Source organism: Conger conger, chromosome 6 (assembly GCF_963514075.1).
Source record: "Conger conger chromosome 6, fConCon1.1, whole genome shotgun sequence".
Classification (NCBI taxonomy): Eukaryota; Metazoa; Chordata; class Actinopteri; order Anguilliformes; family Congridae; genus Conger; species Conger conger.
In genome coordinates, this window is record NC_083765.1 from 61,307,386 (window position 1) to 61,595,743 (window position 288,358).

At 41.5% G+C, this 288,358-nt stretch overlaps 2 protein-coding genes across 2 annotated transcripts; one reads left to right on the forward strand and one right to left on the reverse strand.

The window, feature by feature from the left end:
- The first annotated feature begins 45,501 nt into the window (after positions 1 to 45,501).
- On the forward strand, positions 45,502 to 46,245 carry LOC133131623 (uncharacterized). Its single transcript, XM_061246994.1, has one exon. The coding sequence runs from the start codon at positions 45,502 to 45,504 to the stop codon at positions 46,243 to 46,245; it is 744 nt and encodes a 247-aa protein (XP_061102978.1).
- Positions 46,246 to 80,425: 34,180 nt separating this feature from the next.
- LOC133131086 (protein unc-13 homolog C-like) lies at positions 80,426 to 206,825 on the reverse strand. Its single transcript, XM_061246214.1, has 32 exons — positions 203,729 to 206,825; positions 198,034 to 198,056; positions 197,311 to 197,372; positions 193,127 to 193,205; positions 191,221 to 191,226; positions 189,896 to 189,967; positions 185,312 to 185,531; positions 182,545 to 182,772; positions 181,199 to 181,340; positions 174,023 to 174,192; positions 172,485 to 172,600; positions 171,644 to 171,807; positions 164,405 to 164,558; positions 164,070 to 164,138; positions 161,150 to 161,239; positions 157,646 to 157,774; positions 146,999 to 147,132; positions 144,466 to 144,551; positions 120,849 to 120,975; positions 117,853 to 117,949; positions 116,715 to 116,858; positions 113,139 to 113,216; positions 112,091 to 112,168; positions 105,400 to 105,488; positions 103,968 to 104,111; positions 102,048 to 102,175; positions 100,255 to 100,307; positions 94,792 to 94,872; positions 91,199 to 91,351; positions 83,650 to 83,737; positions 82,607 to 82,766; positions 80,426 to 81,916 (listed from the first exon to the last, which is right to left on the reverse strand). The coding sequence occupies exons 1-32, from the start codon at positions 206,820 to 206,822 to the stop codon at positions 81,631 to 81,633; spliced, it is 6,744 nt and encodes a 2,247-aa protein (XP_061102198.1). The 5' UTR covers positions 206,823 to 206,825; the 3' UTR covers positions 80,426 to 81,630.
- Between the last annotated feature and the right edge of the window lie 81,533 nt (positions 206,826 to 288,358).

The window sequence follows — 288,358 nt, forward strand, 5'->3', positions numbered from 1 at the left end:
ATACATTTGAATCTAAAATTAGTTGGAGACAAAAGCATTGATTAATTATTTGATCTGACCAGACCAATGATTAGGTGAATTGGAAAGCTCTAATATAAAACCAAGTATAAATATACATTCAGTGAGCACTTTATTAGGTATTTATAAGACTTATGTTTTAGACTTCTACTGCTATAGCCAATCCACTTAGAGTTATGATGCGTTGTGGCTTCAGAGATGCTCTTCTGCACACCATAGTTGTAATGTGGTTATTATTGTGGCATTAGTATTAGTGGCATAGGTTAATTGCATTACTGTCACCTGTGGGCTTTGACCAGTCTGGCCAATCTCCTTTGATGTCTCTCATTAACAAAGCATTTCTGCCTGCAGAACTTCTGCTCACTGTTTCTGATGGTTGATGTGAACATTAACTGAAGCTCCTGACCCGTATCTATATGATTGTATGCATTGCACTGCTGCCACACCATTGGCTGATTAGTTAATTGCATGAATAAGCAGGTGTAAAAAGTGAAATGTTTCCTAAAGTGCTTGGTGAGTGTATGTATATGTGTATGTCACTAGATAAGAAAAAATCCAAAATGAGGTATTTTTAAAGAGACAATTGGCGTCCATTGTCACTCTCTGTAACCCTAATTTCAAGTTGCATTTAAATGATTTGTTTTTCAATACAATGAATCGTTATTTATGTATCTTTTTTCAGCCAATGGCCCGATTGAGATGTCCTTTTCAAGGGGTATTTTCTACACAAATGAAGATATTAGTTATTGAAAAAGATAATGTTTATGTATGCATGAGCAGCTGGCAGAAAGCAGAGATCAGTGACTTTGGATTATGATATTTTCCTCATCTTTCATGTTTCCGACCTCTTCAAGATACTCACTTGGATCCCACATCTCTCAGGCCTTTCAGATCTTGGGAATTGAAATGGAGAATGGTAAACCTTGATATGGTCGGATGAGGCACAGATCACAGCTGTGCTTTTCTGAGTGTAGGAGAGCACATGCTCTCCACAGAGAGTAGAGTCGGGAGTCAGGCCAACCCAAAACCACAGCCGGGTCATGAGCAATTGAAGGATGCCTTGGCTGCCAAAAGCGATGCGGAACATTTTTCACTCGCCCGATCGAGACGAGATGCAAAGGGCCGAGCCTCTGATCTGAGCCGTGAGCACACAACTCGTTAGCTTGGTGATTAACGAGGGGGCGAGGCTTTGGGGTTTCTCTGTGGCTGGGAGAATCCATCACCTAGAACAATCGGGTTGGGTCTCTTACCATAGTGATGCCAACTTCTTCGCAACATTGTGAAGGTGAAACATGGTGGGGTCTTGAGTGCCTGATACTGGCCTCCAGGGGTTGTATTAACCAGGAGATGTTTGCTTTATCTATAAAAGGAATTCATATGGAATGGGCTCATTTGGATATTTAGACCAGGCCTGTTTTATCCACCAAGGTTGTGCATGCCTCTGTGTGCCAAACATCAAAGAAGGCAGTCCTTGGCATATAGATGCAAATGATTGGTTTCTACCAGCTCAAGGCAACGCAGAAATAGAACAATAAAAAAACTGAGAACCACTGTCTGTCTCCAACTCTCCCCGTAGGAAGGGGCTGAAGAGCAAGCTGTTATTTCATGTAACAGACTGTCAAAAACGTCAAATTGGGATGCAACAATTAACACTGGGCTTTGATTCGGTGAATTCCCTACTGATGACTGAGGCTGGCTTTTGTGGCTCTAATGGAGCAGGACACGAACACTGGGATCCCACAGTGCGTTACAGGGCTGCTTCATCCAATCCACTGCTTTATCTCCTATTTGTGATTCATAACGGCAATGACACATTATTACATTCATCTTCCGCAGTGTGGAAGTTCAGAGCCGTTGTTATCCATCAGCAGGAGGAAAAAAGGACAAGCATATATCTCTCTGGACAGGGTTTTTTTTGCCGTTTATCTTACAGAACCCTGTTCTGGGGTTCAGCCAGAGCAAGTTGATCCACGCCCAGCGATGCTGCTTCTATTGCCCGTGACATTCCGTCAGAGCTCACCCTCTCCCTCACTGCTCTCCCTCACTCACCTGCTCACTCAAGCACTCTCTCACCAGATGGGGCTTGTTCTCTGAATCTAGTTTCCCCAAACAGACATCTTTTAAAAAGCATATTCTACACGACCAAAACAGTTTTAAATGTTTTTGTAGAACATCAGTTAGCATTCGCAAATGAATCTCAGCGGAGAAGTTCATTTGCATATTTACACACTGAAACTCTCTTAAAAGGTGGATTTATAAGTTGTCACATGATCCAGTGAAGCAATATCTCGTATTTCTCACATCTTCACATTTCACAATTTCAAAAACCCCTGTGCATTCCCATTGCCAATCACTACATCATGTAAAGTTTGGGAGGCTGAGGACATGCTTCAAATGTGAAGTCTGCTTTATGCTCAGTATCAGCCAATTATGCTCTCTCTACACTGTCAGAAATAAAGGTATGAAAAGTGTCTCAAAAGGTACTGATGCTTGTCACCATATAGCTACATAAAATTATACTGCTAGCCAGAAATATGGAATTAAATTGTACCTTTTTGGCTTGGAAAACATACCCATTTGTACCCAAAAAGAACATTAGGCACACAATCCCTGTTTCTTTTGCCACAAGTGGTCTGTTTCTTGTGGTCCCTTGTAATGGCACCATTGGAGTAGAGAAGGGTTAGGTGGCAGTCTCAAAATGAACATAAAAAAAGAACTGACAAGGCCCGGGGATGAGGTGGGTGTTCTGCAGATCGAACACAACAAGTACTTTTCCTCAGGAAACTGCTGATTTGCAAGAACCATAATGCTATTTGTATGAGTTATCTACTCCGTTTCAGAATAAGTCATTGTCATTAATATCTGCTGTCTAAAAGTGCTACTCTAGCCTTTGGGAGACCTATCTCTGGTATACTGTAGCTGCATCTATTGCAACTGTAGTGCCTCTACTTTTGAGCCTTTTGTAGATTTTTTGTACATTATTGAACCTGTTGGCAATTTATTTTTCATCAAAATGATTATGTTATTATTATTTTTGCTGTGATTATTCCAAAATGCAACAATGAAACTCATGTATTGCCTGCCTAAACATCAAAGAGTGGTCAAGTATCTTATATCTTGTTCTAGATTTCATAAGTTCTCTTCGTCCTTTAATTAGCCCAATCATTTACATGACCTTAAATTTTGGCTATGTTTCTTGAATGACAGCTACAGTTCTTGTATGTGATCAATGTCTAATCTATGGGTGACCTTGACGTATACAGCAAATGAGAAAAATAATTTCACTACATCTATTCTTGAGTAGAATGGCATTCCTGATCCAGGCTTGGAATGGGATACATTTCTTTTTTTTAATCACCACAAAGGTTCAGTCTGACTCTGCTCAATCCAGAATACGTTTCGTGTATTTCTGCTGTTCCTGTGAATAAACGTAATCTTCATCAACATTTCACCCAGGGAAAACACACCAATACGAACATACTCCGTACCCTTTAATAAGTGTCAGGGTGAAGGTTTGATTCCTACATGACTTTGCGACTGAGCTTGCGAGGTGAGAGCTCTTGAGAGCCCTCTCCTCCCCGGGCTGCACTTAGCAGTGAACGCTGAGAGAATGAAACTGGAATAAGCGGCGCTCCGCTGTGGGATAACAGCTGGTTCCTGGCACCGCGGATATTGGAGATTTCCAGGGAGAGATGAAAGGGTTTGTGAAACTCCCATTAGGTTCAGACCGAACGCCTGTCAGAGAGATTTGGTGCCAGTAGTGACTGCTCCGGCAGTGCCCTTTCTTCCTCACTTTGAAGTGAAACAGAAAAGGCTAGAAGTCGGTTTGGATGTTCACAGTGTAGGGGAAAATTCACAGAACAAAAGATCTCCCTCCTTAAAGCATGATAAACAATCACAAGTCAAAATCAGACTCCACCTTAGTGAGCAGGCTGGTTCCTCCAAAACTCTCGACGATGTGTGCTAAAAGTGTATCAATATATACATATTAAAGTATGATATGTACCCTGTATAGTTTCAAACTGAAAAAAAACCTATGGCCCCGAATACAGCAACAATGTTTTTTTCTTTCTCTACATTATCCCTTCCTCCATCTGGGAGATTACTGCCTTTCCCAAGGCTAGTCATAAGTTTTATTAACAATTTTATGATGGTGAACAGAGGGCAGCCCCGTCCACCCGCCTCATCCAGGTGTATCCTTCTCCTCACTCTAACATCGAAATGTAAAAGAGAATGCTAAACGAAAAACAGTCACACCCCTAAAATGTATTGTTGTACTGTTGTTAGAAGAATAACAATATAAAATTTGTTTACTTATAATGAGACCTGGGATGGGATATCATGTCTCAAGGTTATATAGTCTTCATACATTCTTCGAGCATTCTGTTTTAATTACTGAATCAATCAATATGAAAGCCTAAAGGCGCCCCTATTCATCCTTATGTTGAACATCAATGGATGAGTTTTTGCACTGAGTACCTTCTTGCATTTCCATGGATACAGGATTTCTTTGATCATAATTAATGCTGGAAAAGGTCACACAGCACCTTATCTCATCGTGTTCTGACTAACTGACAACTGGAGCCAAGTACAGATTGCAGGGTGTGATCAGAGTCTTCAGATGTCCATGGATGAACCTGAAAAGAATGGCATTACTTTACTCTATGCTTGACTGCAAGGTTTAAAACATTGACATTTTAAGATTAATGCTTAGCCTAAGGCCAAGATTGTAAGACATTAGTTGTTTTATTTATTACATTGTTTGCTCAAGACGCTGTTGCCACATTTACAGCATACCAACAATTGTTCAATGTTAGCAACAAAGCAATTACTCAAGCTCACAAGTATTTGTTTTATAGGCTATAGAAAAGACGTTTTAAAACAGATATGTATTTCCTGTGGACAATTCAACAAGAAATAAAACAATTCCATAACAGCACCTCTGCCACTTCTTTTGCTGACCACTGGGGGGCAGTGCATTCTTTGTCAATGAAAAATGTCATAAATGTAAATCTAAAATTGGTATGCATATCACAACAGCAGAATAGCCACTCCCACAGAAGTAAATATGAAATGTATCATGTATAATGCATTGAAACCACATTTCCATCTCAACCTGCAGTTGTTCAGAATTCAATACTGCTTGATCCTCAAACCAAAATGAGAATTAAATAACCGTTAGGGGATAACCTAAAATGACAAGATGCTTCAGAATCATCATTAATGCTATCCTTTTTTTTATTGAGAATATTAAATAGTAAATATATGGTGAATAATAAAATAGGGTAAAATGTCGGTAAATATGATATTGTGATGATGATTAAGTAAACAAAGTCAAGCTGTTAGATTAAACTCAAACTAAAATATAGACACACAACTATATAGTTTTCCAATGAAATCATATTAAGTGAGTGATTCACTGATTGTTAAAAGAGTAATGGTGTAACAGGAAGGGTACACTGAATCCACGCTCACGGTGCATTATGATCCTAGGCTGATTTTCTCCTAGTGTGAGTTCTCTTCCTGATTAAATAAACTTGTAAATAATATTTGTATCAGCAAACATGCTCCCTCCCCCCATCCCTTCCCTACTTACTCCTGACTAATGGAAGTGTACTGAGGCTGTTGGGCCGGAGAAGAGCAAACTCGCTGGGAAATGTAGTTTCATACAGCACGGCTCAACGATGTCTGAAATGGTTCTTGGGTTTAATTTCATATGGGAACCATTTTTAGTTCTTTATAGAACCCTCTGTCCGAGGTGTAAAGTGTGAAAACTCCCAGACAAAGAAACATTTCGCCCGCAAAACAACCCACCATGCTTCCACCATGTGCTACACCACCTTATTTCACTAATTAGCTTATCTGAAACAAGCAAGTAAAATAATTTGTGAAATCAGATGCTGTCAGGCACGGTAGGATCAAATGCCTGCAGACACTTCAACACGCAGCACGTGGAGTTGAGTCGCACTGCTGTAACTAGATAAGGTTCTTCTATGGAATCAAATTCCTATTGAAACCATTTTTTTGTGTTGACTAAAGGTCTGGACTTAACACCGTACCACTAGCGAACTCCGTAATAATGTCATCCTACCTCCCAGGGACAATTCCGCTATATCTTATACATACTGTCTATGTACCGTGGACATATTCCTACTATGTGATAATGTTTTTAAAGCATGAATGAATCCAGCCAAGTAGAATTCATTGTGGACTCTGTGAAGGGGATCGGAGAGGATGAATCCAATACGGCACAGAATGCCGTGCTTATGAGGACAGTGTTCGTAGAAACGAGGTAACGCTGCTAAAAAAGCTTCGGCGATTAAACGATAACAGTCTCGTCTATCCACAAGCTCGCAGTCAAACTCCTGAATGATAAGATTGCCGAGATTCCATCTATTATTACTTTGTTATACGAGCCTCATATATAAACATGTGCGCGTAATTAATCTCTTTGAAACGATACAGAACAGAAACGTAGATGCTTGCTCCTGTGTATACGCTATACGCAGCGCACTGAGCACTAATGTCTCTGATCAGCAGATACCCACTCTCTCCTCTTCACTGATAATGGTAGGAATCCCTATCGGCACCAAAGTGAAAAACTCAAATATTTCACCGGCTGTTAATCGGAACTCGCATTGGCGGCGAGAGAGACGGCGTCTGTGGGGAAATGAAGTGCCGCGAGTCTGATGCAGCGCATTTATTATGGTGAGGCAGCCGCTCAGTCAAGGGGAAACAGCCGCACCGAAGCGGCCTCGTTGCGCTCTTTGATTGAGCGGAGATGTTTTTGTTTTTGTAGAGGTAGGGGTGTATAGGATTGTGGGGAGCAGGCAGGCGAGAGGGGTAGTCGTCTATACGGCAGGAGGAGGAGGGATGAAGTAGGTCTCTCCTAGAACCGCTCTGCTCAAGTGAACCTCTCAGGGACTTGTCTGTGATTCTATCTGCTGAAAGAGATCTCAGACAGGGGAAAGGTAATAGCATGCTTAGTACCAGATAAAAGAGCCTTGGCCTTAAGGGCGTGAAACCGATGCAGTTTATTAGAGAAAAAACCCTCCTGGTTTTAGCCCTGGAGCCACCAATGGCTGCTCTGTAGGCCCAATGACAAGTTGTGAAAGCACAATCACAATTTTAAAGTACTACAAAACATAATAACAACAATAACAACAACAACAATCCTCCTCCTCATCATCGTCATCATATACAACTGACAAACTCTCATTCTCTCCCACTCAAGAAGCGAATGAGTTCCTGTTAATTTCAGTTATTTAGGTATGTATTTTTTATGTGAATGTATTTATGAATCCTGTTCCACAAACAGGAGCATATCACTCAGCTTCTGCCCCTCCACTGGCCAGCTCACAACAGGCATGCACTAGACAATCACACAGCCAGTACACTGTGACAGACACTGGCATGATCTACAAAGACAAACTGTCACATCTATTATTATTATTATTATTATTATTATTATTATTATTATTATTATTATTATTAGTAGTAGTAGTAGTAGTAGCAGCAGTAGCAATCCTTATCTTTGCTATATTCTTAGCACTTAGAAACTGTACTTCCCTCTAGGGTTTTAGTGCACTTATCCCATTATGGTTATGCACTTTGTTGTTTGTCACTCTGGATAAGAGTGCCAAATGCCTACAATGTAAATAATGTAGTAGTAGTAGTAGTAGTAGTAGTAGTAGCTGTTGTTTCTATAATCAAGTTGTTAACCAGTTACCATTTTCTAGTAATATTTAATCATATGACTGAAGATTTTGAATTCATTTCAAGATACTGTTCCTTTTTTGCATATTTGACTCCTTTAAGTAAATTTCCTTGCCTTTGTCCTCTATATATTAGTAGTTCTGGTGAAATCGGGTACATACAGTAACATGACTGCTCACATAACTGAGAGTGAATATTCCCTCAGGGCAGAATGGTTCATATTTAAAGGGCTGGATAATTAAGGTGTCTGAGTGTGCACTTGTAAAATATCCATATGAAATCCATTACACATTGCCTTGTTAGCCCTTCATTATATTTTATGCATTGCTTGATAACCTTCATTTGCCTAATTTTGCATTGAAAGGCTGTGGTCAGGTCCAGTGAGACCCATAACGTTATTGCACACTTCCTAATGATGATATTAAAGAGTACAGGAGAATAAGAAAATCTCCTTAGAGTCTTGATTCCCCATTGACAGAATGGACACACGATGGACTGCAGTGGGGCAGAAAATCTGTACTATACACCAACATGTGCATTTGCATGGAATTAAATGTCAATTAAATGGTTGTCTTGCTAAGTAACCTGCATACGAAAGCAAATGTGTGGTAACTTTTATCTCTTCATAAAAAAGCTTTATCATACAGTGGGGATGGCTACCACTTGATTTAGCACTTATTTCAGAATATGAGACCTTACATATGCAGTTCTGTGCAAATGTTTTAGACAGCTGTGTAAAGTAAGAATGCTTCCAAAAATAGAAATCTTAATAGTTTATTTTTTATCAATCAACAAAATGCAAAGTGAGTGAACAGAAGAAAAATCTAAATCAAATCAATATTTGGTGTGACCACCCTTTGCCTTCAAACCAGCATCAATTCTTCTAGGTACACTTGTGCAAAGTCAAGGATTTTGCAGGCATATAGTCAGGTGTGTGATTAACCAATTATACCAGGAGCTAATGGTCATCAATTTAATATGTAGGTTGGAACACAATCATTAACTGAAACAGAAACAGCTGTGTAGGAGGGTTAAAACTGGGTGAGGAACAGCAAACTCTGCTTCCAAGGTGAGGTTGCTGAAGACAGTTTAATGTCAGAAGTCATACACCATGGCAAGACTGAGCACAACAACAAGACACAAGGTAGTTATACTGCATCAGCAAGCTCTCCCCCAGGCAGAAATTTCAAGGCAGCCAGGGTTTCCAGATGTGCTGTCCATGTTCTGTTGAAGAAGCACAAAGAAACGGGCAACTTTGAGGACTGTAGATGCAGTGGTCAGCTATGGAAACTTAGACAGATCATGCTTACTTCCCTTCGCAATTGGAAGATGTCCAGCAGTGCCATCAGCTCAGAATTGGCAGAAACCAGTGGGACCCAGGTACACCCATCTACTGTACAGTGAAGTCCGGTCAGAACTTCATGGAAGAATTGCGGCCAAAAAGCCATACCTCTGATGTGGAAACAAGGCCAAGCGACTCAATTATGCACAAAAACATAGGAACTGAGGTACAGAAAAATGGCGGCAGGTTATCTGGACTGATGAGTCAAAATATTTTAATATTTGGCTGTAGCAGAAGGCAGTTTGTTCGCTGAAGGGCTGGAGAGCAGTACAAGAATGAGTTTCTGCAGGCAACAGTGAAGCATGGTGGAGGTTCCTTGCAAGTTTGGGGCTGCATTTCTGCAAATGTGGTTGGAGACTTGGTTGGCAGATACTTATCCATCATGCATTACCATCAGGGAGGCATCTGATTGACCCCAAATTTATTCAGGACAATGACCCCAAACATACAGGCAATGTCATTAAGAACTATCTTCAGCCTAAAGAAGAACAAGGAGTCCTGGAAGTGATGGTATGGCCCCCACAGAGCCCTGATCAACATCATCGAGTCTGTCTGGGATTATATGAAGAGGCAGAAGCATTTGAGGCTGCCTAAATCCACAGAAGAACTGTGGCTAGTTCTCCAAGCACAACCTACCTGCCGAGTTCCTTCAAAAACTGTGCAAGTATACCTTGGAGAATTGATGCTGTTTTGAAGGCAAAGGGTGGTCACACCAAATATTGATTTGATTTAGATTTTTCTTCTGTTCGTTCACTTCTTCTGTTCATGCATTTTGTTAATTGATAAAAAACTATTAACATTTCTATTTTTGAAAGCATTCTTATTTTACAGCATTTTTTCCACACCTGCCTAAAACCTTTGCACAGTACTGTACATAAAAAGGCAAGTAATGTCAATAATTGAATATTTTATATATTACAATCTCTAAATGTTTTCATGTTTGTGTTCATGTACAATTACATTTAGAGAAGCACCGTCAGGCTTTTTGAGTGAATACCAGGACTACAGGCTAATTTTCCAACTGTAATATGATCAAAATTGCACACATTTAATTGTGTACCACTGGAGCTCATAGTAAGTACCCACTCATGGACATTTTCCTCCTCATCTCCATCCTAATTTCCTTACCTATTACATAAGTGCAGTGACTAAACATTGAATAGCATCATTGACCTGTCTTGCCAAAGTAGTCTAAACTTAACCGTACTCAGCCATTAGCATTATCTATTAGTTGTAGCCAAATGCAAAATAAAAACTACCTTGGCACTTGAACCACCGATTACAAGACACGCTGTGAGTTTAGAGTGACACGGAATTGGACAATGCCACTTGAAAGGTTGCCTCTAAGGCGAGATCTGATGAATGAAGCAGAATCAGTTTGACAATGCACGAAACAACTTCTTATCAACCGGCCTACGGAAATGGTTGGTTGCTTTTTTTTGTGCCATTTCACACTTTAATGTGACACATTAGTTTTGAGACACTACATTTTCAGGTGCTATGAAAAATACTAGGCCATGTTGCAATGAATTGAACACATTGCATTGCTTTTATTTGGAATAGCACTGGCTTAGTTTGAAATATTGCTGAAACTGTGGTTGCTTTTTAGTTAGTTAACATATAGGTATCAGTCATCATAATATATGATCTCTTGTTAAACATGTGTCTACATATTTTTTTTATATGAACAGCTCATCATATAATGTTGTATTTTTTCTCTATATTCTGACAGGAGAGCTGCAGAGGTTTACTGGTGTTTTCGTACATTCACTACATTTAAGTGATACTCCATCAGGCAGTAAATAAGTAAACAAAAGCATTAAGTTAAAACATGAAGTTATTCTCAGTCTGTTCTTGGGCATTTATTTATTATAAATGGTGTAGTTTTCTCACCAGATGATGGCTAGTTCTTCCAGATACGTATATGGAAACCAAGTCTTTTCATAAATACAAAAATGTAATGCTATGTCCTATTCCTATTTTTCACTACTGAAGCACTTCAGTGGGCAAGGCTACGGTTGGATGATTAAATTACAATTGATCTTTAGCAGTTTCCGAGCAAGGTGCTCATTACCCCACTGACTCTGGTACAGACGGTTGCAATATGTCAGGCAGTTTTCAAGTATTCAAACATATGCTTGGTAATATCTTGCAGAGAGAGAAATATTACTCCATGATGGAAAAATTTCAAGATCCACAAAATCCACAAGATCCTGTACCTAGATATGGTGATGTGTTGCTATAGCAATCATGTGATGAGCTAGGTTTAATGCTGTTACAGTTTATGTCACTTCCTCCATGTGATAGAGATAAGGTGTGATTACAAATGAAGTATTTCAAGTATTCAAACATACTTGAAATACTTAATTTGAGAGAGTGAAATATTACTCCATGATGGAAAAATGTACAATAAAGATCCAGGAACTCCAGTACCTGGATATGATTTGCTGCTTTAGCACTCATGTAATGGGATAACTTAAACACTATTGTGGTTTATTGTCATTCACTCTATAGTTGAATACAAAGATAATGTGTGATTATAAACAGTCTCGGCCGTGATTGGCTGCCTATGTGTGAAAATGGAGGTGAGGGGCACTACAGCTTGTTTGTTAATGTTCTACTAAAGTTTGTTCATGTGTTTGCTAATGTACTACTAAAGTTTGTTCATGTGTTTGCTAATGTACTACTAAAGTTTGTTCATGTGTTTGTTAATGTACTACTAAAGTTTGTTCATGTGTTTGCTAATGTACTACTAAAGTTTGTTCATGTGTTTGTTAATGTACAACTAAAGTTTGTTCATGTGTTTGTTAATGTACTACTAAAGTTTGTTCATGTGTTTGTTAATGGTTGACTAATTATTTCCATCATTAAATCATGTTGATTAAATGAATTATGAACATGATTTAATGATGGAAATAATGAGTTAACCATTAACAAATACATGAACAAACTTTTTAATTCCACTATGAATTAGCATTAACTAATGTACATCTTAACATGGATTAATGATACAAATACACTAACAGAGCTGTACAGAACTTCTCAGTAGTACTTGGTTAAGATAAAGGTTAACGACTACATTAGTTCATGGGACCTTATTGTAAAGTGTTACCGGTGAAGATACGTCCTCTAAATGGTACAACATTGAACAATTTGTGCACATGCTGATATCATTATACATGGCAATAATGCCTACGCAGGTACAGAGGTCCTGCACACTAGAGGAGTAAAAACACATCTGAGGTAATGTAACCTGGGGTCATCGGGTGTTTCAGGTGTTTCTACGTCAGACACCCTCGCCCAGGCGACCCCGGGGGTGATCAGGCCCCAGGCTCAGTAGCTGGTGCGGTCCACGGATCGCCCCGCTTGATCCACAGCCATCTTGATGGCTCTCCACAATACACTAGAGTGTGGGGGGACAGAAACAGCCATGGAAGTACTAAGTGTTGCAATAAATGCAAAATAGATGCAAGTCTGAATCTAAACTCTTTGGGCTTAAGAGAATACTAATCTTAAGGTTTAAGCTTAGCCATTGTTGCACAGAAACCTCAGATTCCACTGCAGTGAGGGCTATCCATTTAACAGTCTAATGCAGCCTTGATTTAAAAAAGCAGGATGTTCTTGAGAAGTTCTTGAGGAGAAATTGGTTTTAGACCACTGAATTACTCTTTGTCTGGATAACTGGAATTGGATTCCATTATATTGCCTGTGCTAGAGAACCTTGTTTTCACCAGAATTAATTATTTTCTCTGTCTTTCTTTGTGTCTGTCTTTCTGTCATTCCTTCTGTCACTCTTTCTGAAAAGATGCTATTTCTTAGTGAAAGTCAGTAAAACTATGCAGTAATATAATGACCTCCTGTCCCGTGTTGTAGTCAAGCTCATTAAAAGTAAATGTTGCGAGTTTAACAAAAAATAATGAGCAGCACTAACAAAGTCATCATACATTTTAAGCGATAATACAGCAAAGTATGTATTCTTTACTGCTAGGTTTTTTCAGGTGTGGTAAAAGCCTTTTTTTTCCTCCCAGTTTATCATGAAGCCCTGTTGGTTTCGTGTCTTTCCTTTATCTGAGAATGGAGTCTGAATCATTGACAATAATGGCACACTTGTTTAGGTCATCACACAAGCATATCTAATACAGGAGTACCCGAAACGAGCCAATGGGTGTGCTGGTTTTTCATTCAATCCTAGCATTTTTGCTATCCTAATATTGGTAATTAATACTAGCCTACTACTCTACTACTGCAATACAGTTTGTTTAGTTTAATATTAAGGAAAAAATATTGTATTGAGCAGAGGATTGACGTGCTGCTAGGTTTCTCACAGTGCAGTGGTGTGTGGCCTATCTCACCTCTCTGTTGATGAAAATAACACCTAGATACCCAGGACTGTTCCACTGGAGACCTCATTATTTTCATAAAGAAAGATTTCCTTACTTCCCAAAAATCCCCAACTGTTTAAGTTACACCTTATTGACACACACAGTGTGCCCTTTTTGATTTGATTTTGATTTGATTCATAAAATACTTTGATTTATTTTGTTGTACTGAACATATAAGGTAGCATATAGTAACTGCAGTGACCCGTGGGTACCCTGGACATTGAGGGACACCAGATGCTTCTGTTCTCCTCTGACAGCCATGCAATCTATCAGAACTGCTGACCCACAAACAGCCCTCACACATGAACCCCAGATGTCAAAAGGCCTGTCTGCATAGCGACGGCGAGGACACAGGTGCACACAACGATTGAGAGACCAGTCACATCATGAAAGACCCAGAGGCATCAGCATTCTCTTCTTGGTGTTAGTACTAAAACAGCCACGAAACACTGGCAAGCAGTGCCGTAAGTCCCTAACCCTGCCCCCTCCAGCTCCTGTGGTCAGCTCTCTGTGTTAACATTTAGCAACGTCATCCGATAATTATGCAAAAACATACATCATGTTACGTGGGAAATAATTTTACAGACAACTAGGACAAATAGCATTTAGACCCTGCATACTGCGAGGGTACTGCAGTATGCATACTTCTAGCAAAATTGCAATTGTTTTACTTGAATGAGTATATAACAGGAATTGAAGGAGTGTGTATCAAAGATGCTGAGAGAGAATCAGCTGAACTCTTCAAGCATGCCTCAATGGACACTGCTACACCAGAGATACAGTATTATATTACAGATATTCCTCTAGAATATTCCCTGTCTTATGGCTGTCTGCTCATGTCACCATTACGATGACAGACACACTATACAGAGAAAAGCAAGCAGAAACACTGTACACAACTCTGCTTCAGCGTTTAGGAGCAGTTAAAGGGCCCCTCAGCAAAAGCACGTCTTCATCCAAAGACACATTAATCTCCCATCTAAATGTTTTACAAATGTTTCACAAATTCAAAATTTGCATTAAAAAAGTGGTTGGATGGAAACCCCACTATTGCCAGCTGTAGCCAAGATAAGGTCTGGGCAGCTGTGGGCCCTTGAGCGAGGCCCTTAAGCCCACATTGCTCCAGGGGGGGATTGCTTAGTCAAATCAACTGTAGGTCACTTTGGATGAAAGCATTAACCAAATAACTCCAATGTAATGTAATGCAATGTCTCAACCCAGACAGGAGCTCCTACAATACTGCTCGTACGGGGCACTGTGTGGCTGCCAGGCCTCCGGTATGGTAGCGGATGGCTGGGTGCCATAGCAGCACGCGGGACACAGTGTCGGGTCCAGGGTGGAGATGGCAACGTGCCCCGGGGCAGATGGACAGTCAGTCAGTGTTGAGGCACAAATCAGCATTCGTATAGCGTTGTGCTGTCCTACCTGTCCGCACGGCCCCTAACCCTCTCGGAAAATCCCGCCCTTTGTGGTCGTGCACTAAATATGGGGTGATGTTTGTGCTCTTTATCGCGTGCTCTCTGGATCTGAATGAGAGCGGCTTTTAAGCGTTCTGGGCAGGGACATCCCTCTTCGTTTCAGCAGCTGTCAGGGCCTGTCGGGTTTGGTGAAGGCGTCTGTATCACTCCTCTGTGGCTTGGCTGCTCCACCGCATCCCTGCCCGGCTTCAGCCTCCAGCCGTCAGTTAGGCCCTCCAACTCCCTGTCCCACATCCACCTGAAATGAGTGAGTAAATGAAGAATTTGGTACTCGATCAGGAGATCAGTATGGGTGGAGCAGGGTTTTTGGGGATAGGATAGGGGCTGGGGAAGTCATTTTCAATTTTAGAACTCTCCCAATAGCCTGCTGATTCTTCCGATGTTGTTAGATGCATTTACATATATCAGATGTATCATTATATCAGAGCACAGCACAGGAACGATGATGATGAGGGTACCAAGCGGGGCTTTTTAATTAAATGGTTCCAAGTGTACCAAGCTCCTTGGAGTCAGAGCAGAATGAATATACATGACTTGGGGGGCTGGCTACAGATTTTGCACTGTATGCAAATGAGGTTTCATTTGAACAGTCCCAAAATTGAATTACTGCATGATTTTTGTGCATGGCTTTCCTCAGTTGTTGAATTTCAGGATGACAGTAACCCCATTTTTGTGGTCTTGAGGATCAGTGCTGACTGTTTAATTAGAATTTAGACCATTAATCAGTAAAACAGACTTTCACACTAACAGGCTCTGTTATGGTAAACCCAGTGAGTTCACTCATTTATTATACATTGATCTTGGATTCTGGGAGCCTCACCAATATTTTATAATATGTGGTAGTGGCATCAGGCAATAGAGCAATTAGCCTGCTGTGTTTGCTCAAGCTGAAATAAAAAACAAAACAAAAAAGCAGCTAAAACGATTATTGTGCATGCTCATTTATATGAGCTTTAGTTTATGGGAATAAATATGGCAATAAAAATAGTATGTTATTAATCAGGTAAAATATAAGTAAAATACACGTATTGAATGTTCGTATTTGGAGATCATTACTATATTCACCTTAAATATTTCAAAATTCATAAAGATGACTTGTATGACCAAAAGTAATTTTCTTATAGAATATACTTGCCTGGAAACAGCTGGCTTTGGACTGCCTGGGCAGGAACATAGCGGTCATGCAATGCTCCTGGAAGTACTCCCTCTGGTTTTCCAGGACAGGAAGGTTTTAGTACCTTGTTCATAGTTGTGTGGAGACTGCCGCAAGCTAATCATAGAAATAAATAATATAGTCACAAGGGTGACCATCCCGTATGAACCGAGGGAACTGATACTGGTTATCACTGATTTTTCTGCTGTATGAGTCTGTATCTTTGCAATGAAGCAGCAATATCTAGCTTGTAATCTTATTAATAGCCAACAGTAAGTATTTACATATTTTGAAGCAAGGAGCATCTTATAGTGGGGGGAGTAGTGGAACTGACTGCCCAGGGTCCCAAGGTCGTGGTGGAGGGTGGTCGAGGAGAGAGGGAGGAGGCATTGTGAGATTGGATGTGGCTGAAATGGCCTGAGACTGCCTTCACACAGGGCCCAGAATTTTGTGCTACTCCGTTTTTTGGGAGTAGGTCTAGTCATAGATTTTAGGAGGATATGGACTCATAAAGGACGACATTAAGTAGAAATAATTCCCAACTACTTTATCACAATGGTACAATGGTCATGCCGTGTTTACTGTAGCTAGCTGTTCCAAAAGCAATAAACTCTTCATTCAGGATGATGTAGAGGATAATACTTTTTCTATGCACCTACCCACAAATTTGAGCTGGCAGTATGACCCATTGCTTTCCATCCGGTCATAAATAACATGTGGTTTCACCATCTGGGCAGTGGAGTACCCTGTGTTAAATCTTTTTAAAGGGATAGTTTTTGTCATTATAAAGTTTTAGTACATGATTGGTCCAACTAGTTCTTATTGTGCAATGGAATTTTAGATACTTACAGAAGTGTGGGGGGTTAATGGCCTAAAACAGGAAAGACAATTAAAATAACCCCAAAATACCTCATACAGCAACATTTGACTAAAGTTCCCAGATGTTCTACATTGAACAGATTAATTTGACTTCTGTCCATGTTCCAGATATGGGCAGGGTCCAGGTTTTGCACAATGCAGTTATCCAACTAACTCAGTGATCCTGCTTTGTGACACAGGCCCCTGGTCATAACCACCTTAACAGGATTAACATGGAATTGTCTTTTTCTGGTTGACACTGAAGTTTCCCAAGGGAATTAAGTTTTTTAAACTTGTCAGTACTACCTGCCTGCCGTTTGTCCAAACAATAATCAAGTCAAGTCAGAAGACGTCCTTTGAACCACCCTCCTCTGGGACTTCCGTGGTTTATTCTGCGGATGTCTCATCTTGTGAATAATACATCAGGTGGACGTGCTTTCTTCCTTCAATTTGTTGAGTCATTAACCAATAGAGATGGGCACAGCAGGGTTATTCACAGCCAGCCACCCCATTATGCATGTCAATGTCTTTCCTGCACCGATGACATAATCTAAAATGGCTGCCATTGTGCATCAACCTTTGGCTGAAACTTTATTGTGAAAGCTGGTGTCAGTCTTAGATCTGCTTGCCTCAATGATCTGCTCGGGGTCCTTCTGCGTAATGATTTATTATGACATTGCATTTTGATTGCTGTAAAGTTTTGAATAACGTATTCAGAACTAAGCTGTTCTTTCCATTGCTCAATTAAAAGTAAAATATATACTGCCGGAAAATATAATGTTGTCCCCTTGGTCGTGTCATAAGTTCTCAGCAATGTTTCAACAACTATTTTGCCATAATGGAGGCTGCTGTAGCTTGTTTGAAGCACAGGGTTTGTTTACAACATGTAAACAAGAGGTGGGGTTTGGAGTTTCAGTTACAAACAGTTTATGGTCTCCACACACATGAATCTAATGAGTAAGTTAGCTGAAGCCATTCTGATTTTGCAGTGCTATGTAAGACTCATCTAAATATTGAATCATCCAAGGCATAGGGGTTAACACCGCCATATTTTCTCCTGAGGAATGTAATTTATAATTATGGTTGCTTATTGAATATCCCAGACACTTTGATTGATGTGAACTGGATGAATATTTATAGAGAAAATGACAAATAACTGCACATTTTTGATGAAAATGAAAGGAATTAGATTTTACACACACACAAAACCACAGCTGATCTGGAAGTATTATTTTATTTATTCGTCATGAAAGTTGCACTATTCGGAACATGGTGAGCTAACTTGGTGTTGGGAACATGGCGAGTTTACGCTACACGTTTTTTCTGTCCCCTTCCTTCACTCTTCTGCCTCCCTCCTGCTGCTAACTTTAGCTAGGCCTTAGCCAGAGATTTGGTTGGGAAAAAGAACAAAATAAACCAGAAAAATGCTACATTTGAAACTAAATTAAACGTAAAAAAAAAAAATTTAAGCGATAGGAATTCAATCTAGTTGTAATTAATTCACTTCAAGACTTTAAATCTGCTGCTGTGACTCGCTCCTTATATGTTTCATTAACTGCCGTTCGTCACGCTACAGTGCAATGGTAGGGAACGAGATCTGAAGATGACACTTCTAAATCATCAATTGGACCAGCAGAATGTCAATATTCATTCTGATTGTTGATTGGTAAGGGAGGTATACCTCCGTTGGCACGTCATTTTGCCAATAAGGAGTTCGTAGGGCGAAAAAAAAAAAGAATACATTCACTTGTATGAGAAGGCCCACTCATTTTGAGGTATCTCAGCATTTTACCTCCCCTGGCCCTCAGAACCACTTCAAACTGACAGTCCATTCTGGCATCACTGTTTACACATTTAGCAAAATTACAATAGTGCATTTTTTCCAAAGAGAGAAAAATGTTTTTTCAAATGACAATACGATTTAGATTAGTAATACTAGTACTAGTATGTACATTTATAAATATTTGCACTGTGCACTTGCTTTCAGAGCTTCATATTTAATACAGCAATCAAAATGTGTCATGATACAGAATGTCACTACACAACAAGGATATGCTAGGACTCCGAGCAGATCATTGAGGCGAGCAGATTGTTGACCGACACTAACAATGGGGACATCTTTACAGATCAAAGCCCCAGTTATAATAGGCAACGTGTCACATTCCACTTCAAGGCCTGGAGCTGAGGACTGATAGGTCTACTTTATTATTAATCCAATATTGTTTCTAGACTGCTTGAGTTAATCTGCTCTACCCTCCCTTTCCAGTCACTGCCTTACAGTTGAATGCCGTTGCTGTCTTACAGTAGGCAAGGGCGGTAATACACGTGCACACCTGATGCAATCTTGATGCCTTTTCTGATGCCATCCCTTCATTTCTGATGCACTTCAAGGAGGATAAACAAGAGCCTCATGTAAATGTAATTGCTAGGTGCCATGGTGGCGCACAGCTAATGCAACAGACCTTGATGCAGGCATCAGTTTGTTGCAGTTTCACACCAAGGACTTGGGTTCAATCCCCAGTTTGGCTCACATGGAGTGATTTAATTGGCTCGGAGGGTGGGGGGAGGGACTCGCAGTTGTAGGATCGCTGTATACAGTATACATGCTCTTGCCTTGGAGTCATAGTCGCGGACACTTGAGACGCTCTCTATTATCCTGATCCTCCTGGGCCGCCAAACGATGGGGCTGTCGCGATGTATCCACAGCAACATGGCTGATTGGCATAGATAGGGTACAATAGGCTACCAAATGGGGGAAAAACAGAAGCGGAAATGTAATTTGCTGGATAAGGTCATTATGGTCATGTAAGAGAAAGACAAAAAAATCTAAATGGGTGTGTGATGATTTACCAATTTAATTTATTTGACAACCTACAACTGATTAAAACAATGACTCAAACAGAAAATATACGTGCATTGCATATTAAAAATGGTTTATTAGGATAACACAAAGTACAAGAGCTTATTTCCTTTGTGGTTGCTATTTGAGATGGAAATGAAATGATTGAAATGATGCCAGATCGTTCTAGCTCTATGCCAGTTAATTTGTTTTTCTAATAATGCTTTATCATAATAATAATCATCAATAAAAATGCTTGCTTAAATCTCCCCAAGTGTACAAAACAGTTTAGGCTGAAAATGTTTTAACATGCATAAATGCATTACTCTTCATTTTTTATACTTGGACAAAGTATAAAACTGCAATACTGATATGTTTTGTGTCAGTTTGTTGGGCTACAGAGTCCACCCTGGTAGAATAATGTTTTGTTTCTGTAATACTGCCCCGTGGTTTTAATGAAACATTCTGGACAGCTTGATAATGACAAGGGATATTGCAGAGAGGCACATTTTTAAACATTGCTTTACATTGCAGTCACTTTGATGCTCGTATCCAGAATGATTTGCAAAAGTTAATCTCAGGGATACAAATGTGTGATGTCGCCAGTAAGGCACAAAATGCCCATTTATAAGCAATAAGTGTTAACTGGACAAGCCAACAATTGGTACTGCAAGTTTTTTCTTATGTTTGCACAGCTATACCAGTAATATTGTCACAAAGGAACATCCAAAAAGTGGGCCATGTGGGGAAGTGGGCCATGGGCCAGGGTGCAGTCTGACCGGAGATGTGGCCCAGAATCAGGGCTGTACTCTAACTGCCATTCAGGTCATGGCCTCTGTATTTCTTTTCATGCCCATTTTCTTCTTAAATGTAAGACTAATCTAGAGGCATATGTACGGCATCTGCCCCCTAAAATTCACCCCCGAATTAAATGACTCAATTTAAGGGAGAGAAGAGCATACCCCCACCCTCGCTGCACCTCACCCCACCTGTCTTAACTTGTATTTTTTTCAGTCCTGGATACACCCACAGGGGGTAGGGTAGGCATCCAGAGGTGGCAGAATGCAGAGGTCTGGATGATGTGTTGGATGTTATGAAGATATCATGGAATGGTCCCACAGTGATCCCTTTAAAACATGCAGTATTTAAGAAAAAAATAGTTTATGGGTAGTTTACTACCTCAGATTTGAACCTGCTAAATTTGTTTATTTACGGTGGAGTGTATTCCTAACATAACGGTTATATAAATTATTTACCAATGTTTTTTACACCTTTTGGCATGCACAGGCATAAGAATAATTTGCAGCCATTGATTTGTGTAAAAATATAAGGCAGCATTGTTTTTTTCGCCTAGCATTTACTTTGATCTAAAGTGCAAAAAGTGTACATTTAGCTGTAAGGAATTATGCACATGGATTTAATTTGATTTGACATTAATTGAGAGTTTATAGTCTCTGCAATGAATCAGACAGAGCAAGCAATTCTCACTGGTAGCTCTCTTGCTATTATTGAATGACCTTTGTCCCTTCAAATTTTGGGCATTCATTTAATGAGGAGCTAATTACAAATAGATCCCCTCAGTGGTATTGTGCATGTAAAAGTGCTGAGCAGTTTTTTGTATGAAAGGGGAGCCAGTGGCCCTCTGGAAAGACAGGCCCTGCTGAGCAGATAGTTCCCATCATGCAGTTCATCAAGTAACTGTTTACTTCCCCACCGGCAGCACACTGAACAGAAATCCAGAGTTGGCTGTACTCACCACTATTTCTCCAGGAGAACTTGCTAAGAGCTGTCTGTTTGTACTTTGTGAGAATGTAAATTGAGGATGCTGAGTTGCAGGTGCAGGGAAGACTCTGGCAGCCATTTGTACTGTGTGCTGTACACCTGTATTTTGTCATTTCAACGTAACTTTGAACTACTGTTTGATTGTGTTGTAGGACACCCTGAGTGCTTGAGTGACAGTCCTGCTAACACTATTGATCATCTCACCTCTCCAGACTGCATCTGGGTTCCCCTCCCATCTCCACACCGCATTAACTAAAAAAATAAGTATCTTATATTGAGACTTAAAATCTTATCTCTTAGACTTTTTGCAAAAAAAGATGAAAATATTACCAATGAGGTGTGAGAGTTTGACTCATTTCAAAATTTTCCAGTGGAATAAGATAATTTCACTTGACAACAAACATGAACTTAAAACAAGCTAATATTTTGTACTTGTAGTCTTATTACAGGACTAAAACGCGTGTTAGGACAGTAATTTTTTGCAGTGCACCCTCTGTTATTCCTATATGATGCATTAATTGAAGTAATGCTCGTCTGTAAGTATTCAGATTTTATATTTTTGTTGAATAGCATAATGAATTTGATGTTGCATAGTGATGTGGCATATACAATCTCTGGAATGTTCTAAGCCAGATCTAGCATCGATGCTCAGATAAAACCCGAGAATGTTCTATTGTTCTCTTACATTGTAAGATACTCTGGATAGAGAGCCCTAAATGGGCTTGTAATGCCTTTGTAAACATGCTGTAAAACGTTTTATTATGAAATGTTGATGTGTCACAAACTCATCCTTGGATGTTTTTTTATTTCTGCTAACAATCCTAATTAAAATACAGCTGGAATATTTAGTGAATATGACTCGCAAAGAGGTTACATAATATTCATATTCATCAAATCTTTACTGCAGTGTTGTGTGAAGTTGCAATGATACACCCTAGGGTGGAAGAGATGACTCATTCTCTGATTCCACATTGGCTGTGTTTTCAACATATCGACAGACCATAATGGAGGAAGGACCCAGGCGGTAAAATATTTGAGCTGCTCCCCAGATCTCTGTGCTGCAGTGCTGCCTAACTGAGGTACGCCTCATCTGACTTTGAATGCGTAGAACCGAATAGAAAAGTGACCTGAAATGTACAAACCCCATGTGTGGAATGAAGTAAGGTGTTGTTTAATCAATTTTTAAATGTATTCAGTGTCGATACAAACTAATTATGTTCTTTCAGCTGTAGTTTAACCTGGGGTGTATGGGGGAAGTTAGTTATTCAGTCCTTCCATTGAACTACAGCAGAAGAGAAATTTTAGATGCAACTCCACTCATCACTTCAGCTCAAGGGCAGTCTCCACAGACCTGGTTGGAAACAGCACCATTTGCAGACGTCATTTTTTGATGTCTGTTTTAATATAGTATCATCAGAGCAACATTGATTTGAATAATGCAGTCAGTCCCCTCTTAGCCTCTGGGAACTTTTCTTTCAAAATATTTCCTACCTTTTCTATTTATTCTGGTTCGCTATTGTAATTGCTGTTTCATCACCCAGCCCAGCTGACAGAAAGGAGACAAATACAACAAGGTTCATGAATTGGTAACATGAATTAATGATGGGCAAATACATTAATTAATTTAGTTACAACATTTGTTAACAACTAACGTATTTATTACATGATATGTATACATTTGCAAACCACAGAATGAACTCATGATTAGTTAACCATAACAAATATGTGTGATGGAGGGGCTGGGCGGAGAGCCAGAAGCGACCGAGGGTGAAACCCTCCTAAACGAACACGCGGGCGTGCTCGTCACTAAATACCCCGGGGTAACAGGAAATGAGGGATACGCAGACACTAGAAGAACTTTCTCCTTTGTGTTTTCGCGGTCTGGATGTACTCCAGATTCTTGTGATCAGTCCAAACCGTGAATGGATGTTCTGCCCCCTCCAACCAGTGACGCCACTCCTCCAAGGCTAATTTCATGGCCAGCAGTTCCTTGTCCCCTACGTCATAATTTATCTCGGCCTGAGACAGTGACCGAGAGAAAAAAGCACAGGGATGCACTTTTTGGTCTTGGGGGAAACGTTGTGAAAGAATAGCCCCCACCCCCAACTCAGACGCATCAACCTCCACAATAAACGGCAGTGACGGGTTCGGAGTTAGGAGAATAGATTCCGAACAGAACCTCTTCTTAAGCTCCACAAACGCCGCTTCTGCGCGAGGGGTCCAGGCAAACCGTGCCTGAGCATTCTTTTTAGTTAGCGCAGTGATGGGCGCGACTACGGTGCAAAAATTTCTAATAAAACGCCAATAAAAGTTGGCGAACCCCCGGAATCTCTGCACTTGTTTAATAGACTCTGGGGGGGCCAATTCTTAACGGTCTTAGCCGGGTCCATCTCGGTTTTGCCTGCGGATACGATAAACCCGAGGAAGGATACAGAATTGGCGTGAAACACGCACTTCTCCGCCTTAACAAAAAGGCGAGCCTCTAGCAGACGCGTCAGTACCCGTCTAACGTGACGAATGTGCTCAGAGAGGGTTGTGGAGAAGATCAGAATATCGTCCAGATATACGAATACAAACTTCTCCAGCATCTCCCTGAGCACATCGTTGACGAACGCCTGAAATACCGCTGGGGCGTTAGTGAGGCCGAACGGCATAACCAAGTATTCATAATGGCCTGAGTGTGTATTAAAAGCCGTTTTCCACTCATCGCCTTCCCGTATGCATACCAGATTGTACGCATTGCGGAGATCTAGCTTAGTGAATACGGATGCCGTCTGCAGGCGCTCGAAGGCGGAGTTCATCAGTGGCAGAGGGTATCTATTTTTTACTGTAATGGCGTTCAGCCCTCTGTAATCTATACATGGCCTTAGGCTCCCGTCTTTTTTCTTTACAAAGAAAAAACCCGCTCCCGCTGGGGATGAAGATGGTCTGATGAACCCGTTAGCTAACGCATCATGGATATATTCCTTCATAGCCTTGCTTTCTGGCACAGACAGCGAATAGAGCAACCCCCGAGGTGGAACCGTCCCCGGGTGTAAATCAATCGCGCAATCGTACGACCGATGAAGGGGTAACGTGGTCGCTCGCTGCTTACTGAACACTTCTGCTAGCTCCTTATATTCACTAGGAACATTTACTGGCAGTGGGAACCTAATCGCCCCCACCATCCGGTCCACACTCCCGCTGACTGAGGTCCGGAAAAGGCTCTCGGTGTCCCAGTCCGTAACTTCACTGCCCTCACCCTCGTCCATAGGACGATTCCAATCACAAGCCGAGTCCCACTTCCACTGTGGGTACCTCCTGTCTCCCCTCTGCCTCTCTAGCCCTGCCCATCGGAGAAGGAGCCGACCACTTAAACCCGCCTGTTCTGCCGGCCCTCCTCTCTCTCGTTCCCGCACCCGATTATCGATTCGGATCGCCGTTGAAATCAGCGACCCCAGATCCCCTGGTGGTTCTAAAGTGGCCAGAGCGTCTCTGACAGGATCTGACAATGCGCCCGTGAACAGCGTCATGAGTGGTTCATCTGCCCACCCCGTCTCCCCTGCCAGAGCCTGAAATGTCACTGAGAACTCGGCGACACTCTGGGTTCCCTGCCTCATCCAAGTTAGGCGGGCCACCGCCTCTTTGCCCGTGACATTGTGATCGAACACCCGGGTCATCTCCTGCATGAGAAGCTGGGAATTGCCTATAACAGGAGATTGTGCCCGAATCAGCGGTTCCGCCCAAGTCAGAGCGGTCCCGGTCAATAATGCTAAAATGAATGCCACTCAGGAATCTTCGGTTGAGAAACGTGAGGGTTGAGTTTTAAAAAAAATTAGGCACTGGGAGAGAAACCCCCTACATCTACCCGCCTCTCCCCCATACCGCAGTGGCAGTTGTAATTTGGGTTCCCTCACCACCGGTGTACTGGACGGGTAAGCGGGCCCTGTAGGTGGAGAAGAGGTGAGGGATTGGGGGTTGTCAGGGGATGGCACCTGTGCCCGCGATGAGCGGAACTCGCTCGCTAACTGTGGAAAACTATCAGCGAGCCCCATCAGCACATCTTGCTGCCTACCCAGCCTGGACAGGATCTCGTCCTGCCGCTGGAACACTATGGTCTGCTGCTCAGTGGTAGCAGCCTGCTGGGCGTGCAATTCTTGCAACGCCTGCTCCTGCCTAGCTAGCATAGCCTGCTGGGCGGCTACCACCGCTTCGAGTGTGGAACCTCCCATCTCATTTCCTGAACTGGTCGCTGGTCTCTCCATAGTGGCTTTGGTGTTCTGTGATGGAGGGGCTGGGCGGAGAGCCAGAAGCGACCCAGGGTGAAACCCTCCTAAACGAACACGCGGGCGTGCTCGTTACTAAATACCCCGGGGTAACAGGAAATGAGCGATACGCAGACATGAGAAGGACTTTCTCCTTTGTTTTTAAGGAAACAGAAAAGAAGCCAAAAACGGCTAAGTGAAAATAAAACTACCCTTTAAAAAACAGGGCGAATGACCCAACCAAAAGCAGTGCCAAACAATTATGCACCGGCGGTCACAGACTGAGGAGAGAAAATAAAAATACAACCTAGCGATAAACTAGGCAAGAAAATAAAACCTCGAGTCGCAGAGAGAAAAAACAATATATTTAGATGATTTTTAAAATTTCATTAGCATTAAATGGTAAATGGCTGGCATTTATAAAGAGCTTTTATCCAAAGCGCTGTACAATTAATGCTTCTCATTCACCCATTCATACACACACTCACACTTCAACAGCGATTGGCTGCCATGCAAGGCACCATCCAGCTCGGCAGTAGCAATTGGGGGTTAGGTGTCTTGCTCAAGGACACCCAGGGTGGAATCGAACCATCAACCCTCCGACTGCCAGATGACCGCTCTTTCCACCTTAAACTGTATATTAAACTATATCTGTAAATATAGCATTTTAGGGTTTGTGGAAAAGTTTAAATTTTCTCCATACCTCAAAGGTATGCTTCTTTGCTGCCTATAGTATTTTGGTGCATTGCAGTTGAACAGTATTCTCATGCTGTAAAAAGAACATTAATAATCATGACTTATTGACAGCATTGTCCACAGCCTTCACAAAGCAGTGAAACAACAGAGCCTAAAATACATTCTTTGTGCAACAGAAGTAGCGCTGAAACACTCACATTTTTAACCCCAAATATTGCACTGAAATATATGAGCAATTATAGGCAACAGTGAGTACAGTAAATAATTGGTGATTCCTCCGCAGTAAATGTCACTAGCACACTCTTCGCATTAACAGGTGTGGCAGCACCCAGGCCCTGGGTATTAGTAGCCCCTGGGTAGAATAGTAGCTGTCGTGATGTTTTCAGGATGAATGGGTTTAACGAGTTAAAGGTTTATGACCCTCTCTGGTCCATCAGGAAGAGCATACATTCCGCAGTTGTCAGACATTTGTTTTTAGTGCTGCAGTAGGACCTCACAGAATGCAGTGGGAGTCCTGCACACCTGTATACTGTACATTTGCGCATGTAAACTGCATGATACACACAAATGGAGGACACATGTTCACCGACCATGTACATGCATGAAGTGCATTACACATACACATGCACGCATGCACACACAGATGGATATGCATGCATATGCAAGCACATAAGCAGGCACACACACAAACAATCACACTACACACTACACACTACACACTACACACACACACACATGCACACCCACACATACAGTGAGTATTGACTGAGTGGATAATGTGCCCATCCAGCTTACGCCATTTCTGTGCTTTGCATGATGAGGGTAAATTAACTGATTGAAATGAGCATTACTGTGCAGCATGATTGTTTGTACAATATTAAATCTTTGCTGTATTTCTGCTGTTCTCCCAACAGGCTCCCTCTGCTGCAGCACCTGCTCTTTCCTGGCCCACATGGGAAACGCTGCTGACAGTTCCCTTCTGCCGAAAATATTGTCGTTTTTATTTCCAGGAATCTTGGCATCTCAAAGTCAGTCTTGAGACCTCACATGAGAAATAAAGATGCTCACTGTCTGATGCACTAATTTTCTATAATTTAATGTGCTGCTTCTGTGCTATATTTCTAAGATTTACCTGCATTATACACTCACCGGGGACTTTATTAGGTATTTATTAGACTTTTTACTAATACTGCTGTATTATATCTACTTATGATGCGTTGTGTGTTCAGAGATGCTCTTCTGCATACCACTGTTGTAATGTGTGGTTATTTACATTACTGTCACCTTCCTGTCAGCTTTGACCAGTCTGGCTATTCTCCTCTGATGTCTCAGAACTGCTGTTCACTGTTTTTTTGGGGGTTTTTTTGCACCATTCTTTGAAAACTCTAGAGACTAGTGTGCGTGCAAATCTCAGGAGATCAGCAGTTTCTGAGATACTCAAACCACCCTGTCTGCCACCAACAATAATTCTACGGTCAAAGTCTCTTAGATCAGATTTTTCCTCCATTCTGATGGTTGATGTGAACATTATCTACATGATTGTATGCATTGCACTGCTGCCACACAATTGGCTGAGAATGAGAATGTGAGAATTTTGTGAGAATTTTTTTGCTGTTCATAATAAGGTGCTTGGTGAGTGTATATACAGTAGTAAATAAATTGACAGACTGATTGATTGATTCAGAAGTGGGACCACAGAGAACTGGAACACTGAAATTTTGTTGTGCCGTTTTTATGGGAGTTATGGGAAACCTGCAGATTCAATTCATATTTTTCCCTATCCTTCATTTATCAATAAATTGAAGTGTACAATGGAAACACACTTGTTAAATAACCTATTTAATTTAAATTTATTTTGTTGGTTGCTGAACTAAAAATGCCATAATTATTGTGATATTATAGGACATCTCAAAGGTTGTAGGCTTGATTCCCTGATGGTGCACTCTTGTTTTATCCTTGAGTGAGAAATGATTTCATTTTCAAGATGTACCATCTCATTTACAAGGGAGTCCTGACAAGAATACACAACATAATATACTGCACTGTTAGCAACAAATAACAGAAATAATATACAGTTACAATTAAACTAATTATAAAAGGACAAAAACAAACACACGCATGCACCATAAATAAACCAAGAAATGAAGACACCGACACCCATGTTTTAACAACAGTAAATAGTAACAGTTGACAGGAACAGTGAGGGTGATAAGAGCATTTCAAATGAACCTAATTACTGTATAGATTTCAGAGAAGTTGGTTGGTTGTTCCATTCAGCTTAAGGAGAAATTAAGTTGAATTTCTTCAGGAAATGTACAGCTGTACACATAGATTGTATGTAAAACAATAATGTAAGCTGCTATGGATATGATCATTATTAAATGCCAAATAGTATGTAAAATAAGGGGGTTTCTTGCTAAAGTTAATATTAAAAAAAGACTGGCTCAGGTGACCAGCAATTTTTTATAGCCAGAGTTGCTAGATGTGTTATAAAAATAGCAACTTCACAACGCATTGGTTCATTACCATTGCACAGTCTGGTAGGTTTGACAGTGGCGGCTGGGCCAGCCCTGACAGTGGACCTGTATAGTATGGCTTCCGAACACACGTAGGGCTTTAGAGCCTCTCGCCCGATTGGTAGGCTAGATGTTCCAGGCGAGTCTCTGCAGACCATGTGACCTAGTTTCTCCTTTCCACGGTCCGCGCACTCTCCTCACAGCGAGTCCCGCTGTGATCCAGCCTAGGAATTATTCAGCGGGAGCTTTGGGCAGGGCTCTGTTCTGTGGGCCTTGTGGACATGCTGGCGATGCTGGCATGTCGCTAACGCAGCGGTTACAGCGAGAGGGCTGTGGATGAGCAATGAGGCCAGTCCGTGCCTCCGGACACGTGGTCGGGTTTTTATGGGAATCACAATTGCAGTGGATGGAGTGGATCGTTGCCAATCCACACATGGTTCAGGTTAGGATGGATGTTTCAACAACTGCAGACTGGAGACTGGATAAAGCTTAGCTTCACCTCTAAATGCATTACCAGCAAAACTAATTCAGTCACCCCTGGTCTTCATGCAGTAACACGTGGTTCGTGCTTGTGCACTGAAGCATGATTGGGTGAAGAGGCAACCAGCAAATCTTCAGCCCTTCTGCCACCACGGATGTGCCCGAGACAAATGCTACAGCCCAAACCAGAGTTGCTACAACCTAACAATATTGATCAAGCACTTGGCCCACCAGCACAGATAAAGCCAGTTATAAAGCAATACTCCCAAATCACTCACTTAAAGCTTATCAAAACCGATGAACCAATTACTCACAGACTAAATGTCAAAGCTGGTACAAGCAGACGAGTCCCCAGTTTATTACAACAAGGCTCAATAGCTAAAGGGCTATTAAGAAAACAAGTTGAAATGTATTTTAAGTAAGCTAAACTGACTGTGGGGTGTGGAAGTCAGTATCATCAATAGAATATGTGAGAGAATGTGCAGTGTGGTAAAGCAGGGTTGTATGATGTAAACCAGAAAAAAACATAAAGAGGCCGACACCAACAAACATATCTGAGGGGAGCGAGACTGATGACAGACAGGCACATAACATCTCTGTCCCCACTGGCCACAAGTGTGTCCAGTTCAGCTAACAACCCTCTGCTCTGCCTACCAGGCACCTGTGAAGCAGCCCTGGCAGCCAGATCAAGGGGCTGTCACACTGTTGTAACAGAATGCCAATGATATTCTCAACTTTCCAAACAAGGAAGCTTATTCTTTGAGGTGTAGGTGATTCCTTGGAATGTCCAGGGGCCTGTTCCACAAAGCAGGATTACTCTGTTATAAAACCTGTACCCCACCCAAATATGGAACATGGACTGAAAAAAAAAAAAAAAAAAACTTCTGTTCTAACACAATTTGTTTTTGGGAAGAGGGCCCAGTTGTATATGGTGATATTGAATGTTATATAAATCGATGATATACAGTATAACTCTGTTACTAGTCAATCAGTGCCTTGCATAAACCACACTATCTGTATCTGATAGTCAGGGTAGCTTGGATCTCTGGCTGAATGATTCCATATTAAAGGTACAATAGGTAATTTCAGACTTCTAACAGTCAAGAGAGGAATTGCAGCAACAAACACCCTCAAACCGCAAAACTGTTTATCCCAACCCTTCTCTGTGAACACATTGATGTTTGAACTCCCCCATGCCATTGGCTGTGGCAATTAGAACAAAAACCATGAGCCAATGAGCTATACAATGTTTTGAGTGTTGGCCTGGCAACTGTAAAATCTTACCTGATGTACCTTTAAATATTTACAGATTAGCAAGGTAAAATCAGAACTTGGCTTAACACTGAATTAGTGTGTGTTCAGAGAATATCATGTTACAGATACAAGTGAGGGAGATAGGAATTGAAAGTAATGGTAAAGCGTCAACTTTGTGATTCCAAAACTAAAACATACACATAACCTGGCTAGACTCCCCTGCATATTAGTCTGATGATCATTGCCTGGGGAGGTAAATGTCAATGAATTTAATATGTGTCTTTTTGCATGTGATGCAATGCCTATGTTTAGATTTTATATCTGGCCATGGTCTTTTTGTAGGCGACTATGTGAGGATAATGAAAGTAGATGACTGAAAATGTGCAGCCTATAGCCTAGTGGCTAAGGTACATGACTGGGACCTGGAAAGTTGGTGGTTCAAGCCCTGATGTAGCCAAGATAAGATCCGCACAGCTGTTGGGCCCTAGAGCAAGGCCCTTAACCCTGTATTTCTCCTGGGGGATTTTCCCTAGCTTAGTCTAGAATAAAAGCGTCAGCTTTATAAATGAGTTGATAAATCATTTATTTTTATTATAAACAACAATAAGGGATCTAAACAACATTTTAATGTACTCTCTTCTCAATGCCTAAACCAGTCCATAATGTTTCAGTGGAGTAATTATTTTCTACATTGTGTTCAGCACTGGAAATGGTGAGTTATGTTTCTCAATAGTATTTTCAGCTCCATGTCGCCTCACCTAGGAACTGGCAAGATGTGAATATGGGCGTGAGCTACAATCGTTTCATTAGGACATTAGATTTTCTTTCTACCTCAGAAAATGAGATTAGATTGTACAAATTGATGCCACCTATAGTAACCAGCAAGGGCAATCTATTTCATCATATGAAGTAAAACCAATCTTAGTGAACTGATAAGACACCAGAAATGTAATTTTAGCTGCAAGCTACAATGCCTATAGGACAAACATTAATGCGTGTTTAAACTACAAAACATTTGCCCTCAACAACTGTGATACCACTTGGGACAATGGCCTCATGTTAAATCCAGTCCCCATCTATTAAATAAAAAGAATACTATAGGATTTGGAATATTTCCAATTTCCTCTTTAATAGCAGAAAGTAAAAACAGTTTGATGTATGTTTTCAATTGTTCACAGAACTCTGTAATATCCCAGAGGAAGGCATAGTGTAGTTTTCAAAACTTTTTTAAAGTCTTAGGCAGTGGTGTATTGCATTCATAATATACAGCACATTCCTCATACGCACATATTCACACTCACACACACGCCCTCTAATGGAAAGATCAACTTCACTCTCATAACCTAATATGATGTAGCACCATGGATTGACCCAAGGACGACCACAATCAATTTGAGTTGATGGATCAGAACTGGGGTCACAGCAGGTTGTTTTCTGGCTGTTATCTGTGCCTTGCTGTTTAATAGTCCAGTGGCCTCCATTACTGAGGCTGTTCTTATTAGAAGAACCTCTCTCCCTTAAATATACAAAGAGCTGTGTGATTGAAGACGTTTCAACACTGCACTGTTATAGTAATTTTACCCACCTTTCATATGAGCCTGAGAAATTAAGGACATTTTCTGGAACATTCCAGTTCATTAGCTGAAAGGGTCAACATTATCCCTTATGCTAATTTAATCTGAAAAATGTAAGATTTACTTTTAGTCTTTCTCCACCTGTCTCTGTGTGCAGTAGCCTTGACAGTCCTCTCTCCCACAAAATGTTGACAAATGAAAGATTTCCTGGTTGTTAAATAGTTTTATGCTGACGATTGTGTTTTATGACATGATCCTCGAACTGTGATGCATGAGAGCAGGTGTGATCCTAAGGAGACACAAAGGGTTGTGGGTATATGACTTATCTTTTACTGTAATTCTTTTTTACATCATTTTATTGATAATGGGATTCTGAGATTAAGAAACCATCTGTCTTTCTTTTGAAAGTCCATGTCATTTTTTTGTTGTCCCCATAGTGTACAAAAGTCAAATAAATCATTCAGCTGTTTCTCAGGTGCTTTTCTGTACAAGTTAACTCTGTCTGTCTGTCTGTGATAACAAAAAGAGGACCATGAAGTTATTGTGGAGAACTAACTGAAACATCATAGGTCAATCATTGGGCAGCCTGTAGCTTAGTGGCTGTGGTGCAAGACTGGGACCCAGAAGGTTGATGGTTCAAAGCCCGGTGTGGCCACAATAAGATATGCACAGCTGTTGGGCCCTTATGCAAGGCCCTTAACCCCACATTGCTGCAGGGGGGATTGTCCCCTGCTTAGTCTAAACAACTGCAAGTCACTTTGGATAAAAGCATCAGCTGAATAACTGTAATGCAAGAAGAAACTAACAGAGAAAACCATTTTCAAACAAAACCATAACAGTTTCATGTGACCTGACCAATCATGCAGTGGTGTGCAGAAATCTGGGCACATTACTCCAAATTCTAAAGCATTTATTTATTTTATTTATTTCACAGAATAATAAAAAAAGGAAAAAGGCAACTATAACCGCTTGCAAATGCTTCCTGTAGCCAGCTTAGAGTCTTTCAATTCTCACTTTTGGAATTTTCCCCATTCTTCCTGGCAGAACACTCAGAAATATTCTTCGGCCTCCTTGCATGTACGGCATGTTTAAGATCTCTCCACAGATTTTCAATAATATTCAAGTCTGGGGACTGTGGTGGCCATTCCAAAACCTTAATCAATCGTTCCTGGAGGTACTTTATGGTTGATTTTGTGGTATGCTTTTGATCATTGTCTTGCTGGAATACTCAACCTCTGTTCAACTTCAATGTCTGAACTGAACTTTGAACATTAGCCCCTTGAATTTCTCGATATTTGGTGGAATCCATTCTGGTTCGGGCATCTGATCAGGATGCCTCCCGGGCGCCTCCCTTAGGAGGTTTTCTGAGCACGTCCAACTGGGCGGAGACCCCGAGGAAGACCCAGAACCCGCTGGAGAGATTATATATCTCTACTGGCCTGGGAACGCCTTGGTATTCCCCAGGAGGAGCTGGAATGTGTTGCTGGGGAGAGGGACGCCTGGAATACCCTGCTTAGCCTACTGCCACCGCGACCTGACTCCGGATAAGTGGGTGATAATGGATGGATGGATGGATGGCATTCCTCGTACAATATTTCCTGTGCCCCCTGCTGGCACAAAACGCCAAAGCATAATGGATCCACCTCCATTTACATTATTGGCATTTGGCAGACGCTCTTATCCAGAGCGACGTACAGTTGATTAGACTAAGCAGGAGACAATCCTCCCCTAGAGCAATGCAGGATTAAGGGCCTTGCTCAAGGGCCCAACGGCTGTGCGAATCTTGTTGTGGCTACACCGGGATTAGAACCACCAACCTTGCATGTCCCAGTCATTTACCTTAACCACTACGCTACAGGCCACCCCATCACTGCCATGCTTCACAGTTGGCAAGATGTTCTTCTCTACAAAGGCTTCACCCTTTTGGTTTTGTCAATCCAAAGCACATTGTTCCCAAAGGCTTCAGGCTGCTCAAAGTCTTTGTTTGTATACTTCAGATGCTTAATTTTGTGTTGAGATTGTTCTTTCTGGCAACTCTGCCATGTAGGTCTTTGTTGTTTAAAGTATGTTGTATTGTTGTTCCATGAACAGCTAGACCTGTGTTTGCTACTCTTTTTGCAGTGTTGTGTGGGTTCTTCTGAGCATTTTTTCAACTGTTCCATTTATCTTTCATTTTCTAATAATGTTTCTGACAGTGGTAATAGGTAGTTTTAAACACTGAGAGAGTTTTTGTAGCCTTCTTCTTCTTGGTGGAAATGAACCATCTTCATTCTGAAATCCTTGGACAACTGTTTAGAGGAACCCATGGTTGTTAAAACCAGACAGATCATTCACAGTTGGATACTTTAGAAGGCACGGAGTTACTTAAGAATAAAAAGTTCAGCCATGGAATTATACTCACCTGACTCATTGAAGTCATAACGAGTAAATCACCTGGGTAAATAATGAAAAAAATCTTGCTTTAAAACGTGCAGAAAAGTCTCATGTTTAACTCCACCAACATGTACCATTTAGGTTTGCTTTGATCACATACAAGTTCATTGTAACAGACATTTAAACTAGGGGTGCCCAAATTTCTGCACCCCACTGTATCTGCAGTTTTGAGTAGAAAATGGCTGATGGTTTGGGCCATTGGAAAAGCACCTACTTAACAGGCAATGTGGACACATCACCCGGTCTGGCCATTACTAAGGATGCTGCCATCCCATCACTCAGTCTGGTCATTAATAAGCTTGTTTTGGATGCTGCCTTCACACCTTCTTTCCGCCGACCATTGATACAGCACACTTGGGCTAAGATTATATTGTCTAAATCGATCAGATTTAGGGCTAGCTCATTATAAAGGCTGGCAGTGTTGTTGTCATTTTGCCTAGCTGTAAATGCATATGATCCCAGGGGCCAGCCTCGCTCGCATCCTGTAAATGACTCCGGTCCACTACACAGCAAAAGAGCTGTATTAATCTGTTCCCACAGAGTGTGTATAGGAGACTAGCTCTGGGCTGTGGAGCTGGGGGGCGTTGGGGACTTGAAGTGGTTGATGAACATTTACCTTAACTTGACTTCATGAGTTCTTTTCCCAAATGCTTGGTTCTTACTTTCGATCGCTTTCCCCCTTAATGTTCCCTTCAAAACGTTACATGTTCATTCCCAAAAGCACAATTTAATAATGTGAGGACACATTCCATAATTTCCTTCATAAAATCACTGTTAAAATAACTTGGGCTGGAGGTGTGCCAGCTTTACAATTGTGTGTCAATGTTATGCCTTTGTAGATCTGGAATTAAATTCACTTTGGGGATTCTCCGGTCTAGATACTGTGCCATTTACAGGATGGTTGAAGCTGGTGTTATATATTACAACAAAATAAGAATAGATTCTTATTTAACAATAGTATGGATCAAACAGATCAAACATCGCCAAGAAAGGATTCAATGAAAGCAATTTGTGTAACAATGAAAGTGCTAAGATACCCACTGATACATTTTCTGTTCCATCCAGACAGCAATTGCATGTATAATGTGTGATGTAGGCACTGCACACTGGTCTAGTAAATTCTCAACAATGTGTTTAGTGCACTTGATATTTCAATATATCGCACGGCTGTAAGATGGAGATTCGTAGCATTGGTTTCTGTATGTTTTTTCTTCATCTAATAGAATGCATGCAACAAATAATAGGCTGAATGATAAGTTGATTGTATTATATGAGACTTTAGATGACACTTGGCTCCCTGTATATATAGTGCTCAGTGAGCACTTTATTAGGTATTTATTAGACTTGTTTTTACACTTATTGGTCTTCTGCTGCTGTAGCCTATCCACTTAGAGCAGGGGTGTCAAACTGAATTCCCAGGGGGCCGCAGTGTCTGCTGGTTTTTGTGGTTGCCTTTCAATCAGCTGTCAATTAAGGCTTTGAGAACAAGGTGTGTGGATTCTTTAGCCAATCGAAGACTTAAATGGACCACAGGTGCCGGGAACAACCCGAAAACCAGCAGACACTGCGACCCTCCAGGACTGGAGTTTGACACCTGCGACTTAGAGGTTTGAGGTTTGTGTGTTCAGATCTCTTCGGCATACCACTGTACTACTGTGTGGTCATTTGTGTTATTGTCACCTTCCTGTCAGCTTCTACCAGTCTGGCCCTTCTCCACTGGCCTCTCTCATTAACAAGGCCTTTTTGCTGCTGCTCACTGGATGTTTTTGTTTTTCGCACCATTCTCTGCAAACTCTAGAGACTAGTGTGCATGAAAATCCCAGGAGATCAGCAGTTTCTGAGATATTCAAACCACCCTGTCTGGCACCAACAATCATTCCACAGTCAAAGTCACTGAGATCACATTTCTTCCCCATTCTGACATTTGGTCTGAAAATCAGCTGAACATCTTGATGTCTGCATGCGTTTATGCATTTAGTTGCTGCTACATGAGAATATTAGTATTAACAAGCTGGTGTACAGGTCTACCTAATGAAGTGATCGCTGAGTGTATGTGCACACTGCATATCCAAGCAGCCAAAACTGTGAGAAAATATATTATCAACAGTTCACATACTGTAGTTCACAAACCTGATGCATAATACTATAAAATAAAATGTCACCTTACAATATGATCCTAATATCATTGCAATATCATCTGACCTGCAACAGTGGAAATGTGTTTCCTCTACTCAGTTTTATGTGTTTATAAGCATCTGGGTAATGATATATTAGCTTCTATATATTTGGCTTCTGCTGTTCTCATATGAGTGCATCTACTGTGTACTGTTCAAGGTACCTCCAGACTGTGAACTACTAATATACTGGACATTGTTTTCACAATAAAGTGTTTATGTAGTTTTCTTACTTATAGCGATTTCTGTGGCAGTTCTTGTATTGCACTATAACTTAGCCTTTGAGACCTTTATATCAGACTTTACGATTTCTCAAAGGGCATTCCCCTTTGTCAAATTTTGATTGGTTTTTTTAACAGTGGAATGTGATTTATTTTCACTTAATTACATTTTAATTTTTCAATTTTAATGTTGTGGAATAAGTAAATAGGAGGAAATAGGGATATACATATTTAAAAGGAAATAACGGTCACATTTTTCCCGCACGCCTCACAGCAAGGAGGTCCTGGGATCGAATCCCTGTCGGCCGGGGCCTCTCTGTGCAGAGTTTGCTTGTTCTCCCCGTGTCTGCGTGGGTTTCCTCCGGGGACTCCGGTTTCCTCCCACAGTCCAAAGACATGCAGGTTAGGCTGATTGGAGAGTCTAAATTGCCCGTAGGTATGAGTGTGTGAGTGAATGGTGTGTGTGCCCTGCGATGGACTGGCGTCCAGGGTGTATTCCTGCCTTTCGCCCAATGTATGCTGGGATAGGCTCCAGCCCCCCGGCGACCCTGTTCAGGATAAGCGGGTTAGGATAATGAATGAATGAATGAATTTTTTCAAAAGAGCTTGCAATTAAGGCTTACTGTTAATGCATTACATTCTGTTGGTGTCACCACACCAAGATAGTGCTCACTGACTAAGTAAGTACTGGCAAGTTTGGAATGTCATATGTTCATGTCGTTTGCACAATCCAGTGAGAAAGAAGGAAATAAGGGAACAAGGGAAGAAAATCCATGAAAATTAATGGAAGGTCATTGCAGAGCTCTAGTCCCTGGATAGCAGGGTGAAGGGGTCACAGGTCAGTGCCATGTGTGGGTGGCGGGGAGTTTGATAATGGTTCTCCAGCAGCATGTGGGTGATTGACTCTTGGGAATAGGACTAGGCCAATAGCTACAGTACCTTTTTGGAGATCATGGATTGTACAGTCGATGTCATTGCTTGTCTACAGGAGGGCACCAAACCTACTTTCAATAACAAACAGGAAAATAAGAATCACTCATTAGTTCAATAAGTTCAAAAATTCATTAATAATTTTTCCCAAAATTGTCTTACTAATATTTTCCATTAGCTAGGCCATTATGCCATTAAAGACCTTTGTTATAGTGTACTTAATTTGAAGTTGACTGATGCAATTCTGCCACATAGCTCTTGCTATTGTAAATAGGACTTTTTGTTAATGAGAAAAGAATTTACACATGCTACTCACACAATCGCAATTGCTTCATAAATTCTATGTACTTCTGACAGATTTTACAACATTTTTCTGTATTAGCGGTAGGACATCATTAATATAACATCTTGTTACACAGTGGTAAATTTAAAATATCACTGAAGCTCAAGAAAACAGAAAGCACAAGGAAAGAATGCTATATTTAAATAGGCCTATGTGTGTACAGCAAACAGTCAACTTTGATATCGGCCATTTACAAACAAATCAAACCCGGCGGGATAATGAATTTGGAAGTCAACGCCAACTTTGATTGTTTTTTATAGTACATTTGATGTGGTGTACTCAAGATTAATGTCATTTCATGGGTGAGTTGAAATATCAGTGCAAAACACACAGTAACTTTCAATTCTGCACTGCAGTGAGATTGGGGCTCTGTGTGTTCAGAACAGTTCGCTGTGCTGGCAGCACTTTTCCACCTTGTATCCCTATGGTACATTGCAAGCTGGTTAAACACATGCCTGAAATTAGAGTTTAGCAAACAGCGATATTTTGAGAGCAGCTTTAGTAATAATTTTATGGGGGAGAGGAGCACTGTTCTGGCTTAGCTGGTGCCAAAATCCATGATTATCAGCCCACCTGATTTATGTATAGATTTGTGCTATTTGTAATGCAGTTTTGTTGGCACTGATATTGAGACTTTGAAGTTTATATTGTTCATATAGGGGGAAAAAACAGCAACTGTTTTGAATAAAACCTTTTATTGCCTGTTGGTGAGGGGTGTTGCGGATACACTGATATACACTGATATACATACAGTATCACCTTGGCTTCCTTGTTCTGAATAATGAAACAAAAATAACTGAATATTATAAAGAGAATCTTAGAAAGGGACAGTGTGGTTGATCGAGTGTAGGAGGATATAGATTTGTTTTACTCTTTAATTTCTCAACACATAACTTCAATATCCTTCTTCATGTCAGGGGTTGCAGGCTTGTACAGATATATAATTGATAAATTATTCATTTACCTTAAGATTTTGGCAGGTTCAAGGTTGTAATGCTTTGGATCTGAGGCCTCAGTCCTATAAACTGACTAGCAAGGTGTCACAGGGCAACTGAGTGGGAAAAGGGAAAATTCTACTGAGGTTGTGAAGTAAAAAATATTTATTTTGAAAAATATTTGTTAATTAAATTCTTTTTGTAAGCATCTTTACAGAATTTCTTTACATGTGCCGAAGACCTTTGCACAGTACTGCTGGTGCATTAGCTGAATGAGCCACTCAGCAGCCCCTGTGAACACTGTTTTCAGGACCACAGTGTCATCTGTAGTGATGGTGTGCATCTTCACTTGTGCTGTGTTACACAGGTCCTCTGCTTTTGAGGATGGGTGCAAAACTTGGATCTGTAACCAGATCCTGAGACCTGTTCCACAATGCTGGATCTGAAATAAAATTAAGCTCCCACCTAAATCTGGAACAGGATTGATATTATAAGAGTTGCTATTGGTTTTACTTTGTGCATTTATCTGTTATCAGTTAACTTCGTAATCCTGCTTTGTGGAACAGGCTCCAGGTTCTCTCCCTGCAACCTCAAGCAACAGACAAATAAAGAAAAGGAAAAAAAAGCCCTGATGAAGATCTATTGTCGATACGCATTGGTCTTTTTGCCTTAAAGACTTTTTATACATTTTTTCACCTGGAGACAGAGTGGCTTGGTTTGTTTCCTTGGTGGTGCACTTTTTGAGTTCACCTTCTAGAGTTAATATCTTTTTAGAGCCAGCTTTTGTCAAGGAACATTGCTCCTAAGAAAGAAAGTGCATCATATTCCAAGAAAGTAAAACTCAAACATCTAATAACCAACCATCAGAAATGGACCCCCATTAAATGTGATCCTAAGGGGAGAGCTGGACAGGATTAAAGAGTCGGGGTTGTTCAAAGGCCACCGGCTATGAGACTCATCGTGGCCAATGTAGGACCCCAGGCCGATGGCACATTAGTAGAGCTGAATTATTTCCTGGTGCAATAGGCCTCCTCCTCCTCCTCCTCTGTACGTGGAGCCGATCATAAAATAACACGGTGATCCATACATCATGAAGACAGGCAGTGGTTGCCTACAAAGAAAGATGCTGGAGTAAAAGTATGATTTAATCATTTGTTTAAGTGACTGTGCCTGTGATACTGTGATGTTGCCCGATGTGGCATTAAAAATGTGTTTGTCACAAACACAAAAAAAAGATATATTACCATATATTTTGTATACTATAATAGTAACGAAAAGGTCGATTCATTAATTGAGAATGTATTCTAATGTATGTATGTATGTATGTGCAAAGTGTCTACAAAAGAAAGAAGTCAGCACAAGCAAGCACCTATGAGGCTGCTGTTAATGGCAGCTGTTGGTCTGCCAGTGTAAATTAGACCTACTATGGCCCTGTTGTGACAGGATAATTCACTTATTCAATTATTTCACATTCTCTTAACAGCTGATCCTCATTTTTACTACCTCATTACTAGACCACTGTAGTGGCAATTTGAAAAATGCTGATGTACCAACAGCCATGTCGAGGGCTGGGCTGTTAATATGGCTGCTGTATGCTTCCTAGCTTGGGTGTAATGATTGCTGACTTTTTTTTTTTAGCTTCCTATCCATAGCACCAAGCATATGAGAATTTGAAGGAATCCAATTACCTCAAAACATGGGTTGTGTTTACATGTGCTGCTCTGCTACAGTAAATGAGAATGTAATGCAATAGCGAACATGGATTTTTACACACTAGATTATCGCACCTCAACAGGCTAATCACTCACTTTAAGGATTAGCCCACCTCAACACGTTAACCACACATCTCATGGAATAACTCTCAATAACACATCACCCACACCAGCCGTTGTTATTTAGCAGCTGTAAGAGAGGTGTTAAAGGAATGTGACTTTGATTTAAGAGGTGGAGGGTAGATGTGTTATCGGGCCAAAAATGTTGCATGTCTATGCCTGATATGGTACTCGATTCAATCACTACAACAACACTCCAATCACTCTATTACATTCAATTGCAGGCATTTAACAGATGCTCTTATTCAGAGCGACATACAACAAAGTGTATAAGCAGGTACAAGTGCGCTAAAAACCCCAGAGGTAAGTAAAGAGGATAAAAGAGGAAGAAAAAAACCCCCCAAAACAAGCAAAATCAGCAATAAAGCAATAAAGGTGGGAAAGTGTGGAAAAGCATGAATGACATTTTGGCTTCACACGATCACTCCGCAACATGAATCAATTTGATGTAGTTATTGTGGAAGTCATGTTTATTGTCCCCTTAAAATAAAAAAAAATTAAAATACATTCTTATAAAAGATAACAAAATCTATAAAATTCAAACCTGTCATAAAAAAAAAACTTTGAAGATAGTCCAAGCTAGGTATTTCAAGCTAACAAATAAACAAATAAATATAGGGACAGTTATATGACACTTTGTGACTGTTTTGTTCCCTAAGCATTGAGGATATCAAGAAACTGTGAATATTATCTAGCCCTCAGTTCAACATAACACTGTCCCTGGTCACCCCATTCTGCCCATAGTTCAGAAAGGCAGGAATACAGTGTGCTCAGATATGACCAACAGTGAATTCAGAATCCAGGCCTCCTTAATCCTTTCCGCGTATGTCAGATTCGTACTTTGGGTCTGTAAAGATTTACAAAAGAAGTTAAATGAAATGTAAAATTTCCTGTAGATCACTTCTGCTGACCCTCAGCTTGCTCTCTCTTTGGGGTGGTTTTCGGTTAGTACAGTATAATGAGTTTGTTAGTGGAGTGCCTTTTACTGTATACTAGCTGAAGATAAACTCGGGACACACATTTTGTTCTGCAGTTATACATCCTCATCACACACACCAGAGAATACAGAACCAAACCTAATGCAAATTTCAAGTTTTTAAGCCACATTTTGTAACTAAGCCCAAGTTTCTTTGGTATTTTTAATGTGCAATGATCCATCCCAAATATTTAGAATCATATAAATGTTGCCAGTTTTTTCATACCATCTGGGAGAAGAGAAAAAGATACAATAGCAGGCTTTGCTTTTTTTTGTTGCACATTTTTCGACCCTGATATAGGTTTTCTTGGCAGATTTGTTTTTCATCGGTTTTCATCTGCTGGCAATTTTAGTCAGACTTTCCAATCTGTTAAGGAGCACCAGCTTGAGGATAGGCACCACAAGCAATGTTGTGTGCATGTAGTGAGGGAGAGCATGCAAGAGAGAGACAGAGAGAGAGACAGAGCAAGAGTGCAGGAGAGAGAGCAAGAGTGAGTGAGAGAGCGAGAGAGATGCCTCAATGCCCTCACAAAATATTCTCCTACTTTGTGAAAAACTTATTCATAAGCAATATCATATCCCTCCTAACTGGGAGGCTTTATTTACTCTATAGTGTTTGTTTTTATAAAGGATGAAATGAGAACAGGGAGACAACATGGAGCTAAACAATGTCTTAAATCTATCTCACTGTCTAGCTGGGTATTGCTTGGTACTAAAAGAAATGACAAATGTAAGGCAAGGAGACATAGATCCCAGCAGACAAGAGAGTCACTAATGAAAGCATAGCGGCATTTGTCAGTTCAGTATCCAAGGGAATCGGAAGTAGGTTTTGTCAAGAATTTGTATAAACTTTAGCATTCACCAGGTTTCTCAGAATGCCAGAAATGTACTGTAGTTTTAAGAAGGCAAGAGGGGACTTGTGATCTATGGGCAATTCAACATTGAAAGTTATTCATCATCATATTCACCCTCTAAATGTACTTGCTCAAGCAGCTAATTTGAAATACATATATAGGTAATACATCTCATCTTAGCGTTGGGCCGTCTGCTGTGGAACAAGAAGATTTATTTTGAAAACTGGAAGGCATTTAAGGCACATATGAATTCGCTATTTGTAATTACTGTTCAGTTGAACTTATCCATCCACACACACTGAGAGCCAGTAAGGTAACTGACAGGTATTTAATTGATTGCTGAGTCTCATGATGGTCTTTGTTTTGCTGCTGAGGTAATGAGTTAGAGACTGAGGTGGGATTTGATTCCCCGCCTCTCACGCATCCATATTTTTCCTAGGCAAACACCTTACCAGTCAGCTAAAGGCAAATCCACCCTTAGCCAACGGCAACAGCGTTATTTTTTTAATTTGAGGGTTATGTCATCAGGGAGTGTTGTTGCAGTAACCTGCTCCGAGCCTTCACTGCACTTCACTGTGCTTATACTAGCAGACTAACCAAGCTGACCCCGCTACACTGAGACTGAGGAAGATGAGGAAGACTGCTGCCCTGCCTCTTTGGATATGTCACTTAAATACAAAAAGGTGATATGGAAGCATTTTCACAGGGCACAGATCCAGTGCTTAAAGGAGCGCCGTCACGCTTTTTTCAGTTGATCTTATTTGGATTAAATGCTTAAATTATGTGTGTAGGCATTTTTAAAATCACTGTCAGTGTAGCCGTTTCCTAAATATTTTACATTTACATTTTAGTCATTTGGCAGACGCTTTTAATCCAAAGTGACTTACAAGTTCATAGGTTCTTCCACAGGTTAAAGCATCAAATCCTTAACCAGTAAAATACGCATGAAGGGCTGTTCTAACCAAAAAGACAGACATTAAAAGTGCAATTATTATTTATTTTTTAAGGGTTAGGGTTAGACAAGAGGGATATCGGAAGGAAGGAAATCAGGAGGGAGGACTAAGGTATAGTTTGAAAAGGTGTGTTTTTAGTCTGCGTTGAAATATGGGGAGATATTCTGCTGTCCTGACAGTGGTAGTGAGGGAACCGCAAGGCGACCAGAGCTGGCAGACTGGAGTGGTCTTGCTGGGGAATAGGGAGCAATTAAAGATTGGAAGGAAAGAAAGAGTAGTGTCATCGGCATAAGAATGATAAGAAAAGCCATGGGAAGAGATACCAGAACCAAGAGACATGGTGTATAGAGAGAAGAGGAGAGGACCAAAAAATGAGCCCTGCAGGACTTCAGTTTGTAGGGGGTGTAGGTCAGAGACTGAGCCCCTCCGAGTCACCTGGTAGGAATGAACAGAGAGGTAGGAAGAAAACCATGCGAGTACAGATCCTGTGACACCCATCCCAGTCAGCAATGAGAGCAGAAGCTCATGGCTGACTATCGAAGGCGGCCGACAGGTCGAGGAAGACGAGGACAGGAGAGGGATTTGGCTCTAGCAGAGTGGAGTGTTATGACTGGCTTGTTCTAGTCGTGAACAGGAAAACGAGACATGCGACAACAGGCTTACGAGATAACCAATTATTTATTCAAAGTTATTATGGGATATGAGAGATCAGTATGACTGTAGTGTAGCAATGTTGCGGGTGCAAAAATGCAACAAAAACCGTCTGTCCAACGACAGGTGTGATATTACTGCCCCCCCAAGCGGCAACACTGGAGAGCTCCTTTAACCCGGAATTATACTCGCTCCAGGTGCCGCTTGTGGAGGGACCACACCCACCAATCAACCTGTTGGAAGGCATAAGGGGAAAATGTTAAAATGGAGCGTGACACCCCCCCTTAAAAGGGGTGCCCAAGGGTAAATAAACAATATAATGCAGTGCAGTGCAAGAGGTCCTGAAACCACCACCAATGTAGCTAAAAGGTGAAACCTTGACTAGGCCCCATCACCCAGCAGACCGTGCCTTACACAGTCCAAGGTAAAACATCACCTTTACCCGGATAAATCCAGGAGACAGCCCCAAGTCAACCCAGCAGTCCATAGAGACACTCAACCAAACACGACTCCTCCCTTCCCCTATACCACAGCGGCGCCACAGTGGCAAAGAGAGAGAGAGCAGCGAATACAGACGGGACGAGAGGGGCCTAAAGGCTTTTGTCAGGCACACGGCTCAACGCATCAGCCAACACGTTTGCCGTCCCCTTGATATGTCTTATATCAAGATTATAGTCCTGCAAGAAAAGGGACCACCTCATCAAGCGCTGGTTAGGATTGGACATCGATTTTAAAAATGTCAAGGAGTTATGGTCTGTATAAATAGTCAAAGGTCCAGAGACTGAGCCCACGTACACATCGAAATGTTGAAGACCCCAAATTAATGCGAGGGCTTCCTGTTCAATCACAGAATACTTTAACTGATGCATGTTAAAGTTCTGTGAGAAGTACGCGACTGGATGCTCAACAACCGTGCGGTCAGGCTGCAACAACACAGCGCCTACTGTCAGACTGCAACAACACAGTGCCTACTCCAACCCCGCTGGCCCCACTCCAACCCCGCTGGCCCCACTCCAACCCCGCTGGCCCCACTCCAACCCCGCTGGCCCCACTCCAACCCCCCTGGCCCCCACTCCAAACCCGCTGGCCCCACTCCAACCCCGCTGGCCCCACTCCAACCCCGCTGGCCCCACTCCAACCCCGCTGGCCCCACTCCAACCCCGCTGGCCCCACTCCAACCCCGCTGGCCCCCACTCCAACCCCGCTGGCCCCACTCCAACCCCGCTGGCCCCACTCCAACCCCGCTGGCCCCCACTCCAACCCCGCTGGCCCCACTCCAACCCCGCTGGCCCCACTCCAACCCCGCTGGCCCCACTCCAACCCCGCTGGCCCCACTCCAACCCCGCTGGCCCCACTCCAACCCCGCTGGCCCCCACTCCAAACCCGCTGGCCCCACTCCAAACCTGCTGGCCCCACTCCAACCCCGCTGGCCCCCACTCCAAACCCGCTGGCCCCACTCCAACCCCGCTGGCCCCCACTCCAAACCCGCTGGCCCCACTCCAAACCCGCTGGCCCCACTCCAACCCCGCTGGCGTCCACTTGCAGGACGAACGAGCGATCAAAGCAAGGTGCGGCAAGAACTGGTGCATTGCATGGCAAAGCTTTTGCTGACTTGAATGCTTCTACACATTCATCGGACCACTGAAAACTGACTTTGCTACTAAGCAGACTGGTCAACGGCGCAACAATGGTTGAAAAGTTTTTACAAAAACTTCTATAGTAGCCGATCATACCCAGGAACCGCATAAGCTCCTTTTTTGTGGTAGGAGTGGGGTAATTTTCAATGGCTGTTACCTTAGCTTGTACTGGACGAACCACCCCCCCTGTCCGACCACCTTACCCAGATAGGTGACCGTTGCCTTAGCAAACTCGCACTTGCGAGGTTGCAGGCAAGGAAGCTTTAACAAACTGATCCAGGCAGGCACCTAGACCCAAGTCACATCACCCAACCCAAGACTGCACAACCCTCCAGACCGGTCAGTACTTTGTTCATCAGGCGCTGAAATGAGGAAGGGACATTTTTGAGACCAAATGGCATAACTGTATAGGTATATAGTCCACTGTGAGTAATAAAAGCAGATATTTCCCGCGCACAGGTTGTTAATGGCACCAGCCAGTATCCTTTAAGTAAGTCCTTTAACTAGGGGCGACATGGCTCAGGCAGTAAGAGCAGTCGTCTGGCAGTCGGAGGGTTGCCGGTTCGATCCCGCGCCCTGGCTGTGTCGAAGTGTCCCTGAGCAAGACACCTAACCCCTAAATGCTCCTGACAAGCTGGTCAGTGCCTTGCATGGCAGCCAATCACTGTTGATGTGTGAGTGTGTGAGTGTGTGTATGAGAAGCATCAATTGTACAGCGCTTTGGATAAAGGCGCTATATAAATTCCAACCATTTACCATTTAAGTCCAGTTTCGTAACAAACGTCACAGCCCCAACCTGGTCGATGCTGTCCTCCATACGAGGTAAGGGATAGCAATCCGACTTAGTTAATAAGTTTACTTATGGTAGTCCGTGCAAAACCGAAATGAGCCATCAGGCTTATTAACCAAAATACACGGTGAACTCTGCAAATGCAGGCTCTGCAATACCATTTTTTATTATATAGTCCATTTCAGACTCCAGATATTTCCGCTTTGGAGTTGGAACACGATGGAAACGTTGTTTGATGGGAGCGGCCGTCCCCACATCAATGTCATGTTTCAATACATGCGTTCGCGTTGGAGTGTCTGGAAATAAACTACGATGGGAATTGATTAAAGTGAGTATGTCACTTCTTTGGTCTACCGATAAATAATCGAACCGAGACTTCAAGCTTTATAGAAAATCTGAGTTGTTCAGCCGGCCCTGGAACACACCCTCCGCTGGCATTCTGATGTCCTCCCTCCACCCTTCTAGTATCTGGGACTAACTTAGACACGAGACCCGCAACACTTAAGGTAACAGGCAACACAGGCAAATTAACAGTTTTACCATACACTTCAGGTGAGGAAACCACACCAGTTTCAGGAGGCAGACATGGAGGTTTTGCGGCACCATTGGCTACAGTTTCTAATGCAGTGGAACTGTAATAGGGCTTCAGCAAATTAACGTGACATAGCTGAACACTCCTCCTACGGTCAGGAGTGTGAATCAAATAGTTCAAATCTGATAGACAACGGTCCACGATATAAGGACCTGCAAATTTAGCCTAGAAAGGCCAGTACCTGATCACCGGATTTAAAACTTCAACCTTTTGCACTTTTGCATTTTTGACTGGCCGTTACCCAGTGCCTTCTGGGCTGCAGCCTGAGCTTGATACAGACGTAGCCACTAAATCCACTAACGTAATCCAAAACATTCTCAGGGGGCTCTTTGGTCCGCCACTCATCAGCAATTACTGCCACCGGACCACGGACAGCATAACCAAACACAAGCTCATTTGGACTGAATCCCGTGCTTTCTTGGGCGACCTCTCTAATGGCCAACAACAGCCAAGGGAGGCCTACTTCCCAGTCATGACAGAGTTCCGTGCAATATGAAAGCAAAAGTGACTTCAGGGTTTGATGAAAACACTCTAAAACGCCTTGACTTTGTGGATGGCGTGCACTCGAGACATTATGTTGTGTTCTCAGCTGTTTAAGAGCCTTAGCGAACTGCTTAGATGTAAAATTAGACCCTTGGTCAGACTGAATTACCTTTGGAATACCAAAGGTGGACAGCTTTTGACGGAGGCAGTGGACCTACACAGTCCACATTCAGACGCTCAAAAGGACTGGCTACTGCCAGAATGGGATACAGGGGAGCAACCAGTATCATTTGGTTTGGTTTGCCCGTGAGCTGACAGATATGACATGTTTTTACATACTGGGCCACATCATGCTTCAATTTAGGCCAGAAAAAATTCAGCAAAACATGGTCGTATGTCTTTTTCACATAAGTATGACCCGCAGTACCATTATGGGCAACATGCAGTACCTCATTTTTAAATTCTGTTGGGACAACAACCTGTACAATGTCATCGCCAACAAACGTGTCTTTCCGAAAAGCCCATTTTCGACAGAGTCTTGAAGGAAGTAACAGGGCGACAACCCTGAGAGTTTACCATCAGGGACCATTTGATCAAACAAACGGTTAAGACTACCATCCTTCAACTGTTCCTCAACTACTTCCTCCCATGAGACCTTCAGCAATGAGAACATAGGAGTGACAGCCTCCCCTACAGACACAACTGGCTCAGGCACAGGTACTACCGTGGGTAGACCAGACTCAAGATCTGCGAAAAACGTGTTCCCAAGATCACAAAATGACTGACTCTTGTCCCGTTTCACATGGCCGCTTTCAGCCATGGCTTTTCCATGAGTCATGGACCGAGTGACAGTGCATGAAACAAACACCTCGGGGAACATTACCCCCATTTCATCGGGCATTCCAAAATACGAGGGGTTCTGGTGAGCCAACCAACTTTGGAGATCCAGCCAAATTATTTCCAAGTAGTAGGGCAACACCATCAACAGGTAACTCAGGGCAAGCACCAAGCATCACATTACCTTGGACCCACTCAGACTCAAGGCTGACTATATGCCAAGGCACAGTTATATGACCTGTAAGACTGCGGATTAGTGCGCTGCTCCCAGTGAAGGAATCAGCAGAGAAGAATAAAATAATAAAATAATAAAACCCCTGCGGATATTAGAGACTGTGAAGCTCCTATATCCCGCAATATTTTAATGGGTTGTTTTGCTCTCTGGCCTAACAAAGATATCAAACCACCAGAGGTATATGGTGAATAGTCAGAGTCTGCAAGCTTATCTTGCGGTTTTGTCCCAACTGAAAGTTTTGGTCCCGACAGGTTAGGCTTAGGGCAATATGTTGCTGCTGCCAAACCCACTGGCTTAACAGACTGACCAATATGCAGTGATGGATTACCGTTTTTTGGCTGGCCAAATTTTGGACATTCACCTTTCCAGTGCCCTCGGTGATGACATGTATAGCAAACCCTTGTAGGATCAAGCTTCCCATTTGTGCCAGCAACATCTTTTCCTGGGGCACCCCTACCCCCAGCAAAGGGCTTAAAGGAGCGAGCACGAGGAGAATCATTCTGAAATGAATCATTTTGTGAATGGCTATTGGCCAACCCACCGCGGCAGCGGATTCATTCACAAACAGTGCAGCATCAGACACCGTACGTGCTTGTTGTTCAGTAACATAAATGCAACAGAATCAGGAACTGAACTTTTAAACTGTTCCAGCGCTATCAGGTCACACAGTTTCTCAAACGTGTCGGCACCCGTTGCAGTATGCCAACGTGGAAATTGGAGTAATAATTCTCGGGAAAAATGAACATGCGACTGTTTTTCAGCCCACCTCCAACTGCGAAACCTTTGACGGTAAGCTTCTGAAACAAGCTCATAGGCTTTGAGGACAGCAGCTTTTACAGCAGTGTAGGAACTACAACTCCCACAATCCCACAGGACAATTCCGCGACCTCCACCCTGCATGACGTCTAGCTTGGTTCAGCTAATCCCGTAATGCCGGGAGCAATAAACTTTCCCGTATAAGAGCAAGACATGTTCTCGGGATCTTTCTCTTTTTCTTCTCTTCCTTCTCTTGTTCATTCCCTTCTTCGACGCACCCTTTTTGGCCATTCGCTTCAGCTCATCTGCTCCGAGACTCGGACAGAGGCTGAATGCTGCACAGCGCACAACCAGGCCTACGGACACACCCAGTTACCTCGCGGTAACTTTGTGGCCTATAGCGAGTGGAAACTGGTGTACGTGGAACGCTACATCAGTTTACTCCTGCAAAACTAACCAACGAACAACAGCAACAAACTTTTCCACACGGAAAAGGGACCAACGAACATCCTTCCAGCAACCGAACGGACCAGACAACAACGTGCGGCTAAGACGGGAAGGCCCCAGCTTTGCGCACCTCTCCAGGACACGCATTCACAGCACCATCGCGGCTCCTATAAGGACAACACGTCTTTTGGATCCAGCAATGCGTATGGTTTCAGTAAGACTAAACAAGCATTTGCAGGCATAGCCAGTGTTAGCTTAGTCTTAACTGTTATTTTGAATCTGTGTTTCTATATTTGCTTTGTATTATCATTTGAATGTATTCTGTTAGCCGTGTATGTACGTGAATTGATTCGTCGTCTTTCGCGCATATATAGAGTGAACTACACAAGTAGTCGCTCTTCTCACAGCTAACAATGATACTCATTAACACACCCAGAACTCTAGCTTACCCAAGCTAGCTACTCCCACTTACCTTTCCTTTGTTCAAGCGACACGCGCGCTTGCGCACACACACGCCCCCTACTAATTCCCGTTAGTTTATCTGTTCTGTGTTTGTACGTTGTTTAATAAATATATTTTATTAAACCAAGGTGTCCGTTTTGGAATCACATAGACATGAGAGCCGAGTTAAAGCAGTCTTTCGAAGAACTTCCAACCTTCAGGTTATCGGTATGTTTAATCATTAATATTGGTTATTTTAATTATTAATTAAAATACTAAATTTATGGTTTGATATTTCTGATAACAGTAATTTTATGAGACTGATTACTTTTCGCAGTTATACTGCTACATAACATAAACTGGTGCCCCAGTTTCGTAGAGAGTAAAATCCCTACATAATTTGGAGCCCCGTGCGAGGACCCTACATAATCTGGAGCCCCGTGCGAGGACCCCTACAGCAGAATAGGACAGTGTCTGTTCTGGGGAAAGAGTAGAGTATGCCTCTTGGGCCTTGTTCGTCAGTACAGACTGAAGCATTATTACCTGGTCATCCACTGGCCACCTACCAGACGTAGCCAACCGTTCAAACAGGACAAAGAAGGTATCAGGGTTCTTCTCACTAAATTTAGGGAGTAAGCGCAAGTTTCATGTGAGATCAGGCATAAACGGTCCACGTGACGCAATTTCATGTAAAGCCAATTCTCAGCTTTTGTCACAGGACGGAATGTCTGTACCATTGAACGGTACATCTCAAATGGAAAATCATTACAAATGATTCGCCGAACCATTTGTTGCAACTCCGCTTTTCTCAGCGCATGGGGATTACCATCCCAATACACCACAATCTGCCTCAGGTCTATCACATTAAAGGACAGAAAAATACTATTAGAGGGTTCCCTCAAAAACGTTTTTACCTTCTCGCTTTCAATTACGTCAAGATCACCAGCCATTGTGACAGTTTGACAAACTAAGCAAAACCACGGTTTATTTTCTTATTATTTTTATCGCGGAAACACCGTACCAAAACAAAACTTCGTAATCTCCTTTTATACGCGGTATTTGGACAAGTATGACTGATGAGCGACATGCAGTGAAGTGAACACAAAGCAACCCCAAACTAAACTGCTAGTAATCAAACGAACTCTCGACCCTAGTCTTCATGTAACGTTGCAGCGGGATAATTTAATCACATAACCCAATAGCATGTCACGCGGTTAAATTGATAAACAGTGTTCCACACTATGGAAGTGAACCCAGCACAAATGCAGTTAACTGCGAAATCACACAAAAACAACAAACAATTTACCCATTTGCTCAACGATACCCCAAAACAGGATGCGTCGCTACAACCTTACAGGGGTTTATAAACACAGCTCCAAAACAATTTGCATGTCAGCACCCCGGACACTCACCATCAAGCGTCTTCAATCCGTTATTACAGCGCATAAACAGAAGAATGAGAATTTGCATAAGGTAAGCCCATTTATTTTTCTGGACATACAACACTAGACTACAGCAAAAAAAACGATTTTTAATTCACACTAAATGCGCAGAACGTGCAATGCAAACAATCAAAACTGCATGTCTCCTGCGACAGGTAAATCGAACAAGGACTCTACTTCCCACTTATCGAATCACGGATGCGTGTAGGAAGTCAGACATCCGACATTTACGGTCGCAAAACAAAAATAAAACTAAATAAGCAAAGGGAATGTGAATTTAAACCCATACAGATCCCGGACGAAGCCCCCACTTTCTTGTTACGACTGGCTCGTTCTAGTCCTGGGGGGGGGGTGAGAAGTGAGGAAAAGGTTGAAAACAGTTTAGAAGCGAAGGAGGAGAAGGAGAAGAAGACACTAGATCTCCATGAGGATGAGACTAGGAGACCTGTGCCTCCTACTCTGCCAGTGGGTCGGGGTGTGGGGGAAAAAGAATAGGCAGAGGAAAGGGCAGCCGGGGTGGCTGTGTTCTCTTGTGAGAGCCACGTTTCTGTAAAAGCAAGAAGGTCAAGGTTGAGGTGGGAGGCATAGGCCGAAATGAAGTCTGCTTTCTGGACAGCGGACTGGCAGTTCCAGAAGCCACCGGCCACACAGAGATCAACATCAGCGGATCTGGGAGGGAAGATCAGGTTAGAGATATTCCAGCCATGTTGGCGGGACGCAAACCTCCTACCTGACTGGGACCTGGGGAGAGGAGAGATGACAGGAATGGGAAGGAAAACGCATGGAGGGAACTAGGGTCAATGGGTGGACAAGAGGAATCCTACGCAGTGAAGTGAGGGCAGGCAGCAAAAATCAAATCAATAATCAGGCTCTCAGACAGCCTTGATGGACACCTGCAGATAGACACCCTCGAATTTGTACGCCTGCGACTTCATACGACGAGAGGGCAAAGCTTTTCAAAACAAATGTGGGCTTGAATCTCCAGCCTGTGTTACCCAGAAGGTAACGGGCGCTCAAACTCCACCCTTGAACACTGAGACTGGTTCCAGGTGCGTCTGGTGGCGGACTGAGGACACCTCCAACTCCTTCATATCAGACCTCCTCCCACTTTGAATCACCATCTCTAAGCAATTGAACTAGACACTCATAGCAAAGAGCTTAGAAGGGAGAACGAGGGCAAGGTTCCAGGAAAATTAATGGGAGGGGATGCCATCAAAAGCACACTTTGATGACGTCGCTAATGACGTCGCTAATAACAAAGCTAAATGCAGCAATCAACTTCGTTATTCGATCATTTCACCGTTTAAGCTGCTTTTCGTAGCTTAAGTTACATTCATTGTCATATGAAGGACAACAGAGTTTTGCACCCAAAATGTATTAATGCTAGTACATATAGCACAATGCATATTGGGAATATAATTTGCAACAAGTAACGTTATATTCATTGCCTTCATACCCTTGTCTGTAGAATAGGAATCAATAGCAAACTGCTTAGTAACTACGATATTCAATATAAAACCAATGTTCTTCATCATACAGTGCAGCTCTTGCGATTTTATTGGTGGTAGCCAACGTATAAATTTAGACCAATGATCATACTGATAGCCTAGCAACATTTGCTAACGTAACCTTGATTCAAAGATCATCTTCGGTAGCATACAAATATCATAGAACCTAACTTGGCAAGCCTGAGCGATATGATGGACAGCATTAACTTTAGAGGAAGAGTTTTTCGATTTTGACAAAGGAATACAACCTTGCAGTTTTGGGAACTAATCAATTGTAATTAATGACAGCGCCTCCACTGTAGCCATCGCATCATGTTTGATGGCAGCATCAAAGTTAAAGAATCACTGAGGTTCTTTCCCATCTAGTGAATTGCATTTAATGAGAAGTGAGTAGTTGTCCTGCTTGTTTCAATTCTTCTTATTTAACTCCATACACATTGCAACGTTGCTTTATCCAATGAGTGAAAACGTCATAGCTGTCGACATCCAATATAAAGTGAGCTAGCAAATAAACAGAACAGTAGGCTGTCAAAGTTATTGATGATGTCGATGGCCGCAATGGAGCCGTTAGAATGTTAAAATGATGGCTGATGGCGATTGCTGATGTTGATGGCGGCAGTTGAGCCATGCCGTAACTCAGCAAAGTCAGAGCTGTCCTCATATTGCTCAGGCTACCAAGGTAGGTTCCGTGATATCTGTACGCTGTTACCGTATTTTTGTTGGAGTGTCATGTGATCGCCTGGACGGGTGGCCGTCCATAAACCAGTCTCTGCATTCAAGGGTGGAGTTTGAGCGCCCATTGCCTTCTGGGTAACACAGGCTGGAGATTCAAACCAAACACGTCCAGTTTATTTTGAAAAGTTTTGCCCCATATTTAGGAAACGGTGACGGCGTTTTTTTAAAAAGCCTTTTAAGCATTTAATACAAATAACTCAACTGAAAAAAGCGCTCCTTTAACAGTTGCCAACTTCAGATATAACTGTAGGATAGCCTAGTCAGGTAAAGTGGAAGCTGTCATAAAATACAAACAGTGAATAGATAGTTGTCACTTGTCAGTAACAGTATTATCTGTGACATTTCCCACGTGCTGTTCTCTGATGAGTACCAGCTATTGTCATTAGGGAGGAGGTAAAACTGCTCTAAAGAAAAGCCCAGAACCCTCTCAAATGTGGAACGTAGACAGAAGTAAAAAGAAGTATTCCAGGTTTTACAGAAAAGCAAAACTGCTGAGATTTGAACTTGGCCATATATGAACTGGCTTTAAATGATTGTGTGAATTTGTGAACAAATTGATTCCCCCCCATTCTAAAAGCAAATGACAATGAAACTCACAACAAATGAAAAGTTATAATATGTAGGGTCCTTCCAAAAAAATAAACAAGCTCACAGGTTTTGCCAAATCTATTGGTGTAGTGTGTATGTGTCGCTTGATGTTAAATGCCAGATGTTGATTTTCCCCATTTGGCTTAATTGTAAAATTGATACTCAGGCGTAACCGTAACATGGAGTAGGGCAAAGCACTGTGAGAAAAGATTAACAGTCAAAATAGTCCCATTCAACACTCACACCCTCCCTGGAGCTCAATGGAAAAATTAAATTAAGCTCCAATCTGGTCTCATTCCTTTGTGTCTCTGTGGTAGATGTCAAACTATTGATGTTAAGTGGATGACTAATGCCAGGCTGAAAACATGGCCAACAAACTGAAAATAGTTTCTTTGTGAAAGTCAACCTTTACAGTTCAATTTACCTGATATTCGAGTATGATATATTCGTCAAAGTGGATATCTTAGAAAATTGAGAAACCAATCTTGTCTCATGCCCTTGTGTAGATTGGTTGACATTTGACCATAATGACAACAAATACATGAGACCAACCATTCACAACAACACATTCACTTGAATTCACTTATCATTCAGTTGCAAAGTGTGCAAAGAGTTCTAATTCATTGCTGTAGCACAAAGTAAATATGTATGTTGGACAAAGTATTGGGGGAAAGCTCAATTTGACTTTAATGTATTTGGATGGCAGTCAGCCAGGGAAGGCTGATGTGGAGGTTTCTTTGGGTCTAAACCAGCTGCAGTAGATTACAGCATTTACAGTGTATAACACTTCCAAAGCACTTCACAATTAATACCTCCCATTCGCCTATTCACACATACAGTCAAAGGTCAATGGCAAAAGGCTGCCGTGCATGGCACCAGTCAGCTCACCGGGAGCTATTGGGAGTTAGGCGTCTTGCTCAGGGACACTTCGACACACCCAGGGTGGGGGATCAACGATCACTCTTACTAGACCTCCGGAGATAATGTCCCGCCCTATTACAGAATACAGGATGACAAATGTGGATACCCAGTATGAGGTGAATGCAGGTGTTTGGTCTATATGCATTGCAAATCTCCCTGTTCTCATAACTGATATGATGAAAACTGATCCAAGCACTGCTGTTAAGGGTATCAAAAATTCAAACATTTTTGTAGTTTGTATTCCATTGGATACAAATGCACACTCAGTGAGCACCTTATTAGGTAGACCAGTACACCAGCCTGTTAATGCAAAGATTGAATCAGCCAGTCACCCTTGCCCATGGCTAGGGGCGATTTCACCTTCAGCTGACCGGTAACATGTTTGCCAATGAAATGGACAAGCAAGAGAGTGGGGTTCAAATCCCACCTTGGACTCTCTAATCTAATTTGTTACACATGTGCATACAAATGTATGTCAGCGCACTTGAACAAATTTCAGTGGGTTTGGAGATGCCTGATGAAATAAGTTAAGGCTGCACATATTGTTCTGTGGCTCAGCTACATGTTTTGCTTGAGAATGAATTCTGTGGCACAGCACTGAGTACAGCAGCATCCTTGGGGATCCTCAAAGGCCGGGCCATGCAAACTCGATTCATCACCAGCCCCTATTTGAGGTCCGGGTTCAATTATATGGGCTTCCATCTGGGACTCAGTCCTAAGCCTAGGAGGAGAGTACTTTAACCAGCCACACGGGAACAACAACTAAACCTGTTCTTTAGAGCCATGGGGAAATGCACATATCGTACAAACCTATGCAAACCAACTCTTGGGGAAAATGAGCACTTACATCTATTTTAATTCCTGTCAAACTATGCACCTTAAGTAAGGACCTTGTATCAAGCGATGTTCCCGCAACCGCTCAATATAATTAACAAAAGAGCCCCCTTAGCATCATCCGCAGTGACGTTGGGGACTAAGGAAGAGTAATCAATGCAGAATGGTAGTCTTTCTCCAGAGTTAAATTATTTCTCCCCTTCCCTTGTCAGTGCCTAATAACCCAGAACGCTGTTGTTACAAAAAAGGTTGATGTTTTACAACAAATTTGCATTACCTACATAAAAAACGTTGTATACTTTAGTAAGCAAAATATAGTATTTTACACTGATGCTCATATGGTGCACAGGTGTGAAAAAGGACAAATTCACCACGGAAGTATGACCCTCGCATCTTATCTTGCAGTCACACTGAGGGAATTGCTACATACATGTTGTTACGTAGGGCGGCGCGGATGGCGAGGGGGGCAGGATGGTGCAGTGGGTAGCACCGCCGCCCCACTGTCTGTCCAGTTTCAACCACTTTTTCTCTTTCTCACGTATCAGTGTAGTGCCCTGTTCATATTTTCCATAAAACGCCTAATTTGTTGCTGACAACATCACCAACAAAAAAAATCAATATTTGGATATGAAGGCAATTGTTATGTATGAGATTAGTGCAGACCATACATTACTGTAAGAAATGCCATGATGAATTATAGCTGTGATGTGACTGTGGTTTCCCTTGGGGGTGACCTTCTTAAAATGCATCATTGCTTCATTACCAGTGTCTTTCATGACTGTGTTGTAACAGCGGCCCCTGTGGGATGATACTGGAGTTTAATGACAGGCTATGTGCTAGCACTTTATGAAGGAACAATAATTAGCAAATCTTCAGCTCCATTGTCATTAGTGCCATGTTGTTACACTGTGCAACTGCTCACTTGTTGGCATACTAATTATTAGCCTGTTAAATGTGTTATTATTAAAGCAAGTTTTTTTATTTTTTTTCATTCTTATGACCCATGTTCATACAGTACTGTATAAGTATATAGCTGATACACTTGGGGTTACTTTTTTGGTTACTTGAGATTGGTTACTTGAGAATATCATATAGCAAAACTGCATATTGCAAAAACCATGGCCTCCTCCTTTTAAAGAAGCACAATGCAAATATTTGTTTTGCATTCTTGCGACTATTAGGCTTCTTGAAACAATTCACACAATCTTTTTTAATTGCTAGAATTGCTGTATCTTTGGAGGCTCACCTGAAGAATTGAAATGAGAGCAAACTGAAAATAGTAAGTTTGCTTTGCTGCTTATTTTTCACATTTATTTTTCCTCTCGTTCATCCGTGTTGGATTATACAAGTCACTACTCAAGTTCACAGGGTGATGCAAAGGCTTGACACGAGTTTGTGGCAAGCACCCAGCAGGAATGAGCATATGGCTTTGTTGTGTACTGAGCAGTAGGAGGCCTTGTCTTTTAGCCATGAGCACAGATCCAATGTAGCAGATTTGGTGGAGAAAGAAAATTGCACGAATCCTCTTTCAGGGTCGTAATTATTTTTGCTACCACTATTAATGTGGTTATCAGCAGCAGTGTTTTTGGATGATGAGGATTATGTAAAGATTAATTTTAAATTTTATTTCTTAAATTTTTGTTGTTTAAGAAGATAATTCAATTCCAAACTCGGATGACAAAAATGAAAGCAATAGCCTCCATTAAACAGACTCATCAACAGATGCTACTTGCTATTTTTGTTGTAGCTTTCGGTTTGGTTTAATGTACATTTAGCCAATATATTAAAACAGGCAAATATACTTGTGATAATTGCTTATCTTAATGTTTGTCTTATGGTTAGGCATCATGGCATCATTACATTACATTATTGGCATTTGGCAGACGCTCTTATCCAGAGCGACGTACAACAAAGTGCATACCCATAACAAGGGCTAAGTGCGCTGAAAGACCCTAGAGGGAAGTACAATTCAATTGCTACCCGTACAACAAAGATAAGGACCAGGGCCTATTTTTATTTTATTTTATTTTTATTTTATTTTTTCAAACAACAAATAAACAACAAAGCAAAAGTAACCAAACTTAACTATCCAAATACTGCTTACCTAGCCAACTAAAAATACCGAAACACTACGTAAATCACAAAGACAACAATTAAGGATCACAGGGAGGTAGGGAGGGATGGGGAGAGGTGCTGCTTGAAGAGGTGCATCTTCAGTTTGCGCTTGAAGGTGGGGAGAGATTGTACAGTTCTGACCTCAACGGGGAGTTCGTTCCACCACCGTGGAGCCAGGACAGTAGTCGTGAGCGTGAGGTGGAGGTTCGGAGAGGGGGAGGTGCCAAGCGGCCTGTGGAGGCTGAACGAAGAGGTCTGGCAGGGGTGTAGGGTCTGATGATTTTTTGTAGGTAAGCTGGGGCATCACATACAACGTAGTCCATTCCAATTTTCTTTATGTGCAAATTTGAGTTGATTTTTTGCAGACAGTGATACAATGACAATGGTGTCGACTCTACTCATACTGTTTTTATTGTAGCTTTGGCCTCTACTTTTAACAAGGAACTTCTTTTGCGCTTTGTGTGTTGCCTTCTTATTGTCTCCCAAATGACTAACCTTTTATCCATAAATATGAAGAATATGAGAAACATTAAGTAATTCATTCTAAGCGTAAGGTACAGTGAGTTCGGAACCTGTATGGGAAAGTGCCACAAGAATCATCCACAAAGAAATCTGAGATAAAAATAAAAATGGTTGTATATTTTATTGACATTTTATACAGTTACCGTGGTGGTCTGTCCTGAAATCGCTGCAGTATATTAATTCTTTCGCGAGACAAAAGAGTCTTGAATGGCTTTATGGAAATAAAAATTGAAATATTTTGCTGAAATACTTTATTTTCTTTCATGCACCCTTGCATACTTTCAAGACAATGACTACAAAACAAAATGTATTCAAGGCCTATTCAACAATTACCAGGCTTCTGGGTAAAGCTGCTTCTCACCATTTGTTGAATACTTGACGCATGTTTCAAAAGAAACAGCAAATATCTCAATACTGTAAGATAACACTGGTTTGTACAACTGAAACAGAGAATAATTGCCCACTTATGTACTTCTCTGATTTTGATCACGTATCATCCATTTCCATGAGAATGGTTAAAACATTATTCAGCACATAATCACTGATCCAATTTGGACATGCTATGCTGACATCAGTTCATTGTGTTCTGATGATGTAAAGCCAATGGTATGGTCAGTTTCTCTCCATCTTACACAATATGACTGGCACTCTATTAAACAACATTTATATGCAGGCTGTTGTAAAATAAAAACACTTGGCAAATAAAAACAAAGCCTCCTCAGTTTAACTTGAGTAATGTGCCTGCCAGTGAGTTCATGGAGGTGATAACAGACTCTTGACTTGCGGGGGCACATATCCTTGTCAAGATACCATAAATACAATTCATATGCAGCTTCATAGCTAGCTGCAGTTTCTGTAGTTGTCTGTTACATACAAATCTTCCCTCACACATAGCATAGACTGTTGGAATAATTAAATATAAAGTCCAACTTCACTGTCACTACATTACATTACGTTACATTATTGGCATTTGGCAGACGCTCTTATCCAGAGCGACATACAGTTGATTAGACTAAGCAGGAGACAATCCTCTCCTGGAGCAATGCAGGGTTAAGGGCCTTGCTCAAGGGCCTAACGGCAGTGTGGCTACACCGGGATTAGAACCACCAACCTTGCCACCGACCGTGTCCCAGTCATGTACCTTAACCACTACGCTACAGGCCGCCCTGTACACTACACAATCAATCTATTAATTCTGAACTATCAAAGAGGACAGTTTTTCCTGTGATTTTGTTAGAGTAATCAGTTGACTAGAAACTAGAAAGATAGAATGATCATTGAGCTGAGGGAAAATTAATAATACATTTTTACTTATAGCAGCTGCCATATTCTCTGTCAATGTAGTGCAGAAATGATTATGGAAACAAGAACTATGTGCTTTGAATTCACAATGCATTCATTCTGTCCATTGTCCTTTAATCGCCCTTAAAAAATGATTCGTCTGTTAAAAACTAGTGTGCCAATTTATGTGTTTTGCTAGTTTGCACAGCTCAATGCTTTTGCTTTCAAGCCTGCGAGACAATGAGAAGAATGCTCTTCTGTTCTCAGTTCTACTTTTTTGTTTTGTTTTGGGAACAAAATTTATTAGTGTTGGGATTTTTATTCCCTTGGCATGCTTGCATTGATTTCTGCCACTGTCTCACTGTCTGTGCTCAGTATGTATTATTGCAAACAAGTTGGAAATATTTTCCCACATTAAGGAGAAAAGGGCTGTTGTCACACCAGAGCCGATTTTCCTGTTTCACATTTACTGTTGAAAATTGAAACTAGTGATGTAAATCAAAGGAGCAGGTGAGATTACAGAGTTTTCAAGCTAAGCCCTCCTCATCTATTTGTACATAACTCATATTACAAAATACAAAACAGATGCTCTACCAAGCTCATACAGATATCAGTTCACCCAAGCTTCACTCTAGGGTTTAACGCTGTTTAGACTTACTAAATAAATAACCGTATGGCTCATAGTAGTCTAGAGGGCCTCTGTCAGACAAGGCCTGGGCTCCATATTTGCATATCTGTCTCACATTTTGCTGCATGTGATGATTCACACATAGATTTGCCAGCTTACTGAATATGGCACCATACAGTAACAGATTGTTTCCATCTTTAGGAGCTCAGGAAATTCAGCTGCTGCTGAAAATGAGAGCTAAAAGATGAAGCATTGCAATGCAAACCCGAGAATGACGTGTCAATATTGCACTTATTCTTAAAGACTTGGTGAGATCAGCAGATGATCAGTATGCAAACTGAACAAAGAATAAGGAAAACTGCTTACAAAGCTGCTCATTTTTTCTTGGTTAACAAACTAAGGAAAAACCCATTTCTACATTTAATTTTAAGTGCCTCTGTTATGCTTGAGCCAGAAAACAAAAAATAACCCACATAATTCCCACTCAGAAAACTTAATTAAAAATGTAGAAGATTTTCATCATAGAAATAGAAACATAAGAAATATCTGTCAAATTATAATAAGCAGCCCAGTTTGTGAAAAAAATGAATAAAATAGTGCCACATTTTGCTCTTCAATAGTTTGTGCTTAGCATTGCACATCCACAACCATTTTTGATTCTTTATTTGCCTGCTCAGGTGACTCCAGGTACACTATGTCTTTACACTCCCAGTGTGCCGAAAAAGGTACACATCCTTCTCACTGGGGCAGTAGACCTATGTCCATGAAATTGTAGCCAGCAATATACAGTAAAGGTAATTCATTTGTACCTTTTTTTGCTTGGAAAATATGCTCATTTGTATCCAAAAATAACTTTACTGTACCGTCAGGCTACACTTGCTAAATTGTATCCTTGAAGAACAGAAAATGTACCTCCACTGTCTGTCTGATGGTGTATGTCTTTATGGACTTTTTGGACTTAAGGTAATTGGGATGTGACACTGTTGTAGGAATCACATTTCCCACAATCTCACAGGACAATTCCGCAACGTCCACCCCGCATGATGTCTAGCTCAGTTCAGCCAATCCCGTAATGGCGGGACTCTTTCCCCGTATAAGAGCAAGGTGTGCTCTCGGGAATGTTCCTTCTTCTCACTTCTTTTCGACGCACCCTTTTTGGCCATTTCTCTTCACCTCATCTGCTCCGAGACTCGGATAGAGGCTGAATTCTGCACAACGCACCACCAGGGACACACCTAGTTTACCTTGCGGTAACTCATAGTGAGTGGAAACACGGTGGGTGGGTGTACCGCTACATCACCTCACCAACGAACAACAGCAACAAACTTTTACACACGGAAAAAGGAGCAGCGGACACATTTTTCCAGAACCGAATGGACCAGACGACAACACACAGCCCACGGGAACATCCCAGCTCTGCGCACCTCTCCAGGACATCATTCACATTACCATCGCCGCTTCTACAAGGACAACAGTTCACATTACCATCGCCGCTCCTACAAGGACAGCACGTCTTTTGGATCCAGCAATGCGTATGGACTCCGTAAGACTCAACAACAAACATTCAGGTATAGTCAGTGTTTAGCTTAGTCTTGACTGATATTGTGAATGTGTGTTTTTCTAGTTGTCTGTGTTACCATTTGAATGTATTTTGTTAGCCACATACTGTATATACCTGAATTGATTCGCCGTCTTTCCCGCATGTAATTAGAGTAAAACTACGCAAGTAGTCTCTCTTTCCCCAGCTAACACTAACACTCCCACTTTTACCTTTCCTTTGTTCAAGGGACACGCATGCGCACACACACACACACACATACCCTACTAACTTACCCTACTAACTTCCCATTAGTTTATCTGTTCTGTGTTTGTACGTTTGTTTAATAAATATATTTTATTAAACCCAGTGTCTGTTTTGGCGTCACATAGACATGAGAGCCGAGTTAAAGCAATCTTTCAAAGAACTTCCAACCTTCAGATTATCGGTATGTTTGACTCATTGATATTGGTTATTTAAATTATTAATGAAAATACTACATTTGTGGTTAGATATTTCTGATAACAGTAATTTTATGAGACTGATTACTTATTGCAGTTATACTGCAACACTACATTAATTGGTGCCCCGGTTTTCGTAGAGAGTAAAATCCCTGCGTTATTTGGCGGCCCGTGTGAGGACCCTACACTGTTCTTTGCTGAATGAGCAGGTATGTCTGGAGGGCCCGGCTGGTTCCAGTCATCTGGACCAGAGGGATCTCCTTGGCCTTTCCTGCACGCTGAAATGGCCCCGCATAGCCTGAGGAGGGGCCCCGGTGGGTGTTGCCAGAACAGAGAGGCAGGGGTCAGCTGTGACTCGCCTGGCCTGCCCGATGCCCATGGGCACCGATCCTCTCCATGAAGCACTGAACGGGAGATCTTGATGGCACACATTCGGACAGATAGAGTGAAAACATAGTGTCGCCGCAATGCCCTGTGGCAACAATTAACAGAGAGACAGCTGGTGTTTCCCTGCTTCTCTTCAGCTTCTCAATGGCAGACATGTTGTGCCTCCTAAATTCATCATTCAGAACACTCTGGAGCACAGTAACACATTTTAATTAAAGACTAAAAAAAGTCTTATTCCCCATGTTATTCCCTTTCTTAAAAGATCACATTCTGATATCCAGGACTGCCTGCTTTTATTCACATTTAAGAGGGCAATATGCTGCTTGGGGAGGCATGATTTGAATGCCTTTAACCCAGAAGCTTGACATCTGTTCACTGTACAGTGAACAGTGACATCTCACTCACATTTTCTCAGAAATAAAACTATGGGCATTAGAAATTTGTGATAAGATGATAAGAAATTGTTACATCACTGATTTCTGTATCAAGCAACAGTTCTTAACAGGTCTGCCCAAGCTATGCAATGACAGAGTTATGAGGACCGCTGCCTATACAGTTGTAGGCTGCCAAATACGTATCTTCTGAGCAGATGCGCCTATTCAGGATGACTTGGATAAATTGAACAAAAGCTGAGCTATTGAGATAAAATCAGTGAAGGAAGTTCTTGTGTAAGGACACAACAGTGGAGCCCATGGGAAATTCAAATCTAGAGCCAACTGGATACAGTCACGGTTTCCCACCAACTTTTTAAACAGCATGAATGATACTGCTTTGGAGATGTTTTATTATGCATTTGGATTACAATCAAACTACAAGTCCTCCATTTTGGGCTCTTTCCAATCGCTTATTTTTTACCTCCTGTCCCTGTGTTCCTTGCCGGACCCAGAAATTGTCCACCAGGAAATTCCAATCCATTAAATGTTTATTCTACAACAAGTTCTCTAAGTTTTCTTGAGCAAGAAAACATGAGCGCATCCTTTGAGGAAGCATTTTTCTGACGTTTGTGGAGCGAGGACATTCCATTTGGCTAATTCACATTTTCTTGATTCCCCTGTTTCTCGTTTCCTTTTTTTGCCTCACCCAATGGGCAGGGCTAGGTGCCAGAAAAGGAGCAAGGAAAGGAATAAGCAGATGAACCATAAGATATTCAAAAGAGCCCAATGACTAGGGGGTAAACTATAGGATTCTTCCATGTTGTAAATAAGGATGAGGTAGGTCACATAAGCAGACATCCCACCCTTATAACCCTTACATTATTTCTGAGAGACTGACTGAGAGTGGGTGTGAGGGGAATATCACCTCACTGTTCACTGTTCACTTCACCCTTACTGCACATTGCTGATTTGCGGAAGAATTGTGCTCACTCGCGGGTATCAGGAGCAGGTGCTGCTGACTGGAGACTCCGGAACCTTCGGGGAGATGTGGGATGTCTGGATAAGACAATGCCTATGACAAGTTGGCAAGTGCAGTTCCAAATTACCATAAGCTTATGATCAATGGCTTCTTCCTCAGCAGAGGAGGGATTGCTGTGTCCAAGTGATGCCAGGAGAGTAATGAGGATATGGAGATGGAGATCGTTACATATCGCATTACTGTAGGAATCTATGTGATGAGTCATGTGCACGGTCTCGTTTTACAGACAAACCTCTCTAAAGGAGAACAGTAAACTCAGAAGATTAAAACCCTTAGGATATGAAATGATCTTTTTTCTGTGTGTGTAGAATTCACTGAAATTTTTTTGAAAAATGGTGGAAAAGCAGAACTAGTGAACATACTGCATTGTATTGCAGTAGGTTCTTCATGTTGGCAATTGATTTCTGAGCCCAAACACTTTTGGTCCAATGAGGTTATCAATGAGGTGAGAGTTGCTGACCTTGCCCTGTGCAATGTGAAGTATTTGTGACTGGCTCCATCATTCAGAGACATGTTTCAAAACTTGACTTTATCATTTTAGTTTATCATCTGATAAAGTACCTAAGGAGAGCCACAAAATGAGGGATCACTTGATGAGATTGTGATGTACCATTCAGAGGACCCAGATGCAGGCCAGGGAGTATGCAAAAACGCTGTCTTTATTTAGTCCAATTTCAAGCCAGGTAATCAAAGTTCAGACAATGCCAGAATCGAGATGCAAAAGAATAGTCAAAAACAGGGGTCAATAATCCGTAAAATAACAGGCTGAAGTACAAAAAGGGCTAGGTAAAAACGAAGTTGACGAAGGCAGAAGGAAAAAACTAAGCAAGTAATCAATGATAGCATAGGAAGGCGGAGCTACAGAACAGAATAGAAGCTGGAGATAACGTTAGTAAGTTAGTTACGTGCTTAAATCTAAAATACCCAAAATAAGTGACTGTTAGTTAATTAGTTAGGCAGACATAAAGTGTGTTAATATAATTAGCAAGAATGAATGCGAGACTAGGAAATCTCCGAAACCACCCGAATAGTGCAGCATGCAGACAGGGGAATGACTGTTCAGAAAACATCCTGACACAGACGTAACAGGGGATGAGGAAATGCAATGAACAGTAATGGGTAATAAACAGAAGACCAGATATTATAATGAAAAATAATAAATCACAAGAAATAACAATGATGACAAACAGACAGGAACATAACAGAGATTGCGTATATATTTCTGGAAATGTGAACGCTGCTCTCCTCAGAAAAGTGGCTTTAAAGATTTTGTTGTGAATTTTGCCCTTTCTCAACATAAAATACACCCACACACCAGGAACTATTGAATAAAATTGTTATACAGTACTGTGCAAAAGTTTTAGGCAGGTGTGAAAAAATACTGTAAAGTAAGAACGCTTTCAAAAATAGAAATGTTAATCGTTTATTTTTATCAATTAACAAAATGCAAAGCGAGTGAACAGAAGAAAAATCTAAATCAAATCAATATTTGGTGTGACCACCCTTTGCCTTCAAACCAGCATCAATTCTTCTAGGTACACTAGCACAAAGTTAGGGATATATATAGTCAGGAGTGTGATTAACCAATTATACCAAACAAGTGCGAATGATCATCAATTTAATATGTAGGTTGAAACACAATCATTAATTGAAACAGAAACAGCTGTGTAGGAGGGTTAAAACTGGGTAAGGAACAGCCAAACTCTGCGGTGAGGTTGCTGAAGACAGTCTAATGTCAGGAGTCATACACTACGGCAAGACTGAGCACAGCAACAAGACAAAGGTAGTTATACTGCATCAGCAAGCTCTCTCCCAGGCAGAAATTTCAAGGCGGACAGGGGTTTCCAGATGTGCTGTCCAAGCTCTGTTGAAGAAGCACAAAGAAACGGGCAACTTTGAGGACTGTAGATGCAGTGGTCGGCCAAGGAAACTTAGTTCAGCAGATGGAAGACACATCAAGCTTACTTCCCTTCGCAATTGGAAGGCATCCAGCAGTGCCATCAGCTAAGAACTGGCAGAAACCAGTGGGACCCAGGTATACCCATCTACTGTGAGGAGAAGTCTGGTCAGAAGTGGTCTTCAAGGAAGAATTGCGGCCAAAAAGCCATACCTCCAACGTGGAAACAAGGCCAAGCAACTCAACTGTACATGAAAACACAGGAACTGGGGTGCAGAAAAATGGCATTAGGTTCTCTGCACTGATGAGTCAAACATTGAAATATTTGGCTGTAGCAGAAGGCAGTTTGTTCGCTGAAGGGCTGGAGAGTAGTACAAGAATGACGGTCTGTCCTTGCAAGTTTGGGGCTGCATTTCTGCAAATGGAGTTGGGGATTTAGTCAGAATGAATGGTCTCCTCAATGCTGAGAAGTACAGGCAGATACTTATCCATCATGCAATACCATCAGGGAGGCATCTGATTGGCCCCACATTTATTCTGCAGCTGGACAATGACCCCAAACATACAGCCAATGTCATGTCAACTATCTTCAGCGTAAACGACCAAGGAGTCCTGGAAGTGATGGTATGGCCCCCACAGAGCCCTGATCTCAACATCAACAAGTCTGTCTGGGATTACATGAAGAGACAGAAGCATTTGAGGCTGCCTAAATCCACAGAAGAACTGTGACTAGTTCTCCAAGATGTTTGGAACAACCTACCTGCCAAGTTCCTTCAAAAACTGTGTGCAATTATACCTAGAAGAATTGATGCTGTTTTGAAGGCAAAGGGTGGTCACACCAAATATTGATTTGATTTAGATTTTTTCCTGTTCATTCACTTGTTCTGTTCATGTATTTTGTTAATTGATAAAAATAAACTGTTAACATTTCTATTTTTGAAAGCATTCTTATTTTACGGCATTTTTTCACACCTGCCTAAAACTTTTGCACAGTACTGTATTTGTGTACTCACAAACCCGATGTTTGCTATGAAACGCTACATGTCTACTTGGATACCTACAACAGAGACTAATGAGACAGACTGCAGCTGTATGTGGTGGTAGGCCTAGTGATTTTACAGAGCCTGTCACCATGATGCCTGTCAGATTGGTCAACTGCTGTGTGGGGTTTAGACTGTGGGCACATGGTGGTGAAAACAGGTAGGAGGAGCCAGAGGAGCTCAAATGAACTCTTCTCCACATTTATGGCTAGTCCCCTTCACCCCCACCCCCACAACAGCCCATACGGACCCAAACTCTGGCAGGTGAATGGATACACTTCCTTTTTCATTTATTGTACATCACATTGAATTAACTAGATCCAGTGTCTTTGACCGGGGGATGATTGTTGATGTTAGACAGGGTGGTTTGAGTATCTCACGCACAACAGTCTCTAGAGTTTACAGAGAATGGTATCCAGTGAGCAGCAGTTCTGCGGGCAGAAACGCATTGTTAATGAGAGAGGTCAGAGGAGTAGGGCCAGACTAGTCAAAGCTGACAGGAAGGTGATAGTAACACAAATGACCAGACATTACAACAGTGGTATGCAGAAGAGCATCTCTGAACACACTACGCGTCAAACATCAAAGTGGATAGGCTACAGACCATCCATCCATCCATCCATTATCTGAACCCGCTTATCCTGAACAGGGTCGCAGGGGGGCTGGAGCCTATCCCAGCATACATTGGGCGAAAGGCAGGAATACACCCTGGACGGGTCGCCAGTCCATCGCAGGGCACACACACCATTCACTCACACACTCATACCTATGGGCAATTTAGACTCTCCAATCAGCCTAAGGTGCATGTCTTTGGACTGTGGGAGGAAACCGGAGTACCCGGAGGAAACCCACGCAGACATGGGGAGAACATGCAAACTCCGCACAGAGAGGCCCCGGCCGACGGGGATTCGAACCCAGGACCTCCTTGCTGTGAGGCGGCAGTGCTACCCACTGCACCGTCCATGCCGCCGGCTACAGACCAAAAAAGTTAAAAAAATAAGTCTAATAAAGTACACTACAAATACCTAATAAAGTGCTCAGTGAGTGTACGTGTGCCCCAGATGGTACTAGCATGGTCCAGATTTCATACCAAAAGTGTGGGGCTGATCTATGCACTAGACCAGCAGGGCCAGTATGAGTCAGGATGAGTCAACCTGCAGGATGAGTTTCACCCCATCTCGCTAATTACAGTAATACATAAAACAAACACGTGCTCTCACATACATGTGTGTAGATATAACACACACACACACACACTTACACATTTGGGTATTATTGTGATATTATATTATTATGATGAAAATATATTTTCACAGCACGCTACCTTGGACACAGTAACAAGGTGAAACCTTGATTAAAGAACCTGCAGGTATCCATTAGGCATAATTCATGGGAGTGTGGGCCTGAAATAGTTATCGCCCTCAGGGGGCGGGTAATAACCCAACGAATGGCTCTCTGATGACAAATGAAATAGCCAAGGAGGAACAATGGAGGCTGTCATTTGAGAAGTTTTTCATACTTCTGTGAGACATTAGCATTTATTTTGATAATTAATACTTCTGGCTGGACTGAAATAGGATACAAATAAAGGAATTAAATCCATGGCAATGGTTTGGTCATCTTCTGTGTTACGGTTTTGTTAGCTGCCCCCCCCCCCCCCCCCTCCTCTGCATGGTACAAAAGGCCCCCAGGATGACTTGAGTTGCCAATGGCTATGAACTATTCCTGGTATTGCATATTCATAATTCATATGGGTCTGGTGGAACTGCACTCTGTGTCCCTGGATTTGGGACAGAAGAGTGGGGTGAGAGTGATGTCGGGTGACCTGTTCTGCTACAGGAGGGATGAGTCTCACTCAGCAGCGAGGTGGCCGATGTAAGGGAGGCTATGTCACCAGTGGTCTATCTCCCAGGGGCTTGATTTTAATCTCGATAACAACATCATCTGCATGTACTGAAGAACATGACTTACCCTGAAGTACTGAGATATTTACTTCACACTGAACGCTGTACGTCAGCTCTGCTCTGGACATTTATTACAGCTGTGTTTATAATATATGTGTATGAGAGACCTTCATACACATTCATATATGATAATCTGACTGTGAAAGCCTCATCCTGAAGAAACTGAAGAAGAATTACCAGGGCTTACATTACAGTAGCATTGTGCTCTTTTGACACAAATATGATGGAGACAAGCTGAATTATGTTGGCAGGCCAAGACAGAGTTAATTCCTCCCCAGGTTCATGAAAAATGAGTGACACACCAATCAATTACTGATACTATGCCTGCATAATATAGTGCAAAAAATCCCCTTCAGAAAGTTCAAATATCTTCAGTCTTTGAAGAAGGTTTCCTTTCGATCCCCTAAGATAATTTCCTGAGTTTTTCATAGGTTTGATCAGTGATTAAGCGGTCATTATCAATGGGTATCAGTTACACCTTCAAGAACTGGCCACATCTGTCAACTCACTGTCTAAAACAGTGCTTCCCCAGTGGCCCCAGGGTTAGCAAAGCACTGCATTATTTAGCATTATTTAGAATGCTAAACAGGCGGCACGGATGGTGCAGTGGGTAGCACTGCCGCCTCACAGCAAGGTGGTCCTGGGTTCGAATCCCCGTTGGCTGGAGCCTCTCTGGGCGGAGTTTGCATGTTCTCCTCGTATCTGCGTGGGTTTCCTCCGGGTACTCTGGTTTCCTCCCACAGTCCAAAGACATGCAGGTTAGGCTGATTGGAGAGTCTAAATTGCCCGTAGGTATGAGTATGAGTGAATGGTGTGTGTGCCCTGTGATGGACTGCCGACCTGTCCAGGGTGTATTCCTGCCTTTCGCCCAATGTATGCTGGGATGGGCTCCAGCCCCCCTGCGACACTGTTCAGGATAAGCAGGTTAAGATAATGAATGGATGGATGGATAGAATGCTAAACCAGCATTATTTTCTGTTTACTGCAGCAAATCATCCCTCTACTATTCAACTTTCAGGATAATACCACATTTTGAATGATTACGCCATATGTATGGTGAAATTAGTATCATTATTTACCATTTCTATCTTCGGTGTCGATTTTCTCAAAACCTGATTTTGAACAATATTAGAGGACTCATTTTTCTGAGTGCATAGTGATCCTATCATCATTAAACTTTGCACACCTTTACTCCATATCCAGGAGAGTGTTGAGGCAATTATATACTTATTGTAAGCTTTAGGGGCAGGTACAGCATCACAAATCTCATTATTAGAACTTGAAATTTCATTATTTTTCTTCATGACAAATTACTGTTGGGTACTGGTGATAAAAAAAATAAACATGCGTTATTTAGAATCTGAAAAAATTATCTCAATATCTTACTTGGTTGAAATTATAGACTGCTACATAAATTAGAATTTGTAATTTCCACCATCTTGAATAAAGTATGCAAATGAGGAATTTACATATTAACATCTTTTCAAGTCCATACCTCATGATAATTGAAGTATGTAACTTTTAAATGATCTGGAAGACCAAAGATGCTTTTTCATTCAGTGGAACATAACCATAGCAAGTAAATTTTTCTAAAGGTGGTTAGGTACTTATTAGGACTAAATTAAGAATAAATTAAGGACAAAGGATTATTTACCCTCTTAAACTACAGGGTAGAAATAGCTATACATGCATTGAAGGATACAAGTCCCATATTCACATTTCACAATTCACAATTACATAAAGCGAGTAACTGGACAAATGGATGACTCAGGTGAATCAATAGGTCACCTGATAATGAAAACTAACCATTTTGTAGATAAAGTAGGAAGCATTCAAGTACCAAGAAAATGGTAATGAGCCAAACCCGCATTGTGTCAATAAGTGAGCCTATTGATTAATTTGATCAGTTAAAAAATATATATGTTAGAGTACCTAATTTTATGTTATTGTTTGAAATATTGCAATTAGTACAATATGTGGGCCTATTATTCTTCATTGCATGCATTGAAATTTCAGGCATAGTGCGGCTTAAGAGGAAGGATAACGAATCACTCAAAACATGACTAGCACCTAATTTGGAAAAATGAACAGCTTGTTAAAATTCTGGGGTTGCAATTGTTGTTGGGACAAAAAGCAGCATAACTGGTGGCTCCATTATGGGTTTGTGAATAACAAAGGAAGAAGCAACTTTTCTCTTTAGCTCCTGAAGTAGAATTTGATGACTGTAAGAGTGCTTGACAGCATTATTATCTCTGCTGATTCCAGTGAAAGACATTGTTAGGCAACAATGGAGGAAACAGGATTCGCGGCAGTGACACCAATGCAGGGGTGCACAACAAGGGCTGATCTGTTTCATGATTTTGTGAACTTCTGGTCTTAATTATTTAATTGAATCAATCATATCTGGCGTGTGTATGAGGACTGGCGACAGCTGCAGACTGCAAATGTATCCTAATGATTTTACTGTACAGCACAGGCTTGAACCAGGGTAATTTATAGAGCTGTCAGCAAATTAAAAGTAATGCAATCGGTTGGAACAAACACCAGTACGCAGACCGGCCCTCGAGGACCGGAGTTGTGCACCCCTGCACCAATGGAAAGGTATATGCACACAATATTCCAACTCTGTCTTATCAGGTGAATTGGCAATCATCCCAACAATACTGTACATGATGAGATCATGTGTTAACAGGCGCTTGAATCACATACCGCATGGACGTGCAGTGCAGCTGCACTCTAGATCCCGTGACTAGTCAGAATTACATGCCTGTTGAAGGATCTAAGAGATGGCCCGTCTGAAGGCTGAAGGAAATAATTGGTTGCCTAATCTTTCCATTTTTGACATTTTTACTTAAGTTCACACACAGTGTCACACATACATGATAGGAAGTCTACTGTTCAACTTAATACTGACTGATTATATTATATATGATTTTAAGGAATAATCCTTATCGATCTGCAGTGTGATTTTTGAAGGCACTGGAAGCAATTGAAATTAATTTCTTACAATTGAATCATGTTCTCAACAGCTACATTGTGACAGTAATGAATACCAAACAGAAAAACTGTTATGCAATTGTGATATGTCAGTTTCCATAAAGTCATAAAATTACCCAGTTGAAAATAATATTCTGTATCGCAAGATACATGCTCATTTATTTATTAATCTAACATAGCAAAGATGTGCACTGTATGTATCCATCAGTTACAACAGCAATTATGTTAATATATCCCAATTATATCCTTATTCTCCTAATATGCAGTTACTGCAATTTATATATTCAATTGATTTGGCTGAAGGAAAATAACAGTGACATTCTGTGTATCAACTGAGAGTGCAGAAATTGATACCATGCCATTTAAAAATAGAATTGATAATAGAGAATCCTACTGAACAGTCTAATCTTTAGCATTGATAAGAAAAGACAAAAGGTAACTTTTAATGAATGGCCTTGAATGTTGTATGGGTTACACCAACACACACCTACTGTATATGCTTACAGTGTGTCTTATGACTGCCGTATTTCTTTTCTCCTACAGTGCCGCACAACCTTTCAGGGAGAACGATGATATCACAGTGTACCTGAAGGAATACCCAGCCAATCTATTAAAAGCTCCCTATATTACTCTGCCCAAGTAATGCACTTGACATTTGATTTCATGGCCTGCTGTAATCATTACCAAGACTTCTCAAAGGCTTCCCAGAGTATTTTAGAGTGTAATAACTTTTTTATTTAAGTCCTAAAACTAGTTAATTAATAACTTCATTAAAATCACTTAACCATGAATGATTTGTTAAAAGGGATCCACCCAATAGTCTGTACATAATTGCTACTTTCTGTATTTATGAATATGGCTCAAGACTGTAAAAAGACCCTGCTAACCCCACTTTACTTTTTTTGTCGTTCTCCATTCATGTGTAAGATTTAGGAACTCTTAATGGGATGTTTATAACAAGCATTGTAGAAAACAAAATATGTACATGCCACTATTCATTAAAATTGTATCTTATTCATAGCTTTTGCTACACTTAATTTACTAAGTGAAATGAGGTTTACTCCCTGCCCCCCCTAACATCTCTACGAACATCCCCACTCATCTTACCAGCTATTGTGTCCATTTCCAAGTCTCAGATTGGTTAGTTTCTTTGGATGACAGGGTTTCACGTGGCTGTAGCCAAGCATAGACTGAAGTCCAACATTAATCTAACACTTTAGGTTTGGTAGGAAGTCCATTTTGAGTTAAGTGTATTAGGAACTATATAAACCGATCATTGCTGATATTTTTTTATGTATTTGTTTATTAGTTTTTTTTGGTCACTTTACAGTAAGGTACATGAATTAGCATGGACTAATGAAATTGTAAACATGAATTGATTGACATGATTAGGTTAATGTACAGTATTTGTTAACTACTAACTCATGTATTGGTTACCTGAATATTTATACATTAGCAAAACATAGGATATACTTATTAAACTTAATTAAATTAACAAATTAATTAACAGGCGGCACGGATGGTGCAGTGGGTAGCACTGCCTCCTCACAGCAAGGAGGTCCTGGGTTCGAATCCCCATCGGCCGGGGCCTCTCTGTGCGGAGTTTGCATGTTCTCCCCGTGTCTGAGTGGGTTTCCTCCGGGTACTCCGGTTTCCTCCCACAGTCCAAAGACATGCAGTTTAGGCTGATTGGAGAGTCTAAATTGCCCGTGGGTATGAGTGTATGAGTGTGTGAGTGAATGGTGTGTGTGCCCTGCGATGGACTGGCAACCTGGCCAGGGTGTATTCCTGCCTTTCGCCCAATGTATGCTGGGATAGGCTCCAGCCCCCCGTGACCCTGTTCAGGATAAGCGGGTTAAGATAATGGATGGAAATTAATTAACATTCACTGTTTTTTCACTCCAATATTAATTGGAATTAACTAATGTAGTTATTAACATGAATTAATGATGTACTAATACCTAAACAAAGCTGTACAGATTGACTTCTCAGTAGTTAGTTAACAATTATGTTAGTTAATGCCAATTCATGTAACCTTACTGTCAAGTGTTACAGCTTATTTTTTTAAATAAATTGGCACACATTTGAGCACATTTGAGGTTTGAGCAGGTCCAATTTCCAGCATAACTCAAAGTGGCCAGTTGTCCGCAACCACAGCCACATGTGCTGACCACTCTGCTGAATTGGGAGAGCGTAAACATCCAGGGTTAATCTCAACCAGTGGCAGTTGCTAGATGGTGATAAAAGTGGATCCATAACCGACTAAATCTTCCCAGATTGAGCCTCAAGCTAATGGCCACAGTTGGCACCAGCACAGTTCAGATCAGTTATTGTCGATATCTTAACCAGCTTTTATCCATCTGACATTATGGAAAAATGTTATATTCTTTATTACACGATATTAATGAATTTTCTGTCCTGTAGTTTAAATGCACAAGCAGTGAAGGGTGGAGCTGCACTTTTCTGAGCAAAGAGTAAATAGTGGCAATAAGCCATTGAGCCATGTTCCCCTAGACCTACAGATGAATCATAAAGACAAAGATTAGAAAATGTCGTTGAGTGTGTGTGTCCTTTTCTTCTGCCTGTGCGGGTGTGGAAAAGGTGATGTGGAGCAGAGCGTTCATTTCAGGCGAGGGAGATTCACCACATCCTTGGCTTCCTGGCAGCGCGTTCGATGCGGCACGGCTAGGCTGCAAACTTGGTTTCCATGGTAACCGGCGAGTATTCTCTCGAGACTGCAGTTAAACCCAAGCCTGACACCGTGGGGGGTATAGGAGGCAAGGAGTCCAGAATCGGCAATTTATCATACTGTGCCTGCGTGCCTCCTCACATAGAGAAAACTGGGGGAGATGCCCTTTTTCCTATCATATGTGAGAAATGTCATAGGGCGTGGGGTTATAGGTTTAAGTGGGTAACATGTAGGCTGTTTAGAAATATAAAAACAAATATGAATGCAATAAAAACACAGTCATTATTCCTCAATTTATAACATGATTATACCTTAATGAATTGACAAGAAATTAGTCAGCTATTGTTTTCAATCATTCAATTACTGGCCAACTTTAAACAGATGCTGCAAGATTCATATGATAATTATCTATATAAAATGACTAAACTGTAGTCAAAATGGCCAGCTTTTCTGAGAACATATTATATGAACATCCCTTAAAATAAAAGACCACAAAGACTGTAAAAATTAATTGTTCTTGTTATTGCTATCTCTGCATTTATCTATGTGAAAAATGGGGCCAAGGATAAAAATAGCAGAATCATCAGTAGTAAGGGGGTAATGATTGCAAATGTTAGCCAATAAAAAAATCACATTATAAAACAAGCAGGCGTGCTCTGGGTAACCTAATTAATGTCTGCTTTGAAGAAATATCAATGTGCCACATTGCAGTATAGGAAACATGAAATCAGAAGGCTCTAAAGTCTTCAATAAATCTCCCCTACAGATTTAATTCACTGTTTGTGCTCCATTTTGAGGATGGGGTTGCTGTTTTCATCCCCGCTTGTACTCACCCTGGGTGGGAGTCGTCCTGTTTGGGTACGGACTGGCCAAAATGCTTCTGTCTATCGTACAGAAGCATTTTAACAGATGTGAAACTTCCACCATCAAAAACCAGGCATTAGGGAAGAAGCAACCATGCACCGACAATACCAGAATCAATGATGGGTGGACCATTTTTAGAGAAACAATGGACTGCATTTATACAGCGCTTTTATCCATAGTGCTTTACAATTAATGTCTCTCATTCACAAAGGCTCGTTGGGAGCAGTTGGGGGTTAGGCGTTTTCCTCCAGTACACTTTGGCATACCCAGGGCAGAGGATTGAGCCTGCAATGCCAGAAGACCGCTCTTACCTCCAGAGCTAATGTTGCCCTCACTGCAGTAAATAATCACTGAATATGTTGTGAAGGCATCCACACAGGGCTGCTACTACAGCAGCAATAACATATTTAAGCCCATCACGCCTTATGTCTTCAGTGAAGTAATTTAATTCACTGACAGATCAATTGCATCGATGGAATCATTCAGTTCAAAAAGACAGGTAGGTAGCTTATCTATAGCCATTTACACAGGCAGTATGGGGCCCCTCGTTCCCCAATTAGTCCTTGCCCTAAATAAACCAAAGACAATAAACCAGCTGACCTTCTAAAGTCAGGATAGAAATCTATGATGTAAGTATCACACCATTTCAATGTACTGTAACTGAGCCCATAAAAGCTCCACCTCCACCAACGGCTCTTTTCTGAGGAATGGCGCTGGTGAAGTTTGCCTTGTCGCTTATATATGTACATATGTAATGTGTGGAGGAACGGAGATCCAAATTCTAGCTGAGGCACAAAGTCGATATTCAGTGAAATATTCACTACATATTCCCAGAATTTTTTTGATTATGGCCTTTCACACAGAGTCAATGTAATTTGATGTGGCAAACTCGCCCATAGCCCACACAATAATACATGGCCTGCTTTTGCTGACCTGACCAAAGGAATGCTTCCTGTTTCTCTCCCCCCTCCTCTGCAGGCAAAGTGAATGTCCTTAGGCAACTATACTTCATGCTGAAGCCCTTAGACACCAGAACACACATCTCTCTGTCATGGGGTCAGGCTCCACCATGGCCACAGAATACCATAAAGATCACGGATTCCTTTTAGATTTTATGTTTGAATGCCAATATACGATAGGCAATTGAAATAATCAATTGAAAGTTTTAATGTTTATGTAAGTAGTGGTTGTTGAGGCCTGCCTGTTTGGAATCTACATTTTAGAGGCAACTCCAGCTTCAAACAGAGGTCAGCTTGGTATGATTGGTCTTGTCACATAGATAATATTTAGCATGAAGGTAGAAATTACATTACTGGCTGGACTTAATTATTGCCTACAGCCATCACCGCTGTTGTTCTAAGCCGGAGTACATTTCCATCTTCTAGACCAGAGGCACTCAATAGCTGAGCTGAGTTGCCTCTTAAAATATTCATGTTTGGTCTCATTAGAAAAAGGCTAAAACCATGAATCCTTCAATAATAATATCATGGCCCTGCTCCCAACAACATAAGGTCACTAAATTAAAAGTAAATTTGTCCGATTGTAGACAAGCCAGTTCATGTCTGCCCCCCCTACTCCCCTTGCCCACTTGCACATAAATAAACCTGGAATCACCAAACCAGGCCAAGCATCCTCCCCTCATCAACCTCCATGGGCCAGGAGAAGAGGGTGTCCTTCTCCCTTGTTTTTGGTTGCTGTCTGGTGTTTGGCGTTGCATGGGGATCGTCTTTTTGGGTATATACTGCATTGTTATCTTGGAAAAGACAAGCTGTGGATCTTTCATTAGTCTCTAACATTCATTGTTTGTTCAGGCAGTTAAACCTTCATCTTTATTAGACGCTGAATACTTGTTGTAAGTTAAAGATATACTATGCTGGATTTTTTTGTTGTTGCCTTGCTGTGGTCCTCTGTTTTAGAATCAAATATAAGTTTATCCTTCCATCCTCAAACCAATTCACTCACCTCTGTTTTTTTCTTTCTATCTCTGTCACCAGCGAAGAAAAGCATTTCCAAGGTTGACTCTGGTTTTTGAACGAGTCTCATTTGCTTGGTGGTCTCGCTTCACTGTACTGGCGCTTCTTCACCTTGGCCATTGCAGTAGATTGCAGTAGATTGCAGTAGCTTTAACCTGCATCCACTTTCACTCTCACCACTGAACACTTTGCATTTTAACATCCTAACATACACATAAAACTCAGGATATCGGCACCATGTAGTCTGTCGCCTATACACTAGTGCCATCACAAGATGAACAACTGTATCATTATAGGCCGTACAAGCTAGAGGCACGTCCGCATCTCGCAAGATAGATAGCGATCAGTATGAAGCCACACTAGTTGTGGAAATCTGCAGTCTCCTATGCATATCTGTGAGCAAAGAGGAACGGTTAAACTATTAGTCTATGGAGTCAGATAATTGAGATAACATTAGATGAATCCTGTTCCAGGAGCACACAGCAAGACTACACGTTCCCTTCACCACTCGGATATGTCCGTTGATTGGTGTATGTGAGGGGGATGTATACACCCGTTTAAAATATTTATTTAACCATGAGGACACTACCGCGTTTCAGAGATAGACTCACGCATTTTGCATGTCCTAATCTATTTTACATGTTGGATAAGTTTTAGCAGTCAAAGACACTTGTGTTCAATATTCAGCGTGCTCAACATTAAACAAGGGTGCTGGATTTGGACACTTTTAGGCAATTTTAGATACAGTCGCAGTTCTCCGACAATATCTCTTGATAACTGCCTCTCCCTGGCTCCACAAGTATCCTCCACTGCCAGAACCTGCAGGTTCTTTCTGTATAATATACGCCGCATCCGTCATCTCCTGACGGAGAAAGCCACCCAGCTCCTAGTCCAGGCGCTCGTCATTTCCCGCCTGGATTACTGCAACTCCCTCCTAGCCGGTCTCCCAGCGTGCGCCATCAAGCCCCTCCAGCTGGTCCAGAATGCTGCAGCCCGCTTGATCACCAGTCAGCCCAGGTCGGCTCATGTCACCCCGCTTCTCATTGGCCTCCACTGGCTTCCTATTGCCGCACGCATCCGATTCAAGGCCCTAGTGTTGGCATTTCAGGCTGCTAAGGGGACTGCCCCACATTACATACAATCCCTGATCACTCCCTACTCCCCAGCTAGACCACTCCGGTCTGCCAGCTCTGGTCGCCTTACGGTTCCCTCTCTACGGGCACCTGGCGGTCGAGCTGCACGTTCACGCCTCCTTTCCGTTCTGGTTCCTCAGTGGTGGAATGACGTGCCTACCACTGTCAGGACAGCAGAGTCCCTCCCCCTATTTCGACGCAGACTCAAAACACACCTCTTCAAACTCTACCTTAGTCCTCCCTCCTGATTTACCCCGCCCCCCCCTTCTGATACCCCTATCCCTGTCTAACCCCCCCCCAAAAAAAAAAAAAAAAAAAATTGCACTTATGATGACGACTAAATGTTTAGAACAGCAGTCCAGGTGTATTTTCCTAGTTCTGGATGTGATGCTTTGACTTGTGGTAGAACCTATGCACTTGTAAATCGCTTTGGATTAAAAGCGTCTGCCAAATGACTAAAATGTAATGTAAATGTATATGTGGATAATATGTACAAGTGTAAGCCATGCTATTGTGGATGATGTGGCCTATTAAGTGAAGAGAAATGGTTGAATACAGCCTGGAGCAGCCTGCTTTTGTAACTGCGCCATGAACTTCCCTTTTGACCCTTTCTCAGTCAGAGCTGAATGAAACAATATTACGGATTAGAATTTCTCACTAAATATATTTACATGACATACAATTCGCCATCAGTGCAATACATAGGAATGTTGCATAATTACCAAATATTTGAACTCTGTCCTTTTTAAAGAAAACATAAAAATGACTGATGCTGATATAACTAATAACTAAAGCAACATTTACAACTTTTTGATTGGTGGAAAGCTTCACACAAAAAAATAATAATCTCAGAATCACCCCATCAACAATCAGATACTGTATGTAGTATTGGAAAACGTCATAGCACATGTGGATATATACTGTTCATACAGGCAATGGATTTCCTTTGCAAACTTTTTATGTAACTTTGGCAGTTTTTTGAGAACAAAGTTATTTTTACTGATAAATCAACAATACCAAACTCTCAATGATGTTATGCAAGCTTGTCTTCCACAGCGTATGTTCACAGTGATATTCAGAATGGCCGGAAGCCAACGGCTGGGAAAAAAAAAAAAAAAAAATGAGAGAAAAAAGAATCATTTCTTTCCTTTATGTCTAGACTGACAAAACAAGGACACTCTGCATTGTTACTAACAGTTATAAAATTACAAACATCTATGAAGGTTTACATAGCAGTCGTTGCCATTATTTAAAAAAAATGGTCTCTTTTAAGGGCGGCCTAAAAATACAAAGAGTGTTGGAGCGACGGTGGAAGACCCAAGCCAAGTCACTGTGAGCCCGTGGAGGGAAGCCAGGTCTAAAACGGGACATGCACAACAGAAGTGTTGTGTAACACACTGTAAAAATAGCAGTGCAGATGAAATGTGTCAACAATAATGATGCAGCACAGTCGAAGAGAATGAGTAACACCGGGCAAAATAATCAAGCAAATTTAAAGTATACCAACATAACCATTCTTTTGAACACTGTTTTGTAGTCATTTTTTTTCTCTGGTTTGGCACTTTATCTGAACAAAGTCCTGTTCAAAAAGACGTAAAGTTTTTACTGTAGTACAAAAAGGTATTTAATATCTCTTTTAACATAACTTGTAGAATATAATACTGTACTTTATAGTAAGTATACTTTAGGTAAACACTTTTACATACCGTAGTTTAAAATGAACATTCCAACATGTTTTACATACATGCACAAAAACAAACAACACGACCATTTGCAGTCGAGCCCTCAGACATACAGTACACCAATGTCTCATCTCATTTTTTTATGTTAATGTAATTTTGTTTTTCTTTTACGATACTTCTTCAGGAGACCTTATTTCTGATTTCAGCCGTACGAACTCTTTGGCCATTTCGTCTCCGGTCCTCTGAGAGAGTATTCTAACAATGGTCAATCCGGTGTCGTCCATGGAGACGCTCTTCACCAAGGGGTGGCAGGCCAACCAGCTGCCCTTGTCCAGGAGCTCCCGGAGCTGGATGATGGTCATGCCGATGATGCGGTCCTCCCGGGCGAAGCAGTAGTCCTTCACAGAAACGTGCAGCTCGTAGGCCTCTGGGCCGTGCTCGTTACTGAAAATGCTGCACCGCCACAGTGAGAAGAAACAGACAAAAACCTGTGTGTCAGTAGGAGTGCTGGATGTCCAACTGCCTGCTCAGATATAACGAGCAACACCAAACATCTATCAGAGATCACCCTGGTCATGCAGCGTTACACGTGCGATGTGCGAGAATATTCATGTGTTTCATTTATAAACCTTTATTTAACCAGGATGTTTTTTTTCCAAGACAGACCTGGCCAAGGTAGCAGCCAAACAAATTCACAACACAATACAATATGATTCACAATTAGTGCACAAAAAGACAACAAAATAGATATATATTTAGGCAGATTGGTAACTGATTTCATCACAGAGCAGTTGCACACCTCATTTGTTATGCTAGGATTACGTAGTTTAAAATCATCCAATTAAATTAACTGTGCTGTACATGGAGTAGCACATACAGTATAGAACACATATAGACTAAAGCACAGCTCTATCGTCAGTATAATGTTTTTGTAAAACACTGTTACCACCTACATCGACATACACAACCATTACTAATGTTCCACTTCGTGTCAACTGTCGCTAAGGAATGATTATGTCACTTTCAATGTCAATTTGATGTTTATGTTTAGGACAGGTGTCCTGTGTTAATGTACTGTAGGTGTCATGTAAGCATTATGCATATGGCCTTCAAATAAAGGGTTACCCTTGTTTTTTTACTTACTATTGGAATGTTTCATTGTACTTGGGCGACCAGCTGTTGTTTTTGGTCTTGGTGCTGAATTTGCGCTTTTTGTCGGTGAGCTGAGGCCCAAGGGCATTGACCTCAACGAACGGGCGGAACATGGCGCTGGTCTGCCAACTGAGGTTATTCACTCCCACGACTGAGACAAAAGAGCACACAAACACAAGAAATGAGGACCCGCAGTCCTGAATCCCAAAGGGCCGTGGTCATGCCATGGCCTCTGAAAGCCATAACAAATTTAACCAGGGTTTCATCAACATTTTGTCTAAAATGGAAGTTATTAAATTCAAGGTCTACATTTTGTCTTTGAAAAACACAGTTTGGGGAGTTCAAATCAGTGACTGCTGAAATCGGTAATTTGTGTTTGTAGAAAAAAACCCCCACAATACTTGAGCTTAAAGGTACAATAGCTAATTTCGGACTTCTAACGGTCAAGAGAAGAATTGCAGCAACAAATACGCTCAAACCACAACACTGTTTATCCCACCCCTTCTCTTTGAAGGCACTGAAGTTGGCTGTGGCAACCAATGAGCTTGAATTATAGATGTTTTGGTACAGAGTGCCGGCCTGTCAACTGCATATTTTGAAACCTGAATTTAAGGACTATAAACACAGGCAGAGGGTGAGTCAACATGTCAGTGAGCCTTTTTCAATGATAGGAAGGGATGGTCTTGTAACAATATTTTAACACAAAAATCTTACCTATTAAACCTTTAAATGTGAGTCGCAGTTAGGAGCAACTGTTTGAATTAATCCAGGATTTGATCAACATTTGTTCTAAAACATGACGTTAAATTCAAGGGTTATATTTTGTCTTCAAAACACAGTTTGGGGAGTTGAAGTTGGTGACTGCTGAATTTGCTAATTTGTGATTGTGGAAAAAACAAAGCATAATACTTAAATGTGAGTCGGAGTTAGGAGCTACTGTTTGAGTGAATCCAGGCAGGCTGAAAATCTCTGTGTACCTGTGGCTTTGATGAGTAATCCCCTTGAAGCAGCATGCTGGAGTTGGTGAGGCCTACCTTTAACGCTGACTTTGTGCTCCCCTGTGCCAGGATGGGAGATCAGGTCCACCTGCATGGACACCTCGCCCACTGATCCATTAGATGACTGAACTGAAGATCCAAGAACAAAACAGACTAATCACACAGAGCTCCCACCATTCCCACAATTTGAACTGAGACAGTGGTTCAGCATGGAGGAACATGTATGTACTGTACAGCTCTCTGAGAAAGAAAAAACATAAAAGTGTGACAGGGCTCTATTAAGACAGGAAAAGTTTGGCTTTCTGGGAAAAAAAACACATTACCCTCGTGAAATCTCAATCAATATGAGCACAGTTATTTTCTAATGGTAGCGATCAACGCTGAAAGGTCAAGCATAGTGATCGACAGAACAAACGGCAGTTGTCTCCATCCATCCACAGAGTCAAAGTACAAATCCAAAATAGATACAGGCTGTCACTTTGACACAGTACGAATCCCAAATTTGCATTTAATCTAATCAATAATTGCCAGGACAAGTACTGTGTATTGACAAAGATAATGAAGCGTCAAGAGTTTCTCATGGATGGTATTGCCTGATTACAGTGAAGGGCAGGAGGCCATTTTGGGTGAACGGCCAGCCAACCACACCATGGGGAGATTATTACAAGCTCTTTCACAACTTTGGGTACTTGACTGCCAACACTTATTTGACACCGGCAAGAAGATATATTACCATAAATATATATTAATATTATAATTATGTGATTTTGACTGCCACTTAAATCGACCATGCCTCTAAAAACAACCAACTGTTAAGCATATTTATGACATGTTTGCATGGAACATTCAGCTGTCCAAAGTTTTAGTCCAGTGTGTCAAATTAGAAAATTAAAGCACAGTATACTATTCTGATCAAAATCCAAGCAAGAGCACACATTTTCAGTGCCAGGCCGGTGAGAGGTGGATATTCTACAGCTCACCGATGGTGGTAGGGGCCAGTTCATTCTGATATTGCTGTAATGATTTTTCACTCTCCTTTCTGAGTCACTAAAGAACAGGTAACCACCACTGGCAGCCATTAATATGGCACTAAATTAAATAATACTAATCTATGATTTAATTTGGCTATAATGTAGATCTATTATCTTGAAGGGCCTTGTCACCACTTTACAGACAGACATAAAGATACGATAAAGAAAAAGATTGCCACATATTCTCACCCAACTTTACAGTGTGACAGATAATAAAGGCCTACTCACAACCTCTCACTTTAGGAAGTACCATTAGTATCACAAGGAAGCTCATATCGCTATCACTTTCTAGTTCCAATACCTTTATAGTTTTCATACATCGTGTATAGCTCTCACATCAGACGAGCTGTCACATTGTGTAAAGCTGCTTGTGGATTTCATTGCATGTGGTTTGCAGTGCCTGAAGCACATTTCTTTCGGTTGGTGTGACAGTGTTTTAGCAAGGCAGCTACCAGGCAGCCTTTTAAGTACTGTACTTAATGAGAACAAGGACTTTAATTGTGCTAAAAACAACCCAAACTGGCATTACAGTATAGCTTTTGGCCTTAATTATACTGAAAGTCAAGGACTAATCTCAACAATTTAATTTTTGGAGTTAAAAAATGTACAACAAATTTGGGAAGAGATACAGGAGACCTTTTATTCTTCATTTGCTGTGTTCAAAACATGTGGACACCCCAGCACAAAAAAATATGGGTTTCAAACTTCTTGCTGTGTACATACATAATTGCTATTTGTTACAAGCTGTACTTTTCTGTTTTAATATCAGTATTCAATACACTCTTTCTCAGTTCCAAGTTGTATATATACTACCATGAGAGGGGACTGAAGATAAAATAGCTGACTGCAGTGAATTCAATATGGGCAATCGTACCATTTTAAAGTAAACAGTCCCTTTAGTCTACGTTACCGCTACCAAGTTTAAATCAGATAAATGACAAATGCCACATAGCCTATTTTGACTATTGAGAAAATGCTGTGCCAATGCAAAAGATTTCGAATCTCTCTTGTATTTTCTTCTTGAGAGGTGATGGAGCTTTGAAGAAAATGTAATCCTTTTTCTCTGTACAGATCGATAGATTCTTTCTGTGCATCTTGCATAGGCTGCAAAATAATGATAAAGAAGAAGCGGGCTAGAGTTCCCTTTCAAGTGTTTGCCTCTATAGTGGACTGTAATTGATGGATCTGTCACAATAAATTAAAAGACCTTTGTGCTTCGCCCTGTACCATTACACATTCCTGTGGTTTGCCCTGTTCCTTGGAATTCACGTCTGTACATTATCGAACTGCTACTTATGTGGACGTTACCCTTTTGTCCCATTTGACAAGTGGAGCTGTCTTTCTTCTAGGCTGTTCCGCTGGTTCAACATGGAAAACACAAATATCAGTCCAGTCCAATGGCTGTGTATTTGACAGGAACGTGAAAAACCATAAAGGTACAGAGCTCAGAAAACACCCATTAGGGAACTTGTGCCATTTACTTCACAAGGTCAGACAAGAAACCTAAAGTGTCTCCATTTTATGGTGCTTGAGACAACACCTGAGGAGAGGAAGACTCAGATATGGGATCTGTTCCTCCTCTAGTTTTACACTAAGAATTCTTCATAGGTCATTTGAACCTCAAATAAGGGTGAAATATGTAAAGTCTAAGGTGACCATCACAGCCATAACAAAAGTGCCATCTGCCATAAAATACAGGCAGCTGGTCAAGGAGCATGAATTGGAAGTACTGGGCTCATTCCAATCCCTTATTACGCTTCATTTCCTTGCTCATTTTTCTACTCCTACTGTAGCTCCACCCATCAGGAGAAACTAGAAAAAGAGGCTAGAAAAATAATGATGACAGGTAAATTGAGAAAATGTGAATTAGGCGAATGTAATGTCCTTGCTCCTTCAAACGTCAGGAGTTTGAAGCCATGTCAGTCACAGATGCGTGAAAGATGGGGAGAGGTGGATCCACTGGTCGATTGTTTATACATTGCGCTTTCCTAAAACATACTTCTGCAAAGGATGCGCTGATGTTTTCTTGCTTAAAGGAAGGATTGGGAGTTCCTAACTTCTATTTCTAGCTCCTTGAAGGAACATTTAACAGGTTGGAATGTTCTTAAAGATGGTGGACCTCGATCGATTTTAGGGCTGGGAGCACGGAAAAGAAAACAGAGGAGAAAAATAAGCGATTGGAATGAGCCCACTATTCTGGGTCCAAACCCTGGGCGGCTCCCTGCTGTTCTGCATGTTACTCCCATGTTTTTATGTAGTTGTTGGGGGTGGGGTGGGGGGTGGGGTCTGTCGTTGCAGAAACTGTGCATGCTTTCCCTGGCAAGAGTGATAATGGGGGAGGGGGGTTTCTCGGGAATAAAACAGTGGCAGAGCGTGAAGTGAGCCTGTGTCTTCCTCTAATTGTGTACACAGTCTTCAGTGCTTCAGGGGGTTTATTGTTTTCCTACAAGCCAGCCCTTCCTGTCAGTGCTAAGGAATAAAGGCTTTAGGCAAGTCCAACCTCAGAGATTCCTTATTTAACCCAAGGTAGTGTGTGCTAATGTTGGCCATATACAATCAGTATATTTATACAAAGTCAATGTATTATATGCCATGGTGGATAAGAGCATTTGTTAAACAAATAAAACCTATTTATAATGTGAATTATGCTTTTACCACATAAATATTTCACCAAGCTATAATGGTTGCCATTTTAAATATACATGTTGAGGCACGAGGGAAAGAGGTGTTGTGTCATAAGTTTATTTAGCCCTTAACATCCTGTCACGAGCCGGGATGATTAATGAGAGAGAATAATGGTGCCCTTGATCAAACGTCACCATATCTGCAACTGAGCGAGATTTATTACCATAGAGTAACACACATTGACTGCCATGATAATTATAATTACAACATATTCAATTAAATCACTCAATGCATTGCACTAGTTATGATTCAATAATGCAGAATTGGACAATGCAATTAAAAAAAATTTCATCTTTCTTTTGGAGGGAAATGAATCTATGGATAACGTCTGTCCTCATTACTAAAGCCCCAGGGCTCTGTGGGATATGTTTGATTTGGCTGAATGTAGAATTCCCACTTTCCACTGAGTTATACTACACTCTCAGAAATAAAGTTACGTAAAGTGTCTAAAAAGGTACAAATGCTTGTCACTGGGACGGTACCCTATATAGTAGGTACATGAAATTGCACCTCAATCCAACAATATATCATTAATTTGTGTATTATTTGCTTCGAAAACACACTCATTTGTACCCAAAGAGAACATTACTGTACTTTCAGGGTACGTTTCGGAAATTTGATCCGTGAAGAACAAAAATTCACCTCCACTGACGCTATATTTATGAGAATGTATATCAGGTTTATATACATAAAGAAATCACAATTTAAGTTGGTCAATGAAAATGAGGAAAAGCAGCGGTTCAGTGGGCTGCTACGGCGACAGACTGCACCCGCTGAGAGAGCCTTCTTTCCGCACATCACATGTACAGAGCCTGCAGACAGGCTGCAGAAACAAAATAATTATCCCGCTGACCCACACTGAATAAGGGAGAGAAAAAGAAGTGTAGGCTGAGAGACCTTTCCAACTTTCAAATGTATGCATCTCCGATGAATCCTCGGGGATTAGGTCTTCTGTTAGGCTTCCAATGTAGGTCATTTATTTCTCTGAGACAGAATCGATGCAGCAGCTTGCGGTAGACATTCTGCTTTACTCGATTTCTTCGCGGGGAGGGTTTGGGGGGTGGTTTCAGTGTTAGGTTAGACCCTGTGGACCCAACGGACTCCAAATCCCATCTCACACACTACTTATCCATACTGGAGTCATTACTAAAGCTCAACTGACACGAACAGAAACACAAACAGACTCTATGCTAGGTTCATTGCCAATGCCGAATTGATAAAAAAACAGAAACAGTAACTCTGGATTCATTACCAGTGTTGAAAAGATACATGTAATTAATTTTGGACAGGATACAGCCACTAGTTCCTCTTCTGGTCTGTGGGGGAAGGGGGGTAGTGTACTCCTACGACCGTAAGCACTAAGCCCAAGGGGGTTCATACCCCTGGCAGGTTAAACCAAACCAGATAGGTCAAAGGAACAGAGGAAGCTGTCCCTGGCCCTCCAGGTCGGGGGTTGAGTGTGGAGATAACTACCTACTACTACCTACTAACTACTCTACCCTGGGAAAAAAACATAGTTACAGAAACATTGATGAATGGAAACCAAATTCTGTGGAGGTCCTTTGTCAACGACCTCTGCTCCGAAGGGCTTAGCGTAGTCTATCCTGTGTACCTGTGTATGGCCCACGTTGTGACCTTGTCACACATATCCTTTCATTTCCATTAATGACAAAATAAACACATAAACAAATGACAGGCTTTAACAATAGAAAGGCCCGCATTTCTTACCACCAAGCCTGATGCCCAAACACAAAACTGCTCTGATATCAGTTATATTTCACCCAGTTGTCATATAGTCCATTCAGTTAACTCAAAGTCTCTGGTTAACTGAAAAACTAAAAGTATGTAATCTTCACGGAGGTTTAAACCTCTTTTCTATACCGTAAATACAGCATCCACAGTTACTCATCCGACCATAAACCAACTTCATCACACAATTGCAATCAATGCATTTTGTGTGACGCTATGTGCAAAAGGTTCTATTAAAAAAGTTTTAGGTTTAGATTTGATTGAGAGATTTACGTCAAAGAGTTGGTTCAATTGGTGAATAGTGTGTTGTTGGGGGAGAGTGAGACACCTTGATACCAGTGTTCTCATTTCCTATTGGCTGATAGGGGATTTTTGTGAAGGAAATAGGACAAACTCTGAGTCAAGTTTTTTGAATTTCTATTATATTCTTCTATTCTTTTACAGTGTTGGAGTAATTTAATTTTAAAGTTCACCACCCGATGGTGTCGGCTCAGGCCTTTCTAGTATTAAAAAACATTGTTCGGTAAGTTCAGCTAAATTTACCGCAACAAAGACTAAGAAAAAGTGTTGATTCAATCCAGACCAACATCAAGTGAACCATTTTAGTGACAAAACCATTCAAAATTGAATTTAGTCTAGGACTTGGCTTAAACTGTGTCTGCAAAACCGGCCCATAGTTTCCTGGGGCTCCACCATTCATCGTACAGCAAATAACATTGTCTCACACCCGAGAAACAGCCTGGGCTGCCCCCGGCTTCCAGCAGGACTCACTATATCAAGGGCCAGAATGGGGATACTCAATTTGGAGTTCAAGAAAAAACGAAGGGCATTAGCTCAGGAGGTCCAGTCAGAGCGGTCACCTGGCAGTGGGAGGGTTGCCGGTTCGATCCCCTGCCCTGGGTGTGTCGAAGTGTCCCTGAGCAAGACACCTAATGCCCAGTTGTTCCTGACGGGGCTGATCATGGCAGCCTATTGCCGTTGGTGTGTGAGCGTGTGTGTGTGAATGGGTGAATGGGTGAATGAGAGGCATCAGTTGTAAAGTGCTTTGGATATAATCATTATATAAATGCAGTCCATTTACCATTACCATTAACCATAAGGAATTGACATGCGCTGTATTGGATCATGGAATAAATATTCCTCTTTGATACAGGCACATTCAAGACCTGCTTGGATAGTGGCGGTGGGTGAGCTGAAAACTTTAAACTAATTATTGATCTCTGTTTTCATTAAGCTTCCTTGATTAACAAACGTGGCGACAATCGCACAAATGAACAGGCAAGTAACACACAGGTTCTTCACTTTATGCAAGGGGATTCAATTATCCATTCAATTTAATGAATTTATCCGTTAAAATGTGTTTTAATCACTCAGTATAAGTATGCTTAAGGAAAGAGACGCACCATTCTTACATACCGTGTTTGCTTTCAGTAACAATTGATAACAAAATGTGTTTCAAGATTCTTTAAAATCTGCTTTGAAGATATTTGCCATGAATAGCCTATCCTGCGAGCACAGAGAATGAAGACGTCCACATGCATTACCAAATAATGTTGATAAAACGTAGGCTGCACAATTTGGCAAAGCAAATCAAGATAAATGTATTTGGCCTAAGCGACTAGCAAAACTGCTTAACGGGGAGGGCTATATCTGATGCTTTTGTGTATTTTGTGAATTTATCATTGCATTAATAATTAAAGAAGATTCTGGGGATGTTTTTCCACCCCACCAATTTTCAGCCTACCAACACCAGTGATTAAAGCACATCATTTCATCTCCCAAACACGATGTAAAGAACCTGTGTGTTACTTGCCTGTTCATTTGTGCGTGCATGCTTGTTAATCAAGGAAACCTACTGAAAACAGGTTGAGATCAATGATCAGTTTTAAGGAAAGGTTTTGACTTCCCCACTTCTCAGCTCACCAACTGCCACTGTGTTTTGGATGTATAAAGTCTCCTTCTACGAAATATGCTGCTTCAATGATAAAAAATGGAGCTAAGGGAAAAAGGTGGCAGATAAAAGGTAGACTGAATGGCCTGCTCTCTTCATTGGGTATTCTCATGTAAAACGTCACTCACAAAAATGTAAAAACACAAAGTAATTAACCGCTTATGTGAACCTTACCTTGAGAGGTCTGTGTGCAAACATACTTCTTAATCAACGCGTCTGTAGGCTGGGTGTAAAGACTGAGTGCATATTTCAGTGACTTCAGATCCGGGCTCTTCTCAAGGAACGATCTTTTCAGGCCATTTCCTCCAGCATGGAAGTATTGCTGTGAGGAAAAATATTTATTTAAATTTTCAGTGCATTCATACATTCAGGCAATATAGAAAACAGACATTTACACATGGTAAATTCGCTCAAGCTTACATACAATACTCTCTAATCCCCAACACACACATACACACACTCACACACACTCTCTCTCTCTCACACACACACACACACACACATACACACACTCACACACACCCTCTCTCTCTCACACACACACACACACGCACACACACACACACACACACACACATACACTCAAACTCATGATGTATAAATAGATGCTCAGCCTAGCAAGACTCCAGAATCGGGAATGACAGCCAGAGAATTGAAAAAAAAAAAATCCTCCGTTTTTTACATTAACTCAAGGCTGACATTCCACACATTACATCTTATAAATAGAAATCTTCCATTATTAACATATTTACTCCTGGGAATGTAATGGATTGCTGGAATCAGCAGAACGGAAGCGAGAAAAAGAATTGCAGGCTGTGTTATTAAGACAGATGAGGTTTGCCTAATGTCAAGACCTGCTCCCCTCACCATCCGCTCAAACTAGAGGGCCATATTCTGTCAGGCTTCTTGTTGAATCCTCCTCTACCACTGGTCCAAGTGGCACGCTAGCGGCTCAGGGCAGGAGCCTATTAAAATGCCGTCTAGACCTGTGTCACTTTCAAGACAGCTGCTTAAACCCCCCCCCCCCCCCCAAGGCACCGGCAATTATATCTTGCAAACGGATCCCGTAATTTAAGAAAAATAAGATAATTGCTTTCTCTTGGCTGGGATTTCATCAGAAGATTAATTTTCCCAGCAGCTGATGAATTGTGTTGTTTACCTTCCGGCTTTGTCTCAGCAGACTATTCAATGTCATATTGATCCGCCAGGTGGACACGTCAATTGATACTTTTGTAATGCGCCACAGAAACATTTAGTGTGGTTCACGCCTAAATTCTGTTCAATGAAAGGGAGAATGAGAGGGTAATATCTGTATACAAACATACTACAGCAGTATACTTCTGTAACGTGGCTATGTGTTTCCAAATGATTGGACCTCTCGAACATCTTATTGCTTTGAGCTCCACTGAAAAAGGATTGGGCTCATAATTGGCAGGGGCCATTGTTAATTGCCACATAGCAATGCACAGTTGATTTGACGAAGCAGGAGACAAACCTCCCCTGGAGCAATGCAGGGTTAAGGGCCTTGTTCAAGGGACCAACGGCAGTGCAGATCTTATTGCGGCTACACCGGGATTAGAACCACTGACCTTGCGTGTCCTAGTCATTTACCTTAACCACTACACTACAGGAGTACTTAGACTTATACTTTAGAAGAGTAACTTCTGGCAAGTGGAAAAATGGAAAGCCAAATTAATTGATAGTCAAAATAACACAAACAAATCTCCACATTTCAGGAATAAATTGATTTTTGAATTTAAAGGGATTTTAGATAGTTAGATAGTTAGATAGTTCGTAATTGCTCGAATGCATGGCTGAGCCCCATGGTCTCAGACTGATTCAGATTTTTGCCAGGGTTGACACACAATTGGCACAACTGACCCTCTCCAGGGGTCATACACAATACGCAATTGCATCGCCCAGGGACGGTAGACTTCTCTCTATTGACCACTACAAGGTCTGCTAGCCAAAGCTGCACATAAAGAGTCTTCCTCTTCCTCATTTCTGTGCAAGCATAGAGGCAGCAGTATGAAACAAAATGGCTGGTGGAGGAGAACTGTGGGTGTCTACACACATTTTGTTCAAAATGTTAAAATACTGTCTATATTCCAGGCGGTTAAACCCCCCCCCCCCCCAAAAAAAAAAAACCCCAAAAAAAACATCCATATCATTGAGGAAAAAAAGTTTAGGATTTATCCTAAAAATATTGGAATAAAAAGAACTGCTTTATCTTTACCTTTAAGAATGAAACTAAACACCTATGATGAAGTGGATTTATTGGACTCTCTAAGCTACACCTCCACACCACCAATATACTGTATATATTTCTCCCAAATAGCAGGAGAAATACACATGCACGCATGCATATACACACACACACACACACACACACAAAACTGCAGTACACCCCCCCCACCCCACTCATGTACAAAAAACACACACACAAACATACACACAAACACATACACACTGGACTCTGCATGAGGTTTTTCGATTGTATGGGTCATTGCTAAAAAAACCCAAAATAAAATAAAAATAACTGTTTTATTAAGCCAAGCATGGAGTAGGTTTAGCTTGGTGCCTGGCAAAGTGCTCCTCAAGGCATTGCTTAACTTTCCCGACTGCGTCTTCTCCGTGGAATACAGATGAAAGGCTTTTCCACATCATGACTGATCTCAGCGAGGAGGTGGTCTCCTTGGAGACGCGAGAATCAATGACATTCTACGAGGCATCGCGCCGCGCCAGCACAGAGACGGCTTCGCATGCAGTGCAGCAGACACCAGCTCCTCCCTCAGGGCGAGAGTCAAGCCCAGGAAACACATCTTTTCATCTTCGTATCCTCCGTCGCAAGCCTGATACACAGACGGAATCAGCCCTAATGCAGCACCATACGTTTGGGTGCTTTTAATAAAAAAAGGTTTCATAGGCATGAGTAAAACTGTTAATAGCTAAGGCCGCACACTGTAACAGGAGGCCCATACTATATACTGAGCGCTCTGTTTCTTCTTGATGATGTTCCAAACAGCTTGTCTCGGTAAACCTACTGTTCGCCCTCTGTCTCAGGCAGTTTTTTTGTATTTCTCAGCCTCATAATGGTCCTCATGTTGACAAATGTCAATAACAGACTCAAAAGGTAATCAAGAGCCTAGTATCCACTTTAATCGCATATTCATTGTCTCACAGACTGTGCTGTATATGTCAACATCAGTATATTTTTGGATTATTTTTGCCTCAATAGAAAGAGCCATTAATAGCCTTTTTGCAAAGATTTTCTCCCATAGAAACATGCCCCCAGACTCCCCTTGAGGTATGTTCCTCGACCGCTCCAATGTTCCACCTAAAGTTACACCCTTGGGGACTGATAATAATGGGCTAAAGTATGAAAACAATTATGAAAATAATCAATAAATATAAGGAAAATAAACATTGCAGAGTGAAAAACAGGGCAATTATCAATTTTCTTTGCCATGAAATGGAGCTGCTAAATGAACAAAAAAGAAGAAAGCAGCAGCAGAAGTTGGTTCCCACCTATGCTACAGGACAGGTATCATCAAATCATGGTCCTCAAGGTCCAAGAACTGCTGGTTTTCCACCCTCCCTTTACCTGAGAGTCAAGTGTGAAGGCCCATCAGTGGCACTAATTGTTTAGCTAATTACGTGAGAGAACATTACCTCGAGGTCCAGATTTGACGATGAGTGTGTACAGGAGATGGAGCATGGACAGTGTGGTTGAGGGGAGGGTGGGAGGGGGGGTTTTGATACCTTGATGGTGGGAAGGACCAGGTCCATGGCCGCACACTGCCGTGGGGTGAGGCTGCGGGCCTCCTCTCTGGTCACGTGCTCCTGCACAGACACAAAACAGAACGGGTTTAACGGGTTTAATCCACAGCGCTGTGCTACCCGCCACAACCAGCTGTCTGTTAAGGCTTTGTGCAAATTAGTGCCCTGCCAACAGTCTGCAACATTTAGCAAGTTCTCTCAAAGGGATACATGCTGCAAAAAACAAAAAATAACAAGTATTTTAGTCTAATATTGAGAGATAAAATATTGTATTTTTTAATAAAAAATACAAAAAACGAGGTAATTTCAAGATTTGCCAATGGAATAAGAATGTTTCACTTGTCACAAAATCTTAAATGTTATTACTAGAATAAGATTCACATTTTGTGTAGTCACATTTTGCAGTGTGGAATGTGAAGTCATGACACAGGAAATGGGTAAAGATTATGGCAGAACAGTCTAAAAACACATCCTGTGCACAAAAACTGAATGGTTCCCTCTTAGACAAGACACTGCTTTAATTGCATCAGGTGGTGAAACCGCATGCACCAAAATAGCTCTGGTGCTTGAACAGGATCTGTTAATGGTATTTCAAACTTTATTTCCATTTTTTAACGCTTTTCTCCCCAGTTCCGGCCTCTCATGTCTTATCACACTGCAGTTTACGTCAGACTCACAGAAATGAGACAGCATGTGTGGCTTAAAGACTTTCTTCCTTGATTTAGTCACGTCTTTATAACCATACCTGTCTTAAAGTCTATATTCCAGAAAATTCATACAATTGTAATACTCATGTTTCATTTTCACACTGAAGCTTTTTCACATCCAATTCTGGGAAGACAGTTTGAACTTGGGTTTTATGAAATCCGTGGGCGTGTATGTTGATTTCTGTCAATTTTCCATTCCCCTCCAATCAATATCCTTTAACGCAGCAGGACGTGTGCTCTTTTGACGTTGCCCTCTTTATTTGATGTCAGTCAATTCGGCTCCTCATCTGTCAAAACTTCCCCCTGAAAGATGTTTCACTCGCGCATACTGTACGTCATATCGCGGAAACTAGTGCTACTCCAACATCCATTTCAGCTTGTTTTTAAAAGATGGACTTGCGGGGAGGAGAGGCTAGTGTGCAATGAGACAATTTAAATCTGCCCATCCCTTTGCTAACCCTGTGGGGCTGCCGAACACAGGAGGCACTCACTAAATAACTATCATAGATCAAAACAATAATCACAAAAAACGTTAGATAATAGGAATGAACAAAAAAGGTAAATTCCAAAAGGTGTACTGTAAGATGAACATATTGATGTCTATACGCATGCAGATCAGGTAAGGACTAGAGATCCTATGAGCAATACAGTTAAACTGTTTCAATCTGCTTTTACAGGACACATTTTCAGTGTGTTAGTGGCCCCAAATAAACAGAATGCAACATGCCAGTGTCACAAAGTCACATCTGTCTTGTGCGCAATCACACAAGGGAGTGACATGGGCCAGTAATGTCCTCTGACATTCCAGCCATGTGCAGTGTTGGTGCTGATGATGGCGATTTGACTGCCTTTTTAATCAGTGAAAGAGAGGTTTAATACAAGAGAACCTGTTCATTGATTCCTCTGTCTCATTGGTCAATTACTAAAGATCAGTTCCAAAACAACAGTTTTAATGTTTTGTCGAAGCTTATTGATTAGGTGCTAACTCTAGTTGAATGTGCCGTGACAGGGTCGAGGTTTGTAAAGCCGAAGACCGCCTATTACTCTCTATTAAAGTCAAGAAGTAACCACTAGCCTTGCTAATAACTTCCGATTGTGATATGTCTGGACAAGGAACTATCTCAGGTCACTGGCTACAACTGTTAGATTCAATTATGTCATATAAAAGCAGAATAAAATGTTTATGAAATGGGGCGGGGGGGGGGAAACATCAATAATTCTACAGAATTTATGATCGTTTATAGCTGAGATAACCTTACTTTTATTTCACAACAACCATTTATATACACTTTTACAGTGAAGACAGAAAGTAAGTAATTTTCTTGGGAACAGTGAACCAGCAAAGATTGTATTCCTGGCATGTCAATGTAAGACCATATTATTTGACAATTATTCTGCAATACTGCAGAACTGCTTCACACAATTGGAGAGGGAGGGTGAAGGGTTTTCAATCCAAAATAAAAGTGTATATCAGTTCTATGAAAAATTGTTCAATTGTTCAAATGAATGAAAATGAATATAAAATGAATTCACTTTGTTGAATGGGTATTATCAGTTGGAAATACATAACTTACAGAAATGGATGCATAATTATTGTGTTTCTTGATTGTGTCCCATTACATTATTGTGTCCCCATACACCATTTTAAACATCTTGATTGCCTTGTAGATTAAGAAGAATTACATTTGGATTTAAAGGCATGCAAACACATAACCAAAATTGTTGTCATCTTACTCTCACAACATCATTTAATTTGGAAATTAGGGAATATCCCAAAAGATAATCACTATGAGCACTTTTTCAATGCTTTACAAAAGGACTAGAGCATTAACTGCACCTTTAATTCCTAATCCGTTTTACTCCTGTGATAGATTCACTGCTAAAACTGGTTTTTAAATAACATTTACCCCTTTTTAGACACACCAACATACATTCTTTTAAGACCTATCAATCCTTCGAGGTACTAAAATGTAAACAGATGGTAGCTTGGCTACAAGGACTGTTCTTTTAATCTTTGGAAAAAAGGAACATTTTTCACAAATTAAACAAAAAATAATAAGTAATAAGTAAAACAGACCGAATACTATTTTACTGCGAAAATCTTGCAAGTGTGTATATTTGAATTAGAGGTGCATCCTGACCCGAACCTGACAGGGCCGAAGGTATACTATTCGGCCTATTTTGGCTACAGTATACATTCAGTGAGCACTTTATAGGGTATTTATTAGATTTATTATTTAGACCTATTAAGTCTTCTGCTGCTGTAGCCTATCCACTTCGAGGTTTGAGGCGTTGTGTGTTCAGATATGCTCTTCTGCATACCACTGTTGTAATGAGTGGTTATTTGCGTTACTGTCACTTTCCTGTCAGCTTTGACCAGTCTGGCCCTTCTCCGTTGACCTTTCTCATCAACAACGCTTTTATGTTCACAGGACTGCCGCTCACTGGATGTTTTTTAGTTTTTCGCACAATTCTCTGCAAACTCTAGAGACTGTTGTGTGTGAAAATCCCAGGCGTTACCGAAATACAGTCTGGCACCAACAATCATGCAATGGTCAAAATCACTGAGATTACCCATTCTGATGGTTGATGTGAACATTAACTGAAGCTCTTGACCGTATCTACATGATTGTATGCATTGCACTGCTGGCACACAATTGGCTGATTCGATAATCACATGTATAAGTGCTCAATGAGTATATATCGAGCCTATTTTTAGATCTGTGACATTGGGGTAGATGGGGTATGGGCCAAAAAATATGTGCAATATTAAGTGTGAAAGCTCAAGTACGGTTGTTTTAATTTGATAGTTGAGTATGATGATACACTACAGAAATGACAAGCTTTGCTGTGTGCCATTCCTGTCAATCCTTGTTAACAGCTGGTGGAACTGTGCTTCCCCCTTTCAGTGATCACAAGCACCTTCATGAGCAGCTTCCCTGTGGGAAACACTGCATTATGTTCTATTGTGCTGTAGCCATGCTGTTGCTGGCTTGTTATTTCCTCAGTCAGGCGCTAACAGGCTTGAGCTTCAAATCTCACTAGAACTTGTCGGGCTGGTTCGGATTGGGCTATACAGACGTCTGGCTTAGGCGGACTCGTGCCTCATCTCTAGCCCGATGCAGACCTCGCAGGTGAATATCTGCTCATCCCTAACAATTTCACTTTCCCTCTGTTTAGCCCGTTTACCCTGCCTTCTTATTTATTTTCTTCATGGTTCACCTAATGTCCTAAATTTAATAGAAAACTCTGTTAATGTACTTTCATGGCTCTGGAAGTAGAATGGCGGTGGAAATCAATGCCTTGTGAATTTGGGCAAAGAAAACATCCAATCTGAAACAATCTCAGGCATTATTGTCGTGATTGAGGCCTAAACACGGTCATACAAGAATCTAAGTGCCACAGGAAACGGCGGCAGATTGCTGAGATTGTGCTGCCCCCCCGGTCGCTAATAGAAGTGTGTCTGCTTAATACCTGCTAGGCTGAGAAGTGCCGTCAGCTCCCTTTGGCACAGTGCTGCTCAGCAAGGGACTATGTCACAGGTGGCAAGAGGCCGGCCCACAATGCATTGCGGCAGCAACAACACTGCATAGTAGCAGCTGACACAAAGATGGAAGCAAAAGGAGGAAATGCACCAATTTCATTTCACACCTAAAGCAGGGCAATGCAGTTGAGCCCAGCCCTGCTTTCAATCCTCATAAAACACAAATTACAGGACAGCAATATGAAGAGTAATGTGCATCCCAAAAAGCTTCAAAGCATTTTCATTTTGGATTGATATTTGAATTTTCTACATGGTAAAAACCTTATTAATGTTGCTATATTACTGTCACACTCATTCACTTGGTTTTATTTTTTGACTGGCTGTGCAATAGAAACCAGACAGCAATGTCAATATCCAATCTGTGAAGAACGGCATATTTCTTCACTCGTGTCCGTTTCCTCAAACCGCCAGTCCTGAACCAAATCAGTCTGACAGATCTGCACTTGATTGTGTGAAGCTGTGGATTTTTTCGATGCAGGCTCCCATCAGCAGTAGACTGCTCTACACTGTGCACCTTGTACCTCTATACTGCTTTGTAGACACAAAACAACAATTTGCTTAGTTTACTTACTTTAATGTTCATTATGTAACATTCTGAATATAGCAGCCTGTTTCTAGTTTCAGATGGGCAGATCTTACCCAGGCATAACACAGCTTTGTGACACTAGGAATACATCAGAACTACAAACAGAAGTTACTAATGAGGAGAGTATATTTTCAGAGGAGTTTGTACCAGCAAACATAACTAGACAGCAATGTAAGCCCATGGAATCACAGGGGAATGGTACTGTCGGTGCAAGGATAGCTAGATTACGTTACAGTTATTTCGCTGATGTTTTATCTAAAGCAGCTTACACTTGATTAGACAAAGCAGGGTCCAATCAACCCTGGAGCAATGTGGGGTAAGGGCCTTGTTCAAGGGTCCAACCGCACCACTGACCTTATTGTGGCTACACTGGGGTTTGAACCACTAACCTTCCATGTAACTTAACAACGAGGCAATCAGCTGGCCACAAAATACAGGGAACCTACACCAGCACCTGCAGAAAATACAAACTCCACACAGAAACAGGCCTGGCGGAAGCCAGAACCTTCTTTCTCTGAGGCAACCGTGCTAAGCACTGGACCACCGTGCTTCACTGGTCATTGACAGGCCCTATGGCAAGACAGATGTCAGCGATGGATGAGTCATACCTTGAGTTTGGACAAGTGCCCCAAGTCCTTTGCAGCGCTGAAAATCATCTGAGCTCCTTGCTGTTTGAAGATAACAAAAGGCGCATTAATACGCATTTAAGACAACCCACTGTTACTGCTACTAACATCTGGCCACAAGTAGAAATACACTAGCACTACACTACCATATGGAAAACAAGGTAAATATTAAGTAAGGGCAAAAGTAAAGCCTTATTAAGCACAAATCAACATTCCATAAGTCTAGGTAAAGGTACAATAGGTAATTTCGGACTCCTAACGGTCAAGAGAGGAATTGCAGCAACAAACACCCTCAAACCACTGTTTTGGAAAGTTGACAGTGACAAACACGACAGAGCCTGCCGTCTTTTCGTAGTGTTCTAGTAAGAAAATGTGACTTTATGAAATGTTGACTTTAGTGTGCTGCTCAACACTATTTATATATTTTATAAAGTTTTCAAGTTTTCAAGCAAGCAACTTATTTGGCCATGGAACTAGCTGGCTATATAACTAAGATATGATAGTGTACCACAAACGATGCAACTTACAGTTTGAGACAAATAAAGATTTAGCTAAAAATGCATGACTCAACACGTAAAGAGATAAAAAGAATGTGTAGCTGCCCAAATTGCACTCCAGACAAGAGATCCCTGAAACTCTAATTGTTTATTATCCAAGCGAAGAATACGTATCTAGTTATAAAATGATACCAGTTTGTTATCGGTAGCAACAAGCAAATTAGCTATTAGTTAGCTTGCCAAATTAACAAATATCCACCTGAGACACAACGCATGTGCAACAATGCTTGCAACGCTCGCAATTATGCTCGTATTGCCTCAGGTGGATATTTGTAAATTTGTCGAGCTAACTACGGCTAATTTGCTTGTTGCTACCGATAGAAAACTGGTATTGTTTTAGAACTAGATATATAATCTTAGCTTGGATAATAAGCAATAGTATACAGAGTTTCAGTGATAGCTTGTCTGGAGTGCAATTTGGGCAGCTACACACGAACAATCAGAATAAGCTCCTACGCCACTGGCAATTAGAACCATTTTCCAACCAATGAGCTTGAATTATTGTACAGCTGTGCAATGTTTTGGTACAGTGATGGCCCATCAACTATATATTTTGAAACCAGAATTTAAGGACTATAAACACAGGCAGAGGATGAGTCAACAAGCTTTAACACAAAAACCTTACCTATTGTCCCTTTAATAACAAATTAATATCGAAAAACATTCATCAAGACATAAATGACCTAAACTGCAACTAGTTATGATGCCTTACATATAGTCAATTGTACATAAGTAAACAAGAGTCTTTGAACAGACCATGCGTAATGTTGTGCATGTTGGTACGCTAGAGTGAATGCATTTGTGTAATATGCATTGGCCTTTGGCAGTGAGGTATCAGAGAGGCAGGTGAGCTCTATGAATGTTTAATAGCCAGAACGGAGTGTAGCAGCTGCGTCTGTGTGTGACATGTGCGGGATAGAGATAACGTTGCCCTATTTCGCGAGATGAACAGGAACAGGTCTTGAAGGAATTCCCGTCACGGGGATCAGCGAGACGTTCTATCTCAGATGAATAATCGACTCTGGGTCCGTAAGAGCGAACCACACTGCCACCACCTCCACCCAAAACCTCCCTGTGCTAGATTCAGAGAAAAGGCTTTTATAGTAGGATGAACATTAATGAGTAGAAACCGTTTTATTGTTTTGGATGAAAGAATGTGTAGAACTTGTAAAATTCAAGAGAGCGGAGAGATGAGGCCTAACTACTACTGCAGGTGACTTACAGTCTGGTCTGTTAATGGAGGTAAGACAATCTGCCTCTCGATCGTGTTCAACACAATCTTCCACAGCTCCTTCAGAACCCTCTTTAGAACCGTTTTCTCACAGATCTTAGCAAATAGCATCAGGCTGTGGGGAAAAAACACACAGAGGTCAACATTATAACAACATTACTCTGGCATTACTTTACTTGTTTAAAACCCGCTGCACTGAGCAGAAAGCCTACAGCATATCATAGTATGAACACTGCCTAACAGTAAGGTAAGATTAAAGGTGCACCTTCAAAAATGGTAAACAATCATGAGTCCAGTATCCCCCTAATGTAGAATAAATGCCACAGCTTTACGTTTTAATCTTCCTGAATTATACGACCATCCGCTTAGGAGTCATAAAAAAAACTTACAACTAGAAAGGATTTAGTATTTGCATATGATTAAGAGGATTCTCTGTAATACCCCATTGGCCTCGATGTTACTTTGATGAAAGAACCAAGACAATTTCAACAAGCCAACATAAAAACAAATGTTCATGCATTATTTTTCACCGTATCCAAGAATTACACCATGCAATAATCCCAGAGATTGCATAGAATTCTACCCCTATACACAATTAAAAAAAACCTCAAGAGGAAAAATTCTACAGCATGTCTTTGTGTGTACAGAAACACATTGAGAAGCCTCTAAGACAGTGCTTCCCAAATCTCTCCTCAGGTACCCCCAGCCAGATCCAGGTATTGGACGTGTTCCGCATGAAGCACAAAGTGTTTCCCCTAGGATTTGTTTCCAGCAGCAGTGCATCGTTTTAAGCATACAAATAAGGTGCAACTCATGGGCACACACACACATACACACACAGCTTACTACAGCTGATTGATGTTATTGCCTATTGAAAGTTAGCTTAAAGGAAAAAAATAAATGAGTGCAATCATGTACAGTGCGCTTGAATACTATGCCAAAAGATGCATGTTCTGATAGTAGAGTCAGGGAAAAATTGTTTTGCAGGAAAATATTAAACTTAAAAAGAAAGGTTGCACACTCTTAATTCCAATGCAGTTATTTAATTACCAACGTTTCAGCAGCAAAGTTCAAAGGCCTTTTTAAGTTTTGCTTTCAAGATTCCAGGGCTTGCAACTCGCTAAACAAGGTCTGCATTTTCCATTTTCGGAGGAATTTTTATGGGAAAGATAAGCGAAGAAGAGCATGTATGGCTGGCTGCTACTCACCCTGCTGTCTACCAGCTACTGCAGGGATCATAAACTCTGGCCCTCAAATCCAAATCCAGCCCTGGTTTTCCTTTCTCCTTGGTAATTTGTGCTAATGATAGGCTAGACTGTCTCCAAGGGAGGGTGGTGGAACACCAGCAGTTCTTGGCCCTCAAGGACCATGAGTTGCTGATTACTGAGCTGCAGTATACTCCTTGTACAGCGAATGCAGACAGGCTCCAGTCCCCTGATCTACCAGACATGTTACCCTTTGTAATGCAACAAGGACAGTTCTGCCAATTATGGACAGTGCAGTAATGCTGAGAATTTGCTACAGCGTGTCACTACAGTAAACCAGTGCTTGAGTAACTTTCATACAGCTCTGGCATATATATGTAGAAGTTAAAAAATCTTAATGAACATTTTACATTACATGTAAATGGCAGACGCTTTTGTCCAAAGCAATGGATGCAGAACCATGGCCAGATAAGGTACAACTATTAAGCAGTATCAGTTATGCACAGCCATGAACAACAAGTTTAGTTCACACTGTAAGCACAAGCTACTTCAGTAAAGTTGTGACAAAGCATAAACGAGAAGTGAGCCATGATTACAAGATATGATAAAGAGCTACAACAATTCTGGTTGAGGTGAATACATAGAGGACAGTGGATGGACAGGAACAGGGCTGGTTAGTGCTGGTATAGAGAGTGGGCCTACTTCTTATCCAGCAGGTCCATGAGGGGTCGCAGCACGGTCTCTGCGTCCATGGCAGCGTTGCTCTTCTTGGCCGCTCCGTTTGCCTTCATCTGCACCAGCTCCTGGTTCATCTGCTTCACACAGTCCTCGATCACAGGCTTGAAACTAGCAGAGGAAAAAGAGAGAGAGCCATCGCAGCAAAGCGAGGTGCACTTTACCATGAAGTGAACGCCGGCTAATAACAGTTATTAACAACAGCTCATTAGCCGTCTAGGCCTATTGCCTCAATTACGCTCCATCACTCTAATTCCTAATATTTCACGTCAAGCGTTTTCGGCGGTTAACTAATAAAATTAAAGCACTATTATTAAATAATATTAACAATGGCCCCGGTCTTGCCAATTAGCAGCTTATAGTAGACAATGAGACCCGAGACAATGGGAAACTGAGAACTTCACTGTTTTGTCTGTGTGTCAGTGATAAAATACAGATAGCACAAAATCTATTGTTATACACTCCTGTGATTCACTGACATCCACCACCTCCATTTTCTCACCTGTAATGCCACCTCCATGACTCTGTGACACAGTCATTCTTCCGATTAGCCAGAGACTGTTCTACACTATACATCCAGTCAATGGCTACAGTAGAAATCCACTAAAACACAGCATATCAAGATTCCAGACACAATGCACACTCTTAAAAAGAAGGGTTCTGAAAGGGTTCTTTGGCTTGATTCCAAATAGTGACTTCTTTTTATGGAATCCTGCATCATAGGTGTAAGATGTGAGAGCTCCTAGATAAAGGCCCAATCTTGCCCATCAAATAACCCTTTAACTGCAGTACATAGGGTTCTTCTATGGAATAAGTAACAGTAACCCAAGGAATCCTAACTACCCCTTCTATTCTGCTGAAATGAAAACAGATACTTTGTCCTCTTGTCAGACCTCTGGTTACGTACACAGGACCAATACACACAACAATACATGATAAATCCATCCATCCATTATTTAACCTACTTATTCCTGGTCAGGGTCACAGGGGGGGGCTGGAGCCTTGCATGCATCCCTGCATGCATCCCCAGCATGCATTGTGCGAGAGATGGGGATGCACCCTGGACAGTTTGCCAGTCCATCGCAGGGCACACACACCATTCACTCACACACTCATACCTACGGGCAATTTAGTCTCCAATCAGCCTAACCTGCATGTCCTCAGACTATGAGAGGATATCAGGGTACCTGGAGGACACCAATGCAGACCCGGGGAGACACATGCAAACTCCACACAGAGGCCCCGTGGGCTGGAAACCCATGACCTTTTTGCTGTGAGGCAACAGTGCTGCCCACTGCACCCGCAGCATTGTGCTGCCAGCTCCACATTAAATGACATTATTAATTATTAATTGCCAGCTTGGGGTGGACGGCACGTAGCGGACTGGTTTAATAATTACCTGGAGGCCAGAACACCGCTCAGCTCATCGAGCACAGTGTTCAGCTTGTTCTGCAGCTCCTTGAGGAGGTCACTGGCCTCGGCATCCAGCTGTAGAGGGGAGGCACAGGGCGTTTAAACCACTCCGGGACAGACAGAGCCATGACCATGACAAGCACTGGCCAACTAGTCTAAAAGACTGCAGGTCACTGCACTACTGCACTTTTACTCAATACAAACTGATCATCTCAGTTAGTAGTTGATGGAATTTTCTTAGTGAGGTCACTCCTACTTAAATGCCATTGACAGCGATGCACAGCAGCTGATAATAATCATCATCATCATCTTCATTATCATAATAATTATATTATTATATATGTTGTCGAGCCAAACAATGAAATACGAAGGGTTCAGCACAAAAAAATGCTGGGAGACAATAAAGCAGGAACAAACTGCCTCAAGACATTATATATGCAAATAAAATGTTTGTTTTTTAAAAGGCTTCTTGGTTAGTAAACAGATCTCTAGTCTGTGCAAAGAAAGAAGTATATTTCAAGCTGGATAAAGGAAGTTGCAAGATACTGTGCAAGTTAAAAAGTAATTAGCACTGCAAAACCCTTTTGAGCCTGCAGAGGAAAGTGGCTCCATGCAGTCCGGAATTTGCCGGAAGAGCTCCGCTTACATCCCTTTCCACGTGACTTTCCTGCAAATTATTTACAGTGCTTCCTGGGGAATGGCATTCTTCACTGAAAACAAGAGCTAGCTGTAGAGATTTGTGTCTCAGTGTATGCAGTAAAAATGTGCCTCAATTATTTAAAAACTCATTTCAACATTATAAATATCACTACAGTTTCCCCATTCACTAGCATGGGTGGCTGTGAATACTGAATGCTCCACAAGGGGTTATTGTGGGGGTACTTAAAGGCATCAACCATTATTATTTGACAAAAACAACACTCTCCTTCACCACGCTGTCATTAGACTTTGACTGTAAACCACACCATGCACCCAATTGAACATGTGGGCATTATATTTTTTTCAAATGAACGATTAAAAACTGCCATTACTGCTTATGCCATCAGTATGCTAGGAATGCCACGCTATGTAACAGTGGAAGTACAGGAGCAGTAACCTGAGTTTATCCTGCCTGCCTACTGTTTTGACAAAATGTCACCAGCACCAGTTATATCACATGAAGACCCAGCCAGGACAGAGAGAACATTTAAAAAAAAAATAAAGACATTGAAATGCACTACGGCTTAGGCAAATTAATTAGTTAGTTAGGTTCAGGTTAAAAATGAAAATCCCACTTCGCACAATGTATTATGCATATTAAAAATGCAGGGCTAAACTCTAATAATAAAGTGCGATAAACTGCTAAAACAACAATGTCAAATAAATGACCAAAGATGCATTATTCCAAAAAAGGAACATAATTATGCAAAAACTGTGAGCATATACCTCGTATCAGGGTAATTGAAGGCATCATTTTCAAATAAGTGTTTTTATTTATTTGACTCATAAACCCTGTTTCTTCCATAGAGAATTTACAAAATGAGACTATGGTGAATCATCCATACACTAGGGACACAACTATATGAGGTCACAGTCATAAAGCTGCCAGCTTTCTAAAAAGTGTCATTTACATTCAAAATAACAGCAATATCAATACATTTTACTTCCAGCCAACGGATCTACAGTAATTCCCCTGCTGTTTCAATCTTCTGCTTGTACAGTAAAGTTCCAGAACATATAACACTCCACAAAAGTGTTTTCCACAAAACAGGAGTTTTACAGTACAGTCGTAAATTATTTTATAGGCCCATTAATATGGTATACACGTCAACATCAAGGTGTAGAGTTCAAAGGAGAAGTAAAGAAAACAGTTCAATAAAAGCATTCAAAAATAAAAATGTACTGTGCACTTGTGAAGGCAGCCCAGCGAATAAAACCGGGGAGCTTGGTCGGATTTTAACAAGTGCGGCCAAGCTTGTCTCACACCAAATGCAAAGCACAGTGGGATCTGAAATGCAACAATCAGCTGTGTGTCATTACACCGCTCATTAAGTGTCCAGTGGGCGGATATCAGCATCGATTCACGCGCCGCCTGTAGATGTGACTTCAGGACGTCCCGTTAAATAAGGCGAAGCCGGTTGTGCTTTTGGCGAAGAGAAATGTTGGCTTAATCACGATGAAACCTTCGAGGAGGGACCGTGAATAAGATGCCATTAAAGATGATAACAGATGAGTCCAATGTGTACAGCAAACAATTTCACACGCTATGCAAACTGTTTGCACAGCTTATGACTAATACGTAAACATGAGGTCTTACTCATGGATAGCATTAGGAACCATAAACACGCACACTATTTGCTTTCCAGAAAAAGATTTATCATTTTCAGACACTGCTATGCATGTGAAGCTCTGAATTAATGCTTTACTTGTTAGAGGACTCTGAAGACCACTAGCAGACCCTCGCCATTCAACATTCACAAATGTTTTACAGTGCTTCTCAACACATCACAATGATCTAGTGGTAAGGTTTTGAATTTCGAATACTCCATTTGCTGCTAAGTGCACGGCATCAATACAGTATGGACAAAAACGATTAGTTTTCACAGTTTGTCTATCTTCACTGTGGACACTTTCCATACCAGAGCATTATAAATAATGAAAGCTGGAGCATCAAAGCACATGCAGGGATCGCCTGGAGCTCGACAGGTAACAACACCACGGGGGCCCAATCCTGTGCTGTGGCAGGCCGTGTATGCAGGTTTTTCTTTCCAACCAATCACTCCCCCAGCTGATTTCACTAATACACAACTTCATCCAGAGAGGAGGGAACTCACAAGTGAACTCGCCTGGTGTTGTGATTGGTTGGAAAGAAAACCTGCATACACACGGCACAGCACAGGATTGGGCACCCCTGAACACAGACCAAAACCCGTAACAGCTCTTTTTACTTTCAGTCTTTGTTCCACATTTGGGGGTGGGAGGGTCCGGGTTCAGCAAACTCAATAGGTTTTGTGGAACAGGTCCCTGTCCTCAAACCCTGGGATGTTTCACACTATATAGACACATATGGCTACTGTGATCAGAACCATTTGCGATACCAAGTGGCAAAGCGACCTTTGGTACATGGTTCTGTGCTGTTAGCCAGAGGAGGTGTAGCCCTTTTCTCTGGCAGGGCGACGCCACTTCACCTCCAGGAAAAGCGATGGCCATTTATTAAGCCTACAAGCAGCAGTAATGTAACGGTCTGTTAGCCTCCCGCAGCGAGTGTGCTCATTAGCTTTCTCCTTTTAACAGGAGGTACCTCAGGGGAAGCAGGAGGCTAGATGAATGCTGCGAGACACACAAGCTTAGTTGGCAAATAACACTTTTTTTCAGGTGCAGGGAAGCCTGTTTTTCGGTCATGGACACGCCCCTCTGTTATGCAAGATACCGTTCAAACACAGCTGGCACGAATCTAACTGATGCCAGGCTGAGTCTCTCAAAACAAAAACACAATCCTGGTTCTGAACTGCTTAATAAGTCCTGAAAGCCCCATGCCTTTTTTTTCTGCATTAACTTGTATTTCTTGCTTTTGATCTCCATCAGTGCTTATTATGAGTAATTAACAAACAAATTAATTGGCACATAAACAATTTTGCCATAGATGACAAGATGACATAACAAACCAGCACGACTGCCATAACAAGAAAAAGACTGTTTCTACCTGTATATTTCGGAAGCGTGTCCATTTCAAAAATTGTCTTGTGTGAAAAAGAGCATGCATTTCTCAACAAGAGTGTGAAGCAGAATCAAAAAAAGATGCAACACTCAACAGGATTTTTGGAAGTAATCTAAAAAATGAAATCAACAACATCCTTGAGATGTCTTGAATTGTCTTTCATGAATGTTCCACACTGATTGGAGAACAAAATCTGAAAATGAAGAAAGTTGTTGTGAAAATGACGTGTAATTGTACTGTATGTGTCAAAATGTGATGAAAATAATCTTAACTGTAAATATTTTCAGACTTTAGAGAAGGGATTAAGGATCCCCCAGTCTAAAAGTTCTCATTAGTGGCTTCTCTGTCACAATAAAGCCATCACACCTCAAACATAACGGAAAATAGAATATAATAAAGAGAGATCTCACGACTGAAGAGCCTGTGGTCACGGTGTCGGAGTTTTATGGAGCCTGAGACAACACCCCATTACAGAAGACTCAGGCCTCTCTGGGCGGGGAAGATGGCCACAAATCATCCTCAATGCCCAAGAGACGCATCCGACCTGGAATCCAGCGGTGCTAGAGCGCCAGAGCTGAACAATAAACGTTATCTGACAAACCTCGCCGTATCCCTGCTGTTAATTTATTACAGAATTAAGGCCACATCACACAATATGGGAAACGACAATCTTTTTCATGAAAATAGCTGTTGGCAAAGAAGCGAGGCGAGAACGTTGTATGTTCTGTGATTTTTTTGAACAGCTCAAAATGTTCTGTGGTTTCACAGCTAGAGCAGGCTCTGCGGTTTTCACAAAGCTTTTCTGTTTAAAGAGCTCCAGTACAATATACAGTATTATTTCATATGTCCATAGCCAGGATTACAGCTCTCTGAAGGGAGGTGCACCAGCATGATTACACTGCATTTGAGTCACATATCTACAAATCGGCTAGAGTTAACATACAGCCTGCATTTCACCTGACTCCCACCTGTGTCCTTGCTCAAACAGGTCTCTACCTATTTAGTGGCCCCTTTAAACTAACGCTGAAATCTAAGTGTTTACTGCTTTTTGTAGCCACGGCCTAGCAAACAGGAGAAATGATCAGAAGCGTGAAGAGATTCTACTTTGCACCGATGCCAGGTTGGAATTAACAGAAGAAAAAAAAAAAAACAACTGACAGCTAAATTTGCTGTGGTTATGGAGTGAGGAGAAAACCCAGCTAAAAATACACATAGGAGTGAGAAAAGTGTGGATGTGTAAATGTGTCATGAAAGCTCTGTGAATGATTGGCTCTGTGCTGTCTGCATGCTGGATTACTTCCATTATCTGGCACCAGCGCATGCTCCCTGATGGGTGAGCCCCATCGGGGGGTGGGGGGGGGTGTGGTGTGGTGTGGTGGGGTGGGGTGGGGTGGGGCGTGCATTTTGTTTCAATCGCTTGGATGGTAGTACAGCGGTACAGCAGGTCCTGTGAACACACCTTACAGAAGGACACAGTGCCTTCCTCCTGAAGCACAGGGGAATGAGAAACAGAGCCACAAGAGACAGACCTGTTACAGACAACACACAGACACACACATACAGTACATACACACCACACACATACAAACACAACAGCTAACACACACAAAATACCAGAATCCCCCCCACATACACAGAAATGGACAACAAACTAGAGTAGCATGCATTACATTTTACTGGTTAGTTCACAGGAAAACATTGAGCTGATTTCAACGCATATTTTTTTACTTACTTTTACAATTAAAGGAACAGTTCCCTTTCTGTGTTTCTAAAATTATACTATTTCAGGAGTGCAGATCATCGGAGTCAAAGTATATTTTCCTCCTTTAGACCGCATGCAAAAAAATTCTAAAGTATATAAAAAAACCCAGAAAGTGAACTATCCCTTTAAATGCAAATGTTCTCTCTTATCTTCACAAATGCAGTTTGCAACAATTACCTAATTTAACTCACCAGACCGTTTGTGAACAACAATGAACAACTACATTTATTTAAGTCAGGGTCAAGGACAATGATGTTTGGATCCAGTCCATTATTACAATGCTTGACACATTGTTCCACGGGTTAGGATGAATGCTAAAAGGCACCTCAGTTGATTAATAAGAATACAAAACCCAAGGACTGCACTGTATTTGGCTGGATGCATTTTCAAATTTACAGATTGTTTGTCCTTTGGCTGTATTCCAAAGTGCATACTTGCATGGCTATCTTGGAGGCAGAGAATTATGGAATTATGGTTTACAGCTGATTTATAGAATTGATGTTCCAACACTCAAGTATGCTAAGGTACAGTAAATGTGCATTTACATTCCCTGGATGTGCTCATGTATACTTTGGAGGCCTGACAATTGTAGAACACACTCAAGAATACTGTATTCATACTGTAGGTAAAATACCTAAAGTACCAAAAATATCTAAACAATTGTCAAAATTAGGAAAGAGGAACAAATATTGGAACCCTGCAAGTCTTTTCTTTTCTAAACATAATGTATTTCTGTAAGGGAAATATTGATTGCTTCTTTGAAAATATATTTGTATTATGATGAATGTACTGAGTTTATATGAAAAGGCACAGCATGGTGATGAAGTGAAAGCCAGTTTGAAGTTGTTAACACTGTGCATACCTGGCAGGAGGTAATGTGCTTAAGAGTCCATACTCTATAGCAATAATATGAAGTTCAGAAGGATGTGCTAAGCAAGTATGTATTTTGCAACACTGCACCCTGACCAAACACTATTCTTCATTCTCAAAATGCAGTGACCGAATTCTACAAAATGTTTAAGAGAACCCAGTTACATAAATGTCATATACAGTACATTTTGAATAATAACGTAAACTAAAGGTCAACAGCAGCCACAGGAGCCGTTCATATGTTACATTAACAAAGTAAACACATGAAATCAAACAAGGACTGCAACAAGCTCATAGCTGAGAGCTTTAGTGCAGGTGAGGACAATGATGTGCTGAAGAGATACAGACCTGCTTTCCTCCCATGGACTGGAACATCTTTTCCAGCTGGATACGTAATTGCTGAATGTTGTTAAGCAGGATACAGGGCTGTCAGAGAAGCAGGGCAGGGAAGAGGTGATTGGATTAATGCACTTTCACAGCCTCACTACAGTATGAAATTTACACAAAACATTACCCTCTAAATAGTATATTAGATTGAGTTAAGATGCATTTATACATAGTATCGTATATTTCTAAATATATTCATTACTGCCCCGTTTCACTGATGCAGGGTATGAGTCACGACTTAAAGATATTTTATTTTATATACATCTTTTCTAATGTGTTACAGTATATATATATATATATAAAATGAATGATGTTATGACTATAAATCACTGAATTTATCTTCAGCGCATTTTTCACTGTACAAAACCCACAGACAGGAATGACCATCTCAGATAAAAAGGCCTTTCATATTCTAATCCGCTGCATATCAATCACGACTGTGCAGTACCGGCCCTGTGTCAGTTGGATGGTGAACTGATGATAATTTAGCAGCATTATACCTTTCTTTGCCTGCCTGTCAACTAGAAGCATTGACCGTGCATGACCTCACGCTGTGGACAAGATGGTCTGCTGACCCAGAGACATTTATCTAAAATCTGTTCAATCGCAATGCCCGCTCTTTTGAGGCATTACGTAAATAAATGCTGTTAAAAATATAAAAGAATAGAAAATCTGTTCCATTCTAACATAACATAACATCAATTTAAAAGCAGTTACATCAATTATATCAGATATTTCTGAAGGGACAAAAAGTTTACAAACTCTTTTAAAAAGACACACTCAGCACAAAATGCATGATGGACACCATACCACAGTACAATTGGTATAGAGATTATTATATAGATACAATTATATAGAGAGCTGCCAGTTCTGGTATACACTGCTGGTCCGTAGAGCAGTTACCACGGAAAGGAGCAACAGGGTGACCCAAAAAAGATCCGTGTTGGCGTATAGTGAAAAATTGTTCACTTATAACTACAAAGAGAAGACAAGACATACTCATGCTTACCACTATCTCCTTGTTCAAATGGGAGGAGTAATCCTTTGATATGATGGCAGCGTACTGTAGTAGCACTTTATTAATGGTCTGTGGAAGAAAAAGATGACCCGTTACTTCTTTAAACACTCACTTGGTGAAATTACAACAGCACCGGTGTATGTTTGGGATGACTGTCTTGCGGTAGGATGAAGCACCGATCAATGAGTTTCGACGCAATTAAACTTGAGCAGATACAATACTTTCAGAAGACATTCTGCTACATGTCCTGCTCAAGGGCCCAACACCAGTGTGGATGTTGGCTACACCAGGGCTTGAATCACCAACCATCCAGGTCTCAGTGCCATAGCCACTAGGCTACAGGCTGCCCAACTACCTTTCCACCTAAACAGTTCCCTCTTGCCTTCACTCTGATACAGCCTCATTTCTCCAGAATACCATTTTCCAGAACTCAGTACTTTGTTTAGTCACATCCATGCCTGCCTACGGAAGAGTTTCTGTTTCTAATCCGTGGAACAGGCGTTTGGGGGATTTTCATCATCATGGCGAGAGTCCCAGTCCCTTTGTGATTACTGAGCTCACCAATGCTCTTCCTTCTCAATGACACCCATCCACCATTTATCTTTTGCTAGCTTTCCCACTCTGCTTTTTTCTAGGTCTGGCAATGTTTTTTTTACACAAGCAACAATGTAGGCCTGGATTCAATCAACTTGTGTCCAGAGCTGTGACTTAAATATACACACAGGGCTACCTTTTTCCAATTTTGCCAAGTTTATTTTGGTGAATGTTGAAGGATGAACTTAGAATCCAGGCCATCGCCTTGGCCTTGAAAGCAAAACTCCTTGTTCCTTTATTGTTCAGCTCCTTGACTCATGTTTGGACCCAACAGTAGCAGAGCCCCCTCAATCATAAATAAATATCTGGATGAAATTAGATAACTTCATGACTGAATAGTCTAAATATTAGAGGTGCACCAATCCGAGTACCAAGTACTTCATTAAGTGGATCGGCCGATACCGAGTCCCAATCAGAGTAGGCTATTTATTATGTTAGTAGTCATTCGTGCTGACGTTCGGAAGCTGCTCTCATCTGGACAGGGATTGTTGTAGTGTTAGCATTGCCCGGCTAGCACTCAATGCTCCTGTTTCATTGGAGTGTATTAATCGTGCTCATTTGGTGACAAACCGCCTGATGTTTTACTAGGTTTGACGTGTTAAAGTTTCTTAAATTGAGTTTCAAACCCGCCCAATCTTAAGAAATGCAAACGAATTGGACTTGAATCACAAATATAGGCTTTATGCGCTTTAGTTCTTTCTCTGTCTGGAACATTTTTGTGATAACTATGCGGAAAAAATACAAAAAATACAAAAAAAAGTTTCTTAAATTGAGTTTCAAACCCGCCCAATCTTAAAAAATGCAAACGAATTGGACTTGAATCACAAATATAGGCTTTATGTGCATTAGTTATTTCTCTGTCTGGAACATTTTTGTGATAACTATTAAAAAAAAAATACAAAAAATACTTTCACACAAGCAATTTGTGAACTCACTCCAAACACCGGCAAGCATCAGCATATAAACACAGCCGCTAATTGACGGGCTTCAGGTACAATGACAATGGAGAAATAAGCAAAGGAGGGACTTCAAGCTCTGCACCAGCGCCGATGAGCATGCTAGTGAAGGGGAAGATTTAGTCAAATACAATCTAATATACCAAAAAATTGCCCAAATTGTAAGAAGCCGCCCAAAGCCATTTTGCCCAGAACAATGACATAAAATATTATGCGCATGTCATTAAAGTATCAGTCGTGGTATCTGAAACAGACAAATTCATTTTCCGGTGCCAAGCACAAGTACTCATTGGCTATATCTAGGTGCTGATACCGATGCTTCTCTCTCTACCTCTACTAAATATTGTATATTGTCGGTAACAGTTTATTTTTCAGCCCATTAATGACCTAATATTTACTGTGTACCAGGTACTTATTAGGTAACTTTTTGATTTCAGAGGTAAGTACTATGAACTAAGTACTACAGTTGTGTATTTACTCAGTATTTAAAGCCTTACTCAATTTTGAATTTAGCTGCAGCATAGGCGCTGGGATAGAAATGTGTTTTGATAGTCCAGGGTTTGAAATAAAGACAATTTAATACAGTAAATATGGTACTATTTTTTCAAACCCATTCTATATGAGTTAAAGGATGTGTTCACTGCAAGAGAGACCATGAAAACATACTTAGTGGTAAAGTGCAGGGAGCTGAGTTGAGCTGTATTTTGCGGGTCCCTCTTTAAGTGTTGACAAACACATTAAACATTACTGATCCATAGTACCAACACAGGCCCTCCTTGTGACCTACATTGTATTAACTATGCTAACACAGCCAGAGAATACAGCTCATTTTATTAGGGACAATACAAGAGGAAAAACGGCAGGAGAGCTCATACTGAACATTTCTCTGTGGCATAGGCAGCAGAAAATGATCTTCTACAGGGTGTAATCGAGGGAATTTTTACTCTCTCTAAGAATCCTCTCTCCATTATTTCCTGGTAGAATGAACCCAAAAGGGTTTAAGCGATGCAAGCTAAATATTTATCTTATATATAATATAGAAATGTTTATATATATATATATATATATATATATGGCTGTAGGCTCTTTTTTGTTAAGCTGAACTGTGAAAGTGAGCATCCTGTGTATCCTTATTAAAGCCGCATCTCCCCCACGCACTAAAAAAAACTGTTAGTTGAGCATTACGACATGATCTGGATGATGGATATGGATGGCTAAATCTGCGGTGGGTGGAGTCCAATTTTAGAAAAGAGAAAGTATAGATTAGTGTCCAAAGCGGACTGGATTGAATCAAGCATCTTTTTTGGGAAAGAAAGTAGATACAGAGGGTGGACACCAGCCTTAATTACACTTGACTAAGATGAAACGGATCGGAGAAATTTCCAATATTGTCACACTGGGAGGGGAGCCAAGTGACAGGCTCATGTCTGTTCTGTGCCAGTTATAAATAACTTATCATTACTGCAATGGTCTGCACAACCTTTCAGACGTAATTATGAATGCCACACATTCTCCCTTTCACACACACACGCACACCCACACACACTGGCACACACACACAAACTGGAAGGTTCCCTGACTACATTTCTAATCTCTCTCTGTCTTAGTTTCCATCTCTCTTTCATGACTTCTCTGTTCCTTCCTTTCCTTCCCCACCTTTCTAACCCAGTCAACCTCCATCTCCTTCTATCTCTCCAGTCTTTCTCTCTCTCTTCCTCTCCCCCTCTCCTGTGTCAGCCCCTATCTCCATAACCCTGCCCCCTCTCCCTCTCTCCCTCTCTCTCTCCCCAGTCAGCCTCCATCTCCCTAACCCTGCCCCACCTCTCACTCTCTCCCTCTCTCCCTCTCTCTCTCCCCAGTCAGCCTCCATCTCCCTAACCCTGCCCCCCCCCCCCCCCCCCCCCTCACTCTCTCCCTCGCTCTCAGTCAGCCTCCATCCCCCTAACCCTAACCGTGCCCTTTGCCCTCCTCTCTGTGGTTGGCCCCCGGGGGCTGTGCACTCTGCAGACGGGCTCACCCTGGCGAAGCGGCACATGAAGTGGGCCAGAGCCTGTGGGTTGGGACACTCCAGCTTCTTTATGATCTCGAAGCTCTGGTTGAGCTGCGTGAAGACGTCCACCACAGAGCAAGAAAACAGGGCGTGCTCGGAGGTCTGCTGGAACTGTGTAGGGGGGACAGCAGAAAGACTCTGGGTAAATCAGGGGCTCATTCCAATCCCTCAGGGGCTCAATTCCAATCTTTTTAATTGCTCCTTTTCCTACTCCTAGTTCCACCCATTAAGAGAGGCTAGAAAAAGAGACTAGATAAAGACGTAAATATGGGGAAAATCGAGAAAATGCAAATTAGGCAAATGGAATGTCATGTCAGTTACAGGCGTGGCAGAAATACTTCAGTAAAGGCTGCATCTCAAAGGAAAGACTGGGAGTTACTAGCTTGTACTTCTACAGGTAGCTCCGCGAAGGAACATTTAACAGGCCGAACGATTTCCAGGTCAGGAGGGAAATGAGATTTGAATGAAGCCCAGGGCTTCTCAAACCCCTCTCTAACGCAATCCTTTACGTTAGTCACAACAGAACATATGGCAGTCACTCTACCTGTCACTTCTGCATATTTCATTTCACAGAAATGTTGAACATTTAAGTAATTCACACATTCTGCAGCATGTCTCCAGCATTTAGCGTGCCATACACAACACAAGGAAAAAAGCAGTTTTGTAATAAATTTAAGCAGATTATGTGTGTGTATCTAAAATGCCACAGTAGGGGGCGGCGATTAACGTGATTTCCAATGAATATTAATGTTTTGATTTTGATATGGGAGTTCAACGCATGACAAACGTGTGGTTATAAATCACGCTGCGAGCCTTGTAGATCTGCAGATATTACACAGAAAATCTAATTTGATTAAATATTAGTATGAGTCCAATCTTAGAAGGAAGTGAGCGACCGTTATCCTCAGTTTATGAATGTGCTGCTGTAGCTGAGCTGTGGAGCAATAGTAATTGGCTTCTTTTTAAACCCTCACACTCCAGTGTGGAAGCGCCCTGATATACTCAATCAACAGCAGGCAAAAAAGCCTTTTCAGTGTGAGAAACTGAAGCAAAAAGAAATCTCTGTACAGTAAACGGTGACACAACATGCCAGGGCAGTACTTACACCGTCTTTCTTATCTCTCTCCAAGGCTCCATGCAGAAAATCCATGGACACATCTTCGTTTTCATCCAACCACTGAATAACAAAGGGGTCGAACCATCTGCAGAGAACAGTACTTAACATTATTCCACTTCGGAGGAGCACATAAGCATTCTGTAACCTGTGAGCTGCTCCCGCACGATGCATGCGCAATGGCGTCTCAAACTGCTTGAGGTCACTACATCGACTACTGGGGCCTGTCCCACAAAGCAGGATTACCGAGTTAGCCAAATAGTACAAAGTAAAAAACGGAACAGCTCTTTTTACTTCAGTCCATGTTCCAGTTTTATGAGGGTTCATCGCTTTACTTAATGCACTTATCCAGATACATCACTAATCCTGGGGCCATTGACATTTACATTTTAGTCATTTGGCAGACCAAATCGCTTTTAATCCAAAGCGATTTACAAGTGCATAGGATAACAGTTCCACAAAGCAAGATCAATGAGTTTGCCAGATAACTGCACAAAGTAAAAACCCAGAACATTCTTTTTACTTCAGTCCATGTTTCGGATTTGGGTAGGGCCAGGTTTTACTCAGTGCAGTTATCCGGATAACTCGGTAATCCAGCTTTGTGGAACAGGACCCAGGTTTTACTCAGTGCAGTTATCCAGCTAACTCTGTAATCCTGCTTTGTGGAACAGGACCCAGGTTGTTGCAGTTATCCGGCTAGCTCAGTAATCCTGCTTTGTGGAACAGGCCCTAGATTTTTGCAGTTATCCGGCTAACTCCTTCTTTGTGGAACCTGCGCTGCTCTACAGTACGTCTGACGGGGCGGTAAAGTTGAAGCGAGGACAACCTCTTGTAGTGCAGCTCTGCATCTTGTGCATTCAGTGAGCACTGCTCGTGCAGCATCCTAATGAGCAAGCTGACGCGCTGGAGGAACTTTGCCACGCCGGCTGGAATACATTTGTGCCATTGATTTCATTCAATTAGCACCTGGAGGCAAATGTACTGTAGCTATCTTAGAACAGTACATTTAAAAGCTGGAAAGATATAAAGCACTCCTTCAACATTAGCTGCACTCAATACTACACACTACAAGCTACATTGATTGCTGCAATAGAGTGAGCCGTTTTAAATGCAAAAAGGAGAATATATTAATTGTGTAATATAGTGCAATGGTTAGACACACTAGTGAGTGACACAATTGGTAACACTGATTGTGGAATTATAAAGAGAAACAAAAGACAGGTCCCATGGTCTAAATCTAAATTACCTCGAAATGATTGCTCAATAAATATCAGCTGTAACTTAAAGTGTGACAACATCAAGACCTTCCTAATTAAGACTGCAAGCTTGGCCCTATATCTCCTTGTTAAACTGAGGCTGGAAACAGTGCCATTTGGCATTAAAAACTAGTCCCTTCAATATCCAAGGCATTTTTTTATGTCTGTCTACAATATACAGTGCTGTATAGTGCTTTCACCCCGTAATATATTATCAATCAAGGATTTACTGCCTTTCAAAGACATTAATGCAAATGGGAGCAGAGCAAATAAATATGGAAGCAGTAAAGCTTGTGGCCTGTGTGGAGCACAGCCAGACTAGAGTTCAAGTTAGAGAGGGAGGAGCCAGAAGAGTGTAGGGGTAGAGGAGGGGAGGAGCTAGTCTAGGGAGAAGGGTAGAGAGGGAGGGGCTAGACTAGAATGTAGGGCACATGGAGAGGGGCTAGAATGCAGTATAGGGTAGAGGAGCTAGGATAGAGTGTAGGGAAGAGGGGGAGCCAGACCAGAGTGTAGGGTAGAGGGAAAGAGGCGAGACTTGAGTTTAGGAAAGAGAGGAGGAGGAGCCAGACTAGAGTGAAGGGTATAAGGGGAGGGACTAGAATAGAGTGTAGGAGAGAGGTGGAGGAGCCAGACTAGAGTGTAGGGTAGAGGGAGTAGAATTCTTATTACAAGACTAAAATAGTCACTTTTTGCAGAGAATGATGAGGGAACCAAAATGGGGGGGCAGTCAGAAGAGTAAGGAGCAGAGGGATGGGGACTAGGATGAGAGTGGAGAAGAAGGGGGGGGGGTGTGAAAGGAGGGAGTCTCAGAGGATGAAGGAGAAGTGGTGCACTCTCAGAAATAGTGACAAGGAGGTACATTTACGTTCTTCGAGGATCAAACTTCGTGAATGTACCCTGAAAGTACAGAACAATGTTCTCTTTGGGTAAAATTTTTAAGTTTTCCAAGCAAACAAGGTACAATTGCTGGCTAGGGGGACAATTTCACGAACCTATAGGTATATTTTTACCATTTTAAAGCACTTTTAGAGTGTAGGGTATCTTTATCTGAGAGTGTGGAGGGAGTTGCAGAGGATGAAAAAGGACAAAGTTGTGGTGGGAGGTTGGGTGGAATGAAGGAGGAACAGAGGGATGAGCAGGAGGACAGGAGAGAGGGAGAGGAGTGGGGGAGTGAGGAGCAGAGGCAGCAGCAGTGAGTCAGAGGGAGCAGTGCATCGTGGGTAAGGATTTGGGAAGGAGAGATAGGTGCAGGTATACACAGTTAGCCCTCCGGCTGCAGCGCTCCTGAACCAGAGGTCGAGCCGCTCCGCGCACCTGGGATCGCTACGGGGGAAATCAATCTCGTAAGGTTCACCCGTGATTGACAGCCCAGGTGTTGGGCTGCGGGCTGTCTTCCTGGCACCCAGCCCCAGCCCCCACTCGTAATACTGACTAATGGATCGACGCTGTTCCTCCAGCAACAGGGCAGCATGAGAGGGCAAGGCGCTTTTCACATTCACATTACAAAATATGACTTGTAATACAAGCAGCGATTACCCTCGATTCAATATGCGGAGGAAGCGGGCAAGCCATCAGATAGATAAGGAAATCCATGTTTTCACACAATACAAAATGCTATCTACTGCAATACATGAGCTGCTATTAACTGCAGTTGACAGGGAAGAGGTTGGACTGATACTTGAGTATGAAGTTAATGTTTGTTGTCAAAAGCGAGACTGACGCGATACCTACAGGGAGTACTCTGGCACGGAGTCCTTGAAGGCTGGCAGATCTCGGACGTACTCGTTATGAAACCATTTCACTTTGAAATGCAGATTCATGTACTCTGTGCTCTTACACAGGCGGTGCTTATCGTGTTCTGTAACGCAAAAAGACACAAAAGAGAATAGACAAAAATGTTAACACATACTGCACGTGTCTGGCCGCCATTTTAAACATCATCATCATCTTTCTCATTCAGTGACTGTACTGCCTTTGTGAATAAAATATACACTCACAAAACATTGATGGTTGGAATCTGGGTGACCCTTGCTGAAAGAGTTCACAGTGGTGAGACACAACTGCATAGGGTAGGCTTAAGTTGGCCATCAAATTCGGTAATCATAAAATGTCTGTTTAAAGACAAAATGAACTTTTTCCTGAATTTAGTCAAGTCTTCATTTATACACTCAATGAGCAATTTATTAGGTAGACCTGTACACCAGCTTGTTAATGAAAACATTTAATCAGCCAATCATGTGACAGCAGCTAAATGCATAAAAGCATGCAAACGTGGTCAAGAGGTTCAGCTGTTTTTCAGAACAAATATCGGAATGGGGAAGAAATGTGACTTTGACTGTGGAATGATTGTTGGTGCCAGACAGGGTGGTTTGAGAATCTCAGATCTCCGATGATTTTCACACACAACAGTCTCTAGAGTTTACAGAGAATGGTGTGGAAAACAAACAGCATCCAGTGAGCTACAGTTATGCCTTGTTAATTAGAGAGGTTAGAGGAGAAGGGCCAGACTTGTCAAAGCTGACAGGAAAGTGACAGTAATGCAAATAACCACACATTACAACAGTGGTATGCAGAAGAGCATCTCTGAACATACAAGGTGTCAAACCTCTAAGTGGATAGGCTACAGCAACAGAAGACCAATAAGTCAAAAAAATAAGTCTAATAAATAGCTAATAAAGTGCTCACTGAGTGTATATTCCATAAAATGAATGAAATTGCCAAAAATTGTTGCCATAGTTTTTTCCATCCACTTCCTGGAAAACGATTAGAATTTAGGTTTTACGTCATCGTGTACCAGTGGGCGTGTCGATCAACGCATTCAAAATACAGGAATTGCGGATGCCAAATACCGGAATGAAGGGGAATGTATTGTAGAGCACATCACACCTGTACACTGTACGTCATGGGGTGTGACTGACAGCATGCCCTGTTATTCATCATTAGAAAATGTAACTATTGAATTTAATGACTCAGTGAACATTAAACCCATTAAAACACACTCCAGTCAGTATCGATCTCACCATTTATTTATCTTTGTGTCCTTACAATATGTACATCTCCGGGCTGTCTGCCTAATACATGTTCCTCTTTTATCATACGGAACAAAGACGTATTGAGAGCCAAGGGCAGTTTGTGTAGGCTGGATCTTCAGAGACAGTGAAGTTTGGCTTCAGCGTTTCCCAGCTACCCTATAGGCCTAATGGTCGGCCTGACAACACACAAATAGAAAAAGGGTCTCAAACTAAGTAAGAAGCAGACAGGCCAGGATGTGGCGAGACAACAACACACCTGCGTGACCTTGCCGGAGCAAGACGTCTAATAGAATCAGACACGTTACATAATGAAAGTTCAATTGGATAAAGTCGTCTCTGTATGCTCGCGTCAGCAGGGTGCGGAGCAGCCGCGTGCATTAAACGCTTCGCAAACAGGAGACAGTGAAAGAGAAAAGAGAGATAAAGAGAGAGAAAAGCTAAAGAAAAGCAGAAGCTAAGCCAACCTCTGGCCCATGAAACAATAAGCCAGGGCCTTCACTGTAAACAACCTCGACACAGCTTAACAATAAACACTATTCCCACAGCAATATGAAGAAAGTAAAATCTATTTTTTGAAAGGGCAAAAAAGTAAACTGGCCGGAGTTTTGCTGGAGCTATAAACCCATTACGTGAGAAGGAAAAGGACAAGAAGTCTTACAGTTTTGGCTAATGACAAGATGATCATACCTGCAGTAGAAAGTTGCATCCCAACACCTCAGTTTCATTCAATTCAGCTTGGCAGATACTGTGTGAATTGGGTAAAAGTTAACTTTCTATTTCTATTCCCACCTTGGTATAATCTGATGCATTATATTGCAGGAAAATAAAAATCAGATGTAGTTGTGTCTCAGTATTATACCTGGAGTTCAGTTTAGTTAACCTTCTCAAACTGACATTGCTCATTGAAAAAAGGGGTGTTCAGCACTCAGTATCTGCACCACCTGACTTGTCTTGGCTTGACTGAGAAATCTCACAGTGCCATGGATTGCATTGGCCTCGGCTTGCCAGGTGGCTCTAAAAGACTAATTTACACTTTATCGCTCAACACTTTCAAAAAGTGTTCAGCATTCATACTTCAGCAAAGGCCTGCGAGCACAGTTCTGCAGTCTCTATGGTAACGAGACACCAAATTCCTGGCTATTTCTTTACATTTGTGAAAGGATGGGATGGGATGAGATTACAGACGATACAGACATGTGTCTTTTTTAAATGAAGGTGAATGGAAAAAAGAAAGTGGTCCCTCCATCCGATAAACCAAATGAGGGAAACCAGGGAGAACGTGTTCTCGTTGACCAGACCTGTGAAAGACAATGATTTCAAGTATTCTTTGGATGTCGGTTAACTGGTCCAATGACTTGCAGTATTTAATAATATAATATACCCCAATCTCTTGCCATGAGTTATCCACCATTTGAGTGTCTTTATAATCTTTCAAGGATGAATGATACAGCTGATGATACTTGCTTACTTTACTTATTTCTTTCTTAGTTTTTCTTCTGTTCCATGCACATTCCTCATATTTGTCCAATCACAGGGCACAACAATGTATGACAGTGTCAGTGACATACTGAGAGTTGTTACAAGAGTTGCGCAACATTGAGAGAAAATGTTGAGTCACCTTTTTTCAGTTCAAAATATGTCATTTTTGTCAAGAGACACTTGTGGAAACTGTTGTAGCCTGTAGCCTACTGCTCCATTGAAAAATCAAGCTAGGTTTTGAAACAGCTGGTAGCTGGTTGACCAGTTCAGACCAGCTACCAGCTCAATATGGTTTATTTGGTTTACCAGTTCACACCATCTCCCAGCTTGACATGGTTTGACCAGCTCAAACTATGCTTTGAAACAGCTGATAGATGGTTGACCAGCTACCAGCTCAAACATGTTACCAGCACTAGCTGACTGACCAGCTCATACCCAGCTAGACCAGCTTTATGACCAGCTTGGCCATGCTGGTTGACCATCTCATACCCAGCTCGACCAGCTTTATGAACAGCTTGGTCATACTCCTTGAACTGCTCATACCCAGCTGGACCAGCTTGACCAACTAAATTTTCAAGCTGGTCAAGCTGGCATAGTTGCATTTTAAAGCAGGGTGGCGTCTGTTCTGGACAAATAGGGCTTCCTTTCAGACCCAGGGCTGCTGATTACACCGCTCCAGCAGCAGTGCTGAGGGGTGGCTTGCAGCGTAGGGAGTGGCTTGTAGCGTAGTGGTTAAGGTACATGACTGGGAGCCACAACGTCAGTGGTTCGAATCTCGGTCGAGCCACTATAAATGATCCGCACAGCCGTTGGGCCCTTGAGCAAGGCCCTTAACCCTGCATTGCTCCCCGGGCGCTGCACTGTGGCTGCCCACTGCTCCTAGGTAACTAGGATGGGTCAAATGCAGAAGACAAATTAACCCACAGGGTTCAATAAAGGATATCTTATCTTATCTTATCTTATCTTACATGTATATTCTTACAGCTGGATCTGATAGATATTTGAAAACTGTTATCTGCAGCCATCTTTGAAAAAACATACACAAAAGTCTGGATTTATAGGCAGGCAATAATGCTTGGCAGTTATGTGTTTTTATTGTTCCCGTCCTTCGTAGAATAGCAAATACACTTGATTAGTCACAAGGGCATAAACAACATTTTTACACATTACTCTGAAGTCATGAGCATGGCTATCACACAGAATACCATAAACACATGCTTCACAGTCATATTTGCATCAATTCAAATGTGAGACTAAATATTTCAGCAGGCAATTTTTCACTATCTCACAATTTTACAGGAGCCAAAGAGAAATATGGTTCTTATCATGGGATTGTTAAAGTGTTCTCTCTATGTGAAAATTTATGCAACTATTGCACAGACACCTGAAATAGAAACATTGGCTGCTTCACTGGGAAGAAATGTCTTGTTTGATGACAGCATTGTCAAACAAAGACCCACAAGCAGTGTAACAGCAGATAGGAACACTGCAGATATGATGGGGAGGGAGTTTACTCTTAATGAAGCAAATCTACAATATAGCTCATGCTCCAAAGTTGCACTTCAGAGATTGCACGTCATCCATGTTCACACCCACAACCATACTTTCTCAGGCACCAGAGGATAAAACATGAGGCCCCAGACATGCAGTTTTGTGTGAAAATGAGAAAAGGATTAAAGGCAATCCCTCTTTATTCTACTCCAGTGAGAGAAGCGCTATTTGAATTTGAGTGGAAAGCAAATACGGCCGCCTTACAAACCACGTTTCTCTGTGGAAACACAACTCTCAGGGGCAGCTCTCTCTTGTCCTCCCTGCTGATGTGCTACACAGATGAGCTGTATCTCTACAGCGGATCCTGCCTGTAAACCGGGACGAGACACGGCGTGACATGCAGCCACTTTGATAACTCTCGCTGCTTGGGGCTGAGGGCGTCTCACTGGCATCGTGAAGCGCGGGCCGATGCTCTAAACGGCAGGCTGAAGGGACACAGGGCAGCCCTGAGCAGTTTTCTCTCTGTCCCCGCTATATCAGCCCTGGCATCCCCGCGACCCCACCAAGCCTCCCACTACCACCCCGCGGCCAGCAAAACCCTCCTAGTGCATGTAATGTCTGCCTCATGGGCTCTGTTCAAAGCACAAATGTTGGGACGTGGCTCGCAGCTTAATAAAATACTTATGGTTTTTTGGTCAAATGGTTTTGCACAGTAATGTTAGCGGCAACTGCATTGTATTAATGCTCCCCTTGTGTGTAAGTGAGTGCTAAAACCAGGAACTGGAGTGCACTTCCAGGAACATTGGCTTAACTGAAAACCCGGAACAGGCTAATGCTCCCAACATTACAGTGTGTAAACAATGCTAGGCTCCCAGAGGAAACAGGGTCTATTCTGCATCTTTGCTTTGAGACAAAGTCAGTTTGCTGCAGAAGAAATGGACCTTTCTGATCCTGGCGGACATTAAGCGTTAAGAGACAGCCCTTAGTAAATGGAGTCCCTGCCGCTCCAGAGCAGGCTGCGTTCAGCCGGCGAGATTTAGCCGGTCCCTCGACACAAACGCAGTCCCTCCGGATGAGCCGGCTGCCGCGGTCTGGCTGTGCCAGGTGTGTGTGAGGAACACTCTTCCAGCTGACTGACGGTGCAGCTCAGCTGGCTAACTGGAGAGTGGAGCGGAGCAGTGACTGGCAGTGAGAGCTTCAGGGCACACACATGCTAATCTGCACTCTCCTGAACTCAGCCTCAAATGCAGCAAGGGAGGGGATAGGTCCACTAATACAATTTCCTATTCTGAACAGAAAAATAGTTTCAATGCTGTTCTACCTCTCAGAGATGTGTGTTTTTGAGTCACAGGATGTTGAGGTGGGCATACATTATACGACTATACAGGCTCCTGATTGTTATTTTCAGATCGGGACCACATCATAAGAAACACGTTAGGTCTTAATGTTGATACTTGCTAGGTGTGAGGTACCATTCTGAGCCGATCCGACTGGCTTACAGGCTCCCCATAAAAATTGGGCACGATCGGCTTGCAACACATGTATTTAGTGCCCAATAAACAACCACCAACTCATGAAAACAAAAATGTCAGTTATAATTCTCAGTTTAGGAATTGCAAAATGTTTTGCACTGAGCTATTGTTGGTACAGGGAATCAGTTATGGTATTATGGATGGCAGTCACCTGTACAATTTCCTACTTTTTCCTTGTTCAGAGTATCTTTGTTCTATGCACAGAGACACCATAAGACCACATAGGAACAATAGCCTTTGTGAGGGTCTTGGGTTCTTCACAAAAATAATAATGAATAGACAGAAAATCTGTGGTTGGACATAAGCCGTATTCGGATGGGATTAGTTTCCTGAACGACGTCTGAGATATACAGCAATTACTACACAGGGATGTCATTCTTTTCATTGTGATTCAGATGGGATTGGAATCCCTCTAGCTCGGTGTTACAGAGGTGGGAGTGGTGAGTCTTTGGATGTGTGCATCACACACGGTCATATGATGACTCTTGTGCAAAGATGGCTGTTGATACAGTGGGATACAATCTGGGCAGTTTGCAGGATTGCTCTTCATTAATTTTCTAGTGAATATGAAATCGCAACAGGCATTATATCTGGTACTGTTTTTTATGCTACTGTTGCCAGTGAAGTTGCCGAAAGATGGCTTGAAAACTTCCATGATATCCAGCAGTGAATAATTAAAGTGGCAACTCAAATATTACTGCAAAATTATAAAGATACACCAGTGATTTTTCCATTTCAATTTCAAATATTTCTCTATGACTACTGTACCCTACAGACCCCTTTTAAAAACAATTTATGAAGACCAGAAATATCTAAGGAGCCAAGAGTCTACTGTATATTATGCTAATTTAAAAATGTTGGGCTGTCTGAAGAATGCAGTTTCCATGGGTTAAAACAGCTTGATTGGGGCCAAGAAGTGGACGAGAAGGCAATCCTTCCTTTTTAAAATAAACCTCAGCAAGAGTAACTAAGCACGGTATCCTGGGCTGTCTTGGCTTCTTAAGCAAAGAAAACATTCCTTCTTAAATCTCATCGCTTAACAGGCTGTTACTTTTACAAAATACCATTTGGGAGTTTAACAGAACCTGAGGAACACCTTTATCAAATTAGCATGTGGAGCAGATAATGAAAGGTTCAAACTGTACGAATCTCTGTCACAAACAGGTACACAAGGGTGGTACATCCGAACATTATGTCCTGACAGCTTACGCACGGGACCTGACATTTCCTGGTCCTCCTGGGGATAAATAAAGTGTTTATCTGTCTTTATACATGCAGGTGAACAGCCAAAGCCACAACAAAGAGACATTGAATAGCTTCCTATGACGGGTACTTGACAGGTTACACAGGAGGAGAGGCACTCAAATTATGCATTGTTAATGAAACAAGACGGTGAATACGGCCGCCCGAAAGACATACAGTATCTGTTTATTAGCTCCGAAATGAGAAACATTCAACGGGGCTATTTACAGCAGTCTGCTATGCACCGAGAGATAACAAACACAGGAGTATTTGATAGGGACTGATGCAGATGGAGATGGAACATGGAGGTGGAATCATCATTGAAGCTTTCAAGGTTTTAGAAATGGAGGCTTTCATTGGCGTGAGGACAGCAATGACCAATGCTTTGTCTTCAGTGGAGACAACACCAATAGAATATAGAATATAAACGGTCTCCCCTTAATCTATCCCTACAGTGATTCTGTCACTACAGCTGTCAGTCCGATTCAGTCCCCTGGCAGTACAAATCTGACTGACTCAACTTCTGTGGGATTCCTTGAGGATTCCGTGAGGATCTCGGGAATATCACCATCTAGCAAATAGCTGGAACGGGTGCTCTTCAGAGTTAATTTTGAAACAATTTTTCATCCTCATTTCACTCTTTTTCCCCCATTTTGTAATGCAACATTTTGCCTCATCAGTTTGGGAAGGCATAGACATGGAGGCTATTCTGAAGGCCAAACTTGGAGTCACTGCTTTTATTTTTTCACTTGGCTGTCCGCATTGGCAGCGGGCATCCCTGCTGAAGATAAACAGCTCAAGCTAGGTTTTGAAGCTGATAGCTGGTTGACCAGTTCAGACCCTCCATGATCAAAATGGTTCGACCAGTTCAAGCTGTGTTTTCAAACAGCTGGTAGCAGGTCAATTTAAGCTAGTCATAGCTGGATTTTACAACAGGGATTTCATAATCAGGGTCATTCCAGGATATACATTCACTCAAATAATAAGGTGCATTTATTAGCTACCAGAGAGAAGCTGAGCAGTCTAAATACGAGTAGAAGTATGGAGGAAAATATTAATAACCTTCAGTCTTTTAGCCCAAAGACAATAACAGCAATCAAGTATATCCAGAGACCTGTAGACCTGGAATGAGCTTCCAGAGAAAGACCTCTGGGAAATTTTCACACCGCAGAAAACTCAGCGTACACAAAAAACCCAGAAACATACTCAGACACAGAGCCACCAAAGCCCAAAATAATATAATTTTATTTATTAACCCCAGTTCTGCAGATTCTGGCACGTTCCATACAAAGAAAAGGGGACACCTCTGCTGACTGAAACCTTCCCTCCCTGGTTAAAGAAATTGCAAATTATGCAAAGCAGTTCCAAAGCTCTGAGTCTTGAGACTCTGGGAATTAATTCTATGATTTGAAAACACTACAAATTCTCACAGTGTGATATGCTGCAGAGTTGGGTAGGGCACGCTATCGATCGTTCCAGGCAGTGTAAGAGTCTGTAAATAGAAAGTGATCTGCCTGCTAAGCCATAAACAGAGAATAACTTTACTGCTGAATCCCACAATGCCTATTGAATCTGGCAACTTATCGGAATGGGAATTCCTCGAGTGTAATGATTTCTTGTCAAGTGACACGCAGGTAAAATGTTTTCACCCACTTCAGAGCACTATACTCTGGTATATATACAATTTGCAGTGTTAACCTTTGCATGACTTCTTAAAATTTTCATTCAAGTTCATCTTCTCAAATTTTCTCAACAGCTGAGAGTACATTATTGAAAGGAGTCCTTAAATTCTTCTTGCTTCATACAAAATAGACACCAGACTATTTTCTCTTACAGCTAGCTGAAATTTACAGCATATATACACCATACTGTATATTATTTTAATAGCTTGTGGCTTTGAATGAGTTCCATTAAAATACAGGAAAAGATCATACAGTTCAGATATACTCTGAAGACTTCTCTGGAGATTCTGGCAATTCACTTGAAAGACAAAGCAGTCAAGCTAATAAGCACAAAGATTTAGGCAACACACATTTTCCCTTAGAAGCTCTAAATCTAAATCAATCTGCCTTCCAGTTCTCTGTGTTTGCAGTCAAAAGCACCCTTCAGAATTTGACAAAACCTGTCATTTCTCAATTTAGCCTTCTAGTACTTCTAGCATACAGTCCACCCAGTATTACATTATTACATTACATTATTGGCATTTGGCAGACGCTCTTATCCAGAGCGACGTATAGTTGATTAGACTAAGCAGGAGACAATCCTCCCCTGGAGCAATGCAGGGTTAAGGGCCTTGCTCAAGGGCCCAACAGCTGTGCGGATCTTATTGTGGCTACACCGGGATTAGAACCACCGACCTTCCATGTCCCAGTCATTTACCTTAACCACTACGCTACAGGCCGCCGTATTGAAGTGGGACTTCAATGTTACAGCCCCATTATTCACAGAAGAGGCCAGTGACACAGATTGCAGTTAAATTAAGCCTCTCCCCACTAAACAAAGCATAAGAAAGGCCATTGTAAAGCTGAATTGTCGTGGATGTTATGGACAAGGAAGGTGAGCTGTACCACAAATTGGTCTTATGCCAGGTACAATTATCTTATGAGAGTTCAATGAGACAAACAAACAAAGAAGCAATGTACAATTAAGACAATTGTAAACAACAGCAGGCAGCAGCACAAATGTGTCACTATTAGCTTATTTATGAATCTTGATTCCATCTTTTTGTCCTCTCCACCTATCTAACAGAATGTATCTGTAATCCCAAACAGGCAGTCAGCTTAAAGAGTTAGCTGTTTGAACAGCAGCGTTGCCCTGTTCAAGGATCTTCATAATTAGCTTTACAGTCTTTTTGACATGTCAGGGAAAATGTCTAACAGCACAATGCCATAATTGGAGTTCTGTTGGTCTAGCAGCTTGTTGTGGAAGATAAATTCCCCTCTAGCAGAAACAGTCATTCCATAAGGAACCTCTACAAACAAATAAATAAACTGAAAATTGTTGAAGATTGTAGTTACAGTACAACACAACAATTTTCAGATGCTGATTGATTGCGAAAGTGACATTCAAACCAAACGACCAACAGCCAGTCAAAACATGCAGCAGGGCCATATGGAGAGTCAGAATGCCGGAAGGACTGCAGAAAGATGAATTTTCAGATGAATACCTTCCTCAAATGCTCACTAAAACAAACAAAGCGCAGCAAAAGCTGAAAAAGTTGACATTACAGCGCCTTCATTAAAAACCATACTGACTACAAAATGTTCCTCTGTTGCAGCATACCTTTGTAAGAGACATATTTGCATCTAACAGCTTTATTCTCAGCAAGAAGCCAAGGCATCAAATTGAAGAAGAGAAGAAGAGGAAAAAAAAGCTTAGCGGTGACATTTTGTAAAGTGGTGCCCTCTAAGACCACATCAAATTAAAGTTTTGTAGATCACAGTTTAAAAAAGTAAAAACTGGGGGAAAACCATTTGTCCTGTGGAATCTCATATCCTGCAGGAAAAAGTTCTGAATTATGCATGCGTGTCATATTTTTGCTGTTTCAGGAAAACCCTGTCTCAACCCTGTTCCCATGACTTCAACTTACATGGTCTTCAGCAGTGCAATAGAAAGACAGATGTATTTTTACCAAAACTGTACATCTCCACCAAGCCTCTGGAGATTTGGGGGCCATGTTGTTTCAGAGCTTAGTGTTATTGTTCCATCCTGGAGTGCGTTAAACACAGGGTTCAGTTATATATAGCACAATTTTGAAGGGGCGATTTTTGTACCATCTTCCATTCACAGTAAACATTGTAGGTTTGAGGATGAGGAGGCCTACACTGCTCTACCTTTCTGTGTGGTCTGGAGGGAGTGCTGAACATTTTCTCTCATGGAACGCATCCACAAACCTTAGAGACAAGCCGAAATGGAAGTTAGAGTAGCACTAGGGCCTGTAATATGATATATACGCGAGTGAAACAAATCTTTTGGGGGGATTTTTGAAGTGCGGGGAGTTCAATGAGGAGGGGGAATGCGTGTGTGAAATGCCGCTGTGTGAAAGGACATTGATTGGAGGGGATTGGAACATTTACATTTTATCAGCATACATGCCCACTGGTACACAATGATGTAAAATCTCTATTTAAATTGTTTTCCAGGAAGTGGATGGAAAAAAGCTTTGGTGTGAAAATACACAAGTATTACAAGTTTATTAACTTTATGGAATATATACTTTACGATGTGTTCGTATGTTTATGAAGAATTGACTGAATTAGGGAGAAAGTTAATTTTGATTTCAGCTTGTCTTTAACAATCTCCTTATTCCCATCTGATTCACTACATAGTAGACAACACTATGTGGTAACTGAATTAACATTATTTCAGTGATTCCGGGCATGGTTTTTTCACTCAGTGGGTTTTTTACATAGTGATGGTAAGAGTTATAGATGAAATATTTCACAAATGCTTAAACCTGATGTCTGGCACATAATACACAGAAAGTGCAGTCCAACTGTGTATCGAATAAGGACTGCCAACCAAGATTTTCTGCACATGGAAAGGATTCCAAGCACAATATACATAAACAGGTTTCATAATATTTGGTTGTTATGGCTGTCATAAGTAATTTTCTGTTGACTGTATACACGCCCACATAGTACTGGAACAAATTTGTAAATTTGAAATGAATATTAGGTGACTGAGTAGGTATGGTACATGGTGACTTTGCTAAGCAATACCTGCTCATTACACAGAGAAGACTTTGGAACAACGCAGGGTCAAAAAGCATAGGATTACCTACAACACTTCAAAAGTGTCAATTTTATTATTCTATCCACGTGAACGGAAACAAGATGTGAGCTGGTCATGCCAAATTACTGTTGGAGCCTTGCGTGAAATGTAATTCATCAATTGAACAGCAAACTAACAATACCGCACAGCGCGAAACAATGAAATTGATCTCAATCATTAAAATGAATGGATGTTGCTATTAACTGCAGTGATCCTTAGCATGACTAGTGGCATGAATCACGATGCTGACACGGGGGCAAACAGGCACATTTTTAATAGTCACCTCATTGACTTACCTCATTAGCAATATTTCGGTCTTATTTAACAAAAAAGTAAAATAAATATGATTTGAAAATTCGATATAACACTAAGATACTGATTTTGTGTTTATGGCAGTGTTCTGCTTTCTGGTGTCCTCTTGCCCTGGTGCCCCTTGCCTAGCTCCCCTCTTGTGGCTCCAACTGGCTCTAACACAACGATCGCCTTCCAGAAAGAGTCTTTTAAACTCTTTCGGTTCTGCTGACAGTCCCCCCTAGGCTTGCTTAGATCCAAGCTTCCCCTGCCCAACAGTCGTGACCTCCCTACAAGCCGCGCCATACGGGGGTGGGGGGGTTTGTGAATAAGTGGGTCACCGGTTGGTTCCTCTGATGCGCTCAGTGAGCCGCGTTTCCCCCGGAGCGTCTTGCAGCCCACGTCACATCCTGGGCAGTGCCAGGCGGCTGGCAGACAGACACAGCGCTGGCGCAGTCTAAAGAACGCTCCCAGGGAGCCACGGCAACAGAGCGGCGGTTCCTGCCAATACAACGCAATAACCGCGCTGCGACAGCGAGAACAAAACATCTTGTTGTGTTTTGCAAGATGGGGAATACTCAACTCAACACTCTCCCCTCCCCTCCTATACTCATCTCTCCGCTGGTAGAGAGAACCCTTATGGCATCAACCTGAAGCCAAAAGGCGCAGCTTTCCCTCCAGAAGAACAGAGCTGTGTGGCACTGACATACAAAATAAGGTGAAGCCCTTGCTAATAAGCACTGGTACATATAAAAATATCCACTGTCAGTTCAACTCTTAACAGAGTTAAATCAACTCTTACAGCATTTATTACTTGGTCATAGTGACTCATATAAACACTGTAAGAGTTGAGTTAACTCTGTTAGAGTTGAACTAACAGTGGATATCTAACTGGGTACTAGCTGTACAGTTGTTGCTGTTTGCTAAGTATCCTTGTATATCTCGAGCCAGACCTTATACAGGATAAGACCAGGACTGAGCCCAAGCTCAAGGGAGATGGACAGGGCCGTAAACAGGGGACTCATTTTTAATAAGATGAATGTCCGTTCCAGAACTTTCCTTTGACAGTTAAGACTGCAGCCCAAAGTGACAAAGAGGTCACAGACAGGAGACACAGACAGACGTATTCAGGTGTGCTCCATTTTTCTAAAGAGCCCCTGAGCCGTCACATAACTCATGCCTTTAATTAACACACAAGTCTCCCGATAAAACTTCTGCACTCTATTCAATAAATTACAGAGCAGGCTAAATTTAGCAGAATAGCATTTAGCACTCCAGTGTCAACTCAGAAGGGGATAAACCAAAGAATGCTTCAAAATCTAGAGCTCCTTTAGTTCTGTAGAACCAACATTGTTTTATCCCTGTGCCTACAACTAGCTATGAGTCAGTAGACCAGCTACAAATAATTATTTCCCACCGTCTAGAAGACAAGGGGCAATGCTGCTTCAGGAGAAGAAATGCAGCTTCTAAACGCCGTTCCACTCATTTGCATACCGCAATCAAATTAAAGCAAATTCTGTTTTCTTTCCCAGAATGCGGTGCTTCGCACAACAAGGTGTCATTTTTGCACTGAACACCCACGCTATGGAAAACTTCATAATTGGAAAGTGTCCAGGAAGGAATAGTCCTACTGTACAGCTTAATTCGTTATTTGAGCCCACATACTTTTTCAAAGTTTGTTTTGAGACACAAACTACTTCAAGGTGTTAGCGCAGTCATACTGGCTGTAAACAAAGACTCGTCTCATCAATTCAAGACTGTTTGCAGGGTTACCTTGTGGCTATCTGGGCTGAGGCAAGCAGAAAGCATATACACACATAAATAACAGTCAGGCTTAGAAAGTAGTGTTCAGTTTGAATGTTATCTTTCCAGAGTGTATCCACTGGTCATAACATAGCAATCATACTTTCAAACCAGAACTCCATTCTATAGTCAGCAAATCGCTTAATTTATTAACTTAATTTAATTTATATTAATGTGGTTATTTATTTAAAGATAGTTGAAGGCAGGGGTAGGAAACCCTGGTCCTCGAGTGCCAGTGCCATTTCTGGTTTTTGTTCCAGCTGAGATTTATCACAAGTTGGATGGATGATGCTGAATATTCTGAACCTCCAGCACATGGTCTCCTGCATTCATTAAACCTGATTAATTCAAATTAACTTGTTTATATAGTTACAGGGTTGGATGGAGAAAAAACCAGGACCGACTCTGGCACTCCAGAAACAGGATTGCCTACCTCAGACCTGAGGACTAAAGGTAACAGGAAGCAGACAGTCCATAATGATTTGGGTCAGTAGAGGTATTAACATTAGTGTGGCCGACACAAATAACCACAAAGGTAGTTTCAACACAGGTCTAATTTTCCACATAGATTGCCTGTAGCCAAAAGCTGGTGAAACAGAACTGGTTTATCATGTTCCTTGGCTGAGAAGTATAAGTGCAATAACCATTCTGCCATTTAGCTGTACGTCTGGTAAGTAGTAATACAGTCCATACGGTTGTAGTACAATAGGTTCTAACAAATTCAAATAGCAGGACAGCTGGCTTAGATATTCTGAAATATGACCAGTTGCTACTGCCTGAACATCCGAAGCATCTACAGTATTGTTCCCACACAAAAAGCAACCAGGCATCCTGCAAGATACATTAATATCAACAAATTCAAGCGAACATTCACTCTGCATTTCAGGGTCGATGCATGCGAAAGGGTGGAACGGGCATAGTCTCTAGAGCTCAGAGTCACAGCAGTATGAGAACATGCTCAGCACTGTGCTATGGCCCACAAAGTTTTGGTGTAACAAATGATATCTGTGGAGATATATTATACTAGGCAGAGCTTCCTTCTAATCTCCCTGTTACAGACAATGAAATTCCAAACCCGCGGAAGAGCAAAGGCGATCTGCAATCAATATTTTTGGCTCTCAAACTACTGTTGTTTGTATTGGAAATGATTATTGTGGAAGCCACAGTTCAATGCGTTTTCACCGACTGTCCAAATGGTAGCAATCCATCTGATGCAATGCCAAAGGACAGACAAAATTGGACTGACAAAACTAAGACTAAAAACTTGAAATAATAAAATCCACAATGCTTATTCTTGGTGCTGCACACACACACACACACACACACACACACAAACAAACAAACACACACAGACATAGACACGCACAGCTCAGAATAAAGTTATATTAAATAACTCATAGCCCACATTTAAACTGATGGGCACTCTATTTGTTGTCTATTTGCAAGTGCATTCTACTCTCGTCTTAATCCTATTCCATGCCAAATCCAACGTCCTTCTGACATCAGAGTCTTAACCTAAATAAAACATGACAGTTATTTGGCATTGTGTAGAATAAATATACAAACCAAGCAGAGATTACGTGTGGCAGTTAAAATGTCAGTTATCAACTTTTTTGTGCCACCATATCTCTAAAAACACTTTAACACATTATTGTTCAATGAACAAGTAAAGCAATAAATAATGTCTTGAACAACATGCCACAACCAGGGTCTTTCTCAGCAATGGTGTTGAAGTCATCTTTGCTTTTATCACAGATTGTGAAAATGAGAGAGAGAGAACATGGGCGAGAGAATAACAGTGTAAGAGAGAGGGGGTGAGAGAGTGAGCAAGAGAGAAGCTACTGATGGCACCACTGAGACACACATCTAGGCCACCTTGTTATCTTGTTCCATAACCCATGAGCATAGCTGAACACCAGTCCCATGTCTGAGGGGACCTGTGTGCAGATGGAGAGCAAAGGTCTGGGGACTCATTCCTGTCATCTCAACCTTTCCCCGACACAGCCAGTAATTTATTGTTGTTGCAGGAAAATGGGTAGAGCTAGAGTGGGTATCTTAATTAGAGCAGGCTCCCTGGGCGGGCTGGAAAAAGGCCTGTGTGGGGCGCACTCACTGTGCCTGGCTGAGTCGCTTTCTTTTGCTTGCTGCAACACAAGAGTGACTTCACAGGAATACAGGAGCATACGAATATATGATGACAGGCCTTTCTTTGCACCAAGGCTAGAAAGTATGAATTTTCTTTGCTCGCCATGCCCACATATTCCTAACCAGTGCAAGGAGCGATAAAGCAATGCAGTGCAGTTGATCCATTGTTGGATTGGAAGCCTCTATGAGTTGTTTCCCATGGTTTAATCTTAACATTCAAAAACATATATCTCAGCTGATAGCCTAGTGGCTAATTTGCTTGACTAGGACCTGGAAGGTTGGTGGTTTAAGTGTAGCCACAATAAAATCAGTGCATGTGGCAAGTGACTCGGTTTGCGGGAAGGAAGCAGGGGATTCAGAGGACCACTCCCACTGGTCAAGTAGGCACACACGGGCTACGTTATCAAATCAGTCCAGGAGTTCAAAAGGTGTGCTTCTTTCCACAGTAGGTGGCTGAGACTGGGAACCCATAGGAGAGGACAGAGAGAGCCGAGTGCCGAAAGCGCCGACATGCCGGAAAGCTACGCGAGGCAGGTTATTTTATTTCCTTCAGCAGCTCCATCAAGACGGCTCGATCTGCCGCCTGCGATGCAGAGACAGTCTGCATCGGCCACTGTTCATGTTCCTGCAGGCTGCGGAGAGCATGACTTTATTCATTAAATTACATTACATTATTGGCATTTGGCAGACACTCTTATCCAGAGCGACGTACAACAAAGTGCATACCCATAACCAGGGATAAGTTCGCTGAAAGACCCTAGAGGGAAGTACAATTTCAATTGCTACCCGTACAACAAAGATAAGAACAAGGGCCCTTTTTTTTTTTTTTTTTTTTTTTACAAACAAACAAACAAACAAACAGAGCAAAAGTGACCAAAGTTAACTATCCAAACACTGCTTACCTAGCCAACTAAAAATACCGATACACAGAGCAAGTCACAGAGACAACAATTAAGGTTCATAGGGAGGTAGGGAGGGATGGGGAGAGGTGCTGCTTGAAGAGGTGTGTCTTCAGCTTGCGCTTGAAGGTGGGGAGAGATTCTATAGTTCTGACCTCAACGGGGAGTTTGTTCCACCACCGTGGAGCCAGAACAGACAGTAGTCGTGAGCGTGAGGTGGAGGTTCTGAGAGGGGGAGGTGCCAAGCGGCCTGTGGAGGCTGAACGAAGAGGTCTGGCAGGGGTGTAGGGTCTGATGATTTTTTGCAGATAAGCTGGGGAAGACCCTTTAACTGCTTGGAAGGCTAGCACCAATGTTTTGAATTTGATGCGAGCCATGACAGGCAGCCAGTGGAGGGAAGTAAGCAGGGGGGTGACGTGTCAGTATTTGGGAAGGTTGAAGACCAGACGAGCTGCTGCATTCTGGATGAGTTGGAGGGGTCTAATGGCGGACGCTGGGAGGCCAGTCAAGAGGGAATTGCAGTAGTCCAGGCGGGACAGAACCATCGCTTGGACCAGGAGCTGGGTCGAGTAGGGGGTGAAAAAGGGGCGGATTCTCCGTATTCATACTACCTTTGTGTCCTCATAGTGGTGTGTCACGGCGAGTGACATTTTGGTGCTGAATCCCAGGAGGACAGAAGAGATGGACACAGGGAGGTATGCAAAATGTCGGTTTGCTGTGTATTTTGAGCAACTGATGCTGGAGTTAGAGAGCACACACCCCCAAATGGAAAAAGAAGTCTTCACCCGTCACACTCGCGGGATCCGGTCTAAAATAACGAACTAAAATAACAAATGTGAAGAAAAAAACCCAACTCGTGTAGCTTTTCAGCTCTCTCTCTCCACTCCTGTGGGTTCTCAGTCCTGTGGGTTCTTGTCCCCGGCTTAGTCTAACTGTAAGTCACTTCGGATAAAAGCGTCAGCTAAATATATGTAATGTAATGTAGACACAGAATCCTGAACAGCCACATGCTTATATGCAAATCTTGGAGAAATCTGAAAGAGATCAGTTTCTCAATCCCCCTTCAGACCTTGTTTTTAGCAGGCGAGTGCTCGAGTCATCCTTCAGATTAGATGCACAGGCATAAGGGAGGGATGGATGCCCAGCTGTAAAATCCAGCTAGGCCAGGTTGAAAATTGAGCTGGTCAAACTGGTCATATGCTGGTTTAGCTGGGTATGAGATGGTCAACCAGGGTAGCCAAGCTGGTCATGAAGCTGGACTACCTGGGTATGACCAAGCTGGTTAACCAGCTACTGCTGGTAGCTTGTCTGAGCTGGTAGCTGGTCAACCATCCAGCAGTTTTTTTCAGTAGGGTCCATCTTTTGCAGGGGTATGGGAGGTCCATGCCTGAGACGATGAATAGCTCTATAACCTTCTGCTGGAATTTCATATGACAGCTGCGGGAACAACCTCAGGTTGCAGCCTGCCATCTTGAGTTTGCATTTTCTTAGCCAAGTCATCCTTTGACCCACCGGGCTAATGTATCAAATGAAAAATAAAGAAAAATATCTCAAGGCCTTGCTTTTCCACAGGCAATCGTTTCACATGCAATTGCAATCCGGCTTAGCTTTAAAGGTACAATAGGTAATTTTGGACTTCTAATGGTCAAGAGAGGAATTGCAGCAAAAACATGCTCAAACCACAACACTGTTTATCCCACCCGTTCTCTGTGAATGTGCTGACGTTGAAATGCTATTGGCTGTGGAAATTAGAACCAATTTTCAACCAATTAGCTGGAATGATTGTATAGCTGTACAATGTTTTGATACAGAGCACCGGCCGTCTAATGCATATTTTGAAACCCGAATTTAAGTGTAATGTTCCTGAGTTTTGTCTGTTAGTTTGTTTGTTATTCTTGTAATTTATTATTCATATCTGGTTATCTGTTCATCCATTTATAGTTCATTGCATTCTTCTTCCCCGGTGATGTCTGTGTCTGAATGTTTTTCCAGAGTCACTCCCCTGTCTGCATGCTTCACTATTCGGGTGGTTTTATGGTTTTCCACGATTCCTTCTCATTGTTGCTTTTTGGTCAATGTGAATCCAGTCCGCATATTCATTTCCCCTCGTTATTGTAATACTAGCCCATCATGTTTCTAGTCTTTTGTTTATTTGTTAAGTCCTCCTCACTCCCTTGCCACGCCTAGTCTGCCTCATCCCCTCGTGTATTTAAATCCTGGTCTCAGTTATGTTAGTTGTCAGAACGTTGATCATTATTCAGTACCGATTCCTAGTAAGCCTGTCTAATTATGACACCCCTTTGCCTGTTTTCAAGTTTGCTTAGCCCTTTGGGTTTGTTAGCCTTTTCTGATTTTTGGTTCTGATTTACTTTCTGCCTTCCTCGACTACGTTTTTGCCTTGCCCTTCTGTACCTCGTTTTTCTGACACCACTGACTTTTCAATTTTTGACCTTGGATTCTTTAAACTACTTTTATTTTGCATCTCGATTTGGCACTATGTTTTGTGATCACTTTTGACTTGGACTGATTAAAGACAGCGATTCTTGAAATTCCTCGTCTGCGTTTGGGTCTCTGGAACCGTACACAACATAAGGACTATAAACACAGGCAGAGGGTGAGTCAACTTGTCAGTGACCCCTTTTCAATAATAAGGAAGGGATTCAATAATAAGGAATGGTCTTATAACAATGTTTTAACACAAAAATCTGTATTTGTACCTTTAAAGCAAAGGGTAATGGAAGGGAAGATTTCTTAATGTAGTTGAAGCAACAAAATTCACTACAGCAGTGGTACATTTCCCATTATCCTAAGGGTGGGGATGGAGATGCTTCATTTATCAGACCAAAGAGCTAGGTTCTTCAACAGCAACACTGGCATCAGCTACAGTATATTGATGTAAACAGAAGTATAAACCTCTTTGATGTCCATTACTCAGTAGCCAATAAGACCCCCAGCACTTGTTTGCAGCACTGCATCTGGGACGGGAATTGAGCAAGTTAGTGGTCATTATATAAAACAGGCTTTCTGCTTGATTCACTCCACTCAGTAATATAATAGTCCCTTTCTACAACTCTTCATCCAAACCCATACTCAAAATTATCCTTCTGGCAAAAAAGCTAAACAAAGTCATTATTTTATGTTGACAAATACATGAAAATATGAAATAAACTGTGATTCACAATCTTTTGGTAATTCAACTAGCAGTGTTTGAAAATACAATTGCATCTTCTTTTCATGACTGCTCTGACTTTTTGCCATCATTTCAATTGCAACAGTTTTCTCATTTTGTTCTCCTGTCTTATCGTTTGTATAACTCACCCTATATTTGCATAATTGCTCTGTGACTTGGCACTGTTTTGTAGTGAAATCATTTATTCTGTCTTCATTTATATCATTTTGCTTTGCTTGTCACTATATTGCCATTCATATAGTATGGATATGTAAAAGTAGCATGCTCTCATCTGTGAGCCAGTGACTGTTCTCCACCCTACCACTGTCCACACAGTACTACAGATGAGAACTAGAACTGATCGGACCACCGTGAACCGACAGGCATTCAGAACATTGCCAGGAAGAACAAGTCTCTGGGTAATGTGAGATAGTCATGTAAACTTTAAACTACCCATCTAAATCTGAATCTAAAAATGCTGTAAAGGGTAAGGTTTGTTCTAACATCACCACCTATTCTTAACATTATTGCAGTTGTCTTTCATGAATTTCAATCCATTTGTTGTGTTGTACATTTCTCTGGGACATATATTCTTTCTTCCTCGTAAGTTTACAATCCTCAATGAATATAAATAAGAAATAGAACTATTCTCGATTCAATAAAGCTACCAACATTTAATTTACAATCCATGGATATTATTAGATTTTTACTTTTTCTGTCTTCTTCATTGAAGAAAACAGAGCAGACCCCATTTCAGCAGGGAATTGGAAAGTGCACTGCTTTTTCCAGTTGCTTTTATTTAGCATTTAGACTCTAAAATCAGCCTAACCTGCATGTCTTTGGACTGTGGGAGGAAACCGGAGTACCTGGAGGAAACCCACGCAGACACGGGGAAAACATGCAAACTCCTCACAGAGAGGCCCTGGCCAACGGGGATTCGAACCCAGAACCTCCTTGCTGTGAGGCGGCAGTGCTACCCACTGCACCATCCGTGCCGCCTTAGCCAACACCCCGCGGCAAAACTAAATTTCGAGACCATAGATTTAGGGTCTAACTGAATTTTTGTCCAAAACGAGTTAGTGCCATAAATATGTTGTTTATATGGCAATTTAATGGGATTTTGATATTTTACATTCAGAGTACTTTTAGGGTGTCCGTAATTTTGATCTATGAAGAATTGCCCAGCATTTCAGTTAGGATGTGAAAGCTTTTAAGCCCAATATCTCAAAACTACTCAGAATGCAGTTAGAACCTTACAATTGCAAGGTCACAAATTTCACTCCCATAGTTATTTAGTTCAGTGGACTAAAAACACTATAGTGACAGTACTCCTAAGACACCCTATTGACTTCCTCTGTTTTCTTACTAATACTAATATACAGCTACATGCAAAATTATTGAGACAGTGACACAATTTCTGCATCCTAGTACTAAATAATGACCACCACCACTACTAATAATTCAGGAATGACATTCCACTCATGAAATGTATCTAATAACTGCGCTTTTATTTTGTTATTTTTCTCCCACTACAGCTTTTTCCCTCTCTCCTCCCTGTGAGAGAGATTGGCCTCTGGTTTATACATAAACAGCCTCCTCGTCTAGCTTTGACCAGTGCTGAAGAGAAGGAAGAGCAATCATGGCAGCGAAAAAGGTTCCTCTTCCCCCCCGGATTAGGTGCAGTGGATCCATGGAGCGCCTTTAACTCCGGTTTCATTATCCCTTCCACTGCGGGGATTTCAGCTCTCACTCTCCCACGTCACAGTGTCACTTCATGTGAACGAATACAGATGTGACGATTTGCCAAGAGGAAAGAAGTAAACCTTTCTTGACAGACAGCTCCATAGCACGGGCGTGGAGCTAGAGGAAGCTCCAGTTACCTGTTTACGTGTGCACACGTTTACGTGTGCAGAAACCATTGAAGAAGGACCTTTCACTGAGGGAGGTTGCGCAAGAGTTATTATTGTGGCAGCTTTAAGACACACAGTTCACCTATGCCAGGCATGTTCCAGAGTGTGAAGTATACCAATTAACACTATCTGTGTACCTGGTTTCTATGGCTATGCCTGCAGATTAGAAGACCCGGAACGAGGCAGCAGTGCTGCTCGGATTGGAATAAATTATGACCACGTAATGAAGGCCGGTAATGTCAAGGAGAAACCCCATCCATTTTAAATCACTTGGAGAAGGCTCACGGGTGACATTTTGCACTGTCCATCTCCCAGAAACAAAGACTCTTGGGTCATTCATAAAGGCCAGAGTGCAACACTTATTACAGCCCATCACAACAGTGGCTCTTAATACCTCCAACAGAGCAGCATTTCACCAAACAACCTGTGAATGTGAAACCCTAAATAACAAGGTCCTTGGCAGATTTCGATTAATAATTCATATCTCCAATCAATATTTTTGATATTGAATTCATATACAACAGAGGATTTATGCCTGGTGTCCAAACCAAGACACTATGCAATCCATCTTAATACACTGAGGAGCACAGAAGCCACTCTTGGCAAACAGCCCCAGATCCCTGGACGTGCACACACAGACCTCCACATTCCCTGTGTTATAAATGTTTTAGAAAACATTCATAACAGTCAATGTTTCAATAGTAAACCAGGGGGTGTCAGAATAAAAAGTGCCTGTGTAAGGGAGCTGAGCGAAACATTTCAGAACAGCGCCAAAACCGGGGAAGCCATTCTCTGATTGCGAACTGGGTGGGGTGGGGGTTGTAGTTGCCCAAGGTACTTTCCTTCCCTTCAGCTCAGCCAACCACAGCTTATGTGTACATACTTCTTTGCAGGCAGCTTTCTTTAATGTATTTTTTATCAGATCTATCTGTATCTATATTACTGAGCTAGTTTGCTTGTTTTCTAGTTCTACAGGCTGTTGCCATCCAGGCTTCACTGAGGGAAGGAAAGAACCAGTGTGTACATTTTCTTTCTTCCTCTTCCGACAAATAATTCTCAGAATGAAAACAGAGAGGTCCTTGATCCCATTAGGGCAGGATCTGGCACACATTACACACTACTTACAGTTCTCAGTTATTATTTTTGACCTACTGTATATAACTAGCTTTTCCTATCAAGGAAATCTGTCCAATGAATGGTCCGATAAGATTCATTGGCTTTTGCCCAAGTTTGGTAAAATAATTGCTTTCTCTAGGCCGAAGCAGGTTTTTCCTGGCCCTGCTAAAGCACCTGACCAATGACTTCAGGTTCAGTGAAATGTTATTTGTTTCATCAATGCTTACTCTTGATTAAAAAATAGAACAACCGAACGACCTCCTCCACAGGAGGTAATCAATAAGGGAGACACACTGTACCGTAACCCCAAGAGACGGTGTCTCACAACCAATCTGTGCACAGAGCAGGCCACTGAATTAGGCTGGCCGAAACACAAGGCAGCACGGTAGAATTGTGGCCTTTCTCATAGAGTCATTGCAGAGAGAACTGGTCCAGGAACAAATCTCACACAAACGCACACACTTACCCTCCATGGCATACTTCATGTCCATAGCAAACAGGTTCCACGTGATCTCAGCACTGATCTTCCCCATGTTCAGCTCCTGAGGGAACCTACAGTGACAATTTAAATAGAGTTTGTGCACTTAGTTTGTGTTGTGGATCTACACCTATACATATTACACATATGAGGATTTGGCCTCTCACACACTTCGCACAGATATTAAATTAACCTTTTCCGGTGACAGTAATCCTGTTTTCAGAATAGTAAGTGTAATATGCAAAGCTCTTGTGGGAAGGTACAGTGACAATTTAAATAGAGTTTGTGCATTTTGTGATATCAAGCGCACCACTAGATATTGAAAACAGGATTACTGTTACTGGAAAAGGTTCATTCCATTTCTGCGCGAATCACCATTTGTCGATCTAGTGTATTTTTTAAATAAACAATCACTAAATGTTTGAATTCAACAATGTCAGCTGCCCCAATCTTCCTGACACTAATGTGGAAAGATACAGTACATATTCCGCTGCCTCCGAACAATGTTGTTTTCACTTCGGGTGTTTCACAGGTTCAACATTCAGCTATGAAGCCAGCTATCACGTTTCTATAGCAACACATTTGCAGAGCGATCTATTGAAATGATTATTAATAGCTCATCCACCGTTGCTTGAGGATGCACACATCGCCTGCCTCCTCCACCTGCCTGCTTCACTAACTCCATTTGGAGTGGGAGGAGAAACAGCACACAATCTATTCTCGCCCCAATCGCAGCAATGCATGGAGAAAACCCTGTCACACAAATCACAAGGGCTGAAAAACACAATATGTACAGATGCACAGTAGGTTTTGTTGGTGTAAAAGCCAGCTATGACCAGCTTGAAATGACCAGCTACCAGCTGTTTCAAAACATAGCTTGATCTGGTCAAATGGTAAATGGCAGGCATTTATATAGCACCTTTATCCAAAGCACTGTACAACTGATGCTTCTCCATTGACCCATTCATACACACACACACACACACACCAACAGCAACTGGCTGCCATGCAAGGCCCCGACCAGCTCGTCAGGAGCATTTGGGGGTTAGGTGTCTTGCTCAGGGACCCTTCGACATAGCCCAGGCAGGGGATCAAACCGGCAACCCTCTGACTACCAGACAACTGCTCTTACTGCCTGAGCCATGTCGCCGGTCAAACCACGATGAGTCTGGAGCTGGTCTGGATTGGTCAACCAGCTACTAAGTGTTTCAAAAGCTGGCTTAAGCCATTTGTTTCAGCAGGGATTTCATGTTTTGGTAACATTGTTGGGTTTTTTTCTTTTTATGGATGTCAAATTGTGCGGTCATACTGTATTTCCTTGTGCCCTGGGAGAGATGATAGTCATTTGGCTACTACGGTCGTATCACTTTACCACTCCCTAGAGCAGACATAAAAAGGTGTACCTTAACCAAACAAACTGATTTTTATTCAGAATGTGGTTGCAGTAAGCAGAATCTGTGTAGACAAAGAAATTAAATGAGCTGCATAATAAATACTTTTTAGGGTCTTCTTAATCATAATAATAGAAAAGCTCTCATTGTTCTGATCTGAGGAGACTCAAGTCAATGCAGCAGTATTAATCTGGCTCTATATCAGACAGACGGTGGATACAGCTGTAACAAATGCACAGATAATTACATTGAATTTAAGAGCCCTAATGGCCCCCTGACTGAAATCAGGCATATTATATATATTTCAACAAAGCATGATGAATATTACACAGATGAATACTGTTCATACAGTTTGTGGATAATGGGACATACAAACAGAGAATAGGATATGAACATCATGAGCACTGCCGTATATGTTTGTGGTGGCAGAGGACAGGATGTGTCTCTTTACTGTATGTGATTTACACACATTATGTATTTGTATACCCATTGTGGCTCATCACCTGAGAGCATGCTTAGAAGAATTTCCTCTGCCGTGTACTGCACTGTAGGCGCACAAGCACTTTGGATTGATATAGCTCCACTCCAGAAACTACTACGTACTACATCTCTCTTAAATAAATCATTGCTATTGCTTCCAATGAATCTCCACTCCTAATTCTATTTAAGATCGAATAGAACAGATAAAAAAGAACATCTTGAGCAAGCCAGAGAATTTGGGGGCAGAGGGGGTAGCCTGATGTTATTGTGCAGAAAATTGAAAATAGCCTGTTGTTATTCCGGAACAATGTAGAGAGGAAACAGTGATGGAGGAGACACAGTAACTGAAAATATGAGATTGGTGTACTCCCCCAGAGCAAACTAGAGCTACACCCTGAGCTAGCTGCCTTTTAGGTAATCTAAGCAGTAGGTACACTAGTGGTAGGAAAAAGCATTGCTGGGCTGAATTGCCCGTTCTCCGTGTTATTCTATGTTGGGCACAGCCGTTTGGGCCTCTGAGCAAAGCCCTTAACCCCGCATTCCTCCATGGGCTGCTTAGTCGAGTTAACTGTAAGTGGTTTGGATAAAAGTGTCAGATAAATGATGATAATTGTGTTGTGTTGAAGAGAGAGGCTGGTTTGGTGACTCACTGGTTGATCACTGGCGTGTATGCGGTCCTGTCCTCATCGATTACCGACACCATCAGGGTGATGAGCTTGGGCCAGAACTCCAGGTTCTTTATGGAGGGCCCCTGCTCCTCACGCGGGATGTCCTGTTTCTTCGCCTGGCCGGAGGTGGCAGAGGTGTGGGAGGAGCAGGAGGAGGAGGAGGAGGAGGAGGAGGGAGGGGGAGAAGAGAGAAGGATAGAAGAGGTTTATGATACGCAGCGCAACTGAATAATTCACCGTGAAAGACCAGGTAGTCCTCAATGTTTTATTGAACAAGCACGGTCGGATGCATCGACGGGCGTGAAAACAAGGGCTGTCCTTTAGCTCGAGAATGATGTCAAGAGATGTGGGAAAAAGTGAACACAAAGCAAACAACACGGCCATCTCAGACAACGTTCTTTTTTCCACTGGCTGCATTGATAATTTCAAGGATTTATAACCGCCCACATGAAATTCAATTCAGATATGCAAATTTGTTATTAAATCTAAGCCATGGTAAGCCAAATTGGATTAGATTGGCATGGCATTCACAATTTTTGAAGTTCTTTTGAAGTAGTTTTGATTTCATATTACATAACTCTGATCAATCATTGATGAGACCACGATAACAATAAAATGGAAATGTGCAAAAGGGTAAAAATGTGCAAAATCTGGATATCAGCAGGATATGGAAACTGTAACATATTTCATACTGCACTATATTATAAGAGACTGAACAACATTTGCATCTTATTGCATTCAACATTTTGTAAACTGGTACAGAATTATACTATTTAGTAATATGAGACTCAGATAAGTACTTTAACATGCACATTGAAGGTATAATGTTGGGGCAGTCTATAGCCCACTGGCTAAGTTGCTTGACTGGGTCCAAGAAGGTTGGTCCAGGGGGGATTGGCCCGTGCTTAGTCAAATCAAATGTCTTTTTGGATAAAGGTGTCAGCTAAATAATGTTAAATAAAATAAATAAATAAATAAAATAAACATTATGAAAACATTGGTACTCACACAAAGTCATTGTCCTTAAAAGTACTGTACAGCATAATGTCTGTACCTCATTCTGAAGCACAGCAATTACTCTGCTCTCTGGGCATGGTCATGACCATCACAGGTGACTGCTCTGACCTCAGCACAGTTTGATACTCACTCACGGTCCTGTCCACTACACTGCATGTTCTTGGGCTGTAAATCTTTTCCTCCTGAAATGTGCATTTAAAGACGAGCTGAAACGGAAGTTAGAGCTGCACTAGCTTCCACGATATGATGTATAGGATACAGTGTACGGGAGTGAAACGGATCCGGGGGAGTTTTTGAAGGGTGGGGGGTCGATTTGACTGACATCAAATGAGGATGCGCGCCACTGTGTGAACAGGATATTGATTGGAGGGGAATGGAAAATGGATTTTCATACATTTGATCGACATACACTAGCACACAATGACGTAAAATCTAATTTTCCAGGAAATGGATGGAAAAAACTGTGGAAACACAATTTCAGCTCGTCATTAACATAATATTAAGCACAAAGACCCTTCATGGGATGGTCTGGAGGAGAGCCTCTCCCATACACACAAACAGAGAAGTAAATCACAAAGGCCAGGCAGTAATGATGTGTGTGTTGACAGGGAAGGGCAGGGTGGGAGAACGGCTCTGAGCCTTGGGGACATCAGAATGCCAGGCTGAGAGGAGAGCAGAGTGCCAGGCTGAGGGGACAGCAGAGTGGCAGGCTGAGGGGACAGCAGAGTGGCAGGCTGAGGGGACAGCAGAGTGGCAGGCTGAGGGGAGAGCAGAGTGGCAGGCTGAGAGGACAGCAGAGTGGCAGGCTGAAGGGAGAGCAGAGTGGCAGGCTGAGGGGGGGGGACAGCAGAGTGGCAGGCTGAGGGGGGGGGACAGCAGAGTGGCAGGCTGAGGGGGGGGGACAGCAGAGTGGCAGGCTGAGGGGACAGCAGAGTGGCAGGCTGAGGGGACAGCAGAGTGGCAGGCTGAGGGGACAGCAGAGTGGCAGGCTGAGAGGACAGCAGAGTGGCAGGCTGAGAGGACAGCAGAGTGGCAGGCTGAAGGGAGAGCAGAGTGGCAGGCTGAGAGGACAGCAGAGTGGCAGGCTGAGAGGAGAGCAGAGTGGCAGGCTGAGGGGAGAGCAGAGTGGCAGGCTGAGGGGAGAGCAGAGTGGCAGGCTGAGGGGAGAGCAGAGTGGCAGGCTGAGGGGGGGGGGACATCAGAATGCCAGGCTGAGAGGACAGCAGAGTGGCAGGCTGAGGGGACAGCAGAGTGGCAGGCTGAGGGGACAGCAGAGTGGCAGGCTGAGGGGAGAGCAGAGTGGCAGGCTGAGGGGACAGCAGAGTGGCAGGCTGAGGGGACAGCAGAGTGGCAGGCTGAGGGGGGGACAGCAGAGTGGCAGGCTGAGGGGACAGCAGAGTGGCAGGCTGAGGGGGGGACAGCAGAGTGGCAGGCTGAGGGGACAGCAGAGTGGCAGGCTGAGGGGAGAGCAGAGTGGCAGGCTGAGGGGAGAGCAGAGTGGCAGGCTGAGGGGAGAGCAGAGTGGCAGGCTGAGGGGGGGGGGACATCAGAATGCCAGGCTGAGAGGACAGCAGAGTGGCAGGCTGAGGGGACAGCAGAGTGGCAGGCTGAGGGGACAGCAGAGTGGCAGGCTGAGGGGAGAGCAGAGTGGCAGGCTGAGGGGACAGCAGAGTGGCAGGCTGAGGGGACAGCAGAGTGGCAGGCTGAGGGGGGGACAGCAGAGTGGCAGGCTGAGGGGACAGCAGAGTGGCAGGCTGAGGGGACAGCAGAGTGGCAGGCTGAGGGGGGGACAGCAGAGTGGCAGGCTGAGGGGACAGCAGAGTGGCAGGCTGAGGGGGGGACAGCAGAGTGGCAGGCTGAGGGGACAGCAGAGTGGCAGGCTGAGGGGAGAGCAGAGTGGCAGGCTGAGAGGACAGCAGAGTGGCAGGCTGAGGGGGGGGAGAGCAGAGTGGCAGGCTGAGGGAGGGGACAGCAGAGTGGCAGGCTGAGGGGGGGGACAGCAGAGTGGCAGGCTGAGGGGGGGGGGGGGGGGCAGCAGAGTGGCAGGCTGAGGGGACAGGAGAAGGCATGATGCCAGGACCTTGGAGACGACTCCTACATTGTCCCCCTCCCCCCTTCACAATCAGGTTAGACAGTTTGACTCATTTCAATATTTGCCAATGGATAAGAAAAATTCACTTGTCAAGCACACATTAACTTGAAACAAGCTAGTATTCTCTACTTGACAGACTGAAATTCTTGTTAAGATGGTAATTTTTTGCAGTGTGTCCTGAGTTTGCCTTTGTAGACAGCTGTAGGAGGGCTGGGCTGGATCCTCCAGGCAATGTGATTCTCACTGTCATCACCAGAAGCAGTGAGATCTGTCCAAGATGTCTCACACCTCCCTGTTTCTCTCTCTCTCTCTGTATGCTTGTTGTATACTGCACACTATAAAAGATTCCAGTAGGAACCCTGTGATTCCATATATGAACCCTATAGTTAAAGGGTTTTTTGTCATACAGAATAGCTCTTTGTCTGGAAGCTTTCACACTATACCCCTATGATAGAGGGTTGCATAAAGAACTAAAAAGGGGTCTTCTATGGAATCAAGCCAAAGAATTCCTAAGCGCGCACATGGTTCATAATATTGGCCCACAGTCAACCACACAGTACAGTCCATAAAAACACCTTCTACTTTCAGCATGCTCAGGTGAAATAGTACTCATTCAGCATACACATAACTCTTCTTCAGGTATTGACTGTGACGGTGAAAATACTACAGACTCTTTCATTCTGCTTCTGTTGAGCTGGTGAGATATACAGGGACATGAAAAAGAGACAAAGAGGGACAGATGGAAAAGGCCTTCGGCGCTACAGTAGCTTCTTATTCACAAATAGCAAAAAACTATGATCGTATTAGCAAATCTCAGCTGTCTACTGTTCAGGTATACAGAACTGCCCAGAGATACAGTGGTGTAGTGACAGCCATCAATCAGTAGATGAAAATTGGGGCAATGTAATTGGGCGATATGCATTCCAAAACTTATGTTTATCATTGCTAGGAGGATAGTAATGTAGCTTTGATTAATAGGATCGATTTTCAAAAGTGAAGTGTTACAATTAAAAACTATAATACTCTCTAAATGGCTTAATGAGCTTAAATAATCACAGCACCATGAATACAGATTCAAAATAAACATGAAGTGATTCTGACCCTAGTGAATAAACTGATGCTCTGAACAGAGCATTTCACAGACATTGTCTGTATGTTGACATTCACGCAGTACAAAATGTATGTGAGATGCATACAAATTCAAACAAGAAAGCAAAGGGGAAAAAAGCAAAGGATCATTTTTCTCTTTTAATGCAGGAGGATTACCCTTCACACAGCCAAAAGGGAATAAACAGTGAGCAAGCAATCCGCTTTCTTACAATCAACATACAGCACATCACTTTAAAATAACCAAGCAATTAAAATACCAGTGTTCAAAATGTTAAAATGTACCCTTACGTAATGATTACTGCACACTTGGAAATTTCAAATCGACATAATCAGATGAGGCAAAAGACCAGTCCAGCCCAGCACATGGAGGTGGCAGGGGGTATTTAACAAACATGCTTCGCAGCAGGTTTAGCTGGAGCCAGCGGTCTGAACCCACTGATTCCACCATTAGTAGGAAGAGGACGGAGCAAGGCTGTCTGCAGTCCTTCAGACGACTAAACTGCCCATGCTGCGCCCCCCGCCTCCCCCACATCCGGCTCATCCCAGAAAGCAAATCCAAATACGGCCACACACACAACACCTCAGCACTGCTAGCCTCATCTACAGCACACAGCAGCACACAGCCTGTTCGGATCTCGACCTGTCAAAACGCTGACCCGGAGCGGGGGAGACTGCGTCTGCTTAATTGGAGGTAGAAATAATGAAATAAATGTCACCGCGGGATGCGGATCTGCTATGCAAATTGCCCTGGAGTTCGTTGAAGGGCATTTTGCAACATTAGGCCCAGTCTGATATTAGAATCGTGCCCCACTGAGTTTTCTCCTTATCGCGTGCTGTATGTGGTAAACTGATGGAAATACAGTTCTTATGATGTCACAACAACAGCTGGCAAAACATGCCAACTTGGAAACAAAATGTGGCAAAACGTTCTCAAAGAGCAGTGACGCGTGTTTGTGTTTGTTTTTTTAAGTCCCGAACCTGCCCCCAGAGCCCAATTCTCCCTCCCTCCCAAACATACGTCATTTCACGTGGGAAATCGTTTTACAAACAGCTCTGAAAAATAGCAGTTACACCAAAAAATAGCAATTACACCCTAACATACACCCAGTGATCACTTTAATAGGTAGACCTGTACACTAGCTTAATGGAAATATTTAATCATGTGGCAGCAATTATCATCAATCATGTGGTTCCGGTGTTGTTGTCAGAATGGGGAAGAAATGTGATCTAAGTGACTTTGACCGGGGAATGATTGTTGGTGCCAGACAAGGTGGTTTGAGTAGCTCAGAAACTGCTAATCTCCTGGGATTTTCACGCACAACAGTCTCTAGAGTTCGCAAAAAACATCCAGTGAGCAGCAATTTTGCAGAGAGAAACATGTTGTTAATGAGAGAGGTCAGAGGAGTAGGGCCAGACTAACCACACATTACAACAGTGGTGTGCAGAAGATCATCTCTGAACACACAATGCGTCAAACCTCTAAATGGATAGGCTACAGCAGCAGAAGAATAAATACCTAATAAAGTGCTCATTAGTAATCATTTTACTTGGATCAGTATGGAACACAAATCCAAAGCTCCAGGGTGATGTGAGAAGCTCAGAAACACAAATATGCAGGTGGGCCTTTAAAGCACATATCTACAACTTGGACTGAGAATCAAATACAAGCATACACAAATACAAGAGTACAAATGGCCAGATCTTGTCTGGTGACATTTGCCTTGTACACATTTCAGCCTCCGAAAGGGGGATTTATTCGATAAATGCCTAAAACGCCTAAAAACTAGATGTTCTACACGCAATGACATCACCCTGAAAGGGCTTTAAAAATGGTGAAAACTGGAGCATTTCAAGCATTAAACTTTGCAAAACTAACATTAAAAAAAAACATAATAAAAAGTCTTGAATGCAAAGCAATAAAAAAAACTACAGAGTGACAACAACAGGAAGAGAACAAATTACAAATGTTTTCATCTCCCAGTGCTTTAGTACTGAACAATTGCTTTAAGGTATGGAGTATAAAAGTGGAATTATGAGATCTGACAGTAATTTCGGTCTGTCTGGTTGAGAGATTGTGCCTCTCTGAGTCCACAGTGCCAGCCTCTGACAGAGTAATTATCGTGTGCTGGGTCGCACACAGGCTCAGCGGAGAGACCATTGCCATAAAAAGGACTGCCTTTGGCTGTATTGCACTGTCAGCCATGAGAAACCAGAATTGCGAGCGCCGTATGGCCAGAACGTTAATCACTTATCTCTGTTTACCACAACTTCTTTCTTCCTCTTAGCTACTGTGTGAGAAATACTTGGACAGAACATGCATTATATAATGTTTGCCTTTCACTACTAACTTGCATTGAAAAGCAGTGTACGTAATCCTTAAATAACTAAGCCCTCAACAACACACAGACGAAACTGTGCTTGCAAATACGCATACTGTATATGAACACATTTTCTGTTGTCAGTGAACATTTCTCCAAAGAGTATCTTGAACCGTAAGAGAACAAGCTGACAAAATCCCAGCAGCATTTGTGACATCATCATTTGGGACTGACCAATCAGGCGGTGGAGGAAGGGTCATTCAATATTAAGCGCAGAATACATCAAATTCAGATGTATGCATTTTCCCTATATGCAGATATTGCTGGCTCCCATGTGATGCCATAACCCACAGCAGCAAGGCCAGCGATGTTTGCTCAGTGGAACATTCCGGTTTATCTGGCTGCTGTAGACTTGCCCACGTGACCCTGGCAGCCCTAGGCGATGTTCTTCATGTCTTCACAGCTGATCTACTCAGCGGAACGAGAGCAGGGCAGAGATTTGCTCCCTTAAAAAAAAGCTTCTCGCTTTCTTTTTAAAAAATCTCTCTCTCTCCAAGAGGCTAGAGCTGCTCATTTGAGCAACCCCTGCCCATCAGAATCCTGAGTGCTTTTTTTTTGTTATTACATAACCAGCCTCTGGAATCACTGCTAACATTTTAGAAAGGAGGAACAAAGCAGCGAGAGAACTAACCCTCGGTGGGAATGCGGCTTGCTCTCTTACCCAAAGACCTCCACGCGGACCGCTGCTTCATTGTACCCGAACAATAATAAAGTATTCAGCTTTTCAGTATTCAGTATTTCTCCAAGATTGTGACCAGGGCATTTTGCTCTCATTCGAAAAATTAGTCGTTTTCGTCCTGTGTGCTATCTCCACAGCTCGATATGCATGCATTCTCCGTGAATTATTCAGAGCTGAGAACAGAGATTATGAACGATACCTATTTTAAACCAATTAGACAATTCGGCTGCATTGTCACAGTGCTTCAAAGCTTTCTTGGCAGGAATAGCTCCTCTTTTTTCGACAGCTGTCACACTGTTGATTAACTGGATTGCTATTTTTCGATTGCTGTGGACGTGGATGCAATTAGCAGCAGCATCTATCTCTCTGGAGGGGTAATTGCCAATGACACCTTTGGCTGTTTGAGCAAATAAAGTTGAGGGACGAATATCATTCAACTTTTGAATCAATCGTATTATTATGCAGCTGGTTATTCCATCTAAGTAGCGAATCTACAACCAACCAACCACTCTGAATATTCAGAAATGGTATTTATGAGATATACAAGTAAACACAGTTAAATAAAATATATGGTTGAGTCATACTTCTACAATTCATAAATACTACATTTAAGAGATTGCTCATAATTCTTAGTGGAGAAAACTGAAAACTGCAGTAAGTCTAGTGGGAAAGCAAGGCTTGAGGAAATACTGCACTATTACACATTCAATAGAGCATTTCAGTTTCATCTCAAAGTAATGGGTGCTTGATCTAATATAATGTGCTCATTAGTATGATGTTTGTGCAGTTCAAATCTTGTTCTATGTATCAGAGTAAAGAATGTACTGCAATATTTCACATATTAAGAATAAAATGGTAAAATACCAAGACTACTATTACTATTTTCAATAGAAATAGGTGATTCAGGCACCCAGGCATTTGTAAGTAAGTATGCTTGTCAACTTCCCAGTATGCAGTGCCCCACTGGCAAACACACACACACACACACACACACGCAAACACACATACACACACACATGCAGACACACACACGCAAACACACAGACACACAAACACACACACACACACACACACACACAAAACACACACAGACAGACACACACGTAAACAGACACACACATACACACGCAGACACGCAAACACACATACACACACAAACAGACAGACAGACACACAAGCATATACACACACACACACACACGCGCGCACACACAGACAGACAGACAGACAGACAGACAGACAGACAGACAGAGAGACACACACACACATACACACACACACAGCCAGGCCTGGCCTTGGCCTCTTCTCATCTCCAGGGAGAGGGAATCTCTGTGATTTGGCCGAGGAGCTGAATCTGTATTGCAGAAGAATTTTCATCAGGAGCTTTCATTAGGTCCAGTCAAACCACTCTACTGTAGCTTATCTGCTGCATAGGCACAATTATAATTATCCCTCACACTGTAGATGTAACTTTCTGTACCTGGAAGAGACTGTTCCCCATGCAGCACATTCAGAGAGCCCTGAGGCTTAGCCCCATGCAGTGGAAGCCAAGGCCAAATGTTCCTACATGCAGTCTGGCTCATATCAAACTCTATACACAGTGCTGTGCAAACGTCATAGGCATGTGTAACAAAAATCCATACAGCTAAGATGCTTTCAAAAATAACCAAATTAAAAGTTCTAAAAATGGGAAGAAATCCTATAAAGAGTAGTAGATAGTAAATAGCAGTAATAAAAACTAAATCAAATCAATATTTAGCCTGACCACCCTTCACCTATAAAACTGCGTAATTTCTCATAGGTAAACTGTCATGCAGTTTTATAAGAACATCGGCCCAAGGAGAACTTGCCCCCGTTGCCACTGTCTCGCATGCGTCTGACTCCCCACCCAATCCCACACAGCCTCTATCAAGTTTGTTTTTACAAACCCATTTGATTTCTCAGATTAATGCATTAGACATTCCTCCCTACAAGCATGCACAATACAACTAATACAACTACTATTCAGGTCCAGTTTTACGATGAAGAAAGGGCATAACTCAGCTGTGTTTCCTCACTGGGGAGATTCAGAAATGTCACTGTATCTTCACTTAAAGAAGGTAGTTTTCTGTACTCCAAAGTAAAGTTTTCAAGGCCATTTTTGTTTTGACTGTTGAGTAAGGGTTTTCTTCCATCATCTTCCTGAACATGGTATTTCAGGAGGAATAAAACAGAGGTGTTCTTTGCTTTTATTTTAAGAGGATTCATTTTTCAATGTCATTGTTTCACTGTTGGGAATACACTTCACTGCAGTCGGCTTTAATCCCTACTATTGAGTGCTGGTCTGGATTTCTGTTAGACAATCCTTGCATTTTATCTCAAATATTATGGGAATACTGCATATCTGACAAGAATATGTTATGAGGAGCATACTATAGGCTTGTGTAAAATCCTGTGTGAATGACAATAGCATTTGAAAATGCAAATCACAGTTCTGGGGGATATTATTAAGTGTGAATTTTTGGTTTTTCCCCATTAAGCCAGCCTTTGGAAATTTAAAGCCATATCAATTTCACGTCAATGGATTGTGGGTCACGCACACATCTCATTAATTAACACTGCGCTTATATCACTGAAAGAAGGCTTCACGATTCTTTTGTATTCCTGTAATAAGCTAAGGAAATGTCAGAACCACTTATCATATATTTACAGATTCCCAATTCCTTAAGACAGGACAAGAGACATGCTTTAATGGGGGGAATGTTTCCGAAGAAATATTTCAAGAAGTGTAGGGTAAAGCAAATGTCATGTAAAGGTTAGATACGTTTGGCAAGTTAAAGTCTGTGGGACCCCACAATCACTGGACATTTGCATTATTTATATACATTCTACAAACTCAATCCACAAACTCTCATATCCTGAAAAGAACACAGAGCCAGAGTTTTGTTAATTACAAGAGACACATCATGTGCGGAATTTTAAGTCAACAGTATTAAGTCAACTACAGTCTACACTACTCTACAATCAATACATATTCCATGTCTGATTTTCAAAAATAATTGCATACATGAATAACATTGAAATAAAATCCAGATTTTCTCATCTGAAAATGAAAATACATTTAAATATAATTTCAATACATTTCAACAGATTTTTCTTAAATATATATTTTTCAGAATACCAAAATAAATTAATAAATGGTAAATGGTTGGCATTTATATAGCGCCTTTATCCAAAGCTCTGTACAATTGATGCTTCTAATTCACCCGTTCATACACACAGACACACACCAATGGCTGCCTAATACCCTGCTAAATACCCTGCCTAATACCCTGCTAAATGAAGGCAAATGAAGCTTGAAGCCTTTCACTAACCTGATCCAGCATCTGGTTGTACAGGTCGTGGCAGTTGTCAAAAATGTACTTGTAGGTGGAGTCCAGGCAAGCTCGGACACAGTCTTTCACCACCATGCTCGCTCTGGGTGGGCTCTGCAGCTCCTGAACCTTAAAAACAGAAATTTAGGAGAATTTTGGAGTTAAAATTTCAGAATCATTGTTGTAAACCTCTCTGACAAAATTTGTGTAAGGGGTAGATATGAGTACCCATCTCCTCCAAAAAGATCCATACAGATGTTGGGCCCTTCACCAAGGCCCTTAACCCTGCATTGCTCCAAGAGGGATTGCGCCTGTTAGTCTAATCAACTGTAAGGTGCATTGGATAAAAATGTCAGCTAAATAACAAATTATATATTGTATAAAACATATACAGAGCTGTTCCAAAGTGTAATCCATTGGCTAAGCTGCAACTCCTGCAGTGGAGTATTCCGCCAATGTACAGAGCAGTACTGATACTGTACCCAGTCCCACTGCCAAAGAAAAACACTACAGTATGCAACAAACTCAGCAGTACAACTCCCTTAATTTAGGAAGAGGAAAAACAAACAAGCAGACCGGTTTCATCCGTTGTAGAACATCAAAGCCCAACAAGGAACACATCATTAAAATAAACCCCCCAGAAACAATGTACTAGCTGTTCCGCTTTACTGTGAATGCAGCGCAGTGTTTACCCCAATCCCAGAGCATGCACATACACTGCTGCCATGAAGGCAAAGATAATATACACGTATACATGTGAAGCTCCTTAGTTTAAATGCTCTGCTACATAACTGCGATAGTTAGCCAGGCCTTGCCGTTATGGTCAAATAAATAAAGCTGCCAGTCATTAGAGAGCAAATCTGTTTCTACATGGCTCAGATTGGTGCTATAAATAACCTGGTGAAAGGGGGATAGAGTGAAAGGGGGATAGAGTGAGTGCGGTCTCTTTTATGAGATATTAAGGAGTCACACATATTTCAGCTTAATGCAGGACCACAGCGTGCCGTGACTTTCTACCCCCTACAGAATAATCTCAGTCAATAAATGACATTTAGGACATGAAACGCTTCAGGGATTCAAAGGAGGGTACAGTATAACCATAACATTTTCCTTACATCAAAAAAGATGTAATGATATTAATATTCTCAAAGCATAGGGATCCATGGGTGGTACTTGGATGTGGATAAATTAAATTTATAGGCAGAATAAATAAATAATTGCTGAACTACATATTTAATATGAAGACATTTTCCGAGCAGAATTCCAACTGAAATAAAATTAGCATCCATAAATTACAGTATGTGCCACAGAAACAATAGAAGAATCACCAATAGCACTGAGCTGCAAGCAATCATCAGCCCTCAGCACAGTCTTTACCTGTGCGTATGGTCTGAAAGGGATACAATATCACCGGTGAAAAAGGACACAAGTTAATTAAGAGATGGCTGCAACAGTGTTTGAGAGGTTCAAGTCAGGAATAGCTCTGCCTCCCACAGAAATAATTGGAAAAGTTATTGGCTTCAAAAATACACAAAGAAAGCACCTACCACATTTTTCATTTGTTATTGAACTGTAAATCACGTCTGTTCAAAAGCTTACAAAATTAATGTTAACTATGCATAATCTCAATATGGGAGCCAAGACAGAAAATAATACAATTATAAAATATAAACATGCTTTGAGTGCCATTATTCTTATGCTAAGATTGAAAGTATTTTCGATTGCTGTCAAATTCAGCAGGGAAAAGGCAAGTAAGCCATCAATAAACAGTCAGACATGGGTAATAACTAAATTAAACAGTGTTACAGGAAACATACAAACATGCTTAGCATACAAGGAGATGCTCTGCAAAAAATGGCAAGCGATTTAGTCTTGTAATAAGACTTAATATCTTTTTTTTCTCTCAAGTAAAGACTGTTTTACTGTAAGTTAATGTTTCCTCGACAAGTGAAATGTTCTCACCCCATTGGGAGATCTTGAAAACTTTCTTACCTTATTGGCAGTTTTTTTGTCTCATTTTTTTTGTCTCATTTTGAGCAAAGTTTTTAACATTTACATTTTTACGTTTTACATTTTAGTCATTTGGCAGACGCTTTTAATCCAAAGCGACTTACAAGTGCATAGGTTCTACCACAAGTCAAAGCATCACATCCAGAACTAGGAAAATACACCTGGACTGCTGTTCTAAACATATAGTCGTCATCATAAGTGCAATTTTTATTTATTAATTTTTTTTTTTTTTTTTTTTGGGGGGGGTTAGACAGGGATAGGGGTATCAGAAGGGGGGGGCGGGGTAAATCAGGAGGGAGGACTAAGGTAGAGTTTGAAGAGGTGTGTTTTGAGTCTGCGTCGAAATAGGGGGAGGGATTCTGCTGTCCTGACAGTGGTAGGCAAGTCATTCCACCACTGAGGAACCAGAACGGAAAACAGGCGTGAACGTGCAGCTCGACCGCCAGGTGCCCGTAGAGAGGGAACCATAAGGCGACCAGAGCTGGCAGACCGGAGTGGTCTAGCTGGGGAGTAGGGAGTGATCAGGGATTGTATGTAATGTGGGGCAGTCCCCTTAGCAGCCTGAAATGCCAACACTAGGGCCTTGAATCGGATGCGTGCGGCAATAGGAAGCCAGTGGAGGCCAATGAGAAGCGGGGTGACATGAGCCGACCTGGGCTGACTGGTGATCAAGCGGGCTGCAGCATTCTGGACCAGCTGGAGGGGCTTGATGGCGCACGCTGGGAGACCGGCTAGGAGGGAGTTGCAGTAATCCAGGCGGGAAATGACGAGCGCCTGGACTAGGAGCTGGGTGGCTTTCTCCGTCAGGATATGATGGATGCGGCGTATATTATACAGAAAGAACCTGCAGGTTCTGGCAGTGGAGGATACTTGTGGAGCCAGGGAGAGGCAGTTATCAAGAGTCACCCCAAGATTCTTTGCCGTACGGGAGGAGGAAACTACAAAGTCCTCCACAGTCAGTGAGAGGTCGATTGACGGAGAGGACTTAGCAGGGATGTAGAGAAGCTCAGTTTTGGCAAGGTTGAGCTTCAGGTGATGGGAAGTCATCCACGCAGAGATATCAGCCAAGCAGGCAGAGATCTGTGTGGTGATTTGGGTGTCGGGGGGGAAGGAAATGAAGAGTTGGGTGTCATCAGCGTAGGAGTGATAAGAGAAGCCGTGGGAAGAGATAACAGAACCAAGGGACATGGTGTATAGCGAGAAGAGGAGAGGCCCAAGAACCGAGCCCTGCGGGACTCCAGTTCGTAGGGGTTGAGGGTCGGAGAGTGCGCCCCTCCAAGTCACCTGGTAGGAGCGACCAGAGAGGTAGGAGGAAAACCAAGCGAGTGCAGAACCTGTGACACCCATCCCAGACAGCGATGAGAGCAGAATCTCATGGTTGACTGTATCGAAGGCGGCTGACAAGTCGAAATACTGTAAAAGGCTAAGATACTTGTTAAGACTGATTTATTATAATTGTTTGCAGGGCAAAAGGAAGGCTCAGAGCTTCCCTACCTTCATTCGGAAGAACGTGATGCTGGTTAGCAAGTCCACCGTAGATTTCAGGTCCTGGAGCCTCTCCGGGTTTCCAGCAGGGAAATTATCCTGGTAATTAGAAAGAGGGAGTGAGGACCCATTCCACATTTTCTCTTTTATTTACACTCAATGAAACCTTTCCTCCTTCCCTTCCATTTTCCCCCGTGTTCCTCTCTTCTGTAAAGCACAAATCTTAACCTTTAACAGAAAATTCCCCTTAGGTACTGCAGTTGCTCACTTTAAACAGTAAGAAAGTTGGTGTTATTAAGATATACCGTAGATATACAGATATACATATCTACTCAGGCCGTATTTTAGGGTGATCATTAAGGATTAGAAGCAGGGCACTGCTACACTGCTCTCAAGTAGAAATGACTAACTTCTTGTAAGTTAATGTTTGCTTGAGGAGTGGCATGTTCTTATAACATTGGTAAATCTTGAGATGAGATTGGCTTGACAAGTGAAATTTTCATATTCCGTTGACAATTCTGTCTGACCTCATCGGCAATATTTTATTTATTTAGCAAAAACATATAAAGGATAAAGGAATAAAGGAATGTTTTTGGTTTTTACAGTCTACCATTCTCCAGTTCTGTGAAATGAAAAGATGGATAGATATTTGTATATTTGGAAGCTTGCAGCCACTACCATACCATACACCAATTTCTGGGTCTCCTTAACATCTTTTTTGAGCCTACTACAAAGCCTGTACTAGCAATATCATCGAGTCTAACTAGCGTGACTGCTACACCCTACTGAATAAATCCTTGAGTTACCAACTCATGTAGACTAAATCAAACACTAACATCAGTGTGGCAAGCAGGAGTTTCTCAAAAAATAGAGTTTGATAAAGATGGAAATGAAACTCTGGTTTCCCTCTCCACCCTGTACATTATGATATTTGCCAAAAGCCAGGCTCCAAGCTGAGGTCGAAGTGTCCTTCAATAAAGCTTCTACTAGCCTGCAGGACAGCCATGATCATAAGAGTACCATATATTAGACTATTTTAATAAAAATCATGATTATAGATAATGCATCAAAGAACAGCTTGAGGTTTTTGTGCAATTGCAGCCCCATCTAAAGGAGCATTTGGTCCTTTCCTGACCATGCCTAAAGTGATTCTGTTGTGCAGATAGCAATGCTTTTGCGTTTGGTACTTCAAATGCATCAGTATATTTTGTTGTGTGTAAGTTACATCAGGACAAAGTGAACTTTAAATAGCATTCAAAAGTGCTCAAGAAATTTCCCATAACCCCAGAGCAATTTTCTGTTTTCACTAAGCTGTAAATAAGAATCGACATGCAATACATCAGGAAAATTTCATCTCCATGATGGAAGTAAGATCTGTTTTCCTCTAAAAGTTATTTTCAGCAATATAGAGTTATAGAAAATTAAATAAAGTTAAAACTGTATTTTCCCACCTAAATGATGTTGTTATTGTCTCTTAATAATAACAGTCCAGGGGCACAAAGGACACAAAAGTAATTTCAGGCACAACAACACTATGGGTGTAAGTAGCACTTTGACTGGAGCTGGTCAAGTGGTTCTGTAGGCTGTGGCTGACAGGTTTTTGGGGAAATAATGTCTACAATCAAACACCTTGAGTTCCTCTGCCGTGCCTGAACAGATCTTTGAATTCAACATTTGTCTGTCTGCCTCCCCTGAATGGTGTGTAAACTCAGATAATCCAAGTCTGAAAGGCAGCTGCAAAGTGATAAAACTTCACCTGAAAGTGGGCAGGACACAGACAACACATCCAAGTTTGCAATATAAAACCTCAGGATAAGACTCAAATCGTTAAAAAAAAAAACACGCAATTGAGAGACGTGAAATGTGGCAGGTCTTAAATGGCAGATGCTTCGGACCATTTTGGCTGGATAGGTCTCTTTGTTTTAAGAATAAAACAAATGCAGTTTCGTTCAGAATTTCATTATGGAGAAATCCATACTGCTGCGTTGAGTCACCACCGATTTGAATCGTGACTCCGTCCAACAGGATTTCCCAGCTCGAAAGCTGAGAAAGTGAGTAAGATATTTTCCTGGCTGTTCTACTAATAAGATTGTACAGGTCAAACTTATAAGATTCACATAAGCCCAAAATCAATTTGTGTCTGGGAATGAAATTACTGGTATTATGCCAGCTCGCTGGGGGATCCATCAATATTGAGTGAGAACACTACAAACAAATTAAGGAGTATAGGGCCCCTACTTTAAATATATACTGGAGAAATAGGGGATTAAACAGAAATGCCCATTTTAATCCTTCCATTACACTTGTATCGCACAAAAAGGGATTATGTATATCTTTGATAAGTCATGTCAAAGCAAATGCAGAAGAATATTCCACAACTATGCATTAAAGTTGAGTCATGTCAGTCTAAAAATGATATAAATGTAATTCAGCATTAGCCATGACACAAGGTACATCTACAGTCAAAAGGATGATGGAATTAAGGAACAAATCATTTCTCCTCAGGTGGCATGGGGGTGCGGCAAGAAGGTCCTGGAGTCAAATCCAAGCTGGGACCTTTCTGTGTGCACTTTGCATGTTCCAGACATGGTGGTACAGAGGATAGCACTGTCACCTCACAACATGAAGGTCCTCGGTCAAAGTCCGACCTGGGACCTTTCTGTGTTCGCAACGTGTCCGAATGGGTTTCCATTCCTCTGGGTACTTCAGCACAAAGCCATGCAGGTTAGGTTAATTGGAGAGTCTAAATTGCCCCTTGGTTTGAGTGTGTGAGTGAGTGGTGTGTGACCCTGTGATGGATTTGGCGACCTGTCCAGGTAGTATTCCTGCCTCTGACCCAATGCATTCTGGGATAGACTTGTGTTGCTTGATAGAAGTATAGCATATGCATGTGCAGAACCAAACAAAGCAAAATGTCTTGTATACATACCCGGTACTTGGAAAGGTCAATCCTCAGTGAATTATGCAGCTGATCTAAAAGCTTGACAAATTTTTCCCTCTGTAAAGAATGGGGAACATGTATTAGAGGACATAGCAAATGAGCATATTGTTGTTGTTGCACATTTTCTTCATATAAATTCTGTGAATTCATTTGGGTACAGTGCACTTTGATACATTTATATAGTTGCACCTTCAACTCCTTTATAATCCAGATAGCCAGGGAAATGTCATTTTCAACAATACGGACCCTTTAAAAAATGACTTTAGCGCATGAATGGAGAGCAATAGATACAGAAGTAGAGAGAACGAGAGGGCCAGACTCACCCCGAAATTTGAGGCAGCAAAGCGGTCAGATGCGGAGATGTTGGTGGTGGCTGTGGTGGTGTGGGCGAAGTAGGCATTAATGTTGGCTAGCAGGTTACTCATCACCGCCGGCACGCCAGGACACATGTACTTAGATGACAGGCAGGAGAAATGACTGAAAGAGAGAAAACACATCATAATAATAATAATTGCTCTGTTACATACTAATGGATTTCTTTCTTTCTTTCTTTCTTTCCTCTGGCTTTAAGTGAAATATACTGCGTCTCTTGTGTATGCTTTGGTTAGACATTGAGGCCTGCCACAAATGAATTTAACAAAGAAAAATGCATAAATGCATGCTGCTCTTGTCGAGGACAAGATGAGAGATTGACAGAAGAGGGGTTAGGCAGGTATGCATTGTTAACCCCTCGCACACGCCATCGAGGTGGTACTCTGTCCAGCAAAAGTAATTGGCCCATATTCATATAACACCTCAGAGTAGGAGCTCTGAATTAAAGCTCATACCAAAAGGACGGGGGAAATCTGATCCTATACCAGCCTGCCTATATCCAGATCCTTTATGAATACAGACCACTCAGCACTGTTCATACATATATTTAGCCACAGAAAAGAATGAACTGTAATTGAGTAGAATTCCAGTCTAGTCTCATTCCTAACTCATTAAATATTGACGTTTGGATGGGAGCCCTCGCTATATGACACAAAGTAAGACCTTTGGCATCAATTCTATCCCCATTGACATGAAGAGAAACCCTCCAGTGTATTTATTTGATGCCACGGGTAAAAATAGTGTATTGACAATGATTTCATGAAAATTAAACATTGTTTATTTGGATTTCATGAATCACAGGCTAAGAATATATACCAGTCCCCCATCTCAATCTAATATCAATGTAATAATTTCATAAAATTACGATGACTTTTCTCCCATCCCAATTACCCATGGCATCAAATAAACAAACTGAAGGGTTTCTATTGAAGTTCATGAGGATACCAAAAGCGTCCAGAATTGACGGCAAAAGCTTCAGCCCAAATGTCAAAATGTCAAAAGGCACACAAAGTTTCCACATAAAAGGACTGCACACACAGTTTCCACACACACAGGGCTGAAGCAGCTCACAGTTTAGCAAGTCAGTAAAATTAGCACTGATCCTGCAGTTTTACCAAAAATGAGGGAACAGGAACATGAATTATTTCATAACAATCAATTTAATACTACAATAATAATAATCATCATCAGCATCTTAATAACAACTTTATTTGTGCAGCACAATAGTATGAGTATACAGCACAAAGTGCTTTACAACGACTATGAAAATACACACAATGCCACACAAAAAAACACACTGCCAATATTACCGACAATGATCTCAGTGCAGTGCTCTGAGCCATAGATAGGCTTTACATGGTTGCCAATAGCGACAGCGATCAGCAGCCCTGCAGTAAACGGGCAGGAGGGAAGGTTTAAACGGGGACACCCCCTTCTAATAGCACAGGTGAGACTCCTCTGGTGGATCAGTGCCTGCAGTCTGCTCGTGCCAGCTGTGAATGCAGTGAGAAGTAGTGGTGCACAGTTCGCGAACGAGTCATTGTAATTGAAAGGCTCTTTCTACTGGCTCGGGAGTACTAGTTAGTTTTCTCAGTTGAGCCGTTCGTTTGACCGAGCACCTCTGCCCCAAGTCGTTTGTCAGTAGGGGGGTTAGTGCCCCACTGAAGAAGGGTTCCCGGGCACTGCATACTTCAGCGGAGCTTTCACACTTAGTTAAATTTCCACTCTCTTAAATGTCCCACATTTTACACCTTTCCAGTGTTTTATTTTAGGTCCTGATATAAGAACATATTTTCCAAAAAAGTCCAAAAAACAATCTCTATCCAGTTTTACATGTCTAGTCTCCAACACCTCTCATGAGCTTTACCAAGAACAGCCTGTTTTAGTGACTGTGTCTTTATGGCTCATTAACATCATCTGTTCCGATTGGCTCACTGAAATGAACTGAACAGCGTTTGGATTTCTACTGGCTACAAGGCGGGCCACGCTGAAGGCACATGTATGTCAATGAGCGTGTGGTTGTGATGTCATAAAGGTACAGAAGTCCAAACGGCTCATTCAAAGCTGAAGTTCCTTAATAGGGATTGTGTGGATTTTTTTAGGGACTGTATGTTAATACTTTCACAGTGTTTATACTGCAGCACCTACAATTCCTTAATAATCCAAATAGCAAAGGAAATACATTTTTCCACAATATGGGACCTCTAAATAAATGAAGTATATAGGTGGGTCTATGAATAGGGAATTCCCGCAGTGGGTAAAATGCAAATATGGAATTAAAACTGGAAACAAGAACCGTTTCGAAATAGCGGAATCCCCATGGTAATTTATTAAAGGTTATCGAGAGCACGCTGAGCCAGTGGCACGTGTCTGAGTGACTTAAATGCCACTGAAGGCACAGACTGTGAGTGTTTACATTCGGGTGGTGAGGCAGGCGGGGGTCAGAGCCGGCTGGCTGCTCTCCGCCGGGCCCCAGGGTGGGGCGCGTCCTCTGGGCAGCGACACGCAGCACGACCCAGTAAACGAGACTCGCTCCGGGTCCGTTTCCCAGGTGCCGAGCCGAGGAGACCGTGCTAATTACCCCAGACTTCAGCCGCAGCATCTACGGGAACTAATAGGCAATTTGTACCACGGCTACGGGACTTCGTTTTAGCTATGGAAACGGGAGCGGAGGGATTTGATTTATATATGCCGCTCCAGTCACACTCATCGTCCGCGTCGGCACGCGCTTTCAAATCCTTCACCTCTTTTCCACTCACCCGCTTACTTGTCTCATTTGGGCTGAACAACGCATGGTTGCCATGCCCGATAAATCATCAGTAATGTGACGGCTATGGCAGGACCTCTCAATAAAAGGAAACACCGTACTGTAAATCACAAAGGGATGAGAACGGTCAGATATCAAGAGATGGATAAACCAAGAAATGCAAATCGCACAATCGTCTTTGCCTTTGAGGAGGGAAAAAAACTCTCTTATGAATCCTTCACATTTTTAGCTCTATCCACTCCTACAACACAATTGTTCTGCCTGACATTAAACCCCACAGAGGCCGAACAAGCCATAGAGGCGAGGCGTGTGGCCTTAAGGAAAAGAAATAGTGTCTCCAGAGTACGATCTACTGAAGCACTCCTCGGGAGAATTTGTCATTGTGTTAAATTAGAGCATACAATTTAGTGGGCTTACATGACAGCTGAGTGGACTTATCCAAAGGTTGATCCTGGGAAGAAACATTCCTAGTTACAATTACATTTTCTTAGCAAACCAATGACTTCAGTTTTAAATCGTCTTTCACAGCTTTTCTAAATAGTGTCACTGGCTCCCCACATAAATCGGGCGTGGTCAGTGATGGAAACCATCCGTCCTGCCACCATCTCTTTATCTTGCACTAGCTGAATACGAACAAAACCTCACTCACTCTTTTATTTTATTGTGAAAGTGTTATTAGAGTGTGATTCAGATTAAATATCTTTTTGCAGTTCAGTAGACCCCAGTGGGTTATTTTTGGAATATCCACACAAAGAGCTGCATGATCATACTACTATATTATACTGTGACATAACCTGTTATTGACCCCAAGACATTGGTGTGGGCGGCCGACATTGGTGTGGGCGGCCTGTAGCGTAGTGGTTAAGGTAAATCCCTAGGACACGCAAGGTCGGTGGTTCTAATCTCAGTGTAGCCACAATATGATCCGCACAGCCGTTGGGCCCTTGAGCAAGGCCCTTAACCCTGCATTGCCCCGGGGAGTATTGTCTCCTGCTTAGTCTAATCAACTGTACGTCGCTCTGGATAAGAGCGTCTGCCAAAATGCCAATAATGTAATGTAATGGTATGTTCCAGTGAAAGTATCAATTCAATATCTGAATTCCACATCGGTGAAGGTTGTTGATGCCTCTCGATTTGAAGTTCACTTTTTCAAGCCAAACCAGATAGAGGTCTACATTGTACGACTGGCCACTTGGCAGCAATATTGTTTGGCTGAGAAAAAGCTAAAGAAAAAAATGTGTCCTAATATTACAGTACTTAGCTCTGCTTTTCACACCTCAGAGAGCTACCTCTACTCATAGTAATTTTGTTTTCGGTAAGTCAGACTTTGCCATAAACTAACCCAATCTCCCTTCATTGCTGAGCTGCTGAGTGGGCCAGTTTAATATTAAATTTGAAGTTTTTAGTTATGATTTGAAGCAGAGCAAATGTGATTTCTTCTTTTGTTTTGTAGTGGTTCTTTCGTTCTGTGTTAGCTACATTATTGATTTCTACTTTGTCTTAATTTGCTCTATCTCTCTCTCAAATTTCCAGTCATCTTTTTTTGTTAAATACAGACTACTAACAGACTAACTCTACTTCAGTATTGCTCAATAACTCCGCCTCCCTGTTCTATTCCTAAATTGCTTGCCTCGATTCAGCTAAATGTTCGCACATGCTCTCCCCTATCACTACGTTCCTTAATTCTGTCCAATTGTCTACTGACGTTTGTATTACATGCGTTTTCGTTTCCCTCTCATTATTGTGTTATTACCCTTCCATGTTTCTCACCTGATGTTTATTTGTTAGACCGCCCTAATTCCCATGCCCCGCCTAGGTTGTCTCATTCCCCTGTGTATTTATATCTGTCCTTCTCAGTTGCACTTTGCTAGATTGTCTTATCCTGCTTTCCTGAGCCCTTATATTCCTTTACCCCAGATCTAGCCTCCTTTTCCCCGAGCCCTTGCCCTTGTGGTATTCTTTCCTGTTAGTTTTTGTTTTCTGGATTCTCATTTATGACCCCTGCCTGCTTCTCTAGACTCTTGTCTTGTTTTGTGGATCTCTGTACCTGTACTCTGAACTCTGCCTGTTTTTGATTACGCTCTGTCTGCCCCTTATCCTCCTGCTAATCAAACCTGCCATTTTTCAACATCCCAGTGCCTGCTATTGGTTCCTCTGTCCCCCTCTGGCGTGACATCAATTGACCTATCAGCAAATTTGGAGACCTAAATCGGGGCTGCTATTTTTAATAACAATATTTCTCTACTATTCACATGGACAGCACTTGGGGATCTTCACTTGCTTTTTAATTTGAGATATCTTTCAGATGGATAACCTATTTAAATCAATAAATAATCCAATAGTATACTGGGCTAGATACGAAGCTGCTACACTAATTTACATAGTAGATTACACTATGTTCCTGACAAGTGCTTCCACACCACCTCTTTCCGAAAGGCCTTCCAACTGAATCCAAATTTGAAAAAATTTAATTCAAAGCCCAAAAGCAGAGTCATTATCCACTTGCCTGGCGCCCGAGACAAGAACAGAATAGGCGTCTAGCAGAGAGAAGGTGAGACCCGTGGGCAACGTTTGGATTGTTTAACAAAACAAGAGCAGCTCAAAGGCTTTCACCTAGCACGCCTGCTGCTGTGAACGTCTGTCGTGGCATCTCACGGTCATGCTAGAGGGAGAGCGGAGCAGTTCTCCGAGGTGCCCAGCTCACGCCTCTCCCCAGCTCCCAAAGCTTGCTAGCAGGCGCCATTAGCATAGGATTTTCTGGTCCAGTTTCTGCCGTGGTGAAGGCCCCAGGGAGAAGAGCGCGATGGGAGACATGTCGCGTGAAAACATGATTCATCGCAGACCGCAATCTCCTTCTTCCCCAGGAGCCAGTGCCGAGAGATGCATGAGCAGGGCCTCATTAATTACAACTGCTTTTTCACCCCCCAAAACTGCCACGGAAAACAAACAAAAGCAACCGCAGCAGCATCAACGGCATACAAGAAAGGAACAACTTTCGATCCATCACCAGCAACTGGCTAGTATCTGGAGAATAATTTATATGCAATGAGCGGAGCCTGTTTCCCCTTTAAGGCTGTTTTATACTTTGTTGTTGTCTGTGTTGTCGGTATAGGTTGCGGATTTTGCTGCCACCAGTTACCCTGGCTAAATTAGCTAATTAGCCACACTGTATGCACCATGAGCAATTCAGTCGTAAATTAGACCACAATGAAAATGTATCAGATGCAGTTTAAATCACGGTCTGTGGCTAAAAATGGCAGATTGTGCAAATGATTTGGTTAATTCAATAATTAAGAGCAGAAGTTGGTCTGAAATCCAGAAACAGATATGGCCCCCCTTGCCCATCCCTGCTCCACACGATCTGTGCTGTCTAGAGTGAACAGAACAGAGTGGACCGGAGCTACAACAACGGCTGAGAGGGCCATCCAGTCCACACCTTGGGCTTTTCCAATCGCATTTTTCACCTCTTTTTACTTGTCTTTGCTCCGTTTTTTTCTGCTCCCAGCTCAATACATCGGGAGCGCCTAGAAAAAGAAGCTATAAAAAGAAGTGAAGACGGGGAAATCGAGAAATCATGAATTTGGCAAATGGAATGTCCTTGCTCATTCCAAACGTCAGTTCATTAACACAGATCATTATTCGTCACGCTAGGAAAAGGACACACTTATTCTTCCTTGCTCAAAGGCAAGATTGGGAGTTCCTAACCCCTACTTCTAACGCCTAGAAGAAACATTTAACGGGTCGGAATGTCCTTAGAGATGGCGGATCTCGATCGATTTCCGGGTCAGGAGCAAGGAAAAGAAAAAAGAGAGAAAGAAGCAATTGGAATAGCCCCATCAGTGCTCCAAGTGCCTCTGAGGGAAGCTTGAGGAATGATTTATGCATTCGTACAGTCAGGGGTGATTATAAGTCACTGGTCAGAGGAAAAAACGCCCGCAGCAGGAAGAACATCACATAAATATCTGATGAAACACAATAAGCCACAAAAAGGGAGTTCACATCAGTCAGGCTTCCATACTGTAACTTTCTAAAAAAAGAGGCCAAGAGCTCTAGCTGGTGGCCAAATCAGCAGGTGTCACCATTCACTGTACTGTAGCTTTCACTGTTTATAACCTCATTACATTCCTGCTGAGCGAGTTGGCACTAACACACAGCTTCAAGCACAACATCCATGATGACTAATGTGTAGCATCGATGCTCGTTATTTATGTGTGTTAAGGTAATCCATAGAGCATGAGTAGGTCAGGGTGTTTTCTAGGAAAAATTCATCATCCTATTAAGCTGCCAAAACAGATGAGGTGGTCTCTGAATTTAATTGTAGTAAACCTGTCCATGCAGACGTTCTGCGACGATTGTACAAATTTCTGAAAACAGATGATGGATATTTTAATTACATAATTGCGACTGCTCGTTTGTTACTCACGTCATCGCCTGGTATATGGATTCCACGCCGTACCGCATCGCAAACTCGTCCACGATTTCTTGAGAGACGTCGTCGAAGTAGACCTTCCAAGCCTCATCCCCTTTCACTTCAGGAATCTTCACGATCCCACTGTTCTTCACTTCTGTCAGGTAGTGGAACAAGTTCTATGGAGAGACAAAGTCTTATGGGTTATTGAGGGTAGCAAAAGGGAAACTGTTCTTTCTGAGGACACTGAAGAGGTAGAAACCCACACATACATGGCCTTAGAAAGAACTGCTGCACAGTTCCCTTTGTGTTTGAAGCCAAATGAAGGACATCTGCATTACTCATAAGCTTTCCACATCTGACATGCTAATGCATAGCGCAGCTAATGCCTTGGATGCACTACATGGCTCAAAATCCTAAGACAATTCCTAAGAACAGAGAGTCTCTCACATTTAATGACGGTCTCTTATGAAAATAGATGGTATTTCCATCCCAAGCTACAGATGTGTCTACAGGCTATGGTCAAAGGGGGTCACACACTACATGCCTGAAGACTTGCAATAAAATCAAATCACTTTGATAAGAGTCCCTAGATCGGGGAGCTGTGATTGAGTCTCTGAACATGTCAAACTAAACATCCGTCACAGGCGGGAGCCAGCAGTGATCATGCAAGATTTTCTTAGGAACTGCAAAAACTTGTATAAATCTTGTATACACATAACCTGGGCCCCAAAGTAGATTTGATTATAACACCCCCAACTCTCAATCCATCTTACCCATTGAGTTTCTTCTAAATTATGAAAAACAAAACGAGACACAATAAAGGAATAAGATACTGCAAGAAGGTCTGGCGTACCTCATGTAAACAGGTATATTGACCATGGGGCGGGGCAACCTTTTCTTCTCCCTTCATCTCCACACTGATCTTCAGTCTGATGGCACCGGACACTGCAGATTTATCCGTCCTCTTTTCTATGTTGGGATTCAAATATGAAGACATGGTCATTCAGAGCCCTGGGTATCTGTTCTTTATTCACATACCATCTCTCTTCTATAACCTATAGCAATATGCTACTTTTCATACATGATATACACAAGTGGAGCTTACAAACAGTAAGAAATAAACACAAGCAGCCACATAATCATGAAGTTCCTCCTTCCTAGACAGAAACCCGCAGTTGTAGCTAACACAATATCTGATATGTAATTGAATTAACATAACTGAGGAGGTTATGTAAGGTCATAACAAATGCACAATATTACACACATCGGAAAAAATAATGAAAAATAATGTACTGAACTGTACTGAATATCTGCCACATCCTAGTGTGGACCAGTAGTAAAAGCATTTCTCCAAACTCAACAACACTTCTAACCGTGACACAGTACTGTCCGAGTTAATCACTGTTTGTTGCAGTGCCTTGTTAATCCCTGGCATCTTGTTACATTATTTTTGTGGAGAGCTGGAGCCGGGCATGAGGCATCCCTGCGCAACATGCCTTCAGCACTATTTCTTCTCAGAAAGCCTTGTCCAGCTGTCAGTTGAGCAGGAAAAGAAGCGCAGTAACAAATGCTCCCTGAGCATAGAGCATGTCTGTTATGGTTTCAACGGCGGCCATTTTGACCATGCAATTTATTTGAGCTCTCTCTGCTCGCTGACCCAAGCCATTACAATTACTTTTCTTTATTCAGCCGACAGCACTGCATCAGAACGGCTCAAGTGGGAGGAGGGGGGAAGTCAAACCCTCTTCCCAGCCAACAGCGGTAATCATTTAGAAATGTATATTTAAAACATTCATGCCGAACAACCAATGCCGATGCAACGAACAATCTACAGTATCTCAGGCAAATGGATCTCTCAGGGCATGCTGGGAGAAGGGAAGCAATAGATTTTCTTTTCAATCAATTTAACTTTGAAATAGTAGCCATTTGAAAATATCTTCAGGGATAGTCTGAATGTCAACTTCTATTTCCTTGTTCTGAGCCTTGTCTCCTTTAATTTCCTGACATGCAGCTTTCAGATATGGCACATGACTACATTGGTATGGCAATGCTTGGTGCTATTGGTGTAACTGTCATTTTTTATTAAACCCTGCTTAAGAAAACAGCTCAAGCTAGGTTTTGAAACAGCTGGTAGCTTTTTGACCAGCTCACTCCAGCTCCCCGCTCAACATGGTATGATCAGATTTTGAAACAGCTGGTAACTGGTAATTTCAAGCTGGTCATAGCTGGATTTTACACCAGGGTTGTCTCATTTCATTTCCTGCAGCTTTCAGACATGGCAGGACTACACTGTTGTGGCGATGCTTGGTGCCACTGTTCACAGGTGAATGTCAGTCCTTTTTTAGTGAAAGAGCACACGGGGAGGGGGAAAGGCATGAAGGATGAACGCACCGAGGTTGTACCACACATCCATCTCGCCGCTGAGCATCCTGACTTCGATGATGGTCTGTCCGAGGAAGTCATCCGACTCCTTTTTGAAGTGCTGCTTGACTCGGGACTTGATGTCGTCGTCCTCGTCCCAAACTCTGACTTTAATCCTGTCCGTAGCGTTGTGGCACTCACTGTAACACAGAGCAACAGAGAAACTGACAACACTAACCATACGGCGAGAGTCAGCTTAGCGACAGAGTTTAAGTCACACACTCCACTGAGCATACAAGCCTGACAATTATTCTCCCATTGCCGGGTAGCAGTTTGACACAACACATAATTTGTAAATGAAATGGGGTAATAGTTTGATGTTGAAAGCAACATGACTGTAATATGGTGTGTCATAAGTAACAAAGTAATTCCTTGAAGGGTAAAAACCACCCACTCAATTACACTTGATCTGAGAAATGAAAGGAAAATGGCGGTGCCAGGATTTCATAAAGAGGGAGAAAATGTCTGGATGTGCCAATCAGTAGATTCACTCCTTGCAGCTGAACAGGTGTATCAGGTGAGCACTCTGATTTACTAGACATAGCTGTCAAAGCCGACTAGGAATTAACTGGTGATGGATGTTCTTTCTCTAAAGTAACTACTATGAAAATGGCACAGTGACTAAACAGCTATTCAAGTCAGACATTATACTTAGTCATTGCCAATGCACATTGCACAGCAAAATGTTGTTTTAGTCTAGTGATGCAAATTGAAATCTTTTCTCTCAAAAAAAAAATTAGCTTATTTTAAGTTACATTTTGCCAAACAATTGTTCACAAATTATTCAAACTGTCACACCTCACTGGCAATATTTGTGTCTTATTTTGGAAAAAAGTCATCGAAATAAGATTCTAAGACGGAACTTGCTAAGATTGACTTGTTTATTGGTTTTTGTAGTGTAAGATCAATACCCACTCAAACATCTCAACAGACACCAGGGCATTTGGAGAGCCAGTTTTGTAACAGTCTGATAAAAGCCACAGGGAATAAGCAGGCCCAGTAATGAACATTACAGTGCCAAAGACAGAGCAGAGTCCGTCTGTTCCCTATGCAGGACTGCTTGATGATGTGCCGTATACAGTGCATAAGCGCTGACTGCAATCCTCCAAAAACAACACAGCGAAGGTGAAGGTGGAGTTATTTTTCATACAAGGAAGATACTGTATACACTGCAAAACAACCATTTTTATTCTACTAATATGACTTAAGGTCTTTTTTTTTCTCTCTCAAGTAGAAAATGGTAGTTGGTTTGCATGTGAAATTTTCTCACCCCACTGGCAAATCTTGAAATGAGTCAAAATCTCTCACCTCATAGGCAGCTTTTTTCTAATTCTGCAAAAAAATTCTAGAAATTAGATTTAAAGTCTAAATATAAAACAAATACTTTTTTGCAGTGTTATAATCCATTTAGGAATAAAACCAACCAGCTTTGTTGTTCTCCTTTCTTAGTCACCGCATAAAAGTGCACAAAAAGAAGTGTCCCTTGCATAAGACGCACTGGTGCAGAAAGAGTGCATCACTCTCTCACGGTCCTATCTGTCAAGTGAGATTGGCGTCAGATCAGCCCTGTTGGCTTTCAGTGAGGAAATCCCACGTACCCCCCCCCCCCAGCTCCACCCACGCGGGAGCAACACGGCACCCTCAGCCTGTCCAACCCAGAGGGGCATGGGGACAGCGTGCCTGGCAGGCGGAGGGTATCAGCAGGGGTGAGGTTCGGAGGAGCCTGTCAGAGAGGAAAGTGGGGCTCCCTGACTGCTCCCCAGGGTGTAGGGATCCTGCAGAACCGGCAGCAAGGCTCTCCCACCCTAACCTCACGAGCCACCCTCGATATGCTCCCCAAAAACACACATAAACACAGGGCTGTTTAAATGAGTCTTAGCAGAAAAACTGTTGTATTGTAGATGTTCTAATTATTCCTGTTAAAATGTTTGTTGTTTGCATGTGGTTTTGCAATAAAAATGCCCAGTGTTTGCCTGGTGCTGAGCTCTCACCTGCTACCAGAGACTAAATATAATAATGAATATAATACGAATACTTCTGAAATAGAGGGAGAACACTGGACATGTAATTGATTCAGCTTGTTAGTCATAGACAGAGATCAAAAATTAATGAGGGTTCAGAAGATAAAATAGATTTTACTCCCATGATGAAAATTGTACTTCCGATGCACTTTAGAAATAATAGTGAAATGTTGCTTTTGTAGTTTTATATGTGTATTTATAAATTAATAGATGGGAGAAAGCTGTAGATTTCAATACACTCTGGAGAAAAAATATAAACATTGAAAAATGCTCAAATACAACGCTTTCAATCAGATATTTCCACAAATATCCTATTCTAAATGACCAAATGGCTGGCTCTTTTCTCATATTGTCTAGGAGAGGAACTGCTGAAAGCTCTTAGATTAATTATACTGCCCACCGTTTTCCCATTACAATTCTGTTTGTTTACACCATCTTAACAAGACACTCAAGTGCAAGTACACCAGATCTGTTTCCTGGCGAGTGCTATCAGCTGTCCGTGGCCCTGAAACTGCCTCAGTCAGAGCCATTTCTCACCAGAGCTGCAAGGCTGTGAGCTACAACTCCTGTAATCAGAGAGCAGAGCGGATCCGCAGCAGCCGGGGAGCTCACACGTGGACGTTAATGAAGTCTGCAGTGCCCGCTGTTATGTGCCAGAAAGAAGAAAAAAACCCCCAGACCTCGCTTTCTCTTCTTAAATCTGCCTGCTTTTCTTGGGAAGGCACATCAGTCCCTTAACAATTAAGCCAAATGAAATCCCAATCTAAAGACAGCTCTTGACAGATCTGCAGACAAACACAGAGTTATAACTGGCACAGTAAAAAGTAAAATGCAAAACACAATCTGGGACAGCACAATGGGATCTCTTACCCATAATCAAGCATGACAAAGCAATTTTTTAACAATGTGGGGACCTGATGACAAATTGCAGGAGCTGAGCAGGAACTGGCATGCCAGATTCACTTAAAGGTGTCTTATGCAATTGGGATTATTGCTGTTTGTATAATTGAGTAATACAAGATGGCTGCGGGGGACAGGCCTGCCATTAAGAAATCATTGCAAGCTGAACACATACTTCTTTTACGCAGTCCTTCAGTGCTCTGGTTGGCCTTCAGGTCATGAATTATTACAGTATATCAGGGATTTATGCTAATCACCAGTGTGTTAACATTTGAGGGACCGATCAATCCATGCTACAAGGAATAGGTCAGCACTGAAAACACCATTTTTTTTTCCATATTGTGATACATACACTCACTGAGCATTTTATTAGGTAGACCTGTACACCAGCTTGTAAATTCAAATATTTAATCAGCCAAGCATGTGGCAGCAACTAAATGCATAAAAGCATACAGACATGGTCAAGAGGTTCAGCTGTTTTTCAGACCAAATGTCTGAAGGGGGAAGAAATTTGATCTAAGTTACTTTGACCGTGCAATGATAGTTGGTGCCAGACAGGGTGGTATCTCAGAAACTGCTGATCTCCTTGGATTTTCACCAACAACAGTGTGCAGAGAATGGAGTGTACAATGAAAAACATCTAGTGAGCAGCAGTTCTGTGAGCAAAAATGCCTTCATGTACGAGTCCAGTGGAGAAGGGCCAGACTGGTCAAAGCTGACAGGAAGGTGACAGCAATGTAAATAACCACACATTACAACAGTGGTATGCAGGAGAACATCTCTGAACACACACGCATCAAACCTCTTACAGGCTACAGCAGCAGAAGACCAATAAGTCTAAAAAAGACCGAAAGTGCTCACTGAGTAAATATTTCGGTAATGAATACTGCTTTTTCACTTTGCCCGATGGCCAGTAAAAAACCCTAGAAAACAAGGCCCCTAGTAGCACAATGCCACCTTCAGCAGTGGTGAGGACAGGGGGCGGAGAAGGCCGAAAAAATAATGATCAATATATTACCATGGAACCACTGGGAAGCAGATGGTCTTACATTTCAGCTGTCATCACTATTAAAAAAAACTCCCATGATGCTGAGGGGCGCTCTCTTCCAGAACTACAGAACAGGAATGTATCTGTAGCCATTTTATAATTGTGTCACGTGTTCTAGGCATGTGTTCCCTGAGAGGCAGACAAAATGGCTACCAAAAAAAGCTGTGATTTCAGATGTCTTCCCTTCCTGTAGTTTAAAATGACTAGCCTGATTATGGGAAGGATGTTGAGGGCTAGAACAAGTCATAGTAGAGGGTATTATACACTCTATTGTACAGTATATTCCAGGAGCTGAAAAGTCCCAATTGCAACACTAAGAATAAGGTCCTGTCTGTTCAAAATGAGCAGGGGTCGTTTCGGGTAGGAAGGCCTTTAGGTTATAGCACAAAATGTAAAGACAAAAAGGGGTTTTTAATGAAATGCCTTCCCTCATGCTTTCTGAGAAAACCATTTCCCTTATCCTGGGGCTCATCTCAGTGTTAGACTGAAAGGGGAACAAACAGAGAACAAACATTTGTTCTCAAGTTTAACCTCTCACAAATAAAAGTTTTACCTTTTTCAATATAAAATTACAGCTCAATCGCTTCACTGTGTGTGAGAAGTGAGTACAGTGTCAAAGTCTGTGTCTTTGTGGTCTGTACAAGGAAATTCTAACTATGAAATGTGTAGTTCCATTTTATTAACCTACATGTCCTTACTGTATACAGTTTACAGTACATAAAGGAGATTCACGGTAATGTGTGCCTGCTTCAAAATTACTATTGTACTTGACCCATGTGCAATTAACAAAAGAACGTAAGAGTGAATATGATTTGGGGACACTGAAATACACACTGATATCTGTGACGAAGCCTGCGCAGTATGATACAGGAGATGATTGCAGAGTGGATTACATTGATTTAAAGGACTGAATTTCAGTGATAAACATCCTTCCAGCTCTTACCGATGAAAGCAGCAGAAAGTGATTTGTGATATTTTCTTCTGATCCGCATTCCTACTGAAACATACACAGTAATTGAGAGGCAGACGGCTAATGACTGGGTGTTAATATGAGCAGGGCCCAAACAGCAATCTCAGGAAATGTCTGCCATTAGCTAGACTCATCACCGTGTACATAAAAGTGACAAGCTTTCTAATCGCTGAACCACAGTCTGTAAAAGCACAATAAAGACAGTATATTTAAAAGCCCAGCAGGACCATAAATGTAGGTGCTGTCAAATTATTTAACAATTAAAAAGTAATAATTGTCTATGTGTTTATTCTGTTTAATTCACTGTATCTACTGTTCGAATACACCGAGCAAAGAATAGAGTTTATGACAATATTTTGCATTCCTTGGAAAAAACTCTGTGAATACACTGCGTATAATGCACCTTAAAAATTGTATAAAATGGCAGACACCCTTTTTGTGTTACAAACTAGTCAAAGTACCTTATCTTTCTGCATGGCCCTTGGAGTTTATACAGTAAATCGACTTGAAACATTTTCGGTCACTCGAAAGCGCTTTCAAGTGGAATTATAGTGATTAAGACAGACTAAAAGAGCCACTTACTTAAATTATTTTTTTTTTTGCTGAGATGGAAAAGCTAGAGAGAATACTAATTATTCTTCATTACCCATGCCTCAGACTTCAGGCATGCACATTCTTGAGAGAAGCTTGTCACACAACATCAAAATTAAATTGTTTTGCGGCACACCAAAGTTTAGGGGAGAAGCTTTAGGATCTTTCACTTTCTTATGCAGAGAGGTTCTCAATTCATTAACACAAAAAAATACAAATAATAATAATACTCCAGGCACAATATGAACAAAATATATGAATATATTTCCTATAACAGTTTTGGTTAGGTAAAATGTTCAAGCATATAACAGAAGCACCACAATCATTCTCTGAAGTTGAAAGTATTAGCTTGTTTTAAGTTACTGTTTGCTTCACAAACAACATTTTCTTAACCCATTGGTATTGAAATGAGTCAAACTGTCTCACCTCATTGGCAATGTCTAAATATATAGCAAGCTACTATACTTGTTGACTTACTATTGTGTTTTTAGAGTGAAGCTACAACATGCTGTCACCCAGTGGTGTAACTAAGACCCATCGGGACCAAGTGCAAATGATACTCCGGGCTCCACTCCCCTTCAATAACATTACCCACACTTGCAGTGCGCATGTACAAGCCATTCAAACCATGGACAGTAGACAAAACACAGGGATAAGCACTAGCCAGTCCTCCTAACATATAGCAGGAATGTTACTAACAGATAGGAAACAACATCACAATATTACAGTTACACTTTCTGACTAAGAATGGATTAACGGTAAAAATGCTGCTCACTCATTTAAAAGGACATCTAGCGCAACTTGCGCTCCACAAAATCATCCACTTTGGACCACCTTGGTCCAAATTCCTGGCTCTGTCATTTTCAATTGAAAGTATTGATAATCCACTTAGTTTCTCTGGTCCCATTCTGCTCCTTAAGCAGTTCTTGATAGGTTTTTAGTTTTAAGAACAAGTGTTTCGTATGGTGAAATTGAGAATGAAGGTTTTGGACACATTGCCAAAGGCAGTTGCTAGTTAAAAAAACAGATCAACCTTTGGTAGTTTTGCTGCGTTTTACAGTTCCTCCTTTGTACTTTTTTGTGCATTGCAAGTGTGCTTGCTAGCTATCTTTTGCTGACGTACAATAAGGTAATTGTGAAATTGTGAAATTGTGAATATGATAGATCAAGCCCAGTTCAAAGCAGGCCAATCATGTGACAGATTGTCAAAAACCCCAGGCCCAGGTGTTTAGCCCCGCCCTTAGCTGCCACCCCAATCTCATCTAAATAAAAAGCTCATTGTTTTCCTTCTTTGTGAACAGTTTAGAAGGCACAATACAAATACAGATATTAACTTGGACTTAAATGAAATATTGAATCAGTTAAATTATATATTGTGGAAAATTACATTTCCCTTGCTGTGCTGAAGGTGCTTTAAAAACACTGAAAGTATCAAAACACCCTGTCACCAAATAAATCCACACAATCTGTATGAATCTGTGTATTTAAATGAGCCGTTCAGACTGGACACTGGACAGTGTACAATATGGGACCTTTAAGATCAACAGATCACAGGCCAAAGTGCATTGTTTGGTAGGTGCCCTGACCTGCATGTTCAGGCTCACGGTAATACTCACAAAAAGAATTTTTCATCCCAGACAGGGTTGAGGTTCCCAAAGATGGTCTTGGTTCTGCGCTTGGTCTTGCCCACTTGCACGGTCACATAAGGGTCGCTGGAACCGGTCTTGTCCTTGGCTTGTAAACCCTGAGCACACAAAACTGGGAGGAAAGAGGAGCGAGCCCCATCAGCCACCATGAATGCTGTTACACAGTCCGCATAATCTCGTAATTTGGGTCAGACAAGAGGGCCATACTACCATTACTCACTGAGGCAGTAGTATTTCATAGGCGCCAAGCATTAAATATAAATGAGTGACATGTTTAATTATTCAGCCTACATATATATTCTTCTGCTACCGGTTACTGCAGCTATCACTGAAAGGGTACACAGCGAACTGGTCTCAGCCGACGAGGAAGAAAAATGCAGCCATGAAACATTAGTGCAATCTGTCCGTAAGTAAACAACGGGAGGTTAGTTGGTCAGATCTGGCCCAACATATCAATGAGGAAATGCTCTTGGCTGCTTATGTAAAGAGCTTTGCATTAAGCACCTCCCCAGTATATTGTGGGAGTGCGCATTCACAATCTATGGCTAGCATTAGCCTATAATAAAGCAATATTATAATATTATCACTTTCTCTCCCATTATTTGCCAAACCACTGCAAATCAATAAAGCTCTGTATCTATCCAGCAAATAGTAACATAAATAATGAATGAACGCTTTCATGAATAGGAAATTCAATATCTTCTGGAAAAAGACATCCAGGGGGTGGGGACTGCTTTGCTTCCCCCTTGTGTATTCATATACCGCGAGGTCGAAGGCTTGGCAGCAGGTCTTGGTTATAGGAATCCACAAAGTCAGGAGAGGGGAAAGGGCACAATTACATCTGTGTGTTACAGGGACTCTGTTACTGTGGAGACAACAGAAAGGGGCAACTAGTGGAGCTGATGAAGTTATGAATCTGGTGATCTGTATTCCCGCATGTCAGGATCACATGTCAGGGGGCAGCAGGTAACCTAGTGGCTAAGGTACATGACGGGGACCCGATAATGGTTGTAGCACGTTCAGATCCACACAGCTGTTGAGCCCTTGAGCAAGGCCCTTAACTCCACATTCCAGGGGAGATTGTACTATGTTTAGTCTAATCAACTGGAAGTGACTTTGAATAAAAACGTCAGCTAAATAAATGTATTTTTTAAAATATCATTATTATTAGAATCAACAGTCGTCATCAGTAGATTGTGGTGTTTAGGAAGGGATATTGAATATACACAGACTCTTCATGGGCTATTACTCTTGCCAAACATCTCTAATGTTATTATGAATGGTAATGCTATGATGCTATTTGAATGCAAATCTACCGGTGATGGTGATTTTTGCAGACCACTTCGATGTGCCTTCCAGCACTGCCTGCTTGGCTGTTTTCAGGTGGCCGGAGAAGTCCTCTTTTGAAATCTGGAACATCTCCTGGATGACCTCGAACACCTCTGGCCGGTTCTTCTCCCGGATCTTCATCCTCTCCTTCATGGCCATGATGATGTTCTGGGTCTTGTCCTCAGCCCCGTGCTTGGAGCTTTTCTCCACGGCTCCTACACAGAAAATATCATGCCAAGGCCAATGCCAAGACAATGAATGATTACCATGCTGAAAAAGGGAAGGCATGACACTGTCCACAGCATTTCCGCATGCCGTGAATCTCGAAGAGACCCTGATACCTTTTTGTATTCTTTTTCTGGGTCCAATTGATTAATGAAGTCTATCATCTCATCCAAGACCATGAATTCAAATTGGATTACCATTAAAAAATTAATCATCATTTCACAAACACAATCAGTTGAAAATCAATTTGAGCATGGTTAATCGCATTCATGGAAAATAAATTGTTTATGCTGAATAGAACGATGATAATCATGGCCTGAAAGGCTTCCTGTTGAATACATTCTCCAACCATATTTGCACATTTACAACAAGTTGATTGCTGCAGCAATAAAACCATTGGTGATTATTTATTTATTTCTCTTTGTACGTCATTTGCTGTATTACTCAGCAGAAGAAATCCACAGGACTATTTTAAAACATCCAACTGCCACAATGCCCATGTTAGGGAACCCAAGTTCAAGCTCCTTTATCGTTCTCTCACATCAAAAACCTAAAGATCAAGAGACTGATCCCACGGGATAATAGCCCTCATAGCCGTTTTCAAAGATATACCCTTTCAGTAAAAGCGAGCGCCTTTCACACTTTTTTCTTTCATTCATTCCATAACTCAGAGGTTCTTTTTTTCCAGTGGTGAGATGTTTTTCTCAAGCGGCAGAGAGCTATAGAAGTTCTGTGCCAAGCAGTGCCCTCAGTCAACTCCAGCAAAGTAGAAGCCACTGTCAATATCAACAATGGGCTAAGAAACCACACTATACCACCACATATTGACCAAGGTCTACTTTCTAGCATTTCAGAGGCAAAAATGCTGTATCTAAATTTCATGGTGGCCTTTCCTTGATTATTCCCAACTGTGAATGTATCTAATGAGTTACAATATAGCTGAAGAACATTCTACAGTTTATCACTCGCAATTACTTTGTTTGAAAAGGAAACAACTATAACGGGATAACATGAGCTAGCAGGCATTCAGTTCTTTTATAGTGGTCTTAATGGAGTCATCTGCTTCATACAGTAGTCTTACACAAGACGGAAGAGGTTTTCACCATGAAGACCATTATCTCTTTAAGCCAAGGGAAACATAGCAAATCCTTAGTTCACCTTTCCCAGAAAATCGAATCTAAAGAATAGCAAAGAGCCACGCTCTCCATTAGAAAATACCTTTTAAGAGCACTCATTTCAGTATATTAATTCTTAAAAGTTTTGCCAAAGAATACAAATAAATAGGACTAATAACGTGTATGCAGTTATACTGTACAGCACGTGCATGTGTGTGTGTGTGTGTACATGTCCGCAGTGCTCTGCATGTGCATGCTTCTGGCCATCCTACATTCCAGAAGACTGCATTTCCGTTCTGTGCCTTGTTAACTTGCCCCTGGGCTCTACATGTATTTATTTTTAGTTTGTACAGTTTGTATTAATAGCAGCCGGCCATTAACCGCACTCAGTTGGAAACAGCGTGGTCTACAGGCCATGCTGACGCATGGCACTCAAGGGGCAGCTTGTAGCCTAGAGGCTAAGGTGCTATAGGCTAGTGGCTAAGGCGCTTGACAGAGACCTGGAAGGTTGGTGGTTTAAGCCCCAGTGTAGCCACAATAAGATCAGATGACGGTTCAAGCTCAAGCAAGATCAGTGCAGCAAGGCCATTAACCCCACATTGCTACAGGGGGGATTAGCCCCTGCTTAGTCTAATCAACTGTAAATTGCTTTGGATGAAAGAGTCAGTAAAATAACTGTGATGTAATGCTTTGGATAAAAGCATCAGCTGAATAACTGTAATGTAGTGCTTGGGATGAAAGCATCAGCTACATAACTGTAATGTAATGCTTTGGATAAAAGCGTCAGCTGAATAACTGTGATGTAATGCTTTGGATAAAAGCATCAGCTGAATAACTGTAATGTAGTGCTTGGGATGAAAGCATCAGCTACATAACTGTAATGTAATGCTTTGGATAAAAGCGTCAGCTGAATAACTGTAATGTAATGCTTTGGATATAAGTGACAGCTAATTAAGTGTAATATAATGCTTTGGATAAAAGCGTCAGCTGAATAACTGTAATGTAATGCTTTGGATATAAGTGACAGCTAATTAAGTGTAATATAATGCTTTGGATAAAAGCGTCAGCTAAATAGCTGTAATGTAACACTTTGGATAAAAGTGTCAGCTAAATAGCTGTAATGTAACACTTTGGATAAAAGCGTCAGCTAAATAGCTGTAATGTAACACTTTGGATAAAAGCGTCAGCTAAATAGCTGTAATGTAACACTTTGGATAAAAGTGTCAGCTAAATAGCTGTAATGTGACACTTTGGATAAAAGTGTCAGCTAAATAGCTGTAATGTAACACTTTGGATAAAAGTGTCAGCTAAATAGCTGTAATGTAACACTTTGGATAAAAGTGTCAGCTAAATAGCTGTAATGTGACGCTGTGGATAAAAGCGTCAGTTAAACAGCTGATGTGACGTGACTCACGTTGCAGACAGTCGGCGTTGAGGAGGTCCTGGCACTTTTCGTGGCACTTGACGCCGCACTCCGAGCAGCGCATGCCCTGGCGGGCGATGCCCCACAGCAGCCCCTCGCACTCCTGGCAGTACGCCGGGGCCGTCGCCGTCCACACCTCGAAGTTGTGCGGGGTGGTGGACGATATGGGGTAGATCATGGCCTGCAGGGTCTTCCTGTAGACGTGCTGTTTCTGAAAGGAGAGAAACATGAGGCCATGCTGTGAAATAAAAGACCATGTTGAGCTGGTCTGAACTGGTAAACCAGCTACCGGCTGTTCCAAAAGCGGTTTTATTCAGCTGGCGGAAACCTCGCAGCATTCGGGGCGGCCTATAGGCTAGTGACTAAGGTGCTTGACTGAGACCTAGAAGATCGGTGGTTCAAGACCCTCGTGTAGCCACAATAAGATCAGTGCAGGTGTTGGGCCCTTGAGTAAGGCCCTTAACCCCACATCGCTCCAATGGAGATTGCCCCCTGCTCAGTCTAATGAACTGTAAGCTGCTTTGGATAAAAGTGTCACCTAAATTAACTGTAACTTTGTGAAGGAATAAAACGATTCTGCCATAGAGGTTGAGTTAAATTTAGCATTATGTTTCCTTCTGCTCCTTCGCTCTATAAAGGTGTTAAAACCTCCGAGGCAGTTACATCCTTTCTAGTATGCATACATACATATGCATTTAACTTCATTAAAATTTGAATGCCAATGTGAGAAACCAATTTGAAACCCAACGGCATAAACCAAATGCTTATTTCGATCCTCTTTTTTCTAAGCCATTTAGAAAAAAACATGCTTCACTGCATGTCACACTAAAGGCTTACTATACACCATGCATTGTTAAGTCACTCCAAAAATAAGACCTTTATCAGATTACATGCAAGGTGGTGATTAAAGGGATGAAAATAATTCTGGCTGCAGTATGAAGCATTTTTGTTAAACCCTGCCTACATTTCCCAAGAGGCTCTGTCATGTGACAAAAAACTAAATCTAAACTGAGGAATTAATGCCTGCTGTAAATTGCCATCATGCTCCCTCTGCCTGATCGGAAGAACGTTAAAACCTCTACTGCTTTTCAACACTGATTTACATTAATGACTTTACTGCAAGTGCAAGGATCCAAAAAGAGAATAAATGTATATTTACACCTCTCACCACACCCATGAATTCTCTATCCACTAGGAACCATACAGTACAATGTACAAACTAATGGATGTTAATGTTTATTGCCACAATATTATGAATATAACATGCCATATACAGTATGAATTTGACCAACTACCGTATCTACGCAAATGCTTGAAGGATGACTCAAAGCAACTCAAACTTAAAATGTTTCTCTTTTTTATAAAAAAAAAAAAAAGCCAGGTGTGCAAGCCTTATTTCCCAACCCTTTGTTACCCATTCTGTTGTTTTGTGTACTTGTTGGAATAAAAAAGAACGCCATCTCATTTTGAGATGATTTTGTGGTTCCTTTATAAGCCGCATATGATTTTTATCCCTCATTATCAGCCCAGAGTCAATCACTCAATCTCTCCATCCATCTCTCTCTTCATCTGCAAAGGACACTAGTGACATTCTTCTTACTCATTCTTTCAATAAGACCCTAGATCACTGAAATGCATAGACTGCCACCGATGTCTCATTTCAACATTACTGCATATGAAAATTGAGATGTATGCATAAAATCAGTTCCTTGATTTGTAACGTGCATACCAACATTTTAAATGTAACATTTTCGGTGAACCAGTGCATCTTAACTGTACAGTACATGTGAGAGCCTATGACCCATTTACAGAGCTGTGCCGTTTTCAGTGTAATTCAGCTTGCTTGAGGGTCCCATCAGGCAGTCAACTATCCACACAAGCATTACACCCCACTGATAATCGCTACCGCTCTATTACAGACTTTTAATTATGTATAACATAAGAACAAAAGATGACCATAATTTAAGAACAAAGTTTCAAATTCATCTTCCTGAATGGCAGTAAAAGTGTTTCCTACAGTGTCTTCAGCCACTAAACATAGAGGTACCGTCTGCCTGTGGGGTGAAAGCACAGCACTGCTGCAGCCAACGGCCTGAAGACTGGTGGAGTAGGCGCGGTGATCTAATTTAACGAAACGTCCGACAATCAAGACAATCGAGAGCGATTGGCGAATGACTTCACATGCAACCTAAGTGGAGCCTTAGACAAAGCAGATGTCAACGCATTATCCACTGGCCTCGCTCTCTGGCAGCATGCCATGGGAAGAATCTCTCTCCTGCAGATTTAATCAGAGTTGGGCCGATTAATACCAGCACTAAGCAGTGTGGGCAATATGGTTCTAAAAGCTCCCCCAGCACCCCCCTCCCATGGTCTCACCACACCCTCCCACCCAGACAGACGCACAACCAAAGCCTCTACATTGCTTGGAAAGGTTTCAGGTCAGTTAATTTCATGAATAAATCCCGGTCATCTGCCAGCCACCATTAATGAAGTGTGGCATTTGGTGTCATGTTACACAACTGAACGTCTTTTACTTCTAGCCACAGCTTATTGCCTCGCTGGCCTTTTTCACTGTTCTGTTGACATGCATCACACTGCGCCCGTGCTGATATTTAAAAACCCCTTCCATATTTTACAACACTGTTTATTGCTCACCTGCTGCAGTAAATCGCTGACAGTGCGTCACACTAGCTTTTTTAGCTTAATGTGGCGTGGAGACTGACTGGGGCATTAGCATTGAAATCTGCTGAAAACCCATATCCCGTGCCCTGTTTTGATGGCATCAATTCCACTTTTTTGATTATTTATTTCGGAATGATTTATTTAGATTATTTACTCGGAAGTGGCGATGACAGGCGTGCCATAAAGGGAGTTACATCCCTGACACATGCATTATTGATTCTGCCTGCCGTTGAGATTGATGAAGGCTACACAATGGGAAACAATATCGTCTCGACTCCTGCTGGGACAGGCACACTGCAAGCCCAAACCTGCAGGCCTCAGTGAAAGACTCCAGCTGTGGCACCTTAAATACTCAAGGAGACATACGTACGGAAACAAGCCCATTTAGAACAATGACTGAAAGCACTAATGATATCTAACATGACTGTACACTTGGCTGTAAGTAGCGGTAACAACACAAGCGCAGTGTAATTAGCTATGACACCCAGTGCAGAACCTTACACTCACAAAAGATTGTACAACTAACAAATCAAACTGCCACACTGCAACAGTCATGAGAAATATAAACCTCCATTTACTTTAGCGTCATTGTGCTCTATTGCAGTAGCCAGTTTTCCCTTAAGGAAAAACAACTACTGTAATATGAAGGAGATGTACGGTAAGCAAGGCAGAAGAGCCTTTTTGCCAAAATTCTTGTGAGGGAGACCGCTGAAGCAAATTGTGACCTTGGACTTATAAGGTTCCATCAAGTCTTTCAGAGTAGTGTTGGGATATTGAGCTTCAACGCTTTCACATCCCAACACAGCAAAACTGAAATGCAGGGCAGTTCTTCATACAGTAGATCAACAGACACCCTAAAACTACTCTGAAGGCATAATATCCAAATCAAATTTCCATATAAACAACATGTTTATGGCACTAACTCATTTTTGTCAAAAATGTAAATTAAGGTCTCAAAATGGAGGACCGTGGACATGTAACTCTCCTCTTCTAAATTTTGTAACCTTTATCTCTGTAACCACATTAAAACATATGGCTGTGTTTGGCGGAACATTCCAGAGAGCGATCCTCGCAGTGATGCACTGTTGTGTGCGTAACACAGCGGCTGACACACAGACGTCTGGCTGTCCTAAAATGAGTTATATACGTTCCACCGCTGCTGCAATCTGAGGCCCCGCGTGCACCCCCATGGCCCCTGCCTCTTCAGAAACACCCTGCGCCCTGGCAACCCCATAAATCCAGCTAACCAAACCAACTCCACTCACAAACATAAATAAATTAGGATTAGCCTTGTTAGACAACAACTACAAACCAAAGTAAATGTATTAATGACGCTTCTCTGCTAGTGAAATTCCTAATGCAGCTGTCAAAGGCACCCTCCGAAGGGGTGTGATCTTGCATGAATCAAACAGGATCATTGCCCTGTTCATTTGTATGAGATATTCTTTCTATTTCATGACATAGGTAATCTCTTCACTGACTGCAACATTCTTCAAAACTCCACTGTCACCACAACTGACAGTAGTTTGCAAACAGTAGCCCCACCTCACTGAAAATTTAGGCGGTCATTGCTGAAAAATGATGAATTGCAGCACAACCAACAAGATGCGCGAGTGAAGAAAACCATTCACTGCAATACTCCATTACATTTTTGGTAAAGGTATTCTTTATTGCTTTACATTTTCACATCGTTCTAATTAAGAAACCTGCCTGCTGAAACACTGCGATCTGTCATTGTGAATTTGGTCCAATATCCCACAAGCCTGCTTCCTGCGAACGTCTCCGTTGTCTGAATTACCTTGCATTAGTCATACTTGGCTGCCTCCTATTAGCTTCAGACTCCTTGATGTAAGCGTGATATTTTGAGAGCTGCAGAGCATGAGAGAATCTTACCAGGTCTTCATTGTTTAAGGTGGATCGGGTCACAAGGGCAAAAGATATGCCTGCCTTTCGAGCAGCCAATGTCTGTAAGAATGTAAACGCATAAAAATAATGTGAGTACAAGAATGAGAGCTAAACTAAACAGTCAGTTAAAAAAGGACATTAAATAGCATAACACATACCGTGCAACTGCATGAAACATTCACTTCTCTGAATCCTTTCTTTGACTATTTATCAACTTTTCATAGATAATGCCATGAATGAATTGGTAGCTATGTGATGTGAAACAAAATGTGTTTTTTCGGAGAGAAAATTTCCTGGCAAAGGCTGTCCTTCCCTTGAGTTCTGCAGTAAAAATAAAACAGCATGCATACAATTCCCCATCTCTTTGTGATAAGAGTGTGGGTTAGCAGAGCGTCAAATGCTCAACAGTTTTGCCTGATTGTTTTGCTGTGAGAGAATTTCTGATTATTTCAGTTAACATCCGTGCAGGAAAAACGAATCGCCATGAGCCACAGCACTTTGGACTGAGATAAACAGAATGTTTTTCCTTAGAGAGAAAATTGGATAAAGAGTCTCCAAGAAGTCAAAGGAGGTATAAGGAAATCAGCTTAACTGAACTATAGCTATGTATAAATTCCAGAATATAATTTTATAGCTCAATCAAGAAACAGAATGTTTAAGTGCATGTTTGGATTTAGAGGGAAAAACAATTAAAAAAATCAACACATAATCAATTTGAATATTGAAAATTTCAAAAATGATTTTGGTTCGGTTCTTCTCTGTAATGTGGATGTTAGGTGGAAGGGCTTATGGACCAGGCTGAGAACTTAATTCCAAAACCCAAAGCCAAAACAGAATTCCTCAAATTATAATCAGTTAAGACAAGCCAATTAAAGGAAGCAAAAAGCATGTTAAATTCACGGTTCCCCCTTGAGTACACAGGGATTTGCACCTCCAAGCAATTATGGTCAGGTTCAACCTTGTATGGGGAGCTCCACATCCACAAAGTTCTTCTGACTCCCTACCATAAATAGCACGGCTAAACATACGTTCCTTGGATAATAGTTAAGAATTGTGTATGTGCATGTGTGTGTGTGTGTGTGTGTGTGTGTGTGGTGGGGTGTGTGTGTGTGTGTGTGTGTGTGTGCACATTCTATGTAAATAGAACAGACAGGATAACGCTTCTTCACACCTACGTAATTTGGTATACTTTGGGACAACAGCTTGGAGACATGCTGAGCGACACCCTGTGAAGTACGTATTTAGCCTTTTAAGCGAGATGAAGGCGAAAGTAAGGATAAGAACACACAGTGTAGTGCAAAACAGGCTCTTACCAAAGCCTTGGGATTCCCAGCAGCAAAAAGAAGAAGACAAAAAAACATCAGTTAGGAAAAAGACTGAAATAAAGTCTAAAAATCTAAAATGCTATCAACAGAAGCCCTGCACAAACTGCCCATACATGTATATACAGTGCTGCTTCTGTTGCCATGCAAAACTTGGTCGCTATACAGAAGGACACCATGAAGTCTATGAAGGCATTTTTAAAAATATAATTTTGAGAAATGACCAAAAAGTCATTATCGGTGCATGCATTGCAGACTGCAAAAATCCAATTCACCCATGCGCTGCGATATCTTTTTTACAGTATGTCTGCTATAGGAGGAATGTCTAATATTTCCGCTGTCTATTGTGCACAGCATCAGAAGGGCGCAATCTGACAAACAAAAGACACATACAGTATACTTATTTACTGTGAAGCCAGCAACACAAGGCTGGCCTAGTTATACCGGGGAGTGAATTTCACCATGGTCCAAGAGGTAAGACAAGGGTACCCTAAACCTGTACTAGAGGAATGCAGGCATTGACAGCTGACAATATTGGATTTGTCTTTACCATCCGCTCCCCCAGCTACAGCAAGAATCATGGTAAAGATCCATGGTACGCCACAGGTGTGGAAAGCGCATGAATGTAGGCGAGGGGGTAAAGTGAGCTGTACATGAACGTAGTTGTTGATGTAAGTCTACTGGTCATGCGGTGTAATCATCAGCCCAGGTTGCTGCAGGCACAGGTACTGTATGACGGCAAATAAAACTTGAGTCGTGAACAGGGCTGGCTATAGGTTTCCACAGCAACCTCCCCACCCCTACTGCAGGTTCGTCCAATCACATACCCACCTAGTTGCTAAGGTACATGACTGGGACCCGGAAGGTAGGTGGTTCAAACCCCAGTGTAGCCACAATAAAATCCACTGCTGGGCCATTAACCCCACATTGCTCCAGGGGGGTTTGTCCCCTGCCTAGTCTAATCAACTGTAAGTTGCATTGGATAAAAGTGTCAGCTAAATAATAAATTATTATTTAAACACTGCTGCTAGACTGAAGCAATCACACAGCCCACTGAGGAGTGGAATGGGAGGATGGATTAAACCGCTCGTGTTTAGTGACTTCATCTGGGGCGAAGAAGGCTTTCGGGCGCATCGCATGTACATGAGAAAAAGCCTTGGCGCAGTTCAGTCAGATTTCAATGAAGTCCTTGTATATTTTTGGGTTGAGTTGTCAACATTTCAAATGGCGCCAATGTTGCGTATAGTATATCCTGTTCAGCAGAGGAAGGACAGAATAGCACTTGGGTTGAAATCTGACAACTCACTGAAAAATATCACCCATAGTCATTATGGGGCCGTGTGGGAATGGTGATATATATACGCAAAACCCAAAACAATATTACAACCCATACTTACCGAGATAACAGTTGTTTTTTTTTATTTCATGAGAGATATGGACAAATACAATCATCAAGCATCAAGTTTTACTCTTCAGTCCTCAAGCATTTGAAAAGCAGAGCCATATGCTCTGTTCACATTATACTGTCAATTAATAAAAATAGTCATTGTGTATTTGGCGGGACATTAATTGTACTTACACAGAGAGAAAACATTGACACTTTTACAACGCAACGTGCTATTTACATGAATTATACTTGACATACTTCCAGCAGCACAATGATAAAATAATAACATAATAAATTACTAAAATTATCAGAAACATATATGGCAAATTCTATTGGTTAATCTCGAGCATTAATGAATTACAGGTCTATGAAGTACGGTATAATGGCACATACTAACACAAGGAGCTGTTGCCGGCAAAGGCTATAATAACACTTCCCCTACGTAATATATTGGAAGTCAGATAAACTCCTTGTAAATCACGGGTAACCTTGTTGAGTGGGATAACTCACCAGGTCTCGGACAATGGGCATAGTCCTCTTGCGTCGTAAATCCGGCATGCTGTCGATACCATAAAGTATGCTGCCAGGCCTGGGGAAGCAGACAGATATAGTGCTTATTAATATCATATAATGCTGTGCATGGTAAGACATTACTGGACTAAAAAGGGAGATTTGAATTACAGTACTCGTGACCGGTGCAGACCGTATGTTACTCCTTTTTTTCCTTCGCTTTTGGACGCTCACAGAAATAAAGGTATGAAAAGTGCTTAAAAATGCTTGTCGCTGAGGCGGTACCCGAAAGCTACATACCCCAAGCCACCATATACAATTAATTTGTACCTTTTTTGCTTGGGAAACAAACTCATTTGTACCCAAAGAGAATATTACTGTACTTTCAGGGTATGTTTGGGAAATTTTATCCTTGAAGAACAAAAATGTACCTCCATTCCTGAGGGTGCAGGAAGAACAGCTAGCTACTGTAACCCCCGCCAATGAGAAGCTAACAGGGCATAGTGCAGTGAGGCAGGCAATCCACATGCTATCAGCTCTATGGCAGGAGGGACGGCTTTCACTGGGTGAAGGAAAGGGTGACTTTATACATATTTATGTTTTCTGAACAAGTGTTTTAGTCTTAAAATAAGACTGATTTTATTGTTTTCTCTGAAGTAGAAAATATTAGATTGTTTTAAGTTACTGTTTGCCTGACACATTTCTTATTACAATCTTTAAATTAGATTTGATTGACAAAAGATATGTTCTTATTCTATTGGCAAATCTTGAAATAAGTATAATGTCATTGGCAATACATTTGTCTTATTTAGGAAAAAAAGCTAAATAAATACGATTTTAAGTCCCGTTATAAGACTAAGACGCTTTATATCTTCATTTTTTTCCAGTTGTTTAGTTCCTCAGGCACGGTTTTCAGCAGGACGCTTGGGCCTCGGCTGCTCCTTCCTGGCACAGTGCGTGAGGTGAGCGTCACAGGGCAGGTACAGAGTCACAGAGAGCGTCACAGGGCAGGTACAGGTCAGAGTCACAGAGAGCGTCACAGGGCAGGTACAGGTACAGAGTCACAGAGAGCGTCACAGGGCAGGTACAGGTACAGAGTCACAGAGAGCGTCACAGGGCAGGTACAGGTCAGAGTCACAGACAGCGTCACAGGCAGGTACAGGTCAGAGTCACAGAGAGCGTCACAGGCAGGTACAGGTCAGAGTCACAGAGAGCATCACAGGGCAGGTACAGGTCAGAGTCACAGGGCAGGTACAGGTCAGAGTCACAGAGAGCATCACAGGGCAGGTACAGGTACAGAGTCACAGAGAGCGTCACAGGGCAGGTACAGGTCAGAGTCACAGATAGCGTCACAGGGCAGGTACAGGTCAGAGTCACAGAGAGCGTCACAGGCAGGTACAGGTCAGAGTCACAGAGAGCATCACAGGGCAGGTACAGGTCAGAGTCACAGGGCAGGTACAGGTCAGAGTCACAGAGAGCGTCACAGGGCAGGTACAGGTACAGAGTCACAGAGAGCGTCACAGGGCAGGTACAGGTCAGAGTCACAGAGAGCGTCACAGGCAGGTACAGGTCAGAGTCACAGAGAGCGTCACAGGCAGGTACAGGTCAGAGTCACAGAGAGAGTCACAGGGCAGGTACAGGTCAGAGTCACAGAGAGGGTCACAGGGCAGGTACAGGTCAGAGTCACAGAGCCCCCTCCCACCTGGTGACTCACACACCACGCCCAGACACATACAATCTCAAAACAATGGTCCAGTAGGAACCCTGTGATTCCATAGAAAAACCCTATCTAGTTATGGTTCTGAGTATAAATAATAATGGTTCTTTGTCTAGAAACTTTCACAATTCACACCTATGATAGAGGGTTCCATGCACAATTAAAAAGGGTTCCTCCATGGATTCAAGACAAATAACCTTTTTCAGAACCTGTGTAGGGTGACTGCATTTGGGATGACTGATCCAGACAGTTCACCTGAGCTGACTGCATTTTCAGGGAGTAATCTGGACACTTTCTGATTTAATTGCTGATAAATTTGTACATCGATTTTGATAAAAGCATCTGCTAAATAAAATGTAATGTGATGTTGTCATGCCCGGCTTTGCCATGCTGGGTCCGCCTCACTCTACCTGGCTTCACATAATACATTTCGGAGTCTCTCCCTACCGGTCTGCAGGGGGAGCTGTGCTGGCTAGCCATTGTGGCTAATTGACTAATGATTGGGGGGAGTTTAAAACCATATCCTCCATGGCAGCTCTCTCTCTCTGGCTCTCTCTCTCATTGCTGCTCTGGCCCTGTGCTACGAGGGCTGGCTGCAGCTCCTTTCTCTAATCTTTGCCCTCACCTCTCTTTTTGCATTTCATTACATTATGCTTACTTTCACAACATTTTTGTTTGCCTACACTTACTGATCTTTTGGAAGCTTATGATTTAATAAATGATTCTGATTTGAACTTTGAATCGGTGTGGTCTCCCCTATGCCATTGCTACTGTGAGCTAGGTAGTCGTGACAATGTAAACTCTGAACTCCTCTGTCAGCAGGTGGAATTCACTCTGCCTGCTTTGCAGTTTGGCTTCTATATTGAACAACACAGTTAAGGAAGCGTTGAGTTTTTTTTTTTGCTTCATGTTACTTGAAATGGCAGACGGCAACAAAAAGAAAATCTTCTTTAAACAGTTCATTTTGTTAAGCCTATGTTTGGCCTATGTCTCGGGCTGTTTTTTCTTATTTCTCAACCTCATACTCAAAATGAATTCCTTGACTTGCTTATGATGGCACAACTGTGGTTGCTCTAAGGAAGCGATTGAACATACCTGACTAATCAGAAACACCCAGGACGGCCTGAAATGGAGGGGGGACTATGTATAAAATGGGCTGTAATCCCTACATGAATCAACCGTTATGGCTGTAAACAGCCTGAAATTAAAGGTGACCGTCTACACTTCACCCTATTTCAAAACCAGTCTGACTACAGAGCCAAAACAACATAAGTGTACCATTATCAAAATACTTACAGGCTGCACTGTACATGAGTACATACATAAAGTACAAAAGACACCACAAATAAAAACTGTTAATCTTCTTACGCGTTCCTGTTTGAATATCCTTTTTGTAATCCAACTACGCGTTCTCAGATTCTCAATGGATTTTGGCACTGCTTCAGAAGTATCTTCAGAAAGTCACTGAAATGCGAGATTTTTCTAATCGCAAACTGTAGCTCTGTAAGCATTCTACCATCTAGGTTAATGCAGCTTGGAGGCGAAAATAAGCTTCAGTGATTATACTTTTACAAAAAGGTGAAAAAGCAGCTAATTCTTGGCACATATTCTTTGCCTCTTGCTGTATAAATAACATTGACATTGATAATACTGTATTTTTTATGATGTTTATAATTCCATCTCTGCAAGCAATCAAGCCAGAACACATTTCTATCAGAGCAGCTTGTTAACTACTCAATGCTGGCAGGTTACACTATCAATAGAAGGAAACACCATAAAATCTAACACCGATTACTTCAAATGTGCTTTTTACAATGTTGCATTTACATTAACTGTAATGGGGTCAAACAAAAAAGGAAAGAAAAAAGACATATCAATAAACCCCACAGGCAAAAGGCAACATGTCTATAACCTGACTTGGGCCACCGCATATGCTGCGTATGTTCACTGAATGTGCGCTAAATATTTATGAGAAAATTCTTCCAAAGCCATAATTCCAAATTCTATGGAGTCTCTCTCAGATGAGGATAACTGAAGAGGTTGTCTAGCTAAACTAGGCAGTAGAGAAAAAAGAAAACTTTGCCTGCTGAAATTAAACTGAATTAATTTGCTAGTGTGCTCCTTGATTGGTTTTCCCTAGCTTCAAGCACGAATTTCAAAATATATTTTATTGTAACTTAGGGATTTTATACTGTTCCTGCGAAATGCTTTAAAAAGAAAAACAGAGCAATATGATGATGAAATAATGATGAGTGTCACATTAGCCTTTGATGTTGCTCCACATTTCCACTCGCGTCTACTCTACATTGAGCAATTTTATCAAATGACTGCTTGTATTTCTGAAATTACATCTATTATTTTTTTTACATATTAAATTTACATACCATAAATGGATCTGATAATCGTTAGCCCTTCATGAAGATAGAACCCCCTGCTGTGCTGATTGTTCACAATCTGTTCCACTCACCCCCCAGCAGTTTGAATCCCCAGTTTCGACGGATCCAGGACATCGCTGCCTACAAGCCGCCCCTGCACACAAGAGACAGTGTAGATGTTACCTTTGAGTCTTATCGCATGTCATAGTGTCAGAGGGAATACAGCCCCTCTAATGTTACTTCACATACAATACATATCAAATAAACGGGTATTTAGAGTGGTGCACTTCATCCGGAGGGCAGTTCAGGTACGGGGTAAAAAGAACATAACTGGGATTAACATAATTTTTGATTGCCTGCACACTGCACTAAATATCCAGGAAAATTACAAAGGGGAAACAATATCAGTTACGAATTCATGTCTGAGTAATTGAGCAATGACTTTATTAAGTTTGAAGAGCCAGCTCACACTGCTCTGAGCAGCATTTTTATCATTCATAATGCTTAATGCTTTTGAGCGAACTTGGCACCATCACAAGTAAAATGCACCACTGTGACAGAATGTCCTTGATTCTGGAGAACCGTCTACAAATGCAAAGTTGCTTCATCAAAAGAAAACAAAGCAACAATGTTAAAATAAACAAATGATTAACACAGAAAACCTAGAAAACACTATGAAGAAGCACTCCAGTTGCATGCAGAGTGAATGAAATGGTCATGAATACATCACATTGACAAGAAAAGGAAACAGAGAAAAGGAACACGGGCACAAAATAAATATATAATATGAAATATGAGGAACAGCAATTGAAAACCTGTGCATCCAAAGCAGTGCTATCTGGAAAAGAGAGCCAAGGACAGGAAGGTATAACATTAGAAAGATTCCTTTAAGGGGTAATTTGTGACAATACAACAATAAGAGTTCAGTGGGGTTTTTTTTTGGCAAAACAGCAGCATTGAAATTCACCCTTGCAAATGTAAAGGTGGCCGTAGGGATATCTGACTGGGAACAGTATTCATACTAATAATAATCATCTGGTATTGAATCATTCAAGCTTTACAAAAAACCCTGGAATAAATATGAAACTGTCAGCGGTGTTTTCTTCAGCAATTCTGTATTTTTTTCTGTGACAAAAACAGCAAGGCATTTTGTTTATACCATCTTGAAAAGGTTTTCATCTTTGATATCAACAAATTAATCATAGGCTCCCATCTAGATAATTCAGAAATGTCTACCAGCCAACGCATCAAGGAATTGTGAGAAGTGACTCATCGTTCATGCATGTTATGTATCACTGCTCCTGATTCTTAACCTTAGCTAAATTCAAATAAATTACATATTGTCTGCAGTTAACAAATGAAAAACCTTGCACCGATGAGCACCGATCAATTAGTGGTAATTGGTGAAGATGTCCTGTTGCCTGCATAGAAACCCCAGAATCTGCTATTTATTTGTAATTACTATATTTGAAATAAAACTAAATCCAGAACAAGTGAAATAGAATATTATAGACAAAACTGCTACTGTTTATTAGACAGCACAAGTCAATGAAGTACAACTAGCCTTATAGGGAATGCCAGGACCACTATGAAGTTGCCTGCACCGTACAGCTAAATCACTGCTGTCAATACAAACCAGATATGGATGGAACACTGCATAGATAACCATTTACTAGAGCACTCCCCTTATGTTGGCCCTCACAAGGTCTGATATTCTTGCCAGCAATAAAATTAAAATATTCTTGCCTAAAGCAATAATATTATTGGCAAAAAATATTTTTCTATTATTTTTGTATTTCTTGCATTGTGCTACCGGGAAATAGAATTCAAGAGAAAACATACCGTAACTGTAAATCATGCAGACTGAACCCTTTTTACTATGTATGTGAAAAAACTCAGATAACCTGTTGTACCTCTACAGTAAATTGATATCAAATGATTACCTTGTTATTGAGTAATACTTGTGTCACTTTTATAGCCAGCAGCACCGATGAATTCTTCACACATTAAGGTAGCTATTTTGCTGAACCGTTCGAGTATCATCATCCTTCTACTTATCAAGGTCTTGATTGAAGACTGTGATTAGTTAATTTGTTGATTCAAGTGTGGTGGTCTAAATATGCTTAAAGACCCACCAGGGAAGACTGTGGAATTCAATCACACACAAACATTACGGTTTTGGATTTAAAAAGATCATCATCAGGAGATGAGAAGAGATGGCAAAATGGCTAAATTGGACGAAACACAGAAAATATGTGTTGCCTTGTGCAAAATTACATTGGAGGAGTGCACATTTTCCAGCACTGCTTACAGTGTAAGCGTGGACAGCACAAGATTGATTCAAAACCACAGCTGCTGATTACAGATTGAAGAGAAAGAAAGAAAGTCACATAACTTGAACACCTCAATGTTCATAAACAGTCAGTTCATAGTATTGTAATTTAGAGACGATACCTAGATCTACAAGAAGATCAAATTCTCATGCGAAAACCATACAAGATTCTGTCTTGCAAATTGCATTTGTGCTGCAAACAAAACAACATGGACATCTCACATTCACTCCTCTATCTTTAATGACAAGTTCAGAATGAGGAATCTGGAGCAGTCATGTTCCTTCCCTCTGCATGGGACAGATACAGAGAGAAGATCTGAAGCTCAGCCCTTCTTCAGAACACATGGCAGCCTACTACTAGACTGCAATAAATATTCTAAACAAAGCTGACCTGGTTAAAAAAAGCCCCAGGGATGGAGGAATTAGCATCTGAATGCGGTAGCCTCTTGTAGCAAAGTGAAGATGGGGCTGGCAGGAAATGCAAGGGGCTCAGCTGCCAAGCGAAGAACGTGAACAGCATTGTTTTGAAGGTGTGCATAAATGCAATGCCCACATAGGTCCTGTCATTTTTCTACATTGCTGTGCTCTTGGACATTGGTTTATGTTGAAGATAAGAGTCCGGTGTAAAAACTACATTGACATGAAGTCATGTATGAACAAACATGTGCATTCATATAAAGATCATGCTGCTCACAATGAGCACTGACAAACTAATCTGGATTTTCCTGATAGTTGTAGTTTAGGATTGTGGTAATTTACAGACATATTAATACTGTATTGCACTTTGCAGCATTTTGAAATCCATCAGATTGGTTGGGAGGGTCGGGGGATTTCCTCTCCACATGACACATTACTTGACCTGGAGGATTACCCTGTACTTTTCGGTTCCTTAGTTTGGCACAAATTGGGGGAAACTTCTGCCCACTCGCGAGTATCAGGGAGCAGGTGCCAAATTCTGGGAGACTCCCAGACCTTCTGGGAGGGGTGGGATGCCTGTGCTCTTCGCAGTCGAGCCTGCTATCATGCACTAGCTACAAAAACTAGCTTGGGTCACTACCTAAGTGGATCTGATGACATAACCCATGTAAATTGCATACATTACAGTTATGTTAGGTAACCTGAGCCTGAGCAACCTGAGTTAGCTGACAAGCTAACTAGCCTCCTACTTCTTTCCCAGAAAGACAAAAGACAAGCTACTGATCTCACACATAGCCAAGAACAGCTCTGGGAAACCATGTCCTGATTAGGACACAGCCAGGCAGCCCAGGTTCTGAGTCACCCCAATTTAAACCTAGGCTCTCAAAAATTACATAACATGGCTCAGATAATGAAACCTGCAAATACAGTACCTGCCATCCCAGAACAAAAACTATGTTGAACGACACTTTATTAGGGCGGCCTGTAGCGTAGTGGTTAAGGTAAATGACTGGGACACGCAAGGTCGGTGGTTCCAATCCCGGTGTAGCCACAATAAGATCCGCACAGCCGTTGGGCCCTTGAGCAAGGCCCTTAACCCTGCATTGCTCCAGGGGAGGATTGTCTCCTGCTTAGTCTAATCAACTGTACATCGCTCTGGATAAGAGCGTCTGCCAAATGCCAATAATGTAATGTAATGTATTCGGTAGACCTGTACATCAGCTTGGTAATGCACATTTTTGTGGCTAAATGCATACAAGCATGTAGACATGGCCAAGAGGTTCAGCTGTTTTTCAGACCAAATGTCAGGATGGGGAAGAAATGTGATCTAAGTCACTTTGACCGTGGAATAATTGTTGGTGCTTGACAAGGTGGTTTGAGTGTCTCAGAAATAGCTGATCTCCTTGGATGTTCACGCACAACAGTCTCTAGAGTTTGCAGAGAATGGTGCGAAAAACAAACAAACATCCAGTGAGCAGCAGTTCTACGGGCAAAAACGCGTTGTTAATGAGAGAGGTCAGAGGAGAAGGGCCAGACTGTCAAAGCTGACAGGAAGGTGACAGTAACGCACAGTAAACCACACATTCTGAATACACAGCGCGTAAAACCTCTAAGTGGATATGCTACAGCAGCAGAAGACCAATAGGTCTAAAAAATAAGTCTTATAAATACCCAATAAAGTGCTCACTGAGTGCATATACCATATGTCAGGCTATGGGGCTATGGGACTGTATTTTGTGTTCAAGTGTCCAAATCTGGGGTAAGGAGCATTTCAATAAGGTGTAAGAGAGCCTCTTGGCTCTCCGATGACTGCAATTGAAAACCATAACAGAACAGTGTCCTCCTCCAAGCAGAGTATGTTGTTCCGCACAGCTGAGCCCATCACATCACACAGTGAAGCCCATTCCTCTGTCTCTCAGTCAATATCTGTCATGTGTATTGAGCAGAGAATGATTCTGCTGTTGCCACAGTTCTGTCGAGATATTGTTTCAATTGTTGCATGTTGCGCACATGATTTGTTATTTGACACCAGTACAACCCTGACGTGCAAAGGAAAACTATATCCGCCAAAACCTTGGTGAGAATCAATTCCATGAATTTCCTCATGTCATCATCCTGCTATAGAAGCCCAGATAATGCTTAGATAATGTTGTTATTTTGCATTTTTCTTGCTGTGCCTCAAAGTGAGTTTAACATTTAAAAAAGATAAGAAAAAAACCCCTGTAAATCTAAGATCCATGACAGAGCATATTAATTTACTATAACAAGGAATATGAGCTGTATAGGTCAACATGAAAATACCTTTTCCCAAAATGTCACCATTCACCCATAGACAACAACAAATCTAAATAGATGAAGCCTCAAAGGAATCAGCACACTATGCATACAGAAGACACATCATAGCCAGCTTTTGGAGGAAGTCATGTAGCCAGCACTGGGCGGAAGTACCACTGCCTACACTGAGAGGAAATAATCCAGTCATTGTTTATGCTTCTGAAACACTTGATTGATCATTAGGAGATTCAAAGATTTCTAAATAGGTACACAAACTATAACCAAACATGCTTCCAAACAAACAGTTTCTAAAAGTGACTGTGAAGTGGGTGTTGTAATAACCATAAATGATCACAGAGGGATGTATCCACTACACATCCACCAAATATCTATTTAAAGTAATGTAAATAACTATAATAACACGCATTTCAAGTTCTGGTTCAAGTTCAAACATAAGTTCTGTATTTAAATCAAAGTCAGGATTGTATGGGCGTGATCTGGACCGCCTCACCACCCCACCACCCTCCTCAACTCCTCCAAAAATGTCAACTGCTACATTGCAATGATATCAAACATGCTCAACTCGCATAATAAGGCAAAAAGAAAAATAATATATCCCTCTTTCAATTCAGTGATTAAAATGATGTACTTATTTGTGTTCCATTGAAGTGTCATGGACTGTTCTAGTTATCTATTTCTGAAAATACTTTCTGAAAGACTTGACAATGTGCTGAGAAGCCCGATTGTTATGGGAGAAAATGATTACATAATTTGTTTCTGCATATCTGCTCCACCATTTTAACAATTAAACCAATGTTCAAAATCAATTAAAATGCAAGCATGGCTCTCACCATTCAAAAGTTGCTTCTTCATGAAAAAGCATGAACAAGAACAATAAATAGAGAGAGAGAGAGAGAGAGAGAGAGAGAGAGAGAGAGAGATAAAGACTGGACTGCTATCAAATACTAACTGCCATCAAATATTATGTATTAAATACTTGACCCCGACCAATTCATCACCACACATAAACTCAAATATCAACTCCAATTAGACCAAGAGAAAACAAGACCTCTCCAGATGACAGCCTGTGTTAGCTGCCTCACTGGCTCTCCCTGGCACCACTGAAACAGAGTCTGGGGTTTCCAATCAGCTCAGGATATATTCGTGTGAGCGAACGTGTATTTCAGAATAAAAAAGAAACATGATGATTTTGTACTGTTTCTAAAGTCAAAGTGACAGATTAATATTGGCCCATCTGCTGCAGTGTCAATTAGGTCTTAATGATTAATCCTTAATCTTAATAGTCTACAGTAATAAGGGATCCTACTGGCATATTTCCCCTTCAATGCACTATTAAGTTATCATGTGCATTTTGTATATGCGTGTATACCATTTTTTTATATTGTTTCTTTTTCAAATAATTACAGTACAGCAGTACACTGAGCATTACAAAATAAAATCACATGTACAGTATGTGTTATATGTACCTCCAGCAAGAATCTGTTCCTCTAGCTCAGCCATTTGTTTCCTGTAAGCCCTCAGTGCTACTTCTTTGAAAGTTGGTCGTATTCTCTTTTTGGGTGGAGCTTCACCCGACGGTTCTGCCGCCACATTTAAATTTTCATCCTGTTTTTCGCTAATTTCCTCACTTTCCTCTGGTTCTTCAGTGTCCTCAATTTCTGCAGTATAGACCATTGACTCAAAATCTGGTGTTTCTTCTGTTGCTTCTGTTCTGTTGTCGTCATAGTCCTCGCTGTAGTCTTCTTCATACTGCTCGTCATAGCTACAGTCATATTCCAACACAATGTTTGCTTCCTGAGGTTCTTCGTCTTCTTGATACTGTTCCTTCTCAATCAGGTCCTCCGGAGACTGGTCCTCTTGGCACTGTACCTCCTGCTGGTCCTCTTCCTTGGGTTCGTTTGCATTTTTCTTGTTCTCAAGATTAGCGAGCACCTGCTCCATGACCTCCACGTAATTTGTCTCATTGTCCACGGGCTGTTCACCGGGCTCCTCTTCATCTGCCTTGAAAAAGAACGGCTCAGTGTACACATCCGAATCAATGGTTGTGCTGGAGTCATTCGCGGTGGACTGGGATAAAGTTCTGAAACGGCTCATGAACGACGAATTCCCTGGTTCTTCTGTAGCACTCTGAGAGCCTTTGGTCCAGACCACCTCCAATGCGGATTTGGCTCGTTGCAGAGTTGAACCAAACGTCGGGAAGCTGAAGGTTTTATCAGTGAGGTCAATGCTGAGTCGGCTGTGCCAGGATTTGGGAACCTCTTCGGATTTGTCAATGGGGAGCTCGCTCTGACTCCGATACATAGTGGTGGTCTTGTTCTGATTTTGATAAATGTGATTTATGTTGACTTCTGGGTAAGGGTCACTGTGTACGTCAGGTTGGCTCGCAGATTCGCTCTCCGCACCGGGACAAGTGGAAGGAGTGCTATCAAGGGTCATGTAACTCTCGCCTTCAAACTGCAAGTCCACCTCTTGGCATTTTGTAATATTTTCCGGGAAGCCAGGATTTACTGCGGGGTCAAAAGGGCTGCTGATCTCCAAGTTCTGCTCGGTTGAAGCATCCAGGCCTGAGTCAGCACCTTGCTCTAAATGGTGCCAGTCCTTCCAAGGTGAAAGGTCACCCTGTAAAGAGAGCTGAGAACCACTGTAGTGGCTCCTGTCGCCTGACGCACAGATTAGTCCATTGCTAACGCCACTGTCAACCGTTTCGGTGGTCTCTGCTTCATTTGGTTCCACAAAAGGTGGGTTTTCCTGGCTGAGGGTTTGGCTGGGTGGGCTTGCATACCAAGAGGTTGCCAAGTCCTCCTGCTTCCTCTGCCAGAGCTCCTGATCTGAGGATGACAGCAAGGAGCCGCCGTTAGCCCTGGTGAAGTACTGGCTCTCTGAGAAATCCTCAGAATAAGACTGGCACAGTTTTGAACAGTCCGACTCTGAGCGACTGAGTTTGGGTGTGGAGTAGTCACTCTGAGAAAGCCACACAGGAGTCAGGTCTGTGTAGTAAGGCTTTGTTTGCTTATCCTGGTCTTCGTATGCTGCTGACTGGAAGGTGTCTTCAGCATAATGCACGGAGCCAGAATACATGCCGCTATCAGTGGGCCGATCATGCCCATCGTGGGATTTTTTTTTGTCAGACTTGCCTTTGGCTGAGGCCTTAGTCACAACTGCATATTTATTTCTGTTCAAGTCCTCTAACTCTTTATCACTGTCCATGGAGTCCCAGTCATCAGTATCCGTTTTCTCTTTTGTCGAGACTTTAATGTCCATGCTTTCGTAAGTTTGCGATGAGGTCATCCCTTTGTCTTTCCTGTCTTTTGGTTCATGTACAAGACTATCGGTCGAGACCGATATGCCTGTGCCTTTGAGCTTGTAGCACTTTTTCAAAACTAAATCCCTGTCTTGGAAAGTGGAAAAGATAACAATGATGGGACGTGGCTTAGCATTGGGACATTCTCGTTGCTGCCCTAACCGATGGGCAAGTTCAATTTTTAGTGTCTTGTGTGCTTCGGTAAACCCCATTTTTTCCTTTAAAATTTGGTAAATAAGACAGTCCGTTTTCTCATGCTTTTCCTCAGGCACATTTATAAATCTCAGAGTGGCTTTGCTACCTTGGTGGTGGACCTGTTTGATGTAGTCGTGTATGTCTCGCGTTTCCCTCCGGGACTGCACAAAGCCAGAGCGCAACTGCTCAATCTCACTCTGCACCACCTCCACACTGCTGGAGATCTCATCAATGGAGTTCTTGAGGGCGTTGACATGCCCTCGCAGTTCGGTGAGCTCCGTCTCAATCTGGCTGATCCCTTGCAGCTCTTTGAAGATCATCTCCATGACGTCCTGAGTCTGGCTGATGCAACCCGTGGAGCTGGATCCAGGCTCCAGTGAGGTTACCTTCTGATGCCGTCCAGCCCTGTCCAGAGACTTGCTCCGGATACCCAGAGTCTTCCTCCAGTTGCTGACCTCTGAATCCGAAGAGACACATTCTTGACTTTTTTTCCATTTTCTTAGCTTTCGCAAAGCCCCCAGTCGGAGGGTCTGCAGACTGCTTCGTTCTACCCTTTCCCCCTCTGAGCTTCCGTCAGAGGCCGCCAGGCTGGTCAAGCTCTTCCTGTTCCGTCTTACTGGCATTGTGTGGGCTTTTTGTTCATCGAATCTATGGGCAAGTTTAACCTCACTCAGAGAGTCAGAGTAACTGCTGTCGATAGATAAGACCTCTTGGAGTTGACTCTCATTATTGTTAAATAAAACAGCGTTTTTCTGAAGTCCGTTAGCTATTGCTACGCGGTAACTGAACGTTGGGGAAAGTGATCCAGGATCGTTTTTGCCGTCGTCCTCCTCAAGGGATATGTTGCGAGCTGAGGAACATTTGGAGATTTTTTTCACTGTGGTTTTCAGAGCTGTGGAAAAAGTCGGATTCCGTGCCTGCGTCGTTTCCAGGGTAAAATTTGCTTCTTTTTTATTTTCGCTACTCTCTTTTTTCTTTGTGGGATTCGCCAATTTCTTTGTAAACATTCCTTTGCAAATCTTTACAATGTATGACGGGAGCCTCTTGAGGAGGGCAGAAACCATGGAGGGCAATGTTATGCAGATGCTTTCCAAATGTAGTAAAACTGGACTGACTTCAGCCGTGACAGAACATACAAGGAACACTTAAATGTTTTTTTAATGTTAACCCTGAGTGACAGGATGAATAAAGTTCAGTTGATTGTTTTTAAAGGTGATCATGCCGCACTACAAAAACTGTACATCCTAGTGGCAGCCCAGAAATACTGTAAAATCCAGTGACTCTCCTTGTGGCTAACCGCATTGCTCTACAAAGGAAAACCAATGATTACCTATTAAGTAAAGATTAAACACAGTTGCATATATGATAAATAAGTATATCAACACAGTAAATTCATGACTATTGAACACAACACTTATCTGCTCAGATCAGGTACTTAATTTATTCATTTCATCACAGATTGCCCACAGTTTATAAAGCTATACATCACAAAATCCATTGTTTTCAAGATGAACTGCCTCCACAACTGGAGGAATAGCACAATTATGCATGCAGAATATCTGTAGACAATTTAATTTGTGTTTGTGGATTTTTCTCTCTGAGACTTTTTGAGGAGGATGCAGGGCATTGACTCATGACGGATGCAGTGAATTGACTAATTGCATTTTAGCACACAGCAGAAGACTGCATGGTCAGAGTCTTCATTAGGAGTGCGCTCAGGCATTTGGATATACATGTATAGATTTATCAAAGTCAATAAACAGGAACCTCACCAAAATGCACCTTTTACGACTGGGGGCACAGCAATTATACTAATTGGCCTTATTCATATTAGTGATGAGCTGCTGAACATGGAACTGGGGAGGAACATCTCAATCTATATAAATAGAACTGAAAGTTTGTCTATTCAATCCAAATGACCAACAAGCCATTGATATAATTTAGATTTTTGAAATGATGGCAGGGAGGTACCATACCATTTTGAGCCATTGAAAACTGGATTACTAAATTGACATTAAAAAGCAATTCAATTATAGCTTGCTGTGAGGTCACTGAACTCCACTTCACTTCAAGACTTGCTGCTTTTCTGCATTTCTTTTCCAAAATGTAATTCAAATCATTCAGGGTTACTTGAAATCTTCAGTTAAAACCTGCATTAAATAGAAAAAGCAAACTTTATGATTTATTGTTTGTTTGTTTGTGTGTGTGTGGATGTATTCTGTACTGCTCTGTATGACAAACGGCTTAGTGACTGTAGTCTCTCATTGAAAATATTATGTTCTTTGGGTGTGCTATGCAATGGCAGAAGTATAAATCATTATTGGCTTTAAAGACAGCAAATATATGTACTTTGACTGAGATCATAAATAATGAGTGGTATCCATTTCTACGAATTTAGTCAATACAGTACAAAATAGTAGAAGTGTAACTACTCACTAATTGCCCACTATTCCTGGTATAATGTTACAGAACCACATCCTGTTACTGCAAATGCAACAAATAAGATTCATGACAATGGCAAGATCCTACAGTATATCTCATATAGAAATGACTGAATTTGACTACTCGTATGTTACTACTTTAGTAAAATATATAATTTATCAAGTGCCTATGTTCAGGTAGGTGCAGTCAAGTATTGACTGTAAAGGCATCCATGTTCATGCTGCATTGACATGAAGGCTAAATTCATACTGAATTTAGGGAAATTCTCTGAACCTACAATACTCAACACCTTACTTCCAGATGTAGAATGATGACATGAAGTCACCCGAGGGACATTTCACTATAATATCATTAGGCAGGCAGTGATGCAGTGGCATATGAAAATTGAGATGACATAAGTTTGTAGAATTAGTTCCTTACTGGAGTCAGATAAAACTGGGTGACGACCCCAATTCTAGTAAGCGCGTATTTCAAATGAGATTTGGCATTCTGGTCCAGCACCACCACCAAAACAGCCATGCACGTATTAGTAATGCTCTTAAATCTCTGAACCTTTTCATTAGCACCAATTTTGCCTGCTATTTTCCTCGAACTCGGGCCATTACGGTGCCTTTAGATCTAAGCAGCATGATTCATAATGCCTGACACTGGAAAAAATTGAGTTGATCAATCAAGGCAACCACTATGAAATAAACGCTGTGTGTACAGATGTTGTGTGTGTGTATATGTGCATGTGTATGTGGTGTGTGTGTGGGGAGGGTGCTGGGAGGGGTGGGGGGGGGGTTCATTGTAAACGGTTATTCAAGTGGGTGCCATGCTCTCACACTCAGGGGACTCAAAGCTCACCAAGGCGTCAAAGATCACCAACTCATGGTCAATGAATTCTAGTCTTTAATTCTAGCCTTTTAGCAGATAAATTCCAGTCTACATGACACTATCTTCACCAGCTGCACCGTGGGACCCACAACAAGCCCCGCCCATCCACTAACACGGTCATAAGCTTTGGGGGACACCTAAACATTTCCAATGCAAGCCATTTCATGTTTTTTTTCCTCATATGCAATTACTTTATGGCAACATAAGCAATTATGGTTCAATTCCAAGGAACAGACTTCTCGCAAATGTCTGGATTATAGATTTTAATGTCACAAGATCAAAAGCAGTGCTAATTCAGTATGCATGCATTAAATGGGCACTGATTCGCTGCTGTTGTGCATCGCTGAGCTGTGCATGCCCCTCTTCTCCTGCAGAATGTGAGACCTGGCAGGGCAGAGTGACAGATTAACCAAACGTAGAGGCTTACGGCATTAGGAGGCTTTCTGTTTCTAGTCAAGGAAAACCGCTGAATCTTTAATGAAGCCATGCTATTCCCTCAGAGAAACACTGGAAGCAGTTCATCTTGAAACATTTCCCAAATGAAAGCTATGCATCTCGACCCACCACAAAAAGCACCCTGTGGTTCAATGCATTGTGTGAATAGCTGGACGTTGGATACTTCCTACAGCAATCAACCCAAAATTGACATGCTAAAATAATTTTGCTGAAGGAAATTATTCAGCATCTTTCAAATGAATACAGATGTCTTCAACATGCATCACTATCAGGCAACTTAGATTCAAGTAGATTTAGATCAGGCATTTTCTAAGCAAAGAATTGTACATATTTAGAAATATCAATAGACCCTGTGAAAAGCATGAAGGCATTTGCATATAGTAAAGCTGGGCAGCAATAAGGATTCATAAACCATGTACAGCTAGAACACAGTCAATCTTCAAACTACTGAACATACCTGATTTTTGACACTCCTCCTCATAAAAGCCAACTAAACGTACCCACCAGCAACAGCTGCTGCAGATTCAGCTCCCCTCACTAACGCAGACGCACGCTGAGAGAAGCCAGCGACCAGGCGTCCCCCATTCAGCTGGGAAAAGGAGCGAATGTGCAGCGCGACAAGCAGCCTCCTTAACAGCCAGCCTCCAAGCCCAGCGCAAACCGGCGCTCCGCTGCCAGCTCCGCCACGGATTTCGCCTTTCCTCCAAATTCCACAGAGCTCCCGGGAACTGCGAATGTGCACCGTCTCCAGACCCAGGCTTCCGCACAGTTCATAGCCCCTCACTCCCGAGGAAAAGCAGCCCTTCCTCCCCCTCTCTCTCTCTCTCTCTCTCTCTCCCTCTCTCTCACTATTCCCGGTTACGGTGCTTAAACGTTGTAACTGGCAGCCCAGGGCCCCTTCCCCTTCGCTCCCCTGCGCGAGTAGTATCCCGCGACAGCGATGCGGTCAGCTTGTGGGACGCGGTGCGCCTGGCGGTCGTTTTAAAGGGGTGGCAGTCATTGACGGACTGCTACTGCCTTCCCCCAGCCTCGACTCCAAGAGTTGCTTCACTCCCCACCTCCCCCCTCCTCCACCCCCCACCCAGCGCATCAGCGACTCCCCCTACCCCCCCTCTCTCTCCGATGGGAGTGAAATGCGCTTAGCGAAAGCCTCGGCTGCCAGAGACAAACACGTGTGACGCTGAGAGAGCGAGCGGGCGCCCTGTGGTTGATAACGGTCAGCCCCCCGTCTTACGGGCCGTCTGTCCTCCCCACTAATTTATCAGCCCGGCATCACCTCAGGCGACAGCGAGTACACATTTCCTACACCAACGCTTTGTGGTGTCTCTTTCTCGCCCTCTGTTCTGCCCTGTCACTTTTCTACCCATCCTTTTTTTTTTTTATTCACACACCACAATGGTTCACGCAGGGGACTTCCTGTGTTACATTTGGAAACTCATGCCTACATGCCAACAGATAACTGGAAGATTCGCCAATTACTCTACAGTAAACCGCAACCTGACAATTTCAATGATATTATAAACAGAATAACACAACACTATACGTCATTCATAGCTGTTATGTAATTGTCTCATACTTTATGCTCCAGATAACTAGTGAAGCAAATGCTCCTTTCATGAAAATGCATCTGCAAAACGATCATGATAATTTTACATTTCGTTAGACCACAGCAGAAAACCTCAACATTTAAAGAGAGGATTTGAAGCTATTTGTATTTATGATTACATCACTTTCATCTGACATACTAAAAGCACAATTTCACACACCCTACAGTATGTTAAGGAGTAATACTAATGGTAGAATGGAATGTATGTCGAACATGTTCAGTAATTGATGATTAAACTCTGCTTGTATCTGGCCTGCGGATCAATCCATTCAATATTGGTCTTCTAGAATTTGCCCTGGTTCCCGGGGCTTTCACTAAGGCTGAGGAAACAGGATGTTTGATGTTCAGACCAGCAGTCATTAATTGTCGATCACTCACTTTCCTTTCCTCTCTCCTCTTGGCTAGAGCGAGAGAAGCTGATTCTGATACCAGGAATGGCCCCCCTACGCCCCCTACTGGGCTATAAAGGATACATTTATGTGAGAGGTCGCTGTGTGTGTGTGTGTAAGTGTGACTGTGTGTCTGTGTGTGTATGTGTCTGCATGTGTATGTGTGTGCATGTCTGTGCACGTGTGTGTGTGTGTGTCTGCATGTACGTGTGCCTGTGTGTGTCTGCATGTGTCTGAGTGTGTGTGTGTCTGCATGTGTATGTGCATGCGTGTCTGTGCACGTGTGTGTGTCTGCGTGTGCATCCGTGTTTCTGTGTGTGCGTGTGCGTGCGTGTGCATGTGTGTGTTTGTGTGTGTCACTGTGTGTGCGTGAGTGTGTGTGTGCATGTTAGTGCCTGCATGCGTCTGCATATGTGTGTGTGTGTGTGCGTGTGTGAATGCGTGCATGTGAGTGAGTTTGTCTGTGGGACTCTGCGTGTGTGTGTGTGTGAGTATGGTCAGTGGAAATATCACTTATCATCCAGAGAGCATATAAGCTCACACAAGGAAAAGACTCCCTCCCTTATGTAAACACCAGGGACCACACTGACTTGACGCTTTCTCTGATGGCTCCTTTTCTCCATCTTGGTATAAAGCCAGATCAAATTCAGTCTTAATATTGACCAAGATAAAACAAAATCCTCTGGTTCAACACATTAAATGTGCCTCAATTCTGACAGAATTCCATTCACATTCTTTTGTGCCAAGCCTCCACATACAGTGTGCATAGATGTTCCCCTTAAGCAAAGCAATAACAGAAAGCAACACATCACAATGCGTGGAATTACAGAGCCAGATTCCTGACTCGTAAGATTAAAACATCTGTCTGTTTTATTTGCTCATCAGCAGAAACTGGTTTTCCTTCCATTTCCTACCCGGTCTGCAATGCCCAATCATATACAGCTGCACTCGTTCTGCACACCACAGTTAAAGGAGAGAGTGAAGACAAGCTCGCACTCTCCTCCTAAGCTGGAGACACTGCCTGCCAGCTGCTTATTCTCTTATTCTTTAGAGACACTGCCAAAAAGACACTTCAATGCCCTTCCAGGGCTGCCGGCCACAGTCGGAAAGTGGTTAGGATTGGTTAGACCCTGGAAAAAGTGACTGTCTTAACAAGCATTTTTAGTCCTGTAATAAGATTACTTAAAATCTTTCTCTCAAGTAGAAAATATTAGGGAACAGAAGAACCAAAAGCAGACAGGGGTGCAGAAAAAATGGCAGGTTTAATAGCAAAAGCAGGGGCAGACAGAGCAGAGTCAAAAAACAGGCCAAGGTCAAAAGCCAGGGGGTCAGTCCAACAAGGCAGAGGTACAGATATCCACAACAACCAAAGAAGAGTCCAGGGAAGGAGGCAGGGGTCAAAACAGGAAATCCAGATAAACAAGGGCAAGGACTCAGGAACAAGGGCTCGGGAACAAGGAGGCTAGAACTGGGGGAAGGAATAAAGGGCTCGGGACTCAAAAAACAGGACAACACAAACTAGCAGGGTGCAACTGAAAAGGACAGGTATGAATACACAGGGGAATGAGACAAACTAGGCGGGGCATGGGAGTGAGGGCGGTCTAAAAAATGAACATCAGGTGAGACACATGAAAGGGTAATAGCACAATAACGAGGGGGAAACGAAAACGCGGACTGGATTCACAAAGACACACATGTAATACAAACGGCTCCGGACTAGGGAGTAGACAATTGCAGTTACAGGAGTTACAGAAAAGAATTGAAACTGGAGATGCGTTAGTAAGTTAGTTAAGTGATTTAAATTACAAATACCCAAAACTAGTGAATGTTAGTTTGTTAGTTTGACAAACATATTAGTGTGTTAGTATAATTAGTACTGCACAACTTCTATGTTAGTTGGGATTAGTACATTAGTGCTATGTACAAACATGAAAAGGAGAGAAAGCAGGAAGTAAGGAATGCAAGATTGGAAGGAAGGTTGAACCCCGGAACTACCATAAACACCCGAATGGTGGGGCACACAGACAGGGGAGTGACTGGGCTAGTAAACATTCAGACTCAGACATCACAGGGGAGTGACTGGGCTAGTAAACATTCAGACTCAGACATCACAGGGGAGTGACTGGGCTAGTAAACATTCAGACTCAGACATCACAGGGGAGTGACTGGGCTAGTAAACATTCAGACTCAGACATCACAGGGGAGTGACTGGGCTAGTAAACATTCAGACTCAGACATCACAGGGGAGTGACTGGGCTAGTAAACATTCAGACTCAGACATCACAGGGGAGTGACTGGGCTAGTAAACATTCAGACTCAGACATCACAGGAGACGACGAGTGCAAAGACTAATGCATATAAACAGAACACCAGACATGAATATGAAAAATAATAAATTACAAGAATAATGATAATAAACAATGATAAACTAACACAGGACAGAACACAGGAACATAACAGTTTTAAGCTACTGTTTGATTGACAAGTGAAATTCTCACCCCATTGAAAAACTTTCTCACCTCATTGGCAGTTTTATTTTGTCTCATTTACCAAAAAAAGGAATAGGAATAAAATTTTAAGTCTAAATATAAGACTAAGAAACTTGTTAAGACTGACTTATTTTTTGTTTTTTGCAATGATCTGTGGTGCCCATCCATGCACTAGAACAGTGCACTGCAAAAGACTGTCTTAACAGGTGTTTTAGTCATGCAATAAGACCTTTTTTCTCTCAAGTAGAACATATTAGCTTGTTTTAAGTTTGCTTGACAAGTGAAATTTTCTGACAATGGCAAATCCTGAAATGACTGTTATATCCAATATGCTACTTTACGTTTATGCAGTATGCCTTTACAGGGTAATGCTCTGGTTTTTGTAGTGACCAAAGAACGTGGACCCGGGACTCATGTGGGGGACTGTCATGCTGAAATGATCACCTCTGTTCCTCCTGGTGTCCTGGCTCAAACGGAGCAAGAACACAGACGGTACCACCTCCGTCCCACTTCACAATTACCCCCATCGGTACACACATAGCTATCCTCGCTGACCTACATTGTATGTCACTGCAATCATATGTTGTATGACCCGGAGAATTAGAGCGTCTGTTGATTTGACTCATTTGAAATCCTGTGCATGGCTACCAAGCTCTACAGTACGTTTTGTAGAAGCCACATCTCATCTCAAGATTTGCCAATGGAATAAGAGGTTTTCACTTGTCGAGCAAACATAAACATTAACATTAAACATTAATCTACTTGAGATAAAATACGATCTAAAGTCTTATTACAAGACTAAAATGCTTGTTAAGACCTTTTTGTTGTGTACTGAGTATCTGTACTAGAGCCAGAAAGTGGCTGTTAAGTGTGTAGGCAGTTTTGTGTCTCTATGCATTAACACAGCAGATATGCCATTCAGGTCCATTCAAGGTCTGGGACAACATCCCTATTGTGTACCAAAAACTGACATAATTTATGGCCACAGGTTGTGCTGTGGTGATTTAATGTCAGGGTGGTCTCAGAAAAAAAGACATTGCTGGATATATAGTATGCAGTTTTTATATTTTTTTCCATGAGAATCCACAGCTGCATTGACACAGTGAAGGCTCGGCCTTTTTGACATTTGAGGATATTAGACACACATTAGAAAGGTCACATATCCGAGTCATGACAATGAAGACCTCTTTCATCCAGATCCAAAGGTCCCTGCCTTCAGAAATACATACACGTTTTTCAGCATATTATATGTGACAGTCTATCAAATGACAACAAAGGCAAATTAGCTAATTGCACATAAAAGGAGAGAAAAGACATGTCATTCTGCCAAATTAACTTAACCAAACTTCATGGTAACCTGCAGTCAGAAGTAGAATTAGCAGGAGTGTGGTACAACCACATGATCAGCCCATAGGGGCCTGAGTACGCAAGCATTGACAACAGCTTCATGCTAATTTGCCAAAAAAACCCCATTGTTTAATGAATAGTGAGAAGTAACAATGGTTAGAAAAACTAATATAGATTTTTTAATCAGAGTTGATGTTGAAATCTATGTTTAAAATGGACTCCTTTCTGTTATTCTATGTATGACACTATTTCCCATCATGCTTTGCAACAACATGCATGACAGGCGAGCCTCACCCCCACCTTTAGTTGTTTCGAGAAATGTACACTACACAAATGTACACTACACAAATGTACACTACACAAATGTACACTAGTCCTCCTGGATGAATAGAATTGGTGAAAGCACAATGCAAATTCCAGAAGACGGGGGAATAATAAGTGAATGTAACAATGCAATAAAATATCAACCTGTAAAGACAGCCATAATGCTTATCCCGACCAAAAAAGTTTCAAGGTATTTTTACGTGGTCAAACAGTTTTGACATTATTAGATTTGCCTATAACACAGCACCCACAGTTTGATTTAGCAGCAGAATATAAAAGTTTATTTGATTAATGGTGAGAAAGGAGAAGCTCAGCAGAAGTCAGCAATATTTGGTTTGCTGCCTGGGACAGTCTGTGTGTAAGATGAGTCTCTAAACTTGGAGTCTCAAACTCCAGTCCCGTAGGGACACGATCTCTGCTGGTTTTTGTGGTTTCCTTTCAATTAGTAGCCAATTTAGGCCTTGGAAACAAGGTCTGCATACTCTTTAGCCAATCAATGACATTGGACAGTAAAAAGTCCAGTGATAAAATTAATAAAAATGAGTCCAATAGAGACCACATATACACTGTAAGAGTTCATTTAACACTAAACATTGTACTGTCTAAGTACTGAAGTGCAGAGGCCCAACAGAAAGCAGCAGATGCAGCAGCCATCCAGATTTGAGTTTGAGATCCCTGCTCTACACACGATGCCAGAACATGCTGCATTGCAGATGAAATACCCCTCCAGCTGCTACAACATCCAACACTCCATATTTTACCCTGAACCCATAAAGCCCTTTAAAACCACATTCAAAAGAGCAACACAAGCCACACATACAGAATCTGCCAAGAATGCTCTGCAGCCAAGTCAGAACATCTGATTCCTGGAGACATAATTCCTCAAGTAGCCAAGAAGCTATCATGTTTTCTAGGGCATACATACAATCTAGAATAAACAAATATTCTGCGTTTTCGGAGTGAATGTCCTGCACCAGCCCTTTTTTCTAATTGACATAAGCTTTTCATTTATTTAAACTGTCAGGGTTGCTTTGTTAGACCAGAGACACAAAGACTTCCTAATCACTGAATCAGAATCTGATTTTGTACGTGAAATAATACTTACATTACCAGTACTTGTACTGACTTAGTATGTCTTAATTGGACATGTCTTTGTCAATATAAGAAACATCAAATTTTTTCATGTATAAGTATTTGATTAGGAATTGCATCGAATACCTTTGAAAAGGATCAACAGCTTTCTGTACTGCAATTTGACATAAAACTGTTTGAGACAGTAAAAGTGATCTACGTCTGAGCCTTTACAATCCAAATGATTCAGTAACTCATATACATTATCTGTGCTGATGTAATGCTAATAAATCAGCGCACACATTGAACATTATCATTGGAAATGCACCGTGACATTTTATCAATGGTAATTGTTCTGTGGCACAGGAAAGGCACTTTGAGCTCTATTTGGTTTGCTAATGGCCAGTTTATCTGCAATGTTATCATGTATGTACAATGCTAGCACATGCCACATGGCAGTAATTGCTCATTGTAATGGACATTTTCATTGTAGCTACAAGGAAAACATGGTGCTTGGTCTACTCATTATGATGCATCAGGGCTCTTTCACTGAGCACTACACGCTGGTCAAGAGCTGCTGGAAAATGAACAGAAATGGTGTGGTGTGACTGACACATTCAACCAAAAACGAAATAATACAATTGTACAGTTATTTAACTGATGCTTTTATCCAAAGCGACTTACAGTTGATAAAACTTGTGGAGTTAAAGATCTTGCTCAAGGGGCCAACAGCTGAACTGGTCTTATTGTGGCTACACCTGGGCTTGAACCACCAACCTTCCAGGTTGCAGTCAAGCAACTTAGCCACTAGACTACAGTGATGAATGGCAACTTCATAAACACTACACACAATCTTGAAAGCTTTACCACTTGACACAGGTATTGTAACATTGGCCAATGCGATTGACAACATGGACTGCCGCATTGCAAACACTATGAAGACCTACATAAGCTGGAGCTACTGTCTGTGATTGTTTGTGCAGTGTGTATGACGCCTTTTTTTCATGAAGTAATCATACACTCAGTGAGCACTTCATTAGGTATTTATTTGATTCATTAAGTCTTCTGCTGCTGTCGCCTATCCACAAAGAGGTTTGAATCGTTGTGTGTCCAGAGATGCTCTTCTGCATACCACTGTTTTAATAAGTGGTTATTTGCATGACTGTCACCTTCCTGTCAGCTTTGACCATTCTGGCCCTGACTGCTCAGTGGATGTTTTGTTTTTCACACAGTTCTCTGCAAACTCTAGACTGTTGTGCATGAAAATCCCAGGGGATTGGGAGTTTCTGAGATACTCAAACCACCCTGTCTGGCACCAAAAATTATTCCACAGTCAAAGTCACTTAGATCACATTTCTTCCCCATTCTGACATTTGGTCTGAAAATCAGCTGAACCTCTTGCCCACATCTGGATGCTTTTATGCATTTAGTTGCTGCCACATGATTGGCTGACTTAAATATTTGCATTAACAAGCTGGTGTACAGGTCTACCTAATAAAGTGGTCACTGAGTATATAACCAGTCACACTTTATTTGAAGGCTCCAATATGAGAGCTATATAAATCCTTCATAAGAACTGCATAACACATTCATAAGCACTATATAAGCATTCATAAGCACTTATGTCAACAACCAACATAAAGAACTAGAGTCAGTTCACTTAGTATGTTATGGTAATGTCACTTGCTGCATCAAAACATATGCTGTTTTGACATAAGTGCTTATGAATGTTTATGTAATGCTTATGCGGTGCTTCTGTAGGACTTATACAGTATGTAGGAGGCATCAAATAAACTGACAAACAGCTCCTATTACCTACATTATCATCTGATCTGAGGGGCAAACAAGAGCTTTGAATGTGATGATGGGTGCTGTCAGCTAACTTATCCAGAAAATGCAGCAGGATATGATGTTAAATCAGTAAAAATGAGAGCTTAGGCCTTAAGGGTCATGATAGCACAGATCCTCACCTGGAATCCATGATGGAGCACAGAGTTGTGTCGGTATGAAAAACCACACATTTAACAGCATAAGAGAACTAAGACTGAAAAAGAGTAGAAGCAGAAGTAATCCTAATAGAGGCTTAAAAGCCTTCCAGAAACATTCAGAGCACAAAGGCTGGATTCGGAAGCTGGAAGCTGAAGAGGAGTGTCGAATGTCCTCCAAGATGCACTAATGCCCACGACACTCTGACTTTGAGCAATAATTAACAAAGAAAGTCCGTATCAAATGTTCCCTTTTTGCTTCTGAGCCCCCTTTTATGGATTGATTACAGATGGGAGAGAGCTCCTTCCTAAATGCAATAGGCACTGTGAGGAAATCAAATGTAATTTTATCTGGTATTCACAGTCATTTACAGTTACACACCTGCTCCACACATATCCGTGTTTTCCCAAAACATTAAACATCCAAATGCAAAAGTCGGAGAGGACGATGATGATCAATCAATGCTTTGAGGAAATGAGCTGAAGAGGAAAGGGCTTGAACGCTTCAACTTGAAAATGAATCAATGACGAGATTACTGGAGAAACAACAACTACTATCATCTCTCATAATTGAAATAGCAGCCAGAACTTTCAACCCACCGACTCATTCAGCTGTATTCTCCATTAACAGAAAAGAAGACATTTCTGAAATAAAGCTTTCTTTCCTGAAATGTCTGTTCACTGTGCGTGTAGATAGCATTTCTCCACTTCATTTTGCACTGAAGCATGGAAATGGTATTGTGCCTATCATTCAATGCAGCCTTAAACATCGTACTAACCTAAGTTTAGATACTGTGTAGTACAAATACATCAACAGGGCTTTAAACAATCGTTGACTAATAAATAATTTTTGACATATTGCAACTTACACTGTAACACTACTCTATATCATTTAAATATGGTTTAAAACCTTTCTTTGCAACCATCCTTGAGCTGCATCTAAAAGCCAGTAACTGAGAGATTATCAGAATTATCTGAATGACCATAAAACTTTTTTTTTCCTGAACGTGTAATCAGGGAAACAATTTAGCAGTATTCCTGAGTGTATTGTCAAGGCATAGATGCAGGCTACAGGTACCCAGAGGTACACATTAAATGCCCAGGGCAAGTTTGGTCAGGAAAATTTTGTTGCAGCCGACCATTCGTTAGCTTCAGCAACCACATACTCAACCAATCACATACACTCATCACTACATGTTCTCATACTCAACCAATCACATACACTCATCACAACATGTTCTTATACTCAACCAATAACATACACTCATCACTACATGTTCTCATTCACAACCAATCACACACACACACATCCCTACTTCTCATACTCCACCAATCACAAACACACATCACTACATGAACCAGTCACATAAATGCATCACTAATAGAGTGCATTCTTTAAACCTCCAGTCCAGCTCACTGACTGTGCTGCTCTTTACTCTACACTTGCTGTAGCTCACCCTCCACCACACCAGCCTACACCTGTTGTTTGGATCTGCTTCTAGGTACTGGAGGGGTTTTGTTATTTCTCCCGTTTTGTAAGGGACATGAATCTTGATCATGCAGATCTATTCATCTGCCAAACTGAAATAATTACACATTCATTAGTATAATTAATCCAAATATACAGGTTATCCTGACTGAAATAAAGGGTAAATTAAGTCAGGAAACACACCTAGCCAAAACTATAATTATTATATTACTATACTATTTTCAATGTGCTGTAATTCATCACAGCAATGAGACTGAATTAGCCAAAATGACAAAAATAGACCACAATTCCATCAGGATACAGCTAATTATCCAGTCTTTGTCAAACAGTGCAACCAGTCAGTTATGTACTATCCAATGAATATTAATGGTGGATTTACTATTCCTAATAGCTGTCCACACCTTTACTGCACTTTCTCTAAGTTGATGGAAAGATCTGTGCAGTGTAATCTTAACAGCAGGAACACAGCAAGGCATGTGTTATTTATAGAACATTGTGTACTGAGAACAGGTAACCTCTTCTTTCAAAACCTCCTCTTTTCTACTGAGAGAAGTGCGCCACTAATCCATATTATATAAGTATATGGGTAAAAGGTCTTGGGAATTATCCGACCATTTGCCACAATTCATGTAAATGTAATACAGTTTTCCATAAAAATCAATACTAATCAAATGAGTTCATTCAAAGCAAATGAGCATAAGCATGGCAAAATGTTGTTTTCCTCGTCAAGTTTTATAGGGTAATTCCCTCAACACATTCATGGACACAGGCGCAGCATCAAGCTGAGCATGCTGAAACTCAGTCATAGCATGCGCAAAAACCGGCAAAACGTGAAAGAGTGAGGAGGAAACTGATCACTGAGAGTCTGTGTGGCTCAGAGCCTTCCTTAGCAACCGGCTACTGCTTCACATCACAACACATTAGGCTGGTACACATAATATGAATGATATGAATGCGGAAATTAACCTTGACACTTTGGAGAGAGATAAAGACTAAATCAGCACCATGAGGTCTTTCCATGGCAACACTGCAGGCTGATGTGATATGTTTTCATGGCCTCTTCTGTCAACGGAGGGGGTGTAGAAATTAGCAAGGGTCTTAATTAGTAACCAAAGAACTACAACAACAAAATAATACCAGGAAACAAAACAGCAGCAGACAAAATACAACAGCAAAGTCTGTCAGACAGATGGGCTCCGTTTGGGAGGATGGCAGGCCTGCTATCACTCTTCCTTCCTATTGGGGGAGAGCCAGAAAAACACACCAATGGCCAAAGCTGTTGCTGGATTGGTTGGACACGAACAGCGGTGAAGCACACAGAAGTGTCCTTCTCCTTCACCACACATTCAATCTGCTTGTCATTTCATGGGTGCCATCTTAAGACACAGTGAAAGATAAGTCAATACGAAAGCCAATGTATCAATAACTTGACAACTTTCTCGGCAGTAGCACCATCCCAGCCAACACATTTTTTATACTTGTAACATACAATGGTAGGAAGGCTTCCAGCACACAGAGGATAGGATCGTTTTCAGGATACCCCCTGGAAGTTATCTTTAAGTAACAAAAACTTTGTAAATCATGTTGTTAATCATCTAATTCATAAGGAGCTTTAGCAACACTGTACAATTCTGCAATTGCAACTCTTCTGAAATTTTATTTACAATATATTTGACATATTTGTTATGATAACCACCAAGGGATGTTGCCAATAAGTTGCTGGTGCCTAGCAAATTGTGGACACAAAATATATATTGTAAGACTCTTCGGGGGAAAATTCCCATCATATCTCACAGCAAAATCCTGAAAGCAATGTTTCAAAATGTTCTTGAAATATATATTTTCTGGAAATGTTTGGAATCTGCCGCTAGTGGCAACAATAAACACACAACTCACACAACTAACTGGGTCTTGGTGCTGGGATTACAAAGGTACTCCACAGGGAACTTTTGCTACACCCAAACAAACACATTACTTTCCGCTGTGCACATTTCCTTGGCATTAGTACTAGGCATTGGCAGGGACAACCTCTGGGTCACTCTCCTGGGGATTACCTTAATGAATGGAGCTATTCTCCCTCGTTATGCCCCCACTACTGCCCATTACCAGCAAGCATGCACAAGGCTGAGTTTCATAAAGAGGAAACAGGATGCTAATGACTCTTACTTGCAAAAAAGTGACATTGCTCATCTCCTTTTCATTATTGTTGGTGCTATATTTTTCTGGGAGATCACGTAGACGACAAATGCTATGCATGTTCCTATGTTTAATATGGGGGTTTACGGCGATTTATTGCTTTATGTTCTGGGTTTAATTAAATAAACAGTGAATATAACAGCTTAAATAATTCTGTAAATGTAAGCAGAGATGATAAATATGTACTGTTTCTCATCAGATGATTCATATTAGTTACTACAGACATTCATTACTAATGACACTGGGGATGAAAAGTGTGGTCAGAATAATGAGCACCCAACACTCACAAATAAGCTTGGAGACTCGGACCGATTAATAACTAAAAAAAAGAAATGCTCATTTTATGCATCAATTTAGAAATGTTGCATATAGAATCATACCGAAGTACTGAAGCAGTGACACTGACTCTAAATGCACATTGCACATTATGTTCAACCTTGATATCCACAATAAAAATGAAAGCATTTCCATGTGTGGATACTATACTGTAAGTAGGCTATTATGATATACAATGCAATAACGGAATACAATTATTTGTGTGTGCGCTTGTGCATGTATGTATCTCTCTGCGTGGGCACTCACATTTTGGGGTGGGGGAATTACAATAAACAGTATATACAGTATCTACTTTTCCCTCACTTTCTACAACATTGAAAGGGAAAACTAGCTCAACATAGAAAACAAATCATTAAATTACTCTTCAAAGCAGGTGCAACATATCTATGATTCTCAAATCCAGAAATTACCAAGGAATAAATATTCTGCTTATCAAGCACAGTGGTAGAGTAAGTATCAGCAGAGAGCTTTCTTCTCCTATTTGCCCCATTTTGACTCGGGCTAGAAAGGAAAACTACATATGAAAAAGATGTCAATCCAAACAATGCTTGCAGAGGTACAATTTTATTCAGAAACATTGTCTTGTCGGTGCATGATGTAGGCTTTTTTCATTTCCAACTATCGCAGCCAAACCAAATGCCAAGTATGTGAAACACTTTCCGGAGAATTTATATAAGATTGATATGAAAATTGGCATAACATATTCGATAGATCATTCTGATGTTTGCCATCAATGTGGTCTGGAATTGAATATCAACAGTGCGCTGGGACTGGGCAGACTTCCAACACAAACACATGAATCCTTTCTTAATAAATTGATTTCTAACACTGGGTGTGAAAAATGAATTTCAGTAGACCTATGAGTCTGCAAGAAGGATTTGCCTCACACCATTAATGAACCATCTTTGTGATTGCAATTTCCATCCACAAGGCCATACCATCAAACTATGCCAGAGCCTTGAAAACAAACTCTAAATCAACAAAGGGATAATAACCACTTTTATCATTTTCCACTGAAGTCTTTGCTAGACTGCCACAACACAGACCACATCATGTTTCCAGAATTTCAAAACCGCTGGTCAAAACAATGGCTCATATAGATTTTTTCCTCAATAGGAAGGCGACTAACATCACTAAATTCACAAGGTACCATTAAGTCAAATCAAGTTCAGATTCAAAGATAGGATTCCAGAGTTTTTATTTACAAATAAAAATCTGTCCTTTTCTGTCCCTTTACACCATAAAGAGAAAAGGTAAGTGCACGAAGAATAAAAAACCCAAACAAACAAGAACATTAACCTTGAGCTTCAAAGAGACAGATCGGTTTTTAAAGCAGCTGAAGGCTATGAGCTGTATCGCCCTTTACGTGTGCACTGTTTGTATTCAGCACCAGGATTTCTAACACTCGATGAGTCACCCTGGAACACACTGCCAAATAAATGAATAATAGTAATAATAGCAGACCTTCCGAGTGCGAAAATACCATTTACCACATTGTTCTGTCCTATGAAAAAGACACCAGTGGCTCATTCTGTGGGACTATGCTCCTTTGATATTTCTTCTTTATTATTTTGTCAGCTACTGGAGTGTAATATATGAAGAACCATTCAACTGTGTGGGCATATTGTGCAAATGATGACCACAACACTTCCACTGTCCTTTGAACTGCACTACGAACTCCTGTCCTGCCTCTGCATTAAAATATTTTTTATGGAGAGTGTATCAGAAACACAATCTTGTTCGTGCAGACAGGAAGTCCAGCCCTGTGTTTCTCCCACCCATGAACTCAGCCAGCTGATTTCACTAATTAGTTCTCCCTCCTGACTCAAGATTTGTGCTAATTAGCAAACCCAGGTGACTGGAACAAAATACTGGGGGTGACATTTACTTTCTGAAACTGAATTTTCCACCTGTGCATTTAGAAAAAGAAGACTGACACAACCCAATGTTTCACTTTTGTTGTCATGGATAATAGCTATCCTTAATAGACAAGATCCCTTCCAGCACCAAGAAACAAATGATTAAACAGTGGTGTGAAAAAGTGTTTGCCCCCTTCCTGATTTCTTATTTTTTTGCATGTTTGTCACACTTAAATGTTTCAGATCATCAAACAAATTTAAATATTAGTCAAAGACAACACAAGTAAACACAAAATGAAGTTTTTAAATGAAGGTTTTTATTATTAAGGGAGAAAATCATGGCCCTGTGTGAAAAAGTGATTGCCCCCTAAACCTAATAACTGGTTGGGCCACCCTTAGCAGCAACAACTGCAATCAAGCGTTTGCAATAACTTGCAATGAGTCTCTTACAGCGCTGTGGAGGAATTTTGGCCCACTCATCTTTGCAGTATTGTTGTAATTCAGCCACATTGGAGGGTTTTCGAGCATGAACCGCCTTTTTAAGGTCATGCCACAGCATCTCAATAGGATTCAGGTCAGGACTTTGACTAGGCCACTCCAAAGTCTTCATTTTGTTTTTCTTCAGCCATTCAGAGGTTGACTTGCTGGTGTGTTTTGGATCATTGTCCTGCTGCAGAACCCAAGTTTGTTTCAGCTTGAGGTAACGAACAGATAGCCGGACATTCTCCTTCAAGATTTTTTGGTAGACAGCAGAATTCATGGTTCCATTTATCACAGCAAGTCTTCCAGGTCCTGAAGCAGCAAAACAGCCCCAGACCATCACACTACCACCACCATATTTTACTGTTGGTATAATGTTCTTTTTCTGAAATGCGGTGTTACATTTACGCCAGATGTAATGGGACACACACCTTCCAAAAAGTTCAACTTTTGTCTTGTCAGACCACAGAGTATTTTCCAAAAAGTCTTGGGGAACATCAAGATGTTTTCTTGCAAAATTGAGACAAGCCTTAATGTTCTTTTTGCTCAGCAGTGGTTTTCGTCTTGGAACTCTGCCATGCAGGCCATTTTTGCCCAGTCTCTTTCTTATGGTGGAGTCATGAACGCTGACCTTAACTGAGGCAAGTGAGGCCTGCAGTTCTTTGGATGTTGTTGTGGGGTCTTCTGTGACCTCTTGGATGAGTAGTCGCTGCGCTCGTGGGGTAATTTTGGTCGGCCACTCCTGGGAAGGTTCACCACTGTTCCATGTTTTCGCCATTTGTGGATAATGGCTCTCACTGTGGTTCGCTTGGGTCCCAAAGCTTTAGAAATGGCTTTATAACATTTTCCAGACTGATAGATCTCAATTACTTTCTTTCTCATTTGTTCCTGAATTTCTTTAGATCTCAGCATGATGTCTAGCTTTTGAGGATCATTTGGTCTACTTCACTTTGTCAGGCAGGTCCTATTTAAGTGATTTCTTGATTGAGAACAGGTGTGGCAGTAATCAGGCCTGGGTGTGGCTAGATAAAAAAACTAAAACAAAGACGGTAACCAACCGCTTTGAGACAAGCTAGGTTTTGAAACAGCTGGTAGCTGGTTGACCAGTTAAACCAGCTCTATACTGAACAAGGTTTGACCAGCTCAAGCTAGGTTTTGAAACAGCTGGTAGCTGGTATTTCAAGCTGGTCATAGCTGGATTTTACACCAGGGACTGCATGCTATGTAACTGCCTCTTTCATCCCTGAGAAAAATCTCAACTGTAGTGCCCTTTAAGAGAGGCCATTCCATGTAAAATGAGTATTAGCTCACTCATTTGTCCAGCAAAGCATGCAGGTTATGAAAAGTCATTGTTGTGGAGGTGACTTGGGTGCAGTACTGCTAGCTGTGCCAATGCTGAGAGCACTGGGGCCTGAGGGTGGGGTGGCAGACACTTTCTGGACAATCTGAGGGCACATACCAATCCAACCTTTACCTTTTACGGCAGGGCGCCCCAACCCTGTTCCTGGAGATCTACCATCCTGTAGGTTTTCACTCCAACCGTAACAAACCGCACCTCATTCAACAGCTAGAACAGGGCTGCCCAACCATGTTCCTGGAGATCTACCATCCTGTAGGTTTTCACTCCAACCGTAACAAACCGCACCTCATTCAACAGCTGGTATAAGGTGTATTCAAATATTTAATATCCAATAGATGGTAAGCGAACCGTGGTCAAAAGTGCCTATACCATTGCAGTCACCAGATCCTCGTGGCAGTTCTCCAACAGATAACATGTTACACAAAAAAATTGTTTCTAGATCTGCTTTTTCCACAAGGTCATCACTGTAAAAAAGAAATAAGTCAATTAAATAACAGCTTTAAACTAAAACCCATGACCCACTAAGGTAAACTTAAATCATTACTTAAACTGGCTACCAGAGCAACTTTTACATTTCCTACATAACATAATTTATATTTCCAAAGCATCATCGTCCACTACTCTGTCACCCTCTAAATACGATATGCCTCCAAATTAAAAACACTTAATGCATGACTATGACGATTGAATTGAATGATTTCCAAAAAAGTTGGAAACAACTTTCTCCCCATATTGCTTCTACAAAGAACAAAAGACAAGGGTGATGAAATTAAATTATGATTAATCTTCGGAAGGCGAAGTTACTTCTTTGCATTTTAATTAAAGTTAGCCGTCCATGGAAGTAAAACCAAATTCATTTTCACTGAATAAAATGTGCAATCACCATTCCTTATCATTAGTTATCTAAAAGGAACAAATTACCCACTTTTTCTTCAACATAGATAATTCAAAAGGGGGACAGACAAGTAAATAACAATCTCCACAAAATGTGCATCTTAATAACACTTCAGATATTTCATAGAACATTTGGAGGCAGAATATAAAGGTTTCTTTCCCTCATGAAAAAGGTAGCCAAAACTGAAACAGGTTTCTGACTGCTGACATAGTAAACAAGAGATGGTGAGAGGGAGACAAACAGAACTACCAGAAAATTATTTACATTCTAGCCATGAATATCAATAGGAACATAAATGTGTTAAGGTCTGTCAGGTTGGGCTTTAAAGGTCTTTTTGAGGTATTTCTAGGTCATTTGTGGAATTTATATTGTTTACAATATTTTTCATAAATATTTCATAACCCATAATCTCCAGTCAAGGATGGACTCTGCAGTAGTGAGCCATATTTTCTGCAGGGCCGACTTCCACCCAACTAATCCGATATGGCCTTCACCAGACAACAATGGACAGCAACAACACCTGCATCCCATCAAAGAAACGTCTACCCCTTTCACAAAACAGACCATCCACTGCAGCTCCAGAACATCACAAGAGCATACTTTTATGCACAAATATAATCACAGTGTGAATGTCAGCTTGCATCTTATCTAACAAAAGTATTTTCTTTTCTTTTAGAGGCTTCTGAACATTCACCAATTTTGTTATGGACTGAATAATTCAGGAGTGCTGAAGGCAAAGTTTGACAACTTGAGTCAAACTCTGAGATCAATGCTCAGCCAAGGTGTAAACTTCATACGGCTACAAATATAAATATTGCACTTACTCAAAGTCATTACTTTGTGACTCAAACTAATCCAAAATTCACAGAGAGGAGAGTTTGAATTTGATAGCTTCATAAAGTTCTGTCTCAAAATTACTGGAACATGAAAGAGCTCTCTATATCATAAATAAATCTAGCACTGATAATTCACTTTATTTGAGTTTGTCTATTACTGCAACAGCTGCGGGGGACTATAACAAATTTTTCTTAGTTCCAGCCAGAATTAAATTTTCTGTAGCCTTGCATCTCTAGAGCACAGGGGAGCTTGGTGCAGCTCAACAGAGGAGGCAGCTAATGAAGTTATAACTAATAATGTCTGGTGTTGTATATATTGGGGCGGGGGTGACTCATTCTAACAGCAGACTCAAGCCTGAGGGCCTGCCACTCCATCATCTTCTGACAATTCAGTCAAGGACAGGTTGAACCCCACTGCTCGTAACAGGAACAAGATGCCCAAACTACACTTCAGAATAGACATTTAATGGATGGTGCTTATTATTCCTTTATGTATTATCCATAGTCAGTTAAAAAAATCTAACAAAACAAACAGGACAAACAGTTTAACTAAAGAGCACTGTTCCACAAATTACTGAATAACTGGAGTTAGCTGGATAACTGCACAAATCCCCAAAATCTGAAACATGGACTGAAATGAAAAGGGCTGTTCCAAGTTCCACTTTGTGCAGTTATGCGGCTAACTCAGTAATCTTGATTTGTGGAACAGGCCGCATGTTTGACAATACAAACAGTACGCATGTGATGCTGTACTGAGATAGAGGAATTTATTCAATTCATGACCCAGGCCTAACAGCCTGCAGTTGAGATAAGGCATTTGATTAAAATAACAAGGTACAGAATATTACTTAAGGTACTATTTGTCTTAAAGTCCTAAGGCCTCACTGGTTGAAAGCATAACTTCAGCAGACCTCCAAGAGGGTGTTTAGAACTCAGATAATTGCTTAACATAGCCCACACACACACAGACTCGGACACACACACGAACACACATACAGAAACACACATACCAGTGATGATGCTGCCGTGTCCTTACTGTCCTCCTCTGCGTCACGAAAACCAGAATCCAAATGCGTGTCACAGAAATTACTCCGTAAGACGCCAGCAAAAGTGAACAGCTGACACAAAACAGAAAGGGACAGTGAATTAATCAAACTGCAACGAGAGAGAGAACATGCAAAGGATTAGTTCACACACAATTTGTTTTCACAATTAAAGACAAGCTAAAATGGAAGCAGCACTAGCTTTTGTTATATAAAATATACAAGGGAAACAGATCTTTCGTGGGAATTTTCGAAGGGCTGTGAGTCAATTTGAGAGACGTGAAATGAGGAGGGGGACATCAAATGAAGATGCACACCACTGTGTGAAAAGGATATTATTGGAGGCAAATAGAAAATTGACAGACATTTTTTGACATACTGGCACATAATGACATAAAATCTGTGTTAAAATACAAAAGTATTACAATTCTATAAATCCTTGGAATATACACTCAGTGACCACTTTATTAGGTAGATCTGTACACCAGCTTATTAATGCAAATATTTAATCAGCCTACCATGTGGTAGCAACTAAATGCATAAAGGTATACAGACGTACAATGTGGTTTGAGTATCACAGAAATGGCTGATCTCCTGGGATTTTCAAGCACAACAGTCTCTAGAGTTTGCAGAGAATGGTGCAAAAAACAAACAAAAAAAATCCAGGGAGCAGCTGTTCTATATATAAAATAAATAAACCTATATTTGACTAAGAAGTCACAATGAGATTAAAACCAAGTCAATGAGAGAGGTTAGAGGAGAAGGGTCAGACTGATCAAAGCTGACAGGAATGTGACAGTATTAACCATGCAAATAACCATGCATTACAACAGTGGTACGCGGAAGAGCATCTCTGAACACACAACATGTCGAACCTCTAAGTGGATAGGCTACAGCAATAACCAAGAACCGATACACCAATAAGTTTAAAAATAAGTCTAATAAATGCTTACTGAGTGTATAGTTTAAAATATGGTCGTATTGTTATGAATTTTGATTTCAGCTTGTCTTTAAAACCAGATTCACAACTATGCAACGCTGAACATTTTAACTCTTGATAATAATTGGCAAAAGGATGAAGGAAGAAAAGGATTGCTGGAAAGTTGGTGGTCAGTATGACTAACCCTGTGATCCACCAGCATTGTGACAGACACCCTTAAGGGTTTTTACTGTAACTGCGGCCTGCTCCTCATTGGATGCTATGCCAATTGTGAAACCATGCTTGAGTTCAAACTGCCAAGTGTCAAAAAACGACAGTCTTACAAAAAAGTGTTCGGAAAGCGTCCTTGGCTTCATTCCATAGAGGAACCATTTCTGGCTCTTTATGGAAACCTCTATCAAAGGTGTGAAGTGTGAAAGCTCCCAGACAAAGCGATTTTGCCTGTCAAAGAGCCCATTAGCTAGACAGACTTCTGTGGAATTACAGGGTTCCTACTGGAAGCATTTATTTTCTAAGCATGTACTGCAGTGGCTGGCTGTGGTAAACAAAAATTTGAGTTGCAGAGTCAGTCATGAAAATAATTCAGTTACAATTCAGTCAGTTATCTCCAGTGTATGTGGAAACTGATACGTATGAAACAGGTACACAAAAGTTGGGTATTTGGCACAACTGCCAGGTCAGATGAGACGATAAGACACTGTAGATCACTTTGCCAAGACACAGACATACAGTAGCAGGTGAGTCTTGGCACCTGACATCCCTGGTCTATGATCCAAAACTTCAATCTGAGCAACTCAATGTTTGTGGAATTGATATGAATACAATATGTTTGAGCATGGCTTCCAATCTGCAGATCTGACTGGGTGCTCTCAAATCAAGTGCACGAATAACATAAATATTCACACAAATAAATCTCATTCAGTACCAACGGGAACAACAGATCCAGTGTTTGTGGACAACACCTTGTCTGAAAATACAACATCAGACAACTCATTCAAGTCAATCAAGAATTACTGACAATTTAATGTCTGCACTCTGCATAAAATCACATTAAGAAATACTAATCTGGACCCACAAACCAGAGGCAGCACATACAGTAGAGACATCAACTAAAGTGCAATGTACAATAACTTGTTCTAAATATATTGCAGATTTATCAATAGTAGACAATGAATATGATTGATAGACATCATAATACATAGTACCAGAACTCATCCTGTACCTTGAAATATTTGTGGTCAGTTGGCCTGGTGCTGATGCTGTTTCTTCTAAGGGTCCACATCTTGATCATATTAGCAGGAAGAGCTTTTCACAAACTGTCTTACAAAAAAGTATTTCCTGATCAACTACAGAGGAGTCCCCCAAAGCTAAGTCCTTCAAACAAAAAAACAGGAGAGGCAGTCCGTGGTAAACTTCTAGTCGAGTGTGTACCTTAAATTCTTACTCAGTTGCTGCGAATTACTGAAGAGGGACAAGACTACAGGAGACTACAGGATGCTGTTCAACAGCATGACATACTCGTGAATTTTCCAGCTCGAAGTCACTCTTGCTGTGTAAAAACCCTACATTAAGGCACAATTTATATAGCTTTTGAAAACTCGTCATTATTCAGCTGAAAGGATTGTCTGGTGGCACTAGAGTATGAAGAGCACTGCATTGTGGGATGAATTGCCATGGCAACAACTCAAGGTTCACCATGTTTGCACACCTTTGCTGTTGGTGAGCAAACCCAAAACAAATCCATAAGTGGATGCTTATTATCTCAAGCGTTTTTAAAAATAGGGCATTATGTAAGTGTCCTCGTTTAAATTAGCGCTAATAGATTATTTGGTTGTGAAACATGACAAAGTTACCCTTACTTATAACCAGGTTGGCAGGAATTGAAAAATATTCAATTTTATGTACATTTCTAAAGATTAATTCCAGAACCGTCCGATAGATCAGGGGTCGGCAACCACGGTTCTAGAGAGCCGCAGGGTGTGCAGGTTTTTGTTTTCACCTTAAAATAAGCAAACAATTCAAACCCAAGAAACAAGGTGATGTGCAGTAACTGCGTAATCAACCACTTTCATTGATCAATTACAGTAAAGTGCTGAGTAACAACAAAAGCCAGCACACCAATTCAATCATTGAATTTTTTAAGCCAGTTCAAGGGCATTAAACTAGACTTAAGTTGATTCAATAAAACAAAGCTTAAAGCAAACACAATCCACATCACAGAAATTTCATTCTGGCTATCATGCCTTCACTCCCACAATGAATGGTAGCATTATTCTGTGCCTTGTGAAGCCGCATAGTAAATAACTTTATTTTTTTCATGGAAAACATCTCATTCCTACATAGCATTCAGCAAAGGAAGCTGCATGTTATGACATTGGACTGACAGTTACTAGAACTATGATATATGATCTTACATTATGTCACAGGCTGAGTGGCTCTCCTGGGAGGGAGATGGCCTTGTTTACCGCATGGGGAGAGAGAGAACACCCACACCAATACAAAACAAATAATACAAAGTCTTCATCCTTCCCCCTCACAAAAATAATAAATTAATACAATAAAATAAAAGACAAAAAGTAAAACCGGTGTCAGAGATGGGGTGAATTCTATTTCAGTCCAGAAAATTTGGGAAAATAATTTAAATGCACGTAATCTGCATGAAATATTACATACATTAAAATGTATTCATGAGAATGAAATGGCCCCAATCCTAGATGAGGTTCTCCTTACTCCTGGTCCTGGGCAGCCGAAGGCTACGCAGGTTTCTGCTTTCACCTTAATATCAGCAATCAGTTCAGACCCAAGAATCCAGGGGAGGTGAGTTAACTGTGTAATCAACTGCTTTAACTAATCAAAAAAGCCAACACACCCTGTGACTCTCTAGGACCAGGAGTGAGGACCACTGTTCTACAGACTAGGCAACTACAAGGCATTCTTACAAATGTTAGCATTTAATTTGCTCAGCATATTTAATCTGAGCATATTTATATAGCACAACAGAAGCACAATAACTCTAATGCCGAGAACCATGATGTTAATGAAAGTCTGTTTGCTTTATGTCCTTGTTAATCTCCTCTAAATAGACAACACTGTATTTACAGTACAAAAACAAACCCCAGAAAGACATTTCTGCTGACCTGCTGCTGACCTGCAAGGTGAAATCCCTTTGATTGGCACATGTAGCAGAGGGTGGAAGACCACAGCTGCCTGGGGCGATGCGGGGGCCATGTATACACCCACCTGCCCTATCCTCACAGCCAGGCTCTCCACGCCTCTCAACAACGCCTCCAAAGCTACAGTAAGAGGTGTGGGAGGTAAACAACCACACTCTTGGAAATAAGGGTACAGTGGTGGTACATTTTTATTCTTTATGGAAAACATTTCCAAAATGTATCCAGAAAGGTACAGTTATTTTGGGTAGAGATAAGTACCCTTTCCAAGCAAAAAAGGTACAAATTAATTAGTGGTACAGCACAGGTCTTGTGGAGAAGCTCGTGGATGCCATTATTGTGCAAAGTCCTCTGTAAAAAAGAAAAGAAAAAAAGAAATTCCAATAGGAAATCTATCATTCCATATCTCAGTAAATGGTTCTTTGCTTTGGCAAAATGTTTCTTTGTATAGGAGTTTTTACACTTCACACCTATGATAGAGGGTTCCATGAAGAACTAAATAGGGTTCCCCTATGGAAACACGCCCTTTCAGAACCCTTAACTTTCTCATTTGAATGAGGACGTCAGGAAACAACTACTTTAGTAATACCCACAAATTAGTTGACTGTGGTTATTTTACCAAAATAAGAGGCCAAACTATGGTGAGAGAGGAATGGTCTAATATATTAAGGTTGTGCTAAAACTGGTATAAAACTGAGGTCTCTATTTCTAAACAGCATTCAGATTCATGCACAATAAGGTCTTCACATTCATGTACATTGAACGTCTCTACAGGTGGTCACAGCTCCACCCACAGATTTGTTGATGTCGCACATCGAGCTGAAAAGCCGAGCATTCCACTTTGTCTTACGGCGCATTTAGCCCGCGCAGCTGTTCCCGCAGAATCAATCCCCGTTCATCCCCCTATTGCATCAATCCACACGGAGACGACCGCTTGATTGAGGTATAATCTGCCTCCCCCTCCCCCCAACACAAGCTGGCTGAAAGCCTTTCAGCAGAAGCCATTACTCCGAGAGCGTTCCGCTGCAGCTGACCGCCAGGAGTCACAGCCAAAAGCGCATTATCGCACAGCCCACCATGACCGACCATACATGTAACATCATTTCCAACTGGCAGCAAAAATGGCAACGTTTAAGTGGTCAGGCCGCCAATTATGTCTAGAGAAGCGCTATTAATAGCGTACAGTTAAGTACTGTACATTCAAAACGCACACACAGGCCGCAGCTTCTTATAACCCATTGCGAGGCAAACCCATGAAACCTGCAAACCATCACTATGACAAAGCTCTGAAAGTATGAACATCAATTGATGGCCTACTCTTCTCCTCCACCTGAGGACCCAGGACCCAGGACTGAGCGTGCAAGCACCATAATGAGAGTTATGTGATGTAAGTGGAGAAGAAAAAAATGGAAGACCCTTTGTACAGTAAGTGGAGTAACTTGATATAGTGTTGGGCCAACAACTGCATGGTCTCTCTGTAGTCTATCAGCATCTTTATTCTACAAGAGGAATACAGTTTGTAATGTTCAGAGCCAGAAACCCAAATGCAGAATTCCAAAAATCGTTGTTTATCACAGTCCAATGTGAAAAGCCAGGTAATCCAGAAACACAGTGCCAAATTGAGTTACAAGACAGTAGTCACAATACAGTACAAATCCAAGAGAGCAGAAAAGCAAAGGTACAAAGGAGTAGATGTGTGAGGAGGGTCGTAAACAAAGCGGAGATCAAAAACCAAAAAATTGTGGCAAACAAAACAGAAGGGGCAAGGTAAACTCATAATCAGGCAAAGCGTGTCTTGGGAATCTCAAGTATTACAGGCTTACAAACAATCGGTACTGGAATATTGATCAACGTTCTGACACTGATGAATACTCTTACTGGGGCTTAAATACACAGAGGGACAAGCCAGGTGGGGCATGGGAGTGAGGGTGATCTAACAAATAGACATCAGGTGAGATACACAAAAGGGCAATCATACATTAACAAGGGATGCACAAAGACACGGAACTGGATTCACATGTAATACAAACGGCTCCGGAGTAGGGAGTAGACAATTGCACAGATTTTAGGAATGTAGTGATAGTGGAGAACAGGTGCGAACACTTCACTGAATTAAGCCAGGCAATTTAGAGATAGAACAGGGAGGTGGAGCTACAGAGCAGTGCAGAAATAGGGATAATGTTAATCTGTTAGTTTACGTGATGAAACTATAATCACCCAAAACTAGTGAATATTAGTTAATTAGTTAGACAAACATAATAGAGTGGTAATATAATTAGTACTGTACAAAATCTATGTTATCGCTCTGGATAAGAGCGTCTGCCAAAAATGGCAATAATGTAACGTTAGTTCAGATTTGTAAATTAGTGCTATCTACAAACATGAATGGGGAAAAAGCAGGAAGTAAGAAAAGCGAGAGTACTGTTCATTCACATGAGAAACCGGAAAATTCCGAAGACACCCGAATAGTGAATCATGCAGACAGGGAAGTGACTCGGACTCAGAACCACATAAAGACTCAGACATCACAGGGGAAGACGAGTGCAATGAATAATGAATGTAAACAGAAAACCAGATATGAATATGAAAAAACCAAAATACAAAATAAACTAACAGGACAAAAAGCAACTTCTGCAATAACTGCTTAGTTGTAGACGTAGAAAACATGGTTCCAAGCATTATTCTCTCATGAATGTGTCACGTTTCAGGTCTGTCTCACCATGTTTTATGTTGATTTATGTTTATTCATGTTGTCTTAGTCACGTAGTGTTTTATCATGTATTATGTTAGTCTAGGTTCGTCATGTTGTTTAGTTTATTTCTTGTTACGATTTATTTTCTCGTCATGTCTAGTTATGTTTCGTTACGATTATATTACCTGGTTATGTTGAGTGATTATCGTCTTAGTTTCGCTTTGTGTTATGTTTCGATTTATGTTTATTGTTACGTTAACTGGTCGTTGTTATGCATACACTTTTACATGTTTTTCCGCAAACCTTGCGTTCCGCCTTTTCTCTCTCTCTCTCTCTCTCTCGTTCTGTCCTTCACTCCCCTAATGTTTCTATTTGTCTATTTACTAAAACTACTAACGCTAGATCAGGATTGGGTAGAAACTAACAAGACTAATCATGTGTTCATGTTTCCTTACGTTTCTCGTGCATGTCATTTACTAATTTACTAATGCTAGGGCAGGATAGGTTTATTACTAACGATTACTAATCTCCTTGTTAAACTTGTCATCCATCGCACCTGTTTTCCATTTCCTTGCTACGCTCTAACTAATTGTCTACACCTGTCTACACCTGCATTTATAGCCCAGTTGCGCAACTGTTCACTGCGAAATTGTCTGCCTCTGTTTACCACGCAACTCTTGAGCATTATTTACTGTTTGATTACACGTTACGATCCACGCCTGTTTACCGACCATTGTTTATTGATTTCTGTTTTGTGACCATCGTTTGTTTTTTGACTTCGTCCTTGCCTACCGTTTTTGTACTTTTGCTTCGCTGATTGTTTCATGGTTTCGACTCCCGCTTCGTCCACGACTACGCCTCTGCCTGCCGTCCGTCTGTTCATCTGCCCCGCTGACAGCTCTCCTGCTACCGGACCTCCCTGCACGTCTACCGACTACGAGTTTGCCTCTTCCCTCGGCACCGTGCTTTTTGTTTGTTTACTTTTTGTTTGGCTGGATCTACGTGTATGGACTTTGCTTGTGTTGACTACTCTCCTGGGATTCGTCCCGAATAAAGCCCTGAGGGGTCTTTATATTACTATTGTTTCTGAGTCGTGCATTTTGGGTCCAACCCCCACGCACCCGTCTCAGAATGCTTAATTGGGTATATATCTGCTGATTGAGAAGGCTATGACATAGACAAGGGGACCTTCACAGTCATTCTTCTCAAACTACTAGGTGACTACTCATGTTATGTGGGTAAGAGCATGTCATCCTGAATGTCAATTTCATAATATCCCCATGATATTTTCAGTCTAATATCTCTATCAATTTAACATATAAGGGACATTATATCGGTTTTACTTGTTACATGGCTGTTAAATGTTTTAACCAATACATTGCCATTTGACTCATTTGAATATCAGTGTTTATTTTATGCAGACACAGCAGACAAAAAAATACTTATATAGAAAAGCATCCTGGTATAATTGAATGTGCTGATAGGACAAAGCTTGAGGGCTTCCAGTAAGGGTCAATGGCTCAGTAATTAAAGTCTGCTCTGTGACTTTATGTGAGCAGATGGCAAAACACATCCTCTGAATAGCATTAAGAAGTAACAGACAAGTGTATTCAAACTAAAGAAATACACAAAGATATTCCAAATTACAGCATTCCCTTGTGAGGTTTAGCAATTAAATAGTAGTGTGTCATTTTTTCACTTCCTCTTTCTCTAGAGTATAAAAATATATAAATATAAAAATATATAAACAAGCATGCAAAATCCCTTTGTCATCCATCAGCATGGGAAAAGGCAAAGAACTATACATAATATTGATATACAGTATATATAAAATAAATAATAAAATAAGAAGTCACATGTCATCTTCGTTCCATATTATTTTAGATAGATTCAATGTCATTGATTCATTCATGAATATGGGAAAATTGAGTGATTTTTGTAAGATTTAAACGATGGGTTACAGCAGAAATGTATATAAATGGAAGTTTGTAATCCAAATCAACTGTAGTCCTGATGAATTAAAACACATGAGCAGATGTACACCTCACGGCATCTCACACACTGTTGTGCCCAAAACACAAAACTTATGCGCTATCTGCCTGGAAAAACACAATTCATTTTTTCCTCTCCTTGAGCATCTCGATACCGTACCAAACAGACCCTGTCGACACCAATATACAAGGCTTTTGAGACAGAAGCCAGGGTTAAATAAAAACTGTGACCCTGCCACGGATAGCAAATTACAAAAGACCTGCTGGTGACACATTCTGCCTTGGTTACAGCAGGCCCAGGTATAATATTAGGCTGTTAAGTGAAGGAGGTCAATGTTTCAATTTCAATCCCAGCTTGCTTACATTAAAATTGCCAACAGTTATTGATTGAGGCACAGTATTCCAGAGCAAGTTAAGTATGCACACAGCACTCTAATACTGAATAGCCCATCGACTGTCCACACAGAATCTAATCTAATCTGAATACATAGCTGCATGTCCTTCCTTTTGTTCATGACTGTAAAGAGGCAGTACAATACTGTAACTGAGGTCTATCCATTACACCAACACCAGCAATCTAGCTAAAGTGCTGCTTAAAGCAAAGGAGAAAGGCAAGCCAATGGTACATTAACCTAATTTAATGTACAGTGTCATGTGTTCACCATTTACCTGGGGAAGACATGGCACCAGGATGCACCGTGGGAAGAAGCCAAGCCAGTGAAGGGAGTGCAATGCTCTGGGCAATGTTCTGCTGGGAAACCCTGGGTCCAGGCATTCATGGTAATGCCAATTTGACAAGTGCCACCTACCTCAACATCATTGCGGACCAAGTACACTCCTTCATGGCAATGATATTCTCAGATGGCAGTGGCCTCTTTCAGCAGGGTAATCTGCCCTAATGCACTGCACAAATTGTTGGGAAATAGTTTGAGGATGACGAAGAGTTCACATTGTTGCTCTGGCCTCCAAATTCCCCAGATCTCAATCCGACCGAGCATCTGTGCTGGAATAACAATTCTAATCCATGGCCTCTCCACCTCGTAATTTACAGGACTTAAAGGTACAATAGATATTTGTGTTAAAACATTGTCACAAGACCATTGTAAATCCCTTCTTATCATTGAAGAAGGCTCACTGACATGTTGACTCAACCTCTGCTAGTGTTTATAGTTTCAAAATATGCAGTTGACGGGCCGGCACTCTGTACCAAAACACTGTATAGCTGTACAATAATTCAAGCTCATTGGTTGAAAAAGGTCAGCACTTTCACAGAAAAGGGGTGGGATAAACATTGTTGTGGTTTGAGCGTGTTTGTTGCTGCAATTCCTCTCTTGACCACTAGAAGTCCAAAATGACCTATTGTACATTTAAAGGAAGGTCTTGGTGCCAGATACCACAGGGCAATTTCAGAGGTCCATACCTGACCAGGTCAGAGCTGTTTTGGTGGCATGCAGAGGACCAACAGCATATTAGGCAGGTGCCTATGTTTTGGCTCATCGTTGTATGTTCCAACTGAGATTATGGGACCGGTGTGATACAGCATTTCTTTTTTCATATTTCTTCATATTTGGATTGCTATAGCACCACCATGTGCTTGGAATGGGGTTAGCCTTAAGGGCTGGAATCTTTAACTTAAAGGTATTCATGCAAACAACCACCAATCACCGACTAGATGCTGAAACCTTTCTTATACCTGCACCAACAAAGCAATTGAATACACCTGACTATTCAGGAGCAGCTGAGAAGCCAACTGTACAATTAATTTTAATCCCCTAAAATGGGGGATTCCTACATAGATCACCTTATATGAATGTAAATACCCTCTAATTAAACTGACAATCTGTACGTTAACCTCGCATTTGCATTTAACTGTATATACATATTTACTCTCTTCACTGCATTACCTCAGCACATATAACCACGAGAACTTTGACCTTTAGTTCTTAGCATGTCTATTTTTATATAACTTAACTCAACTTAATTCAAATTGGGCTGTCACAGCAGTAGTGGGAGGCGAACATAACGCCAAGGGCCAGATGGCATTGTGCTGTCCCCCAACCTGTTCGACATGGACGTTCCTTCAATGGGCCAGTAAGGCTGAGCCATTGGCAGTCAGGAGTGTGCCTGATGCAGTCAAAGCTGAAAAGGAGAGAGCGTCTTAAACAAGTGGAGATAAACAGTCAGATGGACTTACCAGATTTGAAATCAGCAAATGTATAGTATTTTGGATTATGATAATGCTGGCACCAATAAGCAAAAGATAAATCATCAGAATATATCTATATAGATAGGCCCCTGTGGCCTCTGCGCTTCCAGTGTTATTCACAAAAGCCACACAGCTTTTCATTTTCATAATTCTTTATGATGTGAAATTTATGAGGTGAGCAGATAAAGCTTCACTATTGAGGCCAGATGGAGAATAGAGGGCAGGGAGTGGACCATAATCTAGACACAAACAATAAACAGGTCATTCATCTTCTGAATATGACACTCGCTGTACTGGAAATCCCATAGCAAGGAGCACCCCCAGCTTCCTGTACGCATCGCACACAAATGCTTCTCAGGTGTAGGAACTGATCGAAGTGAGGCATTTTAGGCAGCAGTCTTTGGTTTCTCCTTCGGTTTTTCACCACAAAGTCCGAGTTTCACAGGGTGGCACTGTTTCAGGGAGATTCAAGTTGAAATGTGACAGAAAATGGTCAATTCTGTAGGTTTCTCTACATTAGATTAATGGCATTTGGCAGACACACTTATCCAGAGCAATGTACAGTTGATTAGACTAAGCAGGAGACAATCCTCCCATGGAGCAATGCAGGGTTAAGGGCCTTGCTCAAGGGCCCAATGGCTGTGTGGGTCTTACTGTTCTGCAACGCTTAGAAATGAGAAATCTAAATGAATGCTTTAGCTGAAGGGCTGTTGTGTCATTAAACAGGCATTAAGTGGGATTTCTAACATGAGACGCACAAAAGCACCCAAGGTCTTTAAATGGGAGCTAGTATCCCTGCAGCTCAGACAACTGAAACAGCATCATAATATAAGCTGCACTACATCACAGAATCCCCAAGGAGCACAACACATTCTGTGGCCTATACACCATGAAAATTCTGTGTAAGAGGACCTTACTGTTTTTTGCAGTTTATTTGACCTTACAACATTCTTTTGCTGCTTTCTCACCACTCCATCTGTCCCCATTGACACAACACCATTTCACTGTCATAGAGGCCTGACAAGTTAAGACAGGACATTGTGATGTAACACTTATGTCACTGGCTCATCTTTACGGTGTAAGGGCTATATGAAATGGAAGTGAACAGTTGGTAGTTCAAATTGATGAAAGTTCAAATAAAAGGATAACTGGGGTAATTGTGTTAACTACCCCAGTTTTTACGTACCTCTTGATTGATCACTGATCCAATTTCACCTGCATACAGTAAGGAGTACTACAGTTTAAGTACAGGGTCCTTCTTTAACATCAAATTCAAGGACATTTCAAGGCCAAGTTCCCTCATATTCAAGGACTATATATCACTTTTTTTGCCACAAGAATTGCTGGTAATGGTAATCACCAGCAAACAGAATCAGAGATGATTCACAAAAATAAAAAATGAATAAAGCACCTTCTCAAGTAGCCAATGGCAGCCAGTGACAGTTGCAGAGCTGAAATTGACAGGGAGGAACACTTCCCTTTATACTTATTATTGCTCTCAACCTGTTTTCAATCAAATAAAAAAAAAAAAGTAGTAGTAAATAAACGTTCCTTTGATGCACTTCTACACCCTACAGAATACAGTGCTACAGGAGAACCCGGAGCAGAAGACTAGATATCCAATCCATGGCCACCTGGTTTGTTGTTGGCAGGAGCTAATGCAGAGGTGCACACACACAGATTTTGCGCCTTCTGCTCTTAATGATTCAATTAGTTCAATCATTTCTTGATCTGACATTCGTTTCAGCACCAGCTACAGCTGCAAACTGCAAGTGTATCCGAAACATTGTACTGTGAAGTACAAGTGTGAACCAGCATAGTTTCTAGAATTGTCAGAAAGCTAAAACATGATTGGTTGGAATGAAAACCTGCACGCAGATCAGCCCTCCAGGACTGGAGTTGTGCACCCCTGAGCTAATGCAATAGTTGAACAACACTGGCTGACATAAACCCACTCTAACCCAGGTAAGACAAGGAATACAGTGCTCACTACTGAAATTGCCCAGCCTACAGTCATGGTGAGTGCAACTTCATTTGTTTGGTGGTCTTGCTAGTATTTAGACCCGAGGATGATGCCTAAAACTTTTATTTTTAACTTTCCAAATCAAAGGACACTTTAAACTCACTCATTTTATTTTACTTTACCTTGGTAGGCTACTAGAGGTGAGATGATGATAACATTAAGTTACGTTCATTCTGATTACAAAGTAGATAACAGTCATCTACAAACACAGAGTAATTTTTAAAAGATGTGTGAACATTCCATTTAGCCATGCATACATTGTGGATATTGGCACGGCTGGAACGCAAACTGACCAATAGAGACAATGGATCGGACCTATCCATTGTATAAGGACTGTTGTATCAGTTCAGGAACAACATCAAAATAACTTGCTGCGCTTATTTTGTGCTATAATGTCTGGTTAGGATCACATTGTTGAGCAGACATTGTTAAAATCAATTTGTTAATTCAGCATTTCGATTTCATTTTCAACTTCTTTCTTCATCTAAAATGGCTTCTGTTAATGGTATGACTTCAAATTGTCCATTTGAAGTCAACCCATACAATATGGGGGTTGGCTGAGCCTGAAAAATTCTATACAGAACAGATAATGGCATCAATACAATTTGCATCATCCAATTAAGGTTGACTACATTACCGCTGGTTTTCTCCCCAGAGAGATTCCTCATGTCTAAGGTGTCTGCGATGCCTGTCTGATCTGAACGTAAATGTTATCAGGTATATATCCATATCCATGCACGTGAAATCATGTTTGGACTGTTGAGTCTCCAGGGCCCCATTTCATGTATGATGCAATCCAGGATTATTTGATGTGATACGCATCAAATTATCTCATAAATTAAATCCAGGTTTATGGTTTCACAAACATTAATTACTATTTGATTTGTGAGTCTAGCATTCAAAGTAACGAGAAGTGGTTGTTATGCACATCCAACCCAAGTAGGTTACAGGTGCAGGACAAGCCTGTGCATTTTTTACATGGGTGTTTGCCCGAGGAAGACCTTGCTGGTCGAAACAGGAATAAATTTATTGGAGTAAAATGTGGATACTTTTTCATGTTCCGATTATGTCACCACCCTAAAACATTTTTCATGACTTCCCAGCATATGTGACGGCGGCTACAACAGGTAGCCTCTTTATTGCAATTCTGCATATTCTACTACTATAGGTAATGTACAAGTTAGTGGTAAACCATTTAGGAATGTTATGAAATTTTTTTCAAACAGTTTACTACATTTTTATAATAGTTTCACAGCATATGTGCTGGTGTGAGGAAGAGGAACACAATACAGTGTCTGCAGGGTTCTACTGAAACTCAGTAGCACTCATTTTCTATAGGCTGTGTGAATGTTATCCTGTCAAATGTGTGAGCTTGGTCTGTGAAACTAAAAATCCTTTATCCCAAAACAAAATAAGATATGAACTAAATTGAAAGAGGCCATAATCTCATTGACTGTGGTCAATGCTTTGGCCAGGGGTGATAACTTATGGACCTGATCCGGTCAAAATAGACTCCATCTCAGTGTAAAGTCTCCAACCATTAAGATTTCGTACAAATGTGTCGGATAAATTCTCAAAAAAGAATGGGTCATTGGAATTAGGGGTATAGAGGTTAATAAGGAAGAAGAACACCCTGTTCACCATTATGGCCATATATCCATCTGTCATATTTATCTGTCTGTTGAATTGGATATTACTAAAGAGGGTAATAATCCTCTTTTATTACTAAAACAACGATTGTGCAATAGAACCACACCAGTCATTTGAGATAGATAGAGGCTGGAGTTTAAGATGATAGCCTTCAGAATCAACAAATGGCCAACTGAGAGCTATAACCAGTGGTGGGAGGTCTGTAAAATTGGCTGTGGAATTGTGCTAATTAGCAAATCCAGGTCATTAAAACAAAAGTCTGGGGATGACTTTTACTTTTTCTGAACCTGAAGGATTTTCCAACCAAAACTCACTTCCATCAAGAGCTGTGCATATTTGCCCACAGCAACACAATGACACACATACAGTACAGTACTGCCGTGCCAAACTGAGTTCTATGTTCATGTTCTGACATGAAATACAATTGATTACAATTACAGGTGATTGGCACTTATGGACAGTATTCGGATATTGGGCTGAACAGTGACAGGAAATAGGGCCTGATTAATGGAAAGCAGATGAGTCTTACATGGGGTTTCAGAAAATCATTACAGAACGGTGAACACCAAGCATCTACCACACATGGTCAATGGGCCCTGGCTCCAACAAGGACCCTGGATCATATGGTTTATAATCAATATGAGCGGAAACTAATGTGGGATTTCAGCCCCAACTGGGAAAGGGTGGGATGTCAATGAATAATGCATCAGGAAATTTGAGAGCTGCCATTTTGTCCCTGTGTGATGGTATTTCACAATGCTAGTATTACTTTCAATTATACTCTCTGTAATTATAAAATGTATAGTTAGAGTTAAAGATGGTTTTTTTCTGATAGTGTCACATGGGTTGTAAACTACAGTTAACTAATTTTAAGTACAGTCTGCACAACATTTTCCAAGGAAAGCAGGTGATTATGTCAAAATAAACTAACAAATGTACAGTACATACAGTATAGTGCTACCACCAGTTAACATGCTCTTACTTTCTGAAGAACGGTGGTCCATCTTTGTGGAATACTGCTTGCACGGACAACAGCATTCTCCCTGAAATGGCAGAACATAAATGTTAGTATTTTTATCTGTTCATAAAAATGTAATGGATTCTCTCATCACACATGAATGCGTCTACATTTGCACATTATTATTGAGGAAATCCATAAAAAATGTCCAATGTTCACTTAAGACTTATACAATATAATTATGTGAGCTCTCCAGGAGTATAGGTTAAATGTAGCCACTGCGCATAGAAATAATACATAAATGTATTGTAATACATTCTGTATTGTAAAATTCTTGCTGTTTCTGCAACAGTTTTGCTGATACAGCACTTCATCTAATTGTTCAACTAATACAGTCAGCCAACACAATTCCTATCTACAATGGCACACTTGTCTAGAACTTTGGGGAACAGAAGTACTTTTTCCACCCCTGACCTGTTTGCATTTTAACAACAAAACAATTTCAGAGGAAAAAATTATTAAATTAAAAATTATCAAAAAAATTATACACCACTCTTAACTACCAAGGTAGCTTGTACCGAACACTACGACAAGCCTACTTTCTTTCCTTTTTTCCTTTTTTGTAGCACCATCTAAAGCAACATGGATATCCATCTGTTGAAGTCACAAAAATAGTTTACCAGTTTTCTTGTTTAATAGTTTTCTTCTGTATCTGCTGCAGCAACTAAATCTGTCATCTCCACTGTGTCAGTAAATTAACTATTTGAAACCATTTGTATATGGCTGTTTCATTTTGGTCAAGTTCGCCTTCTCTCACTGAGGAAGCCTGAGCAAGAGGGTGAGGTGTATGGGCCAATGGGATGACCACACAGTGTGCACACAGTGCTCATGGGAGTTGTAGTATAATATAGTATCACCACAAATTTACTTAATTATATTAGATGCCTTTTGTAAATTACAGTGCTTTTCGCTCCATAGAATATGCCATACAGATCTACATTTCATACAGACCTATCTGCCTGGCAATAAGGTTAATCCTGTAATCATAACATGAGCAAGGCTTCCAGTGCCTGCTATGATCTTTGGCTTACTCCCTTTGGCATTAATGAAGTCATGCTGTCTCCAACTGCCAGTGACGGAAATTATACATGACATAACACTTCCCTCACAGTGTTTGCACAACACACCCCCTCATTCTGCCAGGAAGAGAGTGCATTCTGCTATCAAACCCGAAGCAAAGGGCCACACAGAATTAACGCTTTTCTAAATGCCATTCCCCTTACGTCTGTAGTGCTCACGATACGGCCACCAAATGCCAGAACAAACAACAGTAAAAAAATAAAAACCTACGGACACTGATTGGCTTACAACGCTTCAGTACATAGTGTGATGAGTGACCTTATCGTCTCTCTAAGCTTCAATCTGATAGAACTCTGTGTAAACTCATATCACAGCAATAACAGTTTGGATGTTTGCAATGCTGATCAGACTCCTCCACTGCTCATTTCAGTAGGGTCTCTGCAGGGGAAACTGCGGGAAGATGATGCCAGAGGCTGGGAGGACTTCCTGTGTGTAGACAGGGAGATCCTTTGAGCTCTGACAATGCAGACAGGAGTGAGCTGCTGGTGAATACAATCCCACCTTCATTCAGCCCCTATCAATCATGCAGAGAAATGTATCTTCTGACATTCTTACAGTTCCTACCGGATGGCTTCAGTAGCGGGGAAAAAAGGATGTCAAAAAAGGCAAGGCTGTAAAAAGATGTGGAGGGATGAATTGCAGGCAATGTGAGAGGTTGACAAAGTCTTTGTGGTTATTATTTTCTGAGGAAACACAGCTGTCACCTTCAACAACGAAAGAGTAGAGGAACTAATATCAAAAGCAAGGCATTGCGAGACTCCTCAAGCTAACTCACTAGACAAGCATGAGAGACGTCAGGAGCCCGTCTCTGCAGTCCTCCAGATGAGAGCACGGCATGAGGAGATCTCATGAAAACAATGTGTCCTTTCTGCTTCTTCCATGAAAGCAGAAACAGAGACTGCATACAGAGCATGTCTAAATCATGGGAAAAGATTTATACATGCTCTGTCTCGAATCAGAGGAAAAGAAGGAAATTACAGTACAGCGAGATCACCAGAGCCACCAGGAACAGTAGTAGGAGTAAATGATTAAAACTAGGAAGGACTGCTGCATAGCTTCTGTCCTTGGAGAACATCACAATACAGCATAAACTAAAGAATAAAAAAAAAACAATGTTCACCAATAGGTTGTGAACCAATTTCTGTGTACTATATTCTGTGTGTTTTCTGTACATATGCATGTGTTGTATTACTATTAATACAACACATCGAATTACAGTTGATTAGACTAAGCAGGAGACAATCCTCCCCTGGAGCCATGCAGGGTTAAGGGCCTTGCTCAAGGGCCCAACGGCTGTGCGGATCTTATTGTGGCTACACCGGGGATGGGACCACCGGTCTTGCAGGTCCCAGTCATGTACCACTATGCTACAGGCCGCCATACCTGTATGTGTTATGCGCGTATGTGTGTATAAACATGTGTGTGTGTGTGTGTGTGTGTGTATGTGTGCGTGTGTGTGCCTGTCTGCATGCGTGTATGCGTGCGTGTGTGTGTGCGTGCATGTGTATGTGTGCGTGTGTGTGCGTGCAAGTTTGAGTGTGCATGCGTGTGTGTGCTTATGCGTATGTGCATGGGTGCGTGCGTGTGTGCATGGGTGCATGCGTGTATGTGTGTGTGCATGTGTGTATGCGTGTGTGGGTGTGTGTGCGTGTGTGTGTATGTGTGAGTGTGTGTGTGTGCGCGTGCGTGCGTGTGTGAGTGTGCACGTGCGTGTGTGCGAGTGTGTGTGTGCGAGTGTGTGTGTGCGAGTGTGTGTGTGCATGTGTGTGTGCATGAGTGTGTGTGTGTGTGTGTGTGTGTGCGCGCGTGCATGTGTGTGTGCGTATGTGTGTGTGCTAGTGTGTGTGTGTGCGTGTGTGTGCGTGTATGTGTGTGCGCGTGTGTGTGTGTGTGTGTATGTGTGTGTGCTAGTGTGTGTGTGTGCGTGTGTGTGCGTGTATGTGTGTGCGCGTGTGTGTGTGTGTGTGTGTGTGCGTGTGTGTGTGTGCGTGTGTGTGTGTGTGTGTGTGTGTGCGCGTGCATGTGTGTGCGTGTGTGTGTGTGCGTGTGTGTGTGAGTGTGCGTGTGTGTGTGTGCGTGTGTGTGGCTCTGCACAGGTCCTCCTCCCTCTGGGGGACATTACTTCAGCGGGAGCCGCGTGTTTTGTCACCGCACCGTGACTGTTGGCGGCTGTGCGGTGTTGGTATTCAAGCCCTGGCGTCGGCAGTCTCCGGAGTGCTGGGACACCTGGTCACGCCGCGGAGCACAGGTGGGTTTGGCAGCGCGGCTCACAGAGACATCCCAGGAGGCCGTGCACAGAGGCCCCGCCTCCTCACATTTCTCCATTATAAATCGGCTTTTACTGCAGTAATGGTTTCTTAACAGGCGCATTCTCACAAGATCCTCTCAGAAATGCAGGTAAAAGGTGCCTAAAAAGGTGGTTGTTGCCAGGATTCAATCATTAATTTTTGATTGTAAAAGGTACATATGAGTACCCAAGGGACATTACTGTACCATTCAGGGTACATTCAGGAGATTTGTTCCAGAAAAACAAAAATCGACCACTGTACCTTTATTTCTGAGGGTCTGGTTTCTTAACAGACATACTGTAAGGAATACAGTATCCACACAGGAAGGTTCAATATAAAAAAAACACCTTTATTTATGTATGAATCATTTGCAGGGTCCACTGCCTTTCTTAGCATGTTTCTTTTATTTTGACATTATATTCATTCTTTCCACAGGAATTCTCAAGTGCGAGTTTGAATATTTCCGTTTCTCCTGTTCTGCTACTGTATCCAACATTCGATGCATTCAATATGAGTTTAGAGCACTGCTGTCCCTACTGCTGTAACCAATCATTCTGTTCCAGGGGATGTTCCCTGTGTTCTTCCATTCCCTTGGCATCAGGCATGTGGCACGACCCGTGGTGTCTAAAGCAATCCCTGTGCTCAAACTGTGCATTTCTCATCCTGGAGAAAAAGAGCGCCTGCTCAGTTTGGCACACTCTCACTGGTACATATTTAAAAAGATGGGATCAAAAAGGAGGTCATCTATATAGGATGGTCATTATTTTTAAAGCTCACACAAAGAATAGGAAAACAGGAGGGATTGTCCCTGCTGTGTACAAACTAGGTCCTTCGCGGCTCTACGGTTTCTGGTCGAATCGAATGCTGTGCACTGGCGTCCATGTTCTTTGATGTGGTCCGGGTTATTAATTTAGAGATTAAAATAAGGGTGTAATTAGAATTCTGATCATAAGTGATGACGCTTTCTGAGCCTTTGGACATCAAAGAGAAAAAGAAAACTTGGAATCCATTCGCGCCATACCCCTGCTGTCTATTCTTAGCAGACCGTGACAGCATGTTATAATACAAACGTAATCAAAACAGTTTTCTCACACTCGCAACAGAAAAGATTTTTTATCAACACTGACAAGTAAGAAAAGCCCAGCAATGGAGGAGCGAGCAAATAAAAGGTGGCTCCTTGTTTAGATGTCACTGGCTTCTCCACTAAGTACTGTCAATGGCAAAAATATGTCTTCTTCCTTTGATCAGAGGAGCTGGTCTTACTGCATTCACTGTTTAATTTTCCTTTTCATAATTTATACGATACATTGTACTATTTATAATTATATGACTGCAGAACATGCAGCACAATAGAGGATTAGAAGAGTAACCTGGGATCTGTTCCACAAAGCAAGATTATCGAGTTAGCCAGTTAACTGCACTGAGAAAAACCCGGACCCCACCCAAATCTGGAACATGGACTGAAGTAAAAAGAGCTGTTCCGGGTTTTACTTTGTGCAGTTACTTTGTCCGGCAAACTCAGTGTAAGAAACCCATCTCTGATGCCAGTATGTCTGCTGGCCACACTTTCCCTGGATTTTATCAGTATCATAATCAGTGGGTACAATGGCAGAATGACAGCAGGGAGGGAGAGATCAGGAGCTACTTGAGTCAACAGACATGCTAATTCAGCCACAGCAGGATGGCCAGTACACGACAGCCTGATTGATTAGCGTCACAAAATTGTCAGCATTCTCCCATAATGTGTGTTGAATAGGATAAAAAGTAATCACAGCAAAAAGGTTCTGGATTCAGACTAAGTTAGCTGAATCTAGAATACCCTTCATATATGTTTGACCCTTGCCATTGCTTTGAGGATCAGGCATCTGGATCTCTTGAGTAGGTACTTCCAATTCAATCTATTACATACTGTCAACAGATACCCAGTCTTCTCAAATGTCTGACCTGGCAGAGCGGATGTAAAACTTGGCCTCAGTGCGACTCACAAGCTGGGCAGAGCCATTGCTTAGCTAGTCACAGTCCATAACAGAACAGTCTGTCAGGGAAAATAAACAGGGTGGTTCCAGCTCATTTTCCACTGGTGTCCTAAGACAGCATGTCAATAGGAAACAGGATTTATTCTGCCCATTGTCTCGGTTTAGCAAGATGAACATTCCATAATATCCATCCTGGGATTACATATCGAGCTGAGATATCCTTTCTTCCCTAAGAAGCACAAAGACATATATGGCATGCTGGAATAGATGGAATACCAGTCACCACTGACGAACTATGATGTGGACTGAGAGAAAAATATTTGTATTTTTCAAATACCAAACAAAGCACAGATGCCAATGAGGTCCAGCTATGGGAGTATTTGACAAAAGCAGACCACAAAAGGATTCACCCTGGGGCCTGTGCATTTATGGATGCTTTTCCTTTCTGGAATTCCAACCAGAATTCTTAGACCAAGTAGGACGCCACATTTCTCGAGGAAGGGCATGCAGGAGCGCAGTCAAAGGGAAGATTGAGCTGTGATCCACAGCAGTTTGTCAGGAGCACGGTCCTATATTGAGAGGGCATCTGTGTTCCTTAATGAGACTCCTGGTGGAGTGGAGATGGCTGGATCAACATAAGCAAAACTCCTCTGGGAAGACTTTAGGAAAGCCAAGAGATAATTTATCATCATGTGTCTATACCTTTTCACCCCATTAGCTTGTTGTTTTTTAAATAATTTCACTGTGGGCACTTTGGTGTCTGTCGACGCTAATGTTGGCTGTCTTTAGCTAAGGAAATATACCATAACACAATAATGTGAATGCTTTGGTGTTACTTTGACAAAGAGATTAATTTTAGATGAAGATTTTAGATTTGGATTCTGATGATGGGGGGAGGGGTACATCTATGATGTATTCTGGGGGAAGCCTATAGTCTAGCGGCTAAGTTGCTTGACTGGGACCCAGAAGGTTGGTGGTTCAAACCACAATAGGAACACCCGAGCAAAGCCCTTCACCACACATTGCTCCGGGGGGGATTAGCCCCTAATTAGTCCGATCAACTGTAAGCTTTGGATAAAAGTCTCAGCTAAATAACTGTAATGTAACTGTAATACTGTACTGAGAATAGCAGCGGAAGCATTGCTCCAGCAGCAGAAGAACATCAGCCTCACTAGACACCACAGCCTCTGTACTTACAGGAAGTTTCCATTACAGAATGTCTCTGCGCTTCCAACTACGGTAATAATTTATTTAACTCCGATACAGAAAATTAATACATCTCAGGAGTGAGGAAGACCCCACAGAATTAAACTGACAGTCTGTTTGCCCTGGAGTAGCACAAGGGAGGAGAGGCCGAAAGTAAGAGCAAGGACAAATGCAGCAGAATTGTGTGTTAGGAGAAAGTACATGTATAGCCTACAGCTAATGAGTCAGTTACTGCGTCACTGCAAAAATTGTATATAAACTGATACATATACAGTAACTACCCCGTGACCATGGGGATTGAAAAATAAAATAGTTCAAACTTCATGCATTTTAAATTAAAACCAGCCACAGAGGTATGATGAAATAAACAGCCCCTCGGAAATTCAGAAATACATAAAATCTGGCTTTTCTCTCTTTTCAGTTAATGACAGGAATTAATAGTTTAACTTGTTGAATTGATCTTTTTATCCTTCTGAAACTAGGATAATAAGAGTGAAAGTTGCTAGCCTAACATAATCACTTAAATCATACTGATACTCTCATCTGGAAAGGATATGCAACAGAATGTATTCATAATTCCCCCAGCAAGCTGAAACCCTTTATACATTTTTATCTTAATTGGCACTTACTATAGGCGAATTAAGATAAAAAATATTTTATTACTTGAATATTAAACTTAACTGTCCCAAACTTCACAAATGAATGTGCACTATTAATGAACAGAATGCTGCACTGTGCATTTTAATGCATCTGCCTATTCGGGCAGAGCAGGGAAAGCATCATGCAAGGTCATTTCATGCAATGTGAATTCATGCATTTTAAAAGGCCCTGATTGCATTCAGGCAGTGTCTTTTCCACATTTCTTAACAATGATGGAAGGATAGCCTCAACCTCACTGAGGGTTTACCGGCAAGCATTCCCAGAATGCCGTGCACAACTGCCAACGCACCATCCAAGGGGGAAGCATTCATGGTCATGTCGTGTACAAGAGACAAAAATTTTCTTAATTAAAGGGGGGGAGTGGGGCTGGGGAACAAGACCTGTGCATTCTGGGTACATTCATTAAGGCTTGGCACCCTCCCAGTGCAGTGCTTGCGTTCACATTTCTTTCTGAGTAGGATCTGCCTGGTTACACTGTTAAGTTGGGTCCACACCAAGAACTATAAGCACAACTATACTCAGTGAGCACTTCATTAGGTAGACCTGTACACTAGCTTGTTTAATTATTTAATCAGCCAATCATGCGGCAGCAACTAAATGCATAAAAGCATGCAAATACAGTGCATCCGGAAAGTATTCACAGCGCTTCACTTTTCCCACATTTTGTTATGTTACAGCCTTATTCCAAAATGGAATAAATTCATTTTTCCTCTAAATTCTACACACAACACCCCATAATGACAACATGAAAGAAGTTTTTTTGAAATCTTTGCAAATTTATTAAAAATAAAAAACTAAGAAATCACATGTACATAAGTATTCACAGCCTTTGCTCAATATTTTGTTGATGCACCTTTGGCAGCAATTACAGCCTCAAGTCTTTTTGAATATAATGCAACAAGCTTGGCACATCTATCTTTGGGCAGTTTCGCCCATTCCTCTTTGCAGCACCTCTCAAGCTCCATCAGGTTGGATGGGGAGCATCGGTGCACAGCCATTTTCAGATCTCTCCAGAGATGTTCAATCGGATTCAAGTCTGGGCTCTGGCTGGGCCACTCAAGGACATTCACAGAGTTGTCCTGAAGCCACTCCTTTGATATCTTGGCTGTGTGCTTAGGGTCGTTGTCCTGCTGAAAGATGAACCGTCGCCCCAGTCTGAGGTCAAGAGCGCTCTGAAGCAGGTTTTCATCCAGGATGTCTCTGTACATTGCTGCATTCATCTTTCCCTCAATCCTGACTACTCTCCCAGTTCCTGCCGCTGAAAAACATCCCCACAGCATGATGCTGCCACCACCATGCTTCACTGTAGGGATGGTATTGGCCAGGTGATGAGCGGTGCCTGGTTTCCTCCAAACATGACGCCTGGCAGTCACACCAAAGAGTTCAATCTTTGTCTCATCAGACCAGAGAATTTTGTTTCTCATGGTCTGAGAGTCCTTCAGGTGCCTTTTGGCAAACTCCAGGCGGGCTGCCATGTGCCTTTTACTAAGGAGTGGCTTCCGTCTGGCCACTCTACCATACAGACCTGATTGGTGGATTGCTGCAGAGATGGTTGTCCTTCTGGAAGGTTCTCCTCTCTCCAGAGGAACGCTGGAACTCTGACAGAGTGACCATCGGGTTCTTGGTCACCTCCCTGACTAAGGCCCTTCTCCCCCGATTGCACAGTTTAGACGGGCGGCCAGCTCTAGGAAGAGTCCTGGTGGTTCTGAACTTCTTCCATTTATGGATGATTGAGGCCACTGTGCTCATTGGGACCTTCAAAGCAGCAGAAACTTTTCTGTACCCTTCCCCTGATTTGTGCCTCGAGACAATCCTGTCTCGAAGGTCTACAGACAATTCCTTTGACTTCATGCTTGGTTTGTGCTCCGACATGCATTGTCAACTGCATTGACCTTATATAGACAGGTGTGTGCCTTTCCAAATCATGTCCAATCGACTGAATTTACCACAGGTGGACTCCAATTAAGCTGTAGAAACATCTCAAGGTTGATCAGTGGAAACAGGATGTACCTGAGCTCAATTTTGAGCTTCATGGCAAAGGCTGTGAATACTTATGTACATGTGATTTCTTAGTTTTTTATTTTTAATAAATTTGCAAAAATTATTCCATTTTGGAATAAGGCTGTAACATAACAAAATGTGGGAAAAGTGAAGGGCTGTGAATACTTTCCGGATGCACTGTATGGTCAAGATGTTCAGCTGTTTTTCAGACCAAATGTCAGAATGGGGAAGAAATATGATCGAAGTGATTTTGAGCGCGGAATGATTGTTGGTGCTAGACAGGGTGGTTTGATGTATCTCAGAAAAATTTCATACACAACAGTCTCTAGTGTTTGCAGGAAATTAAAACAAAAAAGCATCCAGTGAGCAGCAGTTCTGCAGGCAGAAACGTGGTGTTAATGAGTGAGGTCAGAGGAGAAGGGCCAGACTGGTTTAAGCTGATAGAAGGGTGCCAGTAATGCAAATAACCCTGCATTACAACAGTGGTATGTAGAAGAGCATCTCTGAACACACAATGTGTCAAACCTCTCAGTGGTCAGGCTACAGCAGCAGAAGACTTAATAAGTCGAAAGAATAAGTATAATAAATACCTAATTAAGTGCTCACTGAGTGTATATGTCTCAAGTGGATGGCGAAGTCCACACCACAACTATAACAACAACGATAGTGATGAATATCATTGGGATATAATTGGGATTACTATTTACAGTTATCATTGTCGTTCATCAGTTTGGATGTTCACATCGTTTTTGTTATAGTTACTGTTTATGGCCACTGTATAGTTTCTGAGTGTGGACAGTCCTTTACAGACCAACCTACTTCCATAACCACAGAAAAAGAAGCACGTAATATCAGTGTGAGCCGTCTGGTCAATACTGGAGAAATGAGGGTTGATTTCTGATATCCATTCTTCCTGCCCACTGAGAAGAGAGCGGAAGTGACCAGACACCATTTCCAGCTAAACAAATCGATGCACACTCAATTGAGTGACCTTCAAAACATTTCAGCATTCAACCGTCAGAATGAACACTCTCAGAAAGAAAGTGACAGTGAGGTACATTTTTGTTCGTTTGATCAAATTTTCCAAGGGTACCCTGGAAGTACAGTTATCTTTGGGTATAAATTATTACGTTTTCCAAGTAAAAAAAGGTTCAAATTAATTATATATTGCTGGGTAGGGGTACAATCATATATACTGTACCTATAGGGTACCACACCAGCGACAGCATTTGTGCATTTTTAGGTACTATTCGTACCTTTATTTCTGAGAGTGAGCTGCAGGGGTGGATGTTCTGCAAGCGTTGCATGGATGTGCCTGGGTCTGCTAGTGAGACCAGGGCATGAACGGGAGACATATGTGCACCGATGGAGGCAGTAAATGTCACTTCATCAGCTTCTTATCACAAACTTCCACAATGATGAGGTCCTTAGTACTAAATGTGCCGTAAATATTGAGGCTGGAACAGTCAACCTTTTGGCAAACAGAAAATGTGCAGAAAGCACATGAATGGAAAAATCGCAGACTGGTCGGTGCAATGCAACGAAAACGGCCGACACTCAACAAGCAGTTGGCATGGTGATTTACCACTGTGAACCTGACTAAACATCAATAAAAACGTCTGACACACACCAAGCACATCCTAATGCTGATTGATTCTCCATCTGGTCTGGCTGCAATCAGGAGCACATGCAAACGCAGACAAAAAGGAAGTACTGAATTACGTTATGTAATGAACATTCTGAGCCAATCAGACAATGCAATGTAAGAGGGTTCTGTATAATCAGTAGCCTTGTTAAGTCATGAATCAGGGTGTTCTGTATCATGGTCATTAGTGTATACATACCATGGTATGGCTCATGTATTATGGATGCATCCCTGTTCTCTATGACCGTCAGGAGGGTAACATTAGGCCTGGATTGTGTTGTTTGCGCGTGTGTGTGTGTCTGTCATTTCATTTTATTTATTATATATTATTTTAACTTTTCCATTACTGCATATCAAATTATGAACCCTCGGCTGAATTGCTGGTTAAACATAATGATGAACCTATTAGTATAATGAACGAAATAAGAATCATGAAAAATGTCAGGCTACACTTCCAAAGAACATGGACATTTATGAACAATTCATGAAGCTAACAGAGATATATCAATATCAATATATCAATCAATATAACTAAACAAGCTAGGCGAAGTAATCCCTCAAAATGAGTCTCAAGCTTTAAATCTCACACAGGACATGTTAAATGTCCACACTCCACACTAGTGGTTTCTATGGCAATAGGACTCAGTCAAAGACAGTGAAAACAAAACACTGATGAATTTAACCTAATTACATAGAAATTGCACACTTTGTCAACACACCAATATTCCAGTGGTGATTTCAGTATATATTTCAGTGTGGTTCAATTATGTTTTTCACACAAAAAAGCAATTGCGGCAAGATTTTAACTGGATTTTGCCTGAAGGAAACACAATTCAAGGTTAATGTTTTTAGTCCTTTTCAAAAAATGTTGTGCCTTTATATATTTCAATATTCCATCTCTTTTTGAATTTTCATTTTGCCCTAGCACCTGCTCCCTACAGTATGTGAGGTGTGCAAACCTTTTTAATATATTTTATTAACACGCACACATCTTACATCTCAGTGCTGTTGAATTATATTAAACCGTTGAGGGTTTGTCCTTAATATCTAACTTGTTGTAAAGACAAAAAAAAAACTTGAATAAACACTCCCCAAGGCCATTATTGATGTTGGATCAGCCTGTGGCATAAACTGAAATGATTTGCAGCAAGGGCTGCATGTAAAACATCCCCCATGGTTTGACTATGTGAACTATAAAAGATCATTGCTGCTAGCCAATAATTGTGAACTATATGAAGTAAGCATTTAACATGTCGTATGTCGTGAGTACGGAAGTCACCAGTTCACAACTGGCCCCAAGGTGAGTATGCACATCATTTCAAATCATTATGCTAAATCTGCCATGAAGAAAGTCATCAGCCACTCAGGCATGCATGCAATTATTTTGTGTTCACTGGTCCGTTCCTCAAGGAAGTATCTCCAAAAATGAGAGGATGTCTTTGAATGCAGGGTTGTTTTTTTGTTTTTGTTTGAAAAATATGTTTTAGAACCTTCTGGAACAGACAACAAAGATCTTTGTTGATGGCAATTCAATTGATCGCAATTGATTGAAGTCTAAAGCAGTTACCGAGCAGCCAGGCTGTGGTTCCTTAGATATTCGGCCATTATGTGAGTTTCACTGATGTGAACTGCTGCGCATTTCTCTTTGTTGCACTTCTTCACTGGCCAAAGCAAAGCAGATTAAAACTCTGATTGGGTTTTCCTTCAGGTATATGACCCAACACCTAAAATACTTTGCAGCAGGATAAGATCTCGTCCCTTATTTCTCACTCCTGTGACCGTTAACCTCGGAGTCAGAGCAATCAGAAGAGCAGCCAGAGCCCTGGATGACCTATAAGTGTTTTCAGCCTCAGAAACACCAAGGAAAGTAGAGCTGAGTCAATTCTTCCAGGCAAACAAAGCAATCACCAGGCAGGCTAAAACCCACACACTTTTCCTCAAAAGGGATTTTGAGCAATCTCTTTCTTTCTGAGCGACAGTTTTCCCCCAGCTCTAAAGCTGTGTTCTCACTGATTCCAGCAAGGATCGATACGAACGTAGTCCACCATGGAACGCTGCCAGCACCTGAATGGGTCAGAATGTGGACAGCTTCCGTTCCCCATTTTCCAAACCAGAACAAAATGGTAGACCGTTGATAAACTTTCTCATATTCCACCTAAAGAGTCCACTTAAATATGTTTCTGAAAACAGGCAATGCAGTTGAATCATGATTCAGCAATGCCTAGCCTAGTTTGAACAGCCAGGCGAGTTGTGCTAGATGAGATGCATTTGCATTAAATAAGGGCGGAATAAGGGCAGAACCAGCAAACAAACCACATCACTCATTGGATTGCATCAATCATGCACAGCACAGTCTCTACGTACTGTAGAGAATGGCTAGAATGTGTTGAACACTGGAATCGGTGAGAATGCCCTGTAACAACACCAGTTAGCTATTGGTAGCAACAAGAAAATTAGCCATAGGTAGCTCAACAAATTTACAAATATCCACCTGAGGCAATACGAACATAGTTGTGAGCGTTGCGAGCATTGTTGTACATGCGTTGTGTCTCAGGTGGATATTTGTACATTGAGCAAGCTAACTAATAGCTAATTTGCTTGTTGCTACCGATAACGAACTGGTATCGTTTTATAACTAGTTTAGAACTATGTATTCTTCACTTGGATAATAAGCAATAGTATACACAGTTTCAGTGATCACTTGTCTGGAGTGCATTTTGGGCAGCTACACGTTCCTTTTATATCTCTTTATGTGTTGAATCATGCATGTTTCCCTAAACCTTTATTTATCTCAAACTGTAAGTTGCAGTTACATTGTTTGTGGTACACTATCATATCTTAGTTATATAGCCAGCTACTTCCATGGCCAAATAAGTTGCTTGCTCATAATATAGTTGCTTAGCTAAATAAATAGGGACAAGCTAGAGACAAAACATATAAATAGTGTTGTGCAGCACACTAAAGTCAACATTTGATAAAGTCACCTGTTCGGCAAACATTTTCTTACTAGAACACTACAAAATGACAGCAGGCTCTGTCACGTTTGTCACTGTCAACTTTCCAAAACAGTGCATGTCGTGGTTTGATAGGGCGGCCTGTAGCGTAGTGGTTAAGGTAAATGACTGGGATACGCAAGGTCAGTGGTTCTAATCCCGGTGTAACCACAATAAGGTCCCTTGTTGGGCCCTTGTGCCCGGCATTGCTCCAGGGAAGGATTGTCTCCTGCTTAGTCTAATCAGCTGTATGTCGCTCTGGATAAGTGTGTCTGCCTAATGTAATTGATGGTGTTTGTTGCTGCAATTACTCTCTTGAGTCCGAAATTACCTATTGTGCCTTTAATTTTAATTGAATGTCCTAGCTAAGACAAAACATGTATAGAGCTTAAGAAAGCCAAAATGTAATGTCCTCATTTGTCTCAGGAGGTTAAAAACAAATTAATTCAGCATTTTTTAAAAGACCTCATGAGGTGCTATTATGCAGTTGCAAAATTATTTCACAATATTCAAACACAACTGGTTACTGCAAAGCCTGTATTTGTATCCTTGAACAAAGGATTTGTCTTCCTTTGATTTCCCAGGGAATGCACTGAGTGGGTGTGAAAATGCTGGGATCATTTTGATGTCAATATCTCAAAAACTACTTACTGCACACATGGTTGAAAACTTTAATGAAAGAAGAGGCTTGCACCATTCAGAAATTTGAGACAGAACTAAATTATGTCAGAGCATGTACATCCAGTGTACACAAAAGTTACACTAAAATCCAAATAATTACAAAATGCCTTCTGTTTTTATAGTCCAGCACCGAATATCTCAATTTGTAAGTCAAGACCCAACTGAAAACTACTTTATATTTGTGCACAAACTTGATGTCAACTTGGGTACAAAATATGGTAAAGACATCCACAGGCATTCAAATGTGTTTTCCAACTGCACCTAGATGTCCTGAAGTGTCCCCAAATCTCTCAAAATACATAACATCCAGTGGTGCCGACAGGATTCTATTTCATAGTATGCACAAGAACCCGATTGTAGGCTCCCTTTAACGTCTAGGTTCCCACGCGCACACATACGCAGTCTACTCAGTGAGCAAGAGAGAGAAAGAGAGAGATTGATTCATGTTTTTTTTATGTTACCGATACAACACCACCATAAAACTTTGATTAGCCTATTGCAAGCATTTCAAAGACCAGCCAACAGGCCTGAAAAACAACAGCCAGCTAAATAATAGGCTACAATATAGCCCAGAGAAACGTGCAATAAAAGTCGGCATTAAGCGCAAAAGTTGGGTTAAGGTCTCGCCTGTAGTGTCAGCTGTAGAATAAAATCCCCAAAAATCCTCTCGCACTGAGTAGCTGCCAGAACAGCCCATGTACCGAACTACAAGGGCCACTTGCTCAACATTACTAATATCAGCCGTCTCATCAGCCAATAGGGAAAACCACTTGGCATCCCTGCACTCATCCGTGTGGCCCCGAAAGGGTATGTTTTGCTGTCCGCAAATGGCAATTAGATCAATGACTGCTTTGAGTCCATACTGATTGCTTGTAGGTGTGAGCCATCTAACTTGGAATAGATAGACTGGCTCTTTCCCAAGGCAACATGAAGAAATTCAGCAGCGTGCAGTTGTGCACTTGTGTGAGCTGTTGGCCCTTGTAGTTCAGTACATGGACTGTTCTGGCAGCTACTCAGTGCGAGAGGATTTTTGGGGATTTTATTTGCAAGACACTAAAGCTGACACTACAGGCGAGACCTTAACTCAACATTTCGTTTGCTCACTTCTAGGCTACTTATTTGCTTGCTAACACACAAAATTGGACGCAGCCAAACATGCATCTCAAGCACATTATTCAATAAAAAGGAATCCAAAGACAGGATCTGCTGTTGTCACAATTTTATTTTCAAGATAGAATGTAAAAATTAAATAAAAATAAAAAAAACCCAACATTTTTAAAAAATGTACGCACGCAGGATTACAGCTGCCGGCTGATAACATCTGATAACATCTACAAAATGATCATAAAGCTTATTTTTCAAGTAAAAAAATTTTTTGATACAAAATGTAAAGACAATAAACCTTTTCTTTTTTAGTTTTATTCACTCATATGAGAGTATGTTTTTATGAAGCTCTGCAAAGCGGGCAAAAAGTTATCCAAAAAGGATTACTCAACCTAACGCTTTCGAACAAATCAGCATCACATTTAAAATTGAACTTTTTTTCTAAATAAGGTTAACCAGAGTTCTGTTAGCCAGTACAATTACAGGTTTACTATATAATCTATGGCAAGCCCAAATCCTGTAATTATGGATGTCTGTATTTTCATACTGCTATGCGAACGCAGCGATATTCCTAAACTGTCCGTCTCCTGAATACGACACATTATACCTTGTTGGAAATAGTAGGAATGTTACGTTTCTTGTTTTTTTCACGTATGGTATTCTGTCTGTCTCGTTAGCGATACAGTGTTTTTGTTTCCTCCGTGCTCACCGTAGTCACCCTGTCACTTCATTCATTCATTTTACCTGTTTCACTTCCTGAATTTTGGATTTTGTCTTTGTCTGGTTAGCCCATTTGTTTTCGACCCTCCTCCTGTGACCTCGACTATTCGTTGGATTACCTCTGATACATCCGTTTGCTGGAACTCTGACCCATTGCCTGAACTTTTGATTACAAACTGCCTGATCCCTGTTGCATCTGTTTGCTGCCTCTTGACCCTCGCCTGTGTAACCTGAAAATAATGACTTTTATTACTAAGAAGTTCCTGTCGTGGTCTCACATCTGGATCCCCCGTTTTGAGTGCCTGATAAGGAAACCCTATACAAGAAGCGTACCATGCTTTACATTAGTTTGGTACTGAAATGACCAAGCAATGCATTGGTTAGGTATAGTCTCGACAAAAACAGTTTTCTCAAAAATGGCTGAACAGATTATGAAAAAAACTTCAGAAAACAGTAGTCGCTCATAACCAGGTTGGATATTTGGTTCCATAAATATGTCTGTATCGAATAATTAGCAAAACAAACTTATATTTCTGCCAATCCAAAAATATGTTGGCCGGACATGAGCTAAGAAAAAAAACTGTGTTCATTCATGCAACTTGTGATATATTTGTTCTAATAATGGAACATATTTTTTGAGGTAGAGAAATGGTATCAAGGATTGTTAGAATAAGTATTTTATTGTCTGTGACCAGGTCAGGGTTGTAGACCGTTAGCGTGGCATAGGGGAGCCTGCTCTGTTATTGCTCTGCATTGCAAATAAAATAAAAAACTGATAAGAATCTGAACTGATATTCTCGCTAGCATGGTCATTTTAAGAATGTGGCATTGCCTTTTTGCAGTTTTATTACGTCACAGATTTTTGTATGATATAAATACAAACGCAACAATAATTTCAGATGTCCAACAAGTAGATGGGGATAAAAGAATTTGCATTGCAATGTTTTAACAGACACAATGTGGAAATAATTGAAAAATAGACTGAATGTGTTGGACACTGCAATATTAAAGACTCAATCGAAATCATAATTTTTGACAGCTATCTATATACTCACTGCGCACTTTATTAGGTATTTGTCAGTTTTTTTTTTTGACTGATTGGTCTTCTGCTGCTGTAGCCTATCCACTTAAGAGTTTTGATGTGTTGTGTGTTCAGAGATGCTCTTCTGCATACCACTGTTGTAATGTGCGGTTATTTGCATTACTGTCACCTTCCTGTCAGCTTTTACCAGTCCGGCCCATCTCCTCAGACCACTCTCATTAGCAATGCATTTTTGTAGACAGAACTGCTGCTCACTGGATATATTTTATTTTCCGCACCATTCTCTGCAAATTCCATTCTCTTGTGAAAATGCCAGGAGATCAACAGTTTCTGAGATACTCAAACCATCCTGTCTGGCACGAACAATCACTCCATGGTCAAAGACACTAAGATCACATTTCTTCCCTATTCTGACATTTGGTCTGAAAAACAACTGAACCTCTTGACCATGTTTGCATGCTTTTGTGCTTTTAATTGCTGCCACATGATTGGCTGATTAAATATTTGCATTAACAAACTGGTGTACAGGTCTACCTAATAAAAATATATAAACAATATAAATATTAATATATTAACCATGTGATATTCCGTACACATTTTGTTGCAAATTAATTGAATCATTAAAAAAGCACACTACACATTTTGTAAAATAAAGCTGTCGATAACTATTATTTTAGTTCATAGTATTTTGGTGCATATTTATCAAGGGTGCCAATAATTCTAGTGCCTAGTCTATATACAGTATAGGTGGATCAATACAGTTCTGCAACCTTGCAGAAAGGGTCAACATTCACACCACACAGAGATACCATGACTGATACTGTACTTTCTAAATATAGCGACACAAGAGCATACAATTCCATCAGCTTCAGAGATCATTTCAACAGCTCCAGGGAATATGCTTTGGCTGTACTTGACAAAGATGAATCACAGACAACGTCTGAGGGCCGGGATCTTAAGGAAGCATTCATATTAGTCAAACTGAAGGAGCATTTAAAGTTATACCATAGCTGCATACACCTAAGCTTCTATACAAGTAACTAGCTAGGTAGCTTGGGTTTCTTGATTCCATCTACAGAATCAAGAAAAATCACAATTATATAGCCCATTCAATAAAACAATATATTTATTAGCCACAAAAAGGTTCAACATTTTAGCCAGCTAGACACATTGCTACGCAAAGTGATATCATCCCTTCCCCATGCTCCCAATTCCTCTGGCTCGCTTCTATCTGCCAATGTGAGTGTGAGGTGCGTGGGAGGTTTTCGAGGAGGCAAAGACCGCATTTGTTAAACCGTCTTCTCCCACGCCACGCCGCTGCGATGCGACCACATCGACAAGGCCCGACCTCTGAGACAGGAAGAACGCTCTCCTACAAAGAGCTGCCTACAAGGCACGCCCTCCCCTCCCACCCGACTGACAGGCGTGACCGCACAGAGTCGTGCGAGTCTTATTCCTTTTGTTGTTGAACATCAACATGTACGCCTCCACCAACTGTCCAGCCCCCACACACTCCCACAACGGCATTCAGCAATGTTTCACACAGCACTGCGCCTGGCCTGCACTGACTTTCTTATTCGTTAATAACCTCTTTTACCACAGCACCACTGCTGATGTGCAGAAATAGGATTAGATTTCCAAAATGTACCCTAAAATTACAGTAATGTTCTCTTTGGGTACAAGTTTTCCTAGCTAAAAAGGTACAAATGAATAATATATTGGCGGCTAGATTTATACTTTTACATTTGTACTGTACCTTTTTAGGCAGTTTTCTGACCTTTAGGAGAGGCTTGATTTCAAATCTGCCAGAGTGTTAGAGTATATAATTGAATTACCATAATAAAACTGAGCAGCTCTGGGCCACTACAGCAGCACTATGGTTGGCCATTTTCTTCCCCTAGCTCTTCCCCATACAGCTGTAATTCCTGAAAGTAACTCTACTTGAAATGTTTTGGCAAATTACAATAAATATATATTCATCACTCACACTTTGACCTGGCTTGGAGACTCGTGGACGGTGAAGTCAGCGCCCTCCTCGCTTCTCTCGAGAGGTTGGGAGGTCAGGCAGGAGCCAGAGGAGTCAGGGCTGCAGCAGGTGGGGTCAGCCATTTTGTTGCAGGGTACGGCGGAGTCAGAAGGCCCAGCGTTGTGGTTGCTGGTGCTGGATGGTGTCATGGTCTCCACGTTCGAGCTAGAGCCAGGCAGAACACTACTTTCACAGGCATGTGATTGGCTGGTCTCATGTACCACCTGACTGAGGGCTGAGGTCATACAGGGCCCGCTGTAAAAGGACGGAAAAGTTGAATCAATCAAATTGTATTTATATAACACAATTCTTGCGTAAGATGCGACACAAAGTGCATCACATAAAATTAAGATAAAAAGCAGGACAAGTTAAGATAAGAAAACAATGAATAACAAAACAAAAACAAAAAATCAGAAAAAAAATCGAATATGATGATGAAGGTGAACAACTTTCTTACTTTGTGACCCATTGCATGCAGTCAAACACAATGCTGGTATGAGGCCTACGTACAGTAACATTAAGCACTTATGCTTCACAGCTAGAAGCATGTCAAGGAAGGTAGCAGGTGATGGAGGTTTACAACAAGCACAATAATGCCTTTTCCTCGGCCAGTTGGCCCCGCGTGGTGCAAAGCTCGGTCCCTTTTCCCTGTAAATGCTGCTCCAGTGATTCATGGCCTGCCTAACTGCAGAGGAAAGGTGTCACTTCCAATGAGAGAAGTGTGCCTTGTGAAAGATGGAGAAAATAGCCCAAAAACACCTCTTCAGAGGAAGGGAAGCTAAATGTCTAAAATAGCCCCTTTAAAACTGTCAGAAAGCTTTTTTAAGAACTCTTTCAAAGAGTCAAAACAAAACGGAGCAACTCTGACTGCAGTATGTCTCACACATTTGCAACTATGTGGAAATGTTTGGTGACAGGACTAGGGGAAATAAAATGCTAAATTTGCATTTATATTTGAAATTGAATATAGCAATCTACTCCATTTCTAAAAATATGAATTTTATACTTATTGGTTGATAAAAAATGCTATGAATTATATTCATCATTTGTATATTCCTTATATAGCTGCTCTCCAAGCTCAATAATTATTATCTAAATATCCATCCATCCATCCATCCATCCATTATCTGAACCCGCTTATCCTGAACAGGGTCGCAGGGGGGCTGGAGCCTATCCCAGCATACATTGGGCGAAAGGCAGGAATACACCCTGGACAGGTCACTCACACACTCATACCTATGGGCAATTTAGACTCTCCAATCAGCCTAACCTGCATGTCTTTGGATTGTGGGAGGAAACCGGAGTACAAGGAGGAAACCCACGCAGACACAGGGAGAACATGCAAACTCCGCACAGAGAGGTCCCGGCCGACGGGGATTTGAACCCAGGACCTCCTTGCTGTGAGGCGGCAGTGCTACCCACTGCACCATCAGTGCCACCCCCTAAATATGCATGAGAAAAAATATTTCTAAATATTTTTATGGTTCATTCAGACCCAATATACAGTATAGAGAGAAATCCAATTTCTGTTCTGATACCAGCCCTGCTAAAGCACCCAGAATTATCAGTTTAAGGGCAATGTTCTCATTGAGCACTCCACACAATTTTCGGGTAAAAAGTATGACTCTGCTTCACCTCCTGGTCCATGATGAATACTAGCTTGCGGAAAGCCTATTTATGATTATCATTTTAAAATGTTTTTTTCTTGAAACGAATGGAAAGAAAGTTCCAAAATTAAATTCCACAAATCATATTTCAGTTCATGACCTTTAGTCATGAACTTTTCTGCAGATCCAGGAGAGAGCGACACTGCTTATAAGATCACCCGTGACCATTATCGGACACACAGCGGGGGTAATGTGTGATTTTCCTTAAAATATGCCACAAACTGCCGCTGACCCAGCAATAATCTGAAAATTGGGAATCCCATGGGTCTGAAGACAATGTGAGCAGTGTGAATCCTTGAACCTCATTCCTGGCACACAAGATATTTGTGAGAGGTCAAAAAACCTTTTGACCTTCCGTAGCCTCCGACTATGAAAGCTCACACTATCCACCAGTACACAGAGGTAATGTTCACTGCAAGGTACCATCCATTGTAAAAAAAAAAAAAAAAAAGGCAATATTGATTAAACAGCCAGATTCATTTGACACAGTGCTGGGAAGCTTAATGATTTGGAACAGAGCCTTCAGTACGGAATAAACAAAAAATCTAAGAGAAGAAATTCAGCACAGTGGAGAGCATTGAGCACAATCCATCTTGAGAACCTCAGGACATTCGGTTTGCGTGTGATGTACTTGTCACACACCTGGGGCCCTTGCTTGCTCGCTATAAAAATGTAGTTATATGATGGTCCAAGTACTACATTTTGACAGAAGCAGGTTCAACAAGCTCCTCGGATTCTGAGTAACACAAAGAGTCAGTTCACCTGAGGTAACAACAGCAGGATATCTACAGCAAGTCAGCCATGTCATTCCCCTTTTAGATGTCACTCCACTGGCTCCAGATATTGGCTTTGTTATATCATCATGATCATCAAAATTACACAGTAATAAAACACTAATTAACGTAAACAATTGGTCTTCTCAAGGTCACTTAGCTAAAACTAATACAGGACGGACACTCAATTATTTAAATAGATCTTTTATCTTACAGTGTACACTAGCCAGACCTCTCCATTCTGCAGCCTGTGGGCACCCACTCCCACTGGTTACCTGCATTTCCTCGACACAAATCCTGTCTATTCTGGCCTCCACAGTGATGGAAAAAGCCTCTCACTGTGGTCGGGGTAGCAGATACCTGGCCTTTCTTCCAACACAGTGAAGACCATGGCTCCTCTGATGCTCTCTGTCTATCCTTCTTTTCTGGTTAGGGTCAGGAGCAAGTAAAAGATAAAATAGGGGCAATTGGAATTGGAGTCCTAACAATGCTTGTTACTCTGGAAAAGAACATCGGCAAAATGGCCGTAATGCTATATTATGCAACGAGGCATTACATTCTCCACACATTTGCATACTAAATACATTGTAGTGCTCATTAGTGCTTGAAACGTTGTGTATCATTAAACTTCTGTTACACATTATTTCTGCCGTTTCATATTTAATGCTTTAAAATCACAAGTTGTATAATTATCATCACTTGGTTCACAAACTAAAAACACATAAAGGAGCCAGGCTTGTTAATTAGACATAGCCTTCAAATATGACACCTATTATACCGACTGCTTTTCAAAATAAATAATGTTTAAATAAGTTTTAATGCTTTTTAATAAAATAATGTTTAATGGAATTCTTAGGGCATTTTAATTAATTAAAGGCAGAGTCTCCCAGCATTGTCACTGAAAGAAATAGACATGCAAACAGTATGCAAATTCAAGTGGCTCTCTCTGAGAGGATGTTTGAAGAGGGACAGTAAATAACATTCAGTAGGCACAATGAAGGACCCTCCCACTCGCCTTCAGTCACTCAGGAGCGGATATCCGGAGAGCGTGGCCTCATATGGCCAAACGTAGTGTTGAGCAGCTCTGGTATTTGAGTAAAGGCCTGTCTACACCAAAAACTATAACTATAACTATAACTATAAGGATAATGATGCAGGGTGGCATGGTTAGCTCAGCTAGTTCGCTAGTAAGCATGGTGAAGTGCAGTGAAAGCGAAGGCTGGTAGCAGGTTATCGCGACAACACTCCCCGATGACGTAACCCTCAAATTCAAAAAAGAACGTTGTTGCCCTTGGCTAGAGGTGAGTTCGTCTATAGCTGACTGGTAACGCGTTTCTTCAACAAATATTTGGACAAGTGAGAGGCCGGGGTTTAAATCCCACCTCGGACTCAGGCAATTTCTCACCTGTTACATGAGCATCCACACTGCTGAGCGATAATAGTGAATAGTCTCTCGTCTATGTCAACTGCCATTTTGAACGTGGCACCGTGTATATTAGGATGGGTTTTGATTGGCTGCCAGTATTTTATAGTTCATTCATAGTTCATATCCTAATGGTTGTTTTCTCTTAGTTGTTTTCTTTTTTGCTTCTGTCAAAATGTAGTACTTGGACCATCATATAACTACATTTTTATAGCGAGCAAGCAAGGGCCCCAGGTGTGTGACAAGTACATCACACGCAAACCGAATGTCCTGAGGTTCTCAAGATGGATTGTGCTCAATGCTCTCCACTGTGTGAGCTCTACTGGATTTCAGGCAGTAAAGGTGGAGCTGGAATGAGTAACAGCATGCAGTGGGTCAGAGGGTTAACTGACAACTTGTGCATTTGTGTTCTGTCGAGCGGCATGTGCTCTTTCCAACATCAAGCTCTCAACAGAATTACTGTCTGTCACTGAGGCCTGGCCTTTGCCCTAGTGGCAAATACTGCCTGACATTTAAAAAATGGACAGAGCCATTACACCATACATATGAATTGGTGTAATCCCCTCTTTATTAAATATTGATATGAAGGCTTGCACAGTCATCTGAAAGTAAACTTCCAGCACATTGAAAGTCAACACCCAACTCTCAGACTAAAGTCTTCACAACTTCACACTCTCCTGTACTGTTAGATTTGGAGAAGGAAGGACACAGTATGTCTTCTCTTCTTCTGAAAGCACCTGAGGTAGACCCAGCTAAAACAAAACGTGGAATGCAGGCGAGATTACAAAATAATATTTTGAGCACATTTGTCACGTAGCTGAGGATTCTAATAACATCCACTGTAGCTACAGTTAGCAGGACTCAGCATGTTAATGATAATTGTCATTTTCCCATCATAAATCAGGCACAGTACAGTATCTGCTTTAATGCTCAGCAACTGAAAATTTCTCACATTTGCAGAACAATACTAACCCATTTACTGATAATCCTGCAATGTGTAATTTAAGAGCACCTGATTAAGCAATTTACAACAAAAGCAAAAAACACATCACATTGTTAACTGCTATGATAAATGATAATTTCATTAAACCCCAGAAGATAGAATATTATAATCTAGTTTATACTTACAGTAAAGTACTTTTCCCTCTCTCTCCCCTGTCACTTGAATCCAGCGAATCTGTAATGCCTAAAAAAAAACTCTCTCACTGCGCAGATGAAGGTCTTATGCAAATCTCTTTAAAAACCAGCAGGTCTTGTCATAATTATGACAGCATTTTAATCTAACTTTGCACCTATTTGCATAATGTCATACTATACCACACGTGAAGTGCAAACACAAATGCAGGACTCCAACACCACAGCATGTGCCATTTCCCAATCCTTTGCAGAGACATAGTATTTATTTTAAAGGGTTCACGAAATCATTCACAATAAAAATTGACGTTGTTACCTTCCCTTACAGGTTACAATGTGTACATATTGAACAGCAGGAACCAGTATCGATTTGCCTTCTTCCCATACTTTACATAAAGGTGACATCCACAAATTCGAATCCAGTCCGTGCAGTTATATATTTCTATGAGCCTCAACAGTCTGAACAGGTGACTTGGTATTAAATATTATAGTCATGATGTTTTTTATTGAGATGTTGATATTTCTTTAAATTACTATAGAAAACAAGTATTCTCTTCCAAAAATGTCCCCTCAAGTTTACTGTACCATAGGGCGGCCTGTAGCGTAGTTGTTGAGGTAAATGACTGGCACATGCAAGGTCAGTGGTTCTGATCCCGGTGTAGCCACAATAAGATCTGCACAGCCGTTGGGCCCTTCAGCAAGGCCCTTAACCCTGCATTGCCCCAGGGGATGATTGTCTCCTGCTTAGTCTAATCAACTGTATGTTGCTCTGGATAAGAGCGTCTGCCAAATGCCAATAATAATGTAATGTAAAATTCATATATTGCCATTATCGAAAGCACTGTAAAACTGATGCTTGTCATTCACCCATTAACACAGACAGCCACACTCACACACCAATGGCGATTGCCTGCCACGCAAGGCACCAACCAGCTTGTCAGGAGCAACCGAGGGTTAGTTGTTTTGCTCAGAGATAACTCGACACACCCAGGGCGGGATTGAACCAGCAACCCTTTGACTGCCGGATGACTGCTCTTACCTCCTGAGTCAATGTGACTCCATAGAGCTCTACTTCACTTTTTACGGTGAATTTACCTGCTTAGGTGCTGCCTAATGAGTGTGTGCACATCCCTGACATCAGATCACAGTTTGCCACTACCATTCTGGCGTGAAACACAACCAGAGAGCTGAAACAAACGAAATATTTTCCTTAAGAGAAGTCAGTAGCTGAGAAAAGTGATTTACTGAGGTAGAATGTCAGAATTACCAAAAAAAACTAAAATAAGAACTCACTGTTAGAAGAAGCATTGCAAATGGTAAGCATGGTTCCTTTAGCATATACAAAACAGTTGCCTAGATACTAAGTGAATAATCTACAGCAGTAGAGGACCAAGAAACTAAAACTAAGACTAATAAATACTTAATAAAGTGATCACTGAGTGTATATTCAGTCAAATCAATCCTCTTGCTGTTTCTAATATAATGCTCCGGCACACTGCCTTAAACATAAACCATTTCAATAATTAAAAATGGAGCCTCGATTAAAAATTATGTTTTGGACATGCAGGTTGTAAACAATGTCTGTCTGCCTGAAAGAGTATATCAGTTCAGGAGAGCTAAAGGCAACCCCCACCCCCAATAGGGAAATAAGCTGATAGAACCAGGAGAGGAGCTGCAGAAAAACAAAGTAATCTCACAGGAATCAACTGAACACTAAGTTCAATTTTAAGCTGGTGCCTTATAATTGTTTGTCCGAATGACAAATTGCTGACTGTAACCACAAAGCATCTCCACACAGAAGGTATGTTTTGCTCTCATTAAATCTCAGTCTTATATTTTGTAATTTTGTTTTACTCTGACATTCAGCTAAAGAATGCCCCTGTCTAAGAACAAAGCCTCCAGTTAAACAAAGAACCTCAGTTCTCCTCACAGGCCTGAGAAAATGCACAAAAAGTCATTTGAATTGTGGTGTTTCAAAAGAAACCGTTGAACAGTTGTCTGTGCTTATTCCTACAAACAAAAGAGTTAGTTCATTTTCATTTGACACATTTTGACTGATGGTTTTAGGTAATGATAAGAACTGAGCTGAAACAGTGAAAAAAGCAGCTTAGATAATGGATGGAAGATAACATGACTTCCAGTCAACCTAAGAAAACACTAGGTGCAACTCATGACCAATGTCTATTACCAATACTTGGTCGTACTGGTGAGGCTTACCGGATAAGATCAGTAAAATTAATGAATAAAAGCCTGGTTGCAGGAAAACTGTAAAGCAATCCACAGCATAGGAAAGCAGCTGATCCCATTCACCTGTGTCATTCATCACTGTGTCAGCTCACAGTTTGAGCCGCTACCCTGCAAACTGCTGCAGATCCCCTGAAATGAGGTCAGTGGTGTTCAGGTGTCCATATGTTCTCGGGAATACAACTCATCTCCCTGCCTTCTGGTCAGGTGAGCGAACTGCCACAATTAAGAGAAGCGTGTACCCTACCGTATGTGTCAGATTCTCCCAAAATTGTGCTTTATGTGATTCACCTTGTTTGGTACATTATTAAGAAGCAAGAACACACTGGTGAGCTCAGCAATGGAAAACAACCTGGTAGACCATGAAAGACCAGTGTAGTGGATGCCAGAGGAATCCTTTGAATGGTGAAGAAAAAAACCCTTTCAACTGTTCAAAAGATATTTGTTTTTCTAGCTGACATTTTTATCCAAAGTGGCTTACAGTTTATTAGACTAGGCAGCTCCCTGGAGCAATGTGAGATAAAGGGCCTTGCTCAACAGCTGTGCAGATCTGATTGTGACTACACCAGGGCTTGAACCACCAACTGCCTGGGTCCCAGTCATGTACCCAATAGGCTGCAAGCTGCCCAGCTCAAGAATACTCTCCAGGGTGTAGGCATAGATGTGTCAAAGATAACCACCAAGAGAATATTACACCAGCGTTACCTCAGAGGGTTCACCACAATATGCAAACCCCTGGCAAGTCTCAAGAATAGAATGCCCAGGTTGCAGTTAGCAAAAACTGTACATTTAAAAACCTGGAACAAAGTGTTATGGACAGATGAAATGAAGATCAACCAGTACTAGAGTGATAGAAAGAGGAAAGTGTTGAGGAAAAAAAGAACAGCTCATGATCCAAAACATACAGCCAGACCAACCAAGAAGTATTTTTGGGCCAAAAAGTGGAATGTTCTTGACTGGCCAAGTCAATCACCTGACCTCAATCCAACTGAGTCTGCATTTCACTTGCTGAAGACCTGACTGGAATTAAATAGCCTGGAAACAAGCAGGAATATTTTGCTAAATGAGTTGTGTGCACCCAGGATTTAAATTAATTTAATTCACTTGGATACAGGGGAGGACAAGCTCTGTAGGAATTTGATCCTTTGTCAAGTAAAATGTGTAGCTCCAAAATGTAAACCAATATCATGGGAATTTAGGTCCCATGCACAAGGATGATTGTGTTAGGTGACCATCCAACAACACTGAAGCAGGAATTGTGTTTTTCCTGCTTAAGTCAGAAAATCTTTCACTGATAAAGTTGTGTGACTTCCATTTTAAAGCACAACATCATTTCAGATAAAACAACAAGCTCTGTACCTCTCAACCGAAAAGAGTCACATTAGCTAAGCTCATCATTTTGCTCATAAAACACAGCATTAAACGACAATATTTGAACACAAGACCTCCTTGTCTCGGAATTATGGTCAGTAGTAAATCATATATGGGGTTTTTGTACTTTAATTCATTTTTACTGCATATGTCAGATATCAGTCCATTGAACTTGCAGAGCAGGAGCTCAGCGATAGAATCACCCCAGAACAACAAAAAAATTATTCACAAGTGATTCACAGGCTATTGAAGAATTAAGACATTGTTTACTCAAAGTGAAAGTGGAACCTATTTACAAAATGGGCATTCTGCACAGCATAATAAATGGATAAGAAAACCAGTCTTAGACAAGTCAAGCTTAACTTCTTGGCCTGCAAAAGGTAAATTATGCAAACACAGGCAGATTTTCAATCAGATGTAAGCTGTGCTGAGGCCATAGCTTTTAATGCAAAGAAGTGACAGGGAAGAATATCAAACGTGAAACCCCAAACGTACACGTTATTGATGAGAGCACTGCTGGGAGTAGAATAGTTTCAGTAATTGTGTCCCAGTATAATTATATGGAGTAAAGCGCTCCTAGACGGTTTCCTGAGGACCAAGCTAGATGAGGTCTTGCGATGAATGCCTGTTTGCATCAGCACTGCTGGGGAAAAGTAAAGAAGCTGTAAGGCTGGGAATAGAAAAGCTGGAATCTGGCCTGAACTTAAATCTCTGGATCTCCTCCTGACTGTTTGGCTCAATTCGCACCATAGACTGGCTTTGCCTGTCAGGGATCCTCTGAAGTGTTTCTCTGAAATAAATTACTATTGAGTTTCTTTGGCAAACCACTAGCGTGGAGAAATGCATTGTGAAAAGATGTTTAACTGACAACCTGACACTCAAGATGCACCATAGCCCATCGTATGAGATCAATTGGAATTCTTCAGGTACCAATATGTCATACTGTGCATTGAGACCATAATACTTTTTTTCCAGTTGATGTTTTTGCCTTCTATTCTTCTTCATTATTACCAGAGGGAACAGGTGTGTGAAGGACTGGTATCTTGTCCTGGGCTGGATTTGGTTTCTACTTTAATATACTCTCTTCCCTTGCTGTCTTTTCTCGAGTTAGGTATTTTGTGTTCAATTAGTTACATGCAACAAGCAAACGTAACAGGTGGTCTGAAAGTGAGTAACAAACCGAAACGGAACTGAATGGTCTTCGAAACCTATATAGGAAGTGCTACTCCTTAGTAACTTCTGCTCCATGAGCAAGTACGGTATTTATTTTTCCATAAAATTACTTTGAAAGGTTCATTAATGATTCATAGCAACCTTACCCTTTTTATTTTGAGTGATAATGAAAACACACCAACCGGTCTTATAAAATACTATTGCCAGTCTTTGCATTAGTGAGGATTTCTTAACAATAGATGAATGGATGGACCTCAGGGAGCCCATTCAGTGGATTCAAGCACAGTGAGCTCCATAAAGTTTAGGACAAAGACATACTTTTTTATTGATATGGCTCTGTACTCCACATTTATTTTATTTTTCATGTTCAATAGCTTCCTTGGTGCTGATATAAGAGAGCCTTTGGTATTTCATTTTTATTCTAGGCATTTGATTGCCTTTGGAGTCTGTTATTACTACTGGAAGTCAATGAAGCCATTATATAGAGTAAGTCTGAGAAATAAGACATGGGCCAAGCTTTAGGCTTACCGAAATCAACTGTTTGCAACATCATTAAGAAGAAAAACTGGTGAGCTCAGCAATCGCAAAGGGCCTGGTAAGCCAAAGAAGACCTAAGAAGAAAGACACCTGTCCAACAAAAGGCAGGAAGCAGGTGTGGAGGAGTCTGTGACTACTATTTGCAGAAGACTTTCAGGAACAGAACTACAGGCATAATACTGCCATAAAGGCAGGATAGCCAAGATACAGTCTGGAAAAAAGGAAACTCGCCCCCAAAACAAGTAGGAGCTGGAAATGGCTGCAGCACAGGCCTGGCAGAGCATCACCAGAGAAGATACTCAGCACCTGGTGATCAAAGATTTCGAGAAGTAATTGGAAAGGATAAGCAAAAATGTACTGAACATGGCTACATGTTACATTAATATGTCCTAAACACAGAATGGCGATCTGAAATGGGGGGAGATATGGGTTAAAAAGTGCTGCAGTTTCTACATCTGAATCTGTATGAAAATGAGAAGGAGCACCTTATAACAACATGTTTTTGATTACAATTCTGTAGTACAGAGCCAAGTCAAGAAAGAAAAATGTATTTTTCGGTGTATCCAAACCCAAACATAATCCCTCCTTATACTGTTGACATGTATTCTTAACAGCTGGGCCACAACGTACTTCAAAGCAGTCTTCCCAGGTGGACAAACGCCAACCACATTTAGCGCTTTGCTGGGTTTTTTCAAGCCAAACCAAGCTCACTCTCCTGGTCCCTGAAGTGTGTGCACTCCTGCCTCATTTCCCTTAAGGGGCCTGGCAGTATTTATGCAGCGTTACCTCGGCCAGCCAAGAGCGAACAGGCTTTCTCGGCTTCACGCACGCCAGAGAAGTGCTTCTATTCAAGAAACCCTCTTGCTACATCCCCGGATACATACAACACACATCAGAATCAATTACCTTCACTCAGAACCGTGGAATATACAGAATATGCCTCTGAGCTCTGCAACACTTACAAGTACGACCTTGATTTGAGTCCCACCAGGGAGCAGTTTCTTTTTGTCATCTGTGCACAACACGAGCCCGGGTGCGACGAGTGAACATCGCTCACACAAATCCCACTCCAGCCACACTGCACTATCGATCATTTCATTTTACTGTCTGAAGAACTCTGACGAGCGGCCTTTTTCAATAACTTTATCCCTCACCAAGCAATTTATACTGGCTGTCCAGGACAGGAGACACTGAGGTGCACTTTTCATGTCCATACATAAGCCACAGGGCTCTACACTATCATTATTTCCAAGGACCACATGTGCTTTTAAGTTTAAAAATTTAGGAGCCCACTAATGCGTCCCAATTTGTCAATGTGCTCCTAAATGATCCTAAAATGCTCCTAAAATGGAACCACTCTACAACCATGAATCAGCAAATTGATTATGTAAATGAACATCAATGAACATGAAGCAGGGAATCAGCAACTGACATTCCAAGTTAACTTCACTTGGTACGATCATTATGTCAGTTATTGACATAAGCGCTTATAAATGGTTGTGTAGTGCTTATGAATGTGCTCTGTGGTGCTTATGAAGGAGTTATTTAGCGCTTATGTAGGATCCTTCAAATAAATTCACTGTTTCACACTAAGCATTGCATACTAGCTTCAGGAGGCAACGCAAGGGGCCACGACCCGAAGCAGCCACTCTTCCATGCTAACTTTCTGTTTTTTCTCTCCAGATCTTATGGTGGCTTTGATCGCCAGGTCCGTGAATGCCTGGATCGCTTTCTGGGGGGAGTATTGGGGCAAACACTGACTGCAGGCTGCTCAGTATGAAGCCAGGGCCTTTTTGATATAGCGGAGGTTTGGTTGCCCCTTCACCTCAACTTCCACGACAAGTGCAGGGAGGGGGGGGGGATCACCCCGGTCATGTGACAGTGTCATGACAGGGTGCCCCTCTCAGCCTCTTCAAAGGCGGCAGCAGCTGCTGGGCTCTGCTGTGAACAGGACTGCACTGCAGCGCAGGTTGCCGTAGCTACGCTGTAGTGCATTTGATCAGGAACGTGCTTCACTTCTGCAGCTTCCTGCTGTAAAAAACACAACTTCACTTCACTGAGCCTTTTGATGTGCAGTCCGCCGAGATGAAAGTGGCTTTATAGAAAATGAAAATGCAGAGCAATTGAACCTGTTCGGAATATAATTTCCCCATATCCATACATTTCCACGTGCTTGGCCAGCTGTATGGAGTAACACGAGGCTTAGCTCCAAATCCACGTGCAGTTTGGAGGCAGGGAGGGGGTGGTTTGAGAGCTGTTGACAGCTTAGAGTATACAGTATAATATATAGAGACAGTGACACCAATAGAAACCTATGTGGGAAAATCCCCCACAGGGCACCAGGAAGTGTAATACTTTCACCCACTGCGCATGCTCATTTGTGTTTTTGGTCACATGCCTAGTCACATGCACGATGAAGAAATTCCAGGTTAATTATATGGCTTGTTGGTTGAACCAATGAAAAACATTTGGGCAGTTGGCAAACAAAGGTGCAAAGATTTTACATCAGAGTCTGGGTGCAAGGGAAAAAAATCAGACCTCGGAAAAAAATAATTTAAAAAGTAATAGCAAATATTTAGCATAAATTGGACAGAAATATTCATAATTTACTGTCAAAAATGATTGGAGTCCAATGGGAAAATAGGCTTTTTGAGCAGAAATTTACAGTAGGTATCGCTAAGGGGTGACTTCATGTCAATTGGCGAAACTAATAGCTGGCCTCTAGGTTGAGGGTGTACCTGGCAGTGACGTGTGCGTGTCCCAGTGCGAGTGACTCTCCGTGTTGGGTGCGGTGCTCTGCGTGTCCCGGCGCAGCGAGGAGTGCACTGCGCCAGCCTCTCTGGTCTGCGGTGGGAGTCTCCTCAGGAGCTGCAGGTGGCACAGTCCGGAGGGAATGTTAATATTTGAATGCAAACATTTCAGTGCTCTTTAAAACTGAGGTAACTGCGGGCACTGCAAAAAAAAAAAGGAATTTTTGTCTCATATTGAAACTTATAATCTTATTCCTTTTACTTTTTTGCCCCCAAAAAAAGACTATTGCCACTAACATAAGACAGTTTGACTAATTTCAAGATTTGCTAACGGAACTAGAAAATTTTCACTTGGAAAGCAAAAAATTACCTAAAACAAGCTAATATTTTTCAACTTCAGACATTTGTTTGCAGTGTTTCTTAACCTGCCGACTTAATGCAGCCACCTGAGAGTGGTCCTAAAACAACTCTAATCAAATTCAGCCGTTATCAGATTATTCCATTATCAAATCTTCCTCCAGCTCTCGATTGCTCAACCAGCAGCATATCTCGGAGAAGCTCAAGGACGACACACATGAGTTCACACGTGTGAAACATGAGATAGCTACATCCTGTAGATGCCACTGCTTGGGCCATGGGTCGACTGACTTCCCCACTTGCAAGCACATTAGGAAAGATGATTGCTACTTTCATTATTGCACCTTTCCCTGATGGATTCACCACATTCACTGATTCACAGATTCACAGATAGATGAAGAACTGCATATTTTACATGAAACTGTTAAGTCAGGTCCAATCACATTTCCAGAAGGATCTCTTTGGGGCAGCACATAGCCTAGTGGCTAAGGTGCTTCGCTGGGACCTGGAAGGTTGGTGGGTCAAGCTCCAGTGTTGCCATAATGAGATTAGTGCAGCTGCTGGGCCCTTGAGCAAGGCCCTTAACCCCACATTGCTCCAAGGGAGATTGGCCCCTGCTTAGTCTAATCAACTGCAAGTCGCTTTGTATAAAAACATCAGCTAAATAACTGTAATGTAATGTAACACACATATAAACACGCTTGTTGATGCTAATATCTAATGAGCCAATCATGATACAGTAACTGAGTGCAAAGAATCCAGACCTGATTGGCCAGATTGAAGCAACCTTTCTGTGACCTCTGACTAAATGTTTGCAGATCTACAACCAAATGTTTAAGGCAAAGGGAATATGTGGCATGTCCAGTTCACTGCCACTGAAGTGCATGAAGCAGAAAGGATGCTTTCAGTCATTCCAAAGGGGACACCTGCTACACGGCACACAATCTGCCTGCACTCCCCGAAACCTCCTGAAACGCAGCCAACATGCCTCACTCAATGAGGGGGCACAACAGATGTAGATTTGAAAAAGCTACACCAATCACCCCACTGCAATCACACCGAAATTGCAGTGTTTTCTCCATGGTAAATGGTAAATGGACTGCATTTATATTGCACTTTTATCCAAAGCGCTTTATAACTAATGTCTCACATTCACACATACATGCCAAGAGTGAACCAATCATCTCTTTGAGAGTAATTAGCTGTCTCACTAAGGGACAGTTTGACACTCCCGGGGGGGGATTGAACAGGAAACCATCCGACTGCAAGACAACCACTTTTACCTCCTGAGCTAATGTTGCCCTATGGTCCATGCATGTACTGTAACATCAGTATAAGTTCGAGTGATGGTTCTTTGAAAAAAGATTTGTCAAGCTTTCTGTTGCCTTTATCATCTGAAACATGGGATGACAAAAATCAGGTCTGCAGGAAGAGCCTCTCCAGAAGACATGACCCTTGTGGTTTGGCCCTCAGAGGATGCCAGACAATGGTCCTGTCACCACAGCCTGTGGGTCAGCTGCTACAGTGCCACAGGGGGCAAGAGAATATCTAGGCCTCAAATCTGGGAAGCATCTCTGAACACAAAACACATCGAACCTTGAAGTGGAGCACAGCACATCGAACCACTCCTGTCAGCTAAGAACAGGAAACTGAGGCTACAGTGGGCACAGGCTCACCAAAATTGGACAGTTAAAGACTGCAAAATCCCTGCCTGGTCTGACGGATCTCACAATCTGCTGCGACATGCAGATGCTAAGATTCGGATTTGGCGTTTACATGATTCAACGGATCCATCCTGCCTTTTGTCAATGGGTCAGGTTGGTGGTGGTGTCCTGGTGTGGGGAATGTTTTCTGGGCAGACATTCGGCCACAGTCTACCTGAGTATTGTTGCTGACCATGTGCATCCCTTTATGGCCAGAGTCTCCCCATATTCTGATAGCTACTTATAAAATGATAACGTACCAAATGTCACAAAGCACATCTCATCACAAGGTGGTTTCACAAAGAAGTCAATGAGTTCAGTTTACTCCAATGTCCTCCACAGTCACCACATCTCAATCCAATAGAGCACCTTTCACAGCATGAATGTGGCAGCCAACAGAACTGCAGCAACTGTGTAATGATACAAAGTCAACCAGGACCAGAATCTAAGGAATGTTTCCAGCACCTTATTGAATTCAGGTCATGAAAAATTCAGGCTGTTCTGAGGGCAAAGGGAGGTCCTACCCAGTACTACAAAGGTGTACCTAATAAAGTTGAACATCATTAGTCCACGCTAGCAAAAGGTCAACAGTATTGACTCCAGGTGTGGATCTTGAATCCAAGTTCATTTGAATTTATAATTTTTGTTATTTAGCTGATGTTTTTATCCAACAGTTGATTAGATTAGGCAGTCCCCCCTGGAGCAATGCAAGGTTACGGGCCTTGCTCAAGGGCCCAACAATTGTGCGGATCTTATCATTGCTACACCGACCTTAAGGTACAGTCATGTACAGCACTTTAGCCACTAGGCTACAGGCTGCATCTGGAGTCTATTGTTCTTGTTTGTCAACATGAGGACCAAATAAGTGTCAACAGCAGTAAAGCAGGCCATTATGAGCTTGAAAAAACACCAATATTTGGTGAAAAAAAACTGGTAATTGTTAAGAAGCAAAAACGCACTGGTTACCTCAGCAAGAACAAACCACTTGGTAGACCACGGAAGACCACTCTAGTGGCTGACAGAGGAATACTTTCAATTGTGAAGATAATCCCTTTTCAACAGTCCCTTTTAACAGATAAAGAACACCCTCCGGGATGTACACATAGAAGTGTCAGGCCAAAATGAAGATAAGACTGCACAAGTTTAACCTCAGAGGAAAAGACTAGACTTTCTTTCTGAAAGACTCTCTTACAGACTCTTACGGAGAAGAGTATCAACCTGTACCAAAGTGATGAAAAGTGTGGAGAAAAACTGCTCTTGACCCCCTCCCCCACATGTAATAATTAATAAAGGTAGTGCTATTAATTATGACATGTTATTTGGCTGATGGTTTTATCCAAAGTGAGTTACAGTTGATTAAAGGGTCTTTATCAAAGGCCCAACAGCTTTTATTGTGACAACAACAGGGATTGATCGACCAACTTTGCGGAACCCAGTCATGTACCATAACCACGACGCGACAGGCAGACTGGGATGTGTAATGGCTGCCAGTGGATCTGGCTAACTTGTCTTCTGTAATCCCTTCCATAAAATCCTGCTATGCCAGGTTTGCCAGGTCAAAAATTCAGCTGATCAAGCTGGTCATAAGCTGGTCTAGCTGGGTGTGAGCTGGTCAATCCCCTGACCTGAATCCAACAGAACATGCAGGTTCACTTACAGAATGCAAAACGGAAGGCAACTATCCCCAAAACACACAGCAGTTGGCTGCAGTACTGGCCTTGGGAAGATACCCAGTGTCTTGTGATGTCTATGGATCACAGACTTCAGGCAGTCATGGAATGCAAAGAATCTGCAGTACTAAATTTGACATCTGTAAAATGTATTAATACAGTGTGGTCATAATGAAATTATTAATAAATGCTTTGGTGGTAGTAAAAAATAATCAATTGTTTCCTAGTTAGGTAACAATACCAGCAAGACACAGAAAAACAGCAAGCTCTTTCATGGTGCACACACAGTGCAACAGAGACATCTACTGGTGGAAGAGTGCATGATATTAAAGATGACAACTCAAAAACTATAAATAAGAGGTATCGACAATAAATGCAACATCTCTTCTCTTTTGCCCCTTGAATTCTATCAATTTGAATTAAATCTGTTCATACATATTAACACCAGATTTTGCTGAGGATCTAATTGTTCACTTGTGAAGAAAATATTCAGCACTTTTGTATTTAACTGAAAGCCACCTTCAAGAACAAACATTGATTGATACTGGGCCATAATATTAGTCAGTTTTCAGACACATTTGCCCTTTTCATCACAAGAATTGGCCATGCAACCCATAAAGGAAAATGTAATAATTATTGATAAAGTTTAAAGTGTTTTTTGAAATATATATATATCTATTATTTAGGTGCGTTGAATATGAAGCCATTTATATGCATGTCTTTGTGACCCATTTTCTTTTCTTTCTAAAAGAGGCAAAAATGACGATTTCTATCACAACTTAATGCCACCATCCAAATGAAAAGAGGGGAGTGTTCTTGCTCTGCACTTACAGTAGACTAAGCGATCAGTGCCATAGACTTTGTCATCGGAGCTCTGTGTGTACTGGCCCTCTTCTCCAGGCACCTAAGTAAAGCACGGCATGTTGAGTAAGAATTTAGACAATCATTAAAAAGTGCAGAATTCCTACTAATTTCAAGTACTTATATCTGACTCATAATCCAAATTCCAGACGTACTGTTGGGTCAGCATCAACATATTCTTAAAGTAACAAAGAGATCCCAAAAACTATTGCCAAATCAATCAGCTTTGCGTATCTTAATGAAACAGTAAGTCTCTGAACATTTAACACAAAGCTGGTCTCTGGCAGGTGCATGTAGGATATGGTGCACAGTACATGCATGTGTAAACACAGTCAATGTAAAGTCAACTTTAAAACTTTTTTGTACTTTTAATTCTAAGTGATTTTTGGGCCCCACTGGACTCAAACAATCTGTTTGAATAATTCTGAATTTCAGAAAAGCTTGTATTGATTTCCAAGAGATAAGAAACTATTTGATGCCTGAACCTACCCCCTTAGCCATGACATCATCCTTGCTCAAAGCTTCAGACCTTGGCATTAGCCATGGGGGTTTATCCACTGGGGTTTCTGAAAGACAATCAACCATTACATAAAGTTTTCCTGCATGTCGTTGCTGAATCAGCTGTTAAGTACAGTTTCTCATATTTTAGACTTACAACTTTTACAACCAAGTTGTTTATGCAAGTATAAAGTATACTGCACATCATTTGTATGCCTGTAGAGTACATTAATACTAGGACTTGTTACTAGGACTTGTTAATGTTTCAAAGTTCAAATGTATATACAGTAGGTGAGATCTAGGGAAAGACAATGCTTCATCTACAAAGTACTATTACAGAACAACCAAACATTTTGACAGGTGCAAGTACAGTATTGCAGCAAATAGCAACTGTACCATATCACAATCATACCTGTTAGCATTTCATAGAAGATATCTAACAGAATCTTGTGGTGTGTTGGATTGTCAACACCACAAACCTCCACGTCTCCCTCCCTGATGACATCACTGTGTAAAGGCCACCACTTTCCGGGCCCTTCCTGGTAAAATTAAACATTTTGAAAATTAAATTAAATGAAATAAGACAGGAAAGTGAAATCACAGCAAGCAAGTGTGTCAACTGAATGCTGGATAATTTCAGTCTAAATATAAACTCTCAGAAATAAAGTGACAGTGGATCCCTTGTACTGAAAGTACAGTAATGTTCTCTCTGTGTACAAATGAGTACATTCCCAAGAAAAAAAGGTACGAATGAATTGCTGGCTAGGGGTACAATCGTACGCACTGTATAGGGTAACGCCCCAGCCACAAGCATTTGTACCTTTTTAGGCTCTTTCCGTGCCTTTATTTCTGAGAGTGTAGGAGCAGGTAGACATTCATGGAGCTCACGTCACCTGAGTCCCAGGCTCCACACAGCCCATCGGGATGCACACAGAGCCCAGGAGCACGTCCCATATCTGGCCTTTGTCCCACACCTCGACAAAGAGGCTCTTTTCCAGGTCATTCGTTTCACTGTAAAGGGACATAAAAGGGTACCTCTGTTTAGTGAGACATGAAAAAGAGTTCAGCTGGGCACATCATAATCAATTGTGTGAAGTGTTGATACTGAAATTGTGTGAATAGTGTTGATACTGAAATTATGAATAGTGTTGATATTGAAATTGCATCTCATATTATTGACCTGCCACAGGCCTCCCTACATTAATAATGTATTCTTTCTTATACATGTATCTTTACAACTCATATGTATTTTAATATTTAATTAAGCTGAGTAGATATGGTACAGTATAAGCAGGACAAACAATTTGTGTGATTCTGTATTTTCTCTATTATATAATTTTTATTTGATTTACCTATTTCTGGGGTAGCAGAATCAGGTTTTCCTGATTTCCTGTGTACATGCATGCTTGTGTGTGTGTGTGTGTGTGTGGTTTCTCTGAAGTAAAAACAGGTTTCTGGAGGATATACTTACAGTGTGTAATTCTGTTCCCAAGATGGCTCATTGCTTCTCATTGGCCTTGTAGTGGTCTGTAAATTCCTGACTTTTACTGTGACATATGCATTGAATTTATCTAAATGGGAAAAATGCATTCATGCATACAATAAAGTCATCAGTATTTTTATTCCATGCCAATTGACTGGCTTTGAACTTTACACATGTAAATCTGGAAATATGCATTTCTGCAAATGCCTAACTTTTAAAATATTTACTTCATTATTGCACAGTTTGATGGTTCACACAAAAAAAACAATCTCTGGACAAGCTGAGTACACACTGATCACAAACTTCACGCCATATTGAGGGTTTTTTTGTTTTTGTTTGAGTGATTTATGACAGCCATCATAAAAATACGCTGTGCAACCACACAGAGCAGCTACTTGAATACTGTGATGGTTCCCAACTGTCCTCGTTCCACCATGAATCTCCTGGCATCTGCATCGATCTTCAAGTGACAACTGCAATCTGGGAACACTTTTATACTTTGACAAAATAAATAAGTAATGGATGCAAATGCTACATAAAGATGTCAACGTCTTGTTGAAACATAACAACATTAATCTTACTGCAATTTTAATTCCTCAGGCTAAATGTTTTCTTCAGAGCCTCCACACTAAATTTCTCAAAAATGTGCATTCATTACTTATTTGGCTACAACCAAACGCCATGAAACATTTATGTTGTTTCATGTTATGTTAATAGTTTATGGTGAAATAGAAGAAAAACTAGTGCTGATAAGGCATACACAATCCAAAAAGTAATAGAAAATAATGCCTCCCTGACACACACTCCCTCTCTCGTATGATGCAAACATCTTCACTTATGGGTTGAGTTGCACGGTTAAAAACTTGTGGTTACTTCTGATGATATCTTATACCAGGTTAGGAACAAATAACAAACTATGTCAACATTCCAATAAAAGGTGATAGGTCTAACGTTATCCATGGCAACAGACAAGTGATAAGTACTGTGCAGAGCTAATGCATTTCATTTTTATATCTGATTTATCTCAATTAATTCATTAAGGATTTCACTGTGAAACACAAACCTTAAATATGCAGTAGGTCTTTGACATTTTGACATTTGACACTTGAACTGTGACATTTCAACCTCTAAAATGTATTATTCATATGTTGCATATTATTCTGTATGATATGAATGAAAACTAAAATAAGATGTATACAAAACATAACCTTATCAACTGGGGACTTTGTGGAGATAAAAACTCACCAGGTGGACCGTGCAGTTCCCCCTTTTTGACTGCAAAAAATATATATATATAAATAAAATAAATGTTTTATATATATATACATTAGAGGACCACCAATGGTATGATGTTGTTCTAACAAGTCTATCATTATTAACTGTTTAATTGCTAAATATAGAAACGACATGCTCACGTCAAAAACATCGTCTTCACATGTAAAGTTAAAACTTATTCAACAGTAAAATGTAGCCTATTGCTGAACACGACTTCAATTTACATAGATTTGTGCCAGAACAAGAACTTCGGCTTTTAAGAAAGGAACACTTGTTATTACAATATGCTTCATAATAGTAAGTAATTTCGTAAAATATAACTAAAAATCAATGCAGTCTGCTACACCTATAGCTTGCTGCTTGCTGTGGTTTCACCACATGAAATAGAGTAGCAAAATAAATGTAGGTTCCGACCGGAATCTTATCAATTCACATTACATTCGTCTTTAAATACCACCAACTAAACACCATAAATATTGCAACTGATGACCAAAAGCAAAGCAAATACTGTATCCAATAGAATTTTAAGACCTGCCTATTTCGAAAATACACTACCTAGCCTAGCTTGCGCTTCATGAAAGCCACAAGGCGTCATGTCCTGGTTTAAACGTGTCTAACTGTCAAACATCCGATTGAACCCGTACACAATGATAAAGCTAAGTGTATTTCGTATTTTAATTTTAATCTTTACCTTTAATGCAGAGTAAATACATTTTCTCCAAAAGGCCCATGAAGTTTAAGTCCCTTTGCTTTTTATCTGTCAGGAGATATCGATGCAAATTGTATGCAAATTGTTTTTTTTACTGTTTGCAAATTGTGCTTGAAGGGCGCAATCCGTAATTTATTATGCATAGCACAGGAACACGGTTACGTAGCGTAACCTCTACTGAACAAGGTACATTCGGTGCAAACTTGTAGCCATTGTCAAAAGGCTCCTAATGGACTGACAGTGCAAAGAGGCAGTGAGTCAGGTCACTACTACCTCGTGTTGGGGAAACTACTCTGAAAGCAATGTTGTACATACAACCAATTAGCCTGTTTCACACTTAAATAGTTGAAATACAGCAAAGCTTCCTTAAAGAGAATTATGGTGAGTGATGAACGGAAATGTCGGTGCTTTTTTCGAAATGAATCAATGAATCAATCAAGATAGCCTAGTTGGATTAATGGATAAACGTGGTGAAACAAAGTTTTTTAAGTAGAAGTTTTTAAAAGACTTTGCGCTTTGAGACACGCATGTGTCGTGACAGTTATGAAACACACAAAACCCAGTACTCACAGGACCGGAATGATATTGGATACTGTGTGACTGTACCCACCAACTTACAGTCAGGTCCATAAATATTGGGACATCGACACAATTCTCCTCTTTTTGGCTCTATACACCACCACAATGGATTTGAAATGAAACGAACAAGATGTGCTTTAACTGCAGACTTTCAGCTTTAATTTGGGTATTTACATCCAAATCAGGTGAACGGAGTAGGAATTACAACAGTTTCTATATGTGCCTCCCACTTTTTAAGGGACCAAAAGTAATGGGACAAACTAACAATCATAAATCAAACTTTCACTTTTTAATACTTGGTTGCAAATCCTTTGTAGTCAATTACAGCCTGAAGACTGGAACGCATAGACATCACCAGACGCTGGGTTTCATCCCTGGTGATGCTCTGCCAGGCCTCTACTGCAACTGTCTTCAGTTCCTGCTTGTTCTTGGGGCATTTTCCCTTCAGTTTTGTCTTCAGCAAGTGAAATGCATGTTCAATCGGATTCAGGTCAGGTGATTGACTTGGCCATTGCATAACATTCCACTTCTTTGCCTTAAAAAACTCTTTGGTTGCTTTCGCAGTATGCTTCGGGTCATTGTCCATCTGCACTGTGAAGCACCGTCCAATGAGTTCTGAAGCATTTGGCTGAATATGAGCAGATAATATTGCCTGAAACACTTCAGAATTCATCCTGCTGCTTTTGTCAGCAGTCACATCATCAATAAATACAAAGGAACCAATTCCATTGGCAGCCATACATGCCCACGCTATGACACTACCGCCACCATGCTTCACTGATGAGGTGGTATGTTTTGGATCATGAGCAGTTCCTTTCCTTCTCCATACTCTTCTCTTCCCATCATTTTGGTACAAGTTGATCTTTGTCTCATCTGTCCATAGGATGTTGTTCCAGAACTGTAAAGGCTTTTTTAGATGTTGTTTGGCAAACTCTAATCTGGTCTTCCTGTTTTTGAGGCTCACCAATGGTTTACATCTTGTGGTGAACCCTCTGTAATCACTCTGGTGAAGTCTTCTCTTGATTGTTGACTTTGACACACATACACCTACCTCCTGGAGAGTGTTCTTGATCTGTTGCCCACACACAGTTGTTTTCCAGGTCTTTTGGTGTTGCTGAGCTCACCGGTGCTTTCTTTTTAAGAATGTTCCAAACAGTTGATTTGGCCACACCTAATGTTTTTGCTATCTCTCTGATGGGTTTGTTTAGATTTTTCAGCCTAATGATGGCTTGCTTCACTAATAGTGATAGCTCTTTGGATCTCATATTGAGAGTTGACAGCAACAGATTCCAAATGCAAATAGCACACTTGAAATGAACTCTAGACCTTTTATCTGCTCCTTGTAAATGAGATAATGAGGGTATAACACACACCTGGCCATGGAACAGCTGAGCAGCCCCATTACTTTTGGTCCCTTAAAAAGTGGGAGGCACCTATAGAAACTGTTGTAATTCTTACACCGTTCACCAGATTTGGATGTAAATACCCTCAAATTAAAGCTGAAAGTCTGCAGTTAAAGCATATCCTGTTCGTTTCATTTCAAATCCATTGTGGTGGTGTATAGAGCCAAAAAGAGGAGAATTGTGTCGATGTCCCAATATTTATGGACCTGACTGTATATATTCCACAACTCTTATAACAAACAGGTCATTTTTACTCAGTAGAATGTCATATTTGCTTAATAATTGCTTACTTAATAATATTTTCTTAATAATTACTCCAAAAGGTTAGTCTTCTCACCAATCAAGATTGAGAAGAGAACGGGGGAAGAGGTATTTTCGTATGTAGCTATGCCCTGCATA

Bases quoted from the DNA above. Each gene is read 5' to 3' on its own strand.
- LOC133131623 (XM_061246994.1), top strand. From the start codon at position 45,502: ATGTTAAAGTTCTGTGAGAAGTACGCGACTGGATGCTCAACAACCGTG.
- LOC133131086 (XM_061246214.1), bottom strand. From the start codon at position 206,822: ATGGTTTCTGCCCTCCTCAAGAGGCTCCCGTCATACATTGTAAAGATT. The intron at 120,976-144,465 runs GTAAGTGTGTGC...TTTGCGTTACAG, and splicing joins CATGAAGTATGCCATGGAGG to AACACGATAAGCACCGCCTG. The intron at 105,489-112,090 runs GTCTGTATCTCT...TCCCCTCTACAG, and splicing joins AGTCCATGGGAGGAAAGCAG to CTGGATGCCGAGGCCAGTGA.